This window comes from Aedes albopictus, chromosome 3 (genome assembly GCF_035046485.1).
Source record: "Aedes albopictus strain Foshan chromosome 3, AalbF5, whole genome shotgun sequence".
Classification (NCBI taxonomy): domain Eukaryota; kingdom Metazoa; phylum Arthropoda; class Insecta; order Diptera; family Culicidae; genus Aedes; species Aedes albopictus.
The window spans coordinates 370499011-370772280 of record NC_085138.1 but is presented as its reverse complement, the minus strand read 5'-3'; the positions used below and the strand labels follow the sequence as shown (position 1 = coordinate 370772280).

General features: G+C 40.0%; 3 protein-coding genes across 6 annotated transcripts; 2 read left to right on the top strand and 1 right to left on the bottom strand.

Moving 5' to 3' along the window:
- Window positions 1-28288: 28288 nt before the first annotated feature.
- Window positions 28289-72026, top strand: LOC109432294 (homeobox protein vnd). 3 transcript variants are annotated; one of them, XM_062855583.1, is made up of 3 exons: window positions 28289-28986; window positions 70207-70628; window positions 71160-72026. In XM_062855583.1, the coding sequence occupies exons 1-3, from the start codon at window positions 28832-28834 to the stop codon at window positions 71954-71956; spliced, it is 1374 nt and encodes a 457-aa protein (XP_062711567.1). In that variant the 5' UTR covers window positions 28289-28831; the 3' UTR covers window positions 71957-72026. The 3 variants fall into 3 exon arrangements, with proteins under 3 accessions (XP_062711567.1, XP_029731051.1, XP_029731052.1); XM_029875191.2 differs by having other exon boundaries at window positions 28293-28992; XM_029875192.2 differs by lacking the exon at window positions 28289-28986 and adding an exon at window positions 64323-64488.
- A 5576-nt stretch (window positions 72027-77602) lies between these two features.
- Window positions 77603-128281, top strand: LOC109432291 (protein germ cell-less-like). Of its 2 annotated transcripts, none has more exons than XM_062855580.1 (5): window positions 77603-78442; window positions 125649-125808; window positions 125873-126245; window positions 126469-127164; window positions 127234-128281. In XM_062855580.1, exons 2-5 carry the CDS (start codon window positions 125672-125674, stop codon window positions 127555-127557), a joined length of 1530 nt encoding a protein of 509 aa, XP_062711564.1. In that variant the 5' UTR covers window positions 77603-78442; window positions 125649-125671; the 3' UTR covers window positions 127558-128281. The 2 variants fall into 2 exon arrangements, with proteins under 2 accessions (XP_062711564.1, XP_062711565.1); XM_062855581.1 differs by lacking the exon at window positions 77603-78442 and adding an exon at window positions 106711-107133.
- Window positions 128282-151724: 23443 nt separating this feature from the next.
- Window positions 151725-216307, bottom strand: LOC109397114 (protein unzipped-like). Its single transcript, XM_062855579.1, has 8 exons — window positions 215987-216307; window positions 188287-188523; window positions 165393-165530; window positions 165197-165308; window positions 164935-165131; window positions 164725-164877; window positions 153441-154346; window positions 151725-152381 (listed from the first exon to the last, which is right to left on the bottom strand). The coding sequence occupies exons 1-7, from the start codon at window positions 216266-216268 to the stop codon at window positions 153918-153920; spliced, it is 1548 nt and encodes a 515-aa protein (XP_062711563.1). The 5' UTR covers window positions 216269-216307; the 3' UTR covers window positions 151725-152381; window positions 153441-153917.
- Window positions 216308-273270: the final 56963 nt, after the last annotated feature.

The window sequence follows — 273270 nt, the reverse complement described above, 5'->3', positions numbered from 1 at the left end:
CGTGAATACTCAGGAAAATTTTGCACCGATACAAAATAAAACATTAGGTCGTATGAATAAAAACTAGCGATTTCAATTACTTGTAGATCTACTTAGAAATAGAGTTCGCAGAGATTACTACATCGTAAGTGAGTGAGTGAACAAAAAGATCTATATGTAGCGCTAGTGTGTCAATGTAGAAAATTGGCTACAACAGTTTTTCCAGAACTTCTGTCAGGGTTTCTTTCTGGAATTTCTTTGAAAATGTCTCTTCAAATTCTTCCCAGAGTTTTTTACAAGATTCCTTCCGTATTTTTTTTTTTTCACGCCATTTGTCTTGCTATTCCTTTTTGAATGCCTTCCGGAGATTCTTCCAGATTCCCACCAACATTTTCCCAAGATTCGAATATATCTTTCCGGGATTCTTCTTTGAGAATCTTCTAGGATTCCAGGAATTCCGATCGATTTCTTTTGGAATTTTTACGGGGATCAAACAGAATTTCTCTAGAGGTTTACCCAGTTTTACTCTCTGAATTCCCGTGGGATTCTACCAGGATTTATCCCGCGATCTCCACAAGAGTTTCACTCAGGATATACCGCAGATGTTGTTGCGGAATTTCTGTTAGAGTTTCTCTCGGGATTCCTCTAGAAGGAGTTATTCCTGGGATTTCTACTAAAGCTCTTCCAAGGGTTTTAAGGAGTTTTCACTAATTTTCTGCAGGAATTCCTTCAGGGATTACTTCCGCAATTTCTCGTATGATTTCTTCAAGAAATTTTCGATAGTTTTTTTAGAGTCTTTCCTTGGATTTCTACAGAAGTTTCAGTATATTTTCCAAAGGTTCTCGCAGGATTTCTTTTGAGATCTCGCTCGGAGTGTATTCCGGTACTTCTCTCAGAAGATTCCTTCCGGTGTTGATCCTGGGATGTATCTCAAAGTTTTTACAGAATTTATCCTGGGCTTTCTCCTAAGATTTTTTTGAAGAGTTTTCTGGGATTTCTGCAGGAGCTACTGCTGGTATTTCTCATGGAGTTAGTCCCATGTTTTTTTTTTTCGGATATTTTTCAAGCCTTTTCTTTGTAGTTGATAATCTTATTTCTGGCAATTCACCTGAGATTATTTTCATACAGATTTTTTCGGAATTATTCTTAGAGCTCTTCGCGGAACTAACCTCTACCAGAAATTATCCCGAGATTCTGGATGTTCCCGTTTTTAGGATTTCTTTATAAATTACTCCCGGAATTCTTGCAGGATTTTTTCAACGTCTCTTCAATGTCAAAGAAATCTCGTCCAAATTTTGCGCAAGTCTTTGCAAAGACTTATTGGAGAAATCACAAGAACTTTGAAAGAAATCCAGAGATAAACTGGGACATTAAGGAAATTTAAAGAGGAACTCTTGAACCCTCTAAAAGTAATCCCGAGAGAAACTACGTGCGAAATCCTGCAAGGAAATCCACGAGAAATATCTGAAAACTGTCTCAGGAAGAAATTCCTGGACGAAGTTCTGCAAAAATCCCGAAAACAATCTCGAAACCACCAAGAGAAATTCCTGGAAGAACTCTGAAAAAATTGGAAAGATCCTGTGGTTGGAATCCAGCGAGAAACTTTGGTAGGAAGTCCGGAAGTACATACTCTAACAGAGACTTCGTAAAAACCTCGAAACCCTGAAATCGTGAAAAATCTCGGAAGAAGCTTTTTATGAGAAAGCTAGAAAAGAAAAACCTTTGAAGGAAAAACTCTGAATTTAAAGGTGAATTTTCGAAATCTCAACATTACTACACCACTAGCACAGAATACAAACAAGTTCATATTCAAAACGGTGTATGGAATTGAGCGGTCATTTAGTCTGTGAAATTATTGGTTGAACTCCTGAATGTTTTTTTTTCTTGATTTTTTAGAGTATTTGTACTGCCTATGATCGCATAATTGTCCCATATGAATAGGAAACCCAGCAAGGATGGGACTGATATGCGATCATGGGCAGTGTATGTCATTGTAGTGGACATATTATCAAAGCAATCTCTTGCAAATAACCCAAAAGAACTCTGTGAAAAATTTAGAAATATGCCTTAACCGATTTTTATATTATATTTGAAAGAGTTTCAAATAAATCCTGAACAAAATCAGCGATTAGAATTTTTTACTTAAGGTTTGAGGATATTTCAGTACAGTTTTTGATAAGTATAGGCATTTCATAAAATTTTGAATGATTTTTGAATTATTAACATTTAAAATTTTCCCCTGTGAAAACCTGGAAACTCAGGGAATTTTATTTTGTTTTATAAGTAGACACCCTTACCTCTTCAACTGAGTATTCTAAAGAGGATTTTGAAACCATTTTTTTATGAATAGCCACCAGGGTTGGAAAATTTCATAAAAATATCATTTGGCAATGATGATGAACCTGGGTGTGTTAGTGGAATACCTGTAAGTAAAAAAGAAAATCGGGTTAAGTATTGTTGTTGGTGAAATGATTTTCGGAGTCTAAGAAGCAACTCGTCTGTGTTCCCGATCAAGATAGCTCAAAGCTGTAAATTTATTTAAGGTTAGCTAAATATGATGCATAAACATAATTCATGATTGCCTTACATTTATTCTCCTTACAGTTACCCAGCGCATCAAATCATCCAACAAATATATAATCTTCTTCTCACAATCTGCAATAACTATTTAAGTCGGTTAATATGATGAAATATGAAAATAAAGAATAATTACTTGAAATCCAGTAAACAACCCTGAGCACAAATTCACTTGGCAATGATTATGCAATTTTGTATGACAATTCTCATTGACATTTCAACTGACATTTTCTCTTAGTCTAACTTCTTATCATTATACTCGAGGGAGTGCCCGCTGACAGGGTTGCCAGCAACATCCTCCCCCCCGTGGCGCCCGAAGTCCTTTCCGGCGTCACCATCTTTGATTACATCAAGAACTGCTAGTTTGTTGGCTGGTCTGCACAATACTCCGCTATGCGTCTCCACGTCTGCCTTGCGAACCACACCGTCGTTCCCCGGATATGTACGAATCACTCGGCCTCTCATCCATTCGTTACGGTTCCTTTCATCTGCTATTACCACTAACATTCCTTCCCTTATTGGTGGTACATCTTGAAACCATTTGCTTCGCCTTGCAATAATTGGCAGATACTCGACAATCCATCGCTGCCAGAATATATCCAGCATGCGTTGAACCAAATTCCATCCGCTTTTCAAGGCAACCTTCGCATTCACGGGAGCCTTAACTGCTTGACGCACCCCGTTCGAATTTAACATAAGAAAATGGTTCGGTGTTAAGGACTCCTGTTGTTCGTTATCCAGTGACACAAATGTTAGTGGTCGTGAGTTGACCATGTGTTCAGCTTCGGCTAGGAGCGTCAGAAATTCTTCATCGTCCAGTTTCCGGGCCGTAGGTAACGTTCCTAAGGCAGTTTTCACGGATCGTACCATACGTTCCCAACAGCCGCCCATATGAGGCGCTGCCGGGGGATTGAATCGCCATTTGGTATTTGCATCCGTAAACGTACTGCTCATGGTTGTGTTGATCATTTGCAGCTCATTTTGAAGCTCCCTACTAGCGCCCACAAAATTCGTGCCATTGTCCGTATATATCTCCTGGGGTGCTCCTCTTCGGGCAATGAACCGTCGGATGCTCTTCTTGCACGAATCTGTTGTCAAACTGTGGACTACTTCCATATGTATTGCCCGAACAGTCAGGCATGTAAAAAGGGCAACCCACCGTTTAACTGAGCTGCGCCCAACTTTTACAAAGTATGGCCCAAAATAATCGATGCCTACGAACGTAAAGGGTCGTAGAAACGGCGTGATTCGATTCCTTGGAAGCAGGCCCATCTTCGGTGTTATAGGTTTGGATTTATATACACGACACCATTGGCATCGACGAGCTGCAGCGCGAACTTCAATCCGCAATTTCGGGATGTAGAATTTCTGCCGAATTTCATTCACGATAGTCTCGTTGTTTGCATGTCGATACTTACGGTGATACCAATCCATAAGAAGCTTAGTAATCTGGTGCTGTCTCGGCATGACTATGGGATGTTTGGTATCGTAACTCACGTACTCCGCTGCTGCGATGCGACTATCCAAACGAATTATTCCATGTTCATCTAACTGTGGAGGTAGATTCGCAATTGCACTGTTTTTGTTCAACGCCTTTCGCTGTTCTGGTTCCGCATCCATGTTACTCCTCAATATCGCCAACTCATCAGGATAGTGATCTGCCTGCGCAATACGCCACAAACATCGTTCAGCTTTCTGCAACTCCTCACAGGTCAAAACTCCTGACTCCTTTATTGATCGTTGCTTGATAATGTCACAGACACGATACACATATGCTGTGCTTCGCAACAGTCTCTCGTACTTCGAGAATCGGGTAACGTCGATCACTGGATCCACCACAAAGTGGCTGCCTACGAATGCTGGACGTAACTCTTCTGTTGTTTCATCTGGACGTTCCAGATTATTTTTTGGCCAATTCTTCTCCTCCTCATACAAAAACGTTGGTCCACGCATCCATCTGCTATCCGGTTTACAGTTTGGACCATTACCCCATTTTGTCGCTTCGTCTGCTACGTTTGCCTTCGTACCCAACCATCGCCATTCCTCTATTTTTGACAAGCTAAGAACCTCGTTAACACGAAACGCCACATATTGACGGTAACGGCGTGTGTCCGATCTTATCCAGGAGATAACCGTACTGGAATCACTCCAGAAGCAAGTTCGCTTAATTTTAATGGAATGTCCTTCTTCTATCGTTTTACGCAAACGTGCGCCAATGACAGCTGCTTGTAGTTCTATACGAGGGGTTGACAGCAGTTGCAGTGGAGCAACCTTTGTTTTGGACGCCACTAGTGAGCACCGTATCGCTCCTTTATCGATGACTCGAAAGTATGCTACAGCGGAATATGCTTGGGAGCTCCCGTCCACGAAAATATGGAGTTCCAATGAATCGTAGCAGGCAGGATCGTAGCCAGGGAAATAGCATCGCTGAATCTTCACGTTGTCTAGATCCTTCAGTAACTGCAGCCAAGATTTCCATCGCCCGAAAAGGTCTTCGGGAATTTGTTGATCCCAATCCACGTGAGCTCTCCACACGTCTTGAATTAGTATTTTCCCTTGAATGACTAATGAACCCACTAGTCCTAACGGATCGTAGATTCTCATCAAGAAACTGAGCATCATACGTTTAGTAGGCGCTGTTTCTCCTTTTGCCAGTTCCTCCAGATCACCTTGCACGCCGAGACGGAAGCAGAAGACATCTTCCTCAGGAAGCCACACAATTCCTAGTAACCGCTCGAAACCAGATTGGCTATTCATTGTCAAGTTCTTCACTGTAGCTGGGTTAACCTCTCCAATCGCTTCCAGGACCCTGGGCTTATTTGACACCCAGTTCCGTATGTTGAACCCTGCCTTTCGATGAACCGTCGCCACTTCTAATGCCAGCTCGACTGCCTCTTCCTCTGTATCGACACTGTCTAAATAATCGTCGACATAATGCCTGTCCGTTATTGCTGCAGCTGCCCGTGGAAATTCCTGCTCGTGTTCCGCCGCATTGATGTTTTTGACAAACTGAGACTGCGCTGGAGAGCAAGTTGCTCCAAAAATAGCCACATCAGAGACCATAGTAACCATGGGATGGGACGGAGAGTTACGAAAGACGAAAAGAAGCGCGCTCCGGTCTTGTTTTCTAATTCCTACTTGCAGGAACATCTCCTGAATATCTCCAGAGAAGGCCACTTCTCTTTCTCGGAATTTGAAGGTAACAGTCAATTGAGGAGTCAAGAGATCCGGGCCTTTGAGTAACATCGTGTTTAATGACACTCCGTTCACTTTGGCTGCTGCATCCCATATGACGCGTACTTTGCCGGGCTTATTTGGGTTCAGAACAACTCCAAGGGGTAAATACCACATTCGACGTGGATCGAACTCTGCTTTCTCTTTTTCGGTGACCACGTGGATGTATCCTTTGGCCACATAATCTGCTACTTGTTGCCGCACACAATCGTAGAGTTGTGGATCTTTCAGTAAACGATGCTCGAGACACTTCAAGCGGCGCTCTGCCATCGGTCGGCTATCAGGGAACTCAAAGTCGTCCTGTTTCCACAGCAAACCAGTCTCAAATCTTCCGTTTATCTTCCGTACAGTCGTTTCCTCGAGGATTTGTCGTGCGCGTTGGTCTTCCGTTCCTTCAAGATTGGGTGCAATGGCTACACCAGTACTCTCCACAGAGAAAAATTCTCGAACGTAGTTATGGAGGTCAAGTTCGGTAGCTTCTGCACAAATGTGCATTTGCCGATGTTGAAGCTGGTTCACTTCTCCTCGCAGGCGACCGCAAATCACCCACCCGATACGAGTTCTTGCAGCAATGGGATCCTGTTCCATTCCTTCTCGCACTTTGGATGTCGTAAGAAGGTGAATGTTGTTGACTCCGATCAGCAAACCAGGGATAGCTCGCTGGAAACTCTTGACCGGCAGGTGTTGAAGGTGCTGGTACTGCTGAGCCAACGCTTCATAATCGATTGATTGTTCCGGAAGCCCAAGATTCTCCACAGTGTAGATTTCTGACAACTGCAAAATCAATTTGCTCCCAGGCTCCGAGATGCCTAACTTTCCTATCTGGGTTGTAACAACCTTCTTGTCGATTCCGCTAGTCCATTGCATACATAATGATAACGTCTTTCCGCTAACTCCCAGTTCGTCCGCTATCGTTTTGTCCAGAAGAGTCGTAGATGAACCATCATCCAGAAATGCGTATGTGTTGACAGGGCCTGACTTGCCGTATAACGTTACGGGCAATACTTTGAACAAAGTAGAAGTAACAGTTTGTCGATGGACGGTAACGGTAGCGTTTGTAGTAGTCAGTAAGTTTTCCGGTTCAGGATCGTAATGAAGCATTCGATGATGACGCTTCTGGCATCCGTTGACTCCACAGATTTCTCCTTCACAAGGCCATCGAGTGTGTGAAACAAGACATCTCCGACAAAGTTTCTGTTCTTTCACGAATCCCCAGCGGTCGTTCACCGACAGCTTTTTGAACTCTGTGCATTTCTCGGCGACGTGATCAGGAGATTTGCACATCGGACAGTCCTTGTTGTCGTCGCTGCGTCTCATGTTCGACGACTGTTCCCCCCGATATTCATTGTTGGATGCTGCGAACTTCTTCCTCTCGTACGCTGCATGTGTGTTCACATAGGCTTTTTCCTTCGTCCGTTGTCTATCATCTCTCGGAGGCCTTGTTGTCAGGCAAACGTTAGTTATACCACTAGTAGCGGTCGTAACTCTTTCCATATAGTCGCCGAACGTACTTAGGTTGACTACAGGTTGTTGTTCCTGATACAGTGCCCAACTGAATTTGACATTTGCGGGTAGTTTTTCGACGAGCTCCTGTAACAGGATGGGGTTGGAGAGGTGACTGTCCATCCCAATGGCTTTCAGGTGCCCGCATAGATTTTGGACAACTAGGCCAAAGTGAACTAATGTTTCAAGCCTGTCCGCTCTCGGAGCTGGTGTCGCACGAACTTTGGCAACCATGTGATGTACAATTTGTTCTGGCCTCCCATACAACGTCTGTAGCGTGGCCATAACTTGCGGTACAGTCGACGGATGAAGCAGAAAACTGCTCACTGACTCCTTCGCGGTGCCTTTCAGTGCACGCTGTAGACGTAGCAGATTTTCGGAATCAGAATAGCCACAAGAGCGTGTTGAGTGATTATAACTGCTAATAAAGAGTGGCCATTCCGTAGGATCCCCAGAAAACATGGGAAGTTCTTTCGAGATCACCTGTCTAGCTGCCAATTGTTGTGGAGAAGGTCCAAACTGCGTTTGTAGGGGATTCTGGCTACCAAAATTGTTCAGCTCTGGAGGATAGTACGGATTGAACGGTGGTTGACCCTGTTGCCCTAAACTTGCTGGTCCTAACTCTTTGTTTATTCTATACGTGCAATGCGTTCCGGCCCTTCCTAACGAACTAGAGCCAGGCGTATCTCTTCCCGAATAGACTACCGAGCGGGATTCTTCCTCCGACTGTGTATACGGCGAATCACTTACCAGCATATCTTGCGGATTACTGACGAAAATACCCTGCCCACCAGACATTGCGGATGTACTTTGATGTTGACACATTGCGACATTGTATGGCTGAGATGATGCGGCATCATGTAGCTGAAACTCCGTTGGCTGTCCTCCTTTGTCTTGCAGACGAATCGATTCCAATTGACGAGCAAGGTGCTGTTCTCTCTCTCGGAGCTTGTGTAGCTGTTCCTCTTGCGCAGCCTGCTGAAGTTTCCTCTCTGCCTCCAGGGTCTGATACCGCAGGTGACTCTCCTCCAGTTGTCTTCTTAACGCACGTTCTGCTTCTTTCAGCTGTTTCCGCTCTTCCGCATGTTGATCCTCTAGGCGATTCAGCCGATTCACCAGCTCAACTTCTCGTCGTCGCCTCAGCTCATTGTCTTGCTGGTGCTCCAGTTCCATGTCGCGTTGTCGTTGCAAAGCAGCTTCGATTTCGTGCAGACGATCGTCGTATCGCTTCTTCTCGTCATCACCATGTTTCAACATATCTTGATCACGCTGTCTTCGAAGTTGGCATGTTTCACGATGCCACATTTCGAACGGTGTGGGATTTGTTAATTTCGCAACGATCCTCGGTTTCGTCCCCGTTGTCGACTGCTTCGAAGTTGTTCCGCGATCCGAAAGGGATGGTTCAGAATCATCCAAGAGCCGTGCATATTGTTGAACGTCCACCAAGTCTAGTTTTGGAAACTCTTTCTCTGGACTTTCTCCAATCGTGACACTTCCAATTGTACGCGGCAATGATGTTCGCGGTCCGCCAACGGCTAACCCCTTCTGAAACTCACCAGTGCAAACTTCGCTGCCACCTAACGGTGTGGACGATGTAATTGGTTCACGCTTCTCGGTTTGCACCGGGACGTTTTCCTTCTCTGCGCAGCTAGCAGGAGTGACATGTTGAACCCAATCCTCCACTTTCCGAATGCTACTTCTGCTACTGCGTCGGCTAGTGATGCTCACGCTTTCGTCATCCTTCAATTTGAGCAATTCGTGCTTTCTCGCTATAAATTGTTTTTCGCGGTCCAATTTCTCCTTGGCGGCTTTCTCAATAAGCAGCTTTTCCTGCCGTAATCGCTCGTTCTCTACTTCTTCCTCAACGCGTCTCTCGTCTTCCAGTCGTTGGATCTCACGGTCGATTTGGGAACTGCGACCGCTCGTAGCACTCGATCGGCCAGACACAGATCGAGATGACCGTTCAAAACCCTGTTTTGGTAAACATTCCGCGCAGCGAAACTCCTTCGATTTGACGGTATGGGCGTCCACTCTCGCACAAGAAAAATGATGCCAACGCTTACATCCACCGCATTGGACCATATATAGCTCGGCATTGTTAGGACGGTTACATACCGCACAGTCGTGGTCCTGTCCGTGCTCGAAATCCATAATCGATGGAACAAATTCTTCACCCGATAGATCAACTACATCGTCAGCGGCACTTGAAGGCACTCCGGCAGACTCCTTAGTTACCTGCGTCTTGGAACGGGTTTGACGGACGAATGACTTCTCCATCCTTCGGTTGGTACACCGGTAAATCTTTGAGTTTATGTTGGTGAAATGATTTTCGGAGTCTAAGAAGCAACTCGTCTGTGTTCCCGATCAAGATAGCTCAAAGCTGTAAATTTATTTAAGGTTAGCTAAATATGATGCATAAACATAATTCATGATTGCCTTACATTTATTCTCCTTACAGTTACCCAGCGCATCAAATCATCCAACAAATATATAATCTTCTTCTCACAATCTGCAATAACTATTTAAGTCGGTTAATATGATGAAATATGAAAATAAAGAATAATTACTTGAAATCCAGTAAACAACCCTGAGCACAAATTCACTTGGCAATGATTATGCAATTTTGTATGACAATTCTCATTGACATTTCAACTGACATTTTCTCTTAGTCTAACTTCTTATCATTATACTCGAGGGAGTGCCCGCTGACAGGGTTGCCAGCAACAATTGTTTTTTGAATTCCACCAAGAATTTGCATCATTTGACAGATACGTATTTCGACCTCAACTATAAGGTCGTCTTCAGTATCTTGTACTTGAGTCGAGTCAAGTACAAGACACTGAAGACGACCTTACAGTTGAGGTCGAAATACGTATCTATCAAAGGATGCAAATTCTTGGTGGAATTCAAAGGAACACTACTTAACCCGATTTTCTTTTTTATTTATCATTTGGCAGTTTACCAATTCCACTGCACCTAGTAAGAAATGTTTATGAGCGACCTCATTATTTTTCCATAACTTGCCAGCACTAGGTGTTTGAAGTTTCAGTTCGCAGATGAAATGTGAAACAAATGCGCATATAAAAAAGCAAAACTAAAAGCGCTCACTTTGGTCTTTTCCAATAAAAGTGTGAGCTTTCGTTAGTTCCTGATGTGATATATAGGGGTCACAATCTTGCTTGCGCTATAAAGTGTAGCTTTTATAAATGTATGTACAGATAAGATGCAAGAAGAGACATACATAAGACGGACGGTGAGCAGTGAGAGTATAACAAAGGTGAGGAAAAAAAAGAAATGACATAAAAATTAAATAAAAATTATGATGTTTCGTGTATACCAGAAGAGAAAAATTGGGTTTTCAAAAAAAAAAAAAACTATCGTCAAATTGTCTTCGACGAGATTTTGCAATGGCTTGTTAAGAGACCTTGATCAGATGATCACACAAATGGAGAGATGAGTTGATGGTAGAAGATCGTTTTTCCCGATTGTCGAAATAAGTTCCAAGGACGTGGCCAGGCCATCTTTCGGCCGTTGGAGGATTGCGTCAATCTTGTCTTAGTGGTTAGCCCCAAATCTCTGTGTGTGCTTTGGTAACGGACGGGACGGAGGTAGAACTCATAACAGCGGCCTGGGACTGTACCACTTATGAATTTGTGCGACTTGCACATATAAATGATTATAAACTTGTCAACTGCTTCTGTTGCAGTAAAACCTCTTGTTTGTAACAAACAAGAACTGTTGTTCGATATTTTTCTCACATACAGTGCACGTCAATCGTATACATACATTACACCTGGCGCAGGAATCGCCTCCATTGCGCAGCTGATAACTAATAGCTCGTTATCAGTGCACACAGGCAGTTGCAACAGTGATGCGATAAAAATTGCATTATTAGTTTTTGATGCAGTTTTTTTTTTTTCATTTTACACCACACCTTGCGCAGATACCTAGACCGGGGACATTAAATTGCTTATTGATAGGCAGACAGATTGATAGCTCGTGCGTGGTGCATTACTGATAACACAATGCACGTTGTCGGGGCCTTGTCCGAAGGAAAAAATGCACCGTTGTCTGGATTTTCCATGGTTTGACTAGTTTTGTAGAATTGCAAACTATCCGTGTGCTATCTTATCGCCCTAACGGTTTCGCTATCTGCAAAAGGGATGCAAGGTCTTAACATGTTCGGTTGTTTTCTATGGGCGATAACCAAACCGCGACAACGCTCATGGTAATTTAATAATAGTACCTAGCAAAAAGGGTCTCCGTAACTTTTTCGACTTTTTCGAAAAAACAAGCTCAGTAACAGCAAACTAGTTGATATGAACATCAGAAAGGATAATGATTCGAATATAAGTAAGACTACTTCTCTGAGCTGCTTTTCTGAGTAGTGTTAGGATTTCAACAGGTTGACTTACCGGGGCTGCGCCCTGATCCAACCAAAAAAAAATATATACTAAAATAGGACTTTTTTTCCAAATATATCGCAAACCAGTAGAGATATCGCAATTTCGAGGTCAAATTTGGCCCAATTGGCATCTAGAATCACCGATTTAGTCTAGAAAAGTTATGTTTGAAAATTTAATTTCAAATCTTTTTTCAATGTTTGTTCTAGCATAAATTCCACTTAAACCCTTTGTGCTACCCCTAAATATCAAACGAAATCGCTCATTTTTGCACAGCTCGCTTTTTTTTTATTAACATGTATTTCAACATTTAGCTAATTCTTCACTTCAGCGTCGGCCCTGGGCTGAAAATCTCGTTAATAAAGATAATAATAATAACTTCAGCACAGCTCACTTATTTCGGCCAGCAGATCACTTTCCACCCGGAGCAGATCCACCAAAATTACCCGGAGAGATTTTGCAAAATTAGCCCCAACCTAATGTATCAGGTATTAGTAGGTCGGCTCCAGACGCACGTTCTCCTCCATTTGGGAAATTTGTGCCATCGCCATGAACACGAGCCTATTCATCATTTACCTGGCGGAGAAGGGGAGGAAAAAGGATAGGACAGGGGAAAGGACAGGTAAGGGAATAGGATCGTCATACACGCAAAAGCGTACCACAATGGGTTCACATAGCGTCCTGAAAAGGACACTGCAATAACGCATAAGCGTACCACAATGGGTTCAAACAGCGCCCTGACAAGCGCACTGTGACAACGGATAAAGCGTAAAGAGAGCCTATAGGCCTATATATATACTATATTGTTACCGTACGGTAACACTTTGCTTATTTTTCTACGGTGTGGGAAGATAGGGAAACCAATTGTGCAGATAGATTTTAAACGATCATTTCAAACTGAGTGTACGGTGTTGGTAGCAGAGTACTAAAACACAGATTGGTGAGGTGGGTGGCGGTTGCAAGCATCCAAGTGAAGTATGGTGCTATGGGAACGGAAACAAAAAGGCGAAGATTGACGAACGAAGTAGGGAGTCGGGTCTTCGGACCGAGCGAAGTGTTGAACGGGGAGTCAGTGATCACCCAGATAACAGACAAGGTGTGCCGGAAAGTAGCTAGAGCCATCGAGTTGCCGCCCAAAGGACTCGTGAAGGCTGAAGTTCGCCAATCAGTATCTATAGCCGAGGGTCGGTCGCCAGAGACGTCCTCCCTTGAGCCGACACGAGATCCGACAATGATGTGGAAGCTGACAAGCATCTATCCGCGAATTTGATGGGACACCTGACGGGCCATCTACACCATCGCTTCAACTCAACCACGAACAACCCCCCCCCCCCTCATTTAGGGGATGGTCCGGCCGTGTCGCCAACGAGTTTCAGGCCCTAGCACAGATCGCCATTCGACATCGATTTCGGCTGAACGTCGGACGACCGAATTTACCTCCGCATGACCTCTACGCCATCCATCAACAGACACTGCGAACAACCCCCAGCCCCCCCTTTTCATGGGGCGGGCCGTCAACCACCAGTGCAACTAACAAGAACCTCGGACATCTGCGATCGCGTCGGGATCCAAGATCGCGGGGCAATCGTCAACCGCCATCCCCCCCCCCCCCTCACCCAGAGCAGCGGGGCGGGTAACTTCAAGACACGTGGTTGCTTTCCGCGTGTACTCCTCCTGCATGAAGATCCACCGCATCACTACCGTGTACGTACCAGTTTGGATGAATACACTAAATTAAAAGGTAATTGTTTAGCTTTTAGGAAACCCCACCGTCCGAAAACTTCCCCAGCTAAACGCCCTGGGACCCGGGAGCCCCAAAAGACGGCCTTGAGTGCCCACCCCGAAGCGGCCGCTGGCTCAGACCAGCCGCTTGGGGTTTCGGCCCGTCCCCCTCTGGGGCGGAGCAATTGACTCCCGGGGTCAAAGTTCGTTTCAATATATATATATATATATATATATATATAGCTCTTTATCACAGCGGGTCAAGAACAACAGAACGTCCTAAAGATTCAGGTTTCTGAAGTCAGTTTCACTTAATAAGTGTTTTCCGAATACTCGGAAACGCAGTTGCGCAAAAACTGGGTAGTTACATATCAAATGATACGAAGTTCCATAATCGGATTCACAGTTATCACAGGCAAATGAATCAGCTTGCCGAATATTCGCCATGTGATAGCTGAGTCGGCAGTGGCCAGTCAATGCTTTGACCAGCATGCTGCAATTCTGCTTTGACAGATTTGTTTGATACTTTGCCAACCTTGGAGATGGCTCAATACAATACAATTTTGTTTTGTTTGACAAGACTCCAAACTATTCCAGTATTGTTTGTGCTGAATGGCAGCCCAAGTATGAATCTTAAGCTTTACCCAATACTTCGATACCGGAATAGCTGGCTCAGGACCATGATGCTCCAGTGAGAGCTAATTCATTTCCAGCGATGGAAAAATTGAAGAGCGTTTGCTGAATTCATCTCCTCGATTTGAGTTCGAAGAGCGGTAACTATCTTCGACATGGAGTTGGCTGAAGCAAGTGCTTTAATAGCAGCCTGGCTATCTGAACAGATGTGTATTACTTTACCCATTACGTGCTGCTGAATGCACTCCGCACATAAGAGCAAAGATTTCGGCCTGAAAAACGGTGCAATGTCTACCAAGTTGTTGTGAACGAGCATTCGTGTACCCCATGATCGGCTCGGCTCGTGTCTATCACAACGATGGATAGACGACGACGGCCGCCGCCGCCGACGACAACGACGACGACGATGACGAACATACAGCAGAAAAGCAGAACGCCATCATCTGCAACAGCAGCCAGAAGCTGCCCGCGCGCTCTCCACGATACTTTTAATTTGTAATTATTTGTAGTATTGTGTAACATGTAAATAGTCCTGTAAATAAATGTGCTTGTTTGTATTATCGTAATATCCGGGTGTGAAGTGTTTTATTCGGCCACATAAGTACATTTCCCCGGATATGAAACAAGTGAATAAGACTGATGCAGCCTTGGTTCACGAGAATAAATACCTGCACATACTCAACCTTCGAGAAGGGAGCCATCAGTATTTCGTGGAAATTGTCCTATATGGAAAATTACAAGCAATTGTAAGATCACTTGGAGCAAGGACAACTTTGTCCCAATTCACCAAAAGTGGAAACAACGAGGTGTGTGTTAATGTGCGGATCGCAGGAGTTTCCTCCAGAAGACCGAGTACCCGTAGACGGTAAGTGCAAGAAAGTGCTTCTTGTTTGAGATGAATGTGTAAAGGGGCAACGTCAAAGAAAACTTCGAGCGCTGCCGTGGGAGTTGAAGAGAACGCTCCAGACATCGCCATTAACCCGTTAACGCCCAAGGTGTCTCACAATTTAAATCTTCAAATAAATTTGTTATCAAAGGTCAAGTTCCAATAAAATAAGCATGATTTGATGAAAAAAATGGAAGTCTATGGTGTAGTTCCAAAAAAAATCTTCATTGTAGGTCCTCAATATCTGATAATTTTCTCGAGTTCTACTTCAACACAACTTCTACGCTATCGTTATTTTCTGATCCGTATAGATAAAATGCAGCTCTAAACAAGTGAGAGAGATGATAACCACTCAAAAAGGATAGAAAAAGGACTTATAAATTGAGGTAGATATATAACCCGATAAACGCCTAAAAGTATGCAATGTATGCTTCTTGTAAATTCATGTAGTTTCGACTGCAGTGTTCAACATTTCTCATTTTTTTAACAAATCAAATAAAGAGAGCTCACTATATGTGGCATAAGCAAACGTTAAAATACTTTAGAAGTTATATTTTACACAGATAACTAATTCTAATAAAGTAATTGAGTTTTTTCCTTCAACACCCCACAAACTCTCCTTACGTACTCACCATACGTAAACTTTTCAGAAGTTTTTTATATTTAAAAAAGAAAATCGTGTTAAGTACAGTCAGGTTTTTTTACGCGGAGGATACGTACTGCGTAAAAAAAACTCAGTTCAAAATTCAAAAAACTGCGTAAAAAGAGTCTCACCATTTCTCGACGAATCGTGCAAAAATAAGACAATTAAACCGCGTAAAAAAGACCTGACTGTACTGTTCCATTTAATTTGTCTCTTTTGACAGTTCGACCTCAACTATATGGTCGTCTTCGGTGTCTCGTATTTACAGGTATTCTACTAACACGCCCAGGTTCATCATCATTCCATGTTTTGATATAAAATTTCAAACAGATATACTCTACAAGGCTTCTCCACTTATGTTTGTACTACTCCATGATTGTTTATTCGTGAACAATATGTGAATTTTATGGTGTTATTCTGGACACTATCAAAGTTACATCGAAAAGATAATGTGAAATCCCCGAATGAATCCCGGGAGGATATACAGAAGGAATTCTGAGAGTCATATCTGGTAGAGTTCTAAGGGAGTCTCAACTGAAACCTTGGTAGGAATCCCTGAAATAATCACAGAAGAAATCCCGGGAGGAATTGCTGTATAAATCCCGAGCGAGGATCCCGGCTCATAGAAAGAATTCCATTAGGATTCTCTGAATATGTTTCGACAGAACACTTTGAAAGTATACTAAAATGAATATGTGAAGTAATTCCAGAAGAAATCCGTGAAAGATTGCTGGGTAAATTTTCTGAAAGAATCCTTTCAAGATTTTCTAAAGCAATTCTGGCAGAAATCCTTGAAGTTATTCCTGAAGGAATCCCTTAAAGAATACCTGATGTATTCCTTAGAGAGATCATGACAGGAATGCGGACCAGAAGCTGAGCAGGCATTCCTGCAAGAACCATATAAGATGTCTTTATGATCTAGGGTTGCCTGAAAACAATTTCGGAAGAAACATATACTTTTTTCTTTTTTTTTTCGGGAGGGATCCCTTAAGGAATAAAAACAGGAATCATGGAAGGAATCTTTGAAGGAATTCCAGCACAAATCCCTGAAAGAATGCAGAAAAGAATAATTAACAGAAATCAAAATCCCTAAAGGGAACTCCGGAGCAATCCATTCAGCAATCTCGGAAGCAATATCTGAAGAAATCTCGTGAATAAACCTGAGAAGATTCTCGAAATGAATGCCTGAAGAAATCCTGGAGAGAATTCCTGAAGTATCTCAAAAAGAACCTTCTTCTTCTTCTTTATGGCTCTACGTCCCCACTGGGACTTGACCTGCACGCTTCAACTTAGTGTTCTCTGAGCACTTCCGCAGTTATTAATTGAAGGGCTTTCTTTGCCTGCCATTGCATGAATTTGTACATTGTGTGGCAAGTACAATGATACACTATGTCCAGGGAGTCGAGAAAAGTTTCCCGACCGGAACGGGAATCGAACCCGCCGTCTCCGGATTGGCGATCCATAGCCTTAACCACTAGGCTAACTGGAGACCTCAAAAAGAACCTCAACTCATCTAATCTCATCTCAATTCTTCACCCTATTCTCTAGCCTCTACCTTACTGTCTTCTTTGCCCTCTATTCCAACCCTCTATCCTACGCTCTATCATAACCTTCAACCCTACCATCTGCCCTACCCTCTAAACTATCCTCTACTATAACCACTGCCCTATCCTTTACAGTACCCTCTAGTCTATATTGTGCTTAATCGTACCGTCTACCCTGTTTTCTACCATAACATTTTTCCTACCCTCAAACCTACTCTCTATTCTACCCTTCTCCCTACCGTCTACCCTATCCTCTACCCTATCCTCCTACTCCACTCCCTCTACTCTATCATTCACCTAAACCCTCTACCCGACCGTCTGCTCCACCTTTTATCCCACCCACTACCCTACCATTTACCCTTTAGATACGCATATTGCATGGTATTATAGCTCACACTACCATTCAGTGGCCACTAACTTGGGTATGGTCCGTCATCTTGGGTTTCAAAATGGCGTTGGATATTCATTTTTGAGTTCTACTCATGAAGCCCGATCGAAAGATACCCATATTGCATGGTATCAATAGCTCAAACTCCCATTCTGTGGCCGCCATCTTGAATATGGGCCTCCATCTTGGATTTCTAAACAGAGTCAAATATCGTTTTTTGACTTCTACTCATGAAGCCCGATCGATAGATACCCATATTGCATAGCATCATAGCTCAAACTACCATTCCGTGGCCGCCATCTTGGAATATGGTCCGCCATCTTGGATCCCAAAATGGCGTTGGATATTGATTTTTGACTTCTACTCATCAAGCCCGATCGATAGATACCCATATTGCATGGTGTCATAGCTCAAACCACCATTCCATGACCGCCATCTTGGAATATGGTCCGCCATCTTGGAATATGGTTCGCCATCTTGGATTGTGGTCCGCCATCTTGGATTCAAAAATGGCGTCAGATATTGATTTTTAACTTCTACTCATCAATCCCGATCGATAGATACCCATATTGCATGGGCACAGCTCAAACTACCATTCCATGGGCGCCATCTTGGATATGGTCCGCCATCTTGGATTTCAAAATGTCGTTAAATATCGATTTTTTACTTCTACTCATCATGCCCGATCGATCGTTACCCAAACTACATGGTATCATAGTTCAAACTACCATTCCGTGGTTGGCATCTTGGATTTGGTCCGCCATTTTGGATTTCAAAATGGCGTAAAATTTCGTTTTTTGACTTCTTCTCATCAAGCCCGATCGATAGATACCCATATTGCATGGTATTATAGATCAAACTGCCATTTCATGGCCGCCATATTGGATATGGTCCGCCATCTTTGATTTCAAAATGGCGTCGGATATTCATTTTTTAGTTCTACTTGTGAAGCCCGATCGATAAATACCCATATTGCATAGTATCCGAAGCAGCATTGTCGTTAAAAAGCATATATTCGGGAGGAGGACCGCCATCTTGGAACCTAAGCCGCCATCTTGAATATAAATATCCTTGCTACCACCAGGAAATGTGTATACCAAATTTGATTGAAATTTCTTGACGCATTTCAGAGTTATTTCTATGTTCCGGCGTACATATATACATACATACATACATACATATAAACATACAAATAGACAAACATACAAACATATAAACATACAAGCATATAAACACACAATCATACATACATCGACTTTTGTATGTATTGATAAACAACTCTGCTGAAGAAATGAACTGTAAATTATTACCCATTGTCAAGATGCCATGGAAATATTTTTTTTTCTCATTGGAAATGACGCTCACAGATCGTGACAATATGCATTCTTTGCAGCATCGTTTACGCCACCTAGTGAACCAGTCACATACTATATTGTCCACTATGAGCAAGGTATGGGTGTGGAGAACATCTTCTCTAAAGACAGTATTCTAAAATTTTGCATAATTCTGGAGATATTCACATCCAAAAGACTGTCCTATTTATAGGACGCTGGGCGTTCGGGGCATCTGTCCTATAAATAGGACGCTGGGCGGATATGGGTTAAGCACATCCTTTGCACATGGCCTAACTTTGATTGGACCGTTCTCATTTCGCCCTTTTGCCACCACACAAGACATCCATAGGCCAATATTGGCCGAACAACAGTTGTGTAGATCCATTTGATATACTTGGGTTTAAGACCCCAAGTTGTACCAAAGGTTCGCCGGCATTGCCCGAAGGCCATACAAGCTTTCTTGATTCTGAACTCAATGTGAGGTGTCCAGGAAAGCTTGGAACCAAGAATGACTCCAACGTACTTTATACCTGTTCAGTCACATCGATTTCAGAATCAAAGAGACGCAAAGGTCGAACGCCATTACGATTTCGCCTTTCCATAAAAAGAACAATCGATGTTTTACTCGGATTAACCGAAAGGCCATATTGGCGACACCAACCCTCAACTACCTGACGGGCGCTTTGCATCCGGTCGAAAAGGGTGGTGATACACATACCAACTAACAATGCTAGGTAGTCGTCGGCAAAACCATAAGTAGGAAAACCGCTATTAGACCAAGCCCACTCATGGGCTCAATCAAGCGTTTTAACGTTAAGTAGAGCCCCGAACAAAGAAGCGAACCGCACCGGTCGCTGCTAAGTAGGGCTCGACAGCGAAAAGTTTACGTACGGTTCGTAGCAGGGCTTAGAATATAGAGACACGCAAAGTACGGTCTCTATCCGTAGGCTCGTGCGCTCTCTCGCGTTTAGCTCTCTGGGTAGCGTAAAGAGGAGACGAAAGAACATGAGTATGGATTTGTTGCCAGGTATATAGTTTCTAGAGAATGATTTTCTTGTTTTGTATAGGTAGGAATTTATTTTAGTTTGCATCAAATATTTGAAATTTTCAACCAATCAATATCATAGATCGTTACACGAATAACACAACAAATTGTCTGACATAGAATTGTGATAGAGTGACAATACAAACGCAGAAAAATAATAGGTTTAAATTGACAAGCTTTGCTTAAGTATGTTATGAATAAAGTTTTCGCTTCTTCACCAACTTTAGGATCATGCATATCGAAAATGTATTGATTTTCTCTTAAAAATAGTTACAATTGCTCATAATCGCACCTTTAGTTTTTGATTCGGCCGATCGTTTCGAAACTAATATTTGAAGAAATGTATAGTGATTCAGTGAGTTTTGCTGTTTTAACACGTACATGTTTGAGCCGGGTTTTCTACGCAGCAAGTAAAGCTTAGTTTCGCACATTTAGAAAAATGTCCAAATAAATAACTCGCGAAGTTCGTTCCGACAAGTTTCAAAATTATCGTCATCCGACGCAGATTCCGGTGAGAAGATGTGCGTATTTTCTAACCCGAAAAGAAACTATTTGACGGTAATAAGTGACCACAAGGTTTTCTTTCTTCACTTTCCGGGCTGAGATCCTCCGCTTTGAAAGAGCCGTGCCTCGCGTTTCGTTTTGTCGTGTATTTTTTCAAAAAGGCAAAAGAGTTTTGGTTTGATTGCTGTTTTTGAAAATGGTGGTCGTCAGTGGGTGGTTTATTAAATATAAATTTAAAAATATAAATTAAATAAACGAGACATTAGGGAGAAAGTGTGCGAAATGGGTAACTTCACCGTCCACGCATCCTTCCTCCCCTGTAAATTCGAGAAGTACCTTGCCGAAATAAAATATTCTGTACTCCAAGTATTTCGAAGAATCAACTTTGCGCGTAAATACAACGCAGTAGACCAGGCCGCTTTGATGCATATGTCATATCTCTGATATGCTGCAAGCATCAGTATTGACAAGAAAAGTAACACGATTGCTTTCCAGGGTGATTCCGCGTATGTATAATAAGAGTAGTTACGATTTTTCAAAGATGCATTGACTGTACCTAACTCAACTCAGATATCATACAAACACTACCGTTATTTCTTTTTGTAAAAACTAAATCATACCGATAAAAATCTTAAAAAATGTAGTCGAGCTGCCAAGTTTCACCAATTAAAATAGGCGGTGTGCAGGACTGCCATATTGTAGATTCCTCGTTAAAGAAAAAGCAAGGCATTGGATGTTAAAATACAACAATTGTTGTATGAAGTGCCAAAAAGGAGAGTGGGCTCATTATGTACTTTGACAAATACGCAGTCTACCTCAAGCGCATAGAGTCTGCTTCCAACAAAATATTCATATACCAGCATCCAAAAGATCGCAATATATATTAAGATTTGCGAGTGATGCTTTGTAACTAAAAGGTTGTGACTGAGTATAGAATTAGCTGATGTTAAAATACACGTTAATGAAAAAAGGTTGCGCAAACTTATCGCTGTTAGAAGACAGCTTCTACTATGACCAGGATTCAAGAATCTTGACCTACGCAAAGTTGTAAAGGAGACAACTACGCTATAAATGTGTTGGAAATGCAAGGGATGAAATTATTCAATAAACCTAATTATTAAAAAAGATGCTCATAATCTTAAATTCAGATAAATTTCTTGCGAGAAAGGCAACATGAATATTGAAGAGATGGATATTATTTTAGATAAAAATTCAACCTACAAGTCATACAGTAAGCAACAAACATATAATTTAAAAAAAGATTGCTTGAATTCCGGGATTAAATACAATCATAAATTTTTGAGAAAATGATATCTTCAAACGCACCAAAACTGGTACAAATCTTCAAGGGAATTATTAATTTGAATTCAATTTTGACTAACAGTTTTCAGTCTTATCCAAAACCCCATCTTTCATAATATGAGCACAAATTATTATACTGAATAAGATTTGCAATAACCCCATAGAAATACACAAAATATTGCGATGATTTACAGAAGTGCAAAAAACCGATGGTACGGAGAGAATAGAGACCACCGGTGCGCAAAGGCGACCGATCATTATTTTACTCACATGGAAACGAACGATCGGTGCGAAAATGGGTTGATAACGAAATTAAAAATCGTTAACGACGTGCTGTTGCGTGTGTAGTATTAAGCCCACGGGTGGGCTTGGTCTTATTGAGTTGCCTCAATAGCGTATTTGCTACGAGATTCCACAAAAGCAGTGACAAGACTTCCCCTTGTGGGTATCCACAAACACTCAATTTCCTAATCCCTGCTAGACGCCACCCCCCCCCCCCCCCTCCCTCCTATATCACACTATTTGTATGAGATCTCAAACATTTTTGTACGGGTCATCACGTTATGCAAAACCCCCTCTCCCCACTTAAAGCGTGACGTAATTTGTGCATGGCCCCTTACCAGATTGGTAGGCATGTTGGTTCACATGAAGAGGTACGTTGGCCAGATGAACATCACGGATGTGATGATCCACAATACGTTCTAAACATTTCAGAAGAAAAGAGGTCAAACTGATAGGCCTGAAACTCTTTGCTTCTTTATACGATGCACGACCCACTTTCGGTATAAAATTCACAGAAATATCCAGCCAGGATTTGGAAATATACCCTGTAGCAAAACTGCAAACAAGTATTTTTTTTTTCAAAACATGTTTGAAATGATCAAATCCCTTCTGAAGCAAAATAGAATAAATCCCATCTGCCCCAGGAGATTTGAAAGGAGCAAACACTCCGAGCCGGAGCCAGGGAATCGTATCGTAACTACAAGAAAAGACATCAGGTTCATCAGAAGATGTAATATCCACACATCCAGGGAAGTGTGTGCTGAATAAGCATTCCAGAACTTCCTCATCAGAGGAAGTCAGTTCGCCATTTGCAAACGAAGTTCGTTCACTCGGAAATCCTTAGATTTCGCAAGGATTTTATTTAACCGACTGACTTCACTCAAACTGGAAACATTTGTACAAAGGTTTTTCCAGCCGGATCGTTCAGCAGACCCGAGAGCTTTCCTGTAGGCCTTGCGAGCCGATCTGAAAGCCTCCAAACCAGCCGAACGTCGTCTGTTCCAACTCTTTCTACTTTGTTTCCTGAGTTTCGCCAGATCAGAGTTCCACCAAGGGGCTCCTCTTGTGATCTTCACAGACCGTAGAGGGCATGCTTCTTCAAAAGCTTCCATGATGAAGGTTGTTGTAGTATCAACGGCATCATCTAAATCACTTGGAGTGCCAATGGATGGTGAGTATCCATGAAATTTGGCCGCAACCAAATCAGTAAAAAGATCCCAGTTCGTTGACCGGGGATTCTTGATACGCAATGTTTGCGAAGTAACATTTAAATGTTCACAAAAGATGTAGCGATGGTCGTATAAAGATTCTTCATCTGACACATGCCAATTGGTCAGCTCGTGACTAATTCTACTAGAGCAAAGCGTTATGTCTAACACTTCCTCTCTAGCAGATACCCTGAAGGTTGGGCGGTTGACTATGTTAAGTAATGCAAGATCTGTACTACTTAAGTACTCCACAAACTGCAGCCTCTCAAGTTAATGTCTGAGCTGCAGCAGATGAAATGGTGAGCATTAGCGTCACAGCCAACAATTAGCGCAAGGCCTTTTGAAGTACAGTATGCGATGACTTGTTTGAAAGCATCCGTAGGGGATGGTTCATCATGCAGTAAATAAACCGAACAATAGACGTATTTCCTGTTGAGGTTTCCAACAGATGCATCAATTGTGATAGCACATACATCTCTGGTGGTTAGTTCAGAGATGAGTGTAGCAACTATTGCATTGTTGACAAGCACACAGGCTCGAGGCATGACATGCGAGTTTGCCATTTCATGTTTACTGAAAGTAGCAAACACTGGGTTCACAAGGTTTCCTAGAGAGAAATTCCCCTTACGGAAGTAAGGTTCTTGGACCAAGGCCACTTGGGCTGAACCATTTTGCATAAGTCTGCAAAGATTAATTGTTGCTGTTCTTTTATGCTGAAGATTGATCTGAGCTATCCTAACCGTAGCCACTACCCAAACAAGGCAAGATTAAACTCTTCGCAACAACAGCACAACAAAGAACAGCAGCAACAAAACCAAATCGGTATCGATTGGAAAACGCCAAAGGTGAGGATACACAGAATACACTGTGTAAATCGCATAATGCGAAACCATAAAGGTGAAAATTTAAACTAATTAACAACATCTTCCTAATCCCGCTCATATTTAGCCTCAAGTGAGACTAAAGAAGGGCAGCCGATTGTCTCGGAGAAACACAAGGTCCACCGTTTGCGGTTAGGTTTTTATTACATAGATCCCCCTAGCCATTAATTCCAAGGCACGGTAAGCATGAAGCCGCATCACACCATGAATTAGGGGTCACCTGTTGGCGGACTATTACCACCAGAACAGGCGGTCCGTAGTGTTATTCTTAGCCAATTGAGACAATCGCTACCGACACTACACAGCTATCTAGGCTGATCGAGAAAAATAAGTTAATATTGATGATCAACTTCATACGGGCCCGAACAGCCGGTAAAATAAATACGATGAAATGATTACACAATCAAAACAAAAGTTTAATTTGTCTTCTACAGATAGAAATGATCAGCTTAGAATTTTATCAGTTCTTCCTCAATCTATGTCAGCTAGTAAAATATCTGAAGAATTTAATGCACCTCGTTACATGGCCAACCAACTGAAAAAACTTGTTGCTGAAGAAGGCATTTTTTGCACCACTGAAGCCAGATGTGGACATGGAATAAATGAAACTACTAAGCAGAAGGTGATAGATTTTTTTGATAGCGATGACATAAGTAGAGCTATGCCAGGCACAAACGATTTTGTTTCAGAGCTGCAAAATGGTCGTAAGGAACGTGTGCAAAAACGCCTTTTAATGATGTCTTTGTCGGAAGCTTACTACATTTTTCAAGAATCGTGTCAAGATATTAAAGTTGGCTTCACTTTTTCACTCAGTTAAGGCATAAGCATTGTGTACTGCTTGATATAACAGGCACTCACAATGTGTGCGTTTGCACCATTCATGAAAATGTAAATTTGATGCATAATTGCGTAAAAAAGGTATCACTTTCAGAATTTTTTGAAAGCATGATGTGATCCTTCTATCAGTAAAATAGAATTATTAAACTTTTTGAAACAGTCGATTAATTTTTCAAAGATTTCATTTATGTCTGAAAGTGCTGCAGCGCATTTTAAAAGTAAGAATAATTTTGCCAGTCTTTGTAATTTCAAATCAAAGCATGGATTAGAAGCAGAGTGGCACTTTTTTGCAACATCGCATGGAAGAGGGCCTTGTGATGCCATTGGTGGCACTCTCAAACGAATGGCAAAACGAGCCAGTCTTGCCAAGGATTGTAGCAATACTATTAAAACTCTTCGGGAGCTTTACGAATGGGCAGTTACGCAAACAGACTAAAATATCATAAAATTAAATTTCTGTTACATATCGAATGAACAATACACAACAACAGCAGAAGAGTTTGATGAACTATTCAAAAAAGCAAAAACTATAACAAACAAATATTTCATTCTTTTGTACCAATCGCTCATAATCAGCGTTCGGAATTTTCGCTCATTCTCACGAAAATAGAATTCTCTCTCACGCCAATTTTCAGCAAAAATCTGGCCTGAAGAATCTCCCGCACAAAGAGGAGAGTGAAAACATTTTTTCACTCACTCCCAAAGCTGCAAGAATTTCGTTTGCCCTTCGTCAGCCGATTATGTTGTCTTGCCTTTGACTCCTATGACGCGGAGAGGCGAAAAGTGTTTCTCAAGCAAAATAGTGAAAATAAGCTCTCCTGCCCCCGTGAGAATAGCTTATTTCGTATCGCTGAAACGAAAATTGCGAACCCTGCTCAATGAGCAGTGCTCATAATAAAATCATGGCCAAAATATATTCCAACTCCAATGAGGAACCAAAGGTTTTCAAATTGTTCGATTAAATTAATAAAAATATATGAATATTCAACTAGAAATAAGAACAAAATGTAATCTATATATTTAAAAATGAATTTCTGTCTGTCTGTCTGTCTGACCGTTATGGATTCGAAAACTAATGGACCGATCGGTGTGAAATTTTGTATGTGGGTATTTTTGGGGCCGGGAAAGGTTCTTAGCTTGGCGCGGGACCTCTCCGGTCTCTGGAACGGGGGGCTCCCATACATATGACTTTGCGGGGGACGTCCTTATGGAGCTGTACGTCAAAAAACACAGTAGGCAGGCAGTACGACGTTTGTCGGGACAGCTAGTGCTACATAAAATTGAAGAAAAAAAATAAAAATAAATATCAAAAAAAGATTTTTTAAAGTTGATACATCCATAAAGTTTCATTGATAGACGAGAGGCTTCTGAGGCTATTGTAACGAGACAAACAACCCAACTGAAGAGAATCGAACGATCATTTGGTTCGCTGAGAGATCAGTGTTGGGTTGAGCCGCAGCTTATCCGGTCACCTTTTTATATAAGCACTCTACAGTTTTACTGTATATTGTAAACCCCTGGAATTATTAAATAAAAGTGAAATTAAGAAATGGAACCAAATCGTTTCACCATATATGTTGGAACGAAACACACTGAAAAATATTCACTCAATGTAGATACAGAAAAAAGCTTTGTTAGAAAAACTTTTTTTCCTTAAATATGTCACATCATAGCAACATTGTTCGGTGGAAATGTAGGTAATTGAAATACCTTTCTGCAGAAAAAAATCATTGATTTAAAAACATAGGGTTTTTCGCAATATTGATTTTAATTTTTAAAACCTTTTTTTTTCAGTGTAGGAAGTAGTTTTATATTTTTTTGATATTTTACTTAAAAACTTCATGGATTTTCACGATATTCCGCCATGCAACACTTTTTTGTAGCTCTTGTCATTTTTGAGTTACATCGATTTAAAAAATATCAATGAAAAAAATGAGGCCCTCTTCAAAAGTTACTCTTGAAAAATTTCGAAAAACAAAGTATGCAATGTTGCTTAGAAACACCTATTGTTTATGTCCACCAAGTTTCATTCGATTCTGAGAGGGTGCTGCCAACCGGCGTTGGTCGAGTTGGCGCGAAATTCGTCTTTGAAATTTGGCAATTTTAGCTACAAATTGATTTCATCTCGAGATTCTCAGAATTGACGGAATTTCTGAAATTATATCCAGGGATTCAGGAAATCCAGGGAAATCTTATCCCAGGATGTTTTGGGATGGACACTATATCACCGACGAACCGACGCGACAGCTAGAACAAATAAATTCAAATTTAATGTCCGCGACGCCATAATGAAAAATAGCCGAACACTATCGCCACCTCGCGATGATTTGCTAGCACGACACCAAACCCCCGTGTGTTCATATAGGAAACGGTTCGTGTCTGCGCTGATTTGACAGGAGCGATCGCTCGCTTCGCTGGTCGACCGTTAAATTTGGGGGGACAGTTTTGAATCACCACTGTCACGTCGGTTCGTCGATGACTATATAGTTGGGACCTTATGGAACCTTCTGATTAGTTGTGTGGTGAATGAGTATCTGGGGGTTTAGACGATATACCAGACGACCATAAGAAGCATCCATAAAGTACGTCACGCCTATAGGGGGAGGGTTGGTTTCGTAAAGATTGACAAGGAATAAATTAGGTATACGAAAAACCCGGACGGAAGGAAAAGAGGGGGTCAAAATTCCAGAATTTTGCGTGACGTTCTAAATGAATGTCCCCTAAGACTACTTATACCAGACGACGTAAGCAGACCACCAGACGAAGGGCCTTGAAAACTTATGGTTCGGAAGAAGCAATTTTATCAGAAAGTTGTAAAAACATATTGCAATCCTCTGTACGAACTGTGTTTGCAATTTGGTACAAGGCATGGAGGGAAGGGTATACCTTTAGAAAATCACCTGCAGACCGTGTTGTCATACTTGCATTTTGTTTTTCTTCATTTCTTATCAGCTCGTTTCCGTGCACTATAAAGGTGTAATGCACACAGATGCGGCAGCGCTGTGTGCGGTCGAGCACGGATAGTGTGTACCACCACAATCATCGTCATCATCCTTCATGAATCGATACGCAACGTCCGCAAACTAATAAATTGATTACACGAGAATGTCCACAACTGGGCCCGATCAGCAATGCGCTCGATTAACTGATAAAATGGTGTTATATTGATTGATATCAGGAGGGTTTATAGGACCGAGAAGATAGCTGGTACTACATAGTCTCCATAGTCCATTATCAGTTCATTATTTCTTAATCTCCGTCTGAATTGCCAATACGGACCTGTACAATCGGATACTGGCTCAATAGCTCTTTGAGCTTCTTAGTGGAATTGATAGGGGTAACTATCTTAGTACAAACTAGTCTGCCAGGTCTTCGTCATGAACCATATAGTTCTGCATCTGCCCAATGCATTTCAATACAGTTATCAGAAACGAGTGCGACTTATTGCAGTTTGATAAACCCCGCCATAATATCAACAACCCGGAGTCCATCCTCCCTCATCAGGAGTACCCCATTCGGCCGTTCAGTCCCTATCGATTGCCAACTCGTCGTCGTCGCCGCCGTGGACGGGTTACAGATAATGGCTTTTACCAGACTGTACCCACGCTATCAACCGTGCTTTTGATTGCCCAAGATCAGTAAGGTGATAGTTGTCGACGGATTCAGTTCCCGGTAGACGTACAGGTCGGCGGTCGTCATTGGTTCCGGTACTCATTTGAATGCTTCCGAATATCAAGTGCCAAATAAACACTTATCCCCGGGTGAGAGCCAGTGCAGTGGGTTGACTTATCAATTAGTGATTTTTCGCAAGTGAAAGAGCATACCCTCAACGATCGATTGAATGAATAGCTAATCAAGTGTCGGTGTCCCCTCGAATACGGTTGTTGAGCTCAAGTGATCCACTCCTCTTCCACGGAGCAAACTAGATGTGCAATAGTAGTGCTTCGGCGGCTGGCGCCGCTGGAAGTGCCGCAGGGTCGATTCCCACGGTGGTCGCTTCGGTGGCCGGGTATGACGACTACTACGATTCAAGCTGGCAGCTTATTCCACCGGATTATGGAGCCACCGATTACGACTACAAGTACGAGTAAGTTATTGCCGTCTCCCGATCCGCGGGGAGAAATAGCCCAATTCGATTTGCCCGAGACAGATTTATGGTCGCTGTACGCGCGTAATCTACCCCCAGATAACCGCGTTGAACCAAATTGGACTGTTTTGAAGTATGTAGCAGCGAAAAATTTGGCCAACGACCGCCAGAAGTCGAAAGAGAAGCTAATTGTATCGGGAGCTATATTTGCGGCCATAAAAGACTAGGACCACTTGAAAATGCGTCGGGCGGAGGCATGGCTTTTTGAGTGGCTGTTGTCTCATGCCGTGTGAACCTCTTGAAAACGGTTTGGGCCGGGCATCCCAGGCGAGGTCATAAATTTTGGTAAGAGGGTTGAGATTTGTGCGGACTGTGATTGTCAGGGAGTAAGTTGAGTAGCTTTGAATGATGTATATCACCTAAATTGGGCAAAGGGATAACAGCGGAATCAAACTGTGGGTAGAGCTGGCCTTCCTAAACAACATGGTACCCTGAGTGAACCCTGAGTCAACGTTTGCAATAAAAGTTATTAGTTACACGATTCAGATTTAGTCTGAAGTAGTATGTATACTACAGTGTTGGTAAAATTACACTCAAAGCAGACTCATGAACCGCTCCTGCGTGAGCAAACTCGCGCGCGATTCTGAATCATTTTCTCACGCGCGAGATTTTCATGCAAAATCTCGCACTTACGAGTCAAGCGCCGAAATCTTCGTTCGTAAAACGAATCCAAATCAATTTGAACGACATTCAATGTTATTGTACGCTAGATTTGCTTTTGTTCTATCATATAATCCTAAAAACTTTGATGTAAATAATAAGAACATCAAGAAATGAAGCAATGAGTAAAATCGTGAGTCAACTCATGCATGATTTTTTCGGCGGTGAGTTTGGCGAGTCAAGAATCGCGCGTGAAACAACTCAATCATGAAATTTGAAAATTTGTGTTTCTACCAACACTGACTGCAAGAACCTCTATAACTAATGAAGATGATGAGTATAATGAACCAATAAAATAACTAAAACGGCCGCTATGAAAAGAACAGATAGCGCCACCGTAGCATTGTGTGTTTGACGTTACTCAACTGCTGTCACAGTGTTACTGTCCATATGCGGTGGCTCTTTTGGTTTTGAAGCGGTGAGTAGCGGAAAAGTTGGCTTCAATGATCCATTTCAATTAGAATGTTCTAAAGCTCTATGAAATTTCAGGGAAAATTGATTCTTAAATAAATGTCCCATGGGTCCCAGCTAAACATTGGCAATTTCAAGGTTGTCTGCAACTATCGCCTCCAATTCGTTCAATTTGTGTAGTGTTGAAAAAACATTCGCAATATTGGTGGTACAACAGCGAGCAATAACATTTTTTTTTACTCCTGAGTCCTTTCCTTACCTTACCAGTGAGACCAAGGCCTGCGTGTCCTCTGCTATACGTAGAAATCGTTCCCATTTGACTCGGTCCATGACTGTGCGTCTCCAGTTTCGCACTCTGCGTAGGGTCCGCAGATCGTCCTCCACTTGGTCGACCCACCTAGCTCGCTGGACACCACGTCTGTATCGCTCGGATGGCTCTCGAGAACCATTTTAGTCGGGTCACTATCCGACATCCTGATGACGTGACCCTCCCACCGTAGCCTCCCGATTTTCGCGGTGTGGACGATGGTTGGTTCTCTTAGCAGCTGATGCTCGTGGTTCATTCGCCTCGCCTTCTTCAAGTCCCGTCTTCCATCTGCACTCCGCCGTAGATGGTACGCAACAACTACCGTTCGAAAACTCCAACGTAGAGACCGGTCTAATCAGCGTTTTGTAGCTTTGTGTGACGGCAAACTTTGTTCGATCGTAGAGTTCTGCGGAGTCCAAAGTAAGCTCGATTTCCTGCCATAATGCGTCTCTGAATTTCTCTACTGGTGTCGTTGTCGGCGGTCACCAATGAGCTCAAGTATGTACATTAGGGCAGTTCAGACTTCAACAATGTTAAAAACTCAAAGCTCCCATATGTTCATTACAATCCTTGGTGCAAAACTAGAATCCTGTCAAATTTTCAGCCATTTCGGTGGTGATTTAATGGTGGCCCAAAAGTAAAATAGGTTTATATGGGAATTACTATGGAGAATTTTCAAAGAAGGTTCTCCACGATGCAGAGCATTAATACATGGATGAAGTTCTTCGCTCAAAGTCAAGTTGAATTTTTCAGATCTTAATGATGAATTTTGCCGGAGACCGCAACTCATTTCGACTCACGAGTCTAAAGTTATTAATCAATATTCATCCATGCATGCTTGAACAGATGACCACAGCTCGACCGACAAGATGGACACGCAATCATAGTATGCGTGTTAGCTTCTTGCACACCTAGCAAGACATCGTGTAAGAAGATGCGCATGTGAGTGAGAATTTGTTTAATATCTTTTTTGCCGATTGTCGAAATAAGTTCCGGTCTTCGGCAACATTCATAATTGAGATCTGAAGAATTCAATTTGGCTTTGACCCTATGACTTTATCCATGTGTGAATGCTCTACAACGTGGAGAACTTTTTTTGAAAATTTTCCATAGTGATTCTCATATAAACCTATTTTGCTTTCGGGCCACCATTAAATCACCACCGAAAAGGCTGAAAATTTTACAGGACTCTAGTTTTGCACCAAGGATTGTAATGAACATATGGGAGCTTTGAATTTCCAATATGTTCGAAATCTGAACTGCCCTAATGTACATACACGAATTCTTCAATCGCTTCGATTTCATCACGGTCAATTGAAATTCGCGGTGTACTTTGCCTTCGACACATTAATGACTAATCCGGTTCGCGGATTTTTTTTTTGTTATTGCACTTTTTTAAGTTTTTATTACTTTTTCGATATTTTTTTTATTGTGAATTTTCTAATTTATTATGGAAAAATCGGATTTATTTATAGTCCAATTTTTTATGGGGAGAAAACTCTTTTTTATTGCAATTGTTGATTTATTATTTGTAATTTTGACGTTTTTATTGCCAAAAAATCAATCATCAATGATTTATTTATGACTAGCTGACCCGGCAAACCTTGTATTGCCCATTAAAAAGGTGATTGTGTATTGTTTAACAATTGACAAATGCTACCACACATCAGATGGATTTTATTGTTATGGTTTTTAATTTCGTCTAATCTCATACAAATTTTAGTATTTTCCAAGATTTTCTCCTGTTTATCTACTTCTAAACATAGTCACCCTGAAGACGAATTGAACCGTGCAAAAATCATGCTTTTCTTTCATAATTTAGTTGATTACAATGGCTATTAGGCCGTCCTTTATTTTGCAAAAATTGGAAATTTTTAAGTTTGCTATTGGAAAATGATCGTTTTAGCTAAGAAATGATCCTTTCAAAATTTGATGTGCGTATCTCAAGGCTAAGTGGTCCCTCAAGGGGCTTGAAGTTGTCAACAATTGTATTAATCTAAAAATTAATCTAAAAAAAACATAAAAAAAATTCCATCGAAAAAATACGCTATTATACAAAATGTATGCTTTTAGGACCTTGAAGGGCCAAAAATGTGCTTAGAATTGCGATATCTCTACTCAATTGTGATTTATTGATTAAAAACAATTTAAAAATTAACATTTTTTACGTTTTTTTTTAGATCACGAAGGAAACTTATTTTATTTTGCTCAATAACTTAAAAACAAATTGAGATATCGCAATTTTGAGCACAGTTTTGGCCCTTTGGGTTCCTAAAACCGTCGGTTTAACAGAATAGCGATTTTTTTCGTACATAAAAATCATGATTTTTTGGTTCCAATACTATTTTTGACAACTGTACGCCCCTTGAGGGACCACTTATCTTTGAGATACGGACTTCAAATTTTGACGCGATCTTCCTATCTAAAACGATCATTTTCCAACAACGAACTCATAACATTTACAAATTTTGCAAAATCAGGGACAGCATAATGGGAATGCAAACTCATTTGCTTAACTATATTTAAGAATCGAATCCAGAGACCTTCATTTAGGGGCATTGTCTCATTCTTGACTAAGAATGAGATTAGAACATGCTTTTTACTTGAGAAACACACATTTTAACTAATACTTAATTTTCGAACCCACTAAGCAGAATACTCTCTTTTGAATTCAGTGCATTGATATTATGTACCTTTGATTACGCCCTGTAATGCTTGTGCTTTTGCAGATACGCGTGTTTCCAATACCACTTGCAGTCTTCCTCAGTGTTAGTGTCAGTAAGTCGGAGTGTGCGTGTCTGTCAAAGGATAGGTATTGGTGGGCGGAATGAAAAGGTACATTATATTTTTATTATAGTACTTGATTCAACATGTTTTATGTTTTAATTACCCAAACACATTTAAATTTTTATAATAATTTTCATAACAGTGTAATATGAAAGAACAGCCTAATTTTGAAAGAAGGAAAAATCACAGATGATGCAGTTTGGCAGCCAAACCAAATCTTTATCACAGAAACTTATAAGAACAAATCACCCATAGAGTTAACTAACAATCAATCAAATAAAAACCTTTGATGAAAAGTAGTATACATTTAGGATTTACTTATTAGCAGTTTATTTTGTTGCATTTGTAAACATTGGGTCCCCTTTCTAGAAGAAGGAGGGGTCTCACACTACCATAGAAGCATTTTTGTCTTAATAATCCTTCACATGTCATTTTTGGTTTCCTTTTCTTTATTGTATCTCGAGTTACGCATAATTCTTCGTTCATACACGGAGAAACTGAAAAACTTAAAATTAAGTATTTACTTTTAAACTCAATTTTGAGTTCTCTTTCATGTGCTTTTTTCTATTGTTGTTTATATAGAAAGAGAGAAATAGCCCAACTTTTGCAGTTTTATTGCGTAAACCCAACACTGAGTTTCTGGCACTGAACTTAAATTTGTTTGAATACAACCTAATATAAATTTCTGTTGGACCAACAAAATACTTTCTATTTACTTAATAGTATTAAGCATTCTTTTCACAGGGAACAACTGGGAATAACATCGATTGTATCAACTCAGAATTGACTTGACGCACGCAACCTCGAAATTTGGTTGAAAGAATAGTTTGAATAGTATTGTCACTCCGTGCAGGGAGGTAGAAATTCACACCGCCACAGAAGCATTTAACTCGCAGCATGACAAATCTGGTTACATCTACTTAGTTGGTTTTTGAAATTTTACAAATCCCTATTATGTGTAAGATTTGAGGCCGAAGCCATCGAAGAATAATTTCCTTCTTAAACCTCCACATGCCGATTGATTCTAGAGTTATGCATAAATATCTGTTTCATTTGTATGTGAGTATGACAGGTATGGTTCTCACATATGCATAAATTCAATCTTGACAACAATTTAGTTCCTACGGTTTTATGACGTATGACCTCTGTTCGTGACCAACATGTTGGTGGTGGTTCCATAGGAGCAGTCGTTAGTCCCCTGGCCCTAGCTTCGATTTTGATAATGTTTGTTCTTTTAACCTACCAGGCTCTTGTATTATTTGGAAAAATAAATGAAATATTACCGATGTTTTATCTTTTAGATGAGGTGCGCCAATTTCTAAAGGTCTTTTATTCTAAACTGATGAAATTATACATTTTCTTCATTGAATACTGTTTTAATTCCCTATGACATCCTTCCAGGTGGTTACCCAGGAGATTTGTGATAATTTTTTTCTTTTTATCTGAGAGTTTTTGCAGGAATTCAAGGAATTGCTGAAAGAACTGCTAGTCAAAAATCTGTAGTTCATAGAGATATCCTTGTGGAAACTTCAGGCATTTTTTTGTAAAATATTTTATTCAACAGATCCCCAATAAAATTCCTCAAGCAACACATGTATCTGTCTTTCCCTGTTACGTCTTCTGCTTAAGAAATCTGAACGACCTTTCTATGCGCTTCCGCAGAAGTCCTGTTACCGCACTTTGTTTGTTCATTAAGGTTGTATTTATGTAAAAAAAAAATTAAAGCATACTTAGCTTAAAGCCAATTCATAAATTCATATGAATTTTCGTACCGGTGCATTAGATTAACCTCTCTTATGCCGATCACAGAACCTCATGACGACTAAGGAATTATCGTCCAGTATATTCACTATGGCCACTTCCACGATTGTTTGTCGACCTGGCACCAAACGCTCCCTGATATCCATCCCCTTTTATTAGTCAATCGTTGCACTCGATCCACTCCCGGTCATCTCTGTGACACAACCGCCAAGTAGCTAGCGATTCATCGGGTTTCGGCTGTCTAGTAACGATTTTTCATACTCAAAGTACACCTCCGCTATTAGATATACGTATACAATAAAATGTTCTACGTACTGTAACCTAACGTTAATATCCTAATTAGATTCTATTTGTATGATCGATGCGGGACGATAGGGAGAATTTTTATATACTTTGTTTTTTTTTTAAACTTTTCATTTGAATTGTGCTTGCGACTTGCGAATGAAATTCAGCAAATGTATAACTGTCATTGGTGTAACTAGAGGGGGGGCCAGGGGGGCCAGGCCCCCCCCCCAGAATCCGCCAGGCCCCCCCCAGAAATTTTTCATGACTTTATATATGGAAATTAGAAAAAATCTGAAAACCACTGTCGTGGTGACAAACATAGATCTATATTCTCAATTTAGTTGAAAATCGGAGTTTTCGACTAGCGAAGTTGGATTTTTCTCCAAATCCGTGCGTCGGACCTAACTTCGGAAGGGGTGCGCTGTATAGCAAACAGCTATACAGCGCACCACTTCCGAAGTTAGGTCCGACGCACGGATTTGGAGAAAAATCCAACTTCGCTAGTCGAAAATTCCGGGTTTCAACTGCACGTACAGTAATAGAAATTTATTTGGCATAATATGTGTTAAAATTAGCAGTTATTGGAGACAATTCTCAACTTGTCACTCATTACAAGATCATTGTCCAAAATGGTCTAGGTAATTAGTTAGTTTTGTTTGGAAATATTATATAATCAGAATTATATAAAAAGCAATACTTTGTACATCTTCTTTTTGAAATCGCTGAGAAATTAAATCTAAATGATAATTTCCAGGAATTCCTGGATAGGTATCTTTAAGAATCTTTGAATTTTCTAGCAGCATTACTGCAAAATATGGTTAAGTGCTTCTTTATGGAAATCAAGTATCATGTGGGAAAAAACTCTGGTTGAATTTGCAAAAGTTTGTGAATTCCTAGTGAGAATAGATGTACGTAGCTGAAGCGTAAACGCGAGTGTATTCATTAAAACCATGCTAGAGGTGATTTCTAGTCGGTCACTATTAATTTCTTTTATTTCGTGGGCCAGGGGTATTTTTGCGTCTATCAAACAACGCACAAATTCAAATGGTCATTGAGGAAGATTTAATATATTTAAAAGCTGGTGCTGCAAGATGTAATCGTAAGTTTGAAGGTATTCATGATTGGACTTGTAAAAGACTTGGTATTCATGAGATAATTGTGAAAAAATTCCTGGATGACTTCTTGGAGAATTTCTTTGCTTCTATGTCCCTCTAAAATTATCGAAAAGAATTTCAATACAAATCGCTGGAGGAATTCCTCTAGAAATCCTTCAAATTATTCAAAAAATCTACAAGTAATCCTAAAAAAAAACCCTGGGGTGAATCCCTGAAAAACATTATGAACGGAAAACTGTAATTTTTTAACTAACCGCTGAATAAATTTTTTAAAACATCCCGAGAGAAATTTCGGAAGAAATCATTACAAGAATTCTCGGAGCAATATCTGCAGGAATCCCTGGAGTAATTTGTGAAAGTATACCTGGAGGAATCCCTGGATGAATTCCTGGAGGAATCCGAAAAACAATTATGCTAGGAATTTCAGGAAAAAAAAATCTGAAGAATCCGCATCAGAAATCCCAGGAGAAATTACTAGATATTTTTTTAGATGAATCCTTGGAGGAATTTCTGGATGCATTCCTGGAGGAATCCTTAGAGGAATTCTTCAAGAAATCACAGGAGGAGTTCCTAGATGTATTTCTGGAAGATATCCGGGAGAACCTTCTGGAAAAATTTCATGCGGAATCTCTGGAAAAGTTCCTGGACTAATGCCTGGAGCATTAGGGGATTTTTTTATTATCGTACAAATTGGTATGAAGTTTCTGAAGGTTAATGAAATTAGGTAGGGATCATATATAGCTTAGCTTAGCTTAGCTTAGACTGACTGCACACATCTATGGATGCTATTCCGTGATTGACCCGAACCAATGACAGTTGCACAATGAATCAACAGAATAATTGAGTGGGAGTGGTCAATATTCTCACTGTGCACGCTTCAGAGACTCTCTTTAACGGTACAATAACGGCGCTGGCCACGTCCTTGCAGTCAGGTTGGAAGAGGGAAGGAATATTAGTAACAACCTTTGTTAAGTGAAGGCCCGCGTTTACCGCTGCGACTCCACCAAAGGCTGCAGGAAGAAGTGTTTGTTAGTAGGAAAGGTAACGTTGGGTCTGGTTTCACTTTGATAAGTAATATGACCTTCGTGTCATGCTGATTGCCGCATTGGTAGGGATCATATATATTTGGTTGGTAGGGATCATATATATTTGAAAAACTGAATTGAAAAAAATCAGGGTCGCCTAATTTTCCGGAAAACTCCAATGAAAATCAAACATTTTCCACAGACACCACCTACTTTGAAAAATCATAGAACGAAGCATCACAGGCACATTTTTTTGTGAAATCAAAAGCAAATTTTCTCAGCAATTCCAAGATGGATTTCTGGAGGAAATCCTAGAAAATTTTTTGGACAAATTCCTGGCGGATTCCCTGGAAAAATTAATGGATTGATTGATTCATTTGTCTTTTTTAAAGAGACTTTCAGCCCTTGACTCCAAAGTTAATGGATAAATTTCTGGAGAAGTTCCTGGAGTAATGCCTGGAGCATTAGAGACATTTCTGATGAAATTCCAAGATAATTTTCTAGAAGAATTCCCAGACGAATTTCTGTAGAAATTCCAGGAGGAATTCTTGGAGAAATCTCACTGAAGAACCCTTAGAGGAATCCTTGCAGGAATTTCTGGTTTATTCTTGGAGGAATTCCTGGTGGAATTTCTAGAAGAACCCGTGAAATAACTCCTGGACGGATTTCTAGAGGAATCCCTGGAGTTGAAATTCATGGATTTATTCCTAGAGGAAACCTGAAAGAATTTCCGGAGGAATCCCTTGGAAAAAATGCTATAGAATTTCCTGAAGAATCTCCTGAAAGAATATCGGAAGTAATCTCTAAAGGATTTTCTGCAGAAATTCCTGGAGGAATGCTGTAGGAATTTCCGAAGAAATTCCTGGAGGGATTCCTGGCTCAATTTCTGAAGAAATCCCTGTAGGAATTTCTGAAGAAATACCTACGGTAAATCTTAAGGACTGTTCATTTTATAAAGAGGACAACTTTGCAAGGCTATAAAAAGAAAACGCGTAGTTCAAATTTGAGCAGCCTTGGTTGGTTGTTCAGTATATTATATTAGCAGATAATAACTATAATTAAATTGGGTTAAAATTGTTGGACATCATAGAAATGTGGCAAAGTATTAGGAGAGGTCAATTTTGCGATCCCCAAAAACTAAAGATAAACACAAAATTACTGTAAAGCATCGGTGTATCGTTTTTATTTTAATAAAAGTGTTTGCCATACTGCAGCAGTATGAGTGATACATATTCTGGCAAAATATAGACCTAATCGGAATATTAGTTGTTGAGATATTAAAGTTACAAGTTGGTCTCGATTTTCAGAACAAAATTTATTTGTTAAACAAAAAATATGAGAATACTAAATTTTGAATGTTTTCAATGGATCTAGCCGAAAGTACTAATAATGCAATTTCAAATGCAGAAAACCGCTTCTTGATAGCATTGTTGGCTTGGTTACTGTGCTTCATGGCAGTTACCGGAGGAAAAACAGCTTCGTTCTTTGAAGGTTCTTCTAAATAAAGATGTAACCCATTGCAAATACAACATAACAATGATGTCGAGAATAAAACTTTACATGTAGTTATTTTCAAATAAGGTATATAATCACATAGGATCAAGCCTTGCTGAAAATAAATAATAATAAGCTTCTCTAGAATCGAAAACTTGCATTTATGGGGCAAAAAAATATGAAATTTTTCACTATGGCCATAATTAAGGATTAAATTTATGATGAAGAATGTACTTTAAAGCATATTTTTCTTCGGTATAATTTAGAATGCGATTCTCTTCTATACTGGACAAATTTTGAACTGAATCCGTAGTGTTATTGCATCACTGGACTTAAATAAGTATGTTTTATCAATTTCATTGATAACAAGGCAACTTACTATATCAAGCTGTATAATGCTTGGTGCATTATTATTGACCAACTATTACATTCGACCTTTAGTAGAATAGTATTAGATCCCAACACATTGAAAAGTTCATAAAAATTTAAAAGTTATGTATGTGGAAAGTTATGTAGAATTTTGAGAAATTGGTTTTTACTGAGTTTTAACGAAAACCGCTCCAGTTCCATCACTAAGGACAATTTGTATAATGTTATATTTTTTCTTCACTGTAGAATAGCTATGGAAGTTTATGCAAAAAACTGGTAATGATTTTATTGAAAAATAAAAAAGATATCACACAAATAAGGTGTCCTCTTTATAAAATGAACAGTCCTTAGTGGAATTTCTTGAGGAGCCCCTCGAGACACTGCGGTAGTAATTTCTGAGGAATTCCCTGAGGAATTCCTGAAGGACTTTCTGAAGGAATTCCTGGAGTATTTCTGAAGAAACTTCATAAGGAATTCCCACAAAATTTCTTACAGAAATTTCTACAAAAATTCCTGAAAGAATCCCTGAAGATATTCTTGGAAAGAACCCTGGAGAAATCCCTGAAACAAATTTCTGGAGGAACCTTAGGAGGGATTCCTGGAGGAACTTCCGGACAAGTTTCAGGAGGAATTTCTGGACAAATCTTTATAGGAAATCTTGGGGAAATTCCATGGAACTATTCATGGATGAATTCCAGGAGGAATCCCTTAATCAATTCTTTGAGGAATCCTTCAATGAATTCCTGGAAGAATCTGTAGAGGAAGTCTGGAAGGAATCCATGGAAAAATTTCTGAATATATTAATAAAGAAATTCCTAAAGAAATTCAGAGAGAAATTCCTAGAGGAATTCTGAGAATAATTTCTAATGGAGTTCCAGGAGAAATTTCCAGAGGAATTTCTGGAGGACTTACAGGAGCAATTTCAGAAGGAATTTCTGGAAGAATTACTGGAGAAATCATCGGAGGAATTTCTGGAGGAATCCATGAAATAATTCCTGGAGAAATGTGTAGAGGAAACCTCGGAGAAGAAATTCCTGGATTAATTCTTGGGGGAAACCCTGGAAGGATTTCTGGAGAAATTCCCGGAACATTGCTGTACGAATTTCCGAAGAAATTCCTGGAGAAATTCCTGGATCCATTCCTGAATAAATTACCGAAAGTATTCCTGAAGAAATACCTGGGGTAATTTTTGGTGAAATTCGTGGTAGAACTCCTTGAGGAGTCCCTGGAGAAATGCCTGGATGAAATCCTGGAAGAATGCCAGGAGGAATACCTGGAATAATTCTTGAATGAATTCCAGAAAGAATTTGTGGGGAAATTTTTAATAGAATCCCTTGAGGATTTCCTGGAGGATTCCTGAAAAAATATTTGAAGGAATTCCTAGAGATATCTCAGAAGGAAATCATTCAGGAATCCCAGGAAGAATTATTGGAATATTTCTTGGATAAACGCCGGGAGGAATTCTTGGGGTTATTTCTAAATGAATCCCTGGAGGATTTTCTGGATAAATTCTTGGAGAAATTGCGGTAGTAATTTCTGAAGGAATCCTGGATTAATGCATGGAGGAATCCCTATAGAAATCTCTGGAGGAACTTCTCGAGGAATGCCTGGAGTACCCCTGGATAAATTCCTGGAGATATGCCTGTAACAACTCCTGGAGGAATCTCTCGAGAAATTCCTTAAGAAATCCCTGGAGGATACCCTGGGGAATTTCCTTGAAAAATCCCTGGAGAAATTCCTTGACTAATGCCTGGAGTAATCTCTGGATACATTTCTAGATGAGTTCCTGATGGAGTTTTCAGAAGAATTCTGGGAGTAATCTAGTGGAGTTTGGAGTTTTTAGAAGAACTCCCGAAGCAATCTCTAGATGAATTGCTGGAGAAATCCCGGGATGAGTCCATGGAAAAACTCCCAGGAGAAATTTCTAAAGAAACCTCTTGAAAAATTCCTAGAGGAATCCTTAGAGAAATTCTAGGAAGAATCCCTGGGAAAATTCTTTGAAAAATCCTTGGAGGAATCCCTGAAGCAATTTCTGGAGAAACCTCAGAAGGAATGCCTGGAAAGTTCTGGACAAATTCCTGCAGGAAATTCTGGATAAATTCCTTGCGGAATCCCAGGAAGAATTCCTGGATTAATCTGTAAAGGAAATTTTGTGGAAATTCCTTGGAACTATCCCTGGAAGAATTCTTGAATGAATTCCTGGAGGAATCTCGAGAGAAATTCTGGAAGCAGCTAATGGTGGAATTTCTGAAGAAATTCCAAATGAAATTTCTGAAGAAGTTCCAAGAGAAATTTCTGAAGAAAATGCAAGAGAAATTTCTAGAGGAATTCCCAGAGGAATTTTTGCAGGAATTTCAGGAGGAATTCCTGAAGGAATTGCGGTAGTAATTTCTGAAGGAATTCCTATGGGAGTTCCTGGATCAATTCCTGGAGGACTTTCTGAAGGGATTATTGGAGTAATACTTAAGTAATCTCTTGGGGAATTCCTGGAGGCATCCTTAGAGGAATTTCTAGAGAATTACTTGGAAGAATCCCTGGGGGAATTCTTGCAAAAAAAAAACCTGGAGGAATCCCTGAAACAATTTCTAGGAGAACCTCAGGAGGAATTCCTGGACAAATCTCTATAGGAAATCTTGGGGAAAATCCGTGGAACTATTCATGGAAAAACTGCAGGAGGAATCCCTAAATGAATATCTTAAGAATCATGGAAAAAAAATGAAGAAATCTATGTCTGCAGTAATTGTAGAAGGAATATTAGGATCCCTAGTGGAGCGGACCTGGTGGGATGGTTAGAACATTTGACTATCACGCCGAGGACCTGGGATCGAATCTCACTCCCGACAAACTCGCAAAATGTGAGTTCTTCCTTCGGAAGGGAAGTAAAGTGTGGGTCCCGAGATGAACTAGCCTAGGGCTAAAAATCTCGTTAATACACATAAAAAAAACTAGGATCCCTAAAGGTTTTTTGTACAAATTTTTCAAGCAATTCTTGGAGTGTTTTTTAAGAATCTTTAAGTAAAATTTTCTAAAAGAATTTCTGGAATACATTCCTGCAGAAATACTTCGAATCATTCCAGATGTAATTATTGGAGTAATCTCTAGTGGAATTTTGGAAGGCATATATGGAGATATCCCTGCAGAAATCTCTGAATACCTGCAGAAATACCTTAAAGGATCTCTGGAGAAATTCCTGAAGGAAACTTCGAAAAAAGCACTGGAACAATTACTGGAAGAACCTCTAAAGATATCCCAGGACAAATCCCCGAAAAAATGTCTAGTGGAATCCCTAGATGAATTCTTGATTGAATTTCAGGAAGAAGCCAAGATGGAATCACTGAATTAAGCTATGGAAAAAAATCTTGGAGGAATTGTTCGTACTCATATAGTTTACAAAACTATGAACAAATCTGAAACAGTCATTTTGATTACTCAAAACTACAATACTGATTTGCATATTCACATATCGGGCGCCCATCCCGCTTAAAATTCATCTCAAGTCAGGCCCCCCCTGGGCCCCCTCCAGGAAAAAATCCTAGTTACGCCAATGATAACTGTTGAGTAGCTGTTGAACTCTCGTGTGAATTCGTCTGCTATACTGCAGGAAATTAAGAATGAGGATTGACCAACAATATTGAATGAGTGTGGGGGGGGGGGGGGTATGAGAGCGATCGGCGAACAATCAAGGAAAGTCGTAGTTCTGATGAAAACCACGTTCGAATCGCTTCGAGGCGAAGTACCCACCGAGAAGAATTATCTGGAATATTAAAACACGAACTGCCCGCGAGTGATTACCTGACGCGAGACATGGTGTGAACCGAATATACTCTGCGGCGGATGCGGCACCGCATATATACCCTTTGGATTCCACTGGGACCGCGAACCTCTACAGTATCTACCAGGGTGTCTTCCTTATTGATTCACCGTGTGGTCTGTAATCGCGTGTGGACCTCCGGTCTGTCCCTTAATGGATTGGACCTCTGGACACGACTGTCCTGTCTGGCCAATATCAGCAGAATCGGCCTTTCCAGCAATGGCGACGCCTTTCCGCTACTATCCGGCTGCCGCTGGTGATCCGAGACCTAGTGCCTACTCGTAGATATACGTACTATCGTTGCTAGACCAAGGCCTCTATCCCGTCGAACGATCAATGTCACCAGCTGAAACCAATCCATTCCGTCGAACTTGGCAGTCGACACACATTGTTGTCATTTCAAATTTGACAATTATTGGGCTCATTGCAGCACCGCACTCTAGATTGGTTTTGTTTGCGCCCGTGTGGAACTTCTCTCTCAGCTCATTTCCGGTTCATTTCTTTGGGAGTCCCCCGTTCAAAAGACCGGAGAGGTCTCACACCAAGCTAAGAACCTTCCCCGGCCTCAACAGTACCCACATACAAAATTTCACACCGATCGGTTCAGTAGTTTCTGAATGCATAGCGGTCAGACAGACAGACAGACAGACAGACAGACAGACCGACAGACAGACAGACAGACAGACAGACAGAAATTCATTTTTATATATATAGACTATATATATAGACTATGGTTTTCACCCCTATTTATTTATTGGCAATTTTCGAATTATTTATGGAAACTTTTCCATTTATTATGGGGTGTTTAATTGGCTGCCCTCTCCTGTAGAATTTTTGGGGCTTGGGACATGTCCTGAACTGCTGTTGCTGTTTTTTTTTATTGCTTTCGGCTAAATTGGGACTCGATCCCTCGATCCTCGGATTGACGGTGGTGCTGAACCGCGCTACAGGGTAAGCTATAGATGATCAGATAAGCGTGTTGGGTTTTTGATCTATTTAAGGCATGAGTGAATGTTACACCGGCTTCGTTATGTTATGAGCTCGGCAGGTGCTGATAATAAAATCAATCATAGAAACCAATCATGGATTTATTTGCCAAAGCATGTTTTCCCATTGATTTTCTTTGTTGTTATCTATAATTGACTGGACAATTTAGCGTGGCTCAAAATACCGCATGTGAAAAAGTACGTGCCACGGCTGTAGAAACCATCATCATTTGCATGCCCAGTCAATCCAGTCAATCGCATGTCCAGTAGGGTGGTTCAAGCTTGTATAGCAAAACCACATGTCAAAAAGTTCGATGGGCCCCTTCTCATTTCGTTCTATATGACGCCACGATACTCTGGTCAAATTTTCAGCTAAATCTGTTAACATTAGGGCGGTGCTAAACTCATTTGAAGTTTGTATGGGAGTTTATATGGGAAAACATCGTTTTCAACATTTTTCTCATGAGGGGCACAATTTTTACTTAAAACACATAACCGATTATGTAGAACTATAGTCTTACATGTGCCGGAAAAAATTGTCAAAGACTGCAAAGTCATCCGAAGCTTGTAAGAAAAGATATTATATGCAGACCATCTGGTGGTGCTTAACATTTAACATATAAAGTAATAACAATAGCAATAAAATCTCATTGAATGAGCCCGTACTGTCTAGCCTATAGATTTTTTCGCAAGTGTCTGAATACGTTGCGGTCTTCGACAAAGTTTTTTGGCATATTCCAGGCTATATTTCTATCTATAGGATCGATTACGTGTTTTAAGGAAAATTAGAACCCCTCAAAAGAAAATTGCAAAAAACGATGTTTTCCCATATAAACTCCCATACAAACTTCAAACGAGTTTAGCACCGTTCTAATGTAAACGGATTTAGCTGAAAACTTGACCAGAGCATCGTGGCGCACGGTGTCAAAATTTTGATTATTATCGAACATTCATGTACCTCGGATTTTGGCTATAATTCATAAACGCAAAATTTGAAAATATTCTATCGGGGAAAATTTGAGTTAGATGAGTTTTTAGCTATTTTCCATACTAAAAATCAATAATTACTATTTTAGCCAAAAAAAAAACCTCCCATACAAAATGTATGGAAAAATTTTCGCCGATGAAATATTTTCTAGTTTTCCGATTATGAATATATAGCCCAAATACTAATCATTTTCGAAGAAAAATCCGAGGTACATGAATGTTCGATAATAATCGGAATTTTGACACCGTGTGGCGTCATATAGAACGACATAAGAAGGGGCCCATCGAACTTTTTGACAGGTGGTTTTGCCATACAAGCTTGAGCCACCCTACTGGACATGCGATTGACTGGATTGACGGGACATGCGAATGATGATGGTTTCTACAGCCGTTTCTACACCGTTGATCATGTTCAGCACCCCTCTTGCAGCTGGAGGGCTACAATACCGAACCCGCGATTCCCCAATATATCGGAAAGGATGCGGGTGCTCCCGATGAAATTAAAGGATTTGCAGTTTCACGTACCGTAATCCAGGGTAACATTGATCAAAATTTTCGATTTTTCTTGATTAATTCCCTTGTTTAGGCAAACGTTACATGTTTTATATTTTAAGTCAATATTCGACCTGATAGTATTCAACTGTCCATTCAACTCCATTGTTGGTAATAGATTTGTGATTTTGCCGAACAATAATGTCTTGCCAAAAATGTTTGCATACAGTGGACTGCAAAACCGATCTTTTTGTTGTATGTGAGTGTAAGTTTGTAAGTGCTACAGAACCTTCCACGCAGCTTATGTTGGTGTTCCAGAAGCAAGTGTTTACTGTATCGACAAAAACATTATATGGATGTGCGACGACTGTCTCTTCAACCTTCGCGAAAGCCAGCGCAAAGAACAATCCATCGCGCATGAAGTCAATGATAGTGTCCCTCGACCCATCGCTACCGAGTTAACCGACATCACAACTCGACTAGCTAAGGTGATGGAAATGATTTTATCTGTCAGTCATCTCGTAAAATCTTCTGATCATGGGATTGATTCACCGCCACACCATTCCACGCCCGTCAAAACCACAGTACTGCATGCGGGTTGCAAAAATGATAAAAGTAAATGCTCTAACGAGGTGTCTCAATTTCAACTATCGAATGTATCGTCCCTTGGAAACGATTCGGGTACCTTCTCTTTGTTCCTCACGAACATACACGCACAAGTGACTGAAAATGAGATAAACGATTTGGTAGTGAAATCGTTAAACGTGAATCCCAATCAGGGAATGAAATTCTCAGCAAATTGAGACGAAAAACGGTGTTTTTCGAGCAACCGATTATTTCTGTTTTTACTTTTCCTGTAAGAAATGATTATCGGTCGTTGCTGTTTGTCCCCGATCAAAGATAGCCGAAAATTGGAAATCGCTCTTTCCATTTTCGCTATCCAACTTTATCGCCTGCAAAGCTATCGCGATAATTATCAGAAGGCAAATAACAAAAATTTGCCGCTAACGGGATTCGAACCTAGACCCTCCACAAGAATGTGTATAAGCGCGCACCATAACCACTCGACCACACAAGCTGCTCGAGAGAGGACAGAAATTTTATACATAAAAGCTACAGCCGGTGATGACGGGACTACGGAAAGGCAAACAAAGAGCAGAAAGCAAACCAGTCAACTTTTCATTGCTAATGATAATCGATTTTCGGCGCTGCGGAACGAGCGAAAACACATTCTCGGGAGAAACCCGGGTCTGAATTTATCGCACTTCTTTTTTCGCCGATAATGCGTGTGGGAGAGTTTTCTACTATCGCGATCGTGATCGATAATTTCATTCCCTGATCCCAATAGTCCGATATTATTTAAAAAACTTATACCGCTTTGGCAATCGGAACGCACTCTCGAATATGTATCGTTCAAAGTGGTGATTAATGATCAATGGTCCACTGCACGAATTTATTCTGGACTACTTACTCTCACAGAGAATTTGACGTTTGAGAGGTGTCGACACCGCTCAAACGTTAAATTTCGTGTGAGAGTAAGCAGGCCAGAATATTCTCAATTTAGTTGAAAATCGGAGTTTTCGACTAGCGAAGTTGGGTTTTTCTCCAAATCCGTGCGTCGGACCTAACTTCGGAAGTGGTGCGCTGTATAGTAAACCTGCTCCGCAATCAGCGCATCACTTCCGAAATTAGGTCCGACGCACGGATTTGGAGAAAAATCCAACTTCGCTAGTCGAAAATTCCGGGTTTCAGCTGCACAGAGAATAAATTCGTACAGTAATCCATAAAGGAAAGCTGCGCTACAAGCGAACTCATGGCCTTCTGGAATTATGTTTCGCGAGTTTTTTGAGCAACACAGGAAGACATGGAAGCCAGTCAAATGCTAAGGCCGATTTCCATTCAATGAAAAGTAAGCGTGTGTTGTAATTAAATTGAAAAAAAAATATGAATGAATTGGCTTCTTCAACGGTGTTGAGATAATTCCATATTCAGAATCTGCATGCAAAACTGAGCCGAAATCCAAATTTTCATGAATTTTGGTGCCCGGGAACCTATTTAAAAATCAGTTTGAAGTTTGTATGGGAGCGATTTGTCGAATCACCCCTTGTCGCATTTTGTACTGGGCGGAGCTGTCAAGCAGTTGGCCAGCTGTCACAAGGTGGTTTCGAAAAATCTCTTCGAAAGCGATTTTAGGTATCAAAATGAAGTTCTAAAAATCTGAAAAAATCATGGTGGTTCAGAAAAAGGTGCTCTTTTGTATAAAATCAAAAAAATCAATACATTTTTCTTAATTTAAAAACCCAATTTCTGTTTTCTGATATTTTCCAAGTAGAATGAGCTGCTGTACGTTTTAAATTATATGTAATATGTATGTGCGTATGCATTATAGTGTTTCATTCATGTATTGCTTCTTGCTTTGCTTTTTAGATAACCGTGCAAATGTTCAAACGTCTAAAATATTTGTTCACACGTCAAACACCAAAGAAAGTAGCAAGTAAACAAACCGATTATTCCATGCACCACCCAAAAAGTGTAACCGACGCTTGAAAGTTCTAGCAGTGAAACGAACCAATGTATGCTGAAACTGGTGGGAACATATTGTGGTGTGACAAAAAAATTCTGCAGGGGGTCGAATACGGTGCAAAATAAGCAATATGCTTTGTAAATCGTAAATAGTAGTAATTGTTATATCTTGGTGATTATTTACGTTAATTTAGTTATAAGTATCAGTCTGTACAGTATCTACTCAAGACGTGGTTAAATGAATAAAAAAAACAAGTTCTGATGACCCTTTAAGTGTGTACCGTCTACCCCCGTTGGTTTGACCGCATCTAATCTGAACAGTTTTTAATTTGACCCCCTCTAATCTGCACATCGTTCAAATTAAAAATGGTTCAAACTTCATTCGGCTGATGGAACGGGGTGAAACGAAACGCAGAATCAAAACAAAACATCAAATAAGGCTGCCAGTAGTGTATTTTTCCGTCGCCACAGGGTTGCTAGAAGTTCAAACTAAAAATGCACCCCGTTGGTTTGCATGAGGTGTCGTTCAAACCAACGGGGGTAGACGGTATTGAGCTGCTTGAAAAAGTCTTGTGAAACTTTAAGGACAGACTTGTTAGAATCCCAAAATGGCCGCCACAATGGCCGACTTTGGTACCTACTCACGATTTCGAGAGCACAAATCTCTTCGTAAACAAAACCAGCGTACCTGTTCTTTTTATTTGAAGCTTATTACAAGTGAGCAAGATCAGAATAATAAAATGCACTGTTGTTTGAAACTTGCTTCTTGAGATTTGTGCGTCTGAAGTTCTGATGCATTGTTGAAGCGGGATTTCAAGACGTTTGTCCTTAAAACAAGTTTAAATAGGCTTTTAATCAAATTTTTGATTTCGTTGATTTGGAGTAATATTGATCACCCAAGTGAACAATATTCGTTTCTGTTGAAAAATACCCTTACTTAATAAATTTGAGGGCCCTGATTTCGAATATGTAGTCAAAATTCTTACATGTTATGTACTTTTTGAGTTATTTTAGGATTAAAATAATCTAATCCGCGAATAACGCCTAAAGGTAGGCAATGGCTCAAGGAATTTAAAGTCTACTTTAAATAGATCGTATATTTTAATGAAAAAGAACACTTTCATAAAAGTTTTGCTTATGAAATCTAACACTGGGATACCATATTGATCTTATACAGTGATTTCGAACTTAATATTATATCTAGTAATCATGCCCAGCACGAATGTTTGAGAATGTTTCTTATTGCGTTACTTAATACAGTTAAGGAAAAATCGATTTATGTATATGCTAAAAAAAATCTATTTCCATGAACTTAATGTCATTTAGTAGTTAAACAATAAGAGATTACGAAAAACTACTTGCTAGCAGCAAATGATGCAATAAAAATGGTTAGTTTTAACATTGCATGAGGTGGGTCAAGCCGGTCAATGTTACCCCGCTGATCAATAATACCCCGTTTTACGGTACCGAGTTTCCAATTACAAGTCTTCTGCGCTACCGTTGGCCTCGGTTCGTGTTCTCTTGTTGATTATTCGGTGCTCGCTGGACCTAGCACCAAACACCCCCCTATCCCCATCCCCCCCCCATCCCCGGATCGAAGATACTTTACGTTCAAGGAAGCCAAGGATTTTCCATTACGAAAAGTTTCTGGACTGACCCGGGAATCGAATCCGTCTTTCTCAGTATGCATGCATATGCAAGACCATGGTCTTGCTAAAAATCTGCAGATTCGACTCGGAGCCCGGTCGGCTCCACGAGGAAAATAGGGTGAGTAGTTGCTGGATAAGATACTATGGGTCTCAATTGTGTCCATTTTATTCCTTCAGGTTCTGGGTACCGCGAATCATCCAACCTGAAAGTTATCTATCTACGGTATGAAATCGTTTGGGCATGGACTCCTATTTTGATCAATCTTTGTTATAGCTCAGGCATTTCTATAACAATTGAATTGATTTTGTATACGCAGGTGGATACTAAAATTGACAGAGTTATAGCGGAAAGTAACCAAATAATGCCCAAATGCCCAAACACGTTGCCTGTGGATTTCAATAGCAAAGCAAACAAAAAGCAAAGAATTTCAATTTTCCAAGTGATACTTGAATATAAAGTGCAATAACGTTGGATCACGTCATTTTTCATATTGTTCAAAAAGGCACTTCAACAATTCATATGCGCATTAGAGCCGATCACATAAACATAGCTATAGCCATTATAACATGACAAATATTGAATCCGCTAGTTTTTTTTTTCGGGAAGGAAATCAAATTCCAACACGCCATCATGTGAAAAGATTTCCCACTCGTACCTTACTGGTGTAGTGCTCATGCATGAGCACCGATACTCAGTAACCAGCTGCAACATAGTTTTGCATGTTTCGCTGAACTAACAGAACAAAAAACTTTACCGCAGCTGAACCTAGATAGAGCCATTACTCTTTCCAATCCACATTTCTGAATGGGTATGCTTCATTTGATAGCACACTTGACTGCGAAAAAGCCTAACTCCATATGAGCACGAAAGCGCACCTTCGGCGTGTGTCCTAACCAAGTAGCTAGAGTAGCTAGCAGCGCAGCGCCAGCGGTATCATCATCGTTACGACGAACTGTAGCCTTAGGTGGAGAGCCGATCTACAAAAACAATCTACCCATCGCAAGTCATAAATGGGTTGGTAATTATGAGTTGGCATGTGAGCAGTTTTCCGTCATAGCTCAGGGCGCCAAAATTAGTTTGTTAGAGAAACATCCTCCGATTTTCCCAGGGCTATCAAAAATAATATCTCCTCAGGCTCAGGTGCTCCTTCGGTGGGCTCTTGGAACTCGGCACAACAAGTCCTTCGTGACAGAACGGAATGCGACATAAATGGGTGTAACCTTCTTCAGAGCAATTTCGGTTCTGTTTGTCTATGGGGACTTTTCAGAAGGGAACGAAACTTTGCATGACTTGGAATTTCGATGTAACAGTTGGGAGACTTGTATTTGCTATTTCGGTTCAACTCAATTACGGAACGTCAATCCGCCGGTTGAATGTCTGCTCTTTTGAAATGTAATTGAAGTTGACAATTTATGTCAGAACTGTCCCCATTTAGTCCGGATTGTCTCATTTTTCAATAGCAAACAAAACAAATTTAAAATCTAAATCGAATTATCTATAATTTAATTTTGATTTATGTTTCACCTGCCCACCACTTTCCCTCCGATATCGTCGTACAGACATAATACACTAATCGGTCCCGAGATCTTACATTGTTTCAAACTTGAACCCTCGCGATTGCTTCAATCGCATTTTAATCTTCATTAACAACTTTCAATATAGGTGCGACCGACCCTCAGCCACTGCGAACACCTGATGACGCACCCATCATATGGAAGCGTATCGCCTCTCTAAACTTCACCCAAATCTAATTGATCGCGTATTGACTGACTATTGAGCCACGATGGGAACTGCCATAATTGGTTTTACAAACAACATATGAGCAGTTGGGCCGAGTGCTCTTCAATTTACTTGGCGTAGAATCCAAGTGCACCCATAATAGGATTTAGTTTAGAGTCCTCGCTTCTTCAGTCATGTTAGCTTTATACTTCCATAAGGGAGCGCAACATTGTGAAGCGCATACTAACCGTATCGGAAGGGTTAGCAAAGGAACTGTTGAAGGAATCAAATGGGTGCACGAAATATGGTAATTTATCATGCGAAATCAACCCGCTGCCGAGTCGTTTCACTAATCGGAATTCACTAGGGAAGGTAAAAGGGAAGGAGTCAAGAAGTAGGTACGACTGCTGAAGAAATGTGCGATATTGCTAAATTTTATTTGGGTTGTATTGGAGGGATCCTATGTTGGTTTTCTGAAACGAAAACCGCAATTATTGGATTTCGAATAATTTGATTTGTGATTGGCACGTTACGTTGAAAAGTTTCTTTGGGAACATTGTGTTTCTCTGAGGGCCCATATAGCCACAACTGTAAAGGCGTGGGTATCCAGCATGACCATGATAGAGGTGACGGGTTCGATTCCCGGTTCGTCCAGGAACTTTTCGTATTTAAAGAGAATTTTTCTGACTTCCTGTGGCATAGAGTATCTTCGCGCATGGCACACGATATACACATGCAAAATGGTCATTGGCAGAGGATGCTCTCAGTTAACAACTGTGGAAGTGCTCATAGAGGTAGACTTTGTCTCAGTGGTGACGTTACGCCAAGAATGGGTAGGGGAGAGGAGTGTTTCTCCGATTGCATAATCCGATTGATAAAATCATTTTGGATCGAGCATTAATCACAAAATTCAAACATAACTGGAAGAATTCCTTAACCCTAAAAGGGATACCTTCATGGCCTCAGTTTCGTCACCTCGCTGAGTGAGTTCCATCAAAGACGAGCTCTGAAAGGCGCCTGGGGTCCAATGGACCCCAGGTATCCCTTTTAGGGTTAATATGGTTTTTGATCTAAATACGCCTACTGTAGGAATTCGTCCCAGAATTTTTCCTGGAATTCCTCCCAGTATTTCACTCTGGATTCTTCCCATTATCCTTTCAAGCATTATTCTAAGAATTCCTTCAAGAATTCTACCCAGAATTCATTTGGGGTGCCCCCGGCATTCCTTTGAAAATTTTCTCTGGGATTTCTTCAAAAATGTCTCCTGGATACCCGTCAAGGATTCCTCCTGGGATTTCTTCATAAATATATCCCATGATTTTTTCAAGCGATATAGTTCTGTATTTTTCCTGGGATTCCTTCCGGCGTTCATTCCAGAGTTTCTTCAATAATCCTTCCTGGGTTTTCTTGTGGAATTCCTTCAGGAATTCCTCCAGGGTTCTTTCAAGGATTCCTCCAGATTTTAATCAGGAATTTCGTTAGAAATGCCTCCCGGGCTTCTTTGTCTTCATTTCTCCTGTGATTCCTTTAGGCGTTTCTCCCGGCATTCCTTAAGGAATAATTTATTAGAGCATTACATCACAGATTCCTTCAAGGATTATTTTTAGTGTTTCTCTCGTCTTCTTTCACGACTTATCTATCTATCTACACATATCGAAATAAGAGTGTAAAATTCTGTGACATATGGTGCACATAATTGGAGCGTGGGATATCATAGAAGTTTACATGACATATCATGTAATGTTCATGAAATATCATGTAAACTTCCATTATATGTCATGTAATTCAGCATGACTCTGAGAGTTTACATGACATATAACACAAATTTACATGATATATCATGTAAACCATCACAACATTAAGTTTACATGAGTAAAATGAAGTTTACATGACGTGTAAATCTCATTATTTTTATCTGAGTAGAAGTAAAAATCAGAACAATATCATCATTTGATATTCCTCAGTGAAGTACTCAAGATCATAATTAGCTATTGGTTTGTTTGACATAAGAGATAAAAGATCAAAAATAAGATCAAAAATTAGTATGGGGAGGAACATAATAATATCTCATTTTGATGTTATAAGATCAGACTAATATCTGGAGAGATCTGGGCTGTAGCACATCTAACCAATATCATAAAATGATTTGACAGATGGATTAGAGTAAAAAAAAGAAAAATGGCCGCGACCAGAATCGAACTTATGACCTTGTGATTTATGAGCAGTGACATTACCACTGCACTACGACTCATATCTGAAAATAGAAGGTAACAAGAGCATCAAGTTCTACGTTTTCCAAGGTGTTTGCGAGTCGTGGTAGTTGTGTTGGTTTGGTCCCGCCATGTTGTAGATAAGTGTGTGAAAGAACTAATTATGATCTTGAATAGTAGTTTTCAGATCTTACAATTTTCGGATGTTATAGATGAATGTGTCAAAGAACTGATTTTGATCTTGAGCAGTAATTTTCAGATCTTTCGAATTCTGGATGTTGCAGATGGAAATGTGAAGAGCTCATTTTGATCTTGAGCAGTATTTTTCAGATTTCTTAATGATAAATGTTCTATTGCAGAATATTAATACAGTTTCCACCCAAAGTTTGTAAACTGACGTGATGGTATGGAAAATAAAAATGAATTAAGGCTATTTTGCATATTTTCCTAAACCAGTGAATCAAAATTCAACCATCGCGCAACAATAATGACAATGTCGCAACCTGTATTTGTTGCGACAAAACATCCCATGCGACATAAGTTTGTCCCAACTTGAAAATAATGGGATTAACATCGTACACCACGAGTTTAGAGATTTTTAAGCCTTGCATTGCGATTTTCGAACGGTAACTTCGAGTCGGTAAACACTGCAACTCTGGTGAAGCTCTATCATCAAACAGTTTCGACTTTGGGTTAGTAATAATTGATTATTCACGAGTTGAAAAGTACGCAACAAATTCAGCTTCCGTTTTTGTCTGCAACAAAAAATTTCGAGATCATGTCATTATCTGTCTCCAGTAGGGATAAAGACTAATCGTCGCACCTTCTTTGTTGCTTGTTTTGTGCCTCCTTTGTCTGACAATTCTCTTCACTGTCCTAAACTAAGACTATCCCCACCAGTGGGTAGTAAGTCGGTGAGTAGTAGTGGTGTGCAAATCGGTTTCATTTCTGATACCCACCCGTTTTCGCACCGGGCGTTCACATCATGGTTGGTAAAATACCACCTTATCTCCCCACCAGTGGTTTGTAGTAGTGCTTCATATCGTTAACAAAATACGGAGAAGCAGGGCATTTTTCTCCTCACATTATCGATTGTACGAAAGTTCTAGAATGTTGATAATTAATTCCTCAAGTGTTTCGCTCAAATTTTGAAATCCCTGAGGGCATTTCTTGAGAAATCTCTGATGGAATTCTTGGAGGGATCCTTGAAGGATCCCTGAAAAAACGAAGAATCTATGATTGAACTCCTCGAAGGACCTCCTAGAGAACTCCTTGAATTAAATCATTGATGAATCCCTGAAAGAACTTCTGAAGAAATCCCTTATGACATTTCTGAAGGAATCTCCGAAGGAACTGCCAGAAGGAGTTCCCAGGGAAATTCCGGAAGAAAATGCCAGGGAAATCCCGGAAGGAATTGCCGGGGGAATCTCGTAAGAAATTTTCGGGGGAATCCCGGGGCAATCCCGTGAGGAATTTCCGGTTGAATTCCGGAAGGAATTGCCAGGGCAATCCGGGAAGCAATTCACGGGGTAATCCTGGAAGTAATGCCCAGGAAAATCTCGGAAGGAATTCCCGGGGGAACCTCGGAAGGAACTCTCGGGGGAATCTTGAAAGGAATTCCTGGGGGAATCTCGAAAGGAATTCCCGGGGGAATCTCGGAAGGAATCCCGAGGGAATCTCAAAAGGAATTCCCAGGGGAATCTCGGAAGGAATTCCCGGGGGAAACTTGGAAGAAATTCCCGGGGGAATCTCGGAAGGAATTCCCGAGGGAATCTCGGAAGGAATTCCCGAGGGAATCTCGGAAGGAATTCCCGAGGGAATCTCGGAAGGAATTCCCGAGGGAATCTCGGAAGGAATTCCCGAGGGAATCTCGGAAGGAATTCCCGAGGGAATCTCGGAAGGAATTCCCGAGGGAATCTCGGAAGGAATTCCCGAGGGAATCTCGGAAGGAATTCCCGAGGGAATCTCGGAAGCAATTCCCGGGGGAATCTCGGAAGGAATTCCCGGGGGAATCTCGGAAGGAATTCCCGGGGGAATCTCGGGAGGCATTTCCGAACAAATCCCTAAAGACATGCCCGGGGAAATCCCGGGGAAATCTTGGTAGGGATTCCCGGGGGAATCCCGGAAGGAATTCCCGAGGAAATTCCGGATAGTATTCCTGGATGAATCCTCGAGGACATTCTTGGAAGAATCCCTGAGGGAATCTCTGAGGAAATTCCGAGAGAAATCCGTGAGGGAATTCCGATAGTATACCCAGATATAATTCCGGGAGGAATCTCCAATAAAAATCCGGAAAGGATCCCCGGAATTCCAAGAAGAATTCCCCGAAGGAGTTCCTGGAGGATGCTCTGACGGAATTCCAAACGAAATTTCTGGAAAAATCCATGAATGTTTTTCAGGAGGAATCCCAGACGAAACTTCTGACGGACGGATCTCTGAAGGTACTTCTGGAAGGTTCCCTGGTAAAATGTTTAGAAAATTTATGAGGTAACTCCCGGAGGATTCTCCGAAGGCACTCTTATTTTAATCCAAGAATGAACTCCCTGAATTTTAATCCAAGAATAATATCCTGAAGAAATTCGTGGAAGAATCTCAAGGAACACATGCAGAAATTCGCCAAGGAACTTCTGGAGAAATCCCTGAAGGAATTGCTGAAGAATTGCGGAGTGTCTTTTAGAGAAGGACTACGAGTGTTTGGAGAAGCGGACGTGTGTTGATTGGCGGTCAGCAAATTAGCTGACGCTTTTTTAATTGAATGTTACCTATTTTTATTCTACTCGGGGCTTGCAATAGTGCATTACCTAAGACATTTGCCAGTTCCCGGTGGAAATTTCAAAGAAGTTATACGAATATTCAGGTATAGAAATTTACCGTTCTTCGGTTTGTTTCGACAAACGTATCTTGCGGCATTAAACTTTATCTTAATTATGTGTCCATTAGTGAAAACCCAATCCAAAATGCATGAGAGAACAACAGTTCAAAAATTATCAACGATAATCACTTCTTTTTTATATTTCACTTGCAGAAAGCTGTCTGGTCTTTGTTTGTTATTCAGATTGAAATCATGAAGAAAAAGTAATATCAACCGCGATAGCAACGGTTGGGTATGGTTGCCAAATATATGAACCCACTGTTCACCAGGCAGGTAGGTTGTCATTTTCAAACCGATTTGGCAACGATTGGTGGGGTTCGTGCATTATGAAGGAGGTTGCCAATTTGGGTTTACTCACGCATTGGTGGGCATCGTCTAAGAGAGCACTTTTCTCTAGATGATTTCACATATCATGCTCTTTCTCTGAATAGGGCACCGCACTATTTTGATTTTGTATGGGATTTTGACGTTTCTTGGCCTTGTTATTTACAAAATTTCTGTAAGAGTGAAAGAGAAGGAGAGAATTTCATGCAGTGCCCAATTGTTAACAAAGCTGGTGGATCCAAACTTTAAAAACGACATGCGTAGAAACATGTTTGGTTTATTTTGCGCTAAAACAGGACGAATTTCCACCAATAGGACAGATTGGTGAAGTACTAGATTTGTAGTAATGAGCTGAATTTTAGTATGGTGAGAAGGTCAATTCTCCTTTTCTGCATTGAAATGGTGCAAAAAGCGTGGGTATTATGATTCCTTGCCTAATTTGATACTGTTTGAGCAAAACTTTAGGCAACACTGTTGTTGTTTTCTCCATTTCTTGCAACATAAACAACATACCGTCTACCCCCGTTGGTTTGAACGACACCTCATGCAAACCAACGGGGTGCATTTTTAGTTTGAACTTCTAGCAACCCTGTGGCGACGGAAAAATACACTACTGGCAGCCTTATTTGATGTTTTGTTTTGATTCTGCGTTTCGTTTCACCCCGTTCCATCAGCCGAATGAAGTTTGAACCATTTTTAATTTGAACGATGTGCAGATTAGAGGGGGTCAAATTAAAAAGTGTTCAGATTAGATGCGGTCAAACCAACGGGGGTAGACGGTAGTTATCCAAAGTTTTGCTCAAATAGCATCAAATTAAGCAAGGAATCATAATACCCACGCTTTTTGCACCATTTCATTGCAGAAAAGGAGAATTGACCAAATCTAGAACTACACCGAACGTGCCCCATAGGACGCAATCAGTGAAGTACTAGATTGTAGTAATGAGCTGAATTTTTGTATGGTGAGAAGGTAAATCTAGTATGTACTTCACTGAACGTGCTCTATTGTGAACTGTCGCCCAGAAAAGCTTTGGAAACATTTAGAAGATCTTAGTCGTCACGACTGTCGTCTGTTCGTATACCCCATGCAGAATCGCTACGCAATTCGTTGGTTGAAACTCAAAAAGCTTGTCGTCTGCAGCGGTATGTTTTGTTGAATCTAAAATTAAACGATCTGTTTTTCGAAATGGACGTATTTCGCTTAGCGGGCCGATAAAGTTCCCAAATTGTCCGGTGATTCATTTATTGGTTTCGTACCACAAATGCAAGCTCGACATCGAGATCCAGCTCATGTTGTCATCGGACTCAATTGGAAAGCCTCTGCTGGTTTACTCACAGTGAAATAAAAAAAAATAAGAAATTAAGAAATAATTAAGAAATGTATCAGATTAAATCAGTATATATTTTTATGCCTCTTTTAAAGAAAAGAAAATATCGATTATAAGCAGAGTAATCGTTCAATTGTTGCATCCATAAACCCGCTTATTGAAAATGGAGGCCACTTCTACTTCCTTTTTTTCCAGTGCTCGTTTGTAAAATTTGTGGTGTGCATAAGGGAACATCTATTTATTGTGTAACGCTAAATTCGATATCTTTGAAATCGGTGGTTGGGTCATTAGGAACTGGCGGAATCCATAATGTGCTTTTGTATGATAACTCCTGTAGTGTCTACCTAATGATTGTGTGCATAGGATATCTACCTACATAAAATACTATTCATTACAGTACCTAAATGTCTAGGTATGTTTCATTATGTCTACCTAAGGTAGTATAAATACGGGTGGTCATTGGACCACAGAGGAGAGACTGCATAAGCTTTGGACTTGTCAACATCTTTAATATTCTTCTTTTGTAGGATATAAAAACTCCAACTTTTTTGTATGGGTCGTAACGCGAAAGTTGAAAACTTAAAATAGTTTTTATGCGCAATGTTGGGAAATTTCGACATTTATACAGCAGGTTGCACTAGGCTTTCCAAAAATCAAATTAAGTACTAATTTTGAAATCATATCACGATGATATATTACGTAGATATTTGGCAACTTTTTGAATATCTCAACAATATCATATTAAGATATGACATCAAAATTTGATCGTTTAAAGATATGATTATGATATTCACGTCTACCCGGGTGTATAAAAAACTGAATTTCTGTCTGTCTGTCTGACCCTTATGGATTCGGAAACTACTGAACCGATCGGCGTGAAAGTTTGTATGCTCTTGGGGCCGGGGAAACTTCTTAGCACAGACAAACAGACGTAACACTCTTCAAAACAGCTTGGCACATGCATTTAACGATCAATTCAAATTCCATTTGATTTGCGCGATCGTTCCACCAGATACGCTAGTGTTCGATCGCTTTGACGTTTGCCAGTGTATTCGGTGCTGAATGATGCAAACGAAAATTACATGCAATTTGTGTAGTAGTGTGCGTGTCAGCAAAACGTCAAATGGAAATCCATCATGGCCGACAGTGTCGCGCGCGGTTCTACCAACAGGTGGCAGTGTGCTCATGAAAATGACACCGGGCAAAAGTTTTTGATGAATTTCCTCTAAGAGTTACGTCTGTTTGTCTGTGTTCTTAGCATACACAGATAAAAATTATGAGATTTACACGTCATGTAAACTTCATTTTAGTCGTGTAAAGTTAATGTTATAATGGTTTACATGATATATCATGTAATTTTGTGTTATATGTCATGTAAACACTCAGAGTCATGCTGAATTACATGACATATAATGGAAGTTTACATGATATTTCATGACTTTTACATGATATGTCATGTAAACTTCTATGATACCCCACGCTTCAATCATGTGCATCATATATATGTCATAGAATTATACACTCATTTTTCGATCTGTGTAGTGTGAGACTTCTCCGATCTCTGGAAAGGGGGGCTCCACACAAATTATTTTACCGTGGATGACCCTGTGAAACAGTATGCCAAAAATCACAGTAGGCAGGCAGTACGAGGTTTGCCGGGACAGCTAGTTCCAGATATTCCTTCAGGATTTTTTTTTTTAAATTTTCACATTATTCAGAAACTTCTGACGAGCTTTCTTCAGGGATTACTTTGTGGATTCCTTCTAGAATCCCTACCAGGGTTCTTTCATCAGTACCTCCCAAGATTTCTTCAATTGTTTTCCCGGGTTTCCTTGAAGCATTCCTCCCAAGGTTCATTTTGATTTTTTTTTTTCTCGAGGATTCTTTTATTGATTAAGTCCGGAATTCCTCTAGAGATTTCTCCTGGAAATTCTTCAAGAAATTCATTTAGTAATTCCTTTGAAAGTTACTTTCGTTATTTTTTTTCAGAGATCTCGCCAAAGACTGCTCTCGGGATTTCATCATACACTTCTCCCTCGATTCTTTTATACACTTTCATTCTTGAAGGATGTTTTCATGCATTTTATGAGAGACTCCTCCCGGAATTCTTTCTAGGGTTCTCTCACGGATTATTCCCGACATTGCAACTGCGGTTTTTCCAGAACTCTTCCTGGGTTTTCCCCCATAATTCCTTTAGTGATTTCTCCCGGGGTTCCACCCAGGATTCCTTCATTGATTTTTCTCAGATTTCTCCAGAAATCCTTTGAAGTTTCCTTCAGGTTGTCTCGGGATTTGTCACGGGCTTCCTTCTTAGCTTTTTCCCTGGGATTCCTTCTAGGATTGCTTCCAAGATTTTTTCATCGATTCTTTTCTCGGGGAATCCTTTTGAGATTCTTGCAGAGACTACTCCATGGCTCTTCCATAGATTGCTCCAGCAATTCTCCCAAGTAACATTTCGATGACCTATTAGTCTTGTAGAGGTTTTGAGAACCGTCATAAAACCTCATACATTTTTTTTGTTTTATTATGGTTCTACGAACCTCTTCCAGTCTATTTGACAATAAAATTTTACTTGGTCTTGGAAATCTTTCAAGGATCCATTCTGGGAACTATCCCGAGACTAATTTTTCCTAAAATTTTCCTCGAACATCGACCCCAAAAGTTTTTTCAACCACCTGTATGTAAAAACGTTTGTAAACATTTCAACTATTGTCAATTCAGTAAAAGCGTAATATCCCAAGTAACATTTCAAGTTCTGTTCGGCTCTATAAGAGATCTTCATGACCAATTTAATAAAACTTGCAATGAAACTGATTTATACATCAAAACCTCTTGATAACCTCTTTAAGAGCATCTTCCAGCTAAGTGGATCACTTTCGGATTGGTTTTTCAAACCACAATAAGAGAAGCAATAAAACTGTTTTAAAAATTTTTCCATTCTCAAGTTCAGGAGGATACATCATTCGTTAAATAGGAAGCGTTCATTTCAAAGTAATATTTTAATTGTTATTAAGGTGGTAGGCTTATGCGCATTCAATTTTACCGTGAATATTGAGGTTGCAGAGACATAAAATTAATGCGCTTCGAAAATGGTGAATATTATCATCTTGGAATGAAATAAATCAATTTGTTAATTTAGTAAAACTTACTTGAATCACAAGAAAACTCAACTGAGAGAGTTTATTTATATGAGCATGAAATGGAAAATTTCGGCAAACTATCAATTCATTGCTTATTCGAGCAAAATGAACTATTTTCTATTCACGTCAGCTAATTCTTCAATATGGCGACGACCAAAATTAGCGAAAATATTGTCGGTCCGCCACCAAACCGGACTTCACAGTGTGAAGTTCACACAACCAAGTCGCGAGTCGCGACGCGACCTAACTCGCGACGTTTTTTAATCATGTCAAAAGTAGTGCGCATCCTTCCCGTTGTTGTCAGCAACACAGCGCACTATATGCGAAACAGTTGCGACACTTGTGGACCAAGAAAATGGCAATTTTTGATTGAATGTCGGTCTTGATTCCAACCGGATAGACAATAAAACGAAATCAAGTTTACTTTTATGATGACCGCAATAAACCTAGCAGTGTCGTAGTTTCTGCTTTTCCACCAACAGATGTCGTTACTAATCGAACGGATCGCCATCTGTTGAGAGTTGTAAGAGTTTTATTGTGATAATAATGAATGCCAGAAGGTTTACATATCGGAAAGTTTTGTTCACTCTTAAAATCTGGATTTATGAATATCTTCAAGTATACTATAAAACATTTATGCAATTCAGTAATCATAATATCCATTTTATAGGACTCATTTTGGTATCATAATGGCCATTTTTTCCGAACTGGTTCATTATGCAACTGAAATGAGTTGCATAATGTTCATAATGCAACTCATTTAGATTGCATTATGAACATTATGCAACACAAATGAGTTGTTTAATGAAAAAATCATTGCATAAAATTTTGTATGGAACTCATTGCAAAACTCGATTTTTTCAGCACTCTTCGTATTTATCCAACTCGGCAAGCCTCGTTGGATAAATGTACGACTCGTGCTGGAAAAATCAACTTTTTGCAACTCGTTACATAAATAGCTATTATTCAATGGTTTTCATAAAAGTAGTAATAAAATTGTGAGTTTTAATTATTACTGTAATAAAACCCTAATAAAAATCAAATAAAACCAATAAGCAATGGAATTGTTACTTGGGATTTCAGCTTCTGGACAAGTTTTTTTATTTTTTTTATAAAAATGATGTATAAAGCCTGCGCACTTCAGAATCAGTACATTTTCAACCGACTGAAGACAAAAAAATGGGTTGACTTAGAAAAAAGATGTTGTAAGAATAAATTAAAGCTTAATTGTTGTATTTTGCGAGAAAAATATTGAATAACCTGTTTTTATTTTTTTTAAGATGAAATATTGATCTGAGTTCGTAATTAATATCAGTTTTTTCTGCACAAATTGAACGAAAACCAATCATTGTCAGATTATAGATTTGTGTATGAATATAAAAATGTCTAACTCACCAATTACGCAGTAAAAATCGTTCTGGGTATTATGATTCTTGATAAGGAGTGGTAAAATATCCTGTTGGTGTTTTAATATCCCCGATACAGTTGTGGTAAATCATTGAAGGGTTTTATGGAACGCATTCAGCTCAATGCTAAAATCAATGAGTTTGGCCAATCATCAACTAGGTGGTGGTAGTGGCCAAACGTCAAACTCGAATAAAAACGATGCGTCACGGGTAGCCAACTATAGATTTTTTAAATAGACCTTTAAATTGATGTACGATGGGAATTATCAGAGTGTTACGTCTATTTGCCTGTGGTACAACATTAGTGGCCCAATTTTGTCAACCCTTTTTTCTGGAGAATAAAGTTTTTGCTGTCTTTTTTCAAACTTTTTATTCTTTCATATTTCGCCTTTTAACAGTAGTTTGATAAACATGAATTAGGCCATCGTTAAAGTTTGACCGTAAGGTAATGAGAGCAAAAACCTCTCCGAAAAATTAATCCAAATCGAATCCATACTGCATTACGATATAACAGTGATAACAAACTACAAAACCAAACCAACAGCATTCAGCATAATACTGTCACACACCCACTAACTCATCCGCGCCCATCGTTCGTAATGGGGAAACGCCCACATCGCGTTTCTATTGGTCACCTCTTGCTGATTGGCTGCTCTGGCTCTAACCAATCTAGCAAACGAACGAACGAACGACGCTGATAATGGTGATGATGATGCATGGGAATGAACCAAAACCGAGAAAAAGTGCCTGGCGTCTCCATCTCTCCATTATGCCCTTAGCTCGCTTCGTACTAGAGGTAGCTGCAATGGCGGCTGAATCTGAAAGCGGTGGGCAACCTTTCGAATCGAAATAATAACACGACAAGTGCGCAGTGAGTGCACCTTTTCTTTTGCTGTGTTGTGAGCAAATCAAATTAAAGGAATCTTGTTGGTTTCTGCACAGCACATGCTCCTGAGTGTGTCTCATGTTTGGAGAAATAGACGATTCATAATGTCAATCCATTTTGATACCATGTACATTCTTGCTCTGTTGTAACATTATAAACAATCATGTTTTAGGGGTACACACCTCAGCAAAACCCCACAGAACCGCAACATTATATAGGGAAAGGGAAGGATTCATATTGATCTTCAAACTTATTTCATGGACATGTATGATTAGATTAGGTATGTTACGTTACAACAGAAAAAGTTGATGTAGATCCAAATGACACGGACATCCAGAGATTTTCGATAACTTAGAACATTTCCAATGAGTGTTCCAGCATTTCTTTCGGACTTCTTCAACTGTTTACTTTCTTAAAGTTTTTTTATGAGAACCACTGCTTTTGATATGATTATTCTCTGCCTGGCCGAACCGTAATCCTTCCCATCATCATTTGAAGTTGATAGAATAAACAGTTGAGGTTTCCATGGAATCCTGGCGAAGGTGCAATGAGCACCTACTGTAGGATATATTATAGGCATTCCCGCTTGACTACCTTTAGTTGCATTGAGCTCGCGATCGCGGTAGGAACCATATCCTAAAACTGGAAAGTATCGGGTGTGCTATCTCAGTCCGTACATTAAATTGTGGATTATCTCAAAGAAGAGAAAAAAACGAAGTGCAAAGTGGCGAACGAACGGCTCTCTAAACCCAAATTGGATAAACTGCTTTCGAAATGTGCACCATTTCTACAGTGGGCGCCCATATTTATGCCGGCGGCGGCATTGAACCACAGCTTGCTGAGGGCGGCAGCCCTTTATCCCATCATGTTCAACTCATCATTGCCTGGGTGAGACAAGTGCTGTGTCATGGATAAAACATAGAAGAATACCTATTGAATTTAAGGCAGTGATATTGCGGATTTTTAGAAAAATTTCCACTCTGCGGTAGCCGCCGAGTTCTACCGCAGCTGTCAAAGTCCTACCGCAGGCTTGAAAATCATCATATCATTGAAACTGAAGGCCAAATCAAAGCATGCTTGCAAGGTGAATTGAACTGAAAACCAACAACAAACAATGATCATCGGCGTCGTATCCAAGGCTATCCAAGGTATCGCTAGGGCTGGCTAGGGTAGATTGATGATATCTCAGTGAAAATCAGTAGTCTGACAGCTGCGGTAGCTTTTCATTCTACCGTAAAACGGAAAGTTTTCTCTAAATTAGCAATACTGAAGTTATAGTGATTGCTAAGATGGTGATTTTGAAGCTTCTGGACAAATGTTGAACAAATAGCAATCAACGAAAAAAGGGTATGAGTACCCTTGTCCAGCCTATGTCCCTATCTTCATCCTAATCCAAAAACAGATGATTTAAGCACCGATTGTTTCCATTCTTCTTGAATATTCACTCGTAACAAAAAAAAAAACATTCCTATTCTGATAGGACCTATTCAAATCGAACGCCACAAATAGTGCTTTTTAGCTTTGTTTTCGATAGGGCGAAAATTAGAGCACTTTGGTGAAGATGAGTTCCGGTCCCCTACAACGAGCTAACTCACTTTACTCTACGTAAAATAGTGGTGGTACTAAGAGCTCCTTTGAGTAAACTATTAAAAAAAAGTTCATTAGTTCATTACAGCAGAATAAAGTTTTTCATCTCTATTGACAGTCGAATATAAGACAATTGCACACTTATTTTGGAGTCGCTAGTTCAGTTGTTCTATTTTTGTTAAAAGTTCGGATTACCGAGACTCAGTACCAGGGCCGGTTTTACAAATGTGGTGGTCCGGGGCTACAGTAAGGTCAAGAGGGTATATTTTTGCTTCTAAAATGTAGAAAAATCAAGGAAAAACATTATAAATTCCTACAAAAAAGTATTTGAAAAAAAAAATTAACTCGGAAAATAGCCTAGGTAGATTAAAAATGACAACCACTACAATTCAGTCATAACAGAGAAACAGATTAGAAATTTTAGTGTGAAAACGATTATCAAATAATTCATACAACCAATAAACGCTTTTCTCGAGTATGCTCGATGCAGAAGATTACATGGATTGAATCATTGAAGTCTTGTTACCAGTTTTATTTCTCTGTTGTACGTTCGATTATAACTTGTGAATATGCTACTGGAATTAATGGAATACAGTGATAGACATTCGTTTAGCCGAGGCCAAAACATTTTCAAAAAAGTGTCAGGAAACTCATACAAAAGATTTTATGATTAAACTTTTTTATCATAGTGATAGTATATCTAGTACTGCTTTATAAAAATGTGATACATCACACTTACATATACACTGAAGCAAAAACGAGGGTAAAAACCCTTCAAATGTCATTTTTTGCCAAGACATTCGTTCAACCGAATTGTACAATTTTTAGAATTCCATAATAAAAAACTAACAAATTTCGAAAAATATCCACCAAAATCATTTTGTATGGTGACCTGCATTATAGATCGACTTATAAATCACGAATTAGATCGTTTTTGGAAGTGTTGTCATATTTTTTTTTGCATGCATCACATATAAATATGTCATAATATTGTAAATGTTTCCAAATTGAGATTTGATGTAGTTATTTTTATCGGAAGTGTTTCAAAAGAATCTAATGAAAGTTCCATGACCAAAGCAAGTTGAAAATTTATGAAAATCAATGTTTTTAACAGAAAAAAATAACGCAAACCATAAAAAAATCACGTATTTAAGTATTGTTTTGATGAAATATGATGGTTTCACTTGCATAAATCACAGTGTTTACTACTATTACGTCTTCTAATAGCTCTCAATATCTTCTAGACTGTATTCTGGCTGAAATAACATACATTGGACGGCTCACATTTCGAGAAATGGCACCGAAAGTATTCAAATTCTGATGAAAATTCTGACTTCATTCATAATGAATTTTCCTGAGAAATTTCTAGAAATTTTTTTTTCGCTATTTTTGTCGATTTTAACAGAAAATGTTTGCAACATGTTTGTTTGTTTTTTCAAGCATAGGATTGGGATTCTCTTTATTAGGATTTTTTCACAAATTTCTTCAAAAATTTCTTGAAGGAATTGATGAATTGTGTTGAGTGTTTTCCATATTTGCCACATTCTTAATCCAGATTTTTGTGGAGCGGACCTGGTGTGATGGTTAGAACACTTGACTATCACGCCGAGGACCTGGGATCGAATCCCACTCCCGACAAACTCGCAAAAAATGTGAGTTCTTCCTTCGGAAGGGAAGTAAAGCGTGGGTCCCGAGATGAACTAGCCTAGGGCCAAAAATCTCGTTAATACAGATAAAAAAATGCTTCAAATAATCTGCCTGCAATTCTTGCTAGAGTTCTTATGAAAAATGTTCAACAGTTCTGACTTGACTTTTGATTCGACTTGGAAAGGTCGTAAGTTTGCTAAGTGAAATCAAACCCTAGAATTTTAAAAATTAGTTTGAGATTTGTTTGAAATTCCTGAAATTATCATAAAAACTCTGTGGATAATTCTTTGAAATATTTTAGAAAATGTCCGGCAGAGAAATATTTGGCAACGTTTGAACTGTATACCGTCTACCCCCGTTGGTTTGAACGACACCTCATGCAAACCAACGGGGTGCATTTTTAGTTTGAACTTCTAGCAACCCTGTGGCGACGGAAAAATACACTACTGGCAGCCTTATTTGATGTTTTGTTTTGATTCTGCGTTTCGTTTCACCCCGTTCCATCAGCCGAATGAAGTTTGAACCATTTTTAATTTGAACGATGTGCAGATTAGAGGGGGTCAAATTAAAAACTGTTCAGATTAGATGCGGTCAAACCAACGGGGGTAGACGGTATTTTAAAGGGGTTTAGTCTAGGGTTTAGTAATGCTTTATATTTCGGACGAACGTCCAGGGTTTCCGATAAAATATGTTATGCAAATGCACAAGGCTGACTAATTGCTACCGTTCTTGAGAAGCTCAGCCGGGAGTTCATCCTTCCCAGTAGCCTTGTTGTTCGCGAGCCCTCTAATGGCTGTCTTGACCTCGTTTGGCGTGTCTTAAATTCTGTTTGTCGCTCTCCCATTCTCACTATTCAACAATTCCTCGAATTGCTGTCTCCTCCTGGCAGCCACGATTATGTTTTGTCTGTCAGCAAGTTTCCATCATGGTCGTTGCGCCTGAGCAATCATATTTTCCTCATGCTTTCTATTATGTCTGCTTCCCTATATCGCACTCTGCTCTGCTGAGTCCAGTTCCCGACATCAGCATCCGGCTTCTGGCAACATTCTTCTCATCCGTTACCGTCTGGCACTCTTAGTCGAACCACCCATTGTTAGGTCGTCTTTGAGCTGTGCCTATCACCTCCCGCGCTGCCGTATTCATCGCTCCGTGTATAGACTTCCATAGAGTGCTGAGATTATCGCTCTCGTTGATCTCACTTATCCACTTTTCCACACCCTAAAATGAAACAACACAGGCTTGTGTACAATGTACACAGGCTTGTGCACAATGTACACAGATTTGTGTACTACTAGATCAGCCTCCACCCCTGTGTCAAATGTACACAGTCACTTTTCTGGCTCTAGCGCTGGTATGGGAGCAAAGTTCATAACTAATTTTCTCTGAACGATGACATGCATTATCAGGAATCGATCAGTGCAAAAATAATTGTTAATTTTGTTTTCATGCCAGCGCTGGAGCCGGAAAAGTATCTGTGTACATTTGACACAGCGGTGAGGCTGATCTAGTAGTACACAAATCTGTGTAACTTCTGTAACCGTGCAGCTTTTGGTGATACAGTAGTGTTCCGATTTTATCACGCCCTCCGAACGTCAGTCCTTTATTTTTCAATAATTTACTGTTACATTAAAGAACAAGTGTTTCCCCTATTCTTCAAGATGAATGTTGAAGGCGTGTTTTGCAACGTTCAAAATATTGAAAATGCGTATAGATTTTGTAGAATATTTAAAAGCATTTTTGAAAAAAGACGTGATAAAATCGGAACAATACTGTAATCAACTATCTGCTGAAAAGCACTGGTTGTTGAAATGCATCGATCGCAGGTTCGTTAGTTCGACACGGTGGATAACCGAGCTCGAATCTTACTAGCTACAAGATAGTGATCTGAGTCAATGTAAGGATTCCTAAAAGTTCCAACATCAATGACTTCCGAGAAATGACGGCCTTCTACCAGCACATGATCGATTTGATTGGAAATTTCACCATTTGGGTGTCTCTAGATATTCTTGTGGATATTCTTACGTGCAAAGTAGGTGCTACTGATGGCTTTTAGACATTGTTCAGACTGTACACTCTTGGAAAAAATCATGTAAATTTAAGTTCACTTGGATGCACATAAAAGGAGCGGCCCGTTTGACACAAATTTACGTTTTCTATCACAAATAAAGGCGAGCTAGTAATCGCTAGAGCCGAAGCGAGAGATAAAACGTATGTAAGTAAAATAATGAACTGGATCCGAACTCTGGTCCGCTGATTGAGAAGCACGCACCTTCCCCCCGGCTGTATCGCCGAGTTGTGAGACAAACGATAAATGTAAAACTGTTTCTACCTATCTGGTCAGATAGGTTTGTTGACATCTTATGCAACCAACTCGAACTTACATGAAGGATGTAAAATTGAGTCAAATTTGCCATTCAGTCATGAAATGTTTACGTACGTTGATGGTTTACGTCACATGTAAATTTCTAAATTTTTAAGAGTGTAGCTAAAGAATTCATCCGTTTGTTGATCGGTTTATATCTCATAACTTACTTCATTATTTTCCCGATCACTTTGAATCCGACCCAACGTTCTGCCTTGTTATACCTATTATACATGCTAACCTACCAGGGCGCGTTGCCTGCCTCGCATTGGTGGCCCACCGTGGGACTGCAAAAGATATAGCTGACGCGATACAGCATTCCTTATTCAGCCGCTGGATGCCAGATCCCAGAACAGACGCTGTTTGCGCCGCACTTTCTTGGTAGACAGATGCTCGGCAAGTACCTTCTCAATCTAGCTAAAGTCAAAAAGATAACAGTGTCCAAGCTGCACTACCAGCTAAGCACACAACTCTGAGCTTGTGGTCTTCGTCATCGATTGACCAAAGCAACCATGAGGCTGGAGCTTCTAAGGATCAGAGCTATGTTCGATGCTCGAGGTTATCAACTCACCATTTTGCAGCCTTACTTATTAGTGTTACTATAGTTACACTCAGGCAAATAAACCTAAGATTATCATAATGCCGCACTTATGAAATGGCCTTTAAACAATTTATAACGACTAGATTGAATTTCATAAGGTCGGTTTATGACGCAGAATCGACTCACTGTTTGGCTTTTATACACATTTAGCCAGACGATATTCTCAAGCGTCGATAGCCGCGTGGGTTGGGCACGAGCTAAGTGATCTCGACGATCATTCAAAATTTCATAGGGTATTTTGATGAATTTCGGTAGTTTACTTCGCTGAAAGTATGCATGAACCGAGTTTCAAAGCACTTTCCGTATTGTGGAAACCTAGTTGAATGAATGTACGAAAAATCGTCATTTTACTCATTTTTATGACCAATACAGATTTTTACATAACTTCATTGTTTTTCTCTTCTGCTAGGATTCTGGATAGCATGAAATTACCTTCCGCTCAGCGATCCGGGTTCCACATCAGCGACATCCTTGAGCTAAACCCCCAAAACAGCCAACCAAATCGCAGCAAAGAGTACTCTCATCTACACAGCCAGGGTCCATCTAGTACACCTCCCGATTCCGATCAGATCACAAACCGAACGGGCGATCCGAACGCTGGAGAATATCTGTCTCTAGACGCAGATGAACAACAACAACAACCACAACCTGTAGCTCAGTACAACAACTCATCAGCCCCTGGCGGTGGCTACATTCCACTGCAAACGGTGGCACCACCTCCGGCTTATAGCGACCTTCCCCCATACTACCACCATTCGCATCATCTATTTCCGGGTCCGGTCGGTGGTACCTCTAGGACTTGGTATTACGACAACGGGAGTGCCGATTATGGTAAGGTTCCATAGTGTTGGCTGTTTTTCACTCACAGATCCAATTCCCAGATTTTGATCAAAATAGTTAAGAATTTGGCGCCATTCCTTCCTATTTATTGTTCTTCAACTACTCAACTCAATAGAATCCTTTTTATCGGTTAAAGTGAGGGTTGACATCGATGACGCTCCACGCCGTTTTGATACTGTATTTTGTCATACCGTCTACCCCCGTTGGTTTGACCGCATCTAATCTGAACAGTTTTTAATTTGACCCCCTCTAATCTGCACATCGTTCAAATTAAAAATGGTTCAAACTTCATTCGGCTGATGGAACGGGGTGAAACGAAACGCAGAATCAAAACAAAACATCAAATAAGGCTGCCAGTAGTGTATTTTTCCGTCGCCACAGGGTTGCTAGAAGTTCAAACTAAAAATGCACCCCGTTGGTTTGCATGAGGTGTCGTTCAAACCAACGGGGGTAGACGGTAGTGCTGCTTCCACCTTCCAATCATTTTACGATCAGCCCAATACATTTTCTATACCTTTACAGTACCTGCAGTCATTCAACAAAACATAGAAAACAGCATAAATCAGCAAGTGAGCCCAGATAGCACATCATCTGTTGCCGAGGGGTCGGCGTATGCTACCTTGGGTGCCTACAGCAATATCCCAACGGCAGTGATCGAAACCTCCGAACGGCTAGCCCTAGATCGTTCCTCACACAATACACCCCATACGATCGACAGCAATAACAATACCTGCGATGGAGAGTCCCTGGACGACAGCATCGAGGTTGGGAACTCTGGCGATGACCGCGCCGGAAGCGACTCCGGCACGGGACCTAACGGTGGCAATAGTTCAAATAGTCAAAAGAAACGAAAACGAAGAATTCTGTTCTCCAAAACGCAAACCTACGAACTGGAGCGGCGGTTCAAGCAGACGCGCTATCTCTCGGCACCGGAGCGAGAACATCTGGCCAACATGATTCATCTAACGCCAACGCAGGTGAAAATCTGGTTCCAGAACCATCGCTACAAAACGAAGCGAGCGCAGATAGAGAAGAGTTCGACCAGCTTTGCGCATCAGATTGGTAACTCGCCGAAACGGATCAACGTTCCGGTGCTGGTGCGAGATGGGAAGCCATGCTTGGGATCGCAACAGCAGCAACAGCAACACCAGCACAGCCAGCAGCAACAACAGCAGCAGCATTTCATGAGTGGAGGTTTGCATTCTTTGGTCGGTATGACGGCCTCGGAGCACGGGGCAATAGGACTGGGGTATCAACCAGCTGGACAAGTTATAATGCAAAACCATGGATCGTCCACTGGAGGTAGATGGTGGCCATAAGCCGATGCTAGTAGATGGCGCAATATTTTATGTGATAATGACTATGTAGATACAAACTATATTGTAAATTTGTTTTTTGTTATAATATTTTTTGATCCGAACTAAATCCTATCACACAATCATTGGAGTGATTAGTTTTAAACAGCGATCCAATAGAATAATTGGATACAGCGTTACGCCGATATATTTTGGACACTTCCATTTGTTTTTGCCGTAAGTGTCCAAAAAATATCGGTGCGTTGCTGTGTCCAAAATATGTTGGTTCCCCTACTGCCACGCTACCTTTACGCTGTTAGGTGGTATGAATGATGTAGACCTGGAGTTCTTGGGCTTCTGGAAACTGCGAACTGATAGTGTGGCATTCGCGGTGGCCTGTCACGGTCGTCATATGGTGTTCTTTCCTATGATAACCACATTCGATTGAAGTTGACACAAGAATAATTATGCTTTTGGCACAGAGAACAGACATCCAGGCTAGAACAAATTTCATTCGGAAAGTTGTGTAAGGATTTGAATCTTTACTTGAGTAAGGTTGCAAACCAATACACGATGACAACACTGACGCCACCAAACACCATATTGCCACAGTCAGTGGTGAATTGAAACATTTCAAGTGGTGAATTAAATTAGCATGGGAAATTAACCGATTGCAGCGCCACGCTATTGCCACTTGTGTCGCCGATTTCAAATGGCCGTTAAATTCCTTACACAGTTTCGGAACTGGACTTGGATGTCTGTTCTCTGTGCTTTTGGTATAAATTCGAAGTGACCTGGGTGCAAAAATTGAGTTTTCACCTACTTTTAAATGTCACAACTCGATTTGGATTAGTGCATATTGTAGGCAGAGTTGATTTACACGTGCAGTAGAGTAAAAAATATAATTTGGACATGTATGTAATTTGGACAGGCACGGTGATGTTTGGCTTGTTCCGAAGAGCTAATAAGAGCTAATGAGAAATGCTCAATGAAGAAGCATTAGGTAGCCAATCTCTTAACATTCATCTGGAACGGCCGAAACGGCCCTGTCCAAATTATATATACCCGAGGGTGTCCAAAACATATATTCGATGTCCAAAATGCAATTCTAACAAGCGATAAGAAATTGTGATTTTCTCAGCTTAAAATTGTTTCGTTAAGGTTTTAGTCACCAGGAACTCAAAGTGCAGTCATATTATAAGCGTAAAAGTGACTTTGCAAAATATTCAATTGGTTTCTAATGAATCTAAGGGACAATGTTTCCAACGTTGTCCTCAGCCTGTCCAAAATACATGAATTACCCTAGTCCCGGGAGTCGCATTGCAAGCAAGCTTCCAGGAGCACCGTACATTTTGAGACTTAAATAAAAGAAACTCCCCAAGAATCTTCAAAATGATTCCACCAGAGTTCTGAAAGGAGTTCCTCTAGAATCATGCGAGAGATTTCTTCAGAATGCTGAAAATGATTACACCAGAATCCTGAGCGACACTAGCTAGAAAAGAAAGCAATAAAATATTGCGATATTTTAGTAGGAATTCTCTCTGAATTTAGAATTTTCCTAGAATCCTGAGAGAGATTACTCCATATCTATGAGACGGATTGTCTCAGAATCCCGAGAGGATTCCTCCCAGAATTCTGTGATAACTTGTCTCAGAATCCTAGGAAAGACTTTCCCTTGGCTCTCAAAATGTTCCAGAATCCTAAGAAGGATTTTCCCAGAATCCTAATACCTATGAATTCTCGCAGAATCCTGTGAGGAATTCCAAGAACGGTTCTTAACCCTCTACTTCCCATGGTTGCTCTAGAGCACCATCGATTTTCGACGAACTCCGGGCAAACGGAATTAGATGAATATGATGCAATAATTTCTAGAATATGGTTATAGCCTCATAAGGTTAATCCAACTACTACCTACTTGTTTCAATAGTTGAACTATTGATAAACAATCAAAAACCTATTGATTTACAACCAAAATTTTTTTCATTGATTTCGAAAAATTTAGCCAATTTGCAATAATTTTTGTTCTACCACTTTTTTCGGAAACGCTTTTTTGGCATAGATATAGCCGTTCAAAGTTGTGGGAAGGAAAGGGTTAAACATTCTTGAGATAAATCCATCTATACAATATTGAGAGAAATTCTCACAAAAGATTTTCGGAATTCTAAGATGAATTTCCAAAGAAACTTAAAAGATATTACCCAGAATGCTGCTTAGAACCCTAAGAGGGATTACTCTTGAATCCTGAGAAAGGTTGCCTTGAAATATTGGATGGGATTGCCAAAGAAACCTGAGATATACTATCTCAAAAATCTGGGAGATAAGATTCCCTGACAAGAATTCCTCCAGAATCTTTTTAAGCATTTAAGAATTCCCCTAAAATCTTGGGTGGAATCCTTTAGAATGCTGAGAATAATTCTGCCAAAATCCCGATAGGTATTCCCCAGAATACTACGAATGATTCCCCAAGAATCCTGGGAGGGATCATAAGAGGGGTTCTTCCAGATTCTTAAAAGAAATAAGAAGGATGATTTTTCCGAAAATCTGATATGGATTCTGCCTGAAAGGGATTACGCAAACTTCTAGAATGGACTTCCCCAGCATCCTGAGAAGAATTCTCTGGAATTCTGAGAAAAATCTGAGGAAATTCCTAGAAAAATTACCGCAGATTCCTGAAAGACATTCCCACAGAATCTTTGAAAGGACTTCTTTCCTAAGCTTCTAAAAGGGATTGTCCCAGATATCTGAGTGTGATTCCTCTAGAATACTTAAAATTGTTACACCAGAATCTCAAGAGAATCTTTCCATTATCTTGTCAGATATTTTTCATGATTACTAAGAGGGACTCCCCCAGAATCCCGAATAGATTTCTGTGAGCAGCTGCTTAAGAATAAAGAAAAGAGAATTCTACTGGGATTCTCGTAGAATGCTGAGATGGATTTCTTAGAATCCTAAGAGGACTCACAAATCTATGCGAGGGATTTTCCAAAATTCAAATTTCTAAAGCCGAATTTTCAGAGAATCTTGGGGAGAGTATCCGCAGAATACTCAGTGATATTCTCCCAGAATCTTAAAAGGATCTAACGCAGAATCCTTGGATGGATATCACTAGAATCTCACGTGGGATTCCCCCAGAATCATAAGAAATATTCTCCCAGAATTCTGATAGGAATTTCGCCACAATTCTGAGAATGCTGAGTATGATTCTCCAAGAAGTCTGAGAGGAGTTCCTGAGAATGCTGAGAAAGATTTCCTCAGAATTCTGAGGATCTTCCATAATCCATAGAAGAATCAACCCAGATCATCCAGAAATTTCTTAGAATCCTGAAAGCAATTTCACCCGTGGTAGGAAATACCCTTGGAAATAGGTACCCTAAAATCATGAAATGAATTTCCTTAGAATCCAAAGATTCCCTAGAATTCTGATAGGTATTCCCATATAATACTGCTGAGAAATATTCCTCCAAAATTGTTAAAGGGACTTTTCCATAACTCTGAGGATACCGCTAAAATTCTGTGAGAGATTCCTTCAAAATGGTAATAATTATCACACCAACATCCTGAGAGCTTATTCCAGAAAAGAAAGAAAGACTCTTCCAATAGGTATTCTCCCGGAATTCTATTAAGGATTTCCCAAGAATCCTGGGAGAGATTATACTCCAGTTTTCTATAATGGGTTCTCTCAGAATGTTTAGAGGAATAGGTACTTCCAGTATCCTGAGGGATTTCTTCAGATTCCCGAAATCGATTCTCCTTAAATCCTGAGACGGATTGTCTTAGAATCCTGAGAGAAAGTTTTCCTCGAGATTCTCCTAGATTGCTTAGACGGATATCTCCAGAACTCCCTGGATATCTTTCAGAATCTTGAGAGGGGTTCTCCTAGAATCCTGAGAGATTAGACTCCTGGGAGCGATAGCCCAAGAAACCTAAGATACCTATTTTGGACCCCCTGTATCCTTTGATCACAACTTACACAGGTTTAATGATGAGATGACGGAAATTTTTAGGATCATTCGCTAAATAAGATCGCTCTGCACGGGCGGCAATCATTTCCTCACTGGAAATATCCTTATTTGCCTTGAAATTATTTTTTGCCAATCTCGTCATCCGTGCGAGTGTCGCATCATGTTTACAAAAAGAGATTGCGGTGCTGAGGAAACTTGCAGATGTAAACAAAAACGTTTATCATTCTAGCGCGTTAAATTCGCAAAGTTCGTCTAATCAGCCTTTGTCAATCAAGTTATTGGGATGTGATCCAGCATATTCAAGCGGAAAATTCTTCCAAAATAGTTTCAAACGAGTTTAAACACCGGGTGTCCAAAATATACCGTCTACTCCCGTTGGTTTGACCTCATCTAATCTGAACACTTTTTAATTTGACCCCCTCTAATCTGCACATCGTTCAAACTAAAAACGGTTCAAACGACAGTCTGCTCATGGAACGGGGTGAAACGGAACGCAGAATCAAAACAAAACAACAAAAAGAGTTACCATCAGGGTGTTTTTCGACATCCACAGGGTTACTAGAAGTTCAAATTAAAAAATGAACCCCGTTGGTTTGCATGAGGTGTCGTTCAAACCAACGGGGGTAGACGGTATACTGAAGAGGGTCCAAAATATATTGGGGTGTCCAAAACAATGAAAACTGATGCTTCAAAAATCAGTTATTTTCATCAAATTTTCAGCCAGAAATGACCTTGTGGGTATTTTTAACGGACAATAGAGACTTTTACGAACATACTAACATCATCATTATGTGTAAATACCCTCTGAATCTGTTTGTTTTTGAATTAAGTTCAAACCAATGTCCTCTAGGGGTCCAAAATTCAACCGTTACCCTATATGGGGGTCCAAATTATATTGGTTACCCCTCGGGTTACCCTATGTCTCGATTTAATAAACCCTAGATCCTAGATTATATATATACACTCTCGATTTTATGTACATTTTTTTAATGGTTGAATTCTACAGTGTTAAAGTTAATCCAGCTTTTTACGCTGGCCATAAAACAACGAGGGGTGATTCGATATTACTCTGTTTAGAAAAATACTGTCACTCAGTTTTGGCAATTTTCAATGAAGTTCAAAACTGAGTCGAAAACTACTCACTTTAGAGTAGTTTTCAATGAGCGTGTACAGACGTGGAACGTCATTGAAATTGTAACAAAACGTCAAATCGCTGTTCCATTTTCGCGTTAGCGGAACGCGAAACGGACATCAACAAAACAAAACTCGTAGCAAACGAGCGAGAGCGAGCCATTTTTGTTTTGACGCCAGGTCGGTTCGGTTCGGTAGTGCGTGCTTCACCGTTCTACTGAAAAATTTGTGGTTCCTGGTGATCAGCGACTGGTCTTCAATAATTTGTGAAAAACGAATGAGGAACCTGATTTGCGGCTAGTAAAACGGTAGTGATTGTGGTTTTGTGATAGGAGAAAAAGCATTGCGCTGAGTGTCTGACTGAAAAGGTGTGTTGATATTTTTCCTTCCATCGCGTATCGCTTCGGCACAACGGGACATTCTTAAGCAAACGCGGTCAAAATTATATTCCACATTACAGCGGCATTGAAAAGTTCGTAAGCTCGAGTAACTTTAATATAATCATATGTACTTCAATACAAAATGAACTAATTTGCCTAATCTAGGTTTTGACTCATCCCAATCAACACGCAGTGTACGATTTTGTTGACAGGGGAGAGGGAGAATTTGTTTACCTACACAATTTGAGTGAGCTGGATCTGTATGAATAACCGAAGCGACACAACACGGGCATTGTGGAAGTTCAGTTCAGCTGCAGCTGACCTACTGCGCCAAAGTTGTTTCGCAAGCAAAAACCATCTATCGCGACTAGGTAATGTTTTTGTTGCTTTGTTCGCGACGGGATTCAGACATCTTAATCGATTGCGATTGTGCTAAGCTTATGATCATTGTTGTGTAATCGAGCTTATCATCGACATCAATTCCTTTTGCATTTTTTTTTTCGGGAAAATGGGACGTATATAGAAGTGCGCAGTTTGGAAGTGCATGGACAGAAAAGTGTAAACCGTAATTGTGAATCTTTCAGAGAAGGGGAACACAAAGGCACTACGTCAACAGTAGAAGCTGTGCGTGTGCATTAATATTCATCTGTTGCGGGGGTGTGCACACTGGTCTGCTGGATAAACTCATACTATGTATCTACCTAGTGGCTGTAATAAAAACGTGTACCTATAATAAAGTTCAGAACGACGTTAAATCCGTAAAAATGGCAAATGCATTGCATTCGATTCTGCTTATACCGTGCGTGATGTGAAATGCATATTGTGCCCCTTACAACGTTCAACGTTTTATCTGTGAAGTGGATCTGTGCAAAAGGTTGCATGCACCAGTGAGTCATATTGTTCAAGGCTGAGACAAGAGAAGAAAACTGGAAGTGAAGTAATTGCTGCCGTTCTTATTTATAATCGTTTGCGCCTCAGACGGTTGCTGGAACATCAGTCAGTAATTGGAGTAATCATCATTCAACTTTGTTTCGTCTGTAAGTATACTAAACATCAGTATTTATATTTAAAATACAATTTTGCAGAGACAGAAACATTTATATTTGACAGTATGTACCTACTTCTACGAACTCAGCCGTAAAATAACCTAGGGTATGTCAACGTTCTATGGAAAAATCTAAATTTGAACGTATCAACCAAAAAAAAAAACTTTAATATTTTATACATATTTAGAAAAATAACCGCAATAATAAAATTTAATTTAATTTAATTTGTAATTTGTAAGTTTTTTATATGATAGCCTGTCAGTATACAAACTTTAAATCAGGTCAATCATTTTTAAACTATCAATGATATAACTATAATTTAATTAATTACAGTGTCAGACATACCAAGTTTTAAGAGGAAACAAATCATCATCCGTATTGAAAAACCGTAAGGCAGTTTTTTCGCTCAAATTTCAATCAATAGTAATACAAATTTATCACTGAACTCTATTTACCACCTAGATAACAGTGAAATATTTTTGATTAGAGGCTTTGTGGTAGTCGGGTTCACCTGCGGATGATCACAGCAACCGGGAAGTTGAGGAGACTGACAGAGAGGGTGGAACACAGTCATTGGAAGACAGAATACACTTACACTAGTGATACTATAATAATAGAATAAATATGGCTACAATATTTCAATAAATACCACAGGCTTTATAAATTTGAGCGAAAAAACTGCCTTTTAATAGTGGATGATTGCTGATCAGAGGCCTACATCGTCGAAACCAAAACATGACGCTGAAAGCGAGCGCCCATCAGCATCGGACGGACGCCGACGACGGGAACATTGAAAACAACATGCATGCGCTTCGCTTCATCCACCCTTCTTGTCACTTTCTTCGACGCAACGACGGGTGGCGGCTCATTTTCACACCGACTGGGATTCAATTGAAATTTTCAAATTGTCTAAAATGCATGTTTGCTTAATATGTTTATGGGTAATAAACTATTTCAGTAAAATACGCATAGCATACATTAACATTACGCAGATTTGACGGTTGTTACACTCATTAATTGAGTTATAACAGAGAAATTCATTCGATGTCGAACGAGCGTGCGTGAGCTTGTGAGTGCGAAACAAAGTGGCATCTGCGACGACGCAGCAGCGTCGGTTCATCGGTGACGATGACAGTCGGGCTGAGCGACGACGACGGCGCCTTGTTTCCATTGACGGTTGAAAACATTGTTTACAAACTTCGCCTGAAAATTTCAATTGAAATTGAAAATGTAGGGCCCTGTTGCTGATGATTGAATGATGGATATATGAGCCTTAAAATACCACTCGTACTCGGTTTCTAGTAAACCGATTTGGTTGAAATTCTGGCAGCCGACATGGGATTACGGGAATTTTGATTTGTATTCCATTAACCTTGCGGCAATCGCGCGCTTGGCCACCACTACCAGCACCGCGCTGATGTTGAGTACAAAAAGCGCGAATTTTTCATTGTATTGTACAAAATACAACAGCGCGATCGCTCGAGTGTTAATTGAGTTATGTTCACTACTTGCTAAGTTACAGATATACGGTGCGACAAAACTCTAATGCCAGATTTTTATGATGGTTCTTCTTCTTCTTCTTTATCATGGCCTGCCTTTCTTCAACTTAGTGTTCTTTGAACATTTGCACAGTTATTCGTTGAAGGGCTTTCTTTGCCTGCCATTGCATGAATTTGTATATTGTGAGGCAAGAACACTGCCGTGAATCGCAAGTCAGTCCCATCTGCATTTTGGACAAAAATGAGTCAATGGCCGTTTTCGAGCTTTCTTCGGATGATCTTTCAGCTGCGTGCAAAAAAATATATAGTTTGTTCAGTAAAATTGAAAAACAACACCAAGTCCGATTGTCCCATAATGAAATGTAATCGCAAGTCAGTCCCATTACGAACTTGTCCACCCTCTAGTACAAAACCTAACACTATTTTAGCCAGTTTTATATTTTTCACTGTTACGTTGTCACGTTTGAAATAATATGTTAAAGTTTCGTGATGATCGCAGAAGTGTTCAATTCATGGCGATTTTTTCGAGTTTCACATAGAAATCGAATTTGAAAACTTCAGAGGCCATTTTCTCAATGCCTACTTTTTACATATGGGACTGACTTGCGATTCACGGCAGAACAATGATACACTATGCCCAGGGAGTCGAGAAAATTTTCCCGTCTGGAACGGGAATCGATCCCGCCGTCTCCGGATTGGCGATCCATAGCCTTAACCACTAGGCTAACTGAAGATCCGTTTTATGATGATTATTTGTGGTCAATTCAATAAAAATGGCATCCCTAAGTTTAGTATGTACCTACTTGTTTATCAATCATCAAGAATCAGACACTACAAGCGTAACAACAGCACTACGGATCACCTGTTCTGGGTAGAAGTCACCCCAACTCAAGATGTCTTGCAACTTGTGCTCACGGATGACTGACCGAGGAAGTTCTAAACTGTTCTAAACATGCTCTAGTGTTAGTGGAGCCTATGAATTGCGTGGGTACCTCTAACAGTAATTTGTCCTTTTCCGCGTTTATACAAGGCTCTGACGTCGTCGACCTTCTTTTCTTGGCTACTCGTGGGAATCAAAATTAGCATTAACAACAACGCAGGAAACGCAAAGGGACCGGCAACGGAATGTGGACGTACTGCGGATGTACTAAAATAACACAACTCTGCCGCTGCGGCAAAAACGCAATGAGCGCGGATTTTCAGCGGTAAATTTCAAAACTTCAGCTCGGTGAATATGTTTGTTTCTTGGAAGAAAGGAATTATGTGAGAATCTGCAGCATTGTTTTTGCTCTGCCTTGCTCTATCAAAAAAAAAATCTGAGGTTACCCAAATACGGAGGCTACGGTGGAAATAGTGAGATGATAATGGGGTTATCGAGAGCAAATTTAGGTGCAGTAAAAATCCAAAGATTTTAAGAACGAACTACCTAGTCAATCCATGAGATATAAAGAAAAGTAGTACGAAATGAAATTCCAAAACTCATAAGAGAAAGTTACGAGTCCGGGTATTGTCTGAGATTCTGCAGGAAGCGGGAAATAGGTTGCGAGCACCGGTTTTGGTCAGTCTAAGGGAGATCATTTTTAAAAAAATAACCAATAATCCAATGAAAACTACCAATGTGTAAAATGAAAGGTTTCGATCTATACTTCTATATCTATACTCCAGTATCGCCAGATCAGTTACACTCAAACAAGGAACCAAATGAGATAGCTGCTTGGGACTAACAGGCATCTTCAGTGTGTGAGCGTTGGTGGTCATGTATTTTAGGCGACAATGGCGCCTGCTGAGTTAGGTTGCAGGTCAATGTGGGGAAGGGGAGGGAAGTGATGATTGCAATCGCTTGTTGCACCTGCACAAGCTCATGCGGATGTCGGAGTGTTGGTGGGAAATGTTCTATTTTTGGCACAAGGTTCATGCATTGGTCCATGGATGCCAGGCGTAAAGTGATAGATTATGTGAAGATTACTGTGAAGCGGCACAGTTCGCTGGTTGCATGGCTTGTAGGCGTTATATGATAGATTGACACTGTACTGTGATGAAAGTTTTAAGGAAGGGAAACGGTTTTTCTCAAATCCGTGTCTGGATCTGGCGATCGCTACGAATATACATGTTGTGTAGGAGAAAGAGAGAGAAAGTAGGGCTATTTACAGTGTTCGTGATATATTGTGTGGTGAATAAGGTGAATAAGGTCAAGTGACATAGCACGCTTTGGTTGCATAGCTTGTAGGCGTTATATATACACTGTGCTGTGAGTGGAAGTTGGAAGTTGTTTCTGGTTCTAGTGATGGCTATGAACATATGAATATACATGAGTTGTATATGTAGAGAAGGAAGAGAGAGCGAGAGAAAGTGGATAGAAAGATACAAAGTAGGATGAAGGGGACGAGCCAGGGATTGAACCCAGGACCTTCTGCATATGAATCAGAAGCGGTAGCCATTAGACTACCAAGCTAGTCTCTGAAGCTTCTACCCTACTATTTAAAAAAACTAGTAATTCGATGAAGCTCAAGTTCTTAAACGAAGTTGTGAGTCCAAAAGAAACTAATGAATTCAAAAGAATGCTGGGGACTCTGAGTGCACGGGAATTCATTCAGAAGTTCTATGGAAATGCCTCCAGGAGTTTTTCAGGAATTCCTCCGGAGTTCCCCGCAAATTCCCGTGTGAGTTCCCTTGGAATTTCTCCAGGAGTTCCCCGGGAATCCCTCAAGGAATATCCCGGAAATTCCTCCAGGGATTCACCAGGAAATCATCCAGAAATTATCAGGTGACTTCTCCAAAGATTTCTCTAAGAATTTTACAGGAATTCCTCCAGAAATTATTTCCGGAGTAACTCCTCCAAGAGATTTCCGGGAGTTCCTGCAAGAATTCCCCGAGAATTCCTACAATAGTTTCCCAGAAATCTTTCAGAAGTTTCTGAAGCATTCTTCCAAGAGTTCCCCGTTAATTCCTCCAGAAGTTCGCTGGGAGTGTATCAAGGAGTTTCCCGGAGATTCTTCCAGGAGTGGCATTCCAGTAGTGGCAGCGGCAGAGACCGTGAAGCTGAAGGTATGTATTGAAGTCCATTCAGACTGAGGCTTTCGTCTTTGTGCGTAGCTAAACAAAGACGTCAGATGCATGGTAAGCCTGAAAAGAACGGCCCTTCCCCGGTTGAATGGAGCAAGGGGCTGCAACTTTGTGTGGGTCTTATAAGTCACCACAGGTTGAAACGCCCCTTCTATCTCAGTGGGCAGCCGGAAGAAGAAAAAGCTGAATAAGAGGTCAGGTAGAACAGTTACCAAGTGAGACAAATGTGACGTTATTATCATCAAGACCGACTCGGAGATCCTGAAGACGACGAAGAGTGATTCTAAGCTCACGGAACTATGAGTCGGCTTTCTCAATATCAGACGTACTCGTACCGGTTAAATTATTGATGAGCTTAAGAAAGGACGCAGATCACAAAGGCTCCGCCTACCAATACCATTTTTTGGCGGAGCTGGTTCTTGACGAAGGAGTACGGGTGAGAGATCTGTAAATCTGGATGAGAACCGATACGGTGGAGCTTATCACTATGACAACAATGCAAAATCCAGGTGGCTACTGGGAAAACTGCGTAACTCACTGAAACAATCTGTTCCCAGGTATCTTAGCAAACTACAGCAGATTCACTTGGCATGATACGAGACCTTGCGATGCAGACAGCTTGCTTCGCCAAAGCTCCATTCCTCAATGAGGTAGCATCACACTGCCCACCTCGTCATGATATTTGCTGTCACCAACGCTTGCTAGGGGAAGGACACCCAAGGCGAATGTCATTAATCACACTCACGTTCTCCTTCTTCTCAGAAAAAAAAAGTATTCTAACTAGCAGGCTGGTTATTTACTTTTACAATGTGCCCCAAATCCACGTGCACTGCATGAAATTTTCTCCTTCTCTTTCGCTCTTCAAAATCAAAACAGTGCAGTGCCCTATAGTGAATCCATACCGCGTAAGGCAAGCAAACAGGCCTACTATGAGGGCTTGTGCCTATACGAACCCGAGTAGATCATGAGTGCTGGGATACGAGGTGTAATGGCTACCTTCGAGCTGTCTCCAGAGATGTTGGAGAGGATCGTCGAGGTGCTCTTCCCGCGTCATGAATCGAGTCCTAGGCCTTATTTCGTAGGACCGCTAGGGACAGGGTGGGTGATGCAGGGAAGATAAAAGTAGCTTCTGCAGAGGCTCCCGAGATGTTCAGAACTACTTTGCAGAAATGTCTGGACGAGGGAGTCTTCAAAGGTGGTTCCATCACCTAAGCTTTTTATAGTTCCCGCCATTGCACAGGGAAGAAAAAAAAGAGTATCTTGGTAACTGCTACACGGAATACGAATGCAATGGTGATTTGCAGAGTTATCAGGTTATAACTGAGAAAGTGTTCTTAGAACACTAAGCTGTTGCGAGTGCGCTACGTTACATCAATAAAAGGACAGTAGAGACCCTGATACCTAGAGTTTCTACCTTCGGAAAAGTTGTATGATAGGACAAAGGAGAAGAAGAATAATTGACCGCTCGGTTCGTAATTCTATCGCTAGGAGGCACTAGTGAAGTTGGAGTCCACTTCAAAAGAATCGTCTAGTAGGAGGTGCTATCATGCCTTAGAACTGCTGTAGTAATGACAGAATAATAGCAATAAGGCTGACACAAATTTTGGCTTTCTCTTATGTTACCCCCCCTCGGAAATTTTTTGTTGGATTTCGACATTTTAAGAGGGGGGGGCACAAATAAATTATTTTGAAATTTACAAATTTTAAAGTGAAATTAGAGTTTTCGAGAAAATTTCTTAACAAATCCGATGAGTTTGACGATTTTTCCTAATTGTCTGGGTAATTTTTCATCAACTACATTTATTTTTTTTCGTCCCCCCCTTGACGAGTCAACGAGACGAGACGAGACGAGTGACAAAAGAAAAAAATGAGATTTGTTCCGACCTAATGCCTAAAATATATTCGCTGCCCCAGTATTATTCGTTTCTTCAATGAAACTAAAAAAACTACTTCCTACATTCCCTATGTTTGCGAAACGCAGTCAAAAGAGACGGTATGAAATCAACACAACATTTTCATGAAGGCCACCCACAAACTTCCAGTCACAGTTGACCTCTACCAACACCAAAACCGGAGAGCGCTCGCGCTATTGATAGGTTCGTATTTGGAAATAATAAATTGAGAAAGAGAACTGCTCCAGCGCGTGTATTGCCTACTACTGTTTCCATTGGCGGTGTGCTGTTACTTGCAAGGTACATTCAACGAACATCGATAGCGTGGTGACAAGCTGATTAGATTATGAGAAGACTTATTCAATCATCCATTTCCAATCACTGTTGTTGATTCAGCAAACTAGGAAAAGCAATAAAATAACTGTGATTATAACATTCCCATCGGCAAAGGCATCCATAAAATTGTGATATTAGAATTTCCAATGTAGCGTTAATTTAATTCAAAAGAGAATAGGAAACTTGATTGCCTCTCGCGATCGCGCTGATCGTCGTTGAGAATCAGTAATTGCTCGCAATCTCGCTTTCGAAAATGCCATCGATAGCAACGGTGTATGTTTCAATCACTTGATTGATCAGTAACACCCAGCAGAAGAATTATCTCTGCCGGTGTAGTAAAAAGTCCAGAATGGCACCAGAATTCAGTTATTGCTCGTAATCGATAAAGACGCAAAAACGAAACGACTTGCTCGTGAGTTGTGTTCAAAATGGATAATCACCTTTTTTGCTGCATTGTGGTACGTCCATGAATTACGTTATTTTTGTGGAAAATATTTAAAGTTTTTTTTATACATAGATGCCACAAAATCATAATCAGAATTTGATATTATGGTTAATGTGTATTGAAATCAAAAATTATACGTATTTCCATTATAAAGGATTGAAAAAAATATCTGCAAATCTTTTAGTATACGTGCAATGCATAGTGCATACATACATAAAGAAGAATTACACAAAATTGAATTACATGTCTTATGGACAACCTCCGTCTAAACCCGTTGTTAGCTGGCGGCAAGCCGGCGCGACAGCAAAGCTTTTTTTTCAATTTTATTGCCGCGGACAAGACCAAAGTTGTGAGTAATGCAATGTGAAGCTGCCGGACGCTACTAGGAACTGAGGAGGGAGACTCTGTTTTCATCTGTATGTACTGTGTAGAGGTTTATGCAGTCCGTTCAGAGTGTGAAAGATAAACAGAACCCATCGTGTGTACCCAGTTGTGTAAAATCGCTTCTGGTTTGTGCGGATATGTAACGTGTGCGAATGAGCCCAACAAATACAACTGGATTGCTAATTGTTTGTAAAGCAAGACATGGGTACGGGATATCGGTTGAAGTCTGTTCGGAGATCAAATAATGAAGTCATTAAGTTTGATGTTAAGTTCAGCACTCCAAGTGATGAGTTTGTTCTTTGTCTTCAACACCTACTCATTCCTAAGTGTAAAGACTAACAACTTATTACCGGAGGGACATCCCTAGCAGCTATCCCATTGACAATGCAAAAGGTATGCCATCACGTTACGACTCAATGATAATTGTGTAATAATAGTGCACCACCTTCGGGCACTGCCCACACTTCACTGTAGGGCAGCAGGCCATCTGTGTGTGGGACTATGATGTCACTATTTACCGGTCGAGCTGCTGCATGCGTGGGTGTTGGGTCGGATGCATGCATATCTAAAGAGACATTGAATAGGATTTGCTATACCCATATCGCCTAGCATCTAGCTTCTAGCGGGTCGCTGCAACCGATCAATCACACCTATTGTTTGGCTGCCAAATATAGCGAATAATTAAACCAGCCGTAATCTTCCAAATCGGACGTAAGCCTACGTTTCTGTTGCAACATAGCCCTACGATGTACGAACATTTCAGACACTTGTGTGCTGCAGGTATAAACTATACAAATTACAGGGGATACTCAAAATAACTGGGACAGGTAAAATTTTCACTTTTCAAAAAATGTTCAACTCGCTGTAACTTTCCCTGGCCAAGTTCGCAGGGGTTGACGGTATTAAAGTGAAGGAGTTTCATTTTGATTATTGTAATGTAGTGTTCTTTAATGAAACATATCACCTTTTTAACACTTTAATGCGCCTCCAACGGTTCATCGCGAATCGGCTGCTGCAGATGGAGTATGGCTGATCATATGCATCAGACATGCTCGATAAACACGGAGGAACCGCCAGGGCTAAGTAGAGTCTATTCACAAGCAATAGTTCCAAATTGGTTGAATTTGAGAAGGTTTTGATGATCGTTACAAATCCTAATAAAAGTTTTATAGGATTTGTGACTGGTTTTGGAACCTTTTATAGCCAGCTGACTTCAAAATGTTGTTTGGGCTCTATTTGCCACGTTTCTCGGTTGATTTTAATTTGTAATTTATTAATGTCATAGTCGCTTTTTCGATTTTTTACAATGTTAGGTACTTGATTATATTTTCTTTAAATAAAGCAATTAAAATCAACCGAAAAATTAATAGTGGGAAGGAGATTTGCAGCACTTAAGGACAGACTTGTTAGAATCCCAAAATGGCCGCCACAATGGCCGACTTTGGCACCTACTCAAGATTTCGAGGGCACAAATCACTTCGTAAACAAAGCCAGCGCTCCTGAGCTTCTTATTTTAAGCTAATTACAAGTGAGCAAGAACAGAATAATAAAATGCATTGTTGTTTGAAGCTTGTTTCTTGAGATTTGTGCGTCTGAAATTTTGATGCACTGTTGGAGTGGGATTTCAAGACGTTTGTCCTTAATTGTGCTGATAGATTCGAAGCTAACGTGCGAACACTTTAACGCATTGTTGACGTCAATGCGTTCGACGTGACAGTTTGGACGAAAAACTGATTGCTTTTTATTAAATGAACAACGTTACTTTTGTATGACTAGGTTGACATTTCTAGGCCGCGCATGGGAATATGACATGGTTTATCTTGGTAGGACCGATAGGACAGAACGAATTTGAATATTTTTCATAGTATTTGTAGGGGGATGAATACATAATAGTTGGCAAGCAATTTTTGTTTTATTAAAGTCAACTGACCAACTTGGCGTATTTTTGTTTATCTCTTAGATGGTGCTATGACACCAACAGAAAAAAATATCAGAAGTTCAGTTACATGTTTATGTGGGTTTGGACCGATGACAATTTAAGGACACAAGAGATGAACACAGAGAAGTAGAAATCAAGAAAACAATTTGACATAGAATCGACTATATTTTAACATACGGGTTCGACTGATTCGATGAATCTATCTAGAAGTATCTAGAAGACAATTGACGCTAAGATTGGAAAAAAAGCTTGCAGTTGGGACTAGACTACAATAGTGGCCGATAGGAAACAATGCGCTAGACAGCATTATTATTCATTTTTTAATATTTACCCGTAGGCTTTTCGCCGGTTGACAGTACAGTATTTAGCTGTGTACAAAGATACGGATTAGCTGGTGTACAGATGACAGGGTTCTCACGGGCAGTGCTTCAAGCGAGGCTTACATAACAAACCTATTTTCCTTGACTTTCCAAACAATGGACATCTGACCGAACACACGAGTTTTCGTTAATCTCCTAAGCATTACATATTAAGACATGACGTATGTGCATGACGGAACAACTAGCAGGACACAGTTCTAGACGTCTCTTTTCAATAACGACATTCAGCATATTTCCAATAAAACTACACTTCAATGTAGCAAAGACTAAAGCTGCTGTGATAGAACAGATCAGAATGACTTAATTGACTATTACCTTGGAGATCTACTTGGAATAACTGACAAATTGACAAGAACCTAACTAATTACATGGACCATACTACAAAAAACCAATTGACAAAAAGAAAAAAAGGGGAAACTTTTATTAAAACTATGTTTGTTCAACGCAGGCCAAAACAGTGTCGACTTGGGCCACACACGCCTACGTACTTCTGTGTGTTGAAACAAAAATAGAGGCTCCTAGAAGCAAATGTAGGGAAAGGGTGCGGTGTAGAACATAAGCACAGTGTTGCTACCGCCGTAATCACTTTGAAAAAAAAAAAAAAAAAAACTCGCTGTAACTTTTCGAAAAGAGCATCATTTATTCTGTAAGTTCATCAACTAGTTGTGTATCAGTGGTTCAAATTTGGAAAAGATCGAGCAATTCTACACGAAGTTATAAAGATTCTAGAAAAAGGTATAATTAAAGCCTGTATCCGCAATAATCGGGACACAGAAGTATGGCTATAGCTCTGTAATGAATCGGTAAAATTGGTCAAATAATTGACTGAGAACTCTTTGATGTATGTTTATTATTTGTGTCAAATTTCATTGAAATCGATGCATTACTTTTAACTGTGGATGAAAAACAAACAAGTTGCTTTTAATCATTTTGTACAATCATGACCAATTTTCATTCGCATGGTAGATGGTTCTTTTACGCTACAGTTCAAAGTTCTGTGACGATAATTATGAAATTTCATTAGCAGTTATGATACTTATGAAGACACTTTCTAGCAAAATTTCATCAACTTTTATCAAATGGTTTGAAAGCTACTGGTGTTGATAGAGGTGAGTGTTAGTGAAAATTTTTCGGATTTTTCATATGCGATGTTTGCCTATTCATAACTTTTGAATTTCTCTGCCAATTTTCATGAAATTTTCACAGAAGGTAGTTGATTATGTGTATTTTATGTCTGCAATATTTGATGATTATTGGTATAATATTTTCAATAGTGAAATCGAAACAATAAAGGGTGCTGATTAATTGCTGTCTGAGGGGCTAAAATCACGTTCAGTCCCAAAACATGTTTTGACTATAAAATTGTTGATAGTGCATCGATTTTTTTGAAATTTTGCCTATGCAACGAATGTAGATTGAGAGGTTTGTGTTCAAAATTTCAACCATTTCCTTTGCCAAATTCAAAAGTTCCAGCGCTGGCAAGCAAAACTAGGGGCTGTACAAAATTCAATGGCGCATATTCTACTCTTTCATTGCTACAACAAAAAGTACTGCACCGATTGACATGAAATTTTGTCGGTGAAATGAACACATCTTAAGATGTCATTAGGCAAAATTTGAGCAATTTTCATGTATCTATTACATATTCACAGCTGTATTTCTGTGTCCCGATTATTGTGAATACAGGCTTTATCCGATAGCCAACTTTGAGCTGTTATATCTCCGGATACAATGAACCGAATGCAATGAAATTTTGATCATTTCTGACTAATATAATACACTTTGAAAAACAGTTTACTTAATTTGAAATTATAAATAAGAGAAAAAGTTATGTCGATTTCATTTATTCTATGTTTTTTAAGTAAATTTATCTATTTTTCTTATGCATCCCATTACTTTTTCAATTTAATGCCGGCTATTTGGTTGCTCTTTTTTGAATCATAAATATATTCAAGACAATTAGAGGGAATTTAAATGAATTATTACTATCTCGAATTTTGAAACGATGATGAAGTTTTGGATAAATTGGTGTTATATTAGAAAAATAATCCAATCGTAATAATTTTCTTTCGTGTAAAGAATTTTAAGTTTAGTCAAATTTTTTAATAGCTCATTATATAAATCATAAAAGATCAAAATTTCATTGCATTCGGTTCATTGAATCCGGAGATATAACAGCTCAAAGTTGGCTATCGGATAATTATACCTTTTTCTAGAATCTTTATAACTTCGTGTAGAATTTCTCGATCTTTTCCAAATTTTGACCACTGATACACAACTAGTTGATGAACTTACAGTAAAAATTTGAGAATATTTGATGTCCTTTTCGAAAAGTTACAGCGAGTTGAACATTTTTTGAATAGTGAAAATTTTACCTGTTCCAGTTATTTTGAGTATCCCCTGTATATGAAGTTGCAAGAAACAACACAGTTACCCAAGCTTTTGCTCAAACAGCATCAAATTAGTCATGAAATCATTTGAAACCATCCCACGCTGTTTGTACCAGCAATCTAGTAGGACGCTATCAGTGAAGTATTAGATAGAAAGTAGTGAGCTGTTTGAGCAAAAGCTTGGGTAACTGTGTTGTGTAGTATTATTTATTTCTTGCAACTTCAACAACACAGTGTCAGTTATTCAGTTATCTAGATAACTGACACTGAGGATGATTACAAGTGGTAGTGGAACTACGCGTATTTATCAAAGGATAAGCAATTAGGGCGGAATTAAAAGGTACAAAACTGATTACACTCATTCGAAGAGGGTATTTGGCTTAGAGAGTTCGAAAGGTCGGTAAAAGTGATTCCAATACTCACCATATCATCGGGGGCAGCTCAGACATTAACTTGAGAGGCTCCAGTTTGTTGGAATGCTTAAGTAGTACAGATCTTGGATTACTTAACATAGGCAACCGCCCAACCTTTATGGTATCCGTTAGAGTTAGTGTTAGACATAACGTTTTGCTCCAGTAGAATTAGTCACGAGTTGACCAACTGGCATGTGTCAGATGAAGAATCCTTATCTGACTATATCGCTGCATCTTTTTTGAACAATTAAATGTTACTTCGCCAACATTGCGTTTCATTAATCCCCGGTCCACCAACTCGGATCACTTTACTGGCTTTGGTTGCGGCCAAATTTCATGGATACTCATCCATTGACACTCCAAGTGGTTTAGATGATGCCTACAACTACAACCTTCATAATGGAAGCTTTTGAAGAAGCATGCCCCCTACGATCTGTGAAGCAGGGTTGTGCAGTTTCAGGATGGTCAATGTCGAATGACACTCGCTCCAACCATCACTTCATACGACAAACGCAGTCCATCAAAACATAATCGATTCACGCAAAAGCCACTCAAGCCAACCCTCGTTCAATGCAGAGTCAACCACATCTCCCCACGTCTCCACTAGACAGAAATGTCTTGCCATTTTGCTGCCAGAAAGAGAAAACGTAACAGAAATGATCAACACCGCTGCTTTCCATGCAAACAGCGAGAGAACATTTCTGTCATGACACATCTGTCCAGCAAAATGGCAAGACATTTCTGTCTAGTGGAGACGTCGGGTAACAGCAGCGATCGTCTCTTGTTTCCGAACCACACGATGAAACACCGAAGCGAGTTTTTGTTCTACGCTTTGCATTCTATTCATAAGGCGTGCTATGCTTGTGTTTGCTGCGCCATGCAATACTACTTAACAAATTGACCCTCATCCTGGCATTTTCAGACGAGAGTCACCCCGCAGTGAGTGACATAGCTCTGCTTCGGAACGACGGTTAAGAAGCGTTCGGCTACTCAAGAGATTTGCAGAGAAAGAGCGTGGCGGCGGCAGCCACCATATCAATGCGTTCGTCTCGAATGTGTTCGATAGCAACATAGAGACGGTCGGCTGTAGCGTTGATGGAGGAAGAAGGGCAATGTTGATGTTGCGGCTTTTTTGTGTTATGATGGTGATAATGCACAAGACTGCTGTGAAGGTCACAAGAGGAACCTTTTGGTGGAACTCTGATCTGGCGAAACTCAGGAAACAATGTAGAAAGAGTTGGAGCAGACGACGTTCGGCTGGTTCGGAGGCTTTCAGGTCAGAAAAACCTTTGTACAAATGTTAACAGTTTGAGTGAAGTCAGTCGGTTAAACAAAATCCTTGCGAAATCTAAGGATTTCCGAGTGAACGAACTTCGTTTGCCAAATGGCGATCTGACTATCTCTGATGAGGATGTTCTGGAATGCTTATTTAGCACACACACTTCCCTGGATGTGTGGATATTACATCTTCGGATGAACCTGATGTCTTTTCTTGTAGTTATGATTCCCTGGCCTCGGCTCGGAGTATTGTAACTATAGAATCGATTGAGTAGGCACTTAATAGCTTTGCTCCTTTCAAATCCCCTGGGAGAAGGGATTTGATCATTTCGAACATGTTTTGAAAAAAATACTTGTTTGCAGTTTTGCTACAGGGTGTATTCCCAAATCCTGGCGGGATATTACTGTTAAGTTTATTCCGAAAGTGGGTCGTGCGTCGTATAAAGAAGCAAAGAGTTTCAGACCTATCAGTTTGACCTCTTTTCTTCTGAAATGCTTAGAACGCATTGTGGATCATCACATCCGTGATGTTCATCTGGCCAACGTGCCTCTTCATGTGAACCAACATACCTACCAATCTGGTAAGTCCACTGTGACTCTTTTACACAAGGTTGTTTACGGTATCGAGAAAGCATTCGCTCAAAATCAATATTGTTTGGGTGTTTTCCTAGATATCGAGGGTGCCTTTGACAACGTGCCTTTCGATGCCATACAGTGATAGACATTCGTTTAGCCGAGGCCAAAAAAAGTGTCAGGAAACTCATACAAAAGATTTTATGATAAAACTTTTTTATGTCAGTGATAGTATATCTAGTAGTGTTTTATAAAAATGTGATAGATCACACTTACATATACACTGAAACAAAAACGAGGGTAGAAACCCTTCAAATGTCATTTTTTGCCTAGACATTCGTTTAGCCGAATTGTACAATTTTTAGAATTCCATAATAAAAAAACTAACAAATTTCTAAAAATATCCAACAAAATCGTTTTGTATGGCGACCTGCATTATAGATCGGCTTGTAAATCATGAATTTGGTTGTTTTCGGAAGTGTTGCCATATTAATTTTACATGTATCTTATATAAATATGTCATAATATTGTAAATGTTTCCAACTTGAGATTTGATGTATTTATTTTTATCGGAAGTGTTTCAGGAGAATCTAATGAAAGTTTCATGACAAGTGCAGGTTGAAAATTTACGAAAAACAATGTTTTTAACAGTAAAAAATAACGCAAAACATAAAAAAATCACGTATTTAAGTATTGTTTTGATGACATATGATGGTTTCACTTGCATAAATCACAGCTTTTACTACTATTACGTCTTCTCATAGCTCCCAACATCTTCTCGACTGTATTGTGGCTGAAATAACATACATTGGATGGCTCACAATTCGAGAAATAGCACCGAAAGTATTCAAATTTCTAGCATGAACTACTTGTTTCATAATTTAGACGTTCTTTTCATATAAATCATGTTAAAAATGAATGTGGTTCAAAACTAAGACTCATTTATAATATATTTCTTCAGATTGAATGAAATAAGCCAATTGTTTGACCATATCTTGCATTTTTGTATGAGCATCTGCTTTAAAATAAACAGGGTACATAAATTCTGGCACTTCTTGCAGTTCTTTCACTTAGCAGTCTTCTAACTCATTTGGTAATGCTAGTATCAAACAGGTATACTCCACAGGCATTAGGGCACGTCTTTATTTCAACGCAGAACTATTTATTTTAGCTTCTACCAATCCCATTTTAAGGTTTAACCAACCAAAAACTAATATACATGTTTTTCTCATGACATTTTATGTAATAATTAGAACATTTCTAACAATAATTTTGTGCAATATTTCCAAAACTGCTAATGCAGCTTACGTTTGGGTGTTCACAGAAATCATTTTTCTTAAATAAATTTGTTTATCATCGCTTCTCCTTATTGGGACATTTTTTTTAATAAAATTTCTCTGAATTTCACAAATAAATAAACTTTTAAGGTCAATTATCTTGCTAACACGTCATAAACTAAATGCCTTAGGGTATATCCTCGAAACATACTCACGAAATTGCAAAAAATCTATTGAAAACAATTTTTTCATTTATCTCGGCTAAACGAATGTCTAGGCAAAAAATGACATTTGAAGGGTTTTTACCCTTGTTTTTGTTTCAGTGTATATGTAAGTGTGATGTATCACATTTTTATAAAACAGTACTAGATATACTATCTCTGACATAAAAAAGTTTTATCATAAAATCTTTTGTATGAGTTTCCTGACACTTTTTTGAAATTTTTTTGGCCTCGGCTAAACGAATGTCTATCACTGTATTGGAAGCCGCACGGAGTCGTGGTATATCTCCAATGATTTCCAATTGGATTCATTAAATGCTCACAAACCGACATCTCTTCTCGACATTGCGTCTAGCAGGGATTAAGAAATTGAGTGTTTGTGGATGCCCCCAAGGGGGAGTCTTGTCACCGCTTTTGTGGAATCTCGTAGCAGATACGCTATTGAGGCAATTCAATAATAGCGGTTTTCCTACTGGTTTTGCCGACGACTACCAAGCATTCTTAGTTGGTATGTGTATCACCACGCTCTTCGACCTGATGAAAAGCGCCCTTCAGGTAGTTGAGGGTTGGTGTCGCCAATATGGCCTTTCGGTTAATCCGAGTAAAACATCTATTGTTCTTTTTACGGAAAGGCGAAACCGTAATGGCGTTCGACCTTTGCATCTCTTTGATTCTGAAATCGATGTGCCTGAACAGGTAAAGTACGTTGGAGTTATTCTTGATTCCAAGCTTTCCTGGACACCTTATATTGAGTTCAGAATCAAGAAAGCTTGTATGGCCTTCGGGCAATGCCGACGAACCCTTGGTACAACTTCTTCTTCTTCTTCTTTATGGCTCTACTTCCCCACTGGGACTTGGCCTGCCTCGCTTCAACTTAGCGTTATTTGAGCACTTCCACAGTTATTAATTGAAGGGCTTTCTTTGCCTGCCATTGCATGCATTTGTATATTGTGAGGCAAGTACAATGATACGCTATGCCCAGGGAGTCGAGAAAATTTTCCCGACCGGAACGGGAATCGAACCCGCCGTCTCCGGCTTGGCGATCCGTAGCCTTAACCACTAGGCTAACTGGAGACCCACCCTTGGTACAACTTGGGGTCTAAAACCGAAGTATATCAAATGGATCTACACAACTGTTGTTCGGCCAATATTGGCCTATGGATGTCTTGTGTAGTGGCAAAAGGGCGAAATGAGAATGATCCAATCAAAGTTAGGCCATCTCCAAAGGATGTGCTTAATGGCAATGACTGGAGCGTTCTCTTCAACTCCCACGGCAGCGCTCGAAGTTCTCTTAGACGTTGCTCCACTACACATTCATCTCAAACAAGAAGCACTACGGGTATACTCGGTCTACTAGAGAAAACTTCTGTGAACCGCACATCAACACACACCTTGTTGTTTCCACTTTTGGTGAATTGGGACAAAATTGTCCTTGCTCCGAGTGATCTTACAACTGCTTGTAATTTCCCATATAGGACATTTTCCACAAAATTCCCTTCCCGGGAAGAGTGGATATCTGGATATCTGGAAAGAAGTATTTCAGACGGCATCGTATGATACACTGATGGCTCCCTTCTCGAAGGTCGAGCAGGTGCTAGTGTTTATTCTCGTGAGCTAAGGCTGTATCACTTGGTAGACACTGCTTCGTTTTTCAGGTCGAAATCTTTGCTCATGTGCGCAGTGCAATCGACACTTCAGCAGCACGTAATGGGCAAAGTAATATACTTCTGTTCAGATAGCCAGGCTGCTATTAAAGCACTTGCTTCGGCCAACTCTAAGTTAGACCGAAGAGATAGTTATCGCTTGTCGAACTCAAATCGAGGAGCTGAATTCAGCAAACGTTGTTCACCTTTTATAGGTACCTGGCCATTCTTCCATCGCTGGAAATGAATTGGCTGATGAGTTAGCTCGCACTGGAGCATCACATGACTTGTCCCTGAGCCAGCTATTCCGATATCGAAGTGTTGGGTAAAGTTTCAGATTCACACCTGGGCTGCCTCTCAACACAGACAATACTGGAATAGTTTGGAGTCATGTCGTCAAACCAAATTGTATTGTACTGAGCCATCTCCAAGGGTGGCAAAGTATCTTACAAATCTGTCAAAGCAGAATTGCAGCATGCTGGTCAAAGCATTGACTGGCCACTGCCGACTCAGCTATCACATGGCGAATATTCAGCAAGCTGATTCATTTGCCTGTGATAGCTGTGAATCCGATTATGGAACTTCGTATCATTTGATATGGAACTTTTTGCGCAACTGCGTTTCCGAGTACTCGGTAAACATTTATTATATGAAACTAACTTCAGAAACCTGAATCTTCAATACGTTCTGCTGTTCTTAACCCGCTGTGGGAAAGAGCTAGAGGCTTTCTTTACGCTTCATGCGTTATTACAGTGCTCTTTTCAGGGCGCCGTTTTTAGCTCATGACGATCCTATTCTCTTTCCTTTTCCCTATCTCACCCCTTATTCCTTTCCCTCCTATTCGAGTAATTGATAAATAGGCTCGTGTACAGTACATGGCGAGGCGATAGCATAAATTTCCCAAATAGAGAAGAGCCTGCATCTGGAGCCGACCTACTGATCCAGATCCAGAAGCTAAAAACCGCAAAATGATCCGCACTGTATGTGAAGCGGATCATGGTTACAATGCCCTGCATCTGGTGTAGGATGATTATCAGCTGAACTGCGACATTTAGACCGTAGACGAGATGTTCGTAACGTGGAAGCAGAAGGAGTTATATAAGACGCACCCTCATCAACTCTAGCACATCGATAAGACGCAATCGACCGCGAAGATTTCATTTCATGATAGCCATCAAGGACCCGTATTAAAACAAAGTATTACTGGCAGTACGTATTGCAGGATGACACGGAGGACCACTGTAGGAAGTCAAGTGCAACTCAATAGGATAAACTATCGAGCATTAGATCGAGCATGTCGTTGGAGGCAGTTCAGTATTAGCTGGATCAGCTTACCTTGATCATCACAACGAAGTTACCAAGATTGTGTACCAACAGCTTATTATAAAGCACAACTTGGTGAACGTTGACATACTTGTTCTCTACTCTAAATACCTGCCAGACCCGGTTCTGGAAAGTAGTTGCACAAAGCTGTACTGGGATCGAGAGAACATTAAGGATTTCCTCATTCGTGCCAGCAGGCCCGATAATGTGGTTTACGACAAAAGATGAAGTGGGTAACCCTCATCGACATCGCTGTACCATTAGACCATGGGTAACTCTCGCTGAGACCGTCCCACTATTTACACCATGTCTTCAAAAATGTTTAAGGGTGCGATTTTCTGAAAGTCCTCCCCAAAAAAGTAAGGAAAATGCATTTGGTTAATCAAATTGGTGGACCCCCCGTTAGTTAGAGCCACAAGCATTTTGGCGGACCCCTCGATTTTTGTCAATTGTTGGTTCATTTAAACCGTTATAACTCGAAAGTTTCGCCAGAAACCACCTAAAGACTATAGGTTGTTGAAAAGAGAGGGCCATATTGATTTTGGCCGCCATCTTGGATTTTTATACCAAAACTGTTTTTTCACCATGTTGGCAACCACCGATTTTCAAATTTTTTGCGTCAATCGAAAGCGGGGACATTTTTACACAACATATCAAAAATTTAGAGATGTATCTTTTTCCTATCAAAAGTTATCTGCACTTTTGTGAATCATGCCACTTTTGCGCACTGGGCCAGGTGCCGATTGTTTACATAAATGCTGCGTTATTTCACAGTGTTTACGAACATTTATTCTAAATCTGAATCCACTAATGAAAAGTTGAAAGTTTCAGCTTTTCAAAACACCAAAAAAGTTTAAAAAGCAATGCCCGCATCGTTGAGAAACAGTTAAAAATGAGAACGATCGTCCGATTTGCCCTAATTTTGCTGCAGGTGCGTTTGTGTACACTGAGGATACTGCAACTCCGAAAATCATACGAATCAACTATGATTTTTTGCCACAAGAATTTCTTGCGAAAATCATAGTTACGAACTATGATTTTGGATTCAAAGCACCAACTATTATTGTCATACTGTTACTGTATAAATTTCATAACTCTCACGTATGAAAATCATACCGATAACGTATAAAAACTGAAACTTTGTCTTATGACTATCATACATATGTTTATGAAATATTTTGCACAAATTTCAAAAAATCGCAACCTGGAATCGAACCAGGAACATCAAGGTTAGCGAGTGCGTGCTTTACTCATTCGCCCATCGACGCTTCGGAAGTTGAAGTGGTTGGAAGCCAATAAAAGGTTTTGTTGTTTTTTAGCAATGGTGTTTCATAACACATCTTATGATTTTCATACGATGCTTCTTATGAGATTTTTCATACGACAAGTCTTATGGATTTCGTTCTTTAATGTATGAAAAGCATACGAGAACTATGAAATGATGAAAACAATAAAAATAACTGATTCATAAGATGTAAACTATGAAAAGCATACGAACAGTATCCTCAGTGTATACAAGCAGGTGCCAACTTTGATGCTGTTGCGTGTCATTGCCGGTGTGCATGGAAATGTATGGAGAAAACATGTCATGATTAACAAAAGTGCAGATAACTTTTGATAGGAAAAATATACACCTCTAAATTTTCGATATGTTGTGTAAAAATGTCCCCGCTTTCGATTGACGCAAGAAATTTGAAAATCGGTGGTTGCCAACATGGTGAAAAAAATGTTTTGGTACATAAATTCAAGATGGCGGCCGAAATCAATATGGCCGACCAAACTTTTTATAACTGCAAAGAGTACCTCTATCTTTTCTCTTTTCAACAACCTATAGTTTCAAAGTAGTTTCTGGCGAAACTTTCGAGTTATAACGGTTTAAATGAGCCAACAATTGACCAAAATCGAGGGGTTCACCAAAATGCTTGTGGCTCTAACTAACGGGGGGTCCACCAATTTGATTAACCAAATGCATTTTTCTTACTTTTTTGGGAAGGACTTTCAGAAAATCGCCACCTTAAACATTTTTGAAGACATGGTGTAAATAGTGGGACGGTCTCAGCGAGAGTTACCCCCATAATGTCAATCAACGTTCTCCGGCAAGATAACGAAGTACCATGACCTAGCGAAGGTGTTGAAGCAGATGGAGGACGCCTGTAATGTTCCGGTTGTCCTCTCGGCAACTGGAGCAGTTCCTAATTCTCCTGAGGCCCCTAGACAAGCTGGTATTGAAGAAGGGCCTGAACAATATGCTGAAAGCGATGATTATTGGATCATACAGATGCAGTATAGGGGGGTGGAAGCTCAGGTAGGGAATCGCGCTACTTGGGCGCACTATAGGGTATCAGGCGGACAAAAATCAGAAAAGTGACTTTCACCCATGCTTGTTCTGAAATTTTCTATCAATAATAAACATATAAACTAAGAGAAATCCAGAATTTCAAGTGTCTAGCTGATGTAGTTACAAAGATATTGTGCATCAAAGTTAAGTAAAGCTAAAAAAATGACTTTCGCTAAAAAATAACATATAATTTCAAATCGATATTTTCTAATTTATATCATCATTATCTATTGGTTTCAATACATCATTGGTAAGGTAATGGAGCAAGCTTTCCAGAAAACAGGTGGTTTTGTGAAATAGTTGAACAATTATAAGAAAAACGGCAAAAGAAGAATAAGAAGTTGAAAAAGCCAGGAAATTCGAATTTTGTTAATCGGCATCTTTTTTTTCCCACACATTCCCAGGCCCAAATTAAATTAAAGGTCAAACTTTAGGTCTACACTAACGATTTTCAATGCAAAATGCTGCGGTAAATTGCGGTCTTGGGAGATTCACCGTTATTTTTCGCATGGGAACGCCCCTTGAGATTTAACGACGATTCTCAAAAATTTTAAGCAAATTCCCTTTGACACTCATTTTTACAGTAAATCCACAATATTTTGATCATTCCAAGAGAAGAAAACAAAAAAAAATAAGATGAAATCAAACAAATCTAAACTTTTTTATATATAATCAGTTATTCGGCCATATTGGAAATACGCCCTTTTCAAAACTTGATCGAGATGCTTAAAAATCTTCATTAACAATATATTTTGGCTGAACCAATTACAATAAACAAAGAAATCCTCGAAAATGTGATAATAGTTATTTATGCAACGAGTTGCAAAATGATGATTTTTACAGCACGAGGCGTACATTTATCCAACGAGGCTTGCCGAGTTGGATAAATACGAAGAGTGCTGTAAAAATCGAGTTTTGCAACGAGTTGCATACAATTTTTTTTGCAATGACCAAAATTATTCACTAGAACATGATCATTTCCGTCAGTACCATCATGTTTTGCGGTAGTTCAATGGGAACGACCACGTGCTCCAACATACTAGACCCGAAGTTTGGATCAAGCAAGCTGTGCTATAACCGTCACAGTTTTGCAAGCTTTTACCGTGGAAACAGTGGCAACCAAGGTGGAAACTCAGATTGTTGATCAAACAATTGCATTATGATTCATAATGCAACTGAAATGAGTTGCATTATGAACCATAATGCAATTGTTTGATATAGTGCGAAAAAGTAGACCGTTTCGGTGATAAAACGGCAAGTGAAAAGTAACAATTTATAGTGCCGAGTTGCAAAAAAATATTTTTGTAATTGGGTTTTTAAATTTTGAAAAATATATTGATTTTATGATTTCATACGAAAGAGCACCTTTTTCTGAGCCACTATGATTTTTTTCAGATTTTTAGAACTTTATTAAATCAATTTCAAAGATATATTTTGAAATCACCTTTTGACAGCTGGGCAACTGTTTGACAGCTCCGCCCAGTACAAACTGCGACGAGGGGTGATGCGAGAAATCGCTCCCATACAAACTTCAAATTGATTTTTGAATAGGTTCCCGGGCTCCAAAATTCATGAAAATTTGGATTTCGGCTCATTTTGACATGCAGATTTAGAATATTAAATCATCTCAACACCGTTAAAGAAGCCAATTACGTTCTGAAAAACTTCACTTTTCAGTTGGCTGAAGTGTCATGAAAAGGCCTACTTTTCTCTCCTGATGCAAGTGTGACGAAAAGTACTACTTTTCGGCACTCTTAAAGGTGCCGAAAAGTAGCACTTTTCGGCACTTTTGCCAGCACACACTTTGCACTGAATTTCGTGTTATCCGTAGATTCAGCTGATGATTCTACATCCACTCTTCAGCAGTTATATGAATCTAGACGACTTTTATTCTGATTCCGATGGCAGTACGGCTGAGATAGAAGCTGGTGGAGGTACTTTAGCGACTTCTGCCTTTGCTAACAAACAACTGTTTGACAACGGGAGCTCGATCAAATGCTACACCATAGCCTACCTGATCGAATAAAAAAACTACACTGATGAGCATGGATGCTCGCACGTGGTTCCTCCTGATACATGATTGTGTTGTGAGAATATATTATACTAGATAGTTATTTTTCGTAATTACAAAAAATGTTGTATGCAACTCGTTGCAAAACTCGATTTTTTCTGCACTCGTCGTATCTATCCAACTCGGCAAGCCTCGTTGGATAAACGTACGACTCGTGCCGAAAAAATCATTCCCTGGCCAAGTTCGCAGGGGTTGACGGTATTAAAGTGAAGGAGTTTCATTTTGATTATTGTAATGCAGTGTTCTTTAGTGAAACATATCACCTTTTTAACACTTTAATGCGCCTCCAACGGTTCATCACGAACCGGCTGCTGCAGATGGAGTATGGCTGATCATATGCATCAGACATGCTCGATAAACACGGAGGAACCGCCAGGGCTCAGTAGAGTCTATTCCCAAGCAATAGTTCCAAATCGGTTGGATTTGAGAAGGTTTTGATGATCGTTACAAATCCTAATAAAAGTTTTATAGGATTTGTGACAGGTTTTGGAACCTTTTACAGCCAGCTGACTTCAAAATGTTGTTTGGGCTCTATTTCCCACGTTTCTCGGTTGATTTTGATTAGTAATTTATTAATGTCATAGTCGTTTTTTTCGAATTTTTACAATGTTAGTTGATCATATTTTCTTTAAATAAAGCAATTAAAATCGACCGAAGAATCAATAGTGGAAAGGAGATTTGCAGCACTTAATTGTGCTGATAGATTCGAAGCTAACGTGCGAACACTTAAACGCATTGTTGACGTCAATGCGTTCGACGTGACATGTTGGACAAAAACTGACTGCTTCATATTAACTGAACAACGTTACTTGTGTATGACTAGGTTGACATTTCTAGGCTACGCTTGAGAAAATGACATGGTTCATCTAGGTAGGACGGATAGGACAATTGAACGAATTATTTTTAATTATCTCTTAGATGTTCAGAAGTTCAGTTACATGTTTCTGTGGATTTTGGACCGATGACAATTTAAGGACACAAGAGATGAACACAAGTAGAAAACGATTAGCGAAATCAAGAAAACAATTTGACACAAGATCGACTATATTTTATCATACAGGGTTCGATTGATTCGATGAAAAAAAAACAAACATACAACAACTGACTTAACGAGGAGAAATACATATTTAACCATACCACAAAATCAAACAAGGAAACAAACACAAACCGTGTGACCATAACACTACATAGGCAAATCCTGACTGACTGACCAATTGAAAACTTTCCAATCTTCTACCGTAACTTTCTGAGTCAGTTGCAACAGTGTCTTAATGGATATCATTTTCCGCGTACGGCTGGCAAACTGCTTCTGAAAGATTACGTACTCTTTTCTATCTTCGAGTCTAGTGTAGAGGTTTCAACTCTATTCAGAGTGCAGCTAAAACCTAGCAAAACAAAAAAACAATAAAGAAACCTATTTTCCTTGACTTTCTACGTAATGGACATCTGACCGAACACACGTGTTTTCGTTAATCTCCTAGGCATTATTAAGACTAGCAGGACACAGTTCCAGACGTCACTTTTTAATAACGATATTCAGCATATTTCCAATAAAACTACACTTCAATAAAGCAAAGACTAAAGCTGCTATGATAGAACAGATCAGAATGACTTAATTGACTTATTGACTACATATTGGAGATCGATCTACTTCGAATAACTGACAAATTGACAAGAACCTAACTAAATACATGGACCATACTACAAAAAAAAACAATTGACAAAAAGAAAAAAGGGGAAACTTTTATTAAAACTATTTTTGCTCAACGCAGGCCAAAACAGTGTCGAGTTGGGCCACGATATGCCTACGTACTTCTGTGTGTTGAAACAAAAATAGAGGCTCATAGAAGCAAACGTAGGGAAAGGGTGCGGTGTTAGAACATAAGCACAGTGTGCTACCGCCGTAATCACTATGAAAAAAAAAAAAAAAGACTCGTGCCGAAAAAATCATCATTTTGCAACTTGTTGCATAAATAACTATTTTGTCCGCCTGCTTATATGGGAATCCCCCATAGTGGGGTGGTAGGGTGGGGCTAATTTAAAAAAATCTCTCCGATATATGATTTCCCAAGTGGAAAGTGATCCACTAGTCGAAATAAGTGAGCTGTACAAAAATGAGCGATTTCGGTTGATATTTAGGGGTGGCGCAAAGGGTTCAAGTGAAATTTTTGCTAGAACAAACTTTCAAAAAACATTTCAAATTTAATTTTCAAACTTAATTTTTCTAGACTAAATCGGTGATTCTAGAACCCAATTGGGCCAAATTTGTGCTCAAAATTGCGATATCTCTACTGGTTTCTGAGATACTTGAAAAAAATGTCGTTTTTCAGTATTTTTTGAGTTGGATACCAAAATATGACATTTTTCTTTAAATATCTCGAAAACCAGTGGAGATATCGCAATTTTGAGCACAAATTTGGCCCAATTGGGTTCTAGAATCACCGATTTAGTCTAGAAAAATTTTTGCTAGAACAAAATTTCACTTGAACCCTTTGCGCCACCCCTAAATATCAACCGAAATCGCTCATTTTTGTACAGCTCACTTATTTCGACTAGTATATCACTTTCCACTTGTGAAATCATATATTGGAGAGATTTTTTTGAAATTAGCCCCACCCTAGTGGGGTGGTGGCTTCTATATTCGTCAGTTTTCCACTATAACTCAGTCAAATTTGAACCAATTGACACAACTTTTGGAATGTGGTGAGATATGTATAGTATCTACTAGTGTACAACATTTCAAGTCAATTTGTTTAAAACTGACTGAGTTATAGTGAAAAACAGACGTATAGAAGCCACCGCCAAGTGGCGCGATACTCTAAAATATTATCTCCTGGGCGCCAATTAAAAACACCACCTCCGGCGAAGACTGGCGCTTGAGCCTAGCTATTTAGCACTGTAGTTGGAGGAAATGCCAATGCAGAACCCGTAGCTTCCGGGAAGGTAAGCCTAGCTCCCTGGGTTAGTGGGTTGGTGTCAGGCCCTGCGAGCCAGCCGTAAAAAAGACTAGCACCTGAAAATCAACAAGAGAAGAAAGCGAACCGATACCAATGGCGACGACCACAGCGACGAAAAGGGACTTGCGATTGGAAGCTCGGTACGTGGAACTGCAGATCTCTCAACTTCATCGGGAGCACCTGGGAAACCGAACAGCTACCGGAGGAGTGGAAGGAAGGGATAATCTGTCCCATCCACAAGAAAGGCGACAAGTTAATGTGACAACGGACAACGGACCAGATCTTCACCGTACGGCAAATCCTCCAGAAATGCCGTGAATACCAGGTCCCAACGCACCACCTGTTCATCGACTTCAAAGCGGCATACGACCGCACAGAGCTATGGAAAATCATGGACGAGAACAGCTTTCCCGGGAAGCTTACCAGACTGATAAGAGCAACGATGGAAGGTGTGCAGAACACGTAAGGATTTCAGGTGAACTATCCAGTTTATTCGAATCCCGACGGGGACTACGACAAGGTGATGGACTTTCCTGCATACTATTCAACATCGCCCTGGAAGGTGTTATGCGACGAGCCGGGCTCAACAGCCGGGGTACGATCTTTATGAAATCCGGCCAATTTGTCTGTTTTGCGGATGACATGGATATTATTGCTAGAACATTTGTAATGGTGGCAGAGCTGTACACCAGCCTAAAACGCGAAGCAGCAAAGGTCGGACTGATGGTGAATGCGGCTAAGACAAAGTACATGCTGGTAGGTGGGACTGAGCGAGACAGGACAAGCCTTTGCAGCAATGTTACGATAGACGGGGATACTTTCGAGGTGGTAGAAGAATTCGTCTACCTCGGTTCCTTGCTAACGGCGGACAATAACGTGAGCCGTGAAATACGAAGGCGCATCATTAGTGGAAGTCGTGCCTACTATGGGCTCCAGAAGAAACTGCGGTCAAAAATGATTCACCCCCGCACCAAATGTACCATGTACAAGACGTTAATGAGACCGGTGGTTCTCTACGGACTCGAGACATGGACGATGCTCGAGGAGGACCTGCAAGCACTCGGAGTTTTCGAGCGACGGGTGCTAAGGACGATCTTCAGCGGCGTACAGGAGAACGGTGTGTGGCGGAGAAGGATGAACCACGAGCTCGCTGCACTTTACGGCGAACCCAGCATCCAGAAAGTGGCCAAAGCCGGAAGGATATGATGGGCAGGGCATGTTGCAAGAATGCCGGACAACAACCCTGCAAAGTTGGTGTTTGCTTATCATCCGGTTGGTACAAGAAGGCGTGGAGCGCAGAGAGCACGATGGGCGGACGAAGTGGAGCGTGATCTGGCGAGTGTTGGGCGTGACCGACGTTGGAGAGCTACAGCTGCAAATCGAGTATTATGGCGGTAAATTGTTGATTCAGTATTATCATGAATTTGATGTTAACTAAATAAATGAATGAAAGATACAGTATAGTATGACGATTCTTGAATCAACTGGTGGTACATCTAAATGCAGACTCATTAGAATATAAGCAAAACTGGCTAATGAGATCCACATAGTCTAATCCCCGTTGGCATGCAGATTTCTCGCAGTTTCCAGCAATTTGGTGAGAAGTTTCCATCTAAAACTCTACAACAATAATAAGAGCATCTAGCTGAGAAGTAGGTATCTCTATCCAAGTACGAATGTCATTGAGAGACACGTTTTTTGCTTGCAAAAACTAGCGTTAGTATTTAGTAAAAAATTGTAATGTACATATAAACGCTTTTCGTCAATCCGACTACAATAATGCATGCGCGGAAACAACGCATCTAGAAATTAATATGCAAAAGCGTGATCGCATCGACAACCACGCGCTGTATACTCAACAAGTTTATCAACATGTGTATACGGTTGAGTATGTCATCGTACGTTGCTGGGTCATCCAATGCCGCACACCAGAGACAGACTAGACCGCGTTTTGCTTCTCAGTTCTCACACATGCAATGCAAGAGAAAGAAGCGTGCATGTGTTGTTTATGGATGGGCGCCGCATCAAGTTCAGCCGGCTGACTGTGGAAACAAGCGGCCCCACCGCGAGATCAGTCCGTCAGTCTGTGTTGAACCGCGAGCTTGTTAACGTTGATTCGCATCGCCGGACGTCGCCAAAAAATCAGCTTGCAATCACGTGGAAGCGGTACGCGCGCGGCCTGAGTTCGTATTGCACTGTACACATATAAGGGATTTCAGATTGAATGTGTTTGATTAACCGTGCGATTGGTATTAGCGAGGTATGACGCTGCCTACGGTTTGTTTACATGCAGACCTACATACACAGCTGGGTTGAGTGTTGTGCTGTATGCCACTAACAATTTAATGATCCGAACCCTACAGGGTAGATTGTAGTGCCCTAGGTCGTTGGTGTACGTGCTTTATTGATATTTCATTGAGTAGTTTGAGACTGGAGACCACTTGTAGGTGTTTGCACATAATAAGTGTATAGAGTGAAGGTCTTTTGCGAGTGTAGTGACATCATCGATGTATACATTAGACCAACTCGTGAAAAAAGTGTTTTTTTTTTACAAATTGTTCAGGAATTTCTAAAAGGAAATACTTGAAGGAGTGTCTTACCATACCCTTGAAATTCTAGACGTTTTTCAAAGACTTTTTCTATAAGAAGTTTTAAGAAAAAACAAATAATCTTCGGAAATGTACATGGAGAACTCTCTGGTGAAAGGAATGCAAAATTTCAGTGAGATTCTGCCGTGTGCAGTATAGTTGTTCCATGTTCTATGGATCCCTGGGACAACTATGCTGCACACGGCAGAATGTTTATAAAAGTTACGTTACACGCTAAAGCTCATATAAGAATACTAAACAAAGCCTTTAGTCCAGGCCGTCGAAGAAATTGCTAGTGGAAGACTGCTGATGGACTGAAAAATTCACGCCTTTGAACCGGTCTAATCCATTCAAACGAATCGAATCGAACTGGGATGGTCGGACCATATGATGGGTAAACATTAGCATTGCCAATCACCATCTGCCGGTTGATCGTGTCCAAACTAAAAACGATATCCGAAACCAGACAACTCAGCGGTTGACATCATCTTTGCATACTTTCGTAATTGGGTAATCGTGCGAATACGAATAACAATATAACCAGTGAAAAGTTGAATGTCCCCTTTTCGCGGTGTTCACAAGTCTACTTCTGTAACACACAGAAAAAGTGATTGTGTGTGAAGAATTGAGCTTACAGTACTGTGCGATGTTTTCAGAGACTCTCTGGTTCCAATCTTCTCCGATCTCGTGAAAATGAGGGTGTTTATTTTTAGTTGTGGCGACTAATTCGAAACGGAACTTTACGGGTTTGCGTGATGTCAGCGTCAGGGTGCAATGTTGTGATTTGAAGCGAACATGTGTTTTCAGTTTCACCGTGTGTTCAGCTGGTTCGTTGATTTTATGCTGGTAGCTATATCGTTTAACATAGGCTGCGGTGGGACAGTTAAACAAATAGTCCATGATGATTTCCAAATGTTTATTCGGGTAGGGGCTTCGATTGAAACTGTGAAATGGAACACATATTTTCGCTTGTGCTAGTTTTTAGTAGGTCAACTGGAAAAATGAAGTGATTCGATATTCTCTCTGAAATGCAATAAATTCCACTTAGATTTATGCCGAGGGAAGTTCAACTAAGACTATAGGACATTTCACATAGCCATGTTTCAAAAGTTAAACCAATGATTCAACAACTCAACGCCACACAACTTGGTTTACAACTGGTTCTGTCCATCCTCGGGATCGTCATACATTCGCCAAAACACTCTCGATCTGGTCAGTCTACGCCAATCATCATTTCCCAGTTTCCCACTGAGAATTGTCTTGACATTTTTTGGTCTACCTGCTTTAACGTCTACGATTAGTGATCGTAGAGGAACATCGGCAGAATCAGCATCTTATAAGAAGAAATTTCATTTGCATTTGCATGGGACCTAAGATCATACAATCATACAATCCGTAAAAGGCTCTATTCGCAGTTTTAACACGCCTTTTCACTTCACGGGAAATGTCACATGTCACAAATGTTACAAGACAAACAAATTCATCAGCAGCTTTGAACATATCCCCATCAATTACTACTTCAGCACTAACACCTCTAGGCCTGCCTGTATCTCTATCCGCAATCATGTACTTCGTTTCCCCAAAAATACCTGCTATGTTTAATCCACTATTCCTCAAGTTGTTTCTCTACTAATACCTCTTCTCTTGGAATTTATCCAAAAAATCTTCTTGGATTACCTCTAGACATTCTTGTTGGGATTCATTGAATTAGTATTGATAGGATTCATCCAGCAACCACCACTGTAACTTCTCCAGAAATTGTCCCAGATATTTTTTCAGAAATTCCTTCAGAATTTCTCTAGCGCTTCTTAAAATAATGTATCTACAGATTGTTTCAGGAATTCCTCTTCGTTTTCTTATTGGAAATCCTCTTCAGATTCCTTTGGGAAATTATGTTGAAATTGCTTCAGATTTCTCGAGGAATTCGTGGTGAGAAACCTCCTGGAAGTCTTGCTGGAATTATTCAAGTATTTTATGGGTAATTACTGCAAATATACCATCTGAAAATGCTTGTGAAATCCTAGAAAAAAAATGCTTGGAGAAATTCTGGTAGGAGTTCCTCAAATAATCCCAGCAAGAATTCATGGAGATATTGCGAGAGGATTTGGATAATCTGTAGAGCGTTTTTTAAAGGGACATTCTCTCCCAAGAGACGAATTCCTGCAGAAAATTCTAGCACAACCTCATCAGGTATTCCCAGAAGTATTCTAAGAAGATTTCTCAAAATATTTCTCCATCAGTTTTTGTAGGGATGACTGCTGGGGTTCCTCTGAATATCCCTTCCTGGAATACTTCTCCAAGGATTCCTCTAGGAATTCCTCTTGCAATACATCCAGTAAACAGCAGGGATTCCAAAAATACCCTCTGGGATATCAAAGGGAATTCTTGCTGAGATTTACTAGGAATATCTCCTGCAGGAATTGCTGGAGGATTCTCTGCAGATATTGGGAATCCCAGAAAAAAAAAATCAGGAGGACACCTACCTGAAATGTCTAAAAAAAACCCAGAAGTAGTCCTGGAGAAATTCCAGCAGTTGTTCCTAATATACTCTCAAGAGGATTCCTAGTAGAAATAACATATTTCTGGAGAAATCCATGAATAAATTACAGCAGGGATTACTGGAGGAGCCCCACCCAGAAATTCCTATTGGAAATGCAAGAATAATTGAGGAGTCCATGTGCAAAGGGGTTAAGTGATAATTTTGTCGATTTCGAGTTGAGCATATAAAAAAATCCTATAACTTTGAGCTTTTAGGAACTTTTTCATGATTTTTTTTTACGATAAATAACAATAAATCGGAGAAAATTGGGTCGATGCTGAAACTATATACGTTTTGCATGGAATGAAAAATTGGTTAAACATTTTAAACCTCATTTACTCGGAAGTTAATTTTTGTCACTTACACCCTTTTGCTTCTAACCACCTCAATTCTTGTGTGAGTCCTTGTAGAAATCTATGGAAAAATCCCAAGAGGAATTCCTGGAAAAATTATTGGCCAAGTACAGGAGAAATTTCTGGGAGAGCCCATAGAGAAATTCCTTCAAATGTCTCAATGAGAATTTCTGGAGGAATCCCAGCAGACATTCTAGTAGGATTTTTGAAAGCTAAATCAAAATGTATCCCTGAAGATTTACAGATTCCTTCAAGACTTGCTTAAGATTTTTTTCTAAGAGTACCTACTTGCAAAATCTCCTATTAGAATTTCTCTAGCAATTCTTGGTGGTATTTCTCAAACATTTTCACCTGGGATTGCTCTAGAAATTCCTCTTGAGAGCCCTTTTAGAATTCCTGGAGGACTCTCAGCAGACATTGCCTGAGAAATCTCAACAACTTCATGGTGGATTGTAGGGTAAGACGGGGCTAGATGAGCACCCTTAGGATGACGATGAGTTTATTGAGAGTGAACGCAATTTTTCGAAGTACCTCTCAGTAGTTCTTTTCTATATCATGTTTTCTATCACTCATTAATATAACAGGATTCAAAAATTTATTTGACTAAACCGAAAAGATGTTTTATGGTCAGCTCGAACATACTGCGGAGCAAGAAGAGCACTCCAATAAAATATAAATATTTTACCTTGACAGCGGACAACACACAGAACACCCAGTAGCCCAGTGTTGAATTTTTCGTTTGACGAAATGTTTCCACCAACTGGAGCGGGAATCAAACCCACACGCCGTGGCTTACGATATGCCTAGACGATTGCCACCGCTAACCGCACGGCCACGATGGCCCGGGTGGCTATCGTGCCCCGTTCTACCCTACTAGAAATTTCTGAATGTTTCCAGCATCACTTCTGGAGAAAACTCAGCAATAATTGCTAAAGAAATTTCAAGTTGCTTCACAGCTGAAAATTTGTAAGAAATTTTATGAAATAACCGTCATATAAATCTCCGAAGGAATCAAAACAGGATTTTTTTAAAAAATCGCAGTTGTAACAACTAGCGTGACCAGCTGCTTCTTTTTCACTCGTTCTTCGGAACAAACACGAGAAAGAGAAGGATGGAAGAGGTGGGTCTTGCTCTCCCTTCTATTCCTCTCTTTCACATGTTTATAAAAAAGAATGAATGAGAAATAAGAAAAATAAACCGGAGCTAGTGGCTGTTATTGCGTGAGGTATTCCAGCATTAATTTCTGCAAAAATCATACGTTCCCTACAGAAATTCCTTCAAGCATACTTCAGGATGACTTTTTGGGATGTCACCCAAGTGGAGATGCAGGCACTGTTCCACATGGAGTGTTATTCCAGTACGAAGGAAAATGCAGAAGAAGGTGTATTCCATCACAAAGAACAACTTTATAGAGAACTCGAAAAATCCTAAAAATCAATAGAAAAAGTTATATCAGAAAACCTTTTACAAGGGGTCGTTCACAAACAATGACACATAACTCTTGAAGTTGAGCAAATAAGGTGCAAGGCATTTCTCAATACCCAGAAATTGGGAGGGGCCAGGGAGGATGCCACACCCAGATATTGGAAGATCAACTAATCGCATTTAATTTAAAATTGGTTTCAAATTTTTTGATTGTATGGTCTTTGAGTAGCAGCCGATTGAAAAAAGTGGTTCGTCTAGGGCTAACTGAGAGTTTCATCTGTCAATGACCATTTTTGCATGTGTATATCGTGTGGCTGGCACGAAGATACTCTATGACCAAGGAAGTTCCCGTTACGAAAAGTTACTGGACCGACCGGGAATCGAACCCGTCACCCTGCTGGACCCACGCCTTTACAGCTGTAATTATATGGGCTCTCGGTCCGCGAAGGGATCTGGATACTCGCAAAGGTCGTTCAAGATCCTTCAGAGCCCAAATATAAAAGAGGGTACGTGAGCTCAACTTAGGTGTGCGAAGATCTACGAATGATTGTGGAATTTCTAGTCGATCTGCGGAGGTCAGGGACAGATTGCAAGAAGTATTTATGCACATTCATTCTGTAACGGTCTCCAAGGATTTTAAAGAACCGCTAAGATCTGTTAAGACTCTTCTTGAGGTCTATATGAATGTCCAGGGTTGTTACAACAGCGCGGATTTCGCGAATTCCGCGGATTTCGCGATTTTCGCGGATTTGGCGCGGATTTACCCATGGAATTTGGCCCTCGCGCGGATTTGGCGCGGAAATGATTTTTGTAGTGTTTACAGCGAAATATTTGAATGATTATCGACACTTGAATTAAAAATTATGAAAAGTTAATATTTGTTCAACCCTCCTAAGATGTTAGAATTGTCGAACCGCGATAGCGTAGTGTACGTTCAGCGTGCCTGACTGGGTCATGTTGACCCCAACATCCTTCTTTGAAGAAGATGTGCAATGATTCTTCCAATTCCATTGCGGGTATGATGTGCATATTTATTTAACTTTCGAGTTCTAGTTTCTCAAAAAACCAAATTTGTTTCTAGCAATTCCTTCGAATTTCGACTGTTGGTTATGTTGGGAGGTATGGCGTTCAGTCTTTGGAGGAATAACTCAAAAATGGATTCTTAAGCTTTCATCCGACGTTTCGGTCGCTATATTGCGCCTTTTCTGGGAATTAGCTATGATCTGTTTTATCGTAAGTATGAGCTCACTGCATAGTCCACATTCGTCCCAGACGTAACGTATCGTCCGCCGCCGGCGGCGGTGTTCCTTTGAATGTAATATCCGAAAGATATCCGTTTATCGGAAGCCGAAAGGGTAATAGTAATCTGCTCGAATTACTGGTACAATTTTGAAAGGCTCCAGCTATATATTTTAAAGAGATTTCTAGATAGATCCCTAAATTATTTCGGAAAAAATCTTTTGAAGGGTATCCTAGAGGAAACTGCTAGTAAAAACTTTGGCGAAAAACTATGGGGGAACTCTGCCGGCATTCCTGGATATATTACTGCAGGAATTCTTGGAGATACTCCTAAAAAATCCAGGAAAACCTTGTAGGAATTTCAAAGGACTCCAGCTAGTAAATCTTGAAAATAATTATTGTCAACATTGTCCTTCTAGGATTTTTCCAGTGATTACTCATTTTAATGGACGTTTTCCCCTGGGCAAAGGCACAACCTTGTGATCAACCTGATTGTTGTCAGGTCTCGGGGCTTAAATGCATCTTTACTCTACAGAGAAAGATGCACACTCGTGGTGCCAAAAAGAACCAATACTTTTCGTGATCAAACGAAGAAGCGTCACGATTCTTTTTTGTTGTTTTTGATATAGGGTATCGCGCTACTTGGGCGGTGGTTTTCTTCGTCTGTTATTTTCGTCTGTTTTCCACTGTAACTCGGTCAATTTTGAACCGATTGACTTGAAATTTTGTACACGGGTAGATACTATACCTATCTCACCGCATTCCAAGAATTGTGTCAATTGGTTCAAGATTGACTGAGTTATAGTGGAAAACAGACGAATATAGAAGCCACCGCCCAAGTAGCGCGATTCCCTATATGATTTCTATTTCCATAAGGAAGGAGGTTGTTACATAATTTACAATGTTGCGTTGGATCTTCCTCGCGAGCATTCATTTTTGCATCTTCGCGATCCATTATTCACATGTATTCGTTTTTTCATTTATGCTTCGCGAAGAACACTCTAGCAAGTCAATGGGAGCAGTGAACGACGAAGTAAGTTGATCATTTGTGCAACCACATGCGACTTCCATTCGTTCATGGTGCTCACTCCTTCAATCGTCCTCTTCGTTGCGAGTGCGTTTTGACAGTTGCGTTGCGGCTAATGTGGTTGCGAAAGACCTGGTTTATTGTGGCATCAGGCATTAAAATTCTACGCCGAAATCCGGATTTTCCGCAATTCTCGGTGCCCGCTCCGGCTCTCCCTCTCAGCAGAAGGTGATTTTTTGAATCGAATTAGTCCACGATTGGCTAGAACCGGCGATAAAATGGCAAAAATATGACCATTTTTATTTAGCAGGTACCAGGGTACCATGTTAGCTAGAATGCCGTGCAGCGGGTGCCGTTCACGAAGCTGCTCGTGCGAATGGTTTTCTGATCTTCGCGAAGAGCACGCATGATGCATCGAAGCAATCATGTCTTCGGGCGATGAAGTTTTTTTTTTCCAGTCATAGGGCACTGCATTGTTTTGATTTTGTATGGGATTTTGACGTTTCTTGGCCTTGTTGTTTACAAAATTTCTGTAAGAGTGAAAGAGAGGGAGAGAATTTCATGCAGTGCCCTATAACGAGCGACGACGAAGCTACGTTGATGACGAACAAAGCTCAAGCATTGGCAAACCTGTTCACTCGCAGTTCGCATGTACATGACGAAGCAATATTCATCGCCCTTCGCATGTTTCATCAGTGTTCAGCAACATTGATAATTTATCCTTCTTTTTTTGAAATTATTATTAACCAAGCTTCCAATATTGAAGACACAAGATCAAGAATCACAAGAAGAGCTTTTATTACTAGTTCACTGAACATCAAGCACCATATCGTCAGATTTGTTCATTTTGTGTGAAAACACGCAAAGGTAAATAACGTTGACAATTTAATTAACAAAACATTCTTTTACAGCTCAATTCGCAAAATCAATCTCCCAACTTTTCTTCATTCTTAAGGCCACGCAAAACTTTAAAGCCACATGGCTAAAGAGGTTCCAATACCTACTCCCAAATTCCACGGTGTATTATGGACGATGTGAGTTCTTGGACTTGCATTGGAGACTTGGCCCCATGATCCCCTTGTGCATCAATAAAATAAAATAAGATAACTCATTTTAAGGGACGTTTTCTCAGGTTTTGCCAGGTATTCTCCTTGGAATATTCCTCACTGAAGATTCATTCTAGAACTACTAAGACATTACTCAAAAAATGTTCGAAGTGATCTTATGAGAATTTTTCATGAGTATCCTTCTCAAATTCATACTGGTTTCGAAAATTCTTTAAAAAAAATGTTCAGGTTACTGTCTCCAAAAATATTCAGTACCTAATACTTAAAGAAAGCCAAAACAGTTCCATTCTGTTTATTTCAAAGATTTTTTTTTAGTTTCTTATAAAATTTCTTCAGTTTTTTTAATATTTTTCCCACGAATACACTACCTAGTTCTTGGGATGTTTCTCCTGAGATTTTCTTTTCAAAAATCGCGCAATGGATCCTTAAGAAATGTTTTTGAAAAAAAAAATAACGAGATTTTTGCCGAAACGCCTTCAAATTCACTTTCAGAAAGCATGAGGTGCGTTGATTTACGAATCAAATGTTTATTCTTCATCCAGCAGTCCATTCCAGTTTAATGGATTTAATGGATTTCTTCAATAACGTGAAAAAAAGAAAAAAAAATACCTTCACGCTCTTGCGGATTTGGCGCGAATTTATTTTTCCAGTATCGCGCGGATTTGGCGCGGATTCAAATTTAGCTCGCGCGGATTTGGCGCGGATTTTTTTCCACCCTTCTCGTAACAACCCTGAATGTCGTTAAAGATATACTGTGATTGATGATGTCAGGGAAAGTCAGGGATTTTTGTTGATGATTCAACAAGCAAGAATAAACTAATATTAACATTCATAATCGGAATCTACTAAAATACATGCGAAAAGCTTGAATTAGACAAATGTCATCGTGTCAGACGACATTGATTCGACCCTTTTTTATGTTTATTGATCTTCGTCCTACCGCTCGTGTTGTGTGTAAATAAGAGGTAACATTAGCGCATGAATGTAACAAAGCAAGCTGTCACCCGACTGCGGCATCGAAATAAAGGTAGGGAAAAGTGTCGAATGTTTTCAAGACTGCCTACAGCTATGGCATTTGAAAAACTAGCTAAATAATTGTTTCTTTAACCCTCAAAGTCCCAGGAAAAACTTTTTAGTTTTAGTCGGCTGATACTCAGGAACTGAGACATAAAAATTAGCAATTTTCACTATGATCGATGGGAAGAGTTGTACTTCTTGTAAGGGTAGTTGTCATGCCGGGATGTCATGTTTGAACCAGTTTTGTACCGGAAATAAGTGTTTCCTGGTGCACTGTTTTGGCGATTCGCCTATGTATCTGGCATTTCATTATAACATAATGAAATAATAGGCCAATGAAGAACACAATAGATGAGGTTGTTTACTAGCATGAGTTGCATCTGAAACTTGGTCCCAGATGTGTTCTTCCGGTAGGATTCCCTAAGACCCAATTTCATGGTCATATGTAATCATTTTGGGCCTGAAAATATGATTTTAGAAGTTCAGTGTTTACTAAGAATTTGTAAGATATACCAGGGTCCTTTTTAAGTATCACTCATGTGATTAATCCATCTAGAATTCTAACACGGGCCATACTTTTAGTCAACAAATTATTACAAGATTATTGCATACTTTTAGGCGTTTATCAGTACAGTACTGGCCAAAATTATAGGCAGTGATGGTGATACGATGTTTAGGTTGATAAATCTCCCTTTGAAATAGCTTTATTCAAATGCAATAATTTTGGTATTATTGTATATTGATCACAAAATATAATTGCATTGTTTCCAACATGAGGTGAAACTTAACGAAAGAGAACGAATTTAAATCTTGAATTTGGTCGAAAATTGTCTGGCCAAAATTATAGGCACTTAAGACCTTCTTAAGAAAGTTTGATGTTCTATCTCAGACGTTAATAATAAAAATCATCAGGATTCTCAAATATTCTGTTTAGCAGAACTGTTAGTACGGTTTAGAATCGAGATCAGTAATTTATGAGTTTATTTTTTGGTGTGTTTTATAAAATGTCCATGACAGGTATATCGAGATTCTTGTGATTTCTAGTTTAGAAATTTGAAGTTAACAGTAAATTTCCTCCAACCGTGTCTAAATGATTTTAAGTTTGGATAAGTGGGCAACCCATCCAGAATTGGAACTCCTAGGCATTGTAATGGATTAGTTTTGATTGTGTGGCATTAAAATTTTTTATTTTGAATAGTGAGGTGAAGCGTTGGCTTGTTCGAAATACCTGTAGCCATCATTACGACCAAAGTTCTAATTGAGATATTTCTCGCGAACATTGAAAATAATTCTGACATACCAAATGGCATTCAGTCTACCTTTCTATGAAACGGGTAGTCCAGCTTTTATTGAAGAATTGCAGTCTTACACACTGTTAGTATCCAGTCTCACTTGTCGTTGTAAGTTTTACAGCTACTCAAAAAAGCGGTGTCCAGTTTGATACAGCAAACAAATTACCAACGCCTCGAATGGAGCCAAAAACATGTCTATTGGAACAAAATACAATGGTATCATGTTGTTTGATTGATTGATTTTATTGCTTTTGAGGAAATTCACTGGAATATGGGGTGTCTGTTAGTTGGCGAGTAGAATAACGCCATATACCACTTAGCATCCAAACACGATTGCAAAGAGGTGGAGTAGTAATAGTGTGTGGGGATATATTTTCTGCACAAGATATTGATCCTCTGATTTTATATAAGGATATGCTGAATGCCAAACGATATATCATCACCCTATCTATTGTCTAGGATAAACATTTTGATGAAAACTTTAGTTATAATGGTGATAAATGGTACTTCCAGCAAGACAATGATTCATATAACAAGTCGAAATATCAATTCTTTAGTTCCAAAGCCATGAATTTCCTGTCCCAGCTTAATCGCCAACTAGCCTAGACAACAACCGTATTGAGAACATTTGAAGAATATTGATCATCAGTTGTAAAATTATCAAACTAAAAATTGCCAGGTACTCGTTGGAGCTTTCATAGGTATTTGATCAAAATACACCAAACGCCAATGGCCTAAACTAGTGATCCCGATTCCAAACCGTGTCAAAAGAACATTGAAAGCTCGTGGAAGTATTATAACCTCGATTTTAAGTAGTTACAGAAATAAGATATCACACTGTCTTTAGCAGGTTCACATAGTGCCTATAATTTTGGCCAGGTTGTTTTTGACCAATTTCAATATTTTGATTTTATTTTCTTCATTGATAATCTTTCGAAGTAAGAAACGTTGTATTGTTATTACGTAGTCAATAAACAATAATACAAAAATTATTGCATCTGAATAAAGCTATCTCAAAGGGAGATTCAGCATCCTAAATATCGTATCATCACCACTGCCTATAATTTTGGCCAGTACTGTATATGGAGGTTTCTGGCCTAATTTACAAAATTAAATTAGTTTCAATTTGTAGAAATATTTAGATTTCACTTTCATTGATCTACCGAGAATAAACAGCTAACTATCGAAAAAGCATCCAAAATGCAGCTGTAGAACATATCGCCAAAACATTGCACCAGGGAACACTTATTTTCGATGCAAAATAAGGTTCAAGCATGGACTTCCAGTTTGAAAACTACCTTCGTATGAAGTACAACTCTTCCCATCGATCATTGTGAAAACAACTTATTTTTATATGTTGTCAAGGGGCTTTGAGGGTTATACTGTCCAAAATTCTGACTAACGATCCAATAAATGTATGATCTTAATCCTCAGGTTTGTAGTATTCAGTTAACGAAATGCTGTTCTAATTTTTATCATGAAGCCTTGTTTCATGTCAAAATTACTAAAATAAGGCCATTTTAGAGCAAATAAGCAAATTAGAATAAAAAATTGCCTTAATGCACAAAGAGGTTTGATGGATATGTTCGGAATACCGTCTGGATTCGATGTATTGTTCACCTTGAGTGAGTTTGCTATTGTGACAAGTTCCGCTTTTGTCACCGGGACAACCTGTTTTTTACCGTGGAGGACGAGAGCCCATGATCGCGTTTTGTGACGCGGAAACGGTGTTTCCAGTATTCTTTGCAGCATCTCGGGGGAGATGGTGCCGACGAGTCTCTGGTCTTAGCCATGACTAAGGTAGACAGGTTAGGCTGGAAAACTATCTCTTGTACTGGAAACCGACCAGTTGTACAGATCACCACTAGTTTAGCCTTATCCACCACCTACTTCTCGTTGTCGGTGGGAATGCGGTACAGGTCCTCCAGCAAGGCGATATCTGTACTTGCGACTGACTGTTGTGTCCTCTGAGTGATTGAGGTTCATCTATGCTGCCTGCACTATTGTCGGCTATTGGGTCTTCGCTTTGCAGATTACGCATTTTTGTGCCGAGTAGTACTCCTTTATGGTTTGCTCCTTTCGAGCCTCTGCAGTACCACACCACAACTAGTGGACCTGCTCTGGCGGCTCGTAGATGCTGAATTGCTGAGCGGACACACTGACCAGCCAACTTTGATCTTCCCAACAGCGGCCACAATGTTAATCTCCTCTGCATAATTTCCAGACTACACCAAAAATGTGAAACCCTTCTTACGCATTCACAAAATCTGCCCTTGCGTCCGCAAAATCGTGAAATTCGCAAAAAAAATGTACGGAAATCTAGCTAGGCTAGTGGTCACAACAAAAAAATATCAACATTTCGCATCTAGAAGAGTGTACGAGTGTTTTTGTGAATGTCAGGGTGACCACCGAACCGGGAAAACCGGGAAAAAGACGGGAATTCGGAACGACCGGGAAAAAAGCGGGAAAAGTCGGGAATTTGGAATGATTACCGGGAGAATTGTTGTTAAGAGTAACTTGATGTGCATATTTGAGTGTTGACACCTCATCGAAAATCTGCAAAATCAAAGCCAAACCAAAATACTCCTGGGATACTTCTACGAAATCCCAAGGTATTCGCCTGTGTAATCACTTGGAATTTCCTTAAAACAGAACTTGGGATTCTTCAAGAAGTTTCTTCTAGAATTCCTCTAGGTTTTTGTACCGCTTGATTACCTCTTGGAATTCGATGAGATTTTTTCGAGGAAAGAGTTTCTTACATCTGAGATTTTTTCAAAAGTTTATTTTTGGATGAACCCGTGTCCTTTCTTAAATTTATTTTAGTTTTTTTATTGTATTTTTTACGAATAATCAGACTTTTGCGACGAAATTGAAATCGCCCCAAAATCGTACAAATCTGTCATCTCCGACAGCTTTTTTCTTTCGATCCATGATTCAGGCGAAATCAGCACGGTTTGTTATGACAACAAGATCGGCTGGTGGGTGCCGAACAATGAAGATAAACGTAAACATCGGATAACCAGCTGATGTTGTTGTGTAAACATGATCAGCTGGTGGACCGAGAACAATGAAAGAAATGTGTAAACATTGAGACAGCCGGCGAAATCTGTCATCATATATCGGGCGAATTACTAAAGACCGGCAACAGAGAGCGACAGCGAAATCGAAAGCGAAATCAGAGAACGACGAAATTTATTGCACTGAAGTCTAAGTGGAAAAAAAATCGCAATAATAGATAAGAAAATCATAACCACTAAACTAGGTTTTAATCAAGACAACCTATTGCAATTTATTCAAGTTTCTTTTAAGATTCATCAAGATTATCCTTCCGCAATTGTAACAGGAGTTGCTCCAATCTTCAAAATTTCCTACGGGAACTCTTCCCAGATTATTTTTATTGAAATCCCTCCAGAAAATTTTTCCTTTTCTTTCTGAAGCTTCCTCTGGGGTTTCCCTAGAATTTTTTTTCTGGAATTCATCCGAAAGTCTTTTTAGAAATCAATCGGGAGTTCTTTCTGGGATTCTTTACAGAGTTTCTTCTGGTATTTCTCCAGGATATCATTCTGTTACTCATCCATCTCCACGAGTTCTTTGCACGATTTCTGCAGGAGTGCCTTCTGAAACTTTGATTTTGAAAACTTCCAAGAATTTCATCTTTATTTTATATTTGCTTTTGGAGTTTTTCCAGTGTTACTTACTGCGTTTCCTTCAAGAGTTCTTCTTGGGCACCCTCCAGGAGTTTGTTCAAAGAAACCCCCAGGAGTTGCTTATGAAAGTTACTCCAGGAGTTGCTTTTGGGCATCCTTCAGAAGCTCCCTCTGCAAATCACCCAGGAGTTCCTTCTGGATGATCTCAAAAAATTTCTTACAAAAACTTTACGATAGCTATTTCTGAAAATAGGGGAACTTACGTATTTTCGGCAGTTTTGTTCTCTTCGTCATGGGGGGTTTTCGAAACCTGTAGGTCTCAGAGTTGGCCTCAAATCCTTCAAAACCAAGCTGAGTTATATTCCCAAATTTCAGGCAATTCGGCCCACAAAAACCCCCCATGACGAAAAAAACAAACATGCCGATAATACCCTTCGTCACCCTACTCCAGAATCCTGAAAATCAAACTACTGAGGGAGTTTTGTAATCGAGAACTCTTCCGAGAGTTCCTTGGGAAACCTTCTAGACATGTGGGAGATTCTTTTGGGAATCCTTCAGGAGTTCCAGGAGAAATCCCTAGATCGAATTCATGATCCCAGACCAAAAGTTCTATTCCCTAATTTCCAACGGCTGACTAAAATCCTTAATTCCCTAAAGGAACCTCTTCCAGAATAAATCCATTAACCCTCGAGCGATCGCGCTGTTGTGTATTGTACAACACGTTGAAAAAATCTCGCTTTTTGTGTTCAGTATTAGTGTGGTGCTGGCGGTGGTGACCAACCGCGCTAATTATGGACGGTTAAGGAATCTAGAGGAATCCACAAAAGATATACAAGGTGGAATCGCTAACAGAAGTTACTGAAGAAATCCAAGATAGTATTTTTAGAGTAACCGAAAGATGAAATCTCGGGCAATATTTTGTAAGAATCTCCAGATGTAAGTTTTTCCCTCCCCCTGGATATTCGATCTTGACGCGATGGGAGGGCTTAACCCATTAGCACTTTAGCGCCAGTTCATTCACCACCGCTTGGACTTTGAGCTAGATATATCTAGTTTACGAGTTGAGCGCAAGTGAAGGAATCGCCGTAAGTGCTAATGGGAACCAAAGGAGTATCCGTCGTGCATTTATCACAAGTCAAAAACAAATTATAATTCAGCTTGCATAGACCTAATCTTTGCATTCTTTGAATTTTCTCAAATTTAACAATAATTGTTAAATTTAACGTAACGCAAGAGTGGGTAGAGGAGGTCTCTGCGTTACACTCATCATTCGTTACTTGAATTCGTTAGTACACAGGACAGGGGACGCTAGGATAAGTTGACTTACAGCCTTACAGATTGCATTAATTACAATTAGAAAATTATGGACTGATTAGGTAAAGATAAAACTGTTGATTATAGGAGTTTATATTTGTATTTCTTATTATTATGGGTTTTGTGAATTTATAAAAGTTGACAAATAATCATTATCATTTTTATTTTTGACAGGAATCAGTTGACTGAACTTTTTTGTTTTTATTTCTTAGACGGTATTATTTCACTGATCAAAAAAGCAGGAAATTAGTTAGGACTTAGGACGGTTGACATTGTAAAGAGTTACGATGGATATAATATTAGGCATGGTACACAAATTACGTAACGCTAAAATCGGCGATTTCAGACTCCCCCCCTCCCCCTTGTAACGCTTTTTGTATGAAAACCAAAAATATTTTGTATGGCTCGTAACGCTAAGCTAGACTCCCCCCCTCCCCCTATAGCGTTACGTAATTTGTGTACGATGCCTTACTTTGGACTGAGATGATCACAGATATGCAGAAGACGACTAGAGAAATTAGAAACACAATTTGATACATTATTGACTATATTTTGACAAATAGGGTTTGACAAATTTCTTTACAATATCGAATGGAAGCTCAAAAAGTGTTATCTAACACTAATATGAGAGTTATTTGGGGATGATGCTGGTGCTGTCAATGACTAACATCGGTTATTGACACTATTGGTAATCAGCTTGAAATAATTTTCAGAATGTATTATAAAACAACTGAGGATATTATCTGACTATTGTTTGGGGAATCTGTCAGAAAAACTAGTTGCCCATATCGGCTAAAATGCTAGCTCTGGTAGCTGTCTTCGAATAATTTTCAGAAATATCTTTAAAAATTAGCTACGACACATTTTTTTTTCTTTTTGCTCTTTGCACATTTCTTAAGAATAGTACTCTGAAGGCGTTAACATAAACATAGACACCCTTTTTTATCTCTGAATGTTGTCCAGTGACCTCGGAGATTTTCGATTATTGAAGTATTGTTCAATTATCAAATCATCTTTGGAGCTTCTATTTGATCAAAACACTAGTGCGATGGGAAAAGTTAAAAACAGTATTTTTAAGAACTACTACGACCCAATGCTAATTACTACACACTTTGCTCAAGTTGACGACATCGTCTAGTCCATCGTGAGTATTGGTCCTAGTAGGGGGAAAGTTGGGAAAGGGTCCAGGCTTTGCTATCAGCTGTCCTGCAGCTCCACCTGGTCATTCTTCAAAAAAAAAAAAAAAAAAAATCTCCAGATGTAAGTTTTTGGGGGAATACTCAGTTGGACATCCTGGAGGAATCCCCGGAAACAACACCAATGCAATGAAGTTGCGTTAGGGCACCTACGCTAATGAATAAAATTAAAAAAAAAAAAATGGTTCGATTATCCTCCGTGTCCCCGGATAATCGAGTGCGACCTTTGCTGATTGTATATGCACATTTTACCTATTATAGATCTGTCATAGTTAGCTATCACTTCTACACTTGTTTTTTTAAGTACAAGAAAATAAGTAAAATAATGAGTGAGGGAAAGCTTGAATTATGCACTATTTGGAGCTGAATGAAAATATGTTGTGAGTAATTGTGTAGCATATGTCTTTTATGTCATCATTGATAGTTACTTCCATTTTTTCCACAGATGCATTACGTCAAGAATAATATTAAACTATACATATCTAGTACATAGTATTCACAGGATTGCAAGTGCATTTTTACATGGTACTTATCATCCATATGATACAAAAATTGGGCGTTACCTACTAAAAAAATGTGCATTTTAAAAACCGGGAAAATTTTAGAAATCGTACGGGGAAAACCGGGAAGACGGGAATTTCAAAACTGATATTTAGTGGCCACCCTGGAATGTGTAACTGTTACACATTTTTGGTGTGGTCTGGAAATTATGCACTTATAAGTTGGTCTTACGCAATTTAGGTGCTGGCTGAGCGGTTTTAGCACTTGATGCATTTATGCACGGCTATCTCATACAGCTATTTACACTATAGAGTAATTTCCGCCTTCAGGGTTTTTACCTCTACCTCCTCGCTTAGAACCTCTTGGGCTAGCGTGACGTGCCTTTCCTTCTTCAGCACCAGCTCTCAGCTCAGTACGTCGACGTACTTACTCGCTGCGATCTTGAAGACCAGCGCTTCATCTTTATCTCGCTTTTGGGCTGGCTTAACATTGTTTATCAGATTTATCTTCTTTCCTAATCAGAAATTACTATATTGCTAAATTAACGGCAATAGAATCTAGTCTAATAGATAGTAACCGTTCCGCAAGGGAGTCACTTAGGGCCGCTGATTTTTGTGCTGTTTATTAACGACTTGTGTCTTCGTCTCCGCTCTGGAAAGCTCTTCTATGCAGATGACTTGAAAATATTTCGTTCTATCTCGTCTCTGCTGGACTGCGTTGCGTTACAGCATGATATCGACATCCTCAGCGAATGGTGTAACAATAACGGAATGCATGTGAACGTTAAAAAATGCAAAGTAATTAGTTTCAGTCGGGTACAATCGCCAATCTCTTTCGACTACGCATTGAATGGTTCTCCCCTTGAACAAGTGGAATGGATCAAAGACTTGGGTGTGATTTTCGACAAAAAATTGACGTTTGCTAAGCACATTTCGACGACGATAGCCAAAGCATTTGTCACATTAGGATTCATAAAACGCAACACGCAAGAGTTCAATAATATATATACCTTGAAGACCCTCTACTGTACGCTCGTCCGCAGTATTCTAGAGTACGCCGTTCAAGTTTGGTCACCATACCACGCAACGCACTCTGAACGCATCGAACGTGTTCAACGGTCGTTTCTAAGGTACGCCTTAAGGAAACTTCCTTGGAATGACCCTCTGAGGCTGCCTCCTTATGAAGACAGGTGCAAGCTCATTAATCTTCAACCATTGACAAGTCGCCGTGTAATGCTCCAAAGGTTGCTGATATACGACATTTTATCTGGTAAGACTGACTGCTCATCGTTGCTAGCCGACATTAACATCCATGCACCGTGTCGCCGGTTAAGAAACAGAGGTTTCATCGCTTTACCGTTTCGCAGAACACTATACGGGCAGAACAATCTATTCAGCCGCTGCTGCCAACACTTCAATGAAGTTTTCGACGTGTATGACTTTGGGATGTCTAGGAATACATTTAAAATAGCTATTAAGGACCTGTGATAGTTTTTAAGAATCAGTCTGTGCAGCATTTGCTGGAGACGTAGTGAAATTAATAAATATTTCCCTCTCTAAATATCTTGCAGAAACCTAACCAACAACCCGCAGGATGGGCAACGTAGTCAATAAGGTCACCAACCCGATCCAGGCGATGCGGGGCAAGAAGCGCAAACGAGAGGATGAAGACTCGGACTGCAACGAGGAGATCAACGATTTGCTCGACAAATCGCTTGCTACTCCTAAGCGGTAAGCTAATTTTCACACCCATCGATTCCGTTCCAGATCACTGACCCGTTCGTTCCCCTTCCAGAAAGAAGCTCATCTCGACGGCCAAGTACATCTACCAGGCACTGTTCAAGGAGGAACGCAACTCGGACATCACGGTGCACGCCCTCGGGAAGGTGTGGCACCTGCACAAAGTTTACCTCAGCCAGAGTCCCTACTTTGCCAGCATGTTCAACGGATCGTGGCGGGAGGCGGACGAGGATTACGTCCACATTGAGATAGTGGATCCGAAGATCACGATTGAATCGCTGTACTCGGTGTTCGGGGCGCTGTACATGGACGAGGTTGTGCTGGAACCGAGGGAGATTGTTTCGATACTGGCCACGGCAACGCTGTTTCAGCTGGACAGTTTGATCGACCGGTGTGCCGAGGTGATGATTGAGACTTCGAATGCGGAGGTGAGTGCATGTTAACCTATAGATTCCAAGACTCGGGGGTCGTCTGAATTGAGACATTCTGGTACATTTCTGAGTAATTGGACGACAAGACATTATTTCAAAAATTTCAGAAAACCGCTGAAGAGGATGAAGCATTTCATTCTTAAAATTCAGTAGATACATGAAAAAAGTAATAATTAACACATGGTGACTAATAAGCATGTGCATTCTCGATTCGTTCCAGACGGCGGTCAAGTATTACGAGGCAGCCTGCGAGTACGGTGTAAAAAGTGTGAAACAATCCACGTTCAACTGGTTGCTGGTTAACCTGCTGAGTCTGTACTACAAAACCGGCAAGTGGTTACGGTTGATTAGCATCGAGCTGATGGAACTGCTGGTGGCCAGTCCGGATCTGTATGTTATGCAAACCGAGCTGTCGTTGTACACATTGTTGAGGTATTGGATGTACCTAAAGCTGCATCCGGGAGCGGAGGAGGTCGGAGCGTCGGAAGAAAAGTTACAGTATTTCGCTAATAGGCAGAGTTCGGTTGCATTTTTGAATACTCCGAAGGGAAAGCCGTTCGAAAAGTGCTTCCGTGCGTTGCGGCTGCACAATTTACTTAATCATCATGTGGACATTAGGGTACTGAGGCAGGATAACATTATACCGGTAGAGTGGATGCATGAACCGCTGTTTCAGCAGTGGAATAGCATGCTGCTGGTGGATCAAACGCTGGACAAAGGCCCGAAGGACGTCGACGAAAAGTTATTCTTGGAATCGTGCATACGGTGTGGTCGGACGCTGCCAGAAAACGAATACCTGAAGTGGCGATGGACCGGGTTCAATTTCGGACTGGATTTGATCCTGATATCGGATACCAAAACGCTGAGGGTAAAACGGCACCATAGGACGGAGAACGAGCGGTTACTGAGCTTACAGGTAAGGTTTACTATTCGTCTTGGTCTTGGTTCTATATATTTCTAACTTTATTGAACCCCGTATTTGCAGGTGAAACGACAGTTTCAAATCCGTGTCTCGGTAGCATCCCTCAACGATCTGCGGCAAATCAAACACCAACAAACCACAGCCATCCAGTCAGTGTCGTTGGACAAGAACGAAGAAGCTATGCTGATCATGTTCGACAAGGAGCTCACCTACCCGCTACTCATTTCCGTCAACATGCTGGTGGTATCACCTCCACGAACTAGTCCACCCAGCACACCGGCCCAGACAGCCGGACCGTCCAGTAGTAGTAGTTCCCGACAGCCTCATCGACGAGACGAGGAAGAATCTCTGGACGCCGGGGGGAACGATATCGCCGTGAGCTCATGATTGCACACCATTCGCGCCAAAAGGGTTCGACGACCTCCGCGGTGGCAGCAGCGCTCCGGAGGAGATACGTCAGGATGCTGAATTGTGTACTACCGGTAGGGGCTAGTGAACTCGCGTTTATCGTTATCTTCCGCCGGGTGCGAAGGTGTGGTATCAGCTGTTTTTGAGGTTATCGTGCGATGTAGCGCCAGACTACGACTCTCACACATGTCGGGTACACACTGTTGTTACGCACAGATAGCGTTATGTAGGGTATGTGCAATGTTATAAACATAGCCCTAATTGAGCATACTTGAGATATTCTTCTAAATTTGATTAGGCACTAGGTTTTCACACTATTTACCAAGTATGTCCAAAAAGGGAACTATAATGCTTATAATTGGCATATTTACCCTTATTGTCGATACTAACAGCATTTTTCACTACGCTGATATCTGGGTACATTGAAAGCGATAATAGAGGTTTAACGTATAGTCTTATATCTTGATCAGTTCGTATCTTGTAAATAGGTCCTGCTGATAACAGGTGTGTGTGCCATTTATTCTCACGCCTTTTTCGCAATACAACAACTCGAACTCAGTGTCTTATTCTCTGTAACTATCGGTGACTGAAACCGTGAATGTTGGAAAGCTTTTTACAACTTCTGGATTGTAGCTTGTTATCGGGATTGAGAACTTTATTATCTACACCTATTGGAATATACATATGCTTTTGTGAACATTGATGAATTGAAATTTTAATCATTTGAAAGATCTAATTAATCTTCATCCTACCTTGTGCTTCGATTGATTTTGATAAAATTTTCATAACTTACCCAAAACTCTTCTAGTTTAGGATTTGAGAATGCATCGGTGTATGGTTTGCATGGTCCCCGAGTTATTCCGCATTGTCATATTCTGCATTGTTCTGACTTTTCGGGCTTAGTAAGGTCTGATTCTATTGAACAAGTTTGCCGAAGCTGACTTTCTTCTATTCATTTTGTATTTCAAAGTATAAAAGCTTTAACTTTTTTGAAACTAGCAACACCTTGCGGATGAATTTCAAATCTTATTTTAGCTGTCAGTTAGGTACTAAGCTGTCGTACAATATAACTGAAAGCGTCACTTTTCTAGCTAATCAGAATGTCTACTGTGGCCATTATGACTTTGGCAATTTAGAGTTTTTGTAGTTTTTTTTTAATGAACTTGAATGATAACAATTATTCGAAGGCCGTAAACTATAGAGTGATCTTTTTCGACAAGAAATCAAACAAAGTTTATATTCGTATCCAATAATCCGTATGTTACCCACAATCTCTTTAAATAAGTTTAATTAACCGCCATAAGTAAGTTCAAACGTCATGTTGAAACCACCCAGTCAAATACTATTGTAGTAATAACAAACACAAACTTACAGCTTAGTATGAGTAGTGAATCAAAATATAAGTGATAATGGATGTTCAATTTACCGTTCAACAACATAACTACAGTCGCGAGAACAGAGAAGGGGGTATATTTACTTAACTAATTTATTAACTCATAGGATTAGCGTACCAACGCAAACGTCATAAATAACGTTCGAATTTTTCCAATTTTGCATCCCCGATTTTTGTTTGAAACGGAAAACATCGATATGAACATAAATATGTTTTCCAACCGAACACACCTACGAAATAAGTCTTGCATATTCGAGCCACGTTGTTTTGTGACTCACTTCCATACCGTTAGATTTAAATTTGAACTGGATTATCCAATCGGTTATCGGAAAATGCGCAAAGTTGTGAAAAAGGTCTGCCCGCCTAATTTTATTCGTTTGTAGAGTATAAGGTTTTATTTACAATAACATCGAATCGGAGTTCTTTTTCTATATTCAGTATCGGTACAATTATTTAATTATTGAGAAAGCCATGTTTCAAATAGTTCGATGTGATAAACGACCTCAGCCGAAGGATTACTGGTTACTACCATCCCGAGTAGGTGAGAAAATCTAACGAATAACACATTCAGGTATTATTCTGCTATTCTGCTATTATCAACGCATCCCCTGGCTTTCGCCCATCTGCGTTGTCTTTTCACTAGGTAATACGTCTACCAATTGATGTTTATGGGCTTGCCGGACCAAGTCATGTAGCTAAGCCAAACACCCCACCTACAACTGTTGGGTAGGCACCATTGTCCCGCCCACTGGTCTTTTAGACCAAGCCCACTCGTGGGCTTCATACTACACACGCAACAGCACGTCGTTAACGATTTTTAATTTCGTTATCCACCCATTTTCGCACCGGTCGTTCGTTTCCATGTGAGTAAAATAATGGTCGGTCGCCTTTGCGCACCGGTGGTCTCTATTCTATCCGTACCATCGGTTTTTTTGCACTTCTGTAAATCATCGCAATATTTTGTGTATTTCTATGGTGTTATTGCAAATCTTATTCAGTATAATAATCTGTGCTCATATTTTGAAAGAAGGGGTTTTGGTTAAGACTGAAAACAGTAAAAATTGAACTCAAATAAATAATTCCCTTGGAGATTTGTACCAGTTTTGGTGCGTTTAAAGATATTATTTTCTCAATAATGTATGATTGTATTTAATCTCGGAATTCAAGCAATCTTTTTTTAAATTATGTGTTTGTTGCTTACTGTATGATTTGTAGGTTGAATTTTTATCTAAAATAATATCCATCTCTTCGATATCCATGTTGCCTTTCTCGCAAGAAATTTATCTGAATTTGAGATTTTGAGCATCTTTTTAATACCGTAATCCGGGGTATCATTGATCAGCCGGGTAACATTGATCGGCTTGACCCACCTCATGAAATGTTCAAACAAGCATTTTACATTGAATCAGTTTCTACTATGGAATGGTATATCGTAATCTGCTATCATTTAGCTATTAAATGACATGCAATTTATGAAAATTGCATTTCATAAACATTGAATTAAATCGATTTTTCCATAACTGTGTTTCGTAACGCAATGAGATACATTGTCAAACATTCATGCTTGGCGTGAATACTGGATACAATATGAGGTTCGAAATCACTGTATTACTTCAATATGATATCCTTGAGTTGGATTTAATAAACGAAACTTTTATGAAAATGCTATTTTTTAGTAAAATATACGATTTATTAAAAGTCGGCTATCAATTCCTTAAGCCATTGCCTACCTTTAGGCGTTATTCGAGATTTAGAGGATTTTAATCCTGAAATAACTTAAAAAGTACATTATTTGTAAGAATTTGGACAACATATTCGAAATCAGCGACCCCGAATTTAGTAAGCAAGGGTATTTTCAACACAAATGAACATTGATCACTGACATGATCAATGTTACCCCAAATCAACACAATCAAAAATTAGATTAAAAAACCTATTAAAACATGTTTTAAAGTTTTACAATACTTTTTCGAGTAGCTTAACACATACTCAGAGGGCCAGTAGCTCTTTTAAAAATATAAAACATGTAACGTTTGCTTTAACAAGAGAATTATTCAAGAAAGATAGAAAATTCTGATCAATGTTACCCCGGATTACGGTAATTAGGTTTATTGAATAATTACATCCCTTGCATTTCCAACACATTTATAACGTAGTTGTCTCCTTTACAACATCGCGTAGGTCAAGATTTTTGAATCCTGGTCATAGTAGAAGCTGTCTTCTAACAGTCTGCGATAAGTTTGCGCAACCTTTTTTCATTAACGTGTATTTTAACTTCAGCTTATTCTATACTCAGTCACAACCTTTTCGTTACAAAGCATCAATCGGAAATCTTAATATATATTGCGATCCTTTGGATGCTGGTATATGCATATTTTGTTGGAAGCAGATTCTATGCGCTTGAAGTAGACTGCGTATTTGTCAAAGTACATAATGAACCCACTCTCCTTTTTGGCACTTCATACAACAATTGATGTATTTTAACATCCAACACCTTGCTTTTTCTATAACGAGGAACCTACAATATGGCAGTCCTGCACACCGCCAATTTTAATTGATGAAACTTGGCAGCTTGACTACATTTTTTAAGATTTTTATCGGTATGATTTTAGTTTGTTTTTACAAAAAGATATAACTGTAGTGTTTCTATGATATCTGAGTTGAGTTAGGTACAGTCAAAGCATCTCTGAAAAATCGTAACTACTCTTATCAAATCTCATACATACGCGGAATCACCCTGGAAAGCAATCGTGTTACTTTTCTTGTCAATACTGATGCTTGCAGCATATCCTAGATATGACACATGCATCAAAGCGGCCAGGTCTACTGCGTTGTATTTACACGCAAAGATGATTCTTTGAAATACTTGGAGTACAGAATATTTTCTTTCGGCAAGGTACTTCTCGAATTTACAGGGGAGGAAGGATGCGAGGACATATTGTACCAAACGATCCAGATAACATGTTGATGAATATGTTTTAAATTTATGAAAATGTGCATAAAAGAGCTGTGAATAAATGTGTAATATTGGAAAGATCTCCCCAATTGTTGGGTTATTTTTATAGACCTAATGTCGAACCTCCTATTCTGTATGATCGGTGTTATGCGCATGGGGTCTTCGCAGATTTTTTTTTTCTGCTTTGCCTTATTGTTTCTACAAGGGCGAAGTTACCCATTTCGCACACATTCTTCCTAATGTCTCGTTTATTTAATTTATATTTTTGAATTTATATTTAATAAACCACCCACTGACGACCACCATTTTCAAAACAGCAATCAAACCAAAACTCCTTTGCCTTTTTCGAAATATTCACGACAAAACGAAAGGCGAGGCACAGCTCTTTCAAAGCGGGGATCTCAGCCCGGAAAGTGGAGAAAGAAAACCTTGTGGTCACTTATTACCGTCAAATAGTATTTTTCCGGGTTAGAAAATACGCACATCTTCTCACCGGAATCTGCGACGGATGACGATAATTTTGGAACTTGTCGGAACGAACTTCGCGAGTTATTTATTTGGACATTTTTCTAAATGTGCGAAACCAAACTTTACTTGCTGCATAGCAACCCCGGCTCAAACATGTACGTGTTAAAATAGCAAAACTCACAGAATCACTATACATTTCTTCAAATATTAGTTTCGAAACGATCGGCCGAATCAAAAACTAAAGGTGTGATTATGAACAATCGTAACTATTTTTATAAGAAAATCAATACATTTTCGTTATCCATGATCCTAAAATTGGCGAAGAAGGGAAAACTTTATTCATAACATACTTAAGCAAAGCTTGTCAATTTTGTTATGTTCGACCTAATGTCAGAATCCTCACATTCCATAAATGAAGTTTATAGCTCAATGTTCACTAGAGTGAATTCAGAATTATAGCAGCTAGGTATGAAGGAAGAATAAATATACGACGGCGGTCTCTTGTATCTTGACTGTTAACAGAGTTGGACGTATTTCATTTTATCTCCGAAGCTATAGATCAGAACATAAAAGGTGTCGACGAGTTGGAAAACGTGCTTGCAGTAGGAGAATAGTGGATTTAAGATTTTTTGTTCCCTACATAAGCAGTGGTAGCGTGCAGAAAATTAAGGAAAAGTTTTCCTTGTGCGGTCAGTGAGCTGTAGGGATTGAAGCAGCTGATCGGTGGGCTTAGTGGAGCATCAAAAGCGCATTTACGAATTGTGAAGATTTCGGAAGCAAGTGGGATGTGACAAGGCACGGCGCAGCGTCGTGCTGCCTAGCCATCGTGTGCGAGAGATAGTGTTCTGTCCCAGACGAAAAAACTGTTGAAAAAGTTGAGTGTAGCAAGGTCCAAACCTTGTGTGCATGGAAAAACGTGGATTTAGTAAGAACAGATTATCTCGGAGCCATTTTGATATCTACCGGCCCGGCGTTGAAAGTGGTATATCGGTGATCGCCATTTTGTTAGGCATTGTTATAGGAAGAAAAGAACTGCAATAGAGGTCAATAAGTGAGCGGTGTATCTCGATTGAGTCCGTGAGTGACTCGGATTGTGTCGGTGCGTTTACGGTACCATCGAAACAGTGTTCGAAAAGACAGAGGTCAGACAGCCTCTCTGGTGAGGAGGATTTCCACGGTTTCCCAGATGTACCTTTAGTTCCGGAAAACTCGGGAAGTGATGGTAGGCGTTTCAAAATAGCGAGACGCAGTCCCATTCGCACGCGCAGTCATACGAGAGCAAGCAAGACGAATTGAAGATGCAGCGAGGTAGCAGAGATCCAGCTGACGGTGGTGGATTACTCAGATCCAAACTGTCATTTCGAAAGTGTTGTAGTAAGAAGAAAAAGAGAAAGTAAATTTAAGACAAAGTGATGATGAATTGATATAAATTAATGGTTCTTGAGATGTGACCTAAAATTTCGAATGCATTGTAAGTTTTAACATAACATAAGATGAAATTTGTAAAGGGAAGAATTTAAAAAGAAATTTGAGTTTAATTGTGTGCTATTCGATGAATGTTCTGCGATAAACAAAAAGTTCGATATGTTTCAACAATAGACATATATATACTTGTACTTCTATTGTTTCAACTAAAGGGGAAAGAACTGTTATGTTCGACCTAATGTCAGAATCCTCACATTCCATAAATGAAGTTTATAGCTCAATGTTCACTAGAGTGAATTCAGAATTATAGCAGCTAGGTATGAAGGAAGAATAAATATACGACGGCGGTCTCTTGTATCTTGACTGTTAACAGAGTTGGACGTATTTCATTTTATCTCCGAAGCTATAGATCAGAACATAAAAAATTTAAACCTATTATTTTTCTGCGTTTGTATTGTCACTCTATTACAATTGTATGTCAGAAAATTTGATGTGTTCTTCGTGTAACGATCTATGATATTTTTTGGTTGAAAATTTCAAAGCAAGTAAAAATAAAAATTTTAAATATTTGATGCAAACTAAAATAAATTCCTACCTACACAAAACAAGAAAATCATTCTCTAGAAACTATATACCTGGCAACAAATCCATACTCATGTTCTTTCGTCTCCTCTTTACGCTACCCAGAGAGCTAAACGCGAGAGAGCGCACGAGCCTACGGATAGAGACCGTACTTTGCGTGTCTCTATATTCTAAGCCCTGCTACGAACCGTACGTAAAATTTTCGCTTTCGGGCCCTACTTAGCAGCGACCGGTGCGGTTCGCTTCTTTGTTCGTGGCTGTACTTAACGTTAAAACGCTTGATCGAGCCCATGAGTGGGCTTGGTCTTACAGCTAGTTGTAGGTGCATGTGTGCGTGTAAGTATTGGAGTGTGTGTGTGTTCGTGTTTGGTGTATTGTAGACGCCAACTCTTTCTAATCCACTCTGATTGATAACACCCTATTGAACCATTACCCTTAAATTTGGCAAAACGAATAACACATTCAGGTATTATTAATTGAATAACTTAAGGTGAAACTTCATGAAATCCCATTGCAATTTTGCATACAAACTTTAGAGGCACAAATCTGACGAACGAAGCATCGAACCAAGCCGCACGTGATTATCCTGGCTTTGCTCACTTGCAAAAAGAGGCAGCTTTTCCAAATCAAGCGCATTTGTTTACGAATTTTTAAGATTTGTGCTCTTGAAAACGTGAGTAGGGGTCCATGTCGGCCATTGTGGCAGCCATATTGGTATTCTTTGAAGTTTCTCCTTAAGAACACAAACTGATATTGGTTTGATTGAGATAAGAGGTAAAACATCAGAAATAATATCAAAATCTAGTATGAAGAAGTGCTCAATAATAGCTCGTTAATATATTACAAGATCAAAACAATAGCAGTCAAGATTTGTCGATCATTTTCTTGAAAAAAAAATGCCAATCGAACATTTCTTGAATTCGCAAATGCAGCCCTCGTCTGTTTGATCCGTCTCCCAACGTCGATCATGGTGACGCCATCGGCTGCCATTTGGCTACCAATACATTGAATGTTTTCAACAATCTACACTGCTTGCCCAGCTACCGTGAAGCTGAAAAGGGTTGGCCGTGTTTTCATCCAACGATTTGATCTTGTTGACGTCGATGGTAAAACCTGCCGTCGAGGAGCGATTTGGTAGGATCATCGAGCCTACTTTGCATATCAGAGCGCCGTTGAGCTAAGAGAGCAACGTCATCAGCCAGTCATTCAGGTGCTTCATGGTAATGGGCTACCACAGCAACCCACGATTTGGTTCAAGATCAATCGCACCTAGCAGGATCTCGTCGATTACGGTGAAGAACAGTGTAGCGGTGATAGTCTCCATTCTAGCCTCACTGCAGCGACGACCCGGATGGGATTGGACAAGACACCGTTTTGCAGTACTCTGCACGAAAATGCCTTGTATCGTGCTTCAATGAGGCCGTTGATTTTGTTAGGACCCTTGCGCTTGAGAGATCTCTTCATATTTTCGTGATTGATACTTTTTTTTTTTCATAATCAACACTAGGTAGAGAGACTTTTGGAATTCATTGATTTGTTCCAAGATGATACGAAGCGTGACAATATGGTCCATTCAGGATCGTCTAACACGTTACCTGTTAGGCAGCATCCATTTATTACGTAACGCTAAAATCGACATTTTTAGACCCCCCCTCCCCCTCCGTAACGCTTTTTTGTATGAAAATCCCAAAATTTTTGTATGGACCGTAACGCTTGGTCATACTCCCCCCTCCCCCTAGAGCGTAACGTAATTTGTGGACAGCGCCTTACCTGCCGTCGGAGCGTTGTGTCAATCTTCTGCTGTATCCGGTTAAGGATCACTTTGCAATGAACTTTGAGAACGATACACGGTAACATGATGCCCCGCTAATTATCGCATACAGTCAGATCACCCTTCGGCCGGAAATGTCGCTATTTCCCATATGTTGCAGAATAATAATTGATGCAATAGTTGTGCAAACACTACGGGGTCAGCTTTGAGCATCTTTGAGTATGCGATAGACCCCCGGGACTGTCGATTTCATACTACGGATGACTGTTTCTATCTCCGGTACGCCCCTGGGAGATGACTTCGAGAAGGGGGAGGCCGTACATGAGTATCTCTATTGGTAAGGGTTCCACCAGCTACCGCCTTAAGTTGTCCTCTCTCCTCTTGAAGATTGGCTCCTGGCTAGTACTTAGACTACCCGTTGAACTCAAGCTCCTGGATGGGGAAGGGAGGGCAACGCAACTTGCTGTTGTCCGGCTCGCCATTTTCGCTGTAGGAGTCAAGTACGATTCGAGAAACTGTGGAAGTATTTAACAATGTTGTCAGGCGTGATATGTCTACCGCATACCGACCTTTGCTCCAGGAAAGGTGGGCATTCAAAGAGGGCATGCTTCGCGGGCTCGTCGCATTCTTCACACTCAGGACATGCGGGGGAGCTTACGTGTCCGGTTCTGTGCAGATACCACCTAAAGCTCCCATGACCTGACAGGAGTTGGTCAAGTGAAAATTCACCTCGCCGTGGGTCCTGCTCGTCCACCTGCTCGACACGCTCGGTATGAGCCTGTGTGGCCACCTATCCTAGCTGGAGGATTCCCATTCTCTCTGCCATTTCAACATAGAAGATGTTGTGGCGGCGACCCGTCTCTCGCCTCTTGCTGCGTCGCTCTTCATCCTCTGCCACCACTAGTGCTATGAGACCATGCCCGCTAGCACGCGTACTGCGTCGTTTAAGATTGTGCGGTATGCGCTGACGGCTCCGGGTCATTTGGCCGAATGCCGTTTGGTCGAAAAAGCGATAATGAACTTAAGTGATAATGTCACTTTTTCCTATATCAGTATTACTCGAAAGAACAGCCTATGATTCAAGGAAGGAAAAATCTGACAAAAATATTCACAGTTTCAACGCCAACTCATCCCTCGAAGGTAAAACTAGAAAGAATAGCCTATGAACAAAAGAAGTAAATATTTCTGATGATCATATTGGCGGCTAGAATGTTATCCATAGTTTGTCCCCCCCCCTCTAAATCCGACTATTTCGGTCAGATGGTGTTCGGCCAAAAGGCAATTGGCCAAATGGCCGGACACCTGCGCTGACCACCCTAAGACACATCAGCCTTGACACATCACTGACTCACGAGTTGCTTCACGTTTCGATTGACCACTAGCGCATTCGACCATGCACCGACGCCATACCGTAGTATTCTAAAAGTAGCTCTCCGGTATCCGGCATAGGCTTTTCGGTTATCTCGGCCGTTTTGGCTACCTTAATAGTGTCCACCGTCGATCGTCCCCTCCGGTAGCCAAACTGGTTATCCGAGAGCCCAGAGTCATCTGGTTCAGCCTTGTCAGAATTCGCCTTGACGGAGGCTCTCTGAGAGAATTGCGCTTGCGTGAAAACAATTTTTTTTTTAACATGGGAAAGGTTAGGAGCTGCATTTTCAAATGCTTCTAATTCTTTATAGAAATTTTTTCAAGCAAAACGTTCTTAATGTTATCGAATGAGTTTTTGATACGCTATATTATAGACATAACATTGTGATTTAAAAACTTTTGTCTAAAACCAGTTATAATGTAGCTAATTGAAAGTATATTGCAAAACATTAACACTTTTTTCAATCTGAAGTCCCTAAAATATTTTAGAAGCATTTGAAAATGCAGCTCCTATCCTTTCCCATGTTAAGAAAAATTGATTTCAGCGCAATTCTCTCAGAGAGCCTCCGTCAAGGCGAATGATCCTCTCCAACTATTTCTCGGCGGTGTTCAGTAGACAGATAGGTCCAAGGTAAGTAAAAGGAAGGTAATCCAATATGTCAGATTCCACCATCCGCCATATTGGAAAACCTAATGACAGCTGGCAAGTTTGTATTCAATTTTTTTCACTAGTAAACATCTATACTATATAGTATTCAAAATTAACAAAAATGCGGGGGCACGAGCAAATTTTAAACCTGGGGGAATATTACTCATTTTATGAGTGCCATGGAAATATGTCAACATTGGTTATCCGTATTGAGAATGTTTTGCCGATGCGGCGCAGCAACGCTTCTGTAGCGTTCTGCAGCATAAACAAACTGGCCGGCTGTCACCTCCATCCCCCCGCAGTGTGCCGCACTGCCCGCATCCACTTACTGCTTATACGCTAACACCTTCCTTATAAACATCTTGGATAGGTCTCTATGCCGACAGATCGCTAGGTGACTTCTCGTGTTTGGGCAGTAGAACTAGTTTTTGTCTTACAAACCTCTCCGGAAATTCGGCTCTGTCCAGGCACATCTGCAATCTGCATAACCATTCTGAACATTTTTTTTTTCGAATGAGTGTAATCAGTTTCGTACCTTTTAATTCCGCCCTATATTGCTTATCCTTTGACAGATACGCGTATTTCGACTACCACTTGTAATCTGTGGATAACTGACACTGAGGAAGATTACAAGTGGTAGTCGAAATACGCGTATCTGTCAAAGGATAAGCAACATACGGCGGAATTAAAATTCGGAGGGTATTCTGCTCAGAGGGTTCGAAAAGTCGGTACAAGATCATTCTGAACATGTTAGGGCTAGCTTCGGTGGCCGCCTTTATGGTTTCTGTCGGAATATCATCCGCACCCGGAACTTTGTTAAACTTGAGCGAATTTGTTATTGGGATAAGTTTGTCGTTCGTCACCAGCGAAACCTCGTTTTGGCCGGTTTGGCTGTAGGGAACGGGGACCCTTGGTTTTGTGTCGTGGCACGGGAACAACGTTTCCACGATCTTCTGCATCATCTCGGAGGAGCGCTCAGGAGGTACTGACGCGCCCTTCGTTTTGGGCATGACTACGATGTAGACATCACCCCAGGATGTCAAGTTGGCTGCCTAGCAGAGATTATGGTAGCACGTTCGCTTACGCGCTCTAATCTCTTTGTTCAGTGCCAGTTCAGCAATCCTGTAGGCCTCCTTCGCTCCATTCTACCCTCATCGGTGCGAGTTCTTTGCATCCTCCTCCGATAGCTCTGAGGCAGGGTGCGCGGACTTCTAACCACCCGTACCGGTTTGCGTCGATTACTGGGTAGGGATCGTCCTGGCATCGCGGCGTCGCATGCACGGCTCTATAGGTACGTTCTCCTCCATTTGGGAAATTTGTGCCATTAAGGCTTTGGGTTCCGACTAGATTGTCGCTAGACAGATCGTCGGTGCTACCCTACATGAGCAATCGCTTCACCAATTCCGACAGGTCGAAGCGCGAAGTCCGCCATCCCCGATCATTGTCAATAGACCTCGGCTGCGGTCGTCTTCCTCCGTGTTTCACCTTGTATCGAATCGCCAGGTGGTCGCTGTGCGTATGCCCATCTTCAACCCTCCAGTCCGAGCTAGGGTTTAGACCAGGGCTCCAGAAGGTCCCATCGATGATAGACTGTGCACCATTCCTACTGTAGTTTTTTTGTCGTCTACGTTCGCGACATCCACGTTCAGTCTAGTCATGGCTTCGATTCGAGAGTGTCCAGCCTCTCGCATTAGTCAAGCGGCTATCCCTCTCGACCGCTCTGGCGTTGAAGTCTCGACCAGACCAGACGAGAACTGGTCTATCGGCCTCCTTGGGGGGTATAACAGCTACAGTAGTACACCCTTGATCTTCGCTATTGCGAAGCCTTCGTTCAACGTGGAAATTATTTCTTGGATCGGAAATCGACATACAGATCGCCGCTAGCTTGGCCTTATCCGCAACCCAGTTCCCGTTGTCGGGAGAGATGCGGTATGGGTCCGATAGTAGGACGATATCTGTACATGACTCCGAGACTGACTGCTATAATAACTGCCTAGCTAAAGTCTACGCTTCTAATGGGCAGCAGAGTGAATAAAACGCGTGTGTTTGCTTGAACGCTTAGAGAACTAATGACAGATTTATTAATTTCTTAAATCTACATAGAAGTCATGGATTGCTACGACATATTTCATCACTCCTCAAACCATTGGCTTCTGAACTCTCATCGCTTGACGGCATGGAACCAGTTTGGCAGCTGGCAGCGGTTTTGTTAGGCCATCTGCTGTCTGGTGATCCGTACTTACGTATGAAATGGCTATGTCACCTTTTTCCAAAGCATCGCGGATAAAGTGGTGACGTATGTCAATGTGTTTCGTTCTAGGGTGGTATCCTCCGTTCTTGGCTACAGCTATGGCACTTTGGTTGTCGCAATGGATTTCGAGCTTCACTTCGTCTTCAAACAATCCTCGCAACCGCTTCCACCAGAGCGCCTCCTGTACTGCAGCCGACAGTGCCATATACTCGGCCTCGCACGTTGAAAGGGCAACGGTCTGTTGCCGTTTGGAACTCCACGAAATAGCTCCTCCTTGGGCAGTAAACAAGTACCCCGTGATCGACTTCCTATCATCGTGGTCGGACGCCCAGTCGGCATCGGAAAACCCTTGTATTGCCGAGTTCTCGTCCCGATGGTACTCCAACCGGTACTGCGATGTTCCTCTCAAATATCGCATCAAGTGTTTCACCGCGTTCCAGTGTCTCTCGCCGGGGTTGGAATTGAACCGGCTCAAAACATTCACGGCATAACAGATGTCAGGGCGTGTACTTTGGGCCAAGTACATCAAGCATCCGATCGCTTCTCGGTAGGGTACATTCTTCATCGTTTCGACCTCCTCAGCAGTCGATGGGCACATCTCGTTGGTCAACTTCTCGCTCACATTCATCGCGGTGTTCACCGGCTTGCAATTCGACATGTTGAATCTGCTTAACACCGCCTCCACGTACGACTCTTGATCCAGTGCCACCATCGTATCGGTCTTCGTGATCCTGATACCCAAAGCATGCTTGGCGGATCCCATGTCCTTCATCTTGAACTCCTGACTTAACTTTGTCTTTATTTCTTTCTTCCAGCGCTTACAGTTTGTGAAGATGAGGACGTCGTCTACGTACACGGCCACAAACAGCACCTTGCCGTCACTAATCCTGTAGTACACGCAGGGGTCATACACGGTACTCTCCAGTCCCATTTTTCGGAGCGCGGCGTCCAGCTTCGTATTCCAGACCCGGCTGGATTGCTTCAGGCCGTAGAGGGCCTTATTGAGGCGGCACACCTTGGCTTGATTCCGTCCATCCGTGAAGCAAGGGGGTTGCTCCATGTATATTTCCTCCGAAAGCTCGCCTTGGAGAAAAGCTGTCACGGCATCCATCTGGTCGATTTGAAGATTCAACCGTGCCGCCAACGCAAAGAGGTACCGCAAGGAACTGTGACGGACAACCGGGGCGTAGGTGTCCTCATAATCCACCCCCTTTCGTTGCGAGTACCCTTTTATCACCAGCCTCGCCTTGTATCGGTTGGTGTTGCCGTTGCCGTCCTGCTTGGTCCGGTACACCCACTTGCACCTGATTGCCTTTCGTCCTTTCGGCAAATCAGCGAGGGTCCAGGTACCGTTGGAGATGAGCGCGTCGTACTCCTCCTGCATCGCCTGCTGCCAACGTTCCGCATCATCACGAGATAGTGCTTCCTGGTGCGTGGTTGGGTCGTCCAGCTTCGGCTGTTGGAAATCGGCACCAGTATCTGAACATGGAACAACACCATTGGAATACTTGCCTTGGGGCAGGCGCCCCCTATCGCAGAGCATCAACCCTCCTTGCATCTCATCGCTGGTGGGTGTTGAATTTGAAGACGATGGGGGCGCAGCGGTTTCCTCGGTAACGTTTGCAGGCTGGACGGTGGAACGCCTCCGATCTGAAAATTTTAACGACGGCAGTCCCTTTGTTTCTAAACGAAAATCTCTATACTTGCCTGCAAGAAAGCGCTCCCTACCACTTTGCCTCAACGCCTGTGACACGGGCGGATTTGAAACTTGGTGCGGTGGGAGCGCAGGATCTGTCACGGTGTCATCAGCATCTTCAAAGGACTCATCACTCGAAATCGCTTCATCGTCGTCCGTCTCGTTGCGGTCAACTTGTTCACAAGCTTCTGGGCGGGCTTCATCGTCGACATTCGGAACCGTGAACCGGAATGTACGGTCAGGATCGCTTGACCTCGTAGTTACGACCACTTCACGCTCGTGGACTCCCTCGTCCAGAAATGTTACGTCACGGCTTCTGAAGATCGTGCCCGCCTTCAAGTTGTACAGGCGGTATGCTTTCGTTTCGTCGTCGTATCCCGTCAGCACGCACTCTTCAGCTTTTGGGTCCCACTTTTGGCGCTTCTGCTTCGGAACGTGCGCCAACACGGCCGTACCAAAAATTCGGATGTGGGAAAGATTCGGCTTTCGTTTCGTCCAGGCTTCTTCCGGCGTCACGTCGATACCCTTGGTTGGTGACCTATTGATGAGGTATACTGCTGCTGCCACGGCTTCTGCCCAGGACGATTTGGGCAGCTTCGCTTCGTACAGCATGCACCTCGCGCGTTCCACCACCGTCCGGTTGACACGCTCGGCAAGACCGTTTTGCTCGGGAGTGTATTCAGCTGATGTTTGATGACGGATTCCCAACTGCTTCAGAAAGTTTTGGAAGCTTCTGTTCTTGAACTCCCAGCCGTTATCCGTCCTGAGCACCTTCAGCTTCTTGCCACTTTGCCTCTCGACCATGCTGTGGAATTCCTTGAATTTGTGGAGCACTTCTTCCTGCGATTTGGTTCGCAGAAAATAGACGAATATTTTCCGAGTCTTGTCATCGGTAAACGACAAGTAGTAACGGGCTCCACCCAATGACGGTTGCTCCATCGGCCCGCATATATCCGAGTGGACCAGCTCCAGTTCTTCCTTGGCCCGTGTTCCCACGTGGTTGAACGGTAATCTCGTTTGCTTCCCGACGGCACAAATTTTGCAGCCTCCGCCGTCCGTGCCATCGTATTTGATACCCATCGCAAGTCCGTTTTTGAGTTTCGTCAAATTCCCGGAGCTCAGGTGCCCCATTCGCTGATGCCACAATTTCGCCGTCTCTCGGGGTGAGCAGGCGAGCGCCTCGGGGATTCTCTGCTCTAGCTTGAACAGGTCATTCGAACGACATCCAGTAGCGATGACTTTGCCGCTAGGATTGACCACTTCGCATCCAGTCTTCCTAAAAGTAACAGTATGGCCTTGGTCAACAATCTTACCTACTGACAGTAGGTTTACTGCCAGTTCCGGAATCAGCTCGACATTTCGCACTTCGACCGCATCGGGATTGCAGGTGGGCTGTAGCTTGGCAGATCCTTCCGCAACGATTCTCATCATGCCCTTATTCGCCGCGTAGATGCTACCATTCGCTTCCCGTACGTTCTCCAGAAGTGCCTGGTTGTTGGTGAGGTGCTTGGCTGAACCCGAATCGAAATACCAACTCTTGTCCGCAGCAGCGTCCTGTACAGACAAAACGGTGCAAAAAGCGTCCCCTTTCCTGTCCTGTCCGTTCCGCTTCGCTGGTCCTTTGGCTTGGCAGTATTTCGCGATGTGACCAAATTTTTCACACCGTCGACATTTCGGTCCTTTTCCCTTCGGGCTTGTGTTCGCGTTGCTATGGGAACCGCTTGAGTTTTTCTTCGCCGAAACAAACGCTGGTTCCATGGTAACCACTGACGAGTCCGTCTCCTGGAGCAATTTTGTTTTAATGATGTCACCTGTGATTTCGATTCCCGAATTTTCAAGGCCCATCACCATTGGACGATATTCCTGGGGCAGGCCAGCTAGCAGCAACATACCAATCCACTTATCGTCCAGCGGGAACCCGATTCCAATCAGCTGGTGCGCTGTGGAAACCATCCGGTTTACGTAGGCCTCCATTGAACCGCAGCTGTTGAGGTTGGTCGTGATGAGCTTGTGCAGCAGTGCCCACTGGCGTGTGAGTCCCGTGTCTTCGAAGGTGTTGGTTAGCTTCTTCCAGACTTCCGCCGCCGTTTTCACTTCTTCGACGTGGATGTAGTTAACCGGATCGATCAGCAAAATTATTTTGCCTCTTGCAATCCTGTCCTTCCGCGCATCCACCACTGGGAGATTTCCGTCGGCATCCGGTGTAGGCTGCACCACGTCCCAGAGGTCCTCCACCTCCAGAAAGGTCCGTACTGCGAACTTCCATGTTCGCCAGTTTTCGCGGCCGACCAGGCGTTCGATTGCCGGGTGGTTCTGTGTGGAGTAATTCTGCGTGGCTGCCCGAGCTTGAGATCCCGTAACGGCCGTCGAGTCTCCGGATCCGCTTCTTCCAGGATTTGCTTGCTGCATCTTCGATTCTTCACAGAACTTTCTCTGGGCCCATAACCTAATGGGCAGCAGAGTGAATAAAACGCGTGTGTTTGCTTGAACGCTTAGAGAACTAATGACAGATTTATTAATTTCTTAAATCTACATAGAAGTCATGGATTGCTACGATATATTTCATCAGCTTCATACAAATTTTGAAAAGAAGAATAAGGTCTGAGATGGCCAAAAGTAAGTGTGCGTAGCTTATGGACAACGCCTTTCTGGTGTACTTACATTTACTTCAGCCACATTCCATAGTGATAATTTTGAATAATGAAAGTCTTGAACTGATGATCCATCTCGTTTTTTTTTATTGCGAATATTCTTGTTCACTTTTGCATCATAATACAGTTGCTTTACATTACAATAATATACAATCAACAAATTATAACGGTTTCTGCTTGTTTTGTTTGTTTGTTCGCTTTACCTCCTTTATCTCACCTTACTTTTCCATCATCTCACATTTCGCTGTCGTCACATTACGCTTAATGCTTGTGTTTCTTTCCTCTAGCTTCGAACATTTCCACATAAAAGCATACCTACAATCATCAACTTACAGACTAGTGTTTTTTTTCTTCTTGAAATATTTCGCGCTTTTCCATTAACTTTAGCAACACGTTCATTGTATTCTTATATTATGCTACCACAGTGTGCACAAAAGAGCAAAAAAGGAACACGGCAAAGATGTTGAGTCCTCCTCCTGCTCCTCTTGGATGCTCTTCGGCGTCACAACAATAGATTGTGTGACTGTGTGTGTTGTTGTGTGGTGATTCGTTACGCTTATTTGCTACTGGTAATAAATACGATTATAAAAATAGCGTCTGTGTTCTTTTGTTTGTCTTCTACGCAATTTGTATAATTTCATTATTCAATTCTTGTTTTTTTTTTGTTCTGCTTAATTCATCGTTTTTGTTTTGTCAGGACCAGGGATTTTGGAGATTGTTACTTCTGTACATGAGTGGGTTGTTGGATTCAAATAGTGGGTAGATAGAGAGAGCAGAATAATTATTTTATGCTATTGATTTAGTTCCTTCGTCTTACTCTTTTTTCCCTAATCGCTTTCCTTCGTTCAATTGCATTTCGTTTATCGCTCACATATTGACTTTGATTTTCAATTTCCACTATTCTTTTTTACGCTTCATATTTTGGCCAGGTTAATTTACAGTTTCTTTGCGACTAATATATAAATAGATGCATTTGCGATTTCTTTGTTTTTATTTTCGCGCAATTGTAAATAATGAAAACATACTGAAGAAGCACAGGCAAATCAAGGCAACGTACGCGTTTTTGTCGTGATTTTCAATAATCCTCCAAAGTTAACTTTATTCGAAGTTCTTTGATGTAGGTATCTCAGAATGAAATCGTTTTCAATGGGTAGCTTAAATTTTTAGCATTAATTTGGAGTTACGTTTCAAGCTCTCAAGACACAAATTAACGGTTTGCTTTTGTATAACAAGCACGATCAAGCGAAGCTTCTTTTCATATCTTTGCTTTTACATACTCTTCGGACTCAAATCGGTACTACGAAATATTGATCACATTCCCAATGTCGTCTGCTCAGTTTTAGCTGACACACGATCTTAGCAATAGTTTAGGAGCATTTTGAGTACACGGGATCTACAAGGACTACTACAGGCGTCAGCTTTACAAATATTACACCTTTGCTGCAACAAGACGGTATTTCAATCAGTATGTAAGAGTATTGATCACACACGCAAGGCATTTATATGTTCTTTTTTTAGATTTTGTTTGGTTTTCTTGTTCATTTATTTCACATATTAGATCTGAAAAAGATTGTATGTATTGTGATGTTTCCCTCGGTTTGTTTTTGTATATTTCGATTATTCTACACAAGAGTTTCATCATCGTCCTTCGTCCTAATTGTTTCCGAGTATTTTGCTATATTTTTCGTGGTTAGAACAGAGAGAATTACATTTTGTTTTTGCAAAGGTTACATCAAACTAGGCTTCAAAAACCGTCTGTCAGTTGGGTTGATTGGCATGCAACTTCGGTCCATACAAATTCCATCTCATTCTTTTTCGGTTTGTACTGTAGACTCTATTCTCCTGGTTTTCCTATGTCGGTTATATTGATGGTGACTGTAGCACAAGCAATAAGCAATATGCATTTTATGAAAATTATATTTAACTGTTGTCTGCGATTCACCATTATGATTTCGTTTTCTAGTTTAACTAGGTATTATTTGATGGCAAGTTGGGCTTCAACACGTTCAATCACAACATCTGCAACGTTGCATATTGTTCCAGGAATCTTTGTGATAATGATGATGATTTTGTTCTACCATTTATTTTTGCAAGGCATCTGCCTATAGTACTGGTATAATCTGAAAAGCGATTTGGCGAAGATTGTGCTGTTGTTTGTGATCAGTCACTCTCCTGAGGCTCAAATTAGAACAGTATATTCTCCAAAACTGAAAAAGCACTTTTCCCCAGAATAACGAAAAAGCGAACAAAACCACCGCGTCCGATTGTCATAATTCACTAAATAAACAATCGGACATTCTAATTTTCTTCAACTTGTGGATCATTTTGGGAAAAAGTGCTTTATTAGTTCTGGAACATTTGCCATTCTCAATTGAGCCTTAAGGGCAAAAAAGGGATTGTGCGGACCCGCAACCAGAGACACTTACGCGAAGCCCGCGTCAGGGGAAAAGAATATTTTGTGTATCTCGTTGCGTTATTTGTACATCTACTGACATAGTATTTTGACTGACATCTAGTATTTTGAAGTGTCGGAAATTAACCAAAAATTCCTCCAGGAGTCCCTCAGAAATTCATCGTGATGTTCTCCGAGAATACCTCTACAAGTTCCTAAAAAAATCCCTCTGGGACTTCCCGTGAAATCCTTCACAAGTTTCCCGGCAGTTTCTTGGAAATTCCTTCAGGAGCTGTTCTGGAATTCCTCAAGAAGTTCCTCGGGAATTATTTCAAGATCCTTTCGAAAAATCCTGCAGGAGAATTTCTCCTGGAATTCCACGGGAATTTCTCCAGGAGTTCCCCGAGTATTCCTAGGGAATCCTCCAAAGGTTTCTCCAGGAGTTCATGCAAACCATATGTCTCATTTTCGGAATAGCTTGGATGATACGGGAAGCTTCTAAGATGTATATTTAAGCATCACGTGGAAATTTGTCTCCCACGACTTGTATTATATGTTTGAATCAAATGAGATAAATGCTGATATAAGTGCATTTGATTGGTCATCACAAATAAAAACCGTATATTTTAGCTTCAAAATGGTTTGAATGATCTAGAAAAGCTTCAAGATATATCATATATGGTCGAACTTATCATCTATGTCTACTGAAACACACTACACCATGTTTTGAACATGCAGGATGCTTTGTTACGAGTGTAGATCTGAAGGCCTTTACCACATAATACTAAAAGGAGGCCTCAGATATCTCTGATGCTCTGGAAACTTCTCTCCCATGGCTTGCACTACGTGTATGAATCAAATGGGCAAACTCTGATGTTTGTGCACTTCAGTTGATATACCATTTCAAATTCAAACCATATTTCTCAACTTCAGAATAGTTCGGATGATCCAGGATTCCTCTATGATGTGTATACAAGTATCATATGATTCAACTGATCTTCTATGACTACCAAAATGCACTATCCCAAGTTTGATATGCACCCGAAGCTTTATTACGGGTGTAGATATAAAGGCCTTAACTCCAGAATGTTTTGGATGGCCTAAAGGTATAGCCATTGATGTGCATTTAGTCTTTCATACTCTGATTAACATTTATGGATCAAATGAAATCAGTTCTGATATTCATACATTAGTTTGATATCCTGTTACAGGTAAAGGCCTTACAATCAGAACTCCAGAGCTACTTTAAGCTGCCTATAACATCACCAGGTCATGACTACCATCATTTCATGTTTCAAAATGTATATTTGAATGTAATTCATCAAGTTCAAGTGATTTAAAAAGTAAACACAACTATTTGTAGATAAAGTTCAAAACATCTGGACGTTTTGGATAACCTGGAGATCTATGTTACGGCTGTAAAAGAACATAAGACATTTCTAACTTCAGTTAAAGGGTCCTTAAAATAAATTAATAATAATAACATTTCTAACAGACCCAACCCTAACAAAGAATATTGAGCAATTTCCATTGAAATATATCACATGTACATAGAAATAAAACGCGAAATCGAGTGAAGAACAAGTGGTGTACACTACATTTACAGCTATATCTGAAACATGTTCTAGCATAGCATAATCTCCATATATGCATATGATATCACAACTAATCCCGTTGATAAAAACATTTTGGTTTTGAAAATTCACCCACTGGGTCAAAAGCTGTAAGTAAAACTATGCAAAAAAGTTGTCCAGATCCTTTAAGGGTTAAAAGATTCAAGGAACCTCGATGACGACTCAGAAGCCGAAAAGTAATCGCCGAAGTGGAACTGCCAATCGACAGCTTCACGGAAAGGTCTTATGGTCCATTAGAAGCAATCTAGATCTGTCTGATCTCGATTTGAGCAAAAAGTATGGTATCACCCAACGTACAATGCAGAGTATTCGCTACCGTGCAGGCTTACATGCATACCGAGCTAGCAGGCACCAAACAAATGTTTCAATCAAAATCCCGTGGCTCAAAATCGTACTCGGAAGCTTTATGACAACCTACTGACAAAACCTATTGGGTGCATTCTGATGCATGATGAAACCTATGTAAAGGCCGACTCCTGAATGCCTATTCAATACTATTGAGCAATTATGAAGAGGAAACAGAAGGCTAAAGGTGTAATTATCAAAACGACTGCGCAGATGGAGCTTCGGTGGGATATAGGGGCAGGCGGGGCATTATGGATACCCGGGGCAGAATGGACACCCTCAATATTTTGAAATATGCGAACTTTTTTGAAATTTTAATGAATGGAGAATATACTGCCCCCACTCGCATAACTGTCCCATTTGACTTTTCATCATTTTTGAGTTAACGTTATGAATAGTCATCATTTTTGATGTACTTTCAAAAACAATAATAATAATTATGAATTTTTATGTCAATATGTGAAAAAAATACCAAGTCATGAGCGTCCCATATCAAAAGTACCCGCATAACAGTCCCATCATGGATTTTTGTGTCACGTAACACAAAACTGAACAACTTTGTAGTGATTATAAGATTTTTTACAGTTATATATTCATGTGCAAAGCAATCTGTGAAAGTTTCGAGATGATCGAAATATTCTTCAAATGTTGGCAATTTTTCAAAGTTTTATATGGAAACAAGTTTTCAAACTTCAAATGCTGTTTTCTCAATTCCTACTTTTTGCAAATGGGACTGTTATGCGAGTGGGGGCAGTATAGTCCATTTGTCTAAAACGTAGTTTCAGGAAAGAAACATTCGAAATTATAATTATACTTGATTTTACACGAAAAAATTGCGTCCTCCGTTTTTTGTGCATGGAAATTATAACTTTCACACCATCTAAAATAAGATTTAGTGATTAATTTATTGCAGGTCGATTAAAACCTGATATTTCTAGAACACATGCAAGCAGTTTTGCTGTATCTACTAGGGCTGTGCATTTATCGATATTATCGATAATATCGATATTATCGGATCAAATTTATCGATACGATATCCGATATTGCTCATACCGATATAAAACGATATCGATAAAGGCTGACTTTTTCCGATATTTCCAATTAATTTAAATGTTAAGGTCAGACTTTGTAATAGTTTAATTTTAATGTTAATAAATTTAATTATTTTAGCAACAGCATTGACCCCATATGTTCACTTGTAACATATGTTTTATAAAAAGGCGCACATATTCGTCATTTTTGTGTGTGTTGCCTTTTAATAAAGTTATCGGATATCGATACGATATCGATAATTCGGAATCCGATATATCGCCGATACCGATATGAGATGAATTGCGTATCGCCGATACCGATAAACCGCCACGATGCACAGCCCTAGTATCTACATGCTTAACATGTTTATATTTTCTTCTTTATTATATCAAAAATCAAGTTTGGAAATATCTTCTGCTGCCGGGGCAAAATGGACACTCACCTTTTTGAAAGAAGCGGCAAGGGAAAAATATAACCTAAATCACAAACCAACCAAATCCTTCGATTTCAGTAAATTTTCGGTTAAATGTTCACTATAGTAGACATAGGGTGAAACAAATTGGTCAAAAAACGACAGCAGTGGAAAATAGTTGTTCTAGGCACAGCTGTACATGCCGACAAAAACGAAGCTTTATCCAAAACAGCCTGAAATTAAATTAACTGAACAAAAATGAACTACTTCGGCGTATTATTCATCCATAATAGTTGTTTTGTAATGAAATGACTTTATAGGTGTAAATAATGTACGAAATTCGTAAAAGTCTCATGGTGTCCATATTGCCCCATGGGGGTGTCCATTCTGCCCCGTGTGTTTGAAGACGGTCATGAAAAACTAACATTTTTCATAACATTTTTTGAAGTGGATAAATCATTTTTCCTCGTGAGCATTCTTATGCAATAGATGCTAAATAGACTTTAAAAGGATACATGTATCAAAAAACTAAACTTTTTTGACATCTTGCCAGGTAAAGTTGGCAAAAACCTTAGGGTGTCCATATTGCCCCGCCTACCCCTAAGCGCTAAAACAGAAGACGACTGGTGTGCACTGCCTAATGAATCATATAAGGATAATAATGCCAGAGTTCATTCAAATCCGTGCCGAATTCTTTATTACCTAACCTCAAAATGACTAACAACTATCAGGTCATTTTGACAAATGTAACATGGGCCCATATAGCCGAGGCGGTAAACGCACGGGTTTTCAGCATGACCATGCTAAGGGTGACGGGTTCGATTCCCGGTCGGTCCAGGATCTTTTCGTAAAGGAAATTTCCTTGACTTCCTTGGGCATAGAGTATCTTCGTGCCTGCCACACAATATACGCATGCTCAATGGTCATTGGCAGAGGAAGCTTTCAGTTAATAACTGTGGAAGTGCTCATAGAACACTAAGCTGAGAAGCAGGCTTTGTCCCAATGAGTACGTTACGCCAAGAGAGAGAAAGATAGAACATGAGCATGAAAAGGACGACAACAAGATCGATAAAGTAGAATTAGGGTCCGGGACCATTTGGGCAGGAGTACCTATTTGGATGAATATCACCCGAGACCGACGCTACACTGCATCCATCCATTTAGGTTACACAAAAATAATACATAGTTAAACTTGAAAAGAAATGTGTTACATAATCGATGAAACTTTAGATAGGTGTGTCTTAGTTTTCTGCTGTAACATCTTTCGCGAAGAAAGTCAACTCTCATCTGGTTCAAAGCGAAAGGACAAACAAATAAGGTCTATTGGAAGATTTCGTGGAATTGGCAGTGTATCGATCGAACTTGAGATGTTGTAATAGAATATTCATTCTATCGGAAATTTAGTCGTTGGAAATTAACAAGTGCTAATGATGTTTGTAGACAGATACCAAACTGTAGCTGTTTATCCCTTTCATGTTGAACCAGAAGAAACTGTTCCTATTGTTCCAGTCTTTCGACAAACCGCATCTTCCTAGAAATAGGCCGCTCCATTCTAACTACTGTTTCATGTGTTTGTAGGTATTATCAAATTGGAATGTTTTCGACACTTACTGAATCCTAAAATCGCGCAAATCAATTGTCGTCTGTTTTTTCCTACATAATAATCAATTCAGATAGAGTTACAATAGTGCTAAACTAATCCAATATATTAACTATATTTACATGATACGAACATATAGATTTCACTTTTATCAGCCGACTTCTCGCATCGATATCGGCTTAAGGACATAGTTGCAGGGGTTACAAAATGGCAGCGAGTATGGCCGCCACTCTCTGCCTCATACCTCCCTCCCCTCACCATAGTCAACGAGTAGCGCGGAAGTTGCCGAACAAACTCTCAAAATTATACTTGCTTACCTTCTCAAAATACACTAAGGTTTCTACTTGTGGTAGACAACTACATTTTCCGTCCTTTGGGAAGTACTGTTTTTTTCTTTTCACAATATTTTCACAGTTTTGTGCAAAAATGTATCACACACTGCACTTTCTTTCTTCGACAAGTGCGTCCCCCATATTTTAAAATCACGTTTTAACAATCTTCCAAGTAACACATCACTGTAATAAGTTGATCGATTATTGAAAACTTTCCACTCTATCGACTGACCTACCGTTTATCGCAAAAAACCTACGCGTTTTCCACTTTCGTGGTCGAAAACCCGAATCTATTTGAATCGCGGTTTGCTAGAACGAAAAAGCGTACCGTTGAACTGAGTGGTGTTGTTCAACGTGTGGTAAAACTGATTAAACCGCAGTTAAAGTTTATCACAAAAAAAGAGGCTGTGATTTTGTCAATCATATTAACTATATTCAATATCATACTGTCAATATAATTTCAGTTGATAACAGAACAATCGTTAGCTATTTTTGCGTTAAAGTTACATCAACTAATGTCACCCCATAACACGGTAGTTGTCTACCGTCAGAGAGAAAAAGTACGTGAAAAGAGAGGAGAGAGTTGCCAACAAAAACGTAAATAAAGCGATGCACAATGGGATACATGGTGAAAATATTGAGCAAATTATGAAGTTATTTAAATTTAAAAATGTTTTACAAGAACAAATTGTATCGATAAGCATGTTTAATAAATCGTATGTGTGCCAAAATTCAAAGGTTCAACTACTACGTTTATTTAGCTCATTTTAAAAGATTTTTGTTGTTTTTTTTGACCAAGTCACACTGCACTGTGCGCCGTCTGATTTGTTTGTTTTGAGTGGGTGGTTGAGAGGATGATAAGAGCGGGAGTCAAGTTTATTGTTATGATCTCAAGCAACCTTCACCTTAATGGTAAGAGCTACGCCTTTACGCGCGCTTCAAACTGTTCACTGGGTCGATTTTTCTTTGCACTATTCAAAATCATGGAAAAACGGTTGAGAACTTTTCGTTTGATAAATTTAGCCGTTCATTTCTGCCTAATTCATTACAGAATGATATAGTGGTTTCTTTAACTTAATTTTTAAAACTTACGCGCACTTATCAGCTAGTAAAAAAACAAGAGCAATGTGATGAGAAATTGGTTTCCTTTCGTTTGAACATCTTACATCACTAAAACTTCTGCACATTCCAATGATCATTATCCTCAGAAACTCTTTCATTCCACTTAACTTAGCCATTATAAAAATTATAATAAAAACGGACACAGGAACAACAAAACTAAAGTTGGTAATTGGAAAGTCGATAGTCGATTAAAATAAACTCACTTTTCTTCGTCCCAAAAGGAAAAACAACCTACAAGCTACGTCGAATCAAGCCTAGAGTTAAATCCGTTGTGCTGCCACGTTGATCGCCGCCGTCGCCGCCACCACCAGCGCTAACGCCCCGGACGACGACCACCGGGTTATTGTGGTGGCCCCACTGCTCTGCCGCTTGCCGGACCCGGCACCCCCGATGCTCGACATGCTGATGCTGCTTTCCGGCTTGTCGATACTTCGGCTGCTGGCGGCCTCCTCGCGGCTGTTGATTTCGTTGCTCATTTCTTCGTCTATGGCGCCACCGCCGAAACGGTTGCTGAGGTCGGCTAGAGGGGTGTCAGTTATTGGGACCGGTTCGCTGGTGGTGGTGGCCTCCGTCGTCGAGGTGGTGGTCGTTGTGGTGGTTGTGGTCGTCGTCGGTACCAGAGTGCCGTTCTCGATCCAGTAGATGGGGCTGAACTCGATCTTGACGTCCTCCATGTCTTTGCTGAGCATCTGCGAAGAAGAGAAGGAACGTGGGAAATATGTATGTTAAACCAAGCAAAATGATCATTGAACGTTTTTAAAATGAGATGTTTCTACGCTTAGGGAATTGTAGATTAATATAGTTTCATTTGGGCTGCAAAACGGTGAGTTGACTACCGGGAAGGAGCGTCTGAAAGGCGATTCTGAAAGTAACTTCCGAGAATCTTGTACAGGTACTCCGGTATCCCCAGACGCAAGAGCGCATCGGCAATAGCAGATCAGCTGGCGCTATTAAACGCATTCCTTACATCCAAAGTCACTACCGCACAGAAATGAATCCCCCTTCGCTCGAATGCTTTCTCGGCGGTTTTTGTAACCGACAAGATAGCGTCTACGGTGGACCTCCCCTTCCGGAAGCCGTACTGGTTGCTCGAAAGACCATTTTCACCCTCGGTGAACCTCAATATTCTATTGAGGATGATCTTTTCGAGCACCTTCCCCGCCGTGTCAATCAAGCATATTGGTCTATATGCCGACGGGTCTCCGGGTGATTTCCCCGCCTTTGGCAAAAGTATCAGGCTCTGCCTCTTCCAAGCTTCTGGCAAAACTCCCTCGTCCAGGCATTTCTGCATAGCAGACCTGAACATCTCGGGAGCCTCTGCAATAGCTACTTTTAAGGCCAGGTTCGGAACTCCGTCCGGACCTGGGGCCTTCCCTACGCTAAGGGACTTAGCTATCCCCGCAAGTTCCACATCGGTGACCCTCTCCTCATCGCCAGCCCCAGTGGCTCTGTAGGAGCCATCACACCTCTCGTCTTGGCCATAACGATCCTGTAGGCGTCACCCCACGGGTTCGTATTGGCACTCTGGCAGAGATCCTCAAAGCAGGCCTTTTTGCTTGCTCTTATCTCGGTCTTCAGCGCGGCTTTTGCAGCGGCGAACACCACCCGCCGTTCGTTTCGCTCTTCCTCTGATCGTGCTCGCTGCATCCGCCGCCTAGTCTGTAGGCAGGCGCGGCGCAGGTCCGCAATCGCGTCGGTCCACCAGTAAGCCGGTGGCCTCCCATTTCTAGGGTGGACTCGCCTAGGCATGGTCGCATCACACGCACGTGAGAGCACCGCTACCAGCTCGTCGCCATCTAAACCGAGTAAGTTTTGCTCACGGCGGAGCGCCTCCCTAAATACCCCTTCGTCGAAGTATGATGTCTTCCACCTGCGAGGGCTTGGCCTTGGCCTAGCCGCCTCTTCTTCTATCCACTGTCTGCTGTTGTTGTAGTCGATACTGTAGCGAACCGCCAGGTGGTAGCTGTGAGTGTAGCTATCGTCTACTCTCCAGCTCGAACTACTTGTTAGGCCAGAACTACAAAAGGTCACGTCAATAATTGACTCCGCTCCGTTACGACTAAAAGTACTCTTGGTGCCGACATTAGCCAAGTCGACGTCTAAGATGGCCAGTGTCTCTAGCAGGATCTGACCCCGATGGTTCGTGAAACGGCTTCCCCATTCCACGGCCCAGGCATTAAAGTCACCCGCTATTACCATCGGCCTTCGCCTTGTTAGCACGGTCGTTATGCGGTCCAGCATTAGCGTGAACTGCTCGACCGGCCACCGCGGACGCGCATAACAGCTACAGAAAAAGACCCGGTTAACTTTGGCGAACACGAAGCCCTCATAGGTAGTAGACACCAACTCCTGGACGGGGTATTTACCCGTCATCCATATCGCCGCCATTTTCCTGGTCCTGTCCGTTGCCGTTGCCGGCGGGTACTCGGTATGGGTCCGCTATGATGGCGATATCCGTCTCTAACTCAGAAACCGCCTGACAAAGCAGTTGCTGAGCCGCGTCACAGTGATTCAGGTTCAGCTGCGTTACCTGCACTGTGATTTGTTCACTGCGGTTTTCTTAAAGTCCGGGCACCTTGGACCACCCGTTGGATGCTGTTGTTCACGGATTTTCCGGTACAGATCAGGCAGCATCCATTTATTACGTAACGCTAAAATCGACAATTTTTGACCCCCCCCCCCTCCCCCCTCCGTAACGCTATTTTGTATGAAAACCTGAAAATTTTTGTATGGGCCGTAACGCTTGGCCGGACTCCCCCCTCCCCCTAGAGCGTTACGTAATTTGTGGATGGCGCCTCATACAGATGGGTGGACTCGTGTAGCTTTGAGTCTAATGACCTTCAGCGCTGCATCGCCTACACAGTTAGCACCTTTCAGGGCCTTTGCAGTCCCACGACTTGTGTCCTGGTTCCAGACACCTAAAGAGGTTTGCTCTGGTGGCTCGTGGAATGTCAGAGGACATACGCACCGGCCCACCTTTATTTCTCGCCCAATTTTAGCCATGACAATCCTCCTTACGGTCGGGGCCCGTGGCGCAGTGGTCCACACGTTCGCTTCATAAGCGGATGGTCATGGGTTCGATCCCAGCCCCGGCACTTGCAATTTTTCGTCAGTTGCTCTTCCCCCCGAGAGCAAAATGACACCTGACCCTCTTCGGAGCATATGCTCTAACGAACCCGGAAACTTCGATATCGGCGAACCGCAACTCATAATGGACAACCCTCAATCGGACTGGAAAAGGAACAGCAGCCACACATCAGCATCATCGTGCTCATCATTCTACCGTGGACAGGGTAGAAAAGTTGAAGCAGCACAAGGCACCAGTTCGATATAGTTGAATTATAATAGAATACATGTAGGCGCTGCACAAAGTGTAAGTGCAGCGTCCAATTGGAATCGCTCACGTAGTGCCCTAGTGGACAAAAGAGCTGTAAATTAGGTTAAGTGATTAAGAATAAAAAAAATCCTCCTTACGATTTTTACCCATTGAATTCCAACGGATTTGTTTTTCGTGACCCTGAAAATTACGAAATAATTAATGCAATTTTCGATATCAAATCTAACGCTGTGGGACTTGATCTAATTCCAATTCAGTTTGTCAAAATTATTTTACCACTCGCACTTCCTCTTTTTAAACACCTTTTCTCCAGAATTTTTTCTACTTCTAAGTTCCCAAATGAATGGAAAAAGGTTAAAGTCATTCCGATTAAAAAAAAATCAAACTCCTCTGATATTACAAATCTTAGACCTATTAGTTTGTTATGCTCACTGTCAAAAGTTTTTGGAAAGGTTGTTAAAATTCAAATGTGTGAATTTATTGAACGAATGAACTTGCTCAACCCTCATCAATCCGGATTTCGTAAAAACCATAGCACAACTACAGCTTTGTTAAAAGTGCATGATGACATAGCTAAATAAATTGATAGAAAAGGTGTTGCCATTTTGTTACTAATAGATTTTGCAAAAGCATTCGACCGAGTGTCCCATCGTAGGTTACTTATTAAATTATCTTCTATGTATCATTTTTCCAACTCTTCGTTAACTTTATTGAAATCATATCTAACAGGTCGCATTCAAACTGTTTGTCACGATGGAGTTTATTCGGCTTTTCAAGGGATAAAATCAGGAGTTCCACAAGGATCAATACTTGGACCCTTATTGTTCTCCATGTTTATCAACGATCTACCTGCAGTCTTAGATTATTGTTCTGTGCATTTATTTGCAGGTGATGTGCAAATTTACCTTTGTGGTCGTAAAAATGTTGATATGAACGATATGGCAAGGAAGATTAATTAAGATCTACAAAACATTTTCGACTGGTCTAACCGAAATTTGTTGAGTATTAATCCTACTAAAACAAAAGCACTTTTAATTTGCAGATTAAGAACACCTCCGCAAACCCCTGATTTATTCCTTGGTGGAGAATCAATAAATTTTGTTGATAAGGCGTCGGATCTTGGTGTCATTGTAGACTCTAGTTTCAGTTGGGATGCACACATTAACTCACAATCTGGGAAGGTTTACGGTACATTAAAACAATTGAATCGCTCAACACGTCATTTGGACTCAGCCACTAAAATAAAATTGTTTAAGTCTCTGGTTTTGCCACATCTCACGTATTGTGATTTCATTTATAGCAATGCATCAATGGCGTCCATCAATAAATTAAGGATAGCACTTAATGCATCTGTACGGTATGCTTTTAACCTGTCCAGATACTCACATGTGACACATTTACAAAAAGCACTATTTGGCTGCTCTTTTCTGAAATTCTATGAATACAGATCATGTTTGCTTTTTCATAGACTCATTACCTCTAGAACACCTGGTTATCTTTATAGCAAAATCACACAATCGCGACAACCACGGAATATGAATTTTAGTATTCCTCAGCACTATTCAACCTACTATGGGCAGTCATTTTTCGTAAAAAGCGTTGCAAGTTGGAATGCGTTACTCGTTCACATTAAATCCATAAATTCAGTTGGGGGATTTAAGCGGGACCATTCTTCAAAGATTTGCCGACATGAATTGATGAACATGAACCAAATCATATAAAGGAACCTTCAGGAACAATTTAGCTAGTAAGTTTAAGTTTTAAGTATTGAAAATTTTGTTAACTGAAATTCCCTGGCCAAGTTCGCAGGGGTTGACGGTATTAAAGTGAAGGAGTTTCATTTTGATTATTGTAATGTAGTGTTCTTTAGTGAAACATATCACCTTTTTAACACTTTAATGCGCCTCCAACGGTTCATCACGAACCGGCTGCTGCAGATGGAGTATGACTGATCATATGCATCAGACATGCTCGATGAACACGGAGGATCCGCCAGGGCTCAGTAGAGTCTATTCTCAAGCAATAGTTTCAAGTCGGTTGGATTTGAGAAGGTTTTGATGATCGTTACAAATCCTAATAAAAGTTATACAGGATTTGTGACAGGTTTTGGAACCTTTAACAGCCAGCTGACTTCAAAATGTTGTTTGGGCTCTATTTCCCACGTTTCTCGGTTGATTTTGATTAGTAATTTATTAATGTCATAGTCGCTTTGTCGATTTTTTACCATGTTAGTTGGTCATATTTTCTTTAAATAAATGCAATTAAAATAAACCGACGAATTAATAGTGGGAAGGAGATTTGCAGCACTTAATTGTGCTGATAGATTCGAAGCTAACGTGCGAACATTTAAACGCATTGTTGACATCAATGTGTTCGACGTGACATTTCGGACAAAAGCTGACTGCTTTTTATTAACTGAAAAACGTTACTTTTGTATGACTAGGTTGACATTTCTAGGCCACGCATGAGAAAATGACATGGTTTATCGAGGTAGGACCGATGCGACAGAACGAATTTGAATATTTTTCATAGTATTTGTAGGGGGATGAATACATAATAGTGGACAAGCAATTTTTGTTTTATTACAATCAACTGACCAACTTGGCGAGGCTTGCTTACATAACAACTGACAATAAAGAAACCTGTTTTCCTTGATCTTCTACGCAATGGACATCCGACCAAACACACGTGTTTTCGTTAATCTCCTAGGCATTATTAAGACATGACGTATGTGCATGACGAAACAACTAGCAGGACACAGTTCCAGACGTATCTTTTTAATAACGACATTCAGCATATTTCCAATAAAACTACACTTCAATAAAGCAAAGACTAAAGCTGCTATGATAGAACAGATCAGAATGACTGAATTGACTATTACCTTGGAGATCTACTTCGAATAACTGACAAATTGACAAGAACCTAACTAAATACATGGACCATACTATAAAAAACCAATTGACAAAAAGAAAAAAAAGGGGAAACTTTTATTAAAACTATTTTTGTTCAACGCAGGCCAAAACAGTGTCGACTTGGGCCACACACGCCTACGTACTTCTGTGTGTTGAAACAAAAATAGAGGCTCCTAGAAGCAAATGTAGGGAAAGGGTGCGGTGTAGAATATAAGCACAGTGTTGCTACCGCCGTAATCACTTTGAAAAAAAAAAAAAAAAAGAAAATTTTGTTAACTGAAATTGAATTCACAATGTGGCAGCAAAAAAGACGTCATAAAATTGTATAACAAATAAATAAATAAATAAATATGACGTTCTACTAAATACAGGACATTGGATTATTATTGGACATAAAGTATTACACTGTTCGACAAAAAAAACTTTTGCCGTGATCAGAGACCCCATTAGTAGGGCATAAAAGTGCATGGGAAATAAAGAAAAGTGCCATTTTCAAATCTGTTGGAGCACCCCTAGAAACTTTTTGAGATGAGTTTGAATTTTATTCATTTTTGAAGGTTTGACACGAGCTTTAGAAATCATCATAATCACTTTTGAAATACAATATCTTTGAAATGCAATTTTGTATACAGGTCGGACTCGATTATCCGGGGGTTCAATTAACCGGGGGCCCGATTATCCGGGGCTCGATTATCCGGAAAAAATGGCTCGATTATCCGGGGACCAAATAATTTTTCGTTTTGTTTGCACAATTTAAGATGGCAATAAGTCAAAAGATGTAACAAATGTCAAATACAACACCCATAAATCAGATTCAGCCTATTTGAGAATTATATTTATAATGCAGATTTTTTGGCTAAATTTTCATTCTCAATAAATATGATTATAGTCATCCCAGCCGTTGAGTTTAAGGACTATAACATCATACAAGCTTGCTTCTATGTTTATCGAACTATTTTTGATTGATAAATCTTAAAAATAAAATATAAAAAGTTTGGCTCGATTATCCGGAAATTCGATTATCCGGGGAGATTGTTTTTCGGAGTCACCCGGATAATCGAGTCCGACCTGTACCGCTGAAATTTTCACAGATCTGAGATGTAACTTTGATAAATAACAAGTCAAAATTTCAGCCTATTACGACATTCCATTTCATTGATACATATCCGGGAAAAATCAAATACGACTTATATAATACAAATCCTTGAAGTTTTCTTTTAATTCAATCACAAAAAGCAAGCCCCTATCCTTATCTAATCATAAAAAAAAACTATTTTACTTTGATATGACTTCGAAATGCTACACTTTTGATCTAAATAATTGAATTCAAATTTTCGAGAAGAAAATCCGGTCTATTTTTCAAATTACTAACGTGGTAAGTCTGTATAAAAATAAAAATAAAATCTAATACATTTATATTTTGCGATCAGTACAAAAAAAACGTTTCCAGTGTTTTCGTGGGTTGTCTATATTCACTTAATGTTTTGAAGAACCTCCTAGCTATACCAAAGTGGTAAAATTGATAACTTTATTGAATAAAACAAACCTATTTCAATACAATGAACTGAAGCTGGCATTGCGCAGAAAACATGGTTTAAATTCACGACTGTTCAAAACAATACAACTGATACAATCCTAAAAAATGCAAACCAAAAATGAGAACATTCTCCATTTACTATTAGTAATCGTTGTTTTCATCACATTTTAGGGGCTTGTTCAAATATTACGTAACGCTAAAGGGGAGGGAGGGGATCTAGTGCTGTTTTACGCTCCATACAAAATTTCAAAATTTCCCATACAAAAATGGTTACGTGGGGGAGGGAGGGGGTCTAGAATTGTCATTTTTTGCGGTACGTAATATTTGAATGAACCCTTAGTTAGTTTCACAATACAGAATGTGTATGTTGGGGCATTACCATTTTATGAAATTAATTGAATTTGTCATGTAGTAAAATATTTCCAATCTTAATTTCAAGCTCAATAATGTCCTCCACGACTGTAAAATTGCTTTATAAAGTCCAGCGGCATAGGGTCTGGAACCATTTGGGCAGGATCACCTATTTTGGGTACGTGTGTCTATGGATTCAGTCAATTTAGAACCGATTGACTTGATTTTTGAGACACGATCAGATACGCATAGTTTCTAGCTATGTACAACAATTCAAGTCAATCGGTTTGGAATTGACTGAATTATAGCAGCAAGTGCCCAAAATAGGTGCTCCTGCCTAAATGCCCCTAGACCCTATTTGTTGATGTAGTGTTAAATACTATCTATCCAGAAGAACTAAGGCGAGTTAATATAATTTATTTAGTCCAAATAGTCCAAATTTCTTTCAATGCAGAGGTCGTTGGAATTTGAATATATTTTCGGCATCGTATTTAAATTTTTAAGAACATGGAACTGCTTGATACCCACCAGGTCAAGCAATCTGGAACGGTTACTTATGCACACACCAAATCATCGAAAAGCATATGCGATATATGGATATTTAAATTTGGGCACGACTCGAAATTCGATCAAAACAAAATACTTTCTTGAATTAAGTGGACGAAGTGTATTTTGCCTGAATTGTGATCCTAATCCATCGCATGCAAAATCGTAGTTTATTGGTATTTAAACATGAATATGAAAGTAACATTTGTTGTCAAATGTTACAATAAACATTTTCATAAGCGACAAAAAAGTTTTTAAAAACTGCAAATAGAACATTAAATTAGTTTGTGAAAGTTTTTCTTTAAAACACTCATGCTGACCTCAATGAATTAATCTAACTTTCTTTCTGTGGATCCTTTGTAATCATATCCTAAAATTTCTCGTACAGCTTTCCAGAATCATACTTGGTTAAACCAGATGTTTGAAATACAATTTTCATCTTCTTCAGTCAGAGCTTGAGCTGAGCTTGAGCTTGATTGACCGCCCGTGGATGCTACTCCAGTATCGCCAGACCAGCTACACTCACACAAGGACCAATGAGATAACTGCCGGGGACTAGCAGGCATCTTCAGTGTGTGAGCGTTGGTGATCTTCTATTTTTAGGCGACAATGGCGCCTGCCACGTCAGGTTGCAGGTCAATGTGGGGAAGGGGTAAGGAAGTGATGATTGCAATCGTTTGTATCCACATCTGGCCGAATATACCTCTGCGCCAGCACAAATTCATGCGGATGTTGGAGTGTTGGTGGGAATTGGTTGGCAGAAGGTTCACACATTGGTGTGTGGATACCAGAGGAAGGTGATAGAATTGTGTGTTTTTATTATTTTGAAGATGTGCGGCACAGCTCGCTTGATTGCATATAACTTGTAGGCGTTTTCTAATAGGATTGTGACACTGTGCTGTGAAAGTTTGGAAGGAAGGGAAACGGCTTTTTCAACCCGTTTCTGTTCTAGCGACGGCTATGAACATGTTTATATACATGAATTGTATATGTAGAGAGCAGAGAGAAAGTATATAGAAAGATACAAAGTAGGAGGAAAGGGACGGGCCAGGGATTGAACCCAGGACCTTCTGCATATAAATCAGAAGCGGTAGCCACTAGACCACCAAGCCCGTCAATTTTCATCTTCTTCAGTCAGAGACTAAAAAATACATTAACACTAGAAAACGGACGTCACATCTAGTGACCTAGTGGAGAACTTGTAAAGAAACGTTTTCTCCTACTGGAGCGGAAATCCATCCAATATTCCGAGGCGTTCGAAGTATCCGAAAGACTGACGCTGCACGGCATTAACGCATAGAAGTTTTTTAATTGGATACAGTGGCGTCGCGTAACCTCACTTTTTACCTGTGCACCGCCCCTAAAACTTGCAATTGTAGGGGATTTATGGTCAAAATCGAAATAGAAAAGAGTGAAAGCAGCTATTTCGTCATTTTCTAATTATTACAAGCAAATTTGTTCAAAAAATTCAAGAATTAATACTTGGTGCACAGGTAAAAAGTGAGGTTACGCGACGCCACTGGATATGAATATGGGCGTGCTCTATGGGATTAGATTAAAAAAAAAACCTAAAAAAATTTCACTATACAAGTCAGAGTTAAGCCTTCGCGGATATGTATCAATGAAACGGAATGTCGTAATAGGTAGAAATTTTGACTAGTTATTTATCAAAGTTGCTTCTCAGATCTTTGAAAATTTAAGCGGTGCACAAAACTGCATTTCAAAGATATTGTTTTTCAAATGTGTTTATGATGATTTCTAGAGCTCTTGTCGAACCTTCAAAAATGAATAAAATTCAAACTCATCTCAAAAAGTTTCTAGGGGTGCTCCAACAGATTTGAAAATGGCATTTTTCTACATCTTCCATGCACTTTTATGCTCTACTAATGGGGTCTCTGATCACGGCAAAAGTTTTTTTTTGTCGAACAGTGTTATCGGTAGGTTTGTATCATGGTGAGTTTTTGTCGGCCCAGGCAATTTGGCCATATAATTCAGCCTGGATGGGAAGGCTTTGAGGTCAACTCTGAGTTCAACCGCTTTAAAAAAAAAACCTCATAACGAAGAGAACAACTGCCGAGAAAATACGTAAGTTCTCCTAATTTATTGCGGAGATTCCACCTGTTTAGACTCCTGCGCGAAAAATAGTTGCGTGGATATTTCTTACGTGGGCCCACAGATATAAGAACAGACTGCGTCCTGGTAAATATTTTACGCTGCGTAGTTGAGTACACATTTAGAGCTATAGTTTTGCACTGTAGACAAACATTTATAATGCGCCTACGTTGAAAATGAGCCCAATAATTTTTTTTGCGTCGGAATCTATAAATCTCCGCAACGGGCAATAAAATTGGATTTTTTTTAGATTTACGAATACAAATACTTACATATCCAGTCAGCTTCCTCGACGTCGCATCGCTGTTATCATCGTAGTACGCCTTAAGCAGCGCATGATACGGTGCCTCCATTTCGGTGTAGTTACCCAGCAGGGTCACATTGATGGCAGTACCCGGTTGCAGTATCGTGTTGATGGCTTTCGTCTAAAAAATCAAGTTTTTCTAGAATGGTGATCAACTGATGTGATATGCTACTCTCACCTCAAACTTCCTCTCCGTAAGTTCAACACCCCAGAAGATATCGACCGGTTGTTGCGTCCGGGGGTCAATCACTTTGGTTGGAACGCCATTGCCAACGCCTAGTTGCCGACCGTAGTAGGTCACTTTGGCGTAATCGTATGTGATGACCGTTTCGGCCTGATTGGTCATATCCTCGATGTTCGATAGAATTGTGGAACCTGTGGAATTGGTACGGAAATGGTTTAACAACTGATCCATTTGATTGAGCTCAGTGCTAGTATACCTAGAATGGTGGTATTCTTCTTAATTTCAGTTCGCAGCTTGTTCAGCTTAATGTTTCGCAATTCGTACTTGACGGGTTCAATTTCGACCAGGATGTCTCCTTTCTCGTGTTCCTAGGGTAGCAGAATAATAAAGAAAATTTATTTGTACCCATTACAACAAACATCAGTGGCCTAATCCGGATTCCCAGTACTCACCACCGTGTCTTGCATTCCCGGGAGGGGAGCGTAGATTCGTCCACCGAGCTTCTCCAATGGGTCGTAATTGCCCACAATGTAGGGATGGTGGTGGCCGTGATTCACCAGCTTATACCGTGCCACGTAGTAATCATCAACCTGCGAATCAGAGACAGAAAAGGATGAAAATGTTTAGCAGTTGACTGACATACATGTGCCGAGATAATTAATTTATCCCACTTAAATAAACTGGTATCATAAGGACGGTGAATTAAATTTGGCGCCTAATTTGGTCGTATCAAAAAAGAGGCAGCAGCTCTCATTCTCATTAGGGGGAAAAACGCAACGCTTTATCGCGTGCGAAAAAGTCCTTACAATGGAAAGCGATATGCCACGGTGGGAGTTAGAGAGTGCGCTAAATGGGCTGAGCAGAGTGCTTCAGACGGATGTCCCTCTTATCAGTGCGATTTTATTGTTACGGCAGTGGTCTATCTGCAGGCGATCCATCTGTTGTGCGAATCCTAAATGGCTCAATTATTGCGATTTTTTTACCACTTAGACTTCAGTGCAATAAATTTCGTCTTTCTCCGATTTCGCTATCGATTTCGCTGTCGCTCTCTGTTGCTGCTCTTTAGCAATTCGCTCGATTTTATGACAGATTTCGCCCGCCGTCTCCAATGTTTACCATTGCTCTTATTGTTCTCGGTGCATCAGCTGATCATGTATACACAACAAAATCAGCTGGTCCTCCGATGTTTACGTTCATCCTTATTGTTCGGCATCTCCCAGCTGATCATGTTTACACAACAAATCGCGCTGATTTCGCCAGAATCACGGGTGGAAGGCGAAAAGCTGTCGGAAATGACAGGCAAGTACGATTTTCGTGCGATTTCAATTTCGTCGTGAAAGTCTAATCATTCGTAAAAATTACAATACCTAGTAGATATTTTTACATCATGATGCGATGGAGCTATCGATGATTGTGACATTATACTGTCTTGAATTTAGAAGCTCCTACCAATTTAACCTGATTCACCAGCATATTTGCTCAACACATCTCTTAAAAGGGCCGGATATGTTAACCTCATTACCATCGGTTCTTTTTCGATTCCGTGAACGCAAATTTTGTATCACGGCCGATATTAAAGAGATGTACCATCAAGTCAAAATCCGTCCAGCCGACCGTGTATCTCAACGATTTTTATATCGATCTGATCCATCACAAGAACTAGAGACCTACATAATGGATGTGGCTACGTTTGGCTCTACGTGCTCTCCATGCTCAGCACAACACGTTAAGAATGTCAACGCTATTGAATGGAAAGAACTCTACCCTGAGGCAGCTTCTGCGATAATAGAAAACCACTATGTGGATGATTATTTGGATAGTCGGGACACGGAGGAAGAGATGGCGAACTTGGCAATTGACGTCCGAGAGGTACACTCCAAGGCGGGCTTCGACTTAAGAAACTGGCGCTCCAACTCCGAAGAAATTTTACGACGAATCGGGGAAAAATCCACCAATGCAGGAAAGATGATCGGGGAAGACAAATCGAGCCAAACCGAACGTGTATTGGGTATGACCTGGTTGCCAAGTGACGACTTATTCACATTTTCGGTTGTTTTATCCGACGATCTGCAACGCATGGTATACGGAGCAGGAATGGTAACCAAACGAGGCATTCTACGATTGCTAATGACGTTGTTCGACCCTCACGGTTTGATATCCAATTTCCTCATCCACGGCAAAATTGTAATACAAGATCTTTGGCGTAGTGGAGTGACCTGGGACGAGCCCATCCCACAAGAGATATTTGCACGATGGAAGCGCTGGATCGACCAACTTCCCTGCCTTCAAAACGTTCGTGTTCCGCGGTGCTATTTTCCGTCCTACAACGTTGAAGATCTCCAAACTCTCGAGCTCCATGTATTTGTTGATGCAAGTGAGTCGGCATACGCATGCGTTGCATACTTCCGCATCATCGAGCGGGGTGAACCACGCTGCGCATTCGTATCATCCAAAGCCAAAGTGGCACCACTTAAAACATTATCAATTCCTCGCCTGGAGCTGCAAGCGGGAGTTATAGGCAGTCGACTAGCCAAGACGATTAAGGAAAATCACACCCTTCCAATCAAGCGTACCGTTTACCATAGTGATTCTAGCACATTGCTGTCGTGGATTAGATCAGACACCCGGAAATACCGACAGTACGTGGCAGTGCGAGTAGGAGAGATTTTGGAAATAACCGACGTTTCTGAATGGCGCTGGGTACCAACTAAACTCAATGTGGCAGATGAAGCGACGAAATGGAACAACGGTCCAGCAGTGAAGCCTGATAGCAGATGGTTCACAGGACCAGACTTTCTATATTATCCGGAAGAGTGTTGGCCTCAACAGAACTCTGTAGCGACTGATACTGCAGTGGAAATGAGATCGATTCATATTCATCAGGAACGGCTACACTGTTCGATCATCGATGTTTCTCGTTTCTCAAAATGGGAACGCCTGTTGAGAAGTGTAGCATACGTCTATCATTTTCTCGATTGCTGCCGAACTCAAAGGGAGTACAGGAAGTTACCACTGGATCGACCGGACTTCGAACGAGCAGAACAAACACTTTGGCGGCTGGCACAGGCAGATGAGTATGCAAGCGAGCTCGAAGAGTTGAATAAGAAGTCGATGGAAACAGCAGGACGACAGATACGGTTCGACAAGTCTAGCAAGATACGAAAGCTCTCGCCGTTTCTAGACAAACTGGGGGTGATAAGAATGGAAGGACGAATCGAAGCTTCACCGTATGCGTCTTTTGATGCAAAATACCCCATTATTCTTCCCAAAGGGCACTATGTGACTCAGCTTCTAATTGATTGGTACCATCGGCGTTTTGGGCATGGATTTGGCGAAACTGTGGTGAATGAAGTTAGACAAAAATTCCACATATCCAATCTGCGAGTTCTGGTGCGCAGCATAGCTAGGCGATGCAACTACTGCTTAGTACGCAAGGCAGAACCGAGAGTACCAAGAATGGCTCCTCTCCCCGCGGTTCGAGTGACGCCATTTGAGCGACCATTTTCCAAAGTAGGAGTCGATTACTGCGGTCCTTTTGCGATTAAGGTCAAAAGAAGCAATGTGAAAAGGTGGGTGGCGCTGTTCACTTGCTTGGTTACGCGAGCCGTGCATTTGGAAGTGGTTGCGTCGTTATCTACGGAGTCGTGCAAGCTTGCTTTCCGGCGTTTCATCGATCGTAGGGGTGCCCCTACCGAGATATACAGGGTGTTGGGTTCCTTACCCAGAATATTTCAGGGGGTGATTAAGGATGATATTTGATGAAAAAAATTGTTCTACGCATATGGTCAAATCTCAACCATTACGGATTTATTGAACTTTTCATGATTTTGACAATGCTTCCAATAAAATGGCTATAACATGAAAACGGTTAAACTTATTCAAGATCTCTTAGCACCGTTCGAAAGATTATGAAATTTGCTATTGAACGTCATCTTCGAACATGCAAGTTTTTGTTACTTACTCACTTTTTAAGAGCAAATAAGTGATAAGTAAGTGGTTTTTTATCAGTTTTTGTCGATTTACTCGGAAAAATGCGTAATTAACTTATTTTTTTCCTTAGACAAAGTTGAGCGCCCTGAAATGCCCTACAATTCGTTCTTTGGCACCAAACTCCTAACTCTTGCCATTTTCCCGCAATTTTGATTTAAATGCACTGTTTTGCATCATAAATTTGCTTCAGCAAGTGCATCAGATATTAGCTCTCTTGACCCCACTGTGACTGCGAAACTAGCGTCATGTTTACTTCGCACACATGGCTACTTGATTCTCCGCGCCGAACAACAACAGCATGGCGCGCTGGCGCAGGAGTGAAAAGAACGACGCCGTTTTTGTAGCCCCAGTTGAATGCTTTTTGTAGTCCCAATGATTCTGGGAAGCTCATGATAATTCCGGGAAGAGGGTTGGATTTTGGTAGACAGTAACTGGGACTATCAGCCTGAGAGGCTTGGTAAGGGTATCTTATTATTCCGGCATCGTCTTGGGGGATGGGAAACACCAGAATAAAACTGTTGTTGCCGATATCTGGAGGATCACGATGATTTTAATAGTGAGATGGTGATCCCAGAAGTAACCTTAATGGCTATAAAGTAACTTTACTCTAGCCTTGAGCGTATAGTACAGCACAATCTTTGTCGGTCTTGGACGCTGTTCCTCTCGTTTCCCCGAACGTTTAATTATTCTCAGGTCTGTTTCAACCACGTGTAGCCAGCGCGTTCGCAGACGTCCATGTGGTCAGCGACCTGGTTTCATGCTGAATATTGTTTTCATTATTATTCTTTCTTTTGACATCCGCACTACGTGCCCAGCCCAGTGTAGTCTGCCGCAATTTATTCGTTTCAGAATAGTCCTTTTTGGCGAATTAGGTTGAGATTGATCGAAGTTTGCTGCTTTCTGCTCTTACTCATTCGCCAACAAATAGGTACAGGATTTAGCAACCTTTGTCATGTTAAATCTATCTCAACCAACATGACTATTATTCGCAGCACTTTGTGCTCTGTCTCTGTCTCTACTAGGGACCTTGTAGTTTTGGTCAAGCTTCGAAAGCAACAACGGCATACTCAATTAGGATTTCTGACTGATATTAACCCTAAAAGGGATACCTTCATGGCCTCAGTTTCGTCACCACGCTGAGTGTGTTCCATCAAAGACGAGCTCTGAAAGGCGCCTGGGGTCCAATGGACCCCAGGTATCCCTTTTAGGGTTAAGATTTTGGGAGTAATTCCCCCAGAGATTTCCATAAGATTTTTTCCATCGATTCCTCCAAAATTACTTCGAAGATTCTTTTAGACTTCCTGCAGAGATTCCTCCAGGAACTTCTGCAGAGATTCCTCTAGGGATTCCTTTAAGAATTTCTCAAAGGACTCCAAAGGACCAGCGATTTCTCCAGGCATTACTACAGGAATTATTGCAGAATTTCCTCCAGGAATGCATTTAGGGATTCTTCCACAATTCCTCTAAAAGCTCCTCCAGGAATACCTCTAGGAATTCATCCAAGGATTCCTCCAGTAAATTCTTTAGGGATTTCAACGTGAGTTGCTTCAGAAGTTCCGGCAGTATTTCCTGCAGGGATTCCTTCAGAATTTCACTTACAGTTCCTCCACGAATGCCTTTATGGAATCCTCCTAAAATTCATCCAGGGACTTCTCCAGGAATTTTCGATTCCTCCAGGAATACCTGCATGAATTCTTCAAGAAATTTTCTTCCCGGGAATTCTTCAGAAATTTCTCTAAGGGCTCCTGCAAGGATTGCCCCAGAAATTCATCAGTGATTTTTCAGCAATTCCTACATTTAATTTCTCCAGTGATGCCTCCAGAGATTTAGTTATAATTCCTTCAGGCATTTTTCAAGAAATTCCTTCAAAGATTTCTCCAGAAACTCTTCCAGGGATTACTTGAGGAGATCCCTCAGGAATTCCTCTGGCAATTTCTATAGGAAATTCTTTAAGAATTCCTCCAGGATTTCTACCAAGAATTGCTCCAGGAATTCCTTCAGAGTTTCCTCCAGAAATTTCTCCAGGGATTTCGTACAGGAATTCTATCAGGAATTCCTTCAAGGATTCCTCCAGAGATTCTTTTACTAGTTTTTCCATGGATCTCCCAAAGAAATCCTCCAGGAATTCCTCCAGGGATTGACTGAGGAATTCCTCCAGTTCATTTTCTCATATTTATCTCTGAAGGAAATCTTGGAGAAATCCTAAGAGATGTTCTTTGGGGTATCCCTGGAGGAAACTCTGAAGGAATTCCTTGAGGAATCTCTGAAAGAGAATCTGGAAGAATCTCTTGTGGAGGAATAACCGAAGTAATCTAATAATCTCTAAAGCATTAACTAGAAGAACCACTGGAAAAACTCATGAAGAAACTCCAGAAAGAATTACTAAAGATTTCTCTAGTGAAATCTTAGAAGTAATCCCTGGATGAATCTCTGGAGAAATCCTTGGAGGAATCCCTGAAGGAATTTCTGGTGAAATTCCTGGAAGAGCCTCTGGAGAAATTTATAGCACAATTGCTAGAGGATTTTTTTGAGGAATCCTTGGAACTTTGCGTCGAAGAACGTTTGGAAGAATCCCAGGAGGAATTCCAGGATCAATTCTTGGAGCAATTCTTGGACACAACTCTGGAGGATTATCTGGAGGAATTCCAAGAATAATCCCTGATAGAATCTTTGAAAGAATTCTGGAGAAATCCCTGAAGGAATCCCAGAAGTAATTCCTGGAAGTATTCTTGGAGGAATCCCTGTAGGGATTGCTGAAGGATTTTTTGTTTAAATTCCTGAATGAATTTGTGAGGACAAATTTGGAGAAAACCTTGGAAGAATTCCTTGAGGAATTCACGGAGAAATTTCTGGTGTAATCACAGGAGGAATGTCTGAGAAAATCTCTGAAGGAATTCCTAGACGAGTCCTTGAAGGAATTCCTAGAGGAATCCTGAAGTAATAGCTGGAGCATTATCTAAAAGAATACTTGGAGGAATTCCTAGAGGAATCCGTGGAGGAATCTCTGCAGGATTCCCTGGAGGAATTCATGGAGGAATTCGTAGAGGAAATCTTGGAGGAATCCCTGAAGGAATCTCTAGAGGAATTCCAAGTGGAGCTCTGGAAGTATACCTGGAGAAGGTCCTGGATAAATAAATCGAAGAATTCGTGGAGGAATCTCTGGACGAATCCCTGAAGGTATTAACCAAGGAGTCCCGGAAGGAAACCTGAAAGAATCCCTGAAGAACCTTCTGGAGGTTTCCCTGAAGAAATACTTGGTGGAATTCTGGAGACATCCCTGGAGGAATCCTAGAAGCAATCGCTGGAGGAATCCCTGGAGGATTCCTGAAGGATTTCTTGGAGATATCCCTAAAGGAATTTGTTTTGAAGGAAACATTGGAAGAATCCCTGGAGGAATCCTTGGATGAATTTCTGGTGTAATCACCTGGAGCATTCTCTGAAAGAATACTTGGAGGATTCCCTGAAGGAATTCCTAGAGCAATCCCTGGAGGAATATCTGATGTGATATCTGGAGGAATCCCAGGTGGAATTTCTTGAGGTTTACCAGGAGGAATTAATCGAGGAAATCGTGGAGGAATTTCTGGGGAAATTACTGGAGGATCCCCTGAAGGTATTAACAAGGAAATCCAGGGAGGAAACCTGGAAGAATCACTGTGTAATCAGTGGAGAAATGCCTGGGGAAATCCCTGAAGGAATATCTGGAGAACTCCCTGACGGAATTCCTAGAAAAATCCATGGTGGAATATGTGGAGAAATCCATGGAATATGTGGAGGTGGTATTCCTGGAAGAATTCGTGGACGAAAACTAGGGAGAATTCGTAGAGAAAATCCAAAGACTACTGTAAGGATTGCCCTAGAAATTCCACAAAGGCTTCATGACTACATCAATTTCTCTATTGATTCTTATGGTATTCCTCCAGGGATTTCGCCAGGAATATCTGAATGAAATTCTCTAAAGATTCCTCCCTGAACTTTTCAAAGGATAACTGCATGGTTTTTTTTAGGGATTACTCCAAACATTCCTTCAGAAATTCCCATAAAATTCCTCCAGAAACTCCAACAGAAATTCTTCAAGGACTTCTTCCAGTATACCTCCAGGAATTCTGCCAGAAATTACTGCTAGAAATCCTCCAGATACTATTCCAGGAATTTCTCCGAATAAGCTCATGCAGATATTCCCAATTGAACTTTTGTAGATGCTTTCAGAGAAACTTCTGTAGAATTTTTCAAATGATTTCTGGATAAATTGTCGAGAAAACCTTTGAAAAAAAAAAATAAAAAAGATGTTCTGCAAGAATTTCATAGAGAATTCACAGATGAACTTCCAAATGATATTCCTAAAAACATGTTCACAGAAAAGATACCCTGAAGGAACTGCGAATAAACTGACGGAAGAAATCTTAGTGGAACTTCTAAAAAAACACTTATAAAAATTTCTTCAAGTAATTTTTGGAGGAGTAGAAATAATGTTATTCAAGGAATTGCTGAAGGAATCGTTGAAGGAACTCCTGTTAGAATTTCTAATAGTTCCCCTAAAGAAATTTCCAGCAATAAGCTGCCTCAATTGGGACTGTGAATACTTGAGCGAGGTCTTCCATAGTGTTCTCTGAGCAGTTTATGAACAAGTTTGATAAACACTCTCACAAGGAAATAGAATAATTTAAAACATCCAAAATCAGTAATTATCCACTTGAAGTACTCACAAAATCTTTATTTCACTCGGAAATCCTAATCGAACATTGCGTAGTTGCTTTCGCAACTTGACCAAAACTAAGTACAAAATTCTTAGGGGAATTCGCGAACAAACGTCGAAAGAACTTTAGAAGGAATTACCAAATTCCAAGAGTTTCCGATTATCTGCCAGAGAATTCCAAAAACGAATTTCTGATTCACAACTTCTTCTTCTTTATGGATCGACGTTCGCATTGGAACTTGGCCTGCCTTTCTTCAACTTAGTGTTCTTTGAGCACTTCCACAGTGATTAATTGAAGGGCCTTCTTTGCCTGCCATTGCATGAATTTGTACATTGTTTGGCAAGTACAATGATACACTATTCCCAAGGAGTCGAGAAAATTTTCCCGTCCGGAACGGGAATCGAACCCGATGTCTCCGGATTGGCGATCCGTAACCTTAACCACTAGGCTAACTGGTTCACAAGTTAACCAACCTAAATTACTGGATGATTCTCATGGAGCAATTTTCGAAGAAACTTTTGAAGGAATCCTTATAGCAACTCTTGAAGGAATCACCGAAGAAAATTCTGAAGAATTTATACAATAACTTTTGTAAAGTTTTTCAAGGATAATGCCAAAGAAATTCTCCTTCTGAAAAAAAAAAATCGGGCAGAAATTCCCGAATAAACTCCTAAGAGTTTTTCAAAACCATTTCAAGGTTAAAATTCTGCAGTTTTTTCAGAAGAAAAAAAAATGCTGAAGGAAGTTCCTTATTTGTTGTAACCCTCAGAGGCACTTCTCGGTGGAAGCCGAAGGAATTTCTGGAAAAATTTCCAGAGGATGTGTAGATTTTTTTGAATGAGTTTTTGATGTAATTACATTAAAACATTTTTAGAACTATCCGCAGGATTTCCTGTAGATATTTCTGAAATTACTGAGGATTACCCTAAGAAATCCTAGATAAGTAAGACATCGTCAGAGAAATTCCTGGAATAGTATCTGGAGGATTTCTAGCAGTAATTTCTGGCAGAATTTCTGGAGGTATACTGGAAGAAGTCCTTGAAGAATTTCTGTTGGAGTTTCTGGAGGAATTTTATGGGAATTTCTGAAGGAATGTTTGGAGTAATCCCTAAAAAAAACCATGCAGTTATCCTTTGAAAAGTTCAGGGAGGAATCTTTAGAAAATTTCATTCAGATATTCCTGGCGAAATCCCTGGAGGAATACCATAAGAATCAATAGAGAAATTGATGTAGTCATGAAGCCTTTGTGGAATTTCTAGGGCAATCCTTACAGTAGTCTTTGGATTTTCTCTACGAATTCTCCCTAGTTTTCCTCCACGAATTCCTCCAGAATACCACCTCCACATATTCCATGGATTCCTCCACATATTCCACCATGGATTTTTCTAGGAATTCCGTCAGGGAGTTCTCCAGATATTCCTTCAGGGATTTCCCCAGGCATTTCTCCACTGATTACACAGTGATTCTTCCAGGTTTCCTCCCTGGATTTCCTTGTTAATACCTTCAGGGGATCCTCCAGTAATTTCCCCAGAAATTCCTCCACGATTTCCTCGATTAATTCCTCCTGGTAAACCTCAAGAAATTCCACCTGGGATTCCTCCAGATATCACATCAGATATTCCTCCAGGGATTGCTCTAGGAATTCCTTCAGGGAATCCTCCAAGTATTCTTTCAGAGAATGCTCCAGGTGATTACACCAGAAATTCATCCAAGGATTCCTCCAGGGATTCTTCCAATGTTTCCTTCAAAACAAATTCCTTTAGGGATATCTCCAAGAAATCCTTCAGGAATCCTCCAGGGATTCCTCCAGCGATTGCTTCTAGGATTCCTCCAGGGATGTCTCCAGAATTCCACCAAGTATTTCTTCAGGGAAACCTCCAGAAGGTTCTTCAGGGATTCTTTCAGGTTTCCTTCCGGGACTCCTTGGTTAATACCTTCAGGGATTCGTCCAGAGATTCCTCCACGAATTCTTCGATTTATTTATCCAGGACCTTCTCCAGGTATACTTCCAGAGCTCCACTTGGAATTCCTCTAGAGATTCCTTCAGGGATTCCTCCAAGATTTCCTCTACGAATTCCTCCATGAATTCCTCCAGGGAATCCTGCAGAGATTCCTCCACGGATTCCTCTAGGAATTCCTCCAAGTATTCTTTTAGATAATGCTCCAGCTATTACTTCAGGATTCCTCTAGGAATTCCTTCAAGGACTCGTCTAGGAATTCCTTCAGAGATTTTCTCAGACATTCCTCCTGTGATTACACCAGAAATTTCTCCGTGAATTCCTCAAGGAATTCTTCCAAGGTTTTCTCCAAATTTGTCCTCACAAATTCATTCAGGAATTTAAACAAAAAATCCTTCAGCAATCCCTACAGGGATTCCTCCAAGAATACTTCCAGGAATTACTTCTGGGATTCCTTCAGGGATTTCTCCAGAATTCTTTCAAAGATTCTATCAGGGATTATTCTTGGAATTCCTCCAGATAATCCTCCAGAGTTGTGTCCAAGAATTGCTCCAAGAATTGATCCTGGAATTCCTCCTGGGATTCTTCCAAACGTTCTTCGACGCAAAGTTCCAAGGATTCCTCAAAAAAATCCTCTAGCAATTGTGCTATAAATTTCTCCAGAGGCTCTTCCAGGAATTTCACCAGAAATTCCTTCAGGGATTCCTCCAAGGATTTCTCCAGAGATTCATCCAGGGATTACTTCTAAGATTTCACTAGAGAAATCTTTAGTAATTCTTTCTGGAGTTTCTTCATGAGTTTTTCCAGTGGTTCTTCTAGTTAATGCTTTAGAGATTATTAGATTACTTCGGTTATTCCTCCACAAGAGATTCTTCCAGATTCTCTTTCAGAGATTCCTCAAGGAATTCCTTCAGAGTTTCCTCCAGGGATACCCCAAAGAACATCTCTTAGGATTTCTCCAAGATTTCCTTCAGAGATAAATATGAGAAAATGAACTGGAGGAATTCCTCAGTCAATCCCTGGAGGAATTCCTGGAGGATTTCTTTGGGAGATCCATGGAAAAACTAGTAAAAGAATCTCTGGAGGAATCCTTGAAGGAATTCCTGATAGAATTCCTGTACGAAATCCCTGGAGAAATTTCTGGAGGAAACTCTGAAGGAATTCCTGGAGCAATTCTTGGTAGAAATCCTGGAGGAATTCTTAAAGAATTTCCTATAGAAATTGCCAGAGGAATTCCTGAGGGATCTCCTCAAGTAATCCCTGGAAGAGTTTCTGGAGAAATCTTTGAAGGAATTTCTTGAAAAATGCCTGAAGGAATTATAACTAAATCTCTGGAGGCATCACTGGAGAAATTAAATGTAGGAATTGCTGAAAAATCACTGATGAATTTCTGGGGCAATCCTTGCAGGAGCCCTTAGAGAAATTTCTGAAGAATTCCCGGGAAGAAAATTTCTTGAAGAATTCATGCAGGTATTCCTGGAGGAATCGAAAATTCCTGGAGAAGTCCCTGGATGAATTTTAGGAGGATTCCATAAAGGCATTCGTGGAGGAACTGTAAGTGAAATTCTGAAGGAATCCCTGCAGGAAATACTGCCGGAACTTCTGAAGCAACTCACGTTGAAATCCCTAAAGAATTTACTGGAGGAATCCTTGGATGAATTCCTAGAGGTATTCCTGGAGGAGCTTTTAGAGGAATTGTGGAAGAATCCCTAAATGCATTCCTGGAGGAAATTCTGCAATAATTCCTGTAGTAATGCCTGGAGAAATCGCTGGTCCTTTGGAGTCCTTTGAGAAATTCTTAAAGGAATCCCTAGAGGAATCTCTGCAGAAGTTCCTGGAGGAATCTCTGCAGGAAGTCTAAAAGAATCTTCGAAGTAATTTTGGAGGAATCGATGGAAAAAATCTTATGGAAATCTCTGGGGGAATTACTCCCAAAATCTTAACCCTAAAAGGGATACCTGGGGTCCATTGGACCCCAGGCGCCTTTCAGAGCTCGTCTTTGATGGAACACACTCAGCGTGGTGACGAAACTGAGGCCATGAAGGTATCCCTTTTAGGGTTAATATCAGTCAGAAATCCTAATTGAGTATGCCGTTGTTGCTTTCGAAGCTTGACCAAAACTACAAGGTCCCTAGTAGAGACAGAGACAGAGCACAAAGTGCTGCGAATAATAGTCATGTTGGTTGAGATAGATTTAACATGACAAAGGTTGCTAAATCCTGTACCTATTTGTTGGCGAATGAGTAAGAGCAGAAAGCAGCAAACTTCGATCAATCTCAACCTAATTCGCCAAAAAGGACTATTCTGAAACGAATAAATTGCGGCAGACTACACTGGGCTGGGCACGTAGTGCGGATGTCAAAAGAAAGAATAATAATGAAAACAATATTCAGCATGAAACCAGGTCGCTGACCACATGGACGTCTGCGAACGCGCTGGCTACACGTGGTTGAAACAGACCTGAGAATAATTAAACGTTCGGGGAAACAAGAGGAACAGCGTCCAAGACCGACAAAGATTGTGCTGTACTATACGCTCAAGGCTAGAGTAAAGTTACTTTATAGCCATTAAGGTTACTTCTGGGATCACCATCTCACTATTAAAATCATCGTGATCCTCCAGATATCGGCAACAACAGTTTTATTCTGGTGTTTCCCATCCCCCAAGACGATGCCGGAATAATAAGATACCCTTACCAAGCCTCTCAGGCTGATAGTCCCAGTTACTGTCTACCAAAATCCAACCCTCTTCCCGGAATTATCATGAGCTTCCCAGAATCATTGGGACTACAAAAAGCATTCAACTGGGGCTACAAAAACGGCGTCGTTCTTTTCACTCCTGCGCCAGCGCGCCATGCTGTTGTTGTTCGGCGCGGAGAATCAAGTAGCCATGTGTGCGAAGTAAACATGACGCTAGTTTCGCAGTCACAGTGGGGTCAAGAGAGCTAATATCTGATGCACTTGCTGAAGCAAATTTATGATGCAAAACAGTGCATTTAAATCAAAATTGCGGGAAAATGGCAAGAGTTAGGAGTTTGGTGCCAAAGAACGAATTGTAGGGCATTTCAAGGCGCTCAACTTTGTCTAAGGAAAAAAATAAGTTAATTACGCATTTTTCCGAGTAAATCGACAAAAACTGATAAAAAACCACTTACTTTTCACTTATTTGCTCTTAAAAAGTGAGTAAGTAACAAAAACTTGCATGTTCGAAGATGACGTTCAATAGCAAATTTCATAATCTTTCGAACGGTGCTAAGAGATCTTGAATAAGTTTAACCGTTTTCATGTTATAGCCATTTTATTGGAAGCATTGTCAAAATCATGAAAAGTTCAATAAATCCGTAATGGTTGAGATTTGACCATATGCGTAGAACATTTTTTTTCATTAAATATCATCCTTAATCACCCCCTGAAATATTCTGGGTAAGGAACCCAACACCCTGTATACGGACAACGGCACCAACTTTCAAGGAACATGTCGGGAATTAGCTAAGCAACTTTCGAACGTCAATGAGGGATTAGCGGAAACTTTCACCGATGCGAAAACAAGATGGCACTTTATCCCGCCAGCCTCTCCACACATGGGAGGCGTGTGGGAGCGTATGGTACGTTCGATCAAGGCAGCGATGGAAGGTCTACGTCATCTACGTTCCCCAACGGAGGAGGTATTTCAGACGTTGTGCACCGAAGCGGAATCGATGATGAACAGCAGGCCGTTAACCTATATACCGTTAGAGACTTCGGACCAAGAAGCCCTGACTCCCAATCATTTTCTGCTGCTAAGTTCGTCGGGGGTGAAGCAAATGGTTAAGACACCTACGGATGAAGGAACGGGATTGCGGAGCGATTGGGATCAGTGTCAACTGTTGCTTGATCGATTTTGGACCAGGTGGATACGTCAGGTACTCACGTATCCACCTGGTCCAAAATTACGCGTAGAACAAAATGGTTCGAGGATGTCAAACCGATAACAGAAGGTGCCTTGGTGTTTATAGTGCATGACAAGGAGCGAAACAGCTGGGTACGAGGCAAAGTCGTAAAGCTAATCCCAGGAGCAGATGGGCGGATTAGACGCGCTGATGTTCAAGTCTCTGGAGGTGGAATACTGCGGCGAGCCGTAGCGAAGCTAGCCGTGCTAGATGTGTTAGGTGTCAGTAAAGCTGACGGAACCGGGCAGCTTTACGGGTCGGGGGATGTGGACCCTGGCAACACGGATGGTGATGTGGCTATATGTGTGGATCACGCTGATGGCCAAGATCAACCCTAGATCGTACGTACGTGTGTAGGTAGGGCAGTAGAAGGTAGCGAAGCAAAACGTCAGATAAGATGATTTGATGAATTTGATAGAGCAAAACAGTTATCAAACAGTGATTGAGAATTTTCGAACAAATTTTGGAGTTTTTTTTCTTGTAGACGGACAATTTATTTTCTAATGTAAGTACCTCTAGAATTTGATTGTTTTCTAAAAATGTATTCGCCTTAATTTGAACTTATAGATAGCTATTTAGCACGAACAGTAACGAGATTGTACGGATGAAGTATCAGTAAATATCTACACTGAATTTTGTATCGTGACCTCAAAATTTATCTGTGGAAGTCGAGAAGGGACAATACTTTAATAGTCAACGAAACTCTTAAAAGCAACACCTGAAGAAATAAAAACTGTTCGCTCAAGAGACTTTGACTGGTTTTCCTTTCCCCGGCGGCCACAACATCATTTACAACTTCCAAGCACAGGTGATTAGCAGATTTTTCAGTTATTCGATAAAGTTTGTATATACCTAATAACAACGATTGATTCTTCGGAAATCGACACCTTCATAAGTCTGCTTAGATAGGAAACAACTTTTTCCAATTAAGTTACAATTGAACGAAACTCGTGGGGTGTTTCGATCGGTGCTAACGATATTAACTTTCTTCTGCTTACAACTACAGAAGCACGTGGAAAAGACGAAGTTTTGAATCCCATGGAAAGTTTTCCTGGCGGTTGAAGTAAAGTTGGTAAAAAGTTCAGATACTTGATAGATTTATTGCGCCAGTCAAGGACTTACAAATAATAAGAACAATCTAAAAAAAGGAAAGAAGTGATATCTTCAATTGGAAAATCATATGTTCGGATCCGACCAAAGAAGAGAACTCTGACAACCTTTTTGAGCTATTGAATAAATTAAAATAAATATTAGAGGTACCTACATGCTGTGTTTTAGAAAATCAAATATATTTTGAAAGAAAAATATATCAATTTAAAGCATTTGCTTCACATTGGAAAAACTTCGACTATCGCCATATGTTTTTGCATTATGCGTTTTACACAGTGCACTCTATGTATTTTCGCCGCGTTCCCTAAAATTACCATTTTGCTTTTATCGCTACTGTTCTTTTTTGTGTGCCTAGTTTGGATAGTAGTTACGGTTAGAACAGTTTAAATCAATCTTCAGCATTAAAAACAAATGATACATCCCAAGTGACATTAGTCCCAGATCCTCATTTTCGTAAGATAACTTCTATCAGGGAAATCTGTAAACCCGATGTTTGCTATTTCTGGCCTAACATGTGAAATTGGCCTATCGCTTTGCGTAAACAAACACGTTTCTGTCTCAGTAGCTCCACCATTCTGCTTCCAACCACGCGCATCTCCACTCAAATCAGAAAGAACAATCTTCAAGCTAGCTGTTTAGGATGTTGATGTGTGTGCGTGGATTGGATACACGTGGGCCCTACACAATCAGATTCAATTTCGCTGTTCGGTATTGCGCGCAAACCCCAAAATTTTATTCCCACCTTTGGGTTTCCGCGCCTAAGACCCAGCGCCAGATTCGGCGACAAAGAAAACTGACAGCAGTCGTCGGACAGTTGGCAGTCCTGATATTTGACGGCAGCCGCCCGGTAGTCATGGGAGTGGATTGTTGTCACGCAAATAGATCTTTTCGCTGAAAATGCATGTGTATTGAGTTATTGTTGACAGATTTTCTGCAGTGTTAGTGTGAAATTCAGCGATTTTCTGTATCGCGTAAGCCTTCGCTGGAGGAAAACGTCATGTTGTTCAGCGAAGCAAGGAAAATTTTCAGTGAAAAAAGCAATAATTAGTTTACCGGAAAATTCGGTAAAGTGAAAAAATAACCGTTTTCCGGTAATTATCGTTCGTTTTACAAGAGTTCGGTAACTTTTTTACCGATACAATTGTGATTTAGTCAGCATCTGTCAAATACATTACGTACGAACTGTGAAATGGAGATATTACCATATCCTGTAAATTAAGTACCGCAAAAGTTTGCATATCCTACGCTTTATGACCGAAATTCGATAAACTTTTGTCAAAGCTGTCACATTGTTGTTGTGATTCCCACTCCAGTTACTTGGCTGGAGAAGTTGAGTTGTTATTTGCGATTGGTTGTAACAGAATCTATCTTCGTCTCTGCAGCAATAGCGTGAGTACTTATACAATCATTTTATTAATTGCGCTTACAAATGATCAACATGACGTTCCAGGTCCTCCTGCACTCCATTGGCACGAAAATTTGGCTAGGTGAAGTGACCCGCAAGTAATCCATCAATGTTCTTGTAAATATTTCCCGGAAAGAATGTAACTTTACTGTGTTGCACAAAATTCTGCCCAATGAATTAAGAAAATCTAAACTGCGTCTGCTTTTTCAATGAAATAATGTACCGAAATACTGTAAACCTACAAAAGGAAATAAAAACTACCGAAGTTCTACGGTAATCCACAATTCAACATTACCGGAGAAATTCGGTAATTTTTGACAGCTCGTCGAAAATCTAAATTACCGGACGTACAGTAATCGTTTCGATTACCGAACGGATTACCGAACGTTCAGGTGTTGAGATTTCGGTAAAAAATTACAGTATACTGTAAAATAATCTAAGTGTGTATAGAGACAGAAATATGTTTGTTTACGTTAAGCAGATAGGCCACTCCAAATGTTACGCCAGTAACAGTCAGTAAAAATGAAAGGGCAAACTCGTGTGACATGCCTCGAGCATGTGTGCTTGTCAACAACACAATCGTTGCTACAGTAGTGTTGAAACTAACTATCAGTGATGCAAGTGCTGTTACAATCAACGTTTCTGTTGAGAGTTCAATAGGAAACATATCTATTACAGATCTTTGATGACTTAAGGACAAACGTCTTGAAATCTCGCTTCAACAGTTCATCAGAAATTCGGACGCACAAATCTCGTGGAGCAAGCTTTAAACAACAGTACATTTCATTATTCTGTTCTTGCTCACTTGTAATAAGCTTAAAATAAGAACACAGACAAACAGACGTAACACTCTTCAAAACGACTTGGCACATGCATTTAACGATCAATTCAAATTTCATTTGAATTGCGCGATTCTTCCACCAGAGGCGCTAGTGTTCGATCGCTTTGACGTTTGCTAGTGTACACGTTGCTGAATGATGCTACAATAGATGGTAGAACAAAATCATCATCATCTAACAAATCTGTCCTTAACATAGACAACCACCCAACTTTCATGATATCAGCTAGATAAGAAGTGTTAGGCTTAGGCATAACGCTTTGATCAAACAGAATTAGTCACGAGTGGACCAGTCAGATGAAGAGTCTTCATACACTGAGGTGCATAACTGATCGGACAAACGCAGATATTAATACAAAATCAGCGATTGTCAGATCAATTATGCATCACACTGTATGTCCATCGCTACATCTTTTTTTTTGAAAATTTTAATGTTACTTCGCAAATGTTACGCTTTGGGAATCTCAAGTCAACAAACTAGGAGAGTAGTTCGTTAATTAGATTTCGGCCAAATATCATGGGTTTTAACTTCCATATGAACTCCAAGTAACTTGGATGATGCCGTTGATACTACAGCGTTCTTCAGACGTAATTGATCTTTGTAAGATGGTACGGTCACTACCGTAATAGATGGCATCGAGAGTCCGATGGCCGATAAGTCATTGGAAGACAGTGCTCGAAGCTCACGACATATTAAAATAATTCCTCTGCAAATTTGAAACTGAGTTATAAAAAAAAGGTTCACGAAACCTCAATGCAAGAAATATATATTACGCGAGAATACAAATTTTCACAAATTCGTAACAAAAGAAATTTGTAAGCGAATCGTGGTAGTGATTTGATAAACATATATTCCAAAAACGCCAAATTACCTCCTGAAACAGTTGCTTTGGACTCCCAGGAGCTACGTTCAAAATTTGAGCGAAATCGATTAAGGATAAAGGGCGTAGCCAGTTTTTGGGTCAAGGGGGGAGGGGAGGTGTATCTTTGAGAATTCTAATACATATCGCTGGAGTAATTCCTCTATAGAGGATATATATATAGCAATCTTTGATGTAATTAAAAAAAATGCAGGAATTCCTGGAGGCCTCCCTTGAAGAAACTCTTGGGTGCATCCCATCAAAAAAAGAAGGAAGAATTTTTTTGAAATATCTAAAGGAAACCCTGAATAATTTTTTGATGATATCCCGAGAAGAATTTCGGAAGGAATCATAAGCGGAATTCCTGAAGTAATCCCTGGAGGGTTTTCTAGAAAAACTTGGGAAATTCTGGGAGAAATCCCTGGAAGAACTCCTGAAAGAATTCCTAGAAGAATGCCTGGAGGGTTTCCTGTAGGAATGCCTGGAGGTAATTATAAAGGAATCCCTGGAGTTTTAGTTAAAAAAAATCGAAGAAATCTCTTGAGGAACTCCTGCAGGAATACCTACAAGAATTCCTGGAGGAACACTTGCAAGAATGCCTGGAGAAATACCTGAAGAAATTCTTGGGGGAGTCCATGAGGATTCTCTGGATGAATTATTTGAGGAATCTCTGGAAGAACTCTTGAATGAATCTCTGGAGGAATGCCTGGACAATTTATGGACAAATACCTGGATGAATTCCTGAAGAAATTCCAGGAAAAAATATGGAGGAATTCTTGGAGGAACTCCTGGAAAAAATCGCGTAGAAGCTCCAGGGAAAATTCCTCCTCCTGAATGAATTCCTGGAGGAATACCCAGGGGAGTTCCGGAAGGAATGCCAGGAGAAATTTATTGAGAATTTTCTGGATAAATTCTTGGAAGAACCTCTGGAAGAGTTCCTAGAGAAATCCCTGAATATATTCCTGCTGAAATCCCTACCGGAATTGTGGGAGGAACCCCTGGAGAAATTTCTGCAGAAATCTGTGTAGGAATCCCTGGAGGAACTCCAGCAAAAAATCCTGGAGGAATGCTTGGAGGAACCTCTGAGGGCATCCCTGGAGGAATTCCTGAATTTAATCTCTAGAGGAATTCCTGGATAAAATCCCTAGAGGAATTCCAGGAGGAATTCCTTGAAGAATCCCTAGAGAAAATCTTAAATGAAACCTTGCAGGGAATCGTGAAGGATTCCGTGGTGGAATTCCTGACAGAATTCTTGAAGAAACTCCTAGAAGAATCCCTGGAAAAATTTCTTAAGAAATCACTTGAGTATTAGGAAAGAACTCCTAGAAAAATAATTGAAGGAATCCTTGGAGGAATTCATGGAGATATCCCTTGGGAAATTCCTGGATGAATCTCTGGAAGAATTCAAGAAAAGCAATCCGAGCTAGATTAGCAAAAGGTACATGAATGTTGTTAATATTCAATCTATGAAGTATAGGGGTTTGTGGGGCAAGTTGGTCATATGGGGCAAGATAGCCACCCTGTGTTTTAAGCACTAATTGGCAACACAAAAATATTTTCTGCATGGTTTGTGATTATAAACAATGCTTCATGTTTATGTTGGTCGAAAAAGTTACTATTAGTTTGAAAAATCTATATATATAAAAATGAATTTCTGTCTGTCTGTCTGTCTGTCTGTCTGTCTGTCTGTCTGTCTGTCTGTCTGTCTGTCTGACCGCTATGGCTTCGGAAACTACTGAACCGATCGGTGTGGAATTTTGTATGTGGGTGCTGTTGGAACCGGGGATGGTTCTCAGCTTGGTGCGGGACCTCTCCGGTCTTTGGAACGGGGGGCTCCCATACAGATGACTTTGCGGGGGACGTCTCTATGAAGCTGTACGTCAAAAAACACAGTAGGCAGGCAGTACGACGTTTGCCGGGACAGCTAGTCTGCTATAAAATAGTGTTTGAAGTTTGAGTGTTCAAAAACAGTGTTTTCTTATAGTATTAGGTCATCTGATTTTAAGGATTAGTAATGAAATACCATCGTTTTAAAAATTATTTTTAATTTTTAAAGGTGTCTACATGTGGCTGTTGTTAAACCTCGACAATAAAATGTCAATGTTTTAAATTAATTATGTCATATAAAAAATGATAAACGTATCGTTATCATTCGGGGCAAAAAGTGGGGATTGAAACCGAAAATGATCCACTGGATTTATTCGGCAATTGTGAGACCCAGAGTTACCTATGCGTCACTGGTCTGGTGGCCTAAAACAAATGAAAGGTTAGCACAGAAGAAACTAGAAAAACTTCAAAGATTAGCTACTCTTTCAATTACTGGTGCAATGCGAAGTACACCGTCTAAAGCGCTTGACACTTTACTTCACCTACTTCCGCTGCATCAATTTGTTCAATCAGAAGCTGCAAAGAGTGCATTGAAGCTCAAAAGAGCTACGCAACTCTTTGGTGGTGACCTGAGAGGGCAACTTAGTATTCTGAAAACAATTAGTATCGGCTCTCTCGTCGTAAATAATAGTGATTGGATGAGCAAAAGATACAATTTTGAACGCTCTTTTGAAGTGATTAATCCAGGGCGAAATCTGTGGACAAATGGTGGCCCAGAACTACACCCAGGATCAGGTGAAGCTATTTTGGGTTCCAGGGCACTGTGGAATTGAAGGAAATCAACAAGCCGATATGTTAGCAAGACTTGGATCGTCTCATCAATTCATAGGGCCTGAACCATTTTGTGGTGTGTCTGGTTGTTTTCTCAGAATGGAGTTTAAAAAATGGGAACATGAGAAATTAAAATCCAACTGGGAAAACACCACTATTGCGAGGCAGTCGAAACGTTTCATAAAGCCGGACGTTTCAAGTACTCGTAAAATTCTAGAACTTTCTAAGAAAGATCTTAGTTCTTTTACTGGCCTTCTAACAGGTCATTGTCCGAGCCGGTATCATCTGAAGCTAATTGGAAAACTTCAAGATGATGTATGTCGCTTTTGCGGCATAGATACAGAAGACTCGGAGCATTTGTTGTGCCGTTGCCCGGCAATTGCAGCTAAAAGAATTAGGTTCTTCGACAAGGGGCTGATAGAACCCCTTGATGTCTGGAGAACAAACGCCAATGCGGTAGTACAGTTCATCCGAACTGTGGCACCGTGTTGGGATCATGCTTACAGTCAAGTTTTGATTATTGCTAACTCCAATGGTGATACGTCAACTTGACATAGCTAAACAAAACTGGGGCATTTGTCACAATAGATCTAAAAACAGGTCGCAGTGACTTATATACCCAACAAGGAATAAAAAAAAAATCATTCGGGGCAAGATGGCCACCTGTGGTAAGGTCTGTGAAGCCATCCGAAAACCAATCTAAAGCAGCCTCAAAATTGTTATTGATATTTAGAGATACTAACCACAGAAAATTATTTTTTTCATATTAGTTAGAGCAGCTAAAATTAACTGCGATGCAAATGATACCTCAGAACAACTTTAAAGTTATTTGGTGTTGAACGGTGATTGGTTTCATTGAAAAAAATGGCACAGGGCTGGAAGAGCATTGTTAAAACCGCCATAAAAGGCGTCCGTTACAAGACGTTGAATTGCAGTATAATGCAAGAAAAGAGGAGTAATGTTTCTGCAGATAAATCGTTTCGAGAGAAACAAGTTTGCAGAAAAAATGGACCATATCATAGAACGTTTTCAAAGAAATTTCTATCAATTTTATTTCAAACTTTATCATAAAGAAAATGTTGGCAAATACCACACCCTCTGTAGGCAAAGCGTTGCGGGTGATTCGACCTTGGTTTATTGAACGTTGTTTATGGATTGAAGCACACTAATTGTACAAATTCAGCTCAGTGGCCGTCTTGCCCCGATGGGGTAGCCATCTTGCCCCATATGGCAAAAATTCTATGTCGAAAGTAGCATTTTTCAAATGAATTTATTTTACATTCATAGTGCAAAATAAAATGCTTTTTTGTGTTGAGTAGATAGAAAAGACATGAAACAAAGGGGATGAGTGTTAAATATCCATATTCTAATGAAAGTATAAGCTTCCAAAGCTCCTAAGCTTAGGGTGGCCATCTTGCCCCACAACCCCCTACTGTAAACTACGCCAACTCTAACTTTAGTAAAACATGGGAAAGTGATTTGTTGATATATTTGTCATCTTTCATTCAATTTTAATTCAATTTCAATTCTTCTCCAGATGGATCATTGAAATCAAAACGGAAGCGGTTTATTTAAGAAATGAGTTGGTGCCAACTGCTTCTTCTGATATTTTTTACTTTCAATTTTTATATTCTACAGGATCCAGCTACCCTCTGCGGATTTGCATATCCCTTTAGGTAGCACATCAGATGAAAATGCATCATCTCATAGGATTATACAATTCATCGCCTTTCGATCAATATTCGAGATGGGCGCCCCATTTCTAGTACACTCCCTCAACGTACAATGAATGTTTTCCATCCCGTTAATAAAAAGTTGTAAAACGATGTGAAAACAGCAGTAGCAAAGGAAATCCAATCAACTATGTAAGGTAACTACTAGGTATGTATACTCTTCTAAACTCACCTTTCCGTTGCTGGCGCTGACGGCCCCGGGAAACTTCTCCGTCCGGAACTTGTTCCACGGTTGCCACTTGAGCTTTCCGCCTCCGTTTCGGTTCACCAGCACCTCGAACGTCCGGTGCCGCCGGACGTCCGACTGCAGCGACGCCGTACAGATGGTGGACGATTCCTCCATGTGCGTCTGCCCGGCACAGTAGATACCCTCGATCTGTATCCGGCAAACGTAGCTGGTGTGGCTCAGCTGTGGGGGGACGGAAGAGAAAAGGGAAGGATGGTTTGGTTAGATATGTGTGGTTGGTTAGCATTAGCAGTAACAGAAGAGAACTAATAACTCGTTTCCTGATGGTGGGTGCATGTCAGGTCAGGCCGTGTGTGTATGGCAATAACGGTTCAATTAGTAATATTGCCGCTGCTGTATGATGCACCGCATTCAGCGCAATATTTCAACAAATTTCATTTCCAGAATTCATGACAACAATATCCAGTCCCGAATTTAGGTTCTATGGGAACCATCGATTCGGATGATTGCCAAGGCCCTTCTCTGTAAATAATTCAAACATAAGTTAAATAACAAAATTATTACCGTCAGAACTTCTGACACTCAATAATCAACAATCAAGAATCGAACTTCATCAGAACTGCATCATCATCATTCTGAACAAAACATTCCAGGTTTTCAAGGATTTACTAGGAATTTTAGGAAAACCATTTCAAGAAATAAACTATTCTAATAAGTAGGGTTTTTATCCAAAATTGTCAAAAGGTTTCGAAAACCACAAGAAATTCGCCAAGTTTTTTTTTTCAAGGCAACCACTTCAATCTTATCATAGAAGTTTACGAAATAACAGGCTTAGTGATTTTGTGATGTTTATTCATCGAATACAAAAACAATATGCCAAATTTTACAGATATGCCGGATTCCCAAGGGAATGTCAACAGAGATCCTCTCAGGTATTTCCACAAGTGTTTCTTTAGAGATTTCTTCAGGGATTTCTCCATATGCAATATGGAAGAATTATTCAAGAAACATTCAAGAATTTCACTAGCGATTGCTGCAATAATTCAATCTGGAATAAATCGAAGTATTTTAGTAGGAATATCTGCCAGGATTTTTTTTTCATAAAATTTTTCCAGAGATTATCTAAAAACTAATACAAGATTTCCCTAAAAATGTGTACAAACAATTCCAAAGATTCCTACAATAATTCGTCCAGAATTTATTGCAGACATGAATTCCTTTAATTTTTTTTTCTAGGTGTTTCTACAGAAATCCTTCCAGGAATTTGTTAAAAAAGCTTTCCTGGCATTTCCTAAGGAATTCCTCACGGGATTGCTTCCGGGATTCCGCATGGGGTTTCTTCAGAAACTCCTACAGGGATTCCTTCAGAGACTGCTACCGGGATTTCTCCGGAAGTTCCTCCAGGAACTCTTCTTAGCATTCCATCAAGATTTCTCATAGAATTCCATCTGATATTTCTTCAGGAATTCTTCCTGGGATTCCTCCAGGATATCCTGAAAAGATTCCGCCGAGAATTCCTTCTGGGATTTCTCCAGGAATTCTTCCTCTGGAAGTTGCTGCAGGGGTAAAAATCCTCCAGGGAGTCCTCCAGAATATCTCTAGGAAATCCTCCAGAAATTCCTCCCGGAATTCTTCTAGAGATTCTTCCAGGAGTTTCCCTAGAGATTCCTCAGGGAATCCCTATAGGTATCAGGTATCAGTAGGTCGGCTCTAGAGGCACGTTCTCCTCCATTCGGGAAATTTGTGCCATCGCCATGAACACGAGCCTATTCATCATTTACCTGACGGAGAAGGGAAGGAAAAAGGATAGGACATGGGAAAGGACAGGTAAGGGAATAGGATCGTCATACTCGCAAAAGCGTACCACAATGGGTTCACATAGCGTCCTGAAAAGGACACTGTAATAACGCATAAGCGTGCCATAATGGGTTCGAACAGCGCCCTGAGAAGGGCACTGTGATAATGCATAAAGCGTAAAGAGAGCCTATAGCTCTTTACCACAGCGGGTCAAGAACAACAGAACGTCCTGAAGGTTCAGGTTTCTGAAGTCAGTTTCACTTAATAAGTGTTTCCCGAGTACTCGTAAACGCAATTGCGCAAAAACTGGACAGTTACATATTAAATGATACGAAGTTCCATAATCGGATTCACAGCTATCACAGGCAAATGAATCAGCTTGCTGAATATTCGCCATGTGATAACTGAGTCGGCAGTGGCCAGTCAATGCTTTGACCAGCATGCTGCAACTCTGCTTTGACAGATTTGTTAGATACTTTGCCACTCCTAGAGATGGCTCAGTGCAATACAATTTGGTTTGACGACATGACTCCAAACTATTACAGTATTGTCTGTGTTGAGTAGCAGCCCAGGTGTGAATCTGAAGCTTTACCCAACACTTCGATATCGGAATAGCTGGCTCAGGGCCAATGAAGTCATATGATGCTCCAGTACGAGCTAACTCATCAGCCAATTCATTTCCAGCGATGGAAGAATGGCCAGGTACCCATGAACAGCGTTTGCTGAATTCAGCTCCTCGATTTGAGTTCGACAAGCGATAACTAACCTCGACCTGGAGTTGGCCGAAGCAAGTGCTTTAATGGCAGACAATTAAACGTTCCATAATAAATACAAAATTTCCCATAAATAATTCGAAAAGTCCCAGTGAAGAAACAGGGGTGTAAGCAGTAATAAAAAACAAAAGTTCCATAAACAAATAAAAAAAATGCATAAATAAATCAAAAGTTTCCATAAATAATTGATTTTTGAGCAATTAAAAACGTCAAAAATGCAATGAATAAATCAACTGTTGCAATAAAAAAAGCCATTTTTCCCACCAAATAACTTCGAATATTCCATAAATAAATCCGATTTTTCCATAATAAATTAGAAAATTCACAATAAAAAAATATCGAAATAGCAATAAAAAATTCAAAAAATGCAATAAAAATGACGAAATTACCCATGAAAAACAAATGCAGGAAAGTATGAGACAGTGAAATGCTGAATCGCACTTATATGACTGAAACGACTGAAAAGCTTGCGTAACTATGATTGCAATTTACCGAGCAATTGCTTGCTGTCCGAACTCGCTATCGCTCGTCGGACCTAAAAAAGGGATAACATCTATGTTTGCATTATACCGGGCAAATTCTTGGATCTGTGGTTTGCCTAGAACCGAATCGATGCAGTTGCAGTGCATCGGATATCGGAAACTTCGGCGGCCTTCTGCCGCCTCAGTTCCTCAATCCTATATGAAGCGTCGCCGCATGGTCTACATAATTTTTTAGCTCAAAATGCATTTACGTTTATTGCTCGTTTTTTGACATTTATTGATAATTTATTTTCTTGTTTATTGCACTTTTTGAATTATTTACTGCTTTTTCGATTTTTTTTATTGTGAATTTTCTAATTTATTATGGAAAAATCGAATTTATTTATGGAAAATTCGAAGTTTTTTGGTGGGAAAATTGGCTTTTTTTATTGTAACAATTGAATTATTCATTGTATTTTGACGTTTTTTTATTGCTCAATTATTTATGGAAACTTTTGATTTATTTATGCATTTTTTTATTTGTTTATGGAAATTTTGTTACTTATTACTGCTAACACCCCTGTTTCTTCACTGGGACTTTTGGAATTATTTATGAAGAATGATCACTTTCTTATGAGTCGTTTATATTTTAGCCTGCTTTAATAGCAGCCTGGCTATCTGAACAGAAGTATATTACTTTGCCCATTACGTGCTGCTGAAGTGTTGATTGCACTCCGCACATAAGAGCAAAGATTTCGGACTGAAAAACGGTGCAGTGTCTACCAAGTGAATAAGACTGATACAGCCTTAGCTCACGAGAATAAACACCAGCACCTGCTCGACCTTCGAGAAGGGAGCCATCAGTGTAACATACGATGCCGTCTGAAATATTTCTCTCCAGATAACCAGATGTCCACTCTTCCCGGGAAGGGAATTTCGTGGAAAATGTCCTATATGGCAAATTACAAGCAATTGTAAGATCACTTGGAGCAAGGACAATTTTGTCCCAATTCACCAAAAGTGGAAACAACGAGGTGTGTGTTGGTGTGCGGTTCACAGGAGATTCCTCTAGTAGATCAAAAGTGACGGAAGTGCAAGAAAGTGCAAGAAAGTGCTTCTTGTTTGAGATGAATGTGTAGTGGAGCAACGTCTAAGAGAACTTCGAGTGCTGCCGTGGGAGTTGAAGAGAACGCTCCAGACATCGCCATTAAGCACATCCTTTGGAGATGGCCTAATTTTGATTGGACCGTTCTCATTTCACCCTTTTGCCATCACACAAGATATCCATAAGCCAATATTGGCCGAACAACAGTTGTGTAGATCCATTTCACATACTTGGGTTTTAGATCCCAAGTTGTACCAAAGGTTCGCCGGCATTGCCCGAAGGCCATACAAGCTTTCTTGATTCTGAACTCAATGTGAGGTGTCCAGGAAAGCTTGGAATCAAGAATGACTCCAACGTACTTTACCTGTGGGGCCGTCCATATACCACGTGGACAACTTGGAGCGGGGAGGGGGTTCAAGAAAAGTCCACGCTTGTCCACGGAGAGGGGGGTGGGGGTTCGTCAAATGTCCACGTGGACAAAATTGACATAAGAATTAAGGCTTTTTACGGCATCATCAGCATCGGCAGCCATGTTGGATATGAGCCTCAAAATTTCAAAGTGATAATTCTCTGCCACCAAAGCGAATATTCGTATGAAAAAGTATCATCCTATATGCTCACTCGCAGTGATTACGATGATACTTTTTCTGCTGCGTTGCTGCAGAATTGACAGTTTTTTATCACTTCAAAAATGCGAGGCAAACAATCATTGAAAAGCAAAAAGTCAATGATTCGTTTGAAAACTTAGTGATGCAGTAAGACACCTTAAGAAACAAAGATTTACAAACGTAACAAATTATGTCGCATTATTGATGGGATATTCTTCAATAACAGTTCTTGACATTTTATTTTATTATACATTGTTTTTAGTTGGACGTGGCTTCTCCAAAGAAAAAAAAATCATGGTATTGACTCATCGACAAATTTGTTTTAAATTATGACAACTTCTAATTACTTACTTTTTTTCATCGAGCAATAATCTGAAGATTAAAAATGGAGTGTACACCATGCGAATGTTGGTGTTTCAGCCAGATTTTTTTTTATTGAAGTTCTGTGTGGATTTCTCGAAGTTTCAAATCAAATTTTGTAAACTACTTCGATGTTTTTTTTTTATTGATTGTTCATATTCATTACAAAACCTACTTAAAACTACCTTATTCTAACAAATGTTCAAGTTATTACCGAAATGAACCGCAAATGTTCTCCTGTTCAGTGATCCGTATAGTACATTTTTTTCATTATCGTCGCAATGGCTTTACCGTCATGACTAATGTAGCATACTACCGTCACACACTACATTCATGCTGTCTTCGATGCATGAATGTCGTTTACCATGAATGTAGCATATGGCACCATGATTGTAAAACAAATCAAGATGATGGGAGTACGAAATGACAGTTTTGCAATGTAGAGCTGGAGTTCCAGTGGTTCCGAAAACTGCGGTGTCGGGGGCGTTACTTGGGGAGGGGGGAGTAGGTGTTGGTTTAGGAAGACTTCGGAGGTGTTTTAGGAAGCTTCAGAGGATTTTCGGCGGGTTTCAGGGACATTACGGAGGCGTTACATGGCGTTTTCGGGGGTTTTGGAGGGTCTAAGGTGCGTTACATGGAGTTTAAGGGGGATTTTGGCGGCATTCCAAGAAGTTTCAGAGCATTTTCGGCGGATTTCAGAAACGTTACGGAGGCGTTACATGGCGTTGTTGGGGATTTCGGATGGTCTACGGTGCGTTACATGGAATTTCTGGGGGTTTAAGGGGCATTTTGGAGGCATTCCAAGAAGCTTCAGAGCATTTTCAGCGAATTTGATTTCAGAGTCGTTACAGAGGCGTTTTTGAGGATTTCGGAAACCCCCAGTAGTGCTCCTGTATAGGCCCCGAAACCCCAAGCGTAATATTTAATTCCAAAATGGCCTAGGATATCGGGTTTGAACATCAACTCAATTAGCCAGGTCCGAAAATATTCGTATGGCATCAGTCTTTTTGATTTGTTAGACGTAGGTCGTAACTATTCAGTTGGGAGCCACTGTCTTTTGTTCCCCTGCTCCATTGGTGGTTAGGACCCTCGGAATGCACAATCCGAAAATCTTTGTCTCCGCTTCCTCACACTTCCGATTCCTAAGTTATACGCATGTCCCGGTTGCAGTTTTCAGAACCACTGGCATTTAATTAGTTCACTCAATTTGGCAATCCACTACATTTTTTGGCGTGATTAAAAAAATGTCACAGTCACCCATGAATGTTTTTTCTGGTCATGCGTGAATGTTTTTGTTGCATGATAGTCAAGATCATTCACCCACGATTATCATGTAAACTACAGTTTTTGACAGTACATTTTGAATCACTGCTCCTGTTTGTCCATCTTATTTCCCTAATGCTCTTTTGAAAACAAAACAAACTATTTCTTTTTACTTTTACACTCCAACTGATGCAATGCATTGCTAACCATAATGCTGCTTTTTGCTGAAGATCATTTTCGTCAATCGACCAATTCAAAATTTCATCTATTCTTGAAAAGTTTACTCTAAGCCGATTTTTCAATATTTGTTCCGTCCACTGCCGTATCTCTTTGGTTCTATTACACTCTGTCACACGGTGCAAATTCGAGTCAGGTACACCACAACTTTCACAATTTCCATCAGAAAGTCTCCCTATCTTATACATCAATAGTTTTTCTTTATTCGCTATCACATCATTCAACAGTAGAAATATGTTGGATCTGTCCTCGGAGCAGAGAAAGTTTAGCTCGTATTTTTCCAAAGGGTGAACCAATCTTCATCCGGAAAATGGTCTTCAACCCTCACTGAAATCTCGCAACTTCTGAGGAACTTGTAATATAATTGCTTGCACGATTGAGCTTCTGGGTTGGCTTCCTGGTCAATCAATCGCGCAAGTTCAATCCACTCTTTTGCGTCAGGCGTCCATTATTAGGAATATCCAGCAAATACTTCTCCTCAGCTACATCATTACGCAGGTTCAAAACGTTCTTCACAAAAAGAGCTTTGCATTTAGATTCTGGATCAACCAAACGCAGACCACCTCTACTGTGATCTAGATAGAGCTGATCTCTAGCCACTCTGAAAACAGATCCACTCCATAGAAAATTTCCGACCATGCTTTTGATTTTGGCCAAATGGCAATTCTTTGGCGGAAAAACTTGTGCAATGTACCACAATTTGGAGAGTACAAACGTATTCAGAATCCACACACGTTCCAAAATGTTTAAGTTCCTTTGTGCGTTTGTCAGCAGGCGAAACTGGATGCTCCTGATTAGCTTTGAATAGTTCTTATCGATGACCTTCGACCAACATCCAGCAAAAATGACACCCAGAATTGTCAGCTCATCCACCTCACGTACTTTCTGTGGACCAGATCTTGCATTGTTGAGCCTCAAAAAAGATGATTTTTGTAGGTTCACCCGTATTTTTGCATGTTGAGTGAACGATTCTATGATTTGCATAACCAAATCCAGCTCGTCCTGGCCTCTGACAAAAATAGTAATGTCGTCGGCATATGCTGTCACTTTCAGGAATTTTCCGTAAACCAGAACACCACTGGAGCTAGCATGTAAGTTCCTAATCAAAGGCTCGACGTAAAGCACGAAAAGGATCATACTGAGCGGGCATCCTTGCCGTACCGAGGATTGTATTTTGACCTCTGGTGTTAAAAACCCGTGCAAAAGAATTTTGGAGGTAGCTTTATTGTACAAAGATTTTAGACATTGTATAAAACCAGCTGGGAAACTAAATTTTTCGAGCACTTTCCACAAGAAAGCGTGATCCACGTTGTCGAAAGCTCTTTCTAGATCTACACTAAGTAGAAATCCTTTGAAACGTTTGGACTCAACCGAACGTGTCACAAGACGTCTGATGTCCTTGAGGTTGTCTGTACAGGATCTGCCATCCACGGTTGCACATTGTCCTGGGCCCAATAACCGATCCAAAACCAACGCAATCCGTTTCGAAAGAATTTTTGTAAACAGTTTGTAGTCCGTGTTTAATAGACTAATAGGACGGTGATCTTGCAATGTTGGAAAATTCCCTTTTTTTGGAATCATGATGACTATTCCGGCGGAGAAATCTTTCGGTGGAGTTGACTGACCACTCAAGTACGAATTAAACAATTGTAACATGTCATGTTTAAGAAGGTCAAAATGTTCTAGGTAAAATTCGTATGTTAGACCGTCTGGTCCAGGAGATTTATTTTTCGTGCACTGTTTTAGAGTGAGCAAAATTTCTTCCTCTGTAATTGGTCGAGTCAGTCCAGTTGCATCTTCTACATCTAACGTGTTTGTGATGTAGTTGATTGGGGTTTCTGCTTGAACGGTCATTGGTAGTTGTTTTTTCCGCAAAGATATCGGTATAATAGCTGTGTACTTCGGTCAACGATGGACGGTTATTTTGCAAACCACCTACTCCCGCAGATTGAATCACAGGTGTTAGGTGATTATGCAAATGTTTGGACACCTGGTAGACATTCATTCTTTCTCCTTCCATAAGCGATGATTCTGAAATTTTTGACTGGAGACGTTTGAGACGGGCGTCTTCTTGTTCCATCAAAAGATTCCTTACCATCTTGATTTCCTCAGCAACATCTTCTCCCTGCCGTCTTCTGTTGATCAGATCCTGATATCGAGAGTACAGTACATTCTTCTGACACTGCTCTGCCTGATAAGAACGCCACGATTCACCCTTGTAGAAGCTACGCACTTTGGCTTTGAAAGCGTGGTTCCACCACGAGCTGAGATCCATATATTCCAATCTACCCCTCAACTGTTGATACTGATTTTTGAACGCTTGACTAACCTCTGGTACCGACAGTAGTGTCGAATCGATTTTCCAATATCCTCTTCCTCTAGTATTGAGATCTTGCTGCTGAACGGACAATTTCAATAGCACTGAATGATGATCTGAACACGGTACCGCTATAGTTTTCACATCACGGACCCGAGACACGAAAGCCTGTGGTCTGTAATATCGATCTAACCGAGAAGCACAGTCGGCACGATAAAAAGTGAACTTCTCTAGATGGAGCTGTTGCGCAATGTCTTTTAGCTGAAAGAGTTCAACTAGACTACGAAGGCCGTTCGAGTAATTCTTTACAGAGCTGGTCGAATCATTTGGATCTAATATACAATTGAAGTCTTTTACTAAAACTGAGTATTCACAATTGGTTTTGCTAATGTGCATTGTCATTTGGTTTAGGAACAGGTCATCCCTTTCTTTTTTCTTATTCGTCCCGGAGTGGGCATATACATTTATAAAGTTAATCCCATTTATAACGACTGATGTTATCCTACCGGACGAATCAAATATCTGAGAGCTATAGCTTAAATTCTTCTTCACTAAAATACCTGTTCCTTTCCTATCCTCACTTATATTTATAAGAGGGTTATGTGATCCAAGAAACGAAAAATTTTCAAAAACAACCTCTTGTAAAAACAGTATATCAATATCATAGTTTTTGACAAAATCTTTGAATATCAATTTGTTAACGTCTGTGTTGACGCTATTCAAATTGAGAGTAGCAATGTTCATCGAATAGTTCATTTCACAGTCTTACAATATTAGCTTCACTTACTCTGGTTGCGTTGACTTCGTGATCGCGTGCGCACTGATTGCTTCTCCAGCAAACGTTGTTTCGGAGTTTCGGGTTCTGATGAATCTGAAACGTTGGCCGCTGCGGACTCGTCTACTCGCGACTTGCGCCCTCGCTTCTTCGCTGTACTCCATTCTGCTCCTTCCATTTGCTGCACTTTCGCACTCCCCTCTGACTCGATTTGCTCAAGATGAGTGCGCGCCGCTGGAACTGGCACCTGCGTCCCAGATTCGTTGGTTCCTTGAAACGATGTCACTTGCACACCGTCCGACGCTTCGGTTAGTGTGGACACACTTGGCTCCTTAGCAGCTGCCGTTGGGGCCGCCACTTCCTCACGAGCTTCGCTCCCTTGCTTAGATTTGTCCCGACCGTCGTCGGATGGAGATGGCCGCTGATTTACAAATCCTCCTGTTAACACTCCAGCATAGGATGTGGAGCCTGCTTCGCTATGGGTCAGACGGTTAGCGACAGAAGCTCTCTTCGGACAGTTCACCTTAACATGCTCCGGACTGCCGCAGACGAAACATTTGTTCTGCATACCCTCTTAAAACACGCGAACTTGGAAGTGTTGCACGTGGAGCTGAGGAGGAATGGCGGTGGAAATCTCCATATGTGCACCATGCACACCGTTGAGTATTGGATACCCTGTATCCTGCCCGTACCGTTCCCGAACCATGTGATGAATCTTACCGTACTTGGACAGCACGTTTGCCACGTGCTTCTCGTCAACTTCGATTGGCAGCCCAAAAAGGCGCACATATCGGAAGTCGCCCCTGGCCGTAGCAAATGACACCTGTGCCGTCTCACCGTTGTCATAAGCGAATGTGTCAGTCGGCGGACACTTCAGCAGCGCTGCTTTCATGAACTCCTCAGACTGAAACTTCACGTATACGCTGTACTCCCTGGGCTCACGGAACATAGCACTCAGGGATTCCGGAGCCCATCCACGCTTTCGAAAGAAGGCCAAAACCTCCTTGTCCGATGGCATTTTCGATTGTTGCCCGAACTGGACCTTGACACAGTTGGCGTGTACATTTCGAGATTCCATTTTGCTTTTTTCCGAACCGATAACGATGAACTGACTCAAGGTCAACACTACAATAGGCAGCCGAGCACCGGCCGAAACAATAAAAAACGATTCAGTTGAACACCAAATAAACGCTTCTGCACAGTAGCACGTCTATTCACACCGGCGCTTGAATACGAACTGACTTTTTTTCATCGAGCAATAATCTGATGATTAAAAATGGAGTGTACACCATGCGAATGTTGGTGTTTCAGCCAGATTTTTTTTATTGAAGTTCTGTGTGGATTTCTCGAAGTTTCAAATCAAATTTTGTAAACTACTTCGATGTTTCAAAATACATGTGAAGATTTGCTGGCTTATCTCTTTTTTGGAGCTTCCTTTAAAATTTAAGATGTTTCTATAGGATATTGAGGTCTAAATCTCAGCAATATAATTTAGTTTCGACTATAATTTATGCATTTTTGAAAAGTCGCTGGAACTTTGTTTTTGTAAGATACTGAGAAATATGGTATTATTTCAACAAAAATTTAAGAAAAAAAATACTTTGTCTTAACAAAACAAAACAAAACATTTTAACACCGTCTCCAACCAGAGATTTCACAGACTGAGCAATCTCTAACATAAGGCGATGGACATCACACGAGACATCCAATGAACCAGTGGGGTATTTTCCGTTTGACGAAAAATTTTCACCGACTGGAACGGGAATCGAACCCACACTTCAATGAACATAAAGCTCAATTAAAAACAATGTTGAAAACTTGTAGCTACCTATTTTGTGCCTCTTTGAGAAAAACTTAAAAAAAAAAGACACGCAAAAAGTTTTCTTACTGTATTTTTTTTGTAAAAAAATAATAAATAATAACTTGTTTGTATTTCATATAAAGCTATAGAATATATATTGTTCATAAAGTTATTAATTATATTTAAGGCAATGTTTACGAAGAAAAAAGAAAACATTATTAAAAAAAAACTTTTTGGTTATTTTAGAATTATTTAAAAAAACATTTTTTCGGATGTCCACGTGGACATTGGGGGAGGGGGGTAGGGGTCAATGAAAAGTCCATGTTTGTCCACGGGGAGGGGGGAGGGGGTCAAAAACCATGAATTTTCTGTCCACGTGGTATATGGACGGCCCCTGTTCAGTTACATCGATTTCAGAATCAAAGAGACGCAAAAGTCGAACGCCATTACGGTTTCGCCTTTCCGTGAAAAGAACAATAGATGTTTTACTCGGATTAACCGAAAGGCCATATTGGCGACACCAACCCTCAACTACCTGAAGGGCGCTTTGCATCAGGTCGAAAAGGGTGGTTATACACATACCAACTAACAATGCTAGGTAGTCGTCGGCAAAACCATAAGTAGGAAAACCGCTATTATTGAGTTGCCTCAATAGCGTATCTGCTACGAGATTCCACAAAAGCGGTGACAAGGCTCCCCCTTGGGGGCATCCACAAACATTCAATTTCCTAATCCCTGCTAGACGCAATGTCGAGAAGAGATATCGGTTTTTGAGCATTTGATGAATTCAATTGGAAATCATTGGAGATATACCATGACTCCGTGCGGCTTCCAATATGGCATCGAAAGGCACATTGTCAAAGGCACCCTCAATATCTAAGAAAACACCCAAACAAAATTGCTTTTGAGTGAATGCTTTCTCGATATCGTAAACAACCTTGTGTAAAAGAGCCACAGTGGCCCATGCAGTGGCCTTACCAGATTGGTAGGCATGTTGGTTCACATGAAGAGGCACGTTGGCCAGATGAACATCACGGATGTAATGATCCACAATGCGTTCTAAGCATTTCATAAGAAAAGAGGTCAAACTGATAGGTCTGAAACTCTTTGCTTCTTCATACGACGCACGAGCCACTTTCGGAATAAACTTCACAGTAATATCCCGCCAGGATTTGGGAATATACCCTGTAGCAAAACTGCCAACAAGTATTTTTTACAAAACATGTTTGAAATGATCAAATCGCTTCTGAAGCATAATAGGATAAATCCCATCTGTCCCAAGAAAATTTGAATTAGCAAAGCTATTAAGTGCCCACTCAATCGATTCTATAGTTACAATACTCCGAGCCGAAGCCAGGGAATCGTAACTACAAGAAAATACATCAGGTTCATCCGAAGATGTAACATCCACACATCCAGGGAAGTGTGCTGAATAAGCATTCCAGAACTTCCTCATCAGAGGAAGTCAGATCGCCATTTGGCAAACGAAGTTCGTTCACTCGGAAATCCTTAGATTTCGCAAGGATTTTATTTAACCGACTGACTTCACTCAAACTGGAAACATTTGTACAAAGGTGTTTCCAGCCGGATCATTCGGCAGACCGGAGAGATTTCCTGTAGGCCTTGCGAGCCGACCTGAAAGCCTCCGAATCAGCCGGACGTCGCCTGTTCCAACTCTTTCTACATTGTTTCCTGAGTTTCGCCAGATCAGAATTCCACCAAGGGGTTCCTCTTGTGATCTTCACAGACCGTAGAGGGCATGCTTCTTCAAAAGCTTCCATGATGAAGGTCGTTGTAGTATCAACGACATCATCTAAATCACTTGGAGTGTCAATGGATGGTGAGTATCCATTAAATTTGGCCGCAACCAAATCTGTAAAAAGATCCCAGTTTGTTCACCGGGGATTCCTGAAACGCAATGTTTGCGAAGTAACATCTAAAAAAAGATGTAGCGATGGTCAGATAAAGATTCTTCATCTGACACATGCCAATCGATCAGCTCGTGACTAATTCTACTAGAGCAAAGCGTTATGTCTAACACTTCCTCTCTAGCAGATACCATGAAGGTTGGGCGGTTGCCTATGTTAAGTAATGCAAGGTCTGTACTACTAAGTACTCCATCAAACTGGAGCCTCTCAAGTTAATGTCTGAGCTGCCCCAGATGATATGGTGAGCATTAGCATCACTGCCAACAATTAGCGGAAGGCCTTTTGAAGTACAGTACGCGATGACTTGTTTGAAAGCATCCGTAGGGGATGGCTTATCATGCGGTAAATAAACCGAACAATAGACGTATTTCCTGTTAAGGTTTCCAACAGACACATCAATTCTGATAGCACATACATCTCTGGTGGTTAGTTCAGAGATGAGTGTAGCAACTATTGCGTTGTTAACAAGCACACGGGCTCGAGGCATGACATGTGAGTTTGCCATTTCATGTTTACTGAAAGTAACAAACACCGGGTTCACAAAGTTTCCTAGATAGAAATTCCCCTTACGGAAGTAAGGTTCTTTGACCAAGGCCACTTGAACTGAACCATTTTGCATAAGTCTGCAAAGATTGATTGTTGCTGTTCTTTTATGCTGAAGATTGATCTGAGCTATCCTAACCGTAGCCACTACCCAAACTAGACAAGACTAAACTCTTCGCAACAACAGCACAACAAAGAACAGCAGCAACAAAACCAGATCGGTATCGATTGGAAAACGCCAAAGGCGAGGATACACAGAATACACTGTGTAAATAGCATAATGCGAAACCATATACTTAGGTGAAAATTTAAACTAATTAACAACATCTTCATAATCCCGCCCTTATTTAGCCTCAAGTGAGACTAAAGAAGGGCAGCTGATCGTCTCGGAGAAATACAAGGTCCACTGCACCATTGCTCCGGTTAGCGCAGTAAGGGCAACATACTGTGGAGGGCGCCCTCGTACTCCACAGGCTCCGTTTGCGGTTAGGTTTTTATTAGACCCCCCAAGCCATTCATTCCTAGGCACGGTAAGCATGAAGCCGCATCACACCATGAATTAGGGGTCACCTGTTGGTGGACTCTTACCACCGGAACAGGCGGTCCGTAGTGTTATTCTTAGCCAATTGAGACAATCGCTACCGACACTACACAGCTATCTAGGCTGATCGAGAGAAGAAGTTAATATTGATGATCAACTTCATACGGGCCCGAACAGCCGTTAAGGCGTACGTCTGAAGGCATACCGAGAGGAACACCCATAGAAATTCTTGAAGAGATCTCTAAAGGCATGGCCGGACCAATTTACAGAGGAATCGTTGGAGAAATCTGCGCAGGTGTTCCAGCAGAAATTTCTAGCACAATCCCATCAGGCATTTCTTGAGAAATTTCAAGAGGATTTATCAAAAGATTTCTTCAGCAATTTCTGTTGAATTTCCTCTAGGGATGCTCGCTGGAATTTCACCGAAAATTCGATTCTTGGTCCTCTTGACGTTCTTCCAGGGTTCTTTGCCATGATTCCTTCAGAGATTTTTTACGGGTTCCGTGTAATCCAATAATTACAGTATGCGGCAGGAAAAAATGCGAAAGTGTTTTTCAACTTCAAACCTCGTTTTCGTCCATTTGACGTTAACCAATCTATGTTTCAACGTGCCATGATCTCTAATAGGCTAGTTTTCTGAAAAGTTTATTAAAAATTTTCCCATTTTGGTCACTAACCTTTACAGGGCGGCGCCTGAAGCTGAAGACTATCTGATTTTTCAAACCGCAGAAAAGTACACAGGTCGCTAAATTTCGTATCTGATAAAACAAAATGTTTAATTTTCTCTACAGTATCATCAAATACAGGGTGTTGGGTTCCTTACCCAGAATATTTCAGGGGGTGATTAAGGATGATATTTGATGAAAAAAATTGTTCTACGCATATGGTCAAATCTCAACCATTACGGATTTATTGAACTTTTCATGATTTTGACAATGCTTCCAATAAAATGGCTATAACATGAAAACGGTTAAACTTATTCAAGATCTCTTAGCACCGTTCGAAAGATTATGAAATTTGCTATTGAACGTCATCTTCGAACATGCAAGTTTTTGTTACTTACTCACTTTTTAAGAGCAAATAAGTGATAAGTAAGTGGTTTTTTATCAGTTTTTGTCGATTTACTCGGAAAAATGCGTAATTAACTTATTTTTTTCCTTAGACAAAGTTGAGCGCCCTGAAATGCCCTACAATTCGTTCTTTGGCACCAAACTCCTAACTCTTGCCATTTTCCCGCAATTTTGATTTAAATGCACTGTTTTGCATCATAAATTTGCTTCAGCAAGTGCATCAGATATTAGCTCTCTTGACCCCACTGTGACTGCGAAACTAGCGTCATGTTTACTTCGCACACATGGCTACTTGATTCTCCGCGCCGAACAACAACAGCATGGCGCGCTGGCGCAGGAGTGAAAAGAACGACGCCGTTTTTGTAGCCCCAGTTGAATGCTTTTTGTAGTCCCAATGATTCTGGGAAGCTCATGATAATTCCGGGAAGAGGGTTGGATTTTGGTAGACAGTAACTGGGACTATCAGCCTGAGAGGCTTGGTAAGGGTATCTTATTATTCCGGCATCGTCTTGGGGGATGGGAAACACCAGAATAAAACTGTTGTTGCCGATATCTGGAGGATCACGATGATTTTAATAGTGAGATGGTGATCCCAGAAGTAACCTTAATGGCTATAAAGTAACTTTACTCTAGCCTTGAGCGTATAGTACAGCACAATCTTTGTCGGTCTTGGACGCTGTTCCTCTTGTTTCCCCGAACGTTTAATTATTCTCAGGTCTGTTTCAACCACGTGTAGCCAGCGCGTTCGCAGACGTCCATGTGGTCAGCGACCTGGTTTCATGCTGAATATTGTTTTCATTATTATTCTTTCTTTTGACATCCGCACTACGTGCCCAGCCCAGTGTAGTCTGCCGCAATTTATTCGTTTCAGAATAGTCCTTTTTGGCGAATTAGGTTGAGATTGATCGAAGTTTGCTGCTTTCTGCTCTTACTCATTCGCCAACAAATAGGTACAGGATTTAGCAACCTTTGTCATGTTAAATCTATCTCAACCAACATGACTATTATTCGCAGCACTTTGTGCTCTGTCTCTGTCTCTACTAGGGACCTTGTAGTTTTGGTCAAGCTTCGAAAGCAACAACGGCATACTCAATTAGGATTTCTGACTGATATTAACCCTAAAAGGGATACCTTCATGGCCTCAGTTTCGTCACCACGCTGAGTGTGTTCCATCAAAGACGAGCTCTGAAAGGCGCCTGGGGTCCAATGGACCCCAGGTATCCCTTTTAGGGTTAAGATTTTGGGAGTAATTCCCCCAGAGATTTCCATAAGATTTTTTCCATCGATTCCTCCAAAATTACTTCGAAGATTCTTTTAGACTTCCTGCAGAGATTCCTCCAGGAACTTCTGCAGAGATTCCTCTAGGGATTCCTTTAAGAATTTCTCAAAGGACTCCAAAGGACCAGCGATTTCTCCAGGCATTACTACAGGAATTATTGCAGAATTTCCTCCAGGAATGCATTTAGGGATTCTTCCACAATTCCTCTAAAAGCTCCTCCAGGAATACCTCTAGGAATTCATCCAAGGATTCCTCCAGTAAATTCTTTAGGGATTTCAACGTGAGTTGCTTCAGAAGTTCCGGCAGTATTTCCTGCAGGGATTCCTTCAGAATTTCACTTACAGTTCCTCCACGAATGCCTTTATGGAATCCTCCTAAAATTCATCCAGGGACTTCTCCAGGAATTTTCGATTCCTCCAGGAATACCTGCATGAATTCTTCAAGAAATTTTCTTCCCGGGAATTCTTCAGAAATTTCTCTAAGGGCTCCTGCAAGGATTGCCCCAGAAATTCATCAGTGATTTTTCAGCAATTCCTACATTTAATTTCTCCAGTGATGCCTCCAGAGATTTAGTTATAATTCCTTCAGGCATTTTTCAAGAAATTCCTTCAAAGATTTCTCCAGAAACTCTTCCAGGGATTACTTGAGGAGATCCCTCAGGAATTCCTCTGGCAATTTCTATAGGAAATTCTTTAAGAATTCCTCCAGGATTTCTACCAAGAATTGCTCCAGGAATTCCTTCAGAGTTTCCTCCAGAAATTTCTCCAGGGATTTCGTACAGGAATTCTATCAGGAATTCCTTCAAGGATTCCTCCAGAGATTCTTTTACTAGTTTTTCCATGGATCTCCCAAAGAAATCCTCCAGGAATTCCTCCAGGGATTGACTGAGGAATTCCTCCAGTTCATTTTCTCATATTTATCTCTGAAGGAAATCTTGGAGAAATCCTAAGAGATGTTCTTTGGGGTATCCCTGGAGGAAACTCTGAAGGAATTCCTTGAGGAATCTCTGAAAGAGAATCTGGAAGAATCTCTTGTGGAGGAATAACCGAAGTAATCTAATAATCTCTAAAGCATTAACTAGAAGAACCACTGGAAAAACTCATGAAGAAACTCCAGAAAGAATTACTAAAGATTTCTCTAGTGAAATCTTAGAAGTAATCCCTGGATGAATCTCTGGAGAAATCCTTGGAGGAATCCCTGAAGGAATTTCTGGTGAAATTCCTGGAAGAGCCTCTGGAGAAATTTATAGCACAATTGCTAGAGGATTTTTTTGAGGAATCCTTGGAACTTTGCGTCGAAGAACGTTTGGAAGAATCCCAGGAGGAATTCCAGGATCAATTCTTGGAGCAATTCTTGGACACAACTCTGGAGGATTATCTGGAGGAATTCCAAGAATAATCCCTGATAGAATCTTTGAAAGAATTCTGGAGAAATCCCTGAAGGAATCCCAGAAGTAATTCCTTCAAGTATTCTTGGAGGAATCCCTGTAGGGATTGCTGAAGGATTTTTTGTTTAAATTCCTGAATGAATTTGTGAGGACAAATTTGGAGAAAACCTTGGAAGAATTCCTTGAGGAATTCACGGAGAAATTTCTGGTGTAATCACAGGAGGAATGTCTGAGAAAATCTCTGAAGGAATTCCTAGACGAGTCCTTGAAGGAATTCCTAGAGGAATCCTGAAGTAATAGCTGGAGCATTATCTAAAAGAATACTTGGAGGAATTCCTAGAGGAATCCGTGGAGGAATCTCTGCAGGATTCCCTGGAGGAATTCATGGAGGAATTCGTAGAGGAAATCTTGGAGGAATCCCTGAAGGAATCTCTAGAGGAATTCCAAGTGGAGCTCTGGAAGTATACCTGGAGAAGGTCCTGGATAAATAAATCGAAGAATTCGTGGAGGAATCTCTGGACGAATCCCTGAAGGTATTAACCAAGGAGTCCCGGAAGGAAACCTGAAAGAATCCCTGAAGAACCTTCTGGAGGTTTCCCTGAAGAAATACTTGGTGGAATTCTGGAGACATCCCTGGAGGAATCCTAGAAGCAATCGCTGGAGGAATCCCTGGAGGATTCCTGAAGGATTTCTTGGAGATATCCCTAAAGGAATTTGTTTTGAAGGAAACATTGGAAGAATCCCTGGAGGAATCCTTGGATGAATTTCTGGTGTAATCACCTGGAGCATTCTCTGAAAGAATACTTGGAGGATTCCCTGAAGGAATTCCTAGAGCAATCCCTGGAGGAATATCTGATGTGATATCTGGAGGAATCCCAGGTGGAATTTCTTGAGGTTTACCAGGAGGAATTAATCGAGGAAATCGTGGAGGAATTTCTGGGGAAATTACTGGAGGATCCCCTGAAGGTATTAACAAGGAAATCCAGGGAGGAAACCTGGAAGAATCACTGTGTAATCAGTGGAGAAATGCCTGGGGAAATCCCTGAAGGAATATCTGGAGAACTCCCTGACGGAATTCCTAGAAAAATCCATGGTGGAATATGTGGAGAAATCCATGGAATATGTGGAGGTGGTATTCCTGGAAGAATTCGTGGACGAAAACTAGGGAGAATTCGTAGAGAAAATCCAAAGACTACTGTAAGGATTGCCCTAGAAATTCCACAAAGGCTTCATGACTACATCAATTTCTCTATTGATTCTTATGGTATTCCTCCAGGGATTTCGCCAGGAATATCTGAATGAAATTCTCTAAAGATTCCTCCCTGAACTTTTCAAAGGATAACTGCATGGTTTTTTTTAGGGATTACTCCAAACATTCCTTCAGAAATTCCCATAAAATTCCTCCAGAAACTCCAACAGAAATTCTTCAAGGACTTCTTCCAGTATACCTCCAGGAATTCTGCCAGAAATTACTGCTAGAAATCCTCCAGATACTATTCCAGGAATTTCTCCGAATAAGCTCATGCAGATATTCCCAATTGAACTTTTGTAGATGCTTTCAGAGAAACTTCTGTAGAATTTTTCAAATGATTTCTGGATAAATTGTCGAGAAAACCTTTGAAAAAAAAAAAATAAAAAAGATGTTCTGCAAGAATTTCATAGAGAATTCACAGATGAACTTCCAAATGATATTCCTAAAAACATGTTCACAGAAAAGATACCCTGAAGGAACTGCGAATAAACTGACGGAAGAAATCTTAGTGGAACTTCTAAAAAAACACTTATAAAAATTTCTTCAAGTAATTTTTGGAGGAGTAGAAATAATGTTATTCAAGGAATTGCTGAAGGAATCGTTGAAGGAACTCCTGTTAGAATTTCTAATAGTTCCCCTAAAGAAATTTCCAGCAATAAGCTGCCTCAATTGGGACTGTGAATACTTGAGCGAGGTCTTCCATAGTGTTCTCTGAGCAGTTTATGAACAAGTTTGATAAACACTCTCACAAGGAAATAGAATAATTTAAAACATCCAAAATCAGTAATTATCCACTTGAAGTACTCACAAAATCTTTATTTCACTCGGAAATCCTAATCGAACATTGCGTAGTTGCTTTCGCAACTTGACCAAAACTAAGTACAAAATTCTTAGGGGAATTCGCGAACAAACGTCGAAAGAACTTTAGAAGGAATTACCAAATTCCAAGAGTTTCCGATTATCTGCCAGAGAATTCCAAAAACGAATTTCTGATTCACAACTTCTTCTTCTTTATGGATCGACGTTCGCATTGGAACTTGGCCTGCCTTTCTTCAACTTAGTGTTCTTTGAGCACTTCCACAGTGATTAATTGAAGGGCCTTCTTTGCCTGCCATTGCATGAATTTGTACATTGTTTGGCAAGTACAATGATACACTATTCCCAAGGAGTCGAGAAAATTTTCCCGTCCGGAACGGGAATCGAACCCGATGTCTCCGGATTGGCGATCCGTAACCTTAACCACTAGGCTAACTGGTTCACAAGTTAACCAACCTAAATTACTGGATGATTCTCATGGAGCAATTTTCGAAGAAACTTTTGAAGGAATCCTTATAGCAACTCTTGAAGGAATCACCGAAGAAAATTCTGAAGAATTTATACAATAACTTTTGTAAAGTTTTTCAAGGATAATGCCAAAGAAATTCTCCTTCTGAAAAAAAAAAATCGGGCAGAAATTCCCGAATAAACTCCTAAGAGTTTTTCAAAACCATTTCAAGGTTAAAATTCTGCAGTTTTTTCAGAAGAAAAAAAAATGCTGAAGGAAGTTCCTTATTTGTTGTAACCCTCAGAGGCACTTCTCGGTGGAAGCCGAAGGAATTTCTGGAAAAATTTCCAGAGGATGTGTAGATTTTTTTGAATGAGTTTTTGATGTAATTACATTAAAACATTTTTAGAACTATCCGCAGGATTTCCTGTAGATATTTCTGAAATTACTGAGGATTACCCTAAGAAATCCTAGATAAGTAAGACATCGTCAGAGAAATTCCTGGAATAGTATCTGGAGGATTTCTAGCAGTAATTTCTGGCAGAATTTCTGGAGGTATACTGGAAGAAGTCCTTGAAGAATTTCTGTTGGAGTTTCTGGAGGAATTTTATGGGAATTTCTGAAGGAATGTTTGGAGTAATCCCTAAAAAAAACCATGCAGTTATCCTTTGAAAAGTTCAGGGAGGAATCTTTAGAAAATTTCATTCAGATATTCCTGGCGAAATCCCTGGAGGAATACCATAAGAATCAATAGAGAAATTGATGTAGTCATGAAGCCTTTGTGGAATTTCTAGGGCAATCCTTACAGTAGTCTTTGGATTTTCTCTACGAATTCTCCCTAGTTTTCCTCCACGAATTCCTCCAGAATACCACCTCCACATATTCCATGGATTCCTCCACATATTCCACCATGGATTTTTCTAGGAATTCCGTCAGGGAGTTCTCCAGATATTCCTTCAGGGATTTCCCCAGGCATTTCTCCACTGATTACACAGTGATTCTTCCAGGTTTCCTCCCTGGATTTCCTTGTTAATACCTTCAGGGGATCCTCCAGTAATTTCCCCAGAAATTCCTCCACGATTTCCTCGATTAATTCCTCCTGGTAAACCTCAAGAAATTCCACCTGGGATTCCTCCAGATATCACATCAGATATTCCTCCAGGGATTGCTCTAGGAATTCCTTCAGGGAATCCTCCAAGTATTCTTTCAGAGAATGCTCCAGGTGATTACACCAGAAATTCATCCAAGGATTCCTCCAGGGATTCTTCCAATGTTTCCTTCAAAACAAATTCCTTTAGGGATATCTCCAAGAAATCCTTCAGGAATCCTCCAGGGATTCCTCCAGCGATTGCTTCTAGGATTCCTCCAGGGATGTCTCCAGAATTCCACCAAGTATTTCTTCAGGGAAACCTCCAGAAGGTTCTTCAGGGATTCTTTCAGGTTTCCTTCCGGGACTCCTTGGTTAATACCTTCAGGGATTCGTCCAGAGATTCCTCCACGAATTCTTCGATTTATTTATCCAGGACCTTCTCCAGGTATACTTCCAGAGCTCCACTTGGAATTCCTCTAGAGATTCCTTCAGGGATTCCTCCAAGATTTCCTCTACGAATTCCTCCATGAATTCCTCCAGGGAATCCTGCAGAGATTCCTCCACGGATTCCTCTAGGAATTCCTCCAAGTATTCTTTTAGATAATGCTCCAGCTATTACTTCAGGATTCCTCTAGGAATTCCTTCAAGGACTCGTCTAGGAATTCCTTCAGAGATTTTCTCAGACATTCCTCCTGTGATTACACCAGAAATTTCTCCGTGAATTCCTCAAGGAATTCTTCCAAGGTTTTCTCCAAATTTGTCCTCACAAATTCATTCAGGAATTTAAACAAAAAATCCTTCAGCAATCCCTACAGGGATTCCTCCAAGAATACTTCCAGGAATTACTTCTGGGATTCCTTCAGGGATTTCTCCAGAATTCTTTCAAAGATTCTATCAGGGATTATTCTTGGAATTCCTCCAGATAATCCTCCAGAGTTGTGTCCAAGAATTGCTCCAAGAATTGATCCTGGAATTCCTCCTGGGATTCTTCCAAACGTTCTTCGACGCAAAGTTCCAAGGATTCCTCAAAAAAATCCTCTAGCAATTGTGCTATAAATTTCTCCAGAGGCTCTTCCAGGAATTTCACCAGAAATTCCTTCAGGGATTCCTCCAAGGATTTCTCCAGAGATTCATCCAGGGATTACTTCTAAGATTTCACTAGAGAAATCTTTAGTAATTCTTTCTGGAGTTTCTTCATGAGTTTTTCCAGTGGTTCTTCTAGTTAATGCTTTAGAGATTATTAGATTACTTCGGTTATTCCTCCACAAGAGATTCTTCCAGATTCTCTTTCAGAGATTCCTCAAGGAATTCCTTCAGAGTTTCCTCCAGGGATACCCCAAAGAACATCTCTTAGGATTTCTCCAAGATTTCCTTCAGAGATAAATATGAGAAAATGAACTGGAGGAATTCCTCAGTCAATCCCTGGAGGAATTCCTGGAGGATTTCTTTGGGAGATCCATGGAAAAACTAGTAAAAGAATCTCTGGAGGAATCCTTGAAGGAATTCCTGATAGAATTCCTGTACGAAATCCCTGGAGAAATTTCTGGAGGAAACTCTGAAGGAATTCCTGGAGCAATTCTTGGTAGAAATCCTGGAGGAATTCTTAAAGAATTTCCTATAGAAATTGCCAGAGGAATTCCTGAGGGATCTCCTCAAGTAATCCCTGGAAGAGTTTCTGGAGAAATCTTTGAAGGAATTTCTTGAAAAATGCCTGAAGGAATTATAACTAAATCTCTGGAGGCATCACTGGAGAAATTAAATGTAGGAATTGCTGAAAAATCACTGATGAATTTCTGGGGCAATCCTTGCAGGAGCCCTTAGAGAAATTTCTGAAGAATTCCCGGGAAGAAAATTTCTTGAAGAATTCATGCAGGTATTCCTGGAGGAATCGAAAATTCCTGGAGAAGTCCCTGGATGAATTTTAGGAGGATTCCATAAAGGCATTCGTGGAGGAACTGTAAGTGAAATTCTGAAGGAATCCCTGCAGGAAATACTGCCGGAACTTCTGAAGCAACTCACGTTGAAATCCCTAAAGAATTTACTGGAGGAATCCTTGGATGAATTCCTAGAGGTATTCCTGGAGGAGCTTTTAGAGGAATTGTGGAAGAATCCCTAAATGCATTCCTGGAGGAAATTCTGCAATAATTCCTGTAGTAATGCCTGGAGAAATCGCTGGTCCTTTGGAGTCCTTTGAGAAATTCTTAAAGGAATCCCTAGAGGAATCTCTGCAGAAGTTCCTGGAGGAATCTCTGCAGGAAGTCTAAAAGAATCTTCGAAGTAATTTTGGAGGAATCGATGGAAAAAATCTTATGGAAATCTCTGGGGGAATTACTCCCAAAATCTTAACCCTAAAAGGGATACCTGGGGTCCATTGGACCCCAGGCGCCTTTCAGAGCTCGTCTTTGATGGAACACACTCAGCGTGGTGACGAAACTGAGGCCATGAAGGTATCCCTTTTAGGGTTAATATCAGTCAGAAATCCTAATTGAGTATGCCGTTGTTGCTTTCGAAGCTTGACCAAAACTACAAGGTCCCTAGTAGAGACAGAGACAGAGCACAAAGTGCTGCGAATAATAGTCATGTTGGTTGAGATAGATTTAACATGACAAAGGTTGCTAAATCCTGTACCTATTTGTTGGCGAATGAGTAAGAGCAGAAAGCAGCAAACTTCGATCAATCTCAACCTAATTCGCCAAAAAGGACTATTCTGAAACGAATAAATTGCGGCAGACTACACTGGGCTGGGCACGTAGTGCGGATGTCAAAAGAAAGAATAATAATGAAAACAATATTCAGCATGAAACCAGGTCGCTGACCACATGGACGTCTGCGAACGCGCTGGCTACACGTGGTTGAAACAGACCTGAGAATAATTAAACGTTCGGGGAAACAAGAGGAACAGCGTCCAAGACCGACAAAGATTGTGCTGTACTATACGCTCAAGGCTAGAGTAAAGTTACTTTATAGCCATTAAGGTTACTTCTGGGATCACCATCTCACTATTAAAATCATCGTGATCCTCCAGATATCGGCAACAACAGTTTTATTCTGGTGTTTCCCATCCCCCAAGACGATGCCGGAATAATAAGATACCCTTACCAAGCCTCTCAGGCTGATAGTCCCAGTTACTGTCTACCAAAATCCAACCCTCTTCCCGGAATTATCATGAGCTTCCCAGAATCATTGGGACTACAAAAAGCATTCAACTGGGGCTACAAAAACGGCGTCGTTCTTTTCACTCCTGCGCCAGCGCGCCATGCTGTTGTTGTTCGGCGCGGAGAATCAAGTAGCCATGTGTGCGAAGTAAACATGACGCTAGTTTCGCAGTCACAGTGGGGTCAAGAGAGCTAATATCTGATGCACTTGCTGAAGCAAATTTATGATGCAAAACAGTGCATTTAAATCAAAATTGCGGGAAAATGGCAAGAGTTAGGAGTTTGGTGCCAAAGAACGAATTGTAGGGCATTTCAAGGCGCTCAACTTTGTCTAAGGAAAAAAATAAGTTAATTACGCATTTTTCCGAGTAAATCGACAAAAACTGATAAAAAACCACTTACTTTTCACTTATTTGCTCTTAAAAAGTGAGTAAGTAACAAAAACTTGCATGTTCGAAGATGACGTTCAATAGCAAATTTCATAATCTTTCGAACGGTGCTAAGAGATCTTGAATAAGTTTAACCGTTTTCATGTTATAGCCATTTTATTGGAAGCATTGTCAAAATCATGAAAAGTTCAATAAATCCGTAATGGTTGAGATTTGACCATATGCGTAGAACATTTTTTTTCATTAAATATCATCCTTAATCACCCCCTGAAATATTCTGGGTAAGGAACCCAACACCCTGTATATGTACTTATTTCATCTAGTATGTGAAATTACATGGCTCTGGATCAGTGTGGTCTGGTTGTTCATCGTATTTAAGTTAATTTTGTTACTGTTTTAGTCATTTTGTTCAATGACCATTGGGCGCGCAGTTTATTGATACCCGCTTATTAGGCTTACATTATCACATGTTAAACATCAAATATGTTCATTTTTATTTTTCAGTGCTAGAATATAGACATTGACTGATACACTATCATGAAAAAAATAGTCATATATATCCCATATTTAGCATGTAATAGTGCCTTGAACTTTTCGCATTTTTTCCTGCCGCACCCTGTATACCGTGTAATTCAAGAAATCGGGAATTCTTGCTGAGTTTTCTCAAAGATTATCAGATGAAACATCTTCCTGGAGGATTCCCTGCAGGTATTGTATGGGATACTCAGAAAAAATCATGGAGGATACCTGCAAGAAATGTCTAGAGAAATCCCAGTAGCAGTCCTGGAGCAATTCCAGCAGTAACTCCTAAAATAATATCACGAGGATTTCCAGCTAGCAGGAGTACTACATTTCTAGAAAATCCATGCCATGGTTTATTGACGTCTTCAGCAAAGTTGTAGCATTTTCCATTCCAAACAACTTTTCTGAAGACGTCAATGTTGTGATTTTCACACCAATGGAGATAGAGGCCTGTGTTTGATAGTTAACCCCACAAACACGTTTTTAAGCAAAACATACATTTGTTGAATTTTTAGACCCATACAATGTTCAGCAAAGTTGTATGTATCAATAAAATACGCAACTTTGCCTAAGACATTAAAGCTGTAAGAAAATAAGGGTTAGTTTGTCCGTCCACGATCGTCTACTGAGAAGATATGACCATAATAAAAATTGTCCATACTACGATTCAACTTTGCCGAAGACATCATTGCTCTATTTCCTCAATCCTACGAGCTACTAATTAAGAGCGTGAAAATGAGAAAATTAATCATTGTGCCATGACTAGATTACAGCAGAAATTTCCGAAGGAATCCTTAAAGGTAGGTACTTCTTCAGCGATCCCAGCAGAATTTTCTAGCGAATCCCATCTGGCATTCCTGAAGGACTCCTAAAGAAATCAATCCTTAATAGTTTTAGAGTTCCTCCACAGCTGCATGATGGGATTCTTCTAAATATTATTGTTGGGAGTGCGTCAGAGTTTTCTACGAGGATTCTTTTCCATATCCTTCCAGTGATTTTTCTAAGGATTCCAACAAAAATTCCTCAAGCGATTCCTCCAGAGATTTTTGCAAGAGTTCCTTTAGAAATTTCTCTGGAGTTTCTCAAGCATTTTCAGCTGGGATTTCTATAGTAACTACTGTAGAAGTCCTCGAAGAATCCACAGTAGAAATTGCTTGAGGTATCCCAGCAATACTGCCTGGTAAAGTCATTCAGAAATTTCTAAATAAATCCAAGCAGTATTTCTGAAGCAATACCAGCTTGAACTCCTAAAGGAATTTCAAGGCGATTTTCAAAAGGAATTACTAGCAACATTCTAAGACAATTTTCTTGCCCAGTAATCTGTCAAAGTTTTTCTCAATATTATGAATCACCGGAAGTTCTCACATAAATATCTCAAAAAGTTTATCAAGAATGTTGTTGTATATTTATTTAAAAAAATCTTCAAGACGCTCTTGAGCTTTAAATCAGAGATATCTAAATTCACGAGTGTAGTTTTGCCAGTTATAAAACAACATCTAACAGAAATTACCCTAGCATTTTTTAAGTATTCCTCTAATAATAATGAAAGTTCTACAAAAATTCGATCCGACTCTGACTGACCTCTCACACAAATTACACGCGCTCGCTTGCACACCTTTATTTGCACTGAGCGATAGATTCGACGTACGTAGCAAAGCAAATTCAATTAAATTAATTAAAACCGATTGAAATGGGTTCAATGTGATGGTGGACTGAGCTCCAACAACCGGAAACGTAAGCTTACGCTTACTCTTACTGCAACACTAACCTGGTCACTGTCCACCAGCTCCTTGGAGCGGGGATGTTCCGCCGGGTTGTAACTCGTCACCGCGTACTGCAGTTGTGTCTTCTCGCCGTTGAACTTCTCCCATCCCAGCGTACTGGACGTCACCGTTTGATCTTTGCTGAACGCCTTGAACACACTGTTGGTCATTGCCCAGCTGCCACCGATGAGGGCGGCGGCGACTGTAAGGAGGGCTAGGGAGAGGATGGTGGAACATCGGTTCCAACTTATGCTCCTAGAGCTACTACTCCGCCTTCGGGTGGACATTGTGGTTGGTGATTAGTTGGAATCCGTTTGGGTGGGCAGCTGAAAAGATAAAGAGAATACACACTTGGTTAATTACATAGAAGATCTTGCTGTGAAAGTTTTCGAAAAGTGAGTTTATAGATTAACAGTCTGGAATTCACTTATGAAGACTAGCTGTGGCAGCTGCTTCCGATTCAAAGAGACTCCGCCGGCTGCAGCCATGCGGCAGTCACAGTGGTGGGTGAAAAGTGAATTATTAGTCGAGTTAACGAACAACGGAAGAGGTAATTTCCTTTCTTCTGTGCACGGTTAGAACTGAAACCGAATGAAGCTCCAACAACCGGAGAAACAGTCAGATGACGTATTGTTTGTTGACTGTGTGTTGTTATCACGGAAATTGTGCTTCGTATTTGTCTGGATTGTTTGCTCATTTGAGATAATGCTCGGTGTTGCGGGGGAGGATGTAATTTAATTCGAAACTTTCATCTTGTCGGAAAGCGGTTTGTCTCAAACGATAGAATCAGGTTAGAGAGTATTCTCTTCTTCTTCATGGAATAGCATCAAAATTGGGACAAAGCCTGTTTCTCAGCTTATTGTTAGTATCATGTAGTACATACTTCTGCAGGTCTTAGTTTTCGCATTTAGCGCTTCGATTTTATGGGTCCTAAGGTTAGAGAGTAGTCATTAGACTGGGTCAACAAAGTCGATTTTTTGGAACGAAGCTTTTTTGATTCCTTTTAGTGTTCAAAACAACTGTGCAAAATTTGGGAGCGAATGGTTGTTTCCCGAATTCCGCATGGCGACTGAAATTTGTATGGATAAAGTATTGGAAAACGTGCTTTTTTTGCATTTTTCTCATAAATTGAAAATTTCAGTGTAAAACGATCTAACTGATGGCGTTGAAGTATAGCCTAGGATCAAAGAAAGGAAGTGCATGTTCAGTATCAGAAAGTGGCAAATATTCAACGCTGATCGGTGCGACACCTTGCGGTTGAAATCACGCTTTTTACACGGAAAATTTTAAAATTTTATACACTTTTTTAGACCAGCTGGTATACATTAACAAGGTATCAATATAAAGGTGCGCAGTGATAAATATTTTCGTTTTATGATTTGTGAGATAAAAAAAATACGTAAGTTTTGGCGAAAACTAATTGACTGGTGCGCCGAATATGATACACCGCGCGGCCCTTGTAAAGATTCCAAACCGCTTCTTACGGAAGTACATGTGACAAACCTACTTGAAAAGGAACTACCATCTTGAGGAAACTCTGCAATGTTATCTCCCATTACTTGTAAACAGGGATAGTTGACCCTGACCAAATGTTAAATGACCAAAAAACAAATCAATGCTTTGCTAAAACATACGTTTTGGCACGATCAGATTTTCATTAGTGCCAAACAAATGTTGGTCCTTTTGTTCATTCTTTGTAAAATAATTGACCCCGTATACTCGGCGCCTAAGTTAAAGACTATAAATTACGGCTGAAGAAACGACAGGGGTTTTGAATCGCAATTGGAAAACAAACATGAAACCACAGACAAAAAGACGTAACACTCTTCAAAACGGCTTGGCACACGCATTTAACGATCAATTCAAATTTCATTTGATTTGCGCGATCGTTCCACCAGATGCGCTAGTGTTCGATCGCTTTGACGTTTGCCAGTGTACACGTTGCTGAATGATGCAAACGAAAATTACAGGCAATTTGTGTAGTGGTGTGCGTGTCAGCAAAACGTCAAATCGAAATCCATCATGGCCGACAGTGTCGCGCGCGGTTCTACCAACAGGTGGCAGTGTGCTCATGAAAATGACACCGGGCAAAAGTTTTTGATGAATTTCATCTAAGAGTTACGTCTGTTTGTCTGTGATGAAACATTCTGTCAAAATAAACAAAAAATGATGCAATACATAAACCCATACTTGAAAAGTCTTCTCGAATGCCCTGAAAATTTAATTCAGTTGGACTAATTTTGTGGCCATACTGGTGTTATCCGTTAAGCCATTTTTCATCGAGCTGAAAATGTATCTTGGTCGTTAAATACTGCTAGTAGGGTTAATTCAGTTCAGCCTCTGACTGAATACATTGCGACTTCATTATACGATAAAAACAAATCATGATGTACGCAGAAATCTCCACAAATAAACACAAGCGTGTTTCCATTCAAATGCAGGGAAGTTTTACCACCGACTAATTTTTACGTCATCTTGTTGGTTTCACAGATAATGTTTTCCACCAACACAATCATGTTACTCCTATTTGCCTACCTTGCTGATGTTTTCATTGGCGGTTGTAGTTGCTGACGTTTCGAAAGTGGTATAGCTATGAGGAACAAAGAGCAATAACAGGCCATCCCCAATAATGCGGGCCGAAACTCTGAGAAAACCGTTTGCAATGCAGACTGATTTTGTAAACATGTTTGAACATGAACAAATTTCATTTTTATAATACGCATCAGGTTCATTCAAATATTACGTAACGCAAGTGGGAGGGAGGGGGTCTAGCGCTGCGTTACGCTTCACACAAAATATCAAAATTTCTCATACAAAAGTTGTTACGTTGGGGAGAAAGGGAGTCTAACATTGTCATATTTTGCGATACGTAATATTTAAATGAACCCTCAACTGTTCGTTTGCTTTGTTCTAGGTTTTCTTAAATCTGTTGTCGATTTGAATCTGAACAGAGTCATGAACTCAAATTTTCTTTTTATATGCATTTAAATGAGGTTACAATTGGGTTATTAAATTTAGAAAAAATCATCGATTTTTTATTTTTAAACGAAAGAGCACCTTTTTCTGAGCCACTGTGATTTTTTTTCAGATTTTTAGAACTTTATTTTGATACCTAAAATCAATTTCAAAGATATTTTTTGAAATCACCTTTTGACAGCTGGGCAACTGCTTGACAGCTCCGCCCAGTACAAAATCCGACGGGGGGTGATTCAACAAATCGCTCCCATACAAACTTCAAATTGATTTTTAAATAGGTTCCCGGCCACCAAAAATCATGAAAATTTGGATTTCGGCTCAGTTTGGCATGCAGATTCAGAATATGGAATTATCTCAACACCGCTAAAGAAGCCAATTTCAGCAGTAATTTGTGAAATTCAAACGCAATGTAATGCACTTACCCTTAAATAGGGTGACTTTGATATTTCTGTTCGTAAGTTACAGTGCTGATTCACTCGTTGGGAGCTCGTTAGATGGGCTGATAATTGGGTGTTCACTGGCTGGGGCAAAATCAAACTAAAATAAAACTGTCAAAGCCAAAATCGATGTCAAAACGAATTCGACGTCTGCGCGGTGAGGAATCTTAAATTCTTTCAGGATTTCCTGCTGGGATTTCTCCAGAAGTTCTTTCTGAAGTTACTTCAAGAGTTCTGGGGTTCCTTTAGGAGTTCTGTTTGTGATTCCTCCAGAGACCTTCATCTGAAATTACTCCAAAAACTCCTTGGATTTCTAGGAATCTTCTTGTTTTTTTGGCAAAAAATAAATAAAATGAATAGTTGATAGAGCTGTGATCATCAGGTAATCGCCTGACCTCTTTTCGCTCCCCTTCGACCACGTGACTTAGTGAAGGCCTCTTACCAGAATGAGTATAAAAAATTGTCAGTAATTTGATGAAATTCGAACTATTCTCAGATAAAAAAAATAACTTCAAACAATTTCACTTCCTCCAAAACCAAACGGCTCCTTGATAGAAAAAAAAAGTTTTTCGTGATTAACGCAAAACTGCGCTAACAGTGGTCTAAATACAGCCAAAGACTAGACAAAATTTCAAGTTAGTTCCGTTGTTGGCGCGGTTCCATACCTGGTAACCCTGTAGAGTGGGGACGTCAAAACAATTAGAGAGGTTAACAGATTTAAGAGTTCGAGAAGATATATTGCACTGGAAGTGTCGTTATAGTCGTTGAACTTATACGAAATTAATTGTAGCTTTTAGGCGGTTTGAAATCAATTGCGTCGTTAGTAAAATCGTTGCGGGATGGAAACTATATATTGCATGTGAAACTAGTAATTAATTTGTTTGATATCCGTTTGTAATAAAATCACTTTAAGTTTAAGCTGATTGACCGAGAAATGGGTTGGTGTCTGCTTTAAAAATTGATTTCGTGATTAATTCGCCGCAACATCCGGGATACGCCGTTTACGCGATAACGTTTTCGTGACGATGTTTTTAAATCAAATTTGTTCTAAGTGTTACGTCTGTTTCTCTGTGCTTTTACAGTTGACTATAGATAGAGTTATAGTTGAGATAGAGCAAGATCTAAAGAAGAACCATTTTGAAATGCAATCTAGTGCAATGAAGCCCCTTTCTTAGCCAAAAAATCAGTCAAGCCGACACTTCGTATTTCCAGGCTGTTTTGCACCAAGGAAACGGAACTAATCGACATATGGAGAGAAAATCTAGAACAAAATCGAACGAGATCGCATCGAACTAGAAGGATATCGACATAGAGAGGAAAAATATATGCAGATTGAAGGAACCAACCGAACTATCGAGATGGGAGATCGAAGAAAATCGACATGCGGATAGTCCAGGGGGAGTGACACTTCCTTTGCCAACCGGAAAAATCCGCATTTATCCGTTGCTAACCGCCGTTAAACGTGTCTAAACTCCAAAATATGTATTCAATGGATGATTTAAAAAACACTACATTGTTTTTTACAGATGGATTTGAACAATGTTACTGAGAATGTACCGTGCATTCATTCAACAATTCAAAAATCACGAATTTCGCATTAAGAATAATTGACTGTGACCAACGAACATTTCAAACATTTATACCGGTTAACTAATCGTCTAATTACACGATTAAAATTTAATGCGTAAGAACGAAAAAAATATTAAGGAGATCTCAGGGATAAAATTTGCCACTTTTTGAATGTGCGATTTGCACTAAGTTGTTCTTCCGTTCCGTGCTAGGATATGCCGAAAAACTTTGCCAAAGACCGCAAAGTGATCCAACACTTGTGAAAAAGGTTATAACGTACAGATTGCTCGGTGGTGCTTAACAATTAACATGTAAAGGAATAACATCTTTAATAACATCTCAAGGCCCAATTTACCATGCGAATAACTAAAAGGTTTAACCCTCGAGCGATCGCGCTGTTGTATTTTGTACAACATGTTGGAAAAATCTCGCTTTTTGTATTCAGAATTAGCGTGGTGCTGACGGAGGTGCTCAACCGTGCTAGTTACGGAAGGCTAACAATAAGGAGAGAAGTGGTATACAGGAATAAGTAACTGGATTTTCTAGATTGAGAATACAATTATGGATGATGGCAAACTTCATAGTGCATTAGTGAGGAACGTTTTTCAGCAGATGGAGACTGGCAGACTAGAAGTGAGGGAGATGGAAGAGATGATGGAATGAATTGATCAGTTTTTGACGAATATGGAGAAAGGATCGTTGACTTAGAGCCAAACATCAGTTGAAATAAGGAAGCTTTACATGGGACATGGAGCTTAGTAAGCAAGTTGGCAGTACATCTTATCAGGGAAATAATTGTTTTCGTGATGAGTAAAGAGGAAGTCGTTTTAGGGGTTACCGAACGAAAGAAGAAATTTTTACCAATTAAGCTCGTACCTGAGATACAGGGAACATCAATCTGGTACCATATGTATGTATGCATACAGTAAAAAACTGCAGGCAAATTCAAACATGGAGTGCAAGAATGAGTATTGATCCAGCGATAGACTTTTTTGATATGAAGGCAGAGGAGGTACTTTATAATGTGGAGCTTGTAGGAAATGGTCAAAAAGCAGTTATCAAACAAATAGATGGAGATGGCAGTTGTTTGCTCAGATTCCTTTTAGATCAACTAGATAGAACTCATGATAAATACGGCATGTCGGACTATAATATTTTTAAGCTAAGGAACAATCTCGCTAGTGACCAAAATAAAGAGAGGTTTGAGGATTACTTATTCGAACATATTGAAGAGACAGGTTCCTATGAAAGAGCGATAGAAAGGATTAGGGAAAAATCTTTTTGGCTGGGAGAAGAAGCAATTTTAATTTTTGTCGAATTCTCTAAAAAACAGATTGAAGTTTACAGAAAAGAAGGCTTAAGGACAAGGATAGGGATCCGAATAAACAACGAACCAGGGTTGAAAATTTTCTATACAGGGTCTCAATTCCAAGCGGTAGCGGAAGAGGAAATAATCAATAATGCAGGGAACAAAAGGGAATTAGAAAAGGATGATAACGTGTGGAATTACGACGGTTGTGGGGAGAGTATGGCATCAAGAGCAAAAGAAACAGAAGAAGTTGATGAAGGAAGGGATGATGATATCAGAATTGCAATTACAACAGTTACAGCAATGGATAGCGAAGTAGCGGTCAGAACAGAACTCATTAGGAACAATGCAAAACCAACAGAATCACAGCATTCAGATCACAATCAAGGGCAAAATCGCACAAAACATTCTGTATACAAAAAGAAAGATTCAAGCAGTCCACAAACGATTGTTAATGTAAGTGGTAAGGAAAATAAGTCAGAATCAAAAGAATATGTGTTGAAACATATGGGACAAACATTCAATTCTCGCTCCAGTCGACTTTTTTGATTCCATTTAGGTCCCATATGAGCTGTGCAAAATTTCAGCGCAATCGGTGAAACTATAATTTAGCGCAAGCGGTTCAAAGTTTTCATAGGATTTACTATGGGATAAGTTACATTTTCAGATAAAAATTCCCAGAGGTCGCTCCTTGTCTCCTTAATTCAAATCGATCAATGCTTCTTGTAGAAAAATCATTTATGAAACTTTCCTTCGAAGACTGCAAAACAATTGGATGCTTGTGGAAAAAGTTATTGATTTATTACCGATTAGTGATCCAACGAACGGCTTTTTGTTTTGATTTATCAGCAGCACTGCTGCTGCCATTGTTGCATGGGGTGGCGGGTGGCATCACCCCCCGAAACAGCAGCAGCCAAGGCAGCAGCTACAGTGCTGCTGATAAAACAAAACAAAAAGTCGTTCGTTGGATCACTAATCGGTAATAAATCAATAACTTTTTCCACAAGCATCCAATTGTTTTGCAGTCTTCGAAGGAAAGTTTCATAAATGATTTTTCTACAAGAAGCGTTGATCGATTTGAATTAAGGAGACAAAGGGCGACCTCTGGGATTTTTTGTTTGAAAGTGTAACTTTTCCCATATAAAATCCTATGCAAACTTTGAACCGCTTGCGCTAAATTATAGTTTCACCGATTGCACTGAAATTTTGCACAGTTCATATGGGACCTAAATAGAATCAAAAAAGTCGACTGGAGCGAGGATTTATTTTTCCATGCAAGCGTGTCCCATACTAATGTACACCTAGGGGTGGTGGGGGTAAAGTGGACAACCTAAGCATTTTGGTCGTTTCCCGCGGAAATGCGGAAAAATCCATCTGCTTTTCCGAGTGACATGGAAGGTATACTCTAAACACTAAAGATCTTGTAAGGGATTGCATTTAAAAAATATTGTTTTCTTTGATAATTTTATTCACCAAATCGTGCATCAAAATAGCGTGAAAAAAATTGGTGGGGGTAAAATGGACAATCGATGGGGTAAAATGAACAAGTCGTTTAAAGTTATATAACGGCATATTGTTTCTATGTTTTTAAATACAAACTATCAAATTTCATACGATACCTTCATTTTGTTGTTTTCAAACTTTTAATACAAACTTAGAAACACATATAAATAAATATTGTAAAAATAGTGTAAAAAACAAGCACTGTTTTGGATGAAAATTATATTTTGTTGATATAAAATATTTTTTTATAACTTTTTACTTCAATTATCTCACGATAGGTATATCGGCTGATGATTCTGAAGTTTGCAAAAAAAAAATGAAATTTTGGTGAAATTTGAACCGATTGTCCATTTTACCCCCACGGTCTAATTTTGTTAAAATCATTTCCAAAACTTGTTTTTTTTACAAAACTTATTTTTTTTTTCGTTCAAAAATATTGTTCTACATGGACTTTACTGGTTTAGGGTGTAAAACTTGTAATAATTTGAAAATAACTTACGAGAAAACCTTAGCAATTATAAGCAGATTTTACATCATTTCCGATTTTTCACGTGATTTTTAAAGTTTTTGTCATCTTGAAGAGGTTTATTTGATTTTAATGTTCAAGATCAGCAAAAGTATAATGATTCATGCTTAGGCATAAGCTTCAATCGTTGAAACATTTTAAAAAACAATAAAAGCCATGAAACTGTACCCTGTCCATTTTACCCCACCTGTCCACTTTACCCCCACCACCCCTATTGATCCTAAGCAGTCCTGCAAAATATCAGTGTCAGTGCCTGTTTTTCAGCCGAAAATGAATGACTGCGGCGGTCGTTTTCAGTAGTTCCTCGATGTGAGAACTGACAGAGTCCGAGAGCTCCATTCGTGAGCGACCCAGCAATGTCAATTCCCAATCATCCACACAATACTCATGCTGACAGGCCATTCGTCTCAAGCGGTGGCTTGTGAGAGTGAGTGCCCTATACGTTACCACGGGTGAAAACACTCAACTACAGAAAATTGAATGGAAATTTAGCCCTGTCAGCTCTCGCTTTCAGCACGCTGCGTGCGAGTGTGAGTGCCTATTTCATTTCGCTTCCTTGTTGCTGATCGGAAAGCAACATTGACAGGAAAACCAAAACGGAGAAAATGAAAAAAAGCAAAGAGGCCTGTCGAAAAATTGCAGCACTGATCCTAAGCATTCGCAGATGACATTCTCATAATAGCTAGATCAAAAGCGGAATCACTCAGAAAAAATCCTAGAGCAAATAGAACTTCAGCTGGAAAAAGTAGGACTAGAAATCAATTGTGAAAATGTCAGGTTTTGATCAGGTACGATGAAGCACAACACCCAAAAGAGATTGTATTAAATAATATTTTTTTTAAGGTTAGTGATAGCATAACTTATTTGGCAGAAAATTAACTTGTTAGCAAAGATGTTTGAACACAGTTAAATCTTCTAAAATCATAACAGAATTTTGTAAGTCTTTCAAATCAAGTTGGGAACTGGATAAATTGATGTACAAAACAGTACGAAAACATGAATAGCGACAACTTTGAAGAACTTTCGAAGGATAGGGAAAAACTGAAAAGTAAGTTAGATGAGATCTACAAAAAAGAGGATAGTGAAATTTCGGATGGGGAATCATCAGGTGAGGATAGTAACGAAAAAACATACAAGCATTGGACCCGAGCAGAGGAGAATATCAAAATAATAACAACTGAATCACAAAACCTGTTCTTATATCTTCGTTTGTTATTATTAACTTATTGAGGCATAACTTTTCCATAACATGTTTTGTTGGGCAATCTCATTTTATTATGATCCTGCTATTGGTATATTTTCTTTAAATACCATTTTAATAAGATGTTTTGTTGTAGAACAAATTCTAATATTATTGTACACCATTATTTGATCATCAATCGCATAACAATAAAGTTTTGCAATCACAACTACACCATGCGAGATTTACAGCAAAAGAAATGAAAAAGTTAACATTTGCTGATTCCCATACAAAAAGCCATGTTTGGAGTCTATGAGCCATATCTTCGGTGACTATGAATCGGTTAAGCTGAACTTGTGACACGGAACTTAGAATTAGGGTGCCTGTACCTTTTTTTTGTCTGTATTAACGAGATTTTTAACCCTAGGCTAGTTCATTTCGGCGTGCCTGTACCAGTTATCGCACTACCTAAGGAAAACTATTTCTACAAAAATAAGAAGAAGACCGACGAATGTCGTCGATATGTTAAATGATTGATTAGTTTCCATACTTTACAGTAGAAATACAAACAGGGAACCAAAACTACTTTTAGTATTTATTACGGCGTGTGCCAATGATAGGAACCCTGTACCAGTTATGGACACATTTGTTTATTTCGGTTCCACTTCGCACTATTTACATGCATTCCTTATGGGATTAGCCATAACTGGTACACTATGGCAAAATAGGATGCAAGGAAGTCGAAATTTATTTATTTCTATCATAATTTGGGCAAATTGTGAAGTTTGAATGGTTGCAACCATCTTTTGTGAACGTGATCTGTTGTTCACAAAAATTTTCTTGTTGATTTGCATTGTCTAAGGTTAAAAATCAACTATGGCAAATTTGAGGTACTATAGCCATAACTGGTACACTGAGCCTACTTGTAATTTTCATTTCTATTTAGTTCGATCCATTTCAGTAGAAAAAATATAGAATTTCTGTTGATTCTATTTAAGAAATACAAAAGCGAGCAACCATGATCCACCATAACTCATAAACAAAATTAATTTTGAAATTATCGCAAGCTCGTTTTGGTCAGGAAGACTGGAAGCGTGCCATTCTCTTTGAATGACTTATAGTTTGAATAAGTTATAGTGGGTTATAGCCATAGTCATGGCTGTTTATTACTTTTTATTTTCAAAATGGAACCAACAGAAATTTATTATTTTCCTCCAAAGAGGCTTGAACTTAGGGGTTACATACCTACCTTGCGAGGATAAACAAAACTTTGTTATGATTCTGATAGTATTACTCATTTTGCATCCATATTGTTATCAATAACTTTTTAATTTCAAAATTTGTTATTTAAACATTGTATAAATTCATTGTTATTAAGTTGTTATGAAACTAACAAACCTTGTTATTTAACTGGTCTCCCAGGAACATTCTTTTGTTATGATTTTTGTTATTTTGCCGCTTATGACAGACAAGTTTATAACATGGTATGATATGTTAATAAGGTTCAGTGTACCAGTTATGGCTATAGTACCTCAAATTCGCCATAGTTGATTTTCAACTTTTAACAATGCAAATCATCAAGAAAAAATATGTGAACAATAGATCACGTTCATAAAAGATGATTGCACTCATTCAAATTTCACATTTTGCTCAAATTATGATAGAAATAAATCATTTTCCTTAAAATTTCGGCTTCCTTGCACCCTATTTCGCCATAGTGTACCAGTTATGGCAAATCCCATAAGGAATGCATGTAAATAGTGCGAAGTGGAACCGAAATTAAAAAGTATGTCCATAACTGGTACAGGGTTCCTATCATTGGCACACGCCGTAATAAATAGTAAAAGTGGGTTTGACTCAGATTTTATATTTTTCCTGTAAAGTATGAAAACAAATCTATCATTTGACATATCGACGACATTCGTCGGTCTTCTTCTTATTTTTGTAGAAGTAGTTTTCCTTAGATAGTGCGATAACTGGTACAGGCACCCAACATGAAAATAACTCTTTGCGTTACTCAGTTATTTTATCAAAATAACACATTTTATTATCCTGTTGGTATTCCCTTCTGCTCGGGGAAAAGGGAAAGAAGGAATGAAACTTAGTGAGGGGAGTAGCGGCTCTCTGAGACCAGGTTTGAAGTACACCACCTACGGTTTCAATCGGATTTATATATTGGGAGGTAATAATAAAATTTTGAAAGTATTTATGCAAGTACAATCAATAAACGTCTCAATAGGTAAGATTGTCTATTATTTTCATGAACATCAATAAACTGGTAACTCTAAATGTTATCATAGAAACATATTCCATAAAAAATATATTAATCAGGATGCCTGAGTGAAGTAATATGGAAGGGAAGAGTGGAATTGCCAACTTTTTATCTTCAACATATTGCGGAGCAATGTAGAGTCCTTTCCCACTTATTGAGAAATCATTCTACATGATGTGATGGCTGGATGAACAGCAGGCTTGAGGACATTATCATTTTTATACATTAATGATTGAATGAAACCTGCAGTTCAGCTGAACAGAGAGGACGTCTATTGTCTAATGGCTGTGCCCTGCAACAATAAGTGGTTACCTTTAGATACATATGTACATTACATATGTTACCAAACGAATAACTTTTTTCACAAGCGTCGGATCACTTTGCGGTCTTTGGCAAAGTTTTTCGGCATATCCTAGGTTATACTTTAACGTCATTAGTCATATGACAATAGACAAAGGAATTCAACTTATGCGTAAAATGCAAATAAGTACTTTTTCCCATACTAACCTCCATACAAATTTCAATCGCAATGCGGAATACGGAGGAGCAACCTATCGCTCCCAAATTTTGCACAGTTGTTTTGGAGGCTAAAATAGATTGAAAAAGGTTTGTTCCGGGTACATGCGATAAAATTTGAACTCTCGCCATTCAACGTTGACCCACTCTACTATTCATGTAAAAAAAAAGTCAATTGGCCAAACTGACAGAGTTATAGCAGAAAGTGCTCAAAATAGACCCGCCCAAATGGTCCTATATATACCTATTGGATGTCACTTCCAGCTTAAGGTATTTAATTAAATGCACATGGCATTATGGCAATGAAGGTAGGTGAGGAACATTGTTTTGCGCTAGTCATTCAACCGGAATGAGCTATCACACGCAATGTACTTTTTCACACACAGTAAATTAAATTTATTTCCAACTGTCAAAACAGAAGGTCTCTTCAATTGTTGTGATAAATTAAATTTGTAGCGAACGTTATTCATATGAATATACGTTGAGCATAAAATACTGTGGAATATATTTGTCTGCGGTTCTGGTGAGAACTCGTGGATAATGTTACCTCCATGTTCGCCTAGATATCATGCACCTACCGGAATAAACACCATCTGCCTCTGGACTACGGTAACAAAAAGGAACCTTTTACTGGCAGTAAAGTTTACCCTTTCAAAAGTCAATGAGAGGTTGAGATCAGACAAAAAAGGCCAACTTTGCAGATAAATTATACATAACATGTAACTGTGGCCAATCATGAAAGGGTGAAGGATAGCATTCCGTAACTCAGAGCTCTTCACCAGAAATTCCAATGTTTAGACTCTCTTTCCCGTTTGGATGTTTGGGACGACACGGATACAACCAAAAAATGAACCAATTTTCTCAGTAGGATTCTGTTACTCTGAGAGTTACGCCCCCCTGACAAGGCAACTTAGAAGGAATTTTGTTAAAGCAGAATGAGGTTATGGCTGCAAAAAGGAGTCGCCTGCCGGTCTCGAGACTTTTGACAGGGATTTGAAACTTTTGACACGTGGTTTCGGTGGGTGACGAACGCAGCAACGCACACATAAAACTGTTTATCTTGACGGTTCCACCCAAATAACTTATTCATGAGGATGCACAATGAAACGGGGGAGCTGTACGACTGCATGTTGTTCTAGGGAATGTGGGGGAGATTTTGCTTGGAGAAATGCTTTGCATCACTTTCTTGGAATGGATGTTGTGCTGTTGGAGAAGTTGATAGATAAGGAGTGTATCGTAAAGTAGTTGAAAATGTTTAAAATAGCCTAAAAAATAGTTTAATACAACTTTTAAGTAATTTTATTTTTGGAGATACTGTATAAATCCTTGAAAAAAGAAATGGCTTTTAAGATTTTCTAAAAATGTTCTTTTAAATGGGTTTTTAACCTAGATTACTGAACGCATGTTTTTAAATTTTTGCACACCTTCTAAAAAATTTAAATTGCGAAAAAAGTTCGAAAATGTTCGAAAATTGTTAACTTTTTTGTGCAAATATAATAAGCTCCAGAATCCTCATGATATAGGCAAAATATTTTTTTTAAAGAAAAATCTCCACTGCATTTAAGCGCAATTCTTAAAAATGAAAAAAAGGCCATTTTTGAGGAACCCCTGTTTTCTATGCTCCTCCAAATCATGTTTACGCAAATAAAAAATACATAAAATGAAAAATTCGCATTTTTTAAATAGGGTATGTTTTTTAATTTATGGACAAGTAAGTTAGAGCAAAAAATAGAATTTTTTAAACCTTTCAAGATATTAAAAGCAGAACTTCAAAGTTTGACCAAAAATAGACGTTTTTTGGAGTGGACCATTTTGTAGATATACGAGATTTTTCTGTCGAAAATATGAATTTTGAAAGTCGGTGTTGAATGATATGTTATGTGTACATAACTGTTAACAAGCATCAATATTTTCCGGATTTTTTATCGTACAAATTTTACTCGTTACAGATTTTCGAAATGTTGAAAAATCTTAACAAAATTGCATTTTGTGCAGATTTTTATTTTGAGAGGTGTATTCATTAAACCATATTTTCAATAATACTAAAATTTTTCCAAATTTTTCCAAGGTATTTTAAACTAAACTATATTGTGAAGATTTTATAGAAGAACCGAAATGAAAAGACCAACCCAGCTTCGAGATAGAGCATTCTGAACATTTTCAACTACTTTCCGATACACTCCTTAGCAATGCAATGGCTGTGGCCAATTTCCGGCGCGCTAGTTTTAAAGTTTTGGTAAAAAGGATACCTTGCATTTTTCTTTTTAATAATACATAACGTTGCTCAATATCAAATCACAATATCTTCCACTTATAGGTTCATCGTGACATTACCAATCATACGCACCTACACTGCCCCCACTCGCATATCAGTCCCATTTGATTTTTCTTCACTTTTGAGTTAACGTTATGAATAGTCATCATTTTCAACGTACTTTTATATCCCGTAATAAAAATTGCGGATTTTTATGTCAATGTGCGAAAAAATACCAAATCTTTAGCGTCTCATATTGAAAGTACCCGCAAAACAGTCCCATCGCGAGTTTGTGTGCCTTGCTACACAAAACTGAACAACTTTGTAGTAAACGCTATATTTTTCACAGTTATGTATTGAGGTGTAAAGCAATCTGTGAAAGTTTCGAGATGATTGAATTATTTGTCAACTTTCGAAACGCGTTTCAAATACGAAACGCTTAGAACTTTTTTTCTTTTTCATTAGATTTCATTCATTATTCACATCTCTCCAGAAGTTTCTGCAGAGATTCTTCCAGGAGGATTCAGTAATGCCTCAAGGAGGCCGTCTGGGATTCCTCCAGAAAATCCAGGAGTTTTATCATTGATTTTTTTAGAATATCTCTCATGATGATCTCGACATGAGTACCTCCAGGGAAATCTCCAGGAGTTCCTTCAGAAATTCTTTCAGAAGGATTCAGGGGTGTCTCTTTGAGAAACATCATAGATTCATTCAGAAGATCCTTTAAGGATTTCCATAGGAGGTCCTTCAGAGATTAGTCTGAGAGTTCCTTCAGAAATTCTCTCAGATTGCAGATTGAGATTGAGATTTTTCCAGGAGACCTCACGGATGCGTCCAGGAGTTACTTCAGAGATTTCTCCAGAAGCTTATTCAGGAATTCCTTCAGGAACAGATAACAGACGGTCATCCTAATACACGAAACGTGGGTTAACCCCTTCAACCGTCATTACAATAAGGAAACCTAACTAGCAACCACTTAGAGTGCACGCTTGAGTGCAAATGACATACGAAAATAAACCCTGTCACATAGCAATTAATTACTGTATGTAGCAAGTTTTTCCACTGGTTTATCGTACAACAAGATAAACACCTGTAATCTGTGCTTCAGGGAATCTTGTAGGAGTTATTTCAATAACTTCCCTAAGATTATAATCAAGCATATCTCTAGGATAATCTTGAGGGATCTTTCGCAAATCCTTCACCCTACCCGGAAAGAATCCCTTTGGGAGATTCCGCTGGACTTCCATCAGGGGTTCCCCTGGACATTCTTCAAGGATTCATGCTAGAGTTCGTTCTGGAATTTCTTCATGGATTCCTCTTGAAATTGTTTCAGAAATTTCTCCTGATATTCTGTCGTGGATTTCTTCAAAAATTTCTTCGGGATTCTCCTGGAATTCCTACGGGGATTCCTACTAGAATTCCTTCGGGGTTATCTTCTGGAGTTCCTTCATTGATTCCTCCTTAAATTCGATAATTTCTTCTGGAATTCGTTCGAGGATGCGCGGTTTCCTCCTTAAATTATTTCAGAGGTCCCTTTTGGAATTCTTACGAGGATTCCTCCTGGAACTCCTTCTGATATTTCTTCTGAAATGCCTTCGGAATTCCTCCTAAAATAGTCCGGGAATTCCTGCTAAACTTCCTTCGGGGATACCTCTTGAAGTTCTTTGTCGATTTCCTTTAAAAATTCATTCTGGATTTCTTTAGGGCAGGGGTCCCCAACTATTTTGAGGTGGCGACCCCCTTTAAGAGTTGTCATAACATCTAGGGCCCAATGAAAATTTTTAGAAAAAATGTGAATTAAATAAACGAAACCGGTTTTTTGGGTACAGTGACGTAGCCAAAAATTTAATGTGGGAGGAATTTTCGACGATTAATGATACGTTTTTTGTATTCGAAACTCACATTTCGTAAACAATGATGTTATGTCCCCCTGGGATTCCGGCAGGGATTTCCTCCTGCAGTTTCATTGAAGGTTCCTCCTAGACTTCCTTCGGAAATACCTCCTGGAATTCCTTCGGGGTTCTTTCTGGACTTCTTTTGAGGATTCCTCCTGAAATTCCATCGGGTATTCCTTCTAGAGCTCCTTCGGGGATTCCTCCTGGAATTCCTTCGGGATTTCCTCTAGGAATTCCTTCTAGACCCCTTACGGAATTCTTCCGGGAATTCCTCATGAAATTTCTCCGGAGATTCTTCATAAAATTCCTTCGGGGTTTCCTACTGGAATTCCTTTGTCCTGGGAGTCTAACGGAAATTCCTCTTGGAATTCCTTCGGGGATTCCTCCTAGACTTCCTTCGGGGATTCCTTCTTGAATTCCTTCGGGAATATTCCGGTGGGGATTTCTTTTGGAATTCCTTCGGGATTCCCTCTTGTTATTTTTTGGTGATTTCTCTTCGAGTTTCTTCAGAGTTTCCTTCTGGAATTTCTTCGGGAATTCCTCACGGAATTTCACCGGGGATTTTTCCTAGAACTCCTTCAGGAATTCCTGCAGGAATTCCATCGAGGGTTCCTCGTGAAATTCTTCCGGTGAATCCTTCCAGAATTCTTACAGGGAGTTCTCCTGGAATTCCTTCAGAGATTCCTCCTGGATATTTTTTGTTGATTACTCCTAGAAATCCTTGGGGGGTTCCTTCAGAAATTCCCGCTGAAATTCATTCGGGGATTTCTTCTGGAACTCCTTTGGGAATTCAGCTGTAATGTTCTTGCGATTATTGCTTGACTGCATTTTAGGAATTCTCCTGGAATTCCTTCGAGGGATTTTTCTTGGATTTCCTTCTGAAATTCCTCAAAAAGTCCTTTCTTCAGAGATTTCTTCAAAAGTTTCTGCAGGGATCTCTCTAAGAGAGATTCTTGAACCAACAGAGATTCCAGCAGAAGTTCCTGGATTTCATACAGCAGTTCCTGCAGAGATTAGTCCAGAAATTTCTTCATTGATTCTTCCAAGAGTTTCTTTAAGGCTCTTCCTGGAATTCCTACCGAGATTCCTCCCTGAAATCATTCGGGAATTCCTTAGTGTAAATAGTGCGACCTTATTATCAAATTTGATAGCTTTTGAAGATTTCTAAGAAAACAAAACAAAAACTGTAGCAAAATCGATACATCGATTTAAAAAAATCTATGAAACAACTCAGGCCCTCTACAAATGTTACTCTAAACAAATTTTGAAAAACAAAGTACGCAAAAATGTCTAAAAAGTACTAGTCTTTATGCCCACCGACCAAGGTTCGTTCGATTCTGAGGAGGTGGTTCCAGCCCCATAGCAGGGTGTCCGATAGTAAAATTCACCCTTCTGTACCTTCAGTACAAGTCAATGAGGGCATGGGCTCGACATAAAAGGCCAACTTTGAAAATAAATTACACATAACATGTAACTGTGGCCAATCAGGGACACGGGTGAAGGAGAACATTCCTTTACTCCACACTTTCTTGGAGATTCCAATGTTTTTCTTTTTTCTGTTTCGTGTTCGACGGGCGAATAAACCTCAACTGAACTGAATATATTTGAACAACAACAAAAACGGAGCAATTCATTGGTCAAGATTCCGTTATTCTTGGAGTTGGTGGAGATACTCTAGTGAGTGGGATTAGAATGGGGTTATGCGGCTATGAAAAAAAGACGCCTTCTCGTCTCGAGACGTTTTTGAAGGAAGTCGAAACTTAAGCACTCGGCTCTGATGCAATCCTTATCCTGATGCGTGTTTACCCACCGTACGCACACATAAAACTGTTTATCTCGACGGTTTCACCCGAATAACTTATTCATGAGATTTCCAGAAGAACTTTATAGGTAAAGGATTCACAATGAAATTGGAGCTATTTAAGACTGCTAGAGATACTTTACGAAGAAAGCCAGCTTCGAACCACTTTCAATGGAAGGAATATAACGATGCTAGACAGGGTTTAAAGTGTTGTTGTAGCTATCGGACCATTGTGTGTATTTCTTGTCAAACTTGTTGGGGAACCAAGAGAACGTCCATGAATTCACGCAAAAATTGACCATTTTCAACCCTCTCTCCCGCCTATGTCACACTTTTTGCATGAGACCTCTGAATGTGTTATATGGATCGTCACACTTTGTTGAACCCCTTACCCGCACAAAACGTGACGTAATTTATGGACGCTCCGCAAGATACCATTGGAGCTTGCACAGTGACGGCCTATGTCCGATTAAACTGGGCCTTTAAAAATTTCAAGAGCACTGTTTACTTTTTGTATGAACATTTGTGAGGTTAGGTTTGTAGAGCAAACCTCTGCGCCAGTGACACATTTCCCTTTCGATGACAACACATGGCGACCGTCACTAGTGTAGGCAGCTTTTTCCTTGGCTTTTTCTTTGTTCTTAAGCTAGTATGACACTCTTTGACCAATGCCAAATATTTGACCACTTTTGACAGTTAAATTTTGACCAAGGTGTACCTGGCAAACAAAAATATCTGTCACTCTCGAAAAAATAGAGCCAAACAGCCTGCCAAAATTTATCTATCAAAAGTGGTCAAATATTTGGCGTCCGGGCAAAGAGTGTAATAGCAGCCTTAGTTCTTATTCATTCTCCCAAACAAACACGAGCAAGAGAAGGATGGAAGAGGGAGCACTGGACCCCTCACATTTAGAATTAATTACAGTATTCTGTAAAAAAAACTCCGGAATTGGTATGTAAATAAGAAAATTACAGATTTACGGCGAAATCGATTGAATTGCAGGAGAAAATCGATACAATTTAAGAAATCCTCATGGATGACTTTAACGCAAAGGTTGATTCCGACAACTCGGACTATGAGCACGTCATGGAACGCCATGGTCTCGGAGCAATGAGCGAAAACGGTGAGCTGTTTGCAGAGTTTTATGGCAACAATGACATGGTGATTGGGGGATCGCTATTTCCTCATTGACCAATTCACAAAGTGACATGGGTCTCCCGTGATGGCGTCACGGAAAATCAAATCGACCACATCTGCATCAGCCGAAAATGGAGACGGAGCCTTCCTGATGTACGAAACAAACGTAGCGCCAACATTGCGCCCGACCATCATCTCCTCCTTCGCTTTGCGAGGATGCATCGACAGGAGGAGAAAATCTGACGCAGGTTCAGCTCATGCTGAGTGGGAGACGCTGCGGTGAAAACGTCCTTCGTCCAGGAGCTGGAGAGCCATGTTGCGGTTATTCCGGAAGGTGGAAGTGTTGAAGATCAATGGAGCGCCATCAAGAACGCCTTCGTCGCCACCGGCGAGAATAATTTGGATGAGCTATGCACCCGGAGAAAGCAGTTGATCACAGATGGCACCGAAAGGAAGATAGAAGAACGAAGGAACGCCAAAGCCGCGATAGAGCGAGCGAAAACACGAGGAGCCAAAGCCGTAGCCCGTCAGCACTATTCGGCTCTCGAGAAGGAAGTAAAACGCTCATGTAGACGGAACAAAAGAGCGTGGGCCGACGAAGGCGAGAAAGCCGCATACACAGGCGACATCCGTTTCCTCTACGATGCACAGTGGTCCAGATTTGAAAACACCTGGCAAAAATTGCCAAATCATAGTAGTCTGCTAGTTTTAGCCTAAATGAATGTATTGGAACATGATTCAGCGCTCAATTTAATTTTAATGGCATTTTCATTTTTTGTCGATTTCTTCGAACAAAATCTGAACAAAATGAATGTTTTTCATACAATTTACAATACTATACACATATCATCGTGGCGCTATAGTTTTGGCAGCTCTTGGCAGTTACATTTTTCCTTAACCGATTCTGCATACGTAAACGAGCATTTGAACAGAATATCCCCGCGGGGAGTAGCGGGGAGCGATTTGTAAGACACTTTGAAGTCGAAGTGTAAGAATTTCTAGTACTAATGACTTATAATGTCAATTTTGAAGTCAAAAGTGTTCTTTCGATCTCTTGCTCCATTGCAGATATCTGATATACACAAGAACTTATAAATAAACTTTTGAAAGTAATTGTATTACGTATATTAACATATTTTTGTAGTGGTTGATCTTGTTTGTGTTCTTTGCCAAAAAATCGATACTTTTTCCATCAGCAGCTATTCAGTGCTGTAACAAGATACAAAATGAATATTTCCAACTTTTTAAAAGGCCAGTTAGTGCTCTTGGTATTATGGATGAATGCTCGATATACTATATCCCATTTAAGATATGTTCAAAAATTGACTTTCTGCCAGCTTTTCTCAAAATTGGACCTCTGTGCGATGTTTCACTTCGCCTTAGTGGGTATCAGTAGGTCGGCTCTAGAGGCGCCTTAGTGGGACTAAGATGAATGCTACGATGCCCATGAAACACATGTCTGGACAGTTACTGACCGACCAGGCTGACCAGTTGAAACGCTGGTTCGAGCACTTTGGAAACCTTTTTCAAGTGTCGGTCACGCTATCAACAACTCAGCATGATCCGCCAAGGGTTCGACGCATTACCCGTGTCAACACCGGAGCTCCATCAGTGCAGGAGATAGAAACAGCCATTCGTAGCATTAAATCGAACAGTGCCCCGGGTGTCGATCGCATATCAGCCGAGATGCTCAAAGCTGACACCATAGTATTTACACAACTGCTGCATCAAATATTCTGCAACATATGGGAAACCGCGACATTTCCGGCCGAGTTAGGCGCCTAAATAAAGGTACCGTAAACCGGGGTCAAATTGATCTCCGGGTTGAAATAGATCAGACGTTTTTCAGTTAGATAAAGCATACTTTAAATAGTTTCCTTTGAAGTGTCTATTAGTATATGATTTCAACAGCACTATACTTGAAAGGAAACTATCCAAAATATGCTTTGTATGGCTTAAAAACGTCTGATCAATTTCGTACCAGAGATCAATTTGACCCCGGTTTACGGTACCAAAAAAGGGTGACCTGACTGCTGTGCATCGATCTCAAAGTCCTCTACAGTGATCCTTCACCGGATACAGGAGAAGATCGACGCAACTCTCTGACGGTAGCAAGCAGGATTCAGTGCCGGACGATCATGTGTGGACCATATTGTCACGCTCCGTATCATCTTGAAGCAAATCAATGAATTCCAAGAATCTCTCTACCTGGGGTTCATTGATTACGAAATAGCGTTCGACCGGCTCAATCACGAAAGTATGTGTATTGGGGAGCCCTCAAGCGCAAGAATGTCCCTGAGAAAATAATCTGCCTCGTTGAAGCACAGTAGGGTCAAGTGGGGTAAAATGCCATTTTTCAAACATTCATCATTTTCAATGATAATAAGCCTTATTTGTTAGGCTTCCAAAGTGGTAACAGCAACTAGACAATATTTGCTCGATACTTCAGCAAAACTATTCACTAAACTATTGCATTTTCATCGATTTTTAGCGATTTTAAAAACTGACTCGTAAAACGGAAGTGGTGCAAAACGACCATCTGCCATGGGGTAAGATGCCACTTCATGAAAACATTCAAAAATTACGTCCATCAGTTTTCGGGCTTTTCCGACTTTTTCCCCCCTCTGTCCCGCTCTTTTCGTATACTCGATAAATGGAGTGTTACCCCCCTCCCCACAAAACGATGATCGTAATATTTGAATGACCCCGAACATGGAAAGCGTAGACATCAACAACCATGCGTTTCCATATGTGCCTCAATCTCGTTGGAAACACTTGGCTGGTGATAAAATCACCAGAAAACCTTAATTGCAAGCACGAAAAACCGGAAGTTGCCAATTTTCATTGGGAAATCAACAGATTTTTCGTGGGTTTGGTGGCCTAGCTTCTAGAAGAATGTTCGATGCAAACATATCTTGACACCATTCACCTATAGTAATGATCAAGTCCCATTCAGGAATGATTTTATGAGTTGGGCCATTTTACCCCATCTTGGCATTTTGGGCTTAGTTCCCCTACAGGGCATTTTCGTGCAGAATACCGCACAACGGTGTCTTGTCCGATCCCATCCGAACCATTTGGGGACTACGATGCAAATTACCACAGTTGATCATGTGCGTGAAGCGCCGATTTTTCAACATGGGGAAGCATACGAAGTCAATTTTATAAGGCTTCTAAAAAATTCAAAACTTTATTAAATTAAAAACGGATTGATGTACGGGTTAAGAATGTTCGTTTTCTACACAATCAGTACCTAATCTGAGAATAAACTTTTTAATCAAAACTATATGCTAAAAAGTTTGCTAATTGAATTTCCCATCCTGTACACCAACTCGCTTTTTTTTTTTTCTTTCGTCAGGCTAAGACCATGGGTTGGTCCATCTCGCTTTTAATTAAATATTGTTTTGAATTTTTTAGAAGCATTTGAAAACTGACTTCCTATGCTTCCCCATGCTAAAAATCGGTCCTTCACGCATACAGTAAGCTTTTTCCAGGTGGCAGCAGCGTACCTTCGAACTCTCGAATTGCTGGAGTGAGACAAGGATGTACACTAGGGTGCCAATGGAATGTATGGGAAAAATTTGACCATCGAATTTCAAAAACGGGTAGTGCTCAAAAGTTTCGTCTCCTCAAAAATAGTCCCCATGCAAAATTTCAGCTCAATCGGACTTCGCTAAGGGGTGGCCCAAAGCGGTCAAAGTTTGGCTGTTTTGAAACACGAAAAATATCCCAAGGTAGGGGTACATGAAAATTTCGAAATCGAATTTTTTTTTTTTGATGCCAAATGCCTTAAGAGTACATGAAACGTCGAGATCTGGTGTTATCTCAAAAAAAATTTTTTGGAAAAAAATTGACTTTTTGGACTTAGAAAATTTTTGAGTTGGGGGAGTGAAATGAATTTGAAATGGAGGATTTGAATTTAGTTGCTGAAATATTCATAGCAATAGTACTGGAACATGTCTTATATCAGCGTTGGCAACTGCTAGCATATTATATATCATATATCGTTAGGGTGGTTCACTTATTTTGCATTAGGGTGGTCCTTTTTGTAGAAAAATTTAAAAAATAAGATAATAGTATTAAAAAATCACTTATATACCTGTAAGTCATTTTCAATGTTGAATATATATAATATTTCATTAGGGTGGCTCATTTATTTTTAATTAGAATGGTTCATTGAGATGGAAATTAAGAACAAGAAAATATTTCCAGAAAACTTACCAGTCATATTTTTGTATAGTTTAAAACCATGATCCTTTATTGGCATGTAACACTTTGTTAAGATATTCCTAGACCAACATGTGGAAAGGGCGTAACAACCATTGCGATTTTCTGCTTCTCCTGTCCCTCCCGGGCATATCCCCAATTATTCATAAAATCTTTTATTTTCTTTTTCAAATTTTGAATTTTTTTTTTGGGTGCTTCACTTATTTTGCAAAAGGGTGGTCCTTTTTGTAGAAAATTAAATAAAAAAACGATAATAGTATTTGTATTGTATTTTCCGTTAGGGTTGTTTTTTTTTTTTGGAAATTAAGATCAAAAAATACTTCGAGAAAATTCAACTAGGTAAACTTTTCGTATAGCTTCAAGCCATGATTTCCTACAAATCTTTCGGTGACTTATCTATAATGAGATACAGTATTGTTCCAATTTTATCACGCCCCTTTTCAAAAATGCTTTTAAATATTCCACAAAATCTACACGTATTTTCAATATTTTTAACGTTGCAAAGCAAGCTTTCAACATTCATCTTGAAGAAGAGGGGAAACACTTGCTCTCAAATGTTACAGTAGATTAATGAAAAATGAAAGACTGACGCGCGGAGGGCGTGATAAAATCGGAACATTACTGTATTCTCTAATTATTATCTCTCCTCTCGTTCTATTTCATTAATCATGGCATCAATATATTGATTAAAACCGATTTACAGAATTAAATATTGTGGTACGGACTACCAAAGAGATTTATTTACTAGAGAGGTTCATCTCATTTTAAGATTTTGAAAAGTTTTGTGAGACTAAATTCAAAATCTCGAGTAAACATTTATTCAGCTGTTTCTATGAGGAAGAAGAGTTTAGTTTGAAGAGTAGAACTGTTTGTTGAACCCCTAAGATGGGGAAGTTTTTCATTAATGCGGTATTTGCAGATACAATTTACTTTTGCAATGGTCATGGCCAAGCGTGTCCGTACTGAGCGGATGAAATTAATGCTCTATTGATTTACACCACCAACATTATCGTATTCATGCAGTCTTCCTATCTTAACTGATAGAAGGATGTTGAAATAATTTAAATGTCTTTTCGATCTGTCAAAAAACCTCAACGCAGTTCCGCACGGAGCGTTAAAATTCACCCGAGTGAAATTCTCTCCGTGTGCTCAGTGTGGTACTGCGGTGCGGTTTTTTGACAGTTCGAAAAGACATTTAAATTATTTCAACATCCTTTTATCAGTTAAGATAGGAAGATTTCATAAATACGATTATTTCGGTGGTGTAAATCAATAGAGCATAATTTTCATACGCTCAGTGCGAACAAGCCTGGTCGTGGTAAAAGGGACGTAACGGAAGAGTGGGAACGTTTTTGTAATATTTACTAAATTCATGCTGATAGGTTTTTGGTACATTACATTAAATTACATCTGATTTTTTGAACTTTTATTTTCCTTTTCTTTTTTGCTATTCCTCTGCGTAATATCAGTTTCCAACAAGGATTCTGGACAAGAGAGAGCACATAAGACGGCGAAACAAAAATTAAATTTTGGTCTGTCTCAAAAGCAAACTTATGTGTCTCTGACAGTTTTTGGGTCGCTGAATCCGAATCCGGGCTCAGATTTAACTCCAGCACGTCACAATTTTGAGCTATACCCCGATTTATAGGGCAAAATATGCGATTTTGGGCTTTTGGCTCAGTGTGGTACTGCGGTGCGGTTTTTTGACAGTTCGAAAAGACATTTAAATTATTTCAACATCCTTCTATCAGTTAAGATACACTGAGAGGAAAATACATTTTAGTTTCACTGGAAAAACTCAAGTAACCGTTCAAAAATTATGTTTTCAGTGAGTTCAAATGAATTAAGTAAAATTCGCTTGAAAACTTAGTGAAACTCCAAAGAAAAGCTATTGAAAATTTGGTACTGTATTGTATTGTAAAATGTATATGATTTTCTAGTGGGTTTTACTGAAGTCGAATGTATGAAAAATGAAGCGAATTATTGTCAGCCATCACTAACGAACCAAGCATGAGTGTGATGATGGCAATATGTTCTGTGATTTTTATGTTTTCATCCTTACTAGGGAACCGTTTGGGGGTCTCCGATAAAACGGAGACAAACCAATTTTTTTAATAATCTCGAAATAGACAAAACAAAAACAAAAATGGCCAAAAGTTGTTCCAAATATACTGAAAATTTACTTAAATTTTATTAAATTTTGTATTGAAAAATTTCACTAAATGCTATTGGATTTTTCCAGTGGAATATTTTCACTAACCAATCATGTAAGTTTCAAATGTTTAGTTAGATGGAAAAAATCTACTTATGATTTCCAGTGGAATTGAAGTGAATTTTTCGCTCAGTGTAGGAAGATTGCATGAATACGATAATTTTGGTGGTGGAAATCAAAAGAGCATAAATTTCATCCGCTCAGTACGGACATGCTTGGCCTTGACCATTGCAAAAGTAAATTATATCTGCTAATACCGCATTAATGAAAAACTTCGCCATCTTAGGGGTTCAAGAAACAGTTCTACCCTTCAAACTTAACTCTTCTTCCTCATAGAAACAGCTGAATAAATATTTACCCGAATATTTGAATTTAGTCTCACAAAACTTTTCAAAATCTTACAATGAGATGAACCTCTCTAGTGAATAAATCCCTTTGGTAGTCCGTACCACAATATTTAATTCTGTAGATAGAAATCGGTTTTAATCACTATATTGATGCCGTGATTAATGAAATAGAACGAGAGGAGAGATAATAATTAGAGAATATCTCATTATTGATAAGTCACCGAAAGATTTGTAGGAAATCATGGCTTGAAGCTATACGAAAAAGATTACCTGGTTGAATTTTCTCGAAGTATTTTTTGATCTTAATTTCCAAAAAAAAAAAACAACCCTAACGGAAAATACAATACAAATACTATTATGGTTTTTTTATTTATTCTTCTACAAAAAGGACCACCCTTATGCAAAATAAGTGAAGCACCAAAAAAAAAAGATTCAAAATTTTAAAAAGAAAATAAAAGATTTCATGAATAATTGGGGATATGCCCGGGAGGGCAGGAGAAGCAGAAATTCGCAATGGTTGTTACGCCCTTTCCACATGTTGGTCTAGGAATATCTTAACAAAGTGTTACATGCCAATAAAGGATCATGGTTTTAAACTATACAAAAATATGACTGGTAAGTTTTCTGGAAATATTTTTTTGTTCTTAATTTCCATCTCAAAGAACCACGCAATTTTCATGTATCCCTACCTTGGGATATTTTTCGTGTTTCAAAACAGCCAAACTTTGACCGCTTTGGGCCACCCCTTAGCGAAGTCCGATTGAGCTGAAATTTTGCATGGGGACTTTTTTTGAGGAGACGAAACTTTTGAGCACTACCCGTTTTTGAAATTCGAAAATTCGATTTTCATTGGCACCCTAATGTACACCCGAGCAAAGTCTAACAACAAAATCATAGCAAATCGAAAACACGATTTGTAATCAGCAAATTGATATCATATTTTGATATCAGATTTTCTTGAATAATTTCGAATTCAAATTTTGATATCGCTTTGCTGTCATTTGAAATTATTACAAATATTCAAGTTTTAAAGTAATTTCAAAACTTCTAGGCGACTTTGTATAAAGCATCTAATGATATACCATCAGTGCAATTGACGTATTGTATTTAGGTTTCCATATTATTCGGAAAACTCTACATTTAACGATTTTTCCACTTTTTCGCACTGATAGCAAAAACAGTAATCAATTTGCAATCACTGATAGCAGGAATTGTTTTCAACTTGCTCTCACATGAACATTTTTATGCAATTCAGTATCATAATTTCTATTTTATATTACTCATTTTAGTATCATAATAGCCAATTCTTCCGAACCGGTTTATTATGCAACTGAAATGAGTTGCATAATGAAAAATAGTTGCATAATGTTCATAATGCAACTCAAATGAGTTTTATAATGAAAAAATCATTGCATAAAATTTTGTATGGAACTCGGTGCAAAACTCCATTTTTTCAGCACTCTTCGTATTCGTAGTCGTGCTGAAAAAAATCAACTTTTTGCAACTCGTTACATAAACAACTATTCTGCTCTCATTTTTGATGTTTTAACCGTTAAAACGACCAAAACAACATTAACCTGAGTAATCATAATTTGCAATATCACAACATCAAAATTAGTTTTCGATTTGCTGTCAGACTTTGCTCGGGCAGTGTACACACTATCATCGATACTGTTCCTGATCGTAATCGACGAGATCCTGGTAGGAGCGATAGATCGTGAACCAAATGGTGAGTTGCTGTGACAGCCCTTCATTATGAAGTACCTAAATGACTTCGAACTGGCTGATGGCGGTGCCCTCGTAGCTCAACGGCGCTCTGATATGCAGAGCAAGCTCGATGATCTTGCCGATCACTTCTTGGCGGCAGGGCAGGTCTTGCTACCAACGACAACAAAACCAAATACAGTATGACCCATAAAAAATGCGACATTTCATTTTTTGCGGTATTTGATGATTTTTAATGAAATAATTCTAATGAATTAAACTTTTTTGGATTAGGATATAATAAGGAGGTCATTGTCATACAGGATCTCTAAAATTATTGTCAAAATATTCATTGGGAATGTATATGGGATACCTTATAATTGTTAACATTTTCTAAATAAAATCAAGTCAGAGCAAAATGAAATAAGATAAAAACTTTTGAACACATGGAAACCATGAAGAAATATGTACTCTTTAATACGCCCATGTTTGAAAAATATTTCAAAAATAATTTCAAATGTTTAGGAAACAAAAACTAAAAAAGGTGCTACATATAAAAAACCATATTTAAGATAAATTAATAAAAAACTTAACACTGATTGAACATTTTTCAAAACAATTTTTTGTCGATGAAGGCATATTAACTTACCTTTATGATAGGTACAAATACTAAGTATTTAAAAACAATTTCATGCTTAAAACATAATATTTTCTAAATATTATCATTTGTCAAATAATTCAATTTTCAGAAAATGTCTCCTAATTTGTAAGTAAATTTTTTTTTTCGTTCTTGTCCGACAAACCAACGAACTCCTGAAGACCTTATCCAGCCATAAAAGAACTATTTTGAAAATAAAATTTGATTGAATGTGATTGAAAGCAATTGAAAGAAAATTATATCCTTAAAAACGGCCTCTGGCGCGTGGACAATTTCGACATCCATATGTTCAACGTTATATTTCCAAAGGTATGTGCATGAAATCAGTCTATGTTCCTTTGCCATTATCAGATTAGTGGCTCTACTATACTATCCAATAGATACATGCAAGGTTAATCAGTTCGAAGTAGGGGAACGATGACTTTGAAAATTGTCGCATTGTTTTATGGGTCATACTGTAGTTGGATTAAACACGGTAAACCCTTCCAACTTCACGGTAGCTGGAGAAGCAGTGGAAAATGTTGAAAGATTTCAATATCTTGGTAGCCAAATGGCGACCAAGATCGATACAGGTGTATGGATCAACAAGGCGAGGGCTGCCTTTACGAGTTCAAGAAATGCATGGAAAAACAATCAGATTAGTCGACGCACCAAAACTCGAATTTTCAACTCTAACGTAAAATCTACGCAATCCTATTTCGATTGCCAACATTCAGGCCATTTCGGGCCGCGATTAAGAACTAGATACGTAAACCTTTCCCTGACACAGACTTCAAGTCATAGAGCTCTAGTATCGAAACCCGAAACGGGATGCCCGATTAGGATTAGTTTTCCTAGACAAAACCAAGCTATGAACACAATAACAACTACTGTGAACTAAAAGGCATACTGCCAACTAAAATACAATTCCAGGATGACTGATGGACCCAAACCAATAAAAGAAACCTCGTCATCCTGTGATCGGAAGGTGTTATCCATTTGGATAACAGGGCACATTTATGTACTGTGTTGTGTTGCGTCAACTTGTGATGTCTCTTATTTGTGCATTTATAAGGTTCCACGTATCGTGATGTGTTAATCCTTTGGAAATAATTTATTTTCTTTTATTTTTGTAACAAACACTCAACGGCTGTTGTAGGTCTTCATCAAAAGATGCCTTTACGAGTTCAAGAAATGCATGGAAAAACAATCAGATTAGTCGACGCACCAAAACTCGAATTTTCAACTCGAACGTAAAATCTATGCTACTGTACGCCAGTGAAACTTGTTATGTATCAGTGGAGAACACTCAACGGCTGTTGTAGGTCTTCATCAAAAGATGTCTACGGTATATAATTCGTGCATGGTAGCCTCACGCCCAGGATGGAGATCTTTCAATTCGGCCCTCTGCACAACCATGGCTGCTCGAGACTGAAAATAAGTAAGAAAGTACTGACGGAATCTTGGGAGGGCTGGCCTAATGTACCGCCAGAGGTAGTTTTTAAGGTGTGATCAAAAAAAGTGTACAACACAGAAATGGTAAAATACAATAGTCTGCGAACCTCGTTGGTGATAGAACAATCGTTAGCAACAGTGATAAATAGCGACAAACTTTTGCAATTTGTCGCCAAAAACCGCACTCCATCCACAGTCCACACCATACATACGCGTCGACCAATTCCGGTTTCGGTCTGTCGCCCCGCCGACAATCGACAGGCATAGATACAGGCATGCTATGCACGCGGATGCTGTTGCAGCAGACCCGGTAGTGCTCGTTTGTGGATCAAACCGACAAATGGTGTCAATTCGCAAAATTGTCGGCTCCTGCACGGTGGAACGGTGGAGTGCGGACGCCCGTATTAAATATGCACACATGACCACGATCAGGCGGGGTGCCATCTGTTCCATTACCTATTGGCGGGGAAATAATTCGCAACTTGTTTGTCGTTTGTCAAATGGTTGCCTTTGGCGACTGTTTTAACCGCCACTGCCACCCATCAGTTGGTTCGTTGGGTGGTTATAAAATGCACAATTTCCTCCGGGTACAATGAGAATCGGTGAAAGCTTAGTTTTGTTGCTTGTTAATTTAAATGTAAATGTAGAAGTTTTCGCGCCAACCGTTGCCGCCCAACGGTAAGATAACGTAATCGTTGTAGTAGTTCGTTTTTGTGGCGTTACATTATGTATGATATTTGAAATTCATTACCACTTTTAAACATTTCCAGTTTACTTTAGTTTGGGTTCGTTACGCGAGTTATGCATGGCAGCTATTCACTATCCATAGTAGCTGGTAATGAGTAAATACATCTATTGGATCTGATGTTTGATTCCTGAACTCTCATTTACAAATGCATTTTTGCATACGATAATGATCAAACATAAAATGAAACTGAGTTTCAACTCTAAATGGAAGCCAAAGCTTTATCGGTTCAGAAAATAAAACGTCCATCTCGGCCCACACTGGAACTTACCCGCCAGCCGTTGCGTTGATGGAAATCAACGTCCATGAATCAACGTGTGTCCACGTCATAAAGTCGGCTGTCAATCAGACAGGGTGGAATCGCCCACCACCGTGACGTGGTCAAAATCTGGCCAGTACATACAAAAAAACTTGGTGGGAGTAGAGAGTGCCAGCCAACTTCTAAAAAGAAGACTGATTCGTGACTTGACATGAATGAATTCTGCATCCACATATCCACAGCAAACTATTGTGCAGTAATGATCAATAAGTTTGTAACAAAACATGTAGAAGTAACCGAAAGTTCCTCATCTCATAACAAAATGCATTTTCAAGTTCAACAGAGTTGACACAAAGCATCGAATGCATTTCCCTGACTGCTTAAGAGGCTAAGGGTGCTCTCAGGAATCCCTTCCAGAAATACATGTAGCTACTGATCCAAGAATCTCACGTCAGTTCGTCCACCAATTCATTCAGAGTTTCATGTAAAAATTGCTCAGATTTTTTTTCAGGAATTGCCTCAAACATTTTTCCGAGATCTCTTTTAGATATCCCTTAAGAAATTCTTCTGGGAATACTTCAGGGAATTCGTCCCGCAAATATCTCCAGGAAACCCTCAAGTAACTCTTTCAGCGATACCATCACGAAGTCCTCCAGGAGTTTCCCAGAAGAATCCACCAGAGAGATTCTTTCATAATTTGTTCCATGAGCTCCCCCAGAGATTCAGGCAGGGTATATACCAAGAACTCGTTCAAGTATACTTGGTATATACCCTGTATAAGTATATATATTCCTGCTGATGAACGTTCAAAAATTAATCCAGAAACTCTTCCAGAGACTTCTCAATGAATTCCTCCGTCGGTTTCTTAAGAAGTTCAATCAGGAATTACTTCAGAGATTCCTCCAGGAGCTTTTCCTTTAAGGATTCCTCCATACACAGCTAGTCGTGTACGGTAATTTTTACCGAAATCTCAACAGCTGAGCGATCGGTAATGGTTTTTTTACCGATATCCAGTAAAAATTACCAAATTTCGGTAAAATTTTATCGTTTATCTGTCAAAATTTAACGAAGTTCGGTAACGTTACCGATTTTGTCCGGTAAAAAACTTAACGGTTGAGATTTCGGTAAAAAAATTACCGAAGTCGGTGATTTTTTCCAAGTGTGAGATTGCTCCAGGGAATATTTCGTAAGATTCTAGCAAGCTTTCTCCAGGAATTATTCTAAGAGGATTTCTATTATTAGTACAAAGAGTCCTCCAAGGATTCCTCCAGAGATCCCACTAAGTAGGAATTAATTAGGGTGATTCTTCTAGAAATTATTTCAAAGATCCTAAAAATTCCTCCAAGAAAATAAGGAAAACCGGAAGAATTCTTCCAAATTTTTATTTCCGAACATATACCTGGTATTTCTTTAGGAATTCCACCAGGAGCTCCTTTAGAAAATCAGTCAGTATTTCTTAGGAATTCTTCCAAAGATACCTCTAGAAATTCCTCTTGAAACTCTTTTAAAACTTCACCAATAATTCCTGTAAAAAAAAATCTCGAGAGGTTGTTCCTGGAATTCCACCAGAGATTCCTTTAGGATTCTTCCAAGAAATTTCGCTGGGAATTATTTCGGGGATTGCTCCAGGAATTCTAGGAATTGGATTATTCTAGGAATTGTTCCAAAGATTCTCTCAGAAATTCGTACAGAGATTTCTCCAGGAATTACTTTACAGATTCCACCATATAGCTCTCCAGGTGTTTCTGAAGATGATTTTTTTATTGCAGCATATGCTCCAATAATTGCTCCACTGTTTTCTCTTAAAACTCATAAAGAAATACCTCCAGGAATTTCCCTGGAGGTTTTTTGCAACCATTTTTCCGAATATTCCTCTAAAAAATCCGTCATAGACTGCATAAATTCTTGGAGGAAACTCTAACATTTACTAGAGGCTCGTTTAGAGAAATTCCTGTAGAAAGCTGTTGAGAAGCTTATTCACTCTGTGATGGAATCATCGGGGAAATCTCTTTAGTGGATTCTGAAAGATTGTCTGGACGAACTATTGGATGACGGGACTTCTGGAAGAATTTCTGGAGTAAGGTGGCCCACAATTATATGTAAAACAAAATTTTCGAAAAATACCAAGTCTTACCTCCTAAATAAGTTTTTTCTACTCCCAGAAGCTACGTTCAAAATTTGAGCAAAATCGGTCAAGCCTCAGGGGGCGCTCAACAGGCTTGAAGTTTGTATGGGAAAACGTGGTCAAATGTATGTAGAAATCATGAATTTTCGATTTTTGCCGCTAGGTGGCACTGTAAGTGTTCAACAATTGAACCCTTTGGTATTATTGTAGATGACTATATGCCAAACAATTTAGTCGAAGACCGCAAAGTGATCCGACGCCTGGTAATAAAGTCATACCCTAGGTAAAGCAAGGAAAAACTTTATTTTTGTTTTTCCAGTACATACATGTAAAGGAATAATAGCAATAATGAAATCTCAATGCTCTGCCTCACTTTGCCTAGGGTATAACTTTATTCACAGCCGTCGGATCACTTTGCGGTCTTCGAGAAAGTTTTTTTTAGCATATAGTCATCTACAAGAATACTAAAGGGTTTAATCATTAAACGTTTACAGCGCCACCTAGCGGCAAAAATTGAAAACTTAAGATTTGTGCACACATTTGGCCACGTTTTCCCCAACAAGCCTGTTGAGCTCTCCCTTAGGCTTGACCGATTTTGCTCAAATTTTGAACGTAGCTTGTGGTAGTTCAAAACAATTGATTTAGGAGCTAAGACTAACTATTTTACGATTTTTTTTGTTTTCTATATAAATGTGGGCCACCCTACTCTAAAGTATTTTTTTTTTTGTCTTTATTAACGAGATTTTTAACCCTGGGCTATCTAAAGTAATTAATGAGAGAACTTTTAAGAACAATCCACGGAGGAATTGCTTGGGAAGTCTCTGGAAGAATGTATGAATGGATCTTTGAAAGAACTCCAGCAAAGTGGAAGTTCTGGAGGAATACCAGATGGGATTTTCGTTGAGGCCTCTGGAGGAATTTCCGATGGAGTCTTTGAAGAAAGCTCTGGAAGAGTTCCTGACGAATCCTTTGGAATAATTCTATGAATAATCAAATTCCTGATTCCTCGCTTATGAAATCTAAGCAAGAAAGACAAACCCCTGGAGGAACTCCTACAGCTTTCTCGGGTAAATTCTCAGAAAGAACTATGGAAGAATTCTTAGAGGAATTTGCCGTTTCAAGAATTCAAGGATAAATTCCTGGATAATTATCTAATAGTATCTATATCTATTTGGAAGCTTTCAAATAGAAACTAAAATGCTTGGGTACATGCTAAGTTCGCTTCACTAATAATAATGATTTTGAATATTTTCGTTCTTCTCTTTATTTAGATTTTTTTACATTGCTGTTTAATATTATAATCGGTACATTTCTACATGCCCATGCTCATGGGTAAGGTATTAGAGGATATATCCCTTCCCATCATATTATCATTTTTTTTTTCTGTTCGGATGAGCCACTGCGACCAGTATTTTGATTTTTTGTGGCAATACCCGTATCGTTAGTATTTAGTGCAATGAAGCATCGATTTCTGTACAGTTCTTGTTTTGTTACCACAGAGGTTAAAGAAATCGAATGCGATGAAAAGGGTTAAACTTTGGTTTGTTCTATTTTTCGTCTTCAACCTCACTGCTACTGCCATAGTTAAAATCTGAAAACCCACCTAAGATTTCTAATTGATTTCGTTATATATTCACGCATTTTGACTTCGGAATCCAACAATTGTGTAAGCCAGAAGTGCCGTTTTCAAAGGTAAGATGGTTTTCCAAGTAATTTTCGTAGGAACATACGAATTACTTACTTATAAAGGTTTGTTTTTCTAATGTTTTTAGACTACAATGGCTGACCAAAGCAAAAGGCTAGTCGCCGACAAAGAGATCAAATCGTAGGCGATGAAGTATGGGTTAATAGTTTGGACATTTATGAAAAGCTACATCCGGAAGCCCATAGGTTTAAACCCTTCTAGTAGTATCGGTAAGGCCACCTATCAATCACTTTCTACCAACGAAACACAACAACTCCGTAATTCAAGAAGGATGCTCCACGCGAAGAGCAAGACGGGAAAAGTGATGGCCTTGGAAGGCTTCTGGAAATGTATAATTCTTTTATAATTTGAATCGTTTCATGATAATATTTAAGTTAAACTCTCTATATGTATACTGTACAATCAAATAAAGACAAAAATCTTCCGATAAACATTTTTTTTTGAGAATTTGAATGAATATTACCAATCCAAAAACGAATAATAATGTCGGTAATTTTAACTGACATCATTTGTATTTTCAACAAACAATTCAGTTTGTTTCAAACTACAATTTGGTAAAAACAAACCAAGCCGATTAGTAAAAACAACTAACAAAAATGTAAGAGATGAACCAGCCTAGGGCTGAAAATCTCTATAATAAAGTAATAATAATAATAATAACTAACAAAAACGATTATTTGTACAACTGTCAAAATAAAGTAACTACCATATTGATGAATTCAAACGGATGTTTGTTGAAGTTAACCGCTAAATTAGTGATCGAACAAACTGAAACATTACTTAATTTTAACTACCACTGATAGTAAATTCGAACTAAACCTCCGTTTGTGCCCATATCAATATAAAATTCCGGTTGAATTAAACCAAAATTTGGTTGTTTTTACCAATCTTTTTTCTCCGTGAGTTTAGTACCAGGACAACAAGGCACAACCCGGGGCTTTAGGCTAGTTGCAAAACTCTGTCAAATTAGAGAATGTTCTGCAATAAGAATACACGTGACTCCTCGTAATACCAGTATTTATCAGTCCTTAATAGGTTAGTACGCAATTAGATACGTAAAGCATGTTTGTTTCCCTAACATCGAGTGTAGTCCGAGTCTTTAACTATCAGCAAGGCAGAATGAATGCAAGTTTAGAAACTGTCACCAGTAACAAGGACTTAGTACCATGAATGCTTACAGCAAAGCAGATTAATTCACTCATCGAAGGTAGTGCTTATCTTGTATACCGAATCTGAAAATTATTTATACTGTTGTTTTATTAACTGTGAATTATCAAACTGGTGTTCCAAAATTGAGAAAAAATCATTAATTTATGGAATCAATGTCTTATGGGGCAATCGTCATGGTTTGTTGATTTTGTTCATTAGAATACCAGTTTAACGATTCGATAAGGTATCACACTATTCGCTTCTCTACCTATTTCCTCTGGTATAAACTGTCGTGTGCATCATAGTTGTCCCATGTTCTATGGGAATCCCTATAAACATGGAACTACTATGCTAAACACGGCAGTATAGTCTTGTACCGACTTTGCGAACCCTCTAAACAGAATACCCTCATCAAATGAGTGCAATCAGTTTTGTATCTTTTAATTCCGCCCTCTTTTGCTTATCCTTTGACAGATACGCGTATTTCGACTAGGGTGCCTGTACCAGTTATCGCACTACCTAAGGAAAACTATTTCTACAAAAATTACAAGAAGTAAGACGAATTTAGTCGATATGTGAAATGACTGATTAGTTTTCATACTTTACAGGAAAAATATAAAAACGGATCCAATACTACTTTTAGTATTTATTGCGTCGTGTGCCAATGCAATGCTAGGAACACTGTACCAATTAAGGACACATTTTCTAATTTCGGTTCCACTTCGCACTATTTACATGCATTTCCTATGGGATTAGCCATAACTGGTATCTACATGGCGAAATAGGGTGCAAGGAAGTCAGTTTTTTGGAAAATGATTTATTTTTTTCATTATTTGAGAAAATTGTGGAGTTTGAATGGGTGCAATCTAAGGTGCAATCATCTTTTGTGAACGTGATCTTTTATTCACAATCGTTTCCTTGTTGATTTGCATCGTTAAAGATTTAAAATCAACTATGGCGAATTTGAAGTACCATAGCCATAACTGGTACACTGAGTTTATATAGTGTTTAAAAAACTGTTTTGTCGCAAATCTATTGGCCAACACCGTACTTTCCACGACCGTTCCGAAGTGCATCGCCCAACCATCCGAATCAAGCAGTCAGCCTGTCGGTCTACTCCAGTACCTAGTGAACTAACGGGCGGTGGCAACATGTGTAGGAGTGCAGCCGTTCAATATTATGGCAGCAGCAGCAGCAGCGGTAAAAGTGCGATAAAAACATGACGCCGCTGTTGGCCATCGTGTCGCGCCACAGCGCCGCGTGCTATTTCTGTGTTTCCCGTCGTATTTCCGATGCACGTTTTCTTTGCCCCTGTGCTGTTAGTACCCCCTTCGGTTTGGACCGCGTCGGGCAGACTATGCTAGGATGGTACTTATTTTCGTAGGTGGACAACGGTTGATGCCTTGAGGCGAACGAAAAGAGAAAAAAATGCAAGCAGACAGACGGCTGGGCGCCAGCTCTCTGGACGAGTTTGGTAATGGAGCGAATGCCATCTGGTTTGGTGATGCAGTGAACTGTTGGAAATTCTGGTAATTTATTGCTTGGTTACAAAAAAAGTTGATAAGACAAAAATTGTTTTGATTGAATTTTTAATAAATTCAAAATTTTGTAACATGCAAAAGTAATTAAAATCAAGTTTTGTTCTCGTTGACATTAGTCCTTTTTGGTAATGTAAAAGCGAGCAAGTTGCAAACTTTTTCCTTTTTTCCTTATAAACAGTAAGAGATCAGCCTAGGGCTGAAAATCGCAATAATAAAGAAATAATAACAATCATATAATCTTTAGGGACACTGCGGATTTCTCAGCACACTGTTTTTTGAGCATTTTTGCATGCCGTGCACGACTAAATATTCTCTATGCCCGAAGAAGTTAAGGAAATTAGCATTACGTAAAATTTCTGGATACATATCCTGTGAATCAGACCCAGACACTCTCCGAATGGTATGCTATATTGGTACACCTGGGATGTTTTCCGGCATGGCAGTCGCAATTGCAATCAAACGATCAGATATTCTTCTTCATCTGACGTTTCGGTGTATATTTCAACTTATTCAGGGAATCAGAAGTGTTAATCGCTTTCGTTTTGAAAGGCTTTGTGGAAGCATAATCCGTCCGAAAAACTGTCTAAAAACGATGGATTCGACTTCTTGAACACCAGTTGTTTTTTTTTCGAATTCGGTTCGCACTTCTAACAACACTAACTAACGACCACATCGAAACGTCGGATGAAGGAGAATATCTGATCGTTTGATTGCAATTGCGACTGCCACGCCGATCATCCCAGGTGTCCAGATACCTCAGTCGAAAGCTGCCTCCATATATTGGTACATTCAACCTATTTAATATAATACGTTCACAAAAAAAGAGAAATTTACTAGGTATGAGAAATCTCAGTTCATCCTTGTGATGCTCTCATCTTGTTCCATCCTGGAAATTGCCTTCAAACCATCCCATCCATGCCTTACCATAATGATATTTGATAATTATGCATTCTTGTGAATGGTGCTTCTGAAGTTTTTCCACCCAAACAGGACTTACGTCACCATAAGCCGTCTTGCAGACCGACCGATAACAAACTTAAACTTACTTCATAGGTCGTGTACCGTTTCGCGAATGGTTGAACGAACTCTTTCGAAAATATATGCAGCCAGACTCGAGAGGTGCTTCAGCAGCAGTCTGAATTGGGTGAGGACGACGAAGATGATGCCATAAAGCAGGAAGTTTGTCACTGACCTGGCGTTGTTGAACTGTCGAAGTCATGATGAAAAAAAAAGATGCAGCGGAGGCATACGATTCGAAAAATGAACATTAAATATGTACCGTGAGCATAAATTTTGTCAATTATTTGTCTAGGGTATGTTTATTTTTACACTTCTTTGTGCACAGCTCAAATAATACAGGTAGGGGAATTCTTTCGTTTTTTCACCTATTTCAACACGGTCCGTTGTTTTCACCAAGCTTCAGACTTATAGCAATGTATATCTTGTTTTGCATTATTGTGAGATTGTATCAAACGAAGAAAATATAGACTTACACGTTAAGAGTTGTAGCATTGAAAAAGAGGGGAAATCTGCTTCATCATATGCGCTAATTCTCGTCATATCAGACGGAAAATGCCAATAATTAATACAGATGGCAACTTACCTTTGCCAATGGCTCATCAGATGGAAGCAAAAAGATGTAGACTATCAATAACCTGCACCTAGCATCAAGGGCGTAACCAGTTTTTCAGTCAGTTCAGGCCAAAAATGTCTAAAGGTCCTATCTGCAGAAGAGAGGCTCTCTTTGGTTTCCCTCTCTATCGTAAATAGCTCAGCTGTTTATTTGTATTATGATTGTCTCCTTGCATTGAACGATGGTCAAAACAATCGTCTTTGATTTGTACTGCAAAAGTAGTTGAAAAGTGTACCATTACAATGCAATAATTGAAAGATAAAGTGAACAACGAGAGCTTCTCAAATGCAGATAGGACGTATTGAAATGTTTGGCCTGAGTTGTCTATGCTTATTAGCAATCTTTGAATGTCTTGGATTTCTATTCTTCTAATAATAAACCTCCAGTAGTATTGTTTCGAGTACGTTCTAGCCGGAATTTCCCTCAAAACAATTTCTATAGTCACACACTGCATATACTCATCTCAGAGCATACTCCTGTAGAAATGTCAACTGCTGTATTTCCGGAAGGATCCTTGGAAGAATTCTTGAAGGTATTCTCGTGAAAGCCTTGAAACTATCACTGGAAGAAACCCTCGAGGTATCCCAGTAAGAATTTCTGTAGACATTCTTGAATAGTTTTCCAGAGAACTCTCAAAGAATGCAGATCTATGAAAACATCTGGAATTCACCTGGACGAATTCCTGAATAAAATCGCTGGAATGTATTCAAAAAGAAATATCTGGAGAAATTTAAGAAGGAATTCCAAGAGAAATTCCTGGTGCCTTTCTACAGAAGTTGAGTTTTTTTTTATCTGTATTAACGAGATTTTTAGCCTTAGGCTAGTTCATCTGGGGACCCACACTTTACTTCCCTTCCGAAGGAAGAACTCACATTTTGCGAGTTTGTCGGGAGTGGGATTCGATCCCAGGTCCTCGGCGTGATAGTCAAGTGTTCTAAATTTGAAAAATGTATTGATTTTTTGATTTTATATGAAACACCACCTTTTTCTGAGCCACTATGATTTTTTTCAGATTTTTAGACTTATATTTTGATACCTAAAATCAATTTCGAAGAGATTTTTTGAAATCACCTTTTGACAGCTGGGCAACTGCTTGACAGCTCCGCCCAGTACAACATGTGACGAGGGGTCATTTGCCATATCGCTTTCATACAAACTTCAAATTGATTTTTAAATAGGTTCCCGGGCACCAAAATTGATGAAAATTTGGAATTCGGCTCAGTTTGACATTCATATTCAGAATATGGAATTTTCTCAACACCCTTCCTAGGGTGTTCCAAAAGAATTTCTTAAGAATTCCCTGAAAAAATGTCGGAAAGCGCTTCTAGCATGTTAGAGCTTATTTTTCAAATTAAGTCACAGTGACTTCTGAGCAACCAAAATCTGCGCTGCAGAACTTATTGTAGGAATCCCTGAATAAAATCCTAAAGAAAATTCTGGAGGGATTTCTGAAGGAATCCCTGGAAATTTTTAGGCAACTTCTTGGAGAAATTCCAAGAGAAATTTCCGGAACACAAAATTTGGAAATTGATATCCGATAAAATTCCTGAAGAAATCCTAGGATAAATCCTCAAAAAATGGGTGGAGCAAACCTTTGAAGCATTCCGGTGGAATTTCTTGACAAACTTTTTAAAGAATCCCTGTAGGGCGTACTAAAGGAACACCTTCAAAACACCTTCAAATACCTGAACAAACTCCTAGAGAAGAATCTCGGTAGTAGATTCTGAAAAAAATCAATGGATAATTTCTTGAAGGGTTTCATGGAGAAAAAAAAAGAACTTCAGGATATATTCCTGAAAGAATCGCAGAACGAATTTCTAAAGAAATACCTTTGCAGGAGCTGCAGGGGTATTATTGAAGAAATCCGTAGATGAGCTCCTAGAAGATTTTTTTGGAGATGGTACCTGTATGCATTCCTCTAAAACTATCTTAAAGAATTTCATTACTAATCGCTGGAAGAGTTCTTCGAAATGTTCAGGTTCCCCGAGAAATTCTTGGGTGCATCCCTGGAAACGATGATGGAAACATATCTGAAATTTCTTAAGGCACCTCTGAATAAATTTTTATTTTTTATTTATTTTTTTAATTTTTATATCTGTGTATTTTAACTTATGCAAATTCTACACTTAAATTTTTAAAGAAATCCCGAGAGGAATTTCTAAAGAAATCACCAGAGGAATTCCTGGAGCAATCCGTGGAAGAGTTACCGGAGCAATCCCTGGGAAAATTCTTAAGGAATTACTGGAGGAATTTCTGCAAGAATGCCTGAAGGAATTTAAGGAGGAGACCGTGCAGGAACCCCTGGAGGAATTCCTGGAGAAATCCCTTGAGGAATTCATGGAGTAATCTCTGGAGACATTTTTAGAGGACTAACTGTATGATTCCCTGAAGGAATCTCTGGAGAAAAACCTGGATGAATTCCTGGAGCAATCCCTGGACGAATTCCTGGAGTAATCACTAGAAAAAATCTGGGAGGAATCCCTAAATAAGTTGCTGGATGAAGTTCTAGAGGAATCACTGGATGAACTCTTGGATGAATTCCTGGATGATTCTCTAGAGAAATTCCGGGAGGAATCTCTGGACATGAATTCCTAGAGAAATTTCTAGAAGAAACCTTTGAATAATTTTTGGAGGCATTTTAGGGGGATCCCTGAAAGAATTCTTTGAAAAAAAAAACCCTGGAGGAATCCCTGAAGCAAGGAGGAAACCTTGGAAATCCCTGGAGGAATTCCTGAAGCAATTCCCCGAAGAATCTCTGGAGGAATTTCTGGACAAATTCCTGGCGGAATCTCTTGAGGAGTTTGAAGAGGAAACCTTGGAGAAATTCCTGGGAGAATTTTCTGGAGGAATCGCTGGAGAAATTCCTGGATGAACCCCTGGAGCAATTCTTGGAAGAATTCCTAGAGAAATTTTTGTTTGAATTGCAGAACGAATTTCTGAAGCAATGCTTGGAGGATTCTCTGGAAGAATCCTTGGAGGGATCCCTGGAGGAATTCCTGAATTAATTCCCGGAGGAATTCCTGAATTAATTCCCGGAGGAATCCCTGAAGTAATCCCTGAAAAAGTTCCTGGAAAATTTCCGGAAGAAAATTCTGGAAGAAATAATGTATGAATTTCTGAGCGAATTCCTGAAGGAATTCCCTAAACAATTCCTGAAGATATCCCTGGAGGAATTTCTGAAGAAATTCTTGGGATAATTCCTAGAGGAATTCTAGGAGGAAATCCTGCAGAAGTCCCTGGAGAAATTCCAGAACGTAATCCTGGAGAAATGCCTAGATAAATCCCTTGAAAAACTCCTCCTGGTAGAATGCTTGGAGATAAGCCTAGAGAAATCCCTGGATGAATCCATATAGAAATCCCAATAGAAACCCCTGGAGGAACTTCTGGAAGAATGCCTAGAGGTATTCCTGGAGTAATCCTTAGCGCAATCCTTAAAACATTCCCGAATGAATTCCTCGAAGAATGCCTAGAGAAATCCGTGGAGGGTTCCTTGAAACATGCGGGTAGGAATTCCTGAATGAATCTTTAGACAAATTTTTGGATGAATCTTTATAGGAATTCCTGGAGGAATCCTTGCATAAATTCTCGGAGGAACCCTCAGAGTGTTTGTTGGAGAAATCCCTGGAATACCTGGAAGAATTCCTGGAGGAATTCCAAGAGGAATGCCTAGAGAAATCCCTGGAGGAATGTTTTGAAGATTCACTGGAGCATTTCCAAGAGGAAGAATTCTTTGAGGAACCCCTAAAGATATTTCTGGAGGAATGCCTGCAGGAATTTCTGGAGAAATCTTTATTGGAGTTCCTGATGGAAGTTTCAGTGCAGTGCAGTCAGTTCCCTGCAGGAATTCTATGAGCAATTCCTGATTTTTTTTTAAATTGGCGGAGGAATTCTGAGAGTAATTCTGGAGAAATCCCAGGAAGAATTCATGAGGAATTCTCAAGAGAAGACTCTGAAGAATTCCCAGGCGGAGGCATTGAAGAAATCACAGAAGGAATTCTTGGAGAAATCCTGAAGGAATGCAAAGAAGAGTTCGCGAAAGAACTCCGATAGGTATCCCTTAAGCAGTTCCTTAAGGAATCCCTGGAGGAAATCCTGAAGAAACCACAGGAGGAATCCCGGAAGCAATCTCAAGAGAACTTCCTAATTAGGAGGAGCGGACCTGGTGTGATGGTTAGAACACTTGACTATCACGCAGAGGACCTGGAATCGAATCCCACTTCCGACAAACTCGCAAAATGTGAGTTCTTCCTTCGGAAGGGAAGTAGAGCGTGGGTCCCAAGATGAACATGCCTAGGGCCAAAAATCTCGTTAATACAGATAAAAACGAGAAAACTTTCTAAGGGAATCTTGAAACAGTTCCTGGAGGAAGTCCTGGATTAATTCCTGGCGAACTTTTTGAAAGAATTCCAGGAGAAATTCGTAAAGAAATCCCAGGGGAATCCTTGGAAGAGTTTTTAAAATTATCTCTCCATATGGAATTATTTTAGCAATCACTAGCAAAATTCTTGAAATAATATATGGAGAAATTAATGAATAAATCTCTGAAGGAATATCTGCAGTAAAAACCTGGAAGGACCTCTGGTGAAATTTCCGAAGGAATCTTCAAAAAATCGCACTGGAACAATCACTGATGGAACCTCTAAACATATCTCAGGGGAAATTTCCGGAGGAATGACTGGTGAAATCCCTAGAGGAATTCTAGAAGATATCTCTTTAGGACATGGAATCACTGCAGGAAGCTATGGGAAAATTGCTGAAGGATATTATAAGTTTTATTTTTGTGTTAAATGTTGTATTTTAACTTGTAAATATTCCGCTAGTATTGATGCACTTTTATAGGGTCCTGGCAGATTGGAGGCCCGCACTGCCGCAATTCTGCAAAGTGACGTAAGCGACATTGATAGTTTTGGCTCATTTTTTAGGTATGATGCATAAAACTCTTACTAATCCTCTAAGTCTCTTTCCTTAGATGATAGATTACGACTAGATCTTGCATTCTAATACAGCAGGAATACCACAGTGTTATTCTTTCCCCAGATATTATATATAATATACCCGAAAATATCGAAATTTTGAATGGCGCTTACGTCACTTTGCAGAATTACGGCAGCGCAGTATTTCGATTGCCAACATTCAGGCCATTTCGGGCCGCGTTTAAGTACTAGAGATGTAAACCTTTCCTTGGCACTTCAAGTGATGAAACCCGAATCGGGATGCCCCCTTAGGATTTGAAATTCCTAGACAAAACTCAAGCTATGAAAGCAACTAATGTTGCAAACAAAAGGCAACCTGTCAGATAAAATACGATTACAGGATTAGACTGATGGACCAACAACATTAATGAAACCTCGTCATCCTGTCATTGGAAATTGTTATCCAATAGGGTAACAGAGCAAAATATATGTTCTGTGTTGTGCATGTCCAAATGTGATGTCCTAATTTATTACGCATTTGTAAGGTTCCACTACAATATGCTATATTTTAATATGCATTTGTAGTGCTTCAATATTTTTCGTAATAATAAGGAATTCGTCGATGCATGAAGGTGTCTCTGGAGGAGTTTATAAAAATCCCAGGTGTTTTGCTCTTAGCATGATGTTTACCGTCTACCCCCGTTGGTTTGAACGACAATTCATGCAAACCAACGGGGCTCATTTTTTTTATTTTGAACTTCTAGTTACCCTGTGGGCATCGAAAAACACACTGATGGCAACCCTTTTTGCTGTTTTATTTTGATTGTGCGTTCCGTTTCACCCCGTTCCATGAGCAGAATGACGTTTGGACTATTTTTAGTTTAAACGATGTGCAGATTAGGTTACCAAGTTTGACAATTGTGGATGAAATCCTAAATAATGCGGAAATAGAATTTAAGGAACAATTATTCAATCTTATTATTTTAAAGAAAGGGCAGACGCTTTACAATTGGATGGCGAGCTCGTTCCCCATTACTTCCTTTATTTAAACTCTACCGTCTACCCTCGTTGGTTTGACCGCAACTAATCTGAACACTTTGATTTGACCTCCGCTTATCTACACTTTGTTCAAACTAGAAATGGTTCAAACGTCCTTCTGCTCAAGAAACTGGGAGAAACGGAACGCAGAATCAAAACAAAACAGCGAAAAGGGTTACCATTAGTGTGTTTTGCGATGCCCACAGGGTTACTAGAAGTTCAAATTAAAAATGAACCCCGATGGTTTGAATAAGGTGTCGGTCAAACCAACGGGGGTAGACGGTACAACAATTCCCTTTTTTATGTGTTAGTTTTGTCCGCGATTGTTACTAAACAAAGCTATTAGTCGATAACCTTGTTTCATACCAAGAACTGATGCATAGGCTAAAGCAAAAGAACACTAGCTCGCGGTTTCATGACAGTTTATCTTGAAATCAAAAGATTACATCGACAATCGACGTTTATTCCTAAATTTAAAATTCAAAATCACATTTTTCACAAGCAGCGAAGCACAATCCAATCCCAAGCTCAAGGACCACTTTCGCTCTCATCTTTATCTTGCATCTCGGATGTCAAACCGATTGCAAGAAAAACCTACACAGCTGAAATCGCCGCCAGTCGTGATTTACAACTGTTTACTTCTATTATGCTGGGCTCTTTTGTACTTCTGCCTCGCAGTAAAGTATCTCTTGTCTCCATCAACGTCTACTTCATTCAACAACGAACGATCTATCTAACGCTTTTCCACTAGTCCTAGCAGAAGTGAAGGCGGCGCGGCGCGGACGTGGTAGCGTCGCCAGTCTAGGAAAAAGTTCGTTTTCATTCATACCATCATTCTTCATTGCATCGTTTATAAATAAAGCGAAAGAGGAGACACTTACGCTCGATTTGACTTTCAAGAGGGAATCCATTGAGCGAGAAGCGTCTAGGTCGGGAATGTCCGTCGCCGTCCACCCCTTTTCCAACCTTCCGAGGTTCCAATTGCGGCGATATTTGTAGCTGATGACATTTTGGCCTTTCTATCTCGATTTATTTATTTCCGGTCTGGGCAATGGATTCGCTATTGTAGACGATTGCCAGAGGATAAATCTGATTCTTCGTTTGATGCTGTGAACATGGATATGCCAAAAAGTGAGGGGAGAGAGGGAAAACTAGAGGAGTTGTTGATTCACGTCCAAAACTCGCGTTCGGTTGAAGATAATCCTATCGATGGAGACAAAACAATGAGTGAGCTCGTTCCATGCTATTTTTTTTTATAGAATATACTTCTGGATGTGTCATGAACGATTCAGCATTGTAGTACCTTGCAACAACAAATTCTGTTTAATCGAAATTGAAGGCACATCTACCAAATGCAGACAAACTTCCACAGCTCTGAAAATCGATTTCCAAAGCGTTTAATTGAACGACGCCAAACTGTCAATAAAATCGCCCATCTTGACGGCTATAAATTAAATCGACATCTGATATGGGTTCGAATGTGTCCCTTTTCGTTCGGTTTCGGTGCAGTGCTGATGTTGCCTTCACACATGCCCTGTCCGACCATGGAACAATAACCACTCAAAGTACGTACAAGCGTTACCAATGTTTACGCCTCGAATCAAGTTTCCCACTGATGATGATGACGATGATGGTCGGTCGGTTGGTCACTAAAAACGAAACCGCGCTCCAAAAATGGTCAATCTGTGTTATGGGCAAGTGAGATATGATCTTCGAAGCCCCGAAGAAGTTATTGCTGCGAACAACGCGGCCAGTTTATCCCGTGGACGCGGGCGCCAAACCAATATCGTTGAACTTGATACGATTGAAATTGCGTTTCACTTAGGACCCTCGCGTCGTCGTACCCCGTAATGCATTAAAAAGGCCCATTTGTGTGTATGCATAAATATTATGGTAATATATTCCAATGGTCGTTTTTCCGAAGTTGATTTCAATGTATACCGATAAATCACGTACGGCGTGGCGGGGTCTTGGACATTCCCTCAAATGGGTCTCCCCAGTCACTTGTGGTAAGAAATGCAAAAATAAAAGCTCGCTTGATCCGACCCCGACCGCATATTGCCAATATACAAACGTGACAAATTGAGTTCAAATGTAGCTTTTACGTATGCTTGTCGTATATATGTAGAATGCACGTCGTGCCTTCGCACTAATCATTTAGTGCAATGAGATCAGCATTGTTTGGAATACTTAATTGAAGTTGGATATTAGTTGTTCTGATTTAAATAAGAAAGCGAACTGTGCTCAGAACTAGTGCTCAACGCAACTTGAGCAACTTGAATCAATTTAAGGAACTCCCGGAGGACAAATCTCTGAAGGAACTTCTGAAGGAATCCCCGAAGAAACTCCTGAAGCAATAGCTGAAGGAATTTCTGAAGGAAACCCGTAAAACTCCTGGAGGAACCTCTGGATGAAATCCTGGAGAAATCCCTCAAGGAACTCCTCGAGGAATCTTTTAAGGAACTCCAGGAAGAATCCCCGAAGGAACTCCTGAAGAAATCCCCGAAGAAATACCTGAAAGAACTTCTAGAAGGAACTCCTGGAGGAATCCCTGAAAGATTTCCTGGAGGAATTCCTCTAGGAACACCTGGATCCCTGAAGGAACTCCTGGTTGAATCCCAGAAGAATGTCCTGGAGGAATTCCCGAAGCAACTCCTAGAAGAACCTTGGAAGGAACTTTTGGATACAACTCTGAAGCAACTTCTTGAGGAATCTTTGAATGAACTTCTGGAGGAATCCCTGAAAACATTCCTGGAGAAGTTTCTGAAAAAACTTCTGGAGGAATTCCTGAAGAAACAACTGGAGGAATCCCTGAAGGAACTTCTGATTGAACTCCTGGAGGAATCCCGAAGGAGCTCCTGGAGGAATCCATAGAGGAACTTTTGGAGGAATCCCTGAATAATCTCCTGGAGGAATCCATGAAGGAACTCCTGCAGGAATCCCTGAAAGAAGTCCTGGAAGAACCCCTGCAAAAACTTCTAGAGATATTCCTGAAGGAACTTCTGTATGAATTCCTGAAGGAACTCCTGTAGGAATTCCTGAAGAAACGCCTGGAGGAATACCTGAAAAAACTCCTGAGGGAATCCCTAGAAGGAACTCCTGTAAGAATTCCTTGAGGAACTACTGGAGGAATCCTTAAAGGAACCTTGGAGGAATCCCAACAAACAGTTTGGCTGTACAAGAGTGGAACAAACCATTCTTAAGTAAACTTCAGCTTAAGAAACTGTTATTCAGCTAGTTATGTTTCTTGGGATCCCTGCAGAAACTCCAGGAGGAATCCCTGCAGAAATTCCTGGAGGAATCCCTGAAGGAACTCTTGGGGAAATCCTCCAGCAATTCCTTCATGGAGGAATCCCTGAAAGAACTCCTGGAGGAATCTCTTAAGGAATTCCTAGAGGAATCCCTGAAGGAATTGGGTAGTTTGGTGAATAAAATATTGCTATTTTCTATAGCCTAATCGAAAGAGCTCATTTTTCTAAGTATAACGTGATTTTATTGGATTACAATACCTTTGTTTTGATGGTTAAATTAACGAAACAATTTTCATTTTTGTGGATAGAATGACAGTTCAATCGCTAAAGTGACAGTTCGACCCGAACAAAAAAATTTCCCCATACAAACTTTAAATGCATTTTAAAAATAGTTAATTATGAAATTTTGGATTTCGACTAATTGTTGGGCGGTGAATCCGATTATGAAATAATCCGTATACCCCTAAAGAACCCAATTCAAGGAGGAATCTCTGAAGGAATCTCTGAAGATATTCCTGGAGGAATCTCTGAAGATATTCCCGGAGGAATCTCTTAAGGAATTCCTGGAGCAGTCTCTGAAGGAATTCCTGGAGGAATCCCTGATGGAATTCCTGGAGGAATCTCTGAAGGAATTCCTGGAGTAATCTCTGAAGGAATTCCTGGAGGAACCTCTGAAGGAATTCCTGGAGGAATCTCTGCAGGAATTCCTGGAGGAATCTCTGAAGGAATTCCTGGAGGAATCTCTGAAGGAGTCCCTGAAGAAATTCTTGAGGGATCCCTGAAGGAATTCCTGAGGACTCCCTGTAGGAAATCCTGGAGGAATCCCTGAAGGAACCCCTGGAGGAATCTCTGAAGGAACTCCTGGAGGAATCCCTGAAGGAACTCCTGGAGGAATCCCTGAAGGAACTCCTGGAGGAATCCCTGAAGGAACTCGTGGAAGAAGACCTGAAGGAATTCCTGGAGGAATCCCTGAAGTAAGTCTTGGAAGAATCCCTGAAGGAAGACCTGGAAGAATCCCTGAAGAAAGTTCTGAAGGAATCCCTGAAGAAACTTCTGGAGGCATCGCTGAAGGAACTCCTGGACGAATTCCTGATGAAACTCCTGGAGGAATCCCTGAAAGAAGCCCTGAAGGAACTCTAGCAGGAATCTCTGAAGGAACTCCTGGATGAATCCCTGATGGAACTCCTGGAAGAATCCTTGAAGGAACTACTGGAATAATCCCTGAAGAAACTCCTGAAAAAGTCCATCAAGGAACTCTTGGAGACATCTCTGAAGGAAATCCTAGACGAATCCCTGAAGGAGCTTTTGGAGGAATCTCTGAATTACATCCCTAAAGGATCCCTGAAGGATCATCTGGAGGAATTCTTGAAGGGATTTCTGGAGGAATCTCTGAAGGAACTCCTATAGCAATCCCTGAAGGAACTCTGAAGAACCCCTGAAGGAACTCCTGGAGGAATCCCTGAAGGAACTCTTGGAGGAATCTCTGAAGGGACTCCAAGAGCAATCCCTGAAGGATCTCCTGGAGAAATCCCTGAAGGAACTCCTGTAGGAATTCCTGAGGGACTCCTGGAGGGTTCCTTGAAGGGGCTCTTGTAGGAATCCCTGAAGGAACTATGGGAGAAATTCACGAATGAACTCCAGAGGGAACTCCTGGAGAAGTCCATTAAGGAACTTCTGGAGGAATCCCTGAAGGAACTCCTGGAAGAATCTCTGAAGGAATTCCTGGAGAAATCCCTGAAGAAAATCCTGGAGAAATCTCTGGAAAAACTCCTGGGAATCAAGCCCAATAAGCGAGCGTACAGCCAACAACTACCCTAGGCGTTTAACTAATAACTTTAAGTAAGAGTGCTTATAACATATTACGTCAGAAAGCAGAATCCGTTCCTGTTGAGACGATACGCCAAGAAACAAATATGGGCACTGTGTAGGCACCTGACCCAACACGCGATCAAAGTAAAACGTACTTCAACAATTGATCACAGCCCGTCACAATTTACGATCACCAACATTTAATAGCATCTAATCAGCGACAATTAAACTCCCCTTATTGCCAGTACGACACACACAATGGAGAATGCTCATCGGTTGTTCGAGCTTTGTCACGGTGAGAGTACGCTGCTTCAACAAACCAGCCACGCATCGCACTTAATTGATTCGCTCTCAATTCTGTCAGTTTGATGGCCCAGCAGAACATATGTCAAATTGTACACACTTTGTTTTGAAGATCGTGTCGTGAAGCTCGGGCAGGAACCCTCCGAATTCCGTGCTACAATCAGATGTCATCATCCCACGCACGCTCTTGCGGTTGAACTGTACCTATTTGACGGTTCAACCGAAGACGAGACAGCGCACGTGGCTTGATTCTCGTTGTACCGTATGATAGGGGCATGTTGATCTTTGGTTCAATCCCGTCCGATTCCTTTCCTCCTAGTTTATATCCTTCTATATACTTTTTCCCTCCTCTCTGCACATGCAGCTCATGTATGATCATATGTTCATAGCCATCGCTAGAACCAGAAACGGTTGAAAAGCCGTTTCTGTCTTCCAACATAACTTTAAAGGGTTAATCTATCAAATAACACCTACGAGCCTGTCCATAAACTACGTAGACTCTTAGGGGGGACGGGGGGGGGTGGGGGGTCAGGCCAAAGTCTACGCTCCATACAAATTTCGAAAATTTTGTATGGACAAATGTTTACGAGCGGGGTGGGGTGTGGTGTCTGAGATGGCCAAAAATAAGTCTACGTAGTTTATGGACAGCGCCTACAGGTAATTAAATCAAGCGAACTGTGCCGCATTAGCTTCATAGTAATAATCACACAAATCTATCACCTGGCATCCACGCACCAATGAGTGAAACCTCTGCCAACTATATCCCACCAACACTTCGACATCCGCAAGAATTTGTGCAGACGCAGAGGTATATTCGGTCTGACGTGGATACAAACGATCATAATTATCACTTCACATTACAAATTGACGTGGCAGGCGTCATTTTCGCCTAACAATAGAAGATCACCAACGCTTAAACACTGAAGAAGCCTGCTAGTCCCCGACAGATATGTCATTTGGTTCCTTGTGTGAATGTAGCTGGTCTGGTGATGCTGGAGTAGCATCAACGGGCGGTCAATCAAGCTGAAGCTCAAGGTAAATTCGAATTTGTCTGAAGCGTTTCCTGGCAGTCCAAAATATTGGTGAGCTGATTCCAAACTAGTTTCTGTTTCTAGACATTTGTCGAAAATATTTGTTTATTTTTTATCCTCAAGAGAAAATTTATGAGTAACTTTAACATTGTGATTGATTATTTAGAAGCTTCATCAGTATTAGCACAAAAATCAAAAAGAGACAAACTAACGTTCCTTTACAGTTCGGATCACCAAACCGATGTATCGAGCTCTGAGTTTACGCCTCTTCTTAATTTTCGTTAATTCAGTTTTACAATCTCGAAATGAAACCATTCTGTTTGTGAATTGCTCTTTCTGCGTGAACCACATCTGTCCAAGTTTTTCGTTCTTCTCTTTTTTTTCTGCCATCCATATTGTTGTCGGTCGGTTCACTATCTGTCTGGGGCATCATATATAGTTGAATGGCAGAGCCCTCTGTAGACACTCGACTTGAACGGTAGGATTCGTAGGAACGAGGCGGACACTACACTACTGGCTGGTGCACATATGAGATGAGTGCGTGCTGTTCGTTCGTCAGTATAGAGACACTCAAGTGAGGTATGCTACACGGCGGTGGTACTTGGTACTAAACGTACCAGTTGGGACGATCTTGATAAGGAATACCTTTCCATATGTAGGTGCCTTTTTCATGTTTTGAATGGGTGGATGGTTTTTTGCAGAAAGGCTTAACTTAGCCGGTCAGTGGAATGGCTTTGGGGTGTTTTGTGTTTATTGAGGGAGTCAAACGATTAACATATTAACAGCAAAGGAACAATTGACTGTGGTGAAGTACGTGAGGATAGATTGAGTGGTTGGAGAATGCAGTGGCGTACTTTTTGAGTTAAATGCTTTAGACCATATTCTGCATGGAAAACTTTTGTTATTTACTCAGAGGATACAGCAACGATAGTGTGTCAAAAACAAAGTAAATGCTGGTCGGCGGCATAGACCAAGACAGGTTGTATGGTTGATGTTTGGCATTTTGTTAATTTTTCAAGAAAAGTTCGAGAAATCTAGTCTGATGTTGTTCTGGTCTTGTAATATCTTAACGAGCTATTATTGAGCAATTCTTCTTACTAGATTTTGATATTATTTCTGATCTTTTACCTCTTATAGCAATCAAAGCAATATCAGTTTGTGTTCTTCAGTAACTCAATCAGTGATATCTGAATATGCTATTCATTACATTTTTCCACCTACTCAGGAAAAAACAACCCTTCAAAATAGAAGTTCGTCACAGAAAACCTACAAGAAGATGGGGAGCACGACGGCTGGACCAGGTGAAATAAGATCTGGCCAGCATCTGGCGTGATCAATTATGGAACACGGCAGCCGCAAACCGAGTCTTCAGAGGACCAAACATCAACTCTAATCACTATCTCGTTGTCTGTAAGATTCGAACACAGCTATCAACTGTACAACTCAGAGATAGTTACGTATCAGTATACAACGATTCTCAGCAGAAGTTGACAGTTGCGTACTAAATGAGCGGGCATGTGTGAAGAACTAGCATTAGCGTTAAAATTCACGAAAATAAAAAGATTTTATGATCGTGATCCAGTTTGTTAACATACAAACTATGGAAGGTGCCAAGAGAAGAGAACGTTAAGGCTCAGTGACGATGGACAAGCTATAAGTTTCCATCGATAGGCCACTGAAAACGACGAATTCCCTGCTGAATATTAAAAAAAACGGCAGTAAACAGCTGCATGAAATATTTCACGTACTCTGTACAACAGTGCTTCCCAAACTGTGCGCCCTGGTGCGCCGTGAACAAACTCCTATTATTGAAGTCAGAAATATTGTTAGCAGTTTTTGTATTGTTTTGTAAAACCAGTGTCATCTGAAACCCTTTTTTGCATTCGATACCAATGTTTTGGCTTTTTTGTGGAAGACTTCAAAAGGAACTCATTCAATGGGGTTTTCCCTTTTCTGTATTTCAAACGTTTCGGGATGACATTTTTACTTACATAACTATCAGACTGGTTTAGCTCCTTATCGTAAAAAAATCTGCGACAATTTATGTGTCCATTTCATGCATGATTCTGAAACCGCCTTTTTTGAGTTGATTTGAGTTGAGTTTTTTGAGTCCGAATACAAAAACATGACCCCTCATCGTCACTGTCAGCCGTTCTGACAGTTTCTGAACAATTCATTTTTATATCTATTTTCCCTTAAATTTGGTAATCTACGTACTTTATTTTTAAAAAATAATAGTTTTGCAATGAAACCCTTCACAAGTCTAAAATTTGTGTTAAGTTCTGCGAATCTTTAAGCAAAATTTATTTTTTTTTTAATTATAAAAAAGCATGACATTGAAGGCTTTTGTACGATTTATATTTGAAATTTTGAACTGAAGGTGTTAAAATTATTAAAATTCTATGTAAAAAGTTGTTGGTGCGCCGCGAAAATTTTGAAAATTTCAAAAGGCGCCACTGTAGCAAAAAGTTTGGGAACCTCTGGATTAGGCTAATTCAGGGTAGTTATGCATTCGAACTGATTATGTAAGGCAGCAAGCAGTGTAAATGCTCAATAAGGTCTGCTGTACGGCTCATTCAAATGCTTAGCGGTTACCTGGGTGGTCCCTCGCTGTTTGCACTCCATTTCATTGCAGAAATGGAGAATTTGTCATCTCATCAGACAAAACTCCAGCTCACTACTTTCAACCTAGTACTTAACCAATTGCTTCTTAATGGTTCAGAGAGATTCAACGGAGTAAATTGCAGGACAAGGACAAGGCATGTAATACACAAAAAATGCGTCCTTTTTATTAAAGGTATCGATATCGATTCCAAAACATTATAAACATTCATACAAACAAGAAATATTGAAAAGGAAGCAAACCCGAGTAGAGGAAAAGAGCTCAATAATAGCATATTTTGATATGGAGATCAAAAAGTGATATGGGTTTGATTGACATAAGAGATAAAAGATCTAAAAATAAAATCAAAAATTTACTCTTGGAACATCATCATCAAATCATATTTAGATTTTGTAAGATCTAACCAATAGCAGCGAACTATTCGTATGATCTAGAAATATCAAATTGTGGTATTGTTCAGATGTTCCAGGAACATTTTTCAGATATTATTTTCAGATCTTTTATCTCTTATATCAATCAAAACAATATCATGTTTTAATCGTCAGTATTTTACCTCTACCCGGGAAGCATACCACAATAAAAAATAACCTTTTGAATCATTGCTATCAGATCACAGAGGACAAAACAATGGCCAGGTGTTATCTCCGGTTCCGCAAAAAATAAAAATAAAACCTTTCACTCCAAATCACACGGTCAACACCACATTAGCCGTTCGTTATTGATGCTGCTGCCGACTGATTGTCACGGTGAAAAACTTCAAACGCTCTCCTGGAAACGATATTCTAGATTCATGATATCTGATAGCTAACTGCTGCTGCACTGCATTGTGGTGGTGATTGCAAATTACAAGAGCAGCAGCAGAAAAATCATTTGAAGCGTATCACCACACAAAATCAGTGCCGTTGCTGGCTGGGCACAGTTGCATCACTTTTAGTAGCCACTGACTGCTGCAGCTGCATATATGGAAATGACATTCGTTGTTCGTCGAATGCACCGACGACGACGCCACCGACCAGCGGTGTGATTTATGGCGATCGGTGATGGTCGGTGAGTTTCATTTCCATCACGGTGCACTGTGCGCTAAGCTAAATTGAAATCGAAAAACAAAAGCATGGCGTCCGTCCGATCCGAGTCCAGGAGATGCAAAATATCGCGGACAAAGGGAAAATTCACACTTGTGTGGTGAGGTTTGTCGTTTGAGCACGTTTTGACGATCTCAGGAACAGGAAACTCTTGGGTTCTGTTTCAACAACGCCAATGGGATGCAACGGCGTTCTCACGAGCGAGAAAAAGTGCATTTCTGCCAGTTGCAATACCAGAGCGGACAAAATTTACGGCAATCAAATCGTCATAAATCACACCCGGCAACTTCCACGAGCTCTTTCCACTTTAAGTGACAAAAAGAAAAGGGAATCCGGGAATACATATTTTGCCAACACATGTTACCCTGCCGATTGACGATGCAAAACGGTTTGCTTGCATGTTCTACACAGAAAAAAATGTTCATGTAAAATTCAGCGAAAATCATGCACATAAAGGGAATGCTATAGAGTTAGTGCATATTTACATGAGATATCATGTAAAATTACGTTACGTTCGTGTAAATTTCCGCTAATAGTCGCGTAACCGGTTGGTGTCCATGATGGTTTATGCGATGGTTGCCGGAAATTTACACGATGGTAATGTAATTTTACATTTTATCTCATGTAAAAGTGCACTAACTCTAACATTCCCTTTAAGGGGGAAATCAATTTGGATTTTCTAACACATGCTTGTAAAATTTTCTTAACATGTGTGAGTTTTCAGCTGAAGATGAAGAAATGCTCGAATTTTTACCACTATCTGATATCGAGTTATTTTAAAATTTGCTTCAACGCTGGCTCAGGACACTTACCTTTTCATTGAGACCAAGAAACACATCATTTTCACAATATTTCACTGCAAAACTGCTATTTTATAAATTGTGAGCTATCTTCCCGAATTCCTCCCTAACGCACACCAGCTCGTACCATGTCACTAGCACTATCTTACAGGGAACAGTCTCAATTTTTTATTGCCTCTCGAAGCGTAATTACTTCCATAACCGTAGTGTGAAATGTTTCACCGGCTTCACAAATGGAATAATATTCACTATATCGCAAAAAAGTCCGCGGCGATAGCCACACAATCGCGAAAACTGCACAAAATCGTTTTTCACTTTCCAGCCGGCGCGGTATTTACTTCCATGTAGTGCACATAGATGGTGTGGCATATATTGATTTGCTGTTTCTTTTGTTCTCCCATTGCCTATGCGCGCATATTTCTTGCGTCATATGCACAACGTGATGAACAAGTTGAAGGTGGGAAAGAGACAAATGAAATGCACTAACCAACCTGCCTCATCTGCTCATCCGTGTACAGAAGTGTTTGTTTACTCTCTGTAGAGTCAGTTGGCGCTTTCACCAATACATACAAATTGTGAGTTGAACCTTAAGTGCATGATTTCTCGCTGAATTTTAATTACATATTTTTTTCTGTGAAGGTAGGTATGACGCGGGGTTTTCAAGTGATAAATTGATCGTATTTTGAATGCATGCGATTGAGATGAGTACCTTTTATTGTGCGACGAATTGGAACTGAATCTGAAATGAGATAGAAGTAAAATGTTTATTAGTAAGATTGCTTGATAGTTCGACAATTACGTTTTGAAAACAAATAGAATCTATTGATGGAAATTTCGCATGAAACAAATAGGGGAGACCCCATTCCCAGTACTTGAGGTAAACAAAACTGTGTATTACTTAAATTCACAACGAAACGACCGTTTCGTCCACTTCTTCCATCTGAATCAGATACCTTATTACGTGAACTTTTTGTTAACAGTGATTGTTGTGAAGATTTTCTGCCGGAAAGTTCATTTTGAACGAGTTTACTGCATCTTTTCAGCGCCAATTACCGGCACCAGTACCGAAATCAAAATGGGACACTTCGGCACCCATCTTTGTTCTGATGAACTCGTCTGCAACAATAACGACAATGTCGCAACCTGAATTTGTTGCGACATTCTACCCAATGCGACATAGGTTTGTCCCAACTTGAGCAGAATACGACAAAGATCGTGCATCACGAGTTTTGAGATTTTCAAGGCTTGCATTGTGATTTTCGAGCGGTAACTTTGAATCGGTAAACACTGCAACGATGTTGAAGATGCATCTTCAAAAAGTTTCG

Excerpts from the sequence above, each read along its gene's own strand:
- LOC109397114 (XM_062855579.1), bottom strand. The coding sequence starts at position 216,268 with ATGTCCACCCGAAGGCGGAGTAGTAGCTCTAGGAGCATAAGTTGGAAC. Across the intron at positions 165,531-188,286 it reads TCAGCGCCAGCAACGGAAAG|GTTGATGATTACTACGTGGC; the intron begins GTGAGTTTAGAA and ends TCTGATTCGCAG. Across the intron at positions 165,309-165,392 it reads CGGGAATGCAAGACACGGTG|GAACACGAGAAAGGAGACAT; the intron begins GTGAGTACTGGG and ends CTGCTACCCTAG.
- LOC109432294 (XM_029875191.2), top strand. The coding sequence starts at position 28,832 with ATGTGCAATAGTAGTGCTTCGGCGGCTGGCGCCGCTGGAAGTGCCGCA. Across the intron at positions 28,993-70,206 it reads GATTACGACTACAAGTACGA|GATTCTGGATAGCATGAAAT; the intron begins GTAAGTTATTGC and ends CTCTTCTGCTAG. Across the intron at positions 70,629-71,159 it reads CAACGGGAGTGCCGATTATG|TACCTGCAGTCATTCAACAA; the intron begins GTAAGGTTCCAT and ends ATACCTTTACAG.
- LOC109432291 (XM_062855580.1), top strand. The coding sequence starts at position 125,672 with ATGGGCAACGTAGTCAATAAGGTCACCAACCCGATCCAGGCGATGCGG. Across the intron at positions 125,809-125,872 it reads TCGCTTGCTACTCCTAAGCG|AAAGAAGCTCATCTCGACGG; the intron begins GTAAGCTAATTT and ends TTCCCCTTCCAG. Across the intron at positions 126,246-126,468 it reads TTGAGACTTCGAATGCGGAG|ACGGCGGTCAAGTATTACGA; the intron begins GTGAGTGCATGT and ends GATTCGTTCCAG.